Below are 288,358 nucleotides of genomic sequence, written 5' to 3' on the forward strand. Positions count from 1 at the left end.
TCTTCTGCTTTTACAGATCTTTTCCTTTTCCTTTAGTCATCTAAATTCAATTGTCACATTTTTAATCAAGACCAGAAATGTGCGACTGCCGGTGGGTATCTCCCAAACAGTCTGCTTATCAATTCCCAGAGATATTGCCCTTACACAGTGTTACAGTGTTACAGTTACCCTCAAGAGATAACGGGAGCTTCATCTGCGTAATGACTGGAGGTCTAGCCAGGCTGAAAATGGGCAGCATTCAGGGACAGAGAATATATCAATACCCTCCAAAACATTTCACTAGTTGGGTGGTTTTTCTTTTTTTTTAAACTACAGATGGTACTTCTTCCTCCTGCTCTTTCTTTAATTTCATATAAACACTGGTAAAACCATTCTTATCACTAAACAAATCCAAACATCACAGCAACATTTACCTTCCTGGAATGAGGGATGTGAACAGAGATTAAGACTTCTTCTGGCATAAGGGTATTGTTACCAACTCCACTGGCAAAAATGTCACTCAAAGAAATCCTCCGTGTTCCTTCTATTGGAGAAAAAATAAATGGCAATCTCTGTACAATGAGAAGTGAACTCTTGACAGTTTAAATATATACATCAAATTTAATTGTCAAGGAAGAATATGCGATACTTCTGGGAAAAGAATTACTTAAAGTTCATATAATGTCCCATCAGTAGCATGCACCTTAAATGTAAGTGGTCTCTCTATTTTCAATAGTTACCAGAGGAAGAATTTGTATTGTCTTTTCCTTTCTCTTTTTGATCAACTGTTTTGAAAGTTAAAAAGGTCACAATTTTATGAGATTAATAATTAAAGCTGGGATTCTGAAATGGACCTAAGGGAGGGAGGTGGATTTCCAAAGAGAGTTGGGCATCTAACTCCATTAGAACCTTTGAAATTCCCAGTCCAAAAACCATGTGACTACTTAGGCCTTGTCTACACTACAGAGGGTTTGCTAGTATAGCTATACCAGTCTAATTACTCCGGCAAACCCTCCTAATGGAGGTGCAGCTTGTACCATCAAAAGAGTGATTTGCTCAAATAGTTTAGTCTGCTTCCTTGAGTGAAATAAGTTATACCAGCAAAAGGCCATTGTTCTAAAGCAGTCGCCCCTGGCAGGCCTGGCTTGTTTGTTTACCTGCCACGTCCGCAGGTCCGGCCGATTGCAGTTTCCAGTGGCCACGGTTGGCTGCTCCAGGCCAATGGGAGCTGCTGGAAATGGCCAGTACATCCCTCGACCTGTGCCGCTTCCAGCAGCTCCCATTGGCCTGGAGCAGTGAATCGCGGCCACTGGGAGCTGGACCTGCAGACGCGGCAGGTAAACAAACCAGCCTGGCTGGCCAGGGTCTTTCCCTACATAAGCAACGTCCCAAGTTTGGGAGACACTGTTCTAAAGCGATATAACATAGAGGGCCCAGTTTCGATGGCTATGTCTACATTAGGAAAGCTTTACCAGATGTAATAGCAAAACCCTCCTAGTGCAGATGCAGCTACTCTGGCAAAGCTGTGCTTTGCAACAGTATAGCCTTACAGTGAAAGCACAGTTTTGCCAGTATAACTGCATCTGCATAACAGACGTCTGCCAGCATAGCTTCATTAGTCAGGGATTACAATTCTTCATGCCAGCAGGATCAGAGGTACACCTGTGTTGGCAGATGTCTGTAGTGTAGACAGGGGCTGTATGTGAGAGAGCCTTAATAGGACATCCAAATCTCAAGGAACTTTTCTGACCATCATCACTGTAGTATCTGAGTAAGTAATTAACAATAAACAAGGAAATACAGTCTCACAGTTTGACATTCAGAAGACTTAATGTCTTCTTAAATGCCAGTCTGAACATCTAAAAGCAGGATTAGGCCATCTGGTGAGTGTCCTTATATTTGCAAATTACACACTATCCTGAAATATCCACCTAATTTAACAATACACATGACCATCTAATGGATCAGAAAAGAGCAACAGCTAGCACACTTTCTCCTAAAGCATTCCTATTTTATATGTATTTAATTCACCAGTGTGGTTTCCCCCTTCATAAAATATTAACATGGGAAAACTAGGAAATTAAAGTTAGTATAATATCTTATTCAACACTGTGTAAAATTGATACAGTTTGTTGAAACAGTGTTGAAGTGTTAGGACATTCTAAATATAGCATTATGCTTATAGGTAATAGTGCTCCGATCATCATTAAAACGTACTGCTTATTTATATACCTGAACTGCTAATTACACATGTGGATAGCCCAGGTGTTGCTATCATGTTATCCTCATCCTCTCTCCCGAACTCGCTCCATTTGTTTATTGTATCCACTTGTTTTGTTTCAAGTTGTGCCCTAATCTGGCAAAAAAAACCTTTTGCATGTGCTTAACTTTATGCAGATGAGTAATTTCACTGAACTCAATGGGACAGCTTACCTGTGTAAAGTTTAAGCATGTGCAAGTGCTGGCAGGATTGGGGCCTCAGATTGTATATTCTTTGGGGCAGGATCTGTCTAATATGGCACCCAGAACAATGGAGCCCTGATCAGATTGGGCTGAAGGCGCTACCATAATACATTTAAATATACAGAGATATACCTATCTCATAGAGCTGGAAGGGATCCCCAAAGGTCAGTGAGTTCAGCCCCCTGTCTTCACTAGCAGGACCAAGTACTGATTTTTGCCCCAGATCCCTAAGTGGCCCCCTCAAGGGTTGAACTCACAACTCTAGATTTAGCAGGCCAATGCTCAAACCACTGAGCTACCCTTCATATGTTATCAGTTTCCCCAGTCTCCCCACAGACATGGCTTGGTGCGTGGCAAGGAGTGGCTTTCTTGAACATTAATTGGTTGCAATTTTGTTCCTTATCACACTTCCAACATCTTCAGTACAAATACATAGAGAGGCACTGTCACAGGGTGTCTGTCCCTTGTAAAATAAAGTAGTTCCAGCTCTCTTGTGCCAGGACAAGTGCTCCAATTTGGCCAATTAAGAGGGTGGTACAGCACCTGAGGGCTATAAAGAATCATGGAGAGATTCAGTGAGAGGGAGACCCAATGAGTCCTGCTGGAGACCACGGGACTCAAGTTGGTCCTGGAAGGAAGAAAAAGGTTTTTCCTGGGGGAAGGCTGAAGGCAAAGAGAGCAAAGATGGGTTTGCTGGCTGGCATCCCCAAGCCAGAAAACCAGATTGGAGACAGGAGGAGCAGCAGAGGCAATTGCCTCTCTAAAGTAGAGAAGCAGAGACAAAGGCTGGAGAGGGCTGAAGGCAGGTGAGCAGTGGAGGAGCTTTCCTGCTGACATCCCCAAGAATAGAGAGCTGGACCTAGAGGAACCATGAGAGGGCCAGTGGAAGTGAGGGATGGTCTCCTGGCAAGGATGATCTCAGCAGAGAGGCTGTGTGTGGGAGGATGTTCCCTGCGCTGGGATGTCCTACTACAAGTTCAGGGAGTGGACTACACTGGAGAGCCAGTGTGTGATGAGAGACACCAGGTCTGTATGTTGCATATACTGCAAGGACTATGGTGGGGAAATTCTGAACTACGTTTTGTTATTTATGTGTATAGGGTTTTTGTAATAAATGAACCCCCCCAAGGGCTTTGCTTTTACTTGGGAAGTTGCTTTAGATTATTTCTGAGGAATTAGAAGAAGGGAAACTAAGGCATGCCAGCCTACTGTGCCATGGCCTGCCATTGCAGAGCACTGCAGGCAAGGCCACCTAAGGTACCCTGCCTCTTACCTCTTGATGCCAGGTTGAGGGTACAGTTGCCAACTGCTAGAATGGGATTCAAGTCAGATGTTGACTTTCTACTCATAATGTTTCCACCTAAAGACTAAAAAAGGACATTATGTCATTAAGTCATCACCTTTATGTATGTGTCAGTACAGTGTGAGAATTTACATTGATCAAAGGTCATAAGACTGACAGTGACATAAAATTAATTTTAAAGTCTATTATTTCAGCTGTGAATACAAATATTATGCACAGACAGAAGCAATTCCATGCAGTTTTGCTAACCCATCCACTTGTTACTGCAGTAATAGACAACATACGGAAATGTTTCTGATCTGCTGTCCTCCCAGAGTTTTTAACTGATGCAAGAGAGCACGGAAAATCTTTGTCTTGTCCCCTGGAAGTTCTGAGACTGTGTTTGTCAGGACATCTTTCACTACAGCCAGACTGCAGGCAGCTCCAAGGGTTAGTCCTGAAACCAAGTTATCATAAGTAGTAAAATGTGAGCATTGCTCCACATTCAGGCTATTAAACTATGTCCAGACTGTTCTTTTGTAATTATGCCATGCCTTTTTCTCACAGTCAGCTCTCATTAGAATGTGGATAGGAATAAGGCAACATCTTAAAAGTTTTCTGTTACACTTTAATTTACGAAATAAAACAAATATTGCATCAATTTCAAAATGTGCATGTGCAAACTGCAGTGAAACTAGGATGGGTTAAAAGTCTTCAACAGTCATGGCAGAGCAGGGGTCGGCAACCTTCCAGAAGTGGTGTGCCGAGTCTTCATTTATTCACTCTAATTTAAGGTTTTGCATGCCAGTAATACATTTTAATGTTTTTAGAAGGTCTCTTTCTATATGTCTATATTATATAACTAAACTATTGTATGTAAAGTAAACAAGATTTTCAAAATGTTTAAGAAGCGTCATTTAAAATTAAATTAAAATGCTGATCTTACACCGCCAGCCTGCTCAGCTCGCTGCCAGCCTGGGGTTCTGTTCACCTAGGCCGGCAGTGGGCTGAGCAGGGCCTGCAGCCAGGACCCCAGACCTGGGTGGGGAGATTTCAGGGGTCAGAGCAGAGGGCTGGGGATGTATGGGGGGTGCAGGGCCAAAGGCTGGGTGTGTGGGAGGTTCAAGGGTCAGGGCAAAGGCTGGGTGTGTGTGTGGGGGGGTGCACGGCAGAAGGCTGAGTGTGTGGGGGGGTCAGGGCAGAGGGATGAGTGTGTGTTGGGGTGGGAGAGGTTAAGGTCAGAGGGCTGGGGGCTGCAGGGCAGAAGGCTGGGTGTGTGGGGGTGTTCAAGGGTCAGGCAGAGGGCTGGGGGGTATGAGGGCTGCAGGGCAGAATGCTGAGTGTGTGGGGGGGTCACGGCAGAGGGCTGGGGGGTGTAGGACAGAAGACTGAGTGTGTGGGGGGTCAGGGCAGAGGGATGAATGTGTGTTGGGGTGGGGGAGGTTAAGGGCAGAGGGCTGGGGGCTTCAGGGCAGAAGGCTAGGTGTGTGGGGGGGCTCAAGGGTCAGGGCAGAGGGCTGAGGGGTATGGGGGCTTCAGGGCAGAATGCTGAGTGTGTGGGGGGGTCAGGGCAGAGGGCTGGGGTACTCGGCTCGTAGGGGTGCTCTCAGGCCCCTGCCCTGAGCGGCTCATGGCAGGGGGCTGGAAGTATATGCCTGTTCCTCCCCTTTCCCCATGGCTCCATCCCTACCTCTCTCTGTCTCCTTCAGGGAACTGCCAGCACACTGTTGCTCTTCCCCACTCTCCCTCACTAGGGCCATCAGCTGACTGGCGCAGGGAAGGAGAGGGGGCGGGGCAAGAAAGCACCACGCTGGGGGAAGAAGTAGGGGAGAGAGGGAAGCTTGGCCGCCACAGAACCAAGCTTCTGCCTCCTGCCCCCGCATGGGAGTGCAGTGGGCAGGGGTGCTGAGTGGGGCTGGGGGGCTGGGACTGTGGCAGGCGGCTGCATGCCACTCAAAATCGGCTTGCGTGCCATGTTTGGCGATGTGTGCCGCAGGCTGCCGACCCCTGTAGTAGAGAATCCTTCTTTGTCAAGGGTAGCAGCTATGCACATCTGAAAATGAGGAGAGAAATGTGGTCTAATGCTCTGAGCCGTGAACTCCCAAATTGTAATCCAAGCTCTGGCAGATTCTCTATTTGGCCTTGGGCAAGTTGGTTAAATTTTCTGCCTCGGTTTGCTCATCTCTGTCTCACTTATAATGGGGATAGTAATATATACTATTTATCTCCTAGGGCATTTGTGAGGCATAATTCATGTTATAAAGTGCTATGAGATCCATGCATGGATTCTCCTCAGAGTGCTGGGGGTCGACAACAAGTGTCACCCCAGTCTGCCCACTCCTCCCCCTCGCCAACCCAGTCTCCTATCTCTCCCCCAGAATGAACACTGGATCTACAGAGAAGCCTCTGTGGGTTACAGAGGAGGAGAGGGAGACATGCTGCAAAGATGGCTGACTCTCCCACCCCTTCCATGTAGTAGGGAGGATATCTGAATGTTGAGAGTCCCCTCCATAAGCAGATATTGGAGGACAAACAGCCAATGACTTTCTACACTCCCCGTAGGGCTGACTTCAGACAGCTAAATTGAGGTAAAAGGTGTTAATCCACATCTACACTAGGCATTGGGTCATGGTTAGGATTAGGGTTACTTAACACATACTAGCTATCCCAATTTAACCTCAACTTCTTTTCCTAATCTAGACAAATCCATGCTGTCACTAATGTATCCATGCATTGGGGCAGGGATCATAGCCATCCTGATCCATGGATGTCTCAGGCATAATTTTCAGAAATAAACACAAGCATCTCTAGACGTTCTTGGAGAGCCAGGATGTCTGTAGAGCAATTCACAACTTCCCCACTAGGGAAGGGATCAGTATTATCTTATGCAGAGATATCTCCATGTGTTTCAAAGGGCAAAAGTAGGGTTTACTTACCATTGTCTGTGTATCTCACCACATTCAGATCTAGGATCCTTGCAGGAGAGATGATAACTGGATGATGCACTCTTTTAAATTTCATTTCAGGCCCTATAGAGTAGGATGAGATTTAAAGAAAAGGAAGATCACTGCATTTCCGGAACTGTGACTACGTCATTTGTTGAGCCACATATTAAGGACAAAGAACACACAAGCAATTCTAAATGCTACCCACGACTGTTCTTACATACACTGGCACAAGCATAACAGGATGTGCTCTGAAACTACATACCCACACTGGTGTTCCCCACCACAAGAGGTGCTTTGGGGTACTTAGCCTTCAACTCCAGAAGCTCCTTTAGGCTAGCAGGTGAAATCCATGTTGTTCTTTCCCCTTGGAAAACAAGAGTTCTTTTTGGCTGATTTTCAGCCATTGTCTATAGGGGAAACAACGTAGATTTAATAAAAACAATGTAGATTTAATATTTAAAGCTCCAGAGAGGCAGCGGTTATCTAGTGAATAGGGCACTGGACTAGAAGCCAAAATAATTCCTTAACCCTGGAAGTCATACTTAAAACCTCAAAACTGGTTTAAATGGGACTTAAATAGTGCATCAACCTTGTGCTTGCCCTTTGCATGGGGAGGAAATTAATGCTCCATGAATAAAATGCCTAAAATTGACTCAGATGTGTCTAGCAAACAGGATTTATACTGAATATCCTGCAAACTATGCACTTAGGGCTCGATCCCGCGCCCTTGGGAAACAATAGAAAATCAATTTTTAAAAATCCAGGGCTTTCAACCCTACTCCATAAGTCACCAATTAGTTAGAGAACGCAGGGCTTTGATATCTATTTTTAGGCCTTGCTGAACCAAAGGACTGGGGAGGATTATTATTTGGATAATGCCCTAGAATAGTGGTTCTCAAACTTTTGTACTGGCGACCCTTTTCACATAGCAAACCTCCTAGTGCGACCCCCTCCCTCCCTTATAAATTAAAAACACATTTTAACATATTTAACATCATTATAAATGCTGGAGGCAAAGTGGGGTTTGGGGTGGAGGCTTACAGCTCACGACCCCTCATGTAATAACCTTGCAACCCCCTGAGGGGTCCTGACCCCCAGTTTGAGAACCTCTGAAAGCACATGGTACTTTAAAACAGACTAAAAATACTAAACAGGAAACAAACCCCTTGCCCTAATGATGGTAGAATCTCAGTCCATTTTAATTATAAAATATGCAACAAGTCATTCCAAATGCGACAGAGGAGACTTTCGGTATGTTTATACAACAGCTGGGAGAGTGGTTCCCAGCAGGACAGACAGACATATGCTAGCTCTGCTCAATCCAGCACACTAAAAATAGCGGCACTATTTTCAGTTGCTTATAACTAAGGCTACATTTTAATCATGGGTATTTTTAGTACAAGTCACAGACAGGTCACAGGAAGTAAACAAAAATTAATGGCCCATGACCTGTCCATGACTTTTACTAAAAATTCCAGTAAATAAAATTTGGAGGGGAGGCTGCCTGGGGTGCTATAGGAGGGCAGCCCAGCTGCCTGGGGGAGGAGGGGTGCGGGTGGCAGTGCGCAGCCTGAGATCCCTGCTGGTGCTGGGGGTTGGGTGGTTGGCAGAGCTGGCAGGCTCCCTATCTGGCTCTGAGCCCCCCCACCCCCCCCGCCCCCACAACAGCAGCAATGTTTGGGTGTGGAAGGGGCAGGGAGTTGGGGCACGGGATGAGGTGAGGTGGGCTCTGGGTGGAGCTTAACTGTGAGGCTCCCCGGAAGCAATGACAACCCCTTTGCTTAGCTGCTAAGCAGAGGTGTGGCCAGGCAGCTCTGAATGCTGCCTCCACCTGCAGGCATCGACCCTGCAGCTCCCATTGGCTGCAGTTCCCAGCCAATGGAAGCTGTGAACCCAGTGCTCTGGGCGGAGGCTCAGGATGGCCACGCCTCCGCCTAGCAGCTGAGCAAGGGGGATGTTGCTGCTTCTGGGGAGCCCCCCAGGTAAGTACTGCCCAGAGCCCATCTCACCCTATCCTGTGCCCCAACCCTCTACCCCCTCCCACATGCAAACTCTGCTTCTGGGGAGTGGGGTGCTGCAGGGACCCGAGACTGCCCCAGCAGCAACCAGTGTGCCTGGCGCAGGGGCTGCCTGAGCTGCCCCTGAGCCAGGCACACCAGCTGCTGTAGAAGTCATGGAGGTCATGGCAAGTCATGGAATCCGTTACCTCCATGACAAACTCGCAAACTTACTTATAACTTTGTCAAACTGTTTAAGCTGAAATTTTCCATGTGTGATGTCTGCCAAAGACTGATTATTTTTGGAAAATTTCAGCAAAAACAGTTCAGCTTTTTATCAGAACAAGATGATGAAAATGTGTTGTTTTGCCCACATTAAAAAATACATGCAACTATTTTGTTGAGAATCTCCAACAGCTCCTTGCTTTGCACAGGCAACCTTAATTCCCTACATTTTGAGTACTTGACTTTGCATCTTTAATGTTCTTTTAATGTAGTTCTTGTAAATATAAACACAATTTAAAAAACATCAGAGATATTTGCAGATCTACTGGAAAATATGTGATATTTCTCCTGATGGAACCACTCCACTATCAGACAGCATCTTAAGATGAGTACTGAACTACATGTAAATGTTGCAGCATGTATCATAGAATGTCAGGGACCTCAGGAGGTCATCTAGTCCAACCCTCTGCTCAAAGCAGGACCAATCCCCAGACAGATTTTTGCCCCAGATCCCTAAATGGCCCCTTCAAGGATTGAGCTCACAAGCCTGTATTTAGCAGACCAATGCTCAAACCACTGATCTATCCCTTCCACACTGTAGTCACAAACCAAGAGCAACTCTACTTACCATTAATTCTGGTGGAAATATAAACTCCTGGGTGGGGTCCCAGGGCTGAAATTCATCGGCTGAAAACAGCTTGGTGGAAATCTTATACAAACAGACAAACAAACAATTTTTTACTTCATTTATTCTTTATAAAAAAGAAAGAATCACAAGGACTAGATCTGAAGCCCACTGAAGTCAGCAGGAGTCTTTCTAATTACTCTAATAGCCTTTGGATGAGATGCTAAGTAAACTGCCAAGTATTAGTGGGGGCTGCTGCAGTGGAAGAAATGGAGAAAGGCAGCCTCTCACAGCTTAGTCACCTTCCCTGGCCTCTCTGGAGCTGTGAGGGTGGAACGATACAGACCTGAAATCCTAACTGCACACTTCCCTATATTCAACTATAGAGAGGTGAGCTGGCACCATATTTCCCCCAACTCCTCTTACACACACGCACAGATTTTTTAAAGGAAAGTTTACATAAAATAAACCATTCATATGGATGGGAATGTTCACATAAAATTAGTGTCATGATTCTGATTTAGTTTTTGAGGCAAACTTCAGTTCTGTGAACACAACCTTGCCATGAGTGCCATATAGACAAATCCCTGAACCCACACAAAACCTCAGTGACTTCATATGGTTTCACCTGGGCACAGGGATTGCTAATGCAGTGGTCACTGCAGAACCAGAGCCTAAGAATATTAATATTCCAGAACAAAAAAGATTGTTTGAACATGCAGATCCAAACAGTCCTATGCATTGTTACAATAGACTCCAGTGGAAAAGGGTGAAGATTTCCCTTCACTCACCTACCTATGCCTTTGAAGACATATCTAATCCCCCACCACTAACAGTACATTCATTTCCTGTGAAAATGGAAAAACTTCCTGATCACCCAAGATGGTACATACAACATTAAGAGAAACTTTCTAATTTCACAGAACAGCAGCAGCAATGGTCCTGTGGCTTGTAACGTGCAGGAGGTCAGACTAGATGATCATGATGGTCCCTTCTCGCTTTAAAGTCAGAGCAATGCAATGGGACATAGTGGGCTGTAGTCAGCCCGCTATAGGATGCTGCATGGCATAGCACTTTGCATGTACTGTAATTACAAGTAAGCAGTGCAATACTCTTCACCTAGTGCAAATTTTACATTTAAACAGGAAGAAAAAACAATTAAACTCACCTTCTCGCCTTTGAGTTTGTCTTCTTGATCCAAGCAACAGTTCCCATTTTCTTTACTTTGACAACAAAATGGTTCCTAAAATAGTCATATCCCATTAATACAACATATGACTTCTGCTCATAATGCGCTTGATCCCAAGTCAATTGAAGTCAATGGGAGTCTCTCTTTTGACTTACAATGGGCTTTGGGTGAGAGTCAATAAAATTGCAAATATTCATGTTTTAAGGCATTATCTTGTTCTTACCAAAACCGTTTTTTAAAAGTTCTCCATGAAAAAAGGTCTTCTAGGTTTCTCAGTGGAATTTACACAAAATGTTGGCAGATAGGGTGAACTTTATGTCATTAACACTCATTGATGTCACCACCTCTTTTAGTTCAAATCTTATTTCAACTTTATTTTATGCATGTAATGCCACGACTAGCAAGACCAAAGTCTCCTTGCCTCAATCACACAAATATTCCCACTGACTGCAATGAAACTACTTTTGTGAGGAAGATTTGGGCCTCTTCTGAACAGTTAATATTTAGAACCAGATTTTTATAGTACTCTTTGCCACTCTGCAATTTTTATGTCTGGGCCAAATATTACAGAACAACAGGTTTATGTGGCTGGTTGCCTGAGCCAAAGCTTACTGGAGTTAACAGAAACACTTTCATTGACTTCAATGAGCTTTGGTTCAGGCGCTGAGAGATGGCTGATCTGCATTACTGGAAAGGACAGCCAACAACCCTTGACAGAAACAAGACTGGATGTGTATTTAAACTCACAATGGTCTCTGGATGTTTAGATATTGTAATACACAGTAATACATGCCTCACTATCCCAAAAAATATTTTAGAACAAATATTCAAAGCAGTTGAATAGGAACACTCTTTGAACCCACCGTTCCCACTGCTTACCTTACAGAAGGTTTTACAGCCATCTAAGATTGGCCTATACCCAGTGCAGCGGCACAAGTTACCTGATACCAGAAAATAATAGGTGAACTATTAATTCTATCTATGACATATAATTTAGGATTCAAGACTTCAAGGTTTATCTTTCTGAGATTTCAGGAGAAGGGGTATATCTCTGAAATGCAGTATGGGCCAGATGTACAAAAGAGCTCAGCATGCATTAGCTCCTGAGGGAAGGAAACTCTTACAGCAAAGAGGAAGCTGTAATACTGCAAGAGCTGCACCAGATGGCAGCAGGGGGTGAGTTGACCTAGGGCCATAACAACTTTGGCTTTGGCTTCACTGACACAAAGGTGGGTTTTTACAGAAAGATAACTAGCATGGGATAGTTTTCTCATTGTAAAAACTGAAGTGCAGACAAGGCACTTGCAGCGTTTACAATGACGTAGCTAGGCAAAGTCAGCACTATGCCTCCTGCCCATGGTTGACCCCGCCAAGTTTGCCTCATGGTAAAACTAAACTGGCCTCGTCTCTGCTCTGCTTTTACACTGGGACGGTGAACCCACATTAGTTATCCCTCTCTAAAGCACACCTTTTTGCAGTGAAGACACAGCCAGTCTCTCTGTTATTTTATAGTTTTATTACTGTCACAAAAGCTTTGGCACTGTTCTGAGGTTTATAATGTTCTGAACTCTGTATCTGATGAGATCTAAGGCCAAGATTTTCAAAAGTGGCTACTGATTATGGATGCCTCAATTTTTGAGTACCCAACTTGAGACATCTGAAAAGGCCTGATTTTCAAAAAGTGCTTAGTGCCTACCCTCTGAAAATCAACTCCCTTAAAGCTGTGCCAAGTTGGGCACCCTGAGACATCCCAAATCACTAGTCACTTCTGAAAATTTTGGCCCGCTGGAGGGTATGCTATTTAGCATGACATCACGGATATGCTGCTTAGTATATAGGCACCTCACAGATTTTAGGCAGTCAAGAATTCATTGTTGATTTCTTCCCTCCCCTGCTTTTCTGAAAGGAAATTGTCATTAAAAATCTTATTTACTAAGAGATTATTTATCTTGTTTGTTCATATATTAAAAATGGCATTTGATTGGGGTTCGGGGGAACAAACAAACAAAAACTAACCAGCCAGAGCTGCAGTTATCTGCTCCATGGAGGGTTCAGGGTGGTTTCTCAGCAAAGCATACATGGACATCACCATTCCAGGGGTGCAAAAGCCACATTGAGAGCCATGGCACTTGGCCAGCCTTTCCTGGAACAAAACAGAACAACAGCCCCTGCTTCAAAATGAAAACTCAAAAAAATTCTTTTTTCAATCACTTAAAAAAGCTGTTGATTTCAAAAATTACAAACATGATTTAAAGGGTTACAAGATCTGACTTAATTAACACAATGAAAAATGCGACAAATGTTACAAACTTAAATGCCTTCCTCTTAGAAATGCGAGATATTTCGAGAAGAAACTTAATCTAACATGAAATTTGAACCAAGAATAGTTATTTCAGATGTGTGGGTCCAAGCATACCTGACTGGTGGACGAAGGGAGCAGATTATTCCACAACTACCTACTTCGGGGTTCTTACACCTTCCTTTGTGGAATCTGGTGCTGACCAGTGCTGGAGATGGAGCATTGGCCTAGACAGATCATGGGTCTGATCCAGACTGGCAATTACTGAGTTCTTTTGTCTTTACCTCAGTCTCTTAATATTAGATGCAGTGTTGTAGCTGGATATGAGCGAGATAAGGTGGGTGAGGTAATATCTTTTATTGGACCAACTTCTATTGGTGAGAGAGAAAAGCTTTCGAACTACACTGTCTCTCTCTCTCTCACCCACAGAAGTTGGTCCAATAAAAGATATTACCTCACCTATCTTGTCTCTCTGTTATTATTAGGCAGTCTGCATGAAGGGGATCTCTAATACGTCTTAATCAACCATTTTATACTTGCATTATCAAGGTTTCCAGTAAAAGTTAGTCTGACTGTTAACAATGTCTAACAAATATCAGACTTTTGCTGGCCCACTAAAGTCTCACTGTTTATGTATCTTCTTTGCTGTGCCTCCAACATACAGTATATGCACTGTTTAGCAAGCAGCAACATTGCACATTGCACCTTTTACAATACTTTGTTTTTTAGCAGAGCTGGACAAATAATCTAAAATATTTTCTGTATAAATGTGCTATAATTTTAACGTTAATACCTTTGGCCATTTTTGCAGCCTGTGGGCATTTCCTTTCTGGTTTCAAGGAGGTGCCAGCATTGATAGGAGATCACATACCTCTTAGTTAATCATCTAGAACTGTTTTATTTTAGCAAATAGGTTGTTCCCATACTATGCTGGAGATTCCTGATGTTTTTGCAGCATGTGTGACATTTGCTAGCTAGCTAACTGTACATAAAGACTATATTTTCCTGTTTTTCTTCACACATTTTGAATTGCACTGCAGAATCAGTTTAAAAATCCAGAGTCTTGAGCTATCTTTTAGTAGTGGGAGCAATACCACATCTTTAAAAATCATAACAATGCCATGCCACCATTGCCAATTAATCCTAGGCACGTGAAGGAAGAAAGCAAAAATCCTTTTACAGCATGCTCTCACCTGAACTGGATGTATCCGGGTTTTTGTGCATCCTATGCCTTCCACAGTGGTGACTGCAACGCCATGCAACGAGCATATAGGTAATAGACAGGCATTGGCAGAATAATGTCTTTGGATTGTAAAGAAGAATCAAGGACATTAAATATAGCGTAATAGTATTCTGTGGTAAATTAAGAACACGCTTTTTATGGTCTCTGTCTAGCTATAAGCATCCATCATCATCATCATATTGAGTGAAATTAGAATTATAAGCTTTAAAAAGATAGGGATTATATAAACAGTAATTCTTGTGTACGTTGTAGGAGTCGCATGCCTGGTCATGCAACAGTTGGCAGTTAGGGGCCTGTGCACGTCCCTCAAGCCTAACATTCTATGGGCCAAAAGTATAAATATCCCACCCTTTCCATCATTTAATCCTTATCTGCCATCAGAAGCACTATTTGCAGGGCTCTGATGCAGAGGGCGGGAAGGAAGGTCAGGAAGCAACACAGTGAGAAAACAAGAGTTACCGTTGGTAACTAACCTCTCCTTTCTCCTTCATGACATTGCTTTCACAGAGCTCACTATAGAAGACTAGCTAGCAGTGACCTCCCTGATGAGGTGAGCTCAGCAGTGCCCTGCTAGTTAAACAGTGACATAAGCACTGCTCTAAGTCAGTGGTTTTCAATCTGGGGTCCACAGACTATGTCTAAGATTTCCAAAGAGGTCCATACCTCCATTTGACATTTTTTAAGGGTCCACAAATGGAAAAAAGGTTGAAAACCAATGCTTTAAATCAATATTTGTTCAATACAGAGTTGATGTAGCACTCAGAGAACAGCAGTGATTGAGGTGTGAGCTGAATTCCATCAAGGAGACTTCGAGGTTTTAGGTAACTACACGTTGTGGATACATGTCTCTGAAGGAGCTATCCTCATCACTAAGCCAGTGACATATTCAGGCATCAGGACATTAGCCAGCACATAACATGATTCCTCCAGCTTTTTTGCCACCCCAAGTGTAGGGAAAAAAGAAAGAGAAAAAAGAAAAACCTGATTGAGCTGCCGCCAGAGTGCCGCTGAAGAGGACAAGAAGGAGTGAAGCACTCGCCACTGAATTGCTGTCAAAGACTGAAGCGGAGTTGAGCCACCGCTGAAGACTAAGTTGCTGAAGGACCCGCCGCTGAATTCCCACCAGAGACCGGATGTGATGCCTCAATAGCGGACAGAGTGCCACCCCTTTCTATTGGCCACCCCAGGTACTTGCTTCCTTTGCTGGTGCCTGGAGCCAGCCCTGGCCTCAGTGCACAGTTTTTCCACTTAAATGGCCTTTGAACTAACATGATCTAACCACTAGGTTTTTCTGCAAATGATCAATTTAAATTGAATATTAAGTTAAAGTTTGACAAGCTTTTTTTTAAATATAGTTTCATATATGAAAACCTTATCTACATTCTTGGTTTTTTTAAATATTTCCTTTAGTAAGCTGAAATCACATTTATTTTTAAAAGATCATACAAATGTATTGTTGACTATTCCAGATATTTTGTTAAGGATACCTTATGTTCTTGGAAGCAGGTTCATAAGTGGAGATCATCACAGTGCAGGCTCCGCAGCCACCTCCTCCACAGCCATACTTAGTTCCTGTGAGATGGAGTGAAAGAGCTGCCATTAAGGAAAAAAGCTTATGGGTATTTAATAATTCATTTTTTGCTTCTGCTCTGTTCCCAGTAGTTTCCTAGGTTGTATAAAGCTTGAGGACAATTTTCTTCCTGAAGACAACATATATAGAACCTGTAATTGGACAAGTGCAATGGCACATATATCAGAAGTTCATTTTTGCATTGCTTGAAACCGTCAATTATTTTAAGACCAAATCTACAAAATAAACTGACCAAGCTCCCACCAAATTCATTGGAAGCTGTTGACTTCCTTTGGAAGCAAGAGCAGCCTGCAATATGTAAATATCCCACTGGGACAGAAACAATGGTAGACATGCTGTACAGCTCACATGTTCTGTTTCAAAGTGGCTGAACTGTATTTCTGGGTAAACTCAGTAACTTGCTGTGTAACATGGGGGAAAGATTTAGGGCCCAAAACTCGTGGGTGACATACATTTAACTTAAATATGTAATTAAGTGCTTTGCTGACTCGGGGCCTCAAAGTAAGTTAGGAATCTAAATACCTTCGTGGATCTGGGCCTTAGACCTTAGGGCTAAGATTTTCAAAATGGTTGCCACTGAAGTTAATGGGAGCTGTTAAGTGCTCAGAGCTTTTGAAAATCATGGCACCAAAGACTAAAATGTCTAGCTTCCCAGTAGGGTTAAAATGAAATCTTTAGGTTTATTTTGAGTCTGTTAATATCACAAACTAAACAATGGGAAGATACATGTATTTTGCATAGAAATCATTGTTTATTGAAATCATCACTCTTGCAGGAAATCAGATGAAAAAATGGGAATCAAACAGCTACTTAGGCAAAGTGCAATTACTCAAATTAAAATAGCCAAAAATACTTTTTTCAGCGGTATAACAATAGAACAAACAGGAATTTATTTCAGAGTTCTGAAATATTACAATTCTCAGAATTAACTGTATAGTATTTGAATGTCATGGGTCTCAAACTGATTTTAAACATGTGGGCAAGTATTCCACTTCATATTTACAACCAGCGCAACTCCAAAGGCAGAGATTAGTGAAATATATTTTTCCTCAAGCCTTGCTTTGGCCTCTGAGTCCTTTCACTAGCTCACATTTACATGCTGCATCAAATTTAAATTTCTTATCCTGTTTGTCAAGGTTCTGCATTTCATCCCAGCCCACCTCTCAGATCTTGTGTTGTATCATCTGCCTCCTTGCTTTCCCAGCGATGCCATCCTCACCGTCCTATGTCTCTCATTTCTACTCACATATTTGTGTCTTCTTCCACCTTGTCCACTATGCATGGATCAGCTTCCTAATCTCAATGCCAGCTCCCACCCACTCAAATCTCATATTTCTCCACAATGCCACAGACACTAACCCATCTGACTCTGTTGTCTTCTTCATTCCAACACTGCAGAAAAAAAGAGTGATAAAAAAATTCAAATCTGAATCAGCACCTCCTGTTGGTTTCCCAATAACTCTTCTCAGTGTCATCTGGAGTCTGATTTTTTAGAAGTGTTAAGCACCCACCTCTTGAAGTCAGTGGGAGCTGCAGAGACTTAGCCACCTCTGGAAATAAGGCTCTTAGGCTATTTAATACAGGGAGTATATTTCTATTTGCCTTGTACAGCACTGAGCAAGTATTTTTGGTCCTGATTTTAGAAAAGAATAGGGTAAAAATGTTGCCAATATGCCAACAATACAAGAAAATGTCTGACAGAGGTGCTCCACTTGGTGTATGGAACACTTCCTGGTGGTCTGTGGAAGCCAGTAGGTCACATGGTGATGGCTCTCTCCTTGTTTTCAGCTCATAAAGTTAATTAAAAGAAGCTAAAACTACATAGATACTTTCCCAATTTTACTCTTCTATGGAAACAATTTCTTTATTTGCCACAAGGACATTCTGTGATCATGAATAAAACTTCGGAAGGGGAGCCACAGAATCACAACTGGGAGAGGAGATGGTTCACAAGTCACTCTCTGTACTGAGATGTGGTCAACACTACTGAATTGCTTGAGAGCCTCCAGTCTAAGAAGTTATGGAGTTGGGAGAAACATTCTCCCATGATTTATATCTTGGTTTGTAGAGTCCCTCCTATAAACCAAGACATTTATGCTTACATATAGCTTATCTAGATCCCTTTTGTCTGCTGCACTTCCAACGTATAAGTAAAGAACCTCTCCCTTTGATGGAAGCTCATCATGAAAACAAGAACAATGAGGAGTCCGGTGGCACCTTAAAGACTAACAGATTTATCTAGGCATAAGCTTTCATGGGTAAAAAACCCACTTCTTCAGATGCTTATGCCTAAATAAATCTGTTAGTCTTTAAGGTGCCACCGGACTCCTCGTTATTTTTGTAGATACAGACTAACATGGCTACCCCCGATACATGAAAACAAGCAAAAGCTAATCCATCATTAGCACAGAATATTAATGTGCTGTCATCTATTCTAAACAACTTCTGGTTTTAGATATAAGACTACTGAGGAACATGCATAGATTAACTTCAAGCAGCATGAAACTAAAGAGGTTTTGTCTGTGCTTAAAAATTAAGAGCTTACTAAGTAATGTTGGTCTCCAATTTAATGGCAAATGTAGATAATCATATTACTATATTTTATTAATCAACCTTCACGTGAAGAATTTCACAGCACTTTTCAAACTGTATATATAGGTCTTGCTGGGGCACTTCTACCGAACTTTTTGGGTTCAGTGATCAGCTGTCCTGCACTAGAAACACTATCCAGCACTTTTTAGGACAATAATAGAAAATTACCTTCTCCAGATGACAATATCAATTTTTAGATACAGTACAGTAGGTAGAATAATTACATATTTTAAATTTAGCTAGGACACCGACAATAGTATCCCCACTCTTCCCAAAAGTGCCACTGGAGTTCTAATGACACTAGTGGTCAGGTCATCAGTTTTGCACATTATCTGAAAAACGGGACTTCCAGCAGCACAGTACTCTCTTCCACCATTCTGAAGCATCAGCTCAGTTCAGAGAGTAAGTGACACTTACTAAATCCTGTATTCACATTTCACTAATACACACATAATCCACATACAAAGATACTGACTGCAATCTGGTTCTTAGTAAGGATTTAACAGCAGGTCTCAGATTACTAAAGATTCATTACTTTTAGAACTAGATTACAGAACATTATCACAGATTATCTGACAAGGGTAATTCAACTCCCCCCACCTGCTAATTCACAGTGGATCTTCTATTAATTAATAGTCTAACACACCATTTTCCACAGCTTCTAGCCTCCCTTCCAAGTACCCATGAGGCTTAGTTCATTTTATCTTATTTATTACAAAATCCCCGTGATTTGATAGAAGTGCTATATAAGCGCATGGAATGTCAAAGCACTTCACAACACTAATTAATCTCTGAGAGGCAGATAAGTATTAATATCTTCACCTTACAAATGGGAATAGATGAGCACAAAAAGGATAAGTGACATTCCCAAGGTATCACAGCAAGTCAGTGGCAAAACTTTGCACAGAACCCAGCTTGCCCGATTTAGCAATGTGCTCTGACCAATGAACTACAATCCCTTTGAGTTGGGGCTAACATTAAGCTAATTTTTTACAGTTTAATGGAGTTCCTAACATTAAAATATAGTCAAGAACTGAAGAGTGTTTGGCTCTTAAAAAGATACGTAACTTAATATAGTAATTTTATGCAGCTCCAGGGCCCAATCCCTGTCATCCTTAATCAGGCAAAGCTCTAATGATCATCAGTGGGACTTTTTCCTGAATACAGTCTACAGGATAGTGCCCTAACTGCATCAACAAGGAAAGGATATGTCTCTTTCGGAGGTAAGACAACAGCATTTGTTCAGGATCAGCATTCTTCTCCACTATCTGCAGAAGGAAGTAAAACAAGCTGTTACAAATTACTCATCAGGGTTTATCCTTTTGGGCACAAACCCATAGTCTTCCTTCCCAGCCCCCACTTAACAGAACTGCACTTGCTAAAGGCCATACGTGGGAATTTTTGCTTCCTTTGGAAGTTTTTTGTCTGACAGTCCTACTGCTAAAAAGAAACTGTCAGGAAAGCTTATCCTTAATAAAAACAACCCTGGTGATAGGAGGAATGCCACATCAAAGGAATCCATCCTGAGCCCCTCTAAAGGTAAAGGGTGCCAGGAAAGGGACTGGATGTCAGCCTGTGCGCATATGCTTCATATGTATAAAAACATACAAAACCACTCTGGGGAACTCTCAGAATTGTGAACAGTCTGATGGCCTGTTGGAAGTGAAAGGGAGCAGAGACTATTCCACAGTGCAGATGAACATGGAAGTATTACTGCAAAGTTACAGATACCAGTTATTAAAAATACAAACACAGGAAGAGTTTACTACACACCCCCAGATCAGAACTGTAATAAGGAAATCAATATTCTTGACAGATTATAGAGCCTCGTTATTATTTGAACATATGATGAACACTGGAGGGCAGATTAGCCAGGCCAGTACCAGAGATCCCCTTCCTCCTAGTTTTACCCACAGATCTATACTGTACTCAATCTACAGAGTATCCAAATGCTTTACAAAATTATAATGCCCCACTATACTCTCAGATGAGATGGCTGTAATGAATGCTGTGACCATTAACAATATTTGTAGCTATCCATGCCAAGAAAACGTTACACAATGGTAATCAGATTTTATGCATCAGGGCATAAACTATGCAGGTCAGGAAGACTTCCCCCTCTTCATTCAGCACTGCATAAAACTGATTCAATACAATCTTCATTCTGTGATGCTCTCTGACAGAGGACGAATACTAAACTACATGGAGCAACAGCATCATCCAGAAACTCCACATACCTATCTGATTAGAGGAATCTTTACCCCATTATCTTGAATCAGCTAAAGCATAAAGTAGTGTTTAATCAATAGCCAACGTAAGTAATTATATTCCCATTACATCAATGTTCTATTAGGCCAGTAGCTTCCATTTCATTTATCATATTTTGTTATATTTTTGCATTTCCATTAGTGACATCTGCCCTCTTATCCTCTCCACATTGCACTGTGTGTCAAGAAAATGTATATTTCAAGCAAAACACATAATTTTCAGTATTTTTTTTTGCACACATGAAATTCTGAGGGAAATTTTCAAAGGATGAATGGAGAGTTTGGCACCTAACTGCCACTGATATTCCAGGAAGGTCTGCAGGCCTAACTCTATTTTGTAATTTTGAAAATCTTCCCTCCTCTGGCATCATCATCCACAGGAATCTTGTGAGAAACCAGGCAGCAGGAAGGAAAGTGCATGATCTGCAGCTCTGCCGTGGCCCCCCACTTCAACACTAGTTGACAACAGTCCTAGAGAGGTTATGGGATGTTCGTTTGGGGATAAAATGTTACTGTTCTCCCACTGCTTTTTGAAAATCATTTGCATGTCAAGGAGATTCAAAAAGCTCAGTGGGGTAGAAAGCTCAATGACAGCTACTCTTCTAAACTTTACACCACTTAAGGTGTATGATGTTAGTAGGAGTGGAACACCCTTCAGCTCCATGGCACTCCAGATTTTATACAAAAGAAAAATAATTTACCTAGCACTGATGTGCATCGAAAATGCCATGACAAAAAATGTATGGGGAGCCACAGAGACAGAGGCACAGCACAGGGAGAGCAGATCCTGTGCTGGGAGCAGAGCTGCAGCCATAGAGCCAGGTGTGGTGAGCAACTGGGGCCAGCCAAGGGAGGGGACCTTGGGCAAAGGGCCCAGTGCAGAAAGACACCCCCAGCCAAGGGTCCCTGCAGACCAGGCTGGGAGGGGGTTCTTAACCTGACGAGGGGCTGATGCTGGGAAGAAGGGTCCCATCACCCAAAGCCCAGGTGTGTGGCCACCACCATTGCAAGTGTCCAACCCGCAGCATCCCTGCAGCACAGCCAGGGCCTGAGACGGAGCCCTGGGACCTACAAGGAACAGACTGTGAACTGCCCTGACATTCCAGAGACACTCTTTGTAATGTTCCCCTGCCACGGAGCAAGGTGATGTGTTTTCCTGTAACCTTTCCAATTTTTCCTTATTCTTTTTTAAAATTAACTGTTAATTAAACAATTTGTATTTGTTTTAAATTGTATGGAATAATCAGTGGGTCAGGGAGGTGCCCAGTACAGAGAGAGTACCCCGGAGTGGGGACACCCCAGCCTCTGTCCTAGGTGACTACAGCAAGGTTGGGGGTCAAGCCCCCCAGGAATCCTGGGCCCAACCCTGTCGGGGTTACAAGGACTCTGCTAGACAGGAAAGTGGAAGGGGAGTCCTCAAGGGCAGGGAGGCCTCTGGGTAAAGGAAGTGGGAGCGAGGACTCAGATCCTTTCGCTAGCCCACTTCACCGGGGTAGTGTAAAAGCCAGTAAAGTTCCCCACAATAGCGGGACCATTCCCCCGCTTACATAATCGCTATATTGGCTGTTTCCTGTTCTGACCCTGCAGAGGAGAAAGGGAAGGGAGGGTGGAGAACTGCACATGGAGTCGGAAGAACTTGGGTCTGTGTGTCCGGTTGCCATCACATGAGAAGTGGCCAAAACGACACTCCAACGCCTCCCGTCCCGCCCCAATGCCCCGCTGCCTACCCCGCTCACTTACCTTCCTCCCATTCACAGAGAAGATCAGCTCATCAGGCCTCCCTCCCCCGGCAGCGGGGAGAGACATTGCGAGACGCAGGGAATAACAACTCCTGTCCCCGCAAACCAGCTGTGCTGTGCAGTCCAGTCCAGGAAGCGAGCGATGAACTTTCCGGGGCGGGGCTGCCTGTGAACTCAAGGGGCCGAGCCGCGAAGTCAGTAACCTGAGAAGTCAGGGGTGGGGTGGTGGTGTGATCCGCAAATGTAACTGAGATAAATTGGCTGTAGATAAGCTATAGATAGCTTCCACCCGTTGTGCAATCTCATATAAAAAGCCCATCTTGCTCCAAACACTTTCAAAACTGGTTCACCGCCAGGAAAGTCAAAGTCTATCACCGAGAAAAGCATGACTGTTCTCCGGTTCTTTGCTGGAATAACTCTTGCATAAATCCTGGCACAGAATTTAAAGGAGACACTCGCATTTCACAGTATTACAAACTGTTAGTTCATCATCCCATGTATCTGTTATAAAAAGGTGGTGTCACCCCCTCTCTTCATTAACATACCATCACCATGGTCCAGAATGCAAGGAACTGCAATGGCCAATCCTAAAAATGAATGATTTACTAAAATAACATCATTGTAAGATTAGAGAAAAGCAAAGATCCACAAAGACATTACTCCTCTAAGTAGACCATTACTTAATTATTATTATTTATAACTATGGTAGAACCAATTATTTTTATTATTTATTAATATTGCTGTACACCTTAGAGGCCTCAGCATTATTGTGCTAGGCACTGTAGAGGCTCCAGCTGAGATAGGGACCCCATTTTGCTAGGTACTGCATAAACACAGAGGAAGAGCCAGTGCCTGCCCCAAAGAACTTAAAATCTAAACTGACAAGACAGATAAAGGGAGTATTATCCTCATTTTCACAGATGGAGAACTGAGGCACAGACAGTTTAAGTGACTTGCCGAAGGTCCCATAAGAAGTTTGTGACTGAGCCAGCATCCAAATCCCAGCCCAGCATCTTACCCACAAAACCATCTTTGGAAAAACGACGTGACCTGTTCTTAGCTGCCTGTGGGTGAATACAACCAAGTCCATCCTTACTGCCACCTCAGACAAAATAAAAGCATGTATAGAGACGTCAGTGTAAATATGCATAGATAAATAAATAAACCTTTTTCAAAAGCTAATGAAGTGTTTGAGTCATGAGAGAAAAAGTTAAAAAAAAGAGAGGTTGAAAATGGAAGAGCTGATTTTTAAAAATTGCAATCACAATGGGGACATGGACAGCTAACCCCCAAGCAAGCTCATGGGTCGATGGATCCCTATCCATTCTCAATACTAAAATTTTCTCCCAACAATTCAAGTATTGTTTAGAAATCAATTGAAGCCAAAGTCAAGGGGAATTATACTCAAGATAATTCACATAGCAGAGGATCAAGATAGGGCTGTATGGATTTATCAGCAAAGCATTTTCCTATTATCTATGTATATTTTATCTCTAATTTACTCATTACAATATTTTATTTTTTTAAAGAAAGTTTGCTGCCAATGCTGCTATAGTTGCAAACTAAGCAGCTTTTACTGTCTTCCCCCAAAGCCACCACCTATTGGTTTTATGTGGCACTTGATTTTATAGGCTGACATTTAATATTAAGGCCACTATTTTCTGTAAAATTATGTTCAGAGAGTTCATTGTTTTCCTGTTTGATTACTGAAGTTCATAATGTAATATTGATTCTTAAACTGCTACATAAAAGAGAAATACTGTCTTGAAAGAAGAAAGCACCTTCAAGAAGCCAAACTCTGGACATAATATGAAAGGACATGTTCAAGAATGATAGCCATCTATATAAGAAAAAATATATAGGATACAGAACCACTACTTAATTAAATGTATTGCTAACTGATACCGTTAAATAGTGGTTTGAGGTGATAAAAACCCAGGAGCAGAGCTTTGGCACTACCGTTGATTGATAAATCCAAGTTTCAGTTAATAAGAGGAGATCGGGAAAAGTATGCTAGATGGTGGCAGGCTTGAAAGTACTCAGATTTTATTAGCATGTGTGTGCACCTCTCTCTTCTCCTCTCTCCCATTAACAGGCTATCCACATTCCAAGATTTACATAAAAACTCTTTTACCCTTATTCAGACATAAATATTATGAGATCAGAAGTTTTTGTTAACCCAAACTAAGCCTGAGTTGGATGTAGAGAAAACTTCTTAGGCTGATGAACTGATGCTCAAAACCAGCCTATCTTCAAAACATCATCAACAGCAAAAGCAGCTAACTCAACCTTGAGAGAAAAAGGGCAAACTCCTGTTCTTAGTTCTAATTATGCAAATCTGAAGTAATTCTAAATGACTTCAGTGGAGTCACAGCAAAGCTGCACAGAGAGTTTCAGTTCCAGAACTCCAGCTAAAACACCCAGATCTCAATATCTTTAGCAAATAGCAGTTCTTTGCAATGCACTACAGTAGCATTCATTCAAAAAGAAGCAGATTACAACTGTAACACTTATTTGCCAATGTCGCCAGCCTAAGCCTCTGCTCAGAGTAGTAGGTTTCCGGCTCCCATTGGCCAGGAACCACAGCCAATGGGAGCTGCGGGGGCGGTGCCTGCCAACATGAAGTACAGTATAGCCCAATGATTTTTAGTATGTGATTCTACAATTTAAGTGGATGGCATTCAATGGGGTAGTTCCACACTGTAAATTTAAACAATGATAGTATTATAACCAATTAAGTTAAACCAGGCTGTAATTATTGCTAATTTAATTAACATGCCATCGAACAGTATTGCTCTGTACAGAAAACTTATTTTTACAACACAACAGCACCAACGTTCTGATTGATAGCTGACTCAGCCCAAGGGCAAATGAAGGCAGAATGAAATGAAAGCAATTCCTTTTAATATAATAATTATACACAGATACAGATGTGCATTGGAAAGACTGGACAAGGAGGAATGGACCTTCTTACCACTGAAGCCCTGTATATCTTGCATCCTAATACAGGGCCAACTGCCATGTTTCATTTGTATATTTTGATTTGTAACGTTATTCAGAACATTCTTAAGCAGATGCACAATATTTAAAAACAAGAAAACTCATCTTTTATTGGATCAATGCCAGTAGATGACTCAAACAATGAAGAATATGGGACAGTTGCATAAGCTATTATACTGGTGGACTAAATGTATCCATGAAAAAAAACAAAACAGAATGTCTGCAATATTGTCTTATAGTACCTATGCACACAGATTGTTCCCTATATGATAATAGTCAGTGTTGTTAATAAATATTATTTATTGTACCAAATTAATCTGTTATAACTCCATTGACTTAAATGGAGTTTGATTTTGTCCTTTCCTTTATTTTATGTTTAAGTGCCTGACAGAGACTTTGATTTTTATTTTGATCTTTTTTTTAATTGATTCTCTCTCTGATTTCCATTCCAAGGGTAAAATATAGAGATTATAGCAGGGAAAGTTTCTCTGTGCCTATTTCAAAGTTCAAGTCATTACGGTTAGACAAGCATCAACCACTGGGGAATCTGCCTTGAGATATTTGTCTACAGTTAAGGTTTGTCTACACTGGAGCTGGAAGGTATAATTTACAACTCAAGGAGAATACTCATGTTAACTCTGATTGAGCTAATGTACTAAAAATAGAAGTATAGCCACAGTTGAGTGATATGCTAGCCTCCCTGAATTCATACATAGGGTCTCAGATGAGATCATACTCAGGGCAGCTGGCCCATAGTTATGCATCCTGAGTGTAAGACAAGGCCATGTAATGGTATGAGGATCAATGATTTCATTGCAAAATCCCTAAAGAAAGAAACTGTTGTGCTGTGAGTAAAACATACTATTAAAAGGTTAGACCCTTATTCTACAAAGATTTATGCGCATGTGTGAAATAAAGCAAGTGTGTAAGTGCAGAATTGGGCCTTATTTAGTAATTATACTATTTTACATGATTAAAATATTTTAAAAGTGTTCTAATATTGTGCAAAACATGAGTTTCTGTTTGGGGTAAAGGATCATTTTTATTTTTAAAGAAAAACTCTACACAGTAAAGACAGAACTCTGCCTTCAGCTTCATACAGGGCTTGTAACATGAGTTAAACATTTTATAAAAAAAAAGACTCACTGTTCTAGTTCAATTAAGAGTGTTCTAATAATAAAAAATCATGTTGGTCAGGAAGTTATCGTGATAGTGTGTGCTGCTAAACAGGCCTTCAGTGCAGTGTGTAATGCTCTAGTGCTCGCCACTCAAACAATAGCAGACACTGGTTCTACAAATCTACATCAGCCTCTTTAACATTCAGACATCTCATGTCTCAGGAGGGAAAACAGCCCACTCTTTGGTCATGGAAATTTCAGCAGAGTAGAATCTGTTGTGTAAAATTATACAACTTTAAGAATTAGTATGTTTAGGTAATTTCAGCTGACTGACAGCAATACTAGCCTTACAATATACTTTCCCCCCAATACTTCTTTTCCGTTTGATCTCAGTTTTTTCTTTCTTTTTTGTCTCAGCTTCTTTGGCCTTTTTTCTTTCTTTCTCTCTCTCTGCTGATGGGCTGCCAATAAGAAGGGTGCTCTCAAATACGACCTTTCTTCTTCTGTGTCCCAGAGGAGCATGTGCTCACAGGGAGAAACGGATGGAGGGTTTTACTGTCTCAGAGTATAGATAATGAACTTTGGGGATATAGTAGAAGGCAAAAAGCACACTTTTATCCTGCACCTAGGAAGTGAATGGACAGCATGTCTACATTCATGAAAATGGGATCTCCGCCTGGCTTGGTAGAAAACACTGAAAAAGATTTTGGGTGAGATAAGACTTCTTTAAATAAGAGCTTAGCCTGTTTAGTCACTAGAAAACATATTATAATCTTGTTTTATATGTAACCTTATTCACTATCTCTTGAATCTTTGATAATAAACTTATTGTTGATTACACTATAAATATATCTAATTGCTTTCATATTAAACAAGTCGCTGATCCTGAGCTGAATCATACAACCTGCTGTACTCTGTTCCTTTGGGGACAGCAGAGCCAGTATTTCTGTGAGTGTTCAATGGAGAAGGGGCTAGACACTACAGAGGAATGTATCAAAGAGGCTCTGGGACTGAGTTACACCTATTATTAACCTGAAAGACAAAGTGAGGATTGGCATATCCCGGAGGAGACTGTTTGGATAGCTGGTGGTTCCACGGAACTGACAGGGTTAAGTATAAGCAAGTCTCCCTCTTACTGGAGAGGCAGGGGGCTAACAAGGTGACTCACAGTCTAGGGTACCCCAAGAACCATCACACTTCTGTTTGGTAGCAGAATTTTAATCTCAAGACCTCTTAATCATAGAATCATAGGACTTGAATGGACCTTGAGAGGTCATCTAGTCCAGTCCTCTACACTCATGGCAGGACTAAGGCTATGTCTATACTATTGCGGTAAGTCGACCTAAGCTACACAACTCCAGCTATGTGAATAACGTAGCTGGAGTCGATGTACCTTAGGTTGACTTACCGCGGGGGATTGATGGGGGAAACTCTCCCATTGATTTATCTTATTCTTCTCGTCAGGGGTAGAGCACAGGGGTTGACTGGAGAGCGATGTGCTGTCAATTTGGCGGGTCTTCACTAGATCTGATAAATCGACTGCTGGTAGATCAATCTCAGAGCATGGATCCTGGCTGTAGTGTAGATGTAGAGCCCAAGTATTAAACACCTCACTCAAGCAGACCATACAGACTCTCTCTTTTCCTGCCCTCACTGCTCCTCCAAAGACCACCTAATTTGTTCACAGCTGAGCAGATTAATCAGAAAGCAGGATTTCTCAAAGTACTAATTCAAGTTTGGGGAGAAAAAACAGTTATTCACTTTCTCATAACTGTTGTTCTTCGAGATGCGTTGCTCATATACATTCCAATTAGGTGTCTGTGCACTTCATGCACAATCGTTGGAAAGTTTTTCCCTTAGCAGCACCTGTCGGGTCAGCTTGGAGCCTCCTGGAGTGGTGCCTCCATGGTGCTCAATATATGACCCTGTCGACCCAGCACCTCCTCAGTTCTTCTTGCCAGCTACTCTGACAGAGGAGAAGGCGAGTGGGTTTGGAATAGATATGAGCAACACATCTCGAAGAACAACAGTTATGAGAATGTGAGTAACTGTTTTTTCTTCTTCAAGTGATTGCTCATATTGATTCCAATTAGGGGACTCTCAAGCCTTTCCTAGGTAGGGTCGGAGTCATGGAATCGCTGATTAGAGCATCACTCTGCTGAAAGCTGAATCATCTCTGGCATGCTGGATGATGGCATAATGAGACGTGAACTGATGCACTGAGGACCAAGTTGCTGCTCTGCAGATTTCTTGGATAGGGATCTGGGCCAGGAATGCAGCTGATGAGGCCTGTGCCCTTGTGGAGTGTGCCATAAGTGCTGCGGCTGGTGTCTTGGCCAGCTTGTAGCATGTGCAGATGCAGGATGTGATCCAGGAAGATATTCTGTGAGATGAGACTGGTAGTCCTTTCATGCAGTCAGCCAGCGCGATGGACAACTGGTTCGATTTCCTGAACAGCTTGGTGTGTGGTTGATATAGAAGGCTAATGCTCTCCGAATATCCAAAGAGTGCAGCCTCTGCTCACAGCTACTAGTACGAGGCTTCGGATAAAAAACAGGTAGGAATATGTCTTGGCAGGTACGGAAATGTGACCTCACCTTAGGCAGAAAAGCTGTGTGAGGTCTGAGCTGCACCCTGTCTTTGTGAAAAACTGTATAAGGTGGGTCTGAGGTAATGGCCTTTAACTCAGACACCCTTCTTGCTGATGTAATAGCAGTTAGGAAGGCTGCCTTCCGTGATAGGTAGAGAAGGGAACAAGTTGCCAGTGGCTTGAATGAGGGCCCCATTGATGTGGAGAGGACCAAATTAAGGTCACATGCAGGAACAGGCTGTCTAATCTGGGGATGTAGCCATTCCAGACTCTTGAGGAACTGTCCAATCATGGGGTTGGCGAAGACGGAATGTCCAGACACTCTGGGGTGGAAAGCTGATAGCTGCTAGGTGTACCTTTATGGTCGACACTGCCAGGCCTTGCTGTTTCAGGTGCAGAAGATACTCCAGAATCAGAGGTAATGGTGCCTGAAGTGGGGGTGTATGACACTGGTCACACCAGCAAGTGAACCTCTTCCACTTCGCCAGATATGTGGCCCTCATGGAGGGCTTTCTGTTGCCAAGTAAGACCTCCCTGACCTGCTCCAGCACAGAAGCTCCATGGGGTTCAGCCATAAAGCTTCCAGGCTGTGAGGTGGAGGGACTGGAGGTCTGGGTGATGAAGACAACCATGATCCTGACTGATCAGGTCGGGGAGGAGCGCAATGTGATTGGAGTGTCGACTGACTGGTCCAAAAGCGTGGTGTACCAGTGTTGTCGAGGCCACACTGGTGCCACCAGAATTATCTCCGCCCCATCTCTGCAGGCCTTATGTAGGACCTTGTGCATCAGAAGGACTGAGGGAAAGGAATAGAGCAGACAGCTTCCCCAGAGTAGCAGGAATGCGTTAGTGATTGAGCCCAGGCTTTTTTTCCAGAAGGAGCAAAACACTGGGCACTTCCTGTTGCTCCGAGTGATGAACAGATCCACCTGGGGAAACCCACACCTTTGGAAGATGGAGCGTATGACATCCAGCCAGATAGACCATTTGTGATTGTGGAAGGACCTGCTGAGGTGGTCCGTCAGTACGTTCTAGACTCCTGGCCAACAGGACGCTTCCAGCTGAATGGAGTGGGCTATATAGAATTCCCAGAGTCTGAGGGCTTCTTGACAGATGGGTGAGGAACGGGTTCCACCCTGCTTGTTGATGGAAAACATGGCAGTGGTATTGTCCATCATAACTGCCACACACTGGCCATGCAGATGAGACTGAAAGGCCTGGCATGCCATTTGCACTGCTCTCAGCTCCTTGATATTGATATGGAGAGAGAGCTCATTCTGTGATCACTGGGCCCTGTATTTGGAGGTCTCCCAAATGTGCACCCCATCCTAGATCTGATATGTCTTTACTATGGACAAGGAAAGCTGAGGGCTGTTGAAGGGAATGCCTTTGCAGACTACTCGACGATCAAGCCACCATTGGAGGGACCCTTGTACTTGTTGTGGCGCCGTGACCACTGAGTTCAGGCTGTTGTGCTCTGGGTGGTGGGCTGAAGTGAGCCACTCCTGCAGAGGCCTGAGCCTCAACTTGGAATGTCAGATCACATATGTGAAGGCAGCTATGTGTCCAAGGAGACTCAAGCAACCCCTTTTGTAGTGGTTGGGTACTGTCTGAGGCTTTGAATGATATCTGTCATGGCTTGGGCTTGGACTTGGGACTTCGGCAAACTTGCTCTTGCCTGAACCAAGTCCAACACCGCCCCGATAAACTCTATATTTTGGGTTCGTGACAAGGCTGACTTGTTCACGTTGAGGAGGATACCCAGTCTCTCGAAAGTGGATCAGACTAGATGGACCTGAGACTCCACCTGCTCCCTGGTGTGCCCTCTGAGCAGCTGTCATCGAGGTATGGGTATACCTGCACCTGCCTCCTTTGGAGGAAGGCTGCTACAACTGACATGCACTTGGGGGCTGACAACAGGCCGAAGTGAAGGACCATGAACTGATAATGTTTTTGGTTGACCATGAACCTTAGAAAGCATCTGTGTGCAGGCCGAATTGCTATGTGAAAGTACGCATCTTTCACGACAAGAGCAGCAAACCAGTCTCCCGGATTCAGAGAAGGGATAATTGTACTGAGGGAGACCATGCAGAACTTTAACTTCACCATGAACTTGTTGAGTCCTTGCAGGTCTAGAACGGGTCTGAGACTCCCTTTGTCTTTGGGGATTAGGAAAGAGCAGGAATAGAATCCCCTGCCCCTGAGGAACCTCCTCCACCGCTCCTATGGCAAGGAGCACCTGCACCTCCTGGATAAGGAATTGCTTATGTGAAGGATCCATGAAGAGGGACAGGGAAGGGGGATGGGAGGGAGGGTCGGAGCAGAATTGGAGAGAATATCCCACTTCTAGCATGCAGAGAACACAGCAGGATAGATGGTTCAAAAAACACGGGGAAGGATCCGGGGCTGAGAAAGGTGCTCTGTCCTGAGGTACACCTTCAAAATGCCTACTTTGAGTCTGACAAAGGTTTAATAGGGCTCTGACCCTGTCCAGATGGAGGATGGGAGGACTTGTGCCTGCCATTACTGCCCTTACGTCTATAGAAATCCTGCCTCTGCAGAGGATATGACTGCTGTTGCTGTGGTTGGGGCTTAAAGGGCTTTCGTTGGGTTGACAGGATGTGCATACCCAAAGATTTAATTGTATCCCTGGAATCTTTTATGCTATGCAGCAAACAGACCCACCCCATCAAAAGGTAGGTCCTGCATAGTCTGTTGAACCTCAGGCAGAAGCCCTGAGGCCTAAAGCCATGAGCTACATTTCATGGCAATTCCTGAGGACAAGGTGTGTGCTGCTGAGTCGGCAGCATCTCGTGAGGCCTGTAAAGAGGTCTGTGCCACCTTGACAATCATCCCAAACTCCTCCCTGGACTCTGCTGGTACCAGCTCCCTAAGCTTCAGCATTGAGTTCTAGGAATTGAAGTTGTATTTGCCCAGGATTGCCTGTTGATTGGCAATCTTGAGTTGCAAGCTCCTGTGAAATATACTTTGAGTCTGAACAAATCCAGGCACTTGACATACTTGGACTTAGGCACTGGAGCTTGCTGTCCCTGTCTCTCCTTCTCATTCACCACCACCACCACTAATGAGCAGGGCTTGAGTGTGTGAATAGGTGGTATTAATACTCCTTAGAGGGAATGAAATATTTCCTTTCTTCGCCCTTAGAGGTGGGAGGGATGGAGGCCAGGGTCTGCCAAATGGTCTTTGCATTGGCCTGGATAGTTTTGATGAAGAGTAGAGCCACCTTAGTTGGTCCTTCTCATGCCAGGATATCAACCATAGAGGTCTTACGACTCTACAACCTCCTTGGCCTGCAGGTTCCTATTCTGTGCCATCCTGTGCAGGAGTTCCTAGTGGGCGCAGCTATATATACGGTGTGGCCCCGAGGTGGAGGTGCCCACCACCGCCTCATCCAGGGAGGAAGAGGAGGAGGCTGGTGGGGGAGCTGGGGCCTCAGGGACTTCCTGACCTGCCCCTATTCTGGGGTCAGCCACCCAGGGTCTGGCTCAGGAACAGGGGTGGGTTCCAAAGGAGGTGGTGCTAAAGTGGGACGAGAGTTGACTTCTGCTTGTTTATCTACAGACCCCGTGCCTGGAAGTTGACCTGGACTGTACTGATGCTGTGCTGCACCTGAGTCTGCAACTGACCTTTGATCAGACAGTCATCGAGGTATTCATAGATTCATAGATTCTAGGACTGGAAGGGACCTCGAGAGGTCATCGAGTCCAGTCCCCTGCCCTCATGGCAGGACGAAATACTGTCTAGACTATCCCTGATAGACATTTATCTAACCTACTCTTAAATATCTCCAGAGATGGAGATTCCACAACTTCCCTAGGCAATTTATTCCAGTGTTTAACCACCCTGACAGTTAGGAACTTTTTCCTAATGTCCAACCTAAACCTCCCTGGCTGCAGTTTAAGCCGATCGCTTCTTGTTCTATCCTTAGAGGCTAAGGTGAACAAGTTTTCTCCCTCCTCCTGATGACACCCTTTTAGATACCTGAAAACTGCTATCATGTCCCCTCTCAGTCTTCTCTTTTCTAAACTAAACAAATCCAATTATTTCAGCCTTCCTTCATAGGTCATGTTCTCAAGACCTTTAATCATTCTTTTTGCTCTTCTTTGGACCCTCTCCAATTTCTCCACATCTTTTTTGAAATGCGGTGCCCAGAACTGGACACAATACTCCAGTTGAGGCCTAACCAGTGCAGAGTAGAGCGGAAAAATGACTTATTGTGTCTTGCTCACAACACACCTGTTAATGCATCCCAGAATCACGTTTGCTTTTTTGCAACAGCATCACACTGTTGACTCATATTTAGCTTGTGGTCCACTATAACCCCTAGATCCCTTTCTGCCGTACTCCTTCATAGACAGTCTCTTCCCATTTTGTATGTGTGAAACTGACTTTTCCTTCCTAAGTGGAGCACTTTGTATTTGTCTTTGTTAAACTTCATCCTGTTTACCTCAGATCATTTCTCCAGTTTGTCCAGATCATTTTGAATTATGACCTTGTCCTCCAAAGCAATCCCTCCCAGTTTGGTATCATCCGCAAACTTAATAAGCATACTTTCTATGCAAATATCTAAGTCGTTGATGAAGATATTGAACAGAGCCGTTCCCAAAACAGACCCTGCAGAACCCCACTTGTCATACCTTTCCAGCAGGATTGGGAACCATTAATAACTACTCTCTGAGTACAGTTATCCAGCCAGTTATGCACCCACCTTATAGTAGCCCCATCTAAATTGTATTTGCCTAGTTAGGTATAGGTAGACTTGCACACCTTCATGCCTGAGGAAGGCTGTTACTACCACCATCCACTTTGTGAAGACTTGTGGGGCTGCCGATAGGCCAAATCACTGAGCAGAGAATTGGTAGTGGTGTTGATCAACTAGAAACCTGAGAAATCTTCTGTGACCATGAAAGATAAAGATGTGGAAATAAGCATTCTTTAAGTCAAGGGCAGCGTACCAGTCTCCTAGATTCAGGGAGGGAATGATGGAGGTCAGGGAGACCATGCGGAAGAGACGGTTACTCACCTTGTGCAGTAACTGAGGTTCTTTGAGATGTATGTCCCTGTAGGTGCTTTGCTCCAGGTGACGGTGTGTCCCAGTGCCATTGATCGAAGATCTTTGGTAGCAGAGCCTGGTTGGGCCACAAGTGCACAGCTGCTGTCTCGCAACATCTGTTCAGCACATACACGGCATGAACCCCTCAGTTCCTTCTCAACCATCCTCGGCTGAAGATCGAGCGTGGGGCAGTGCGGTAGTTTCTTCCCCTATTGACAGAAAAATTAGATACAATTAATCCAGTTTTACCCTTCCCTTTAGATGTTTTTTAATAGTTAAAAAAAACCTCTCCCCTCCCCGCCCCCAGCCATTTTCTTCAAGTTCTTTGCTCATTGCAAAGTGAAAACTCTGCTATGTAATTTTTGGTCCACTATGACCTCTCTTTTTTTAATTTCAACATGTCAGGCTCTCCTGGTTTTAAAAGACAGTTTCTTGAGCTATTTGTTGAGGTGATACAGATCCAGGATGTGTCGTAAACTCTCCGTCCCCTTGATCTTCGGGATTAGGAAATGTCAGGAGTAAAACTCCTTCTCTCTCAAATCTCAAGGAACTTCCTCTATGGTCCCCACAGTTAGGAGGGCTTGCACTTTCTGGGCAAGAAGCTGCTTATGAGAAGGGTCCCTGAAGAGGGACAGGAGTGGAGGGCGGTTGGGAGGGAGGGGGTGGATGAAAATTGGAGGGTATAACCCACTGTTACTGTATTCAGTACCAAATTATCTGATGTTATATATGACCACACTGATCTGAAGGGCAACAGGTAGTCAAAAACAAAGAGGGGGGTGGATCTGGGTCGAGACTTGTATATTGCCCTCAAAGGCCTGCCTGGCCCTACTGGGGAATCTATGTGAGCCTGACTGGGAGGCTGAGGTAGGAGGGAGGAGTTGACATCACTTACTGCTGAACTTTGAACTGCTGAACTTTGTGAGGAAGGCCAGAGGATTGGGGCCATGCACAGTGCCTCATGGTGACTGCCGATGCCATAGTTCTGGCTTCTGAGTTGGCAACATCCAGAGCTGACTGGAGGGAGGTCCTAGTCAGAGTCTTGCCCTCCTATAGGATGCCCATGAACTCTTCCCTTGACATCTGTGGCAGGGAGTTCTTAAATTTGGACAATGAAACCCAAAGATTAAAATTGCACCTCCTCAGCAGGGCCTGCTGGTTGGAGATAATAAATAACTGGAGACTGCTAGTTGAATAAACCTTACATCCAAACAGGTCAGTCTCTTGACCTCTGTTTTTGGGTGTGGCACTTGGCTGCCTCTGACTGTCCCATTCATTCGCTGCCGAGTCCTACCACCCCCGGGTCCTACCAGGGACCCAGGGGTGGTGGTGTAAGAAAGCTTGTGCTCAAATAAATCTGTTAGTCTTTAAGGTGCCACTAGACTCCTTGTTGTTTGTGTTGGTATGAGTAAAGGTACTCAAACCTGCTGGCTGGGACATAGTATTTCTTCTCTGCCCTTTCTGAGATGTGGAGCAGAGAAGAAGGAGTCTGCCACAGTGTTCTGACAGGGCCCATCACGGCTTTGTTAATGGGCAAGGCCGCTCTGGAGGGAACTACTGCAGCCAGGATATCGATCTGGCTGTGTGCTAACTCCTTAAGTTCTCAACTTCCAGATCCAAGTTCACAGCAAGCCTTTTAAGGAGCTCCTGGTGAGCCCTTAAGTCATCCTGTGGGAGCGGGTTACTAGGGTCTGCGACCACCTTGTCTAGAGATGATGATGAGGCCTGTGCGAGCCACCTTCTATACTTCCACCATGTCTATTAGGGCCATTTCCTGGATGTTGGCACTGCGGTTGGTACTGGAGTCAGGGTCTGGTGCCGGATAGCAAGAAATGGTAGGCCACCTTTCTGACACCACTATGACTGGTGGGAGGGAGGCCCAGTACTGGGGGCAACTCCCAAGGATTCCAGTACTGACACTGCATCAGACAGTGGCCCGGTGGCCAGCCACCAGCAGGAGGGCTGGTACCAAAGTCTGGTGTATAGTCTGTGTACTGGTAGGTTTTGGGTGGAGTGAAGGATTCCTCTTCTGACTCCGAGGATTCTCTTCCCCTGAAGACCATGGCGGTACACTACCCACTTCCACCTCTGGGTAGTGCCAGGGAACCAGGGACCAATGGCTGCCAGTGACCATGGCATCAAGACCATGGAGGGCTTACTCCTGGACAGTGCCGTGGTGGTTGCCGAAGGACCTTGGAGGATCAGTGGGATGGGGAGGGACAGCAGGTCGTTTGCCGCTTGAAAAGCCTCCGAGGTTGAAGGGGCCAACAGATGACTGACCCCATGACTGCTCCCAGGAGTTGGTGGCGGGTCCCGTACTCAACTCAGCACTCTGGGGGGAATCAGCGGCACCATCAGAGGCTCGGGGGAGGATCAGTGACCTAACGTGGGTCTCACTATGCTAGCCATTCCCCACTTGTCCCTCTTCTGCACCAGAGAATGCCCTCTCTTGGTGCATTGTTTCTTATGCCTCTTTCTTGGCACTGGGGATGGAGAGTGGTGCCGGGAGGAGCACAGTGCTGGGGGAGTGCTCTGCATGGATGTTGAGGTGCTCGTTGGAGGGCCACCTCCATTAAAATGGCTTTCAGCCAAATGTCCCTATCCCTTTCTCATGCAAGGTCTGAAGTCCCTGCAGATAAAGCACTTCTCTTTAACGTGAGACTCCCCCAGACACTTTAGACAGCAAGAGTGTGGGTCATGCTGCATGAGGCACACAGCTTGAAGCCTGTGATATGCCCAGCCCCTGGAGCAAAAGGTCCCACAATGACAGGGACAACTACTAACACTACTGTTCTTTGCTTTTGAGTTTATATAAAAAAAAAAGAGAGAGAAGGATCAGTTGTAATCAAAGGTTAAATCAGTGGTCCCCAACGCAGTGCCCGTGGGTACCTTGGCACCCACGGGGGCATCTTAATGCGCCCGCATCCTGGCCCCTGGGAGAGCACCCGCCGAAATGCCACCGAATTTCAGTGGCATTTTGGTGGGGATGCCTCTCGATGACAACGCTTGTCGCCAACAAGTGATGTCATTGAGAGGTGCCACCCCCAAATTTCGGCGGGGACACCTCTCGATGACGCCGCTTGCCATCAACAAGTGACATCATCGAGAGGTGTTGCCCCTGAATTTCGTCAGGGATGCCTCCTGATGACGCCGCTTGCCGTCGACAAGTGACGTCATTGAGAGGCGTCGCTCCCAAATTTCGGTGGTGACACATCTCAATGACATCACTGGTCGACAGCAAGTGATGTCATTGAGGCGTCACCGCCGAAATGCCGCCGAAATTCGGTGGCATTTTGGCAGGTGACCCACTGTCGCAGTGGTCCTTCATGTGGCACCCGCCAGATGAAAAGGTTGGGGACCACTGGGTTAAATAAACCCCTTTACTGACAATAGTTTCTAAACAACAGATTAATAAATATAGGCAATTAAAATATTAATAGATTTAATAACATTTTCCCCAAGTCTAATTTACAGCTCTCAAGTACGTTATCTTTAATATGTATTTCAGGTAAGGTTTACTGCTATCATTTCAGATAAGCAAATCCTTAATCTTATCAACATCACCATTTTTTTTCTAAAGCTGTAGTGCATTGTTCTGAATGTATGATTTCATCTTGGAGTCCAATTTTGACACCAAAAGTATAAAATGTAGCTTGAAGTGTTTCTGTTCTAGAGAAAATATTCTCCAATGAATAATTAGGACTGGATTATGTTGAAGAAATAGAGTCAGATTTCTCTAACCACTAATTAGAATCTAATTTAAGGGACTAAAGAGAAAATAATAATCTCTACTTCCCATGGTTTTAGCCCCAGCTGGAGTCATGGTATGACTGGTGATGAGTATATATATATATGTAGAACTTCTTTTTGACTCACTTTTGATAGGATAATGAGAAAATGGAGGTGGGAAGAGAGAAATCCTTAAAGCCAAGAAAATTAGGTAGTAGGAGAATATCTCCTTGAAATTGTAGTATTTGTGTATGATGTGCCTCATTGCAGAAGTTTACCAAAGACAAAAAGAAATATCTAGAAAAAGCAAAAAAATTAACAAAAGAAAATTTATATTAAAAAAAGTGTATAGCTTTAGGCAACAACTGGGTAGTCTGCATAAAATGTAGGTGAAATATAATTAAAATTTATTTTAATGCTCAGTTACTCAAATTCTAACAGTATTTTGACCAGGTGTGATAATGGTTTCAAAATTATTTGAATGGCTTTTGCAGTTTACAATGAAATACAAATCTCTTAAACTGAATGAATTCTTTGTAAAACAACCCATCTCAGAACTTTTTTATCCTGCCCCCTGTACTTACATCTTAATATTTGTCAAGTACCAACTCTTGACTCTATTAAAAAAATCCAGTGAAGATATACCATTTCTCAAAAGGATTCAATCTATGAAGACCACATTTCACTTTGTTTTTTGTTAAGTAGTATTCTCTATTGTATTAGCTGACATCCTGAAGAATATTTTTAATATTATATTTGGAAAACTATTTATGATGTCCTAGGAATTGTTAGGGAACCCCAGGCATTCAAAATAAACCACAGGTTTATATTTCTTTTCATTTGAATATATATGTTTGCAGGAGAGGAGCTTTGAAAGACGTGCAGCTCACCTGATTCAAGGCTTAATCTCTAGATAGTGTCAAAGGGCCCAAACCTTGGAGATGCTGTGCATCCTCAACTTCTGCTGCACTTATCGAGATGAGGGTGCACTGCATCCTGCAGGAGATGGTCAGCATCTACTGGATCAGACTCTAAGTGAGCACATTTGTGATCACAATGAAGAGGAGAGAAGTTTCTGTTAGATTGTCAAGCCTGTCCATTTCATAATGGCCCAATCATTTGACACATAAAATTACATTCGGGGACTCTACTTTTGTCCTTCGCCTCTGACATGGAAAAAATGCTTAGCCATGGAGGAAACTGATATGGAACAAGTTGCTCTGGCAAACTTTCACATGTATCAGGTAGTTCTGGAGAAAGCTACATAAAGCCCTCTTGTTACAGCTAGTGGTGAAAAGTTGATGGGAATGGGAGAAAAATAGCAGGGCTCAGAAAACTACCTTCTTCCCATACCAAGGGAAATATATAACATTTCAATTACAACCAAATACATTAACAATGGGGGAAGTAAAAACAAATAATTTCACTTTCTGTAGTGACATAGTAATGACAATGTAGTTATGGTTAGGGAGAGAACTGTGAATTGGGGAAAATTATTTTGGGTACAAAGCGTGACATTGCACTCCATATGATTTTATGAAAAAATGCTAATAAGTGTGAATATAATGTAACTGGAATATGCTTCATGCAAAAGGTCTCTTGTAAGGTATTATTACAAAGCTTATAATTTACTGAGTGTGGTTATTCTATTTCTATAAATGTATCATTCTTGTATCTGAAACTAGAAATACGAAATATAACTCTAAGGCTCTATTGTAATTATGCAAAGTATGAGCAATTAATGGTGGTTTGGAATCTTGATGGCTCCCATCAACTAGGACAATTGGTTGTAAATAGCTTTGTTTAATTGCAAGCCTTCCTGTGAGTCAGGCCAGGAAGAGTGAAGGCTTGGGGTCTTACAGGACATGTGACCATGTCACTTGGTATTAGACTCCATCTTAAACCTGGTGCTTTTTTATTTAGAAGGAGGGGTGGGGACCCAGAGAGACAAAAGATTCCCATCTTCTGCCAAAGCTATATAAAGGGGTGGAACAGAACAAAGGAGGCTGCAGTCATGACAAATATCCTAGCTACCACCTGAGCTGGAACAAGAACTGTACCAGGGGAAAGGATTGGGCCCAGACTAGAAAGGAGTATAGTCTGTGAAAGAAGCTTATTGGAACATCTCTGAGGATGAAATTTACCTATATTCAGGTTTTTAGATGTATTAGGATTAGATTTGCATGTTTTCTTTTATTTTGCTTCATAACTAACTTCTTTGTGCTGTCTGTTATTACTTGGAACCACTTAAATCCTACTTTTTATACTTAATAGAATCACTTTTGCTTATTAATTAACCCAAAATAAGCAATTAATACCTGGGGGATCAAACAGCTGTGCGTATCTCTCTATCAGTGTTATAAAAGCAGACAATTTATGAGTTTACCCTGTATAAACTTATACAGCTTAAAATGGATTTATTTGGGGTTTGGATCCCATTGGGAGCTAGGTGTCTGGGTGCTAGAGACAGGAGCACTTGCTAAGCCATTTTCAGTTAAAGCTGCAGTTTTAGGGGCATGGGTCGGACCCTGGGTCTGTGTTGTAGCAGATTAGCATGTCTGGTTCAACAAAACAGGGTTCTAGAGTCCCAAACTGGGAGGGAAAACTGGCTCAGAGGTAGTCTCAGAACACCAGGTGACAGTCCCAACAGGGTCTCTGATCAAACCCATCACACAGAGTTCCAAGTATTGCATATTTATTTAAACCTTCTTTTCTCAAGGATCATAAGAAGTAAGTTTACAATAATTATAAGGGGGAAAAAAAATCCCTGTAAGGCCCTAGATTCTGCAATCAAATTTGTGTGTGCAGTCTCCTGTGCTGCTGCAGTGCCCCACTGAAGTCAATGAGGCTTCTCAGGGGTACACATGCATGGATCTGATTGCAGGGGAAGAGAATGGTGTTTTTAATCTTGTGTATTGTAAAGTCCCAAGAATACTGTAAGTGCTAAATAACAGTATGATACATAGAGCTTCTTACAAAGTCTTCCAGCCTTGTCTAGCAACTTTCCCAAGCGTTGTACTCCACTCATCTGTTCACACATTTTTTTAAAATAATTAAATAATGAATAAATTAAAAAATTGGAGGACCAAGGACTTTTGCAATTCTGAACTGGGAGAGGAAAACAAGTGGAAAATCTTCAATTGAAAGAGTATATTTTTTGTATATGTTTTTCACAACTCTTTCTGTCACAGTAAAAGAGAAATTCACTCTAAAACAATACAACACAATTCATTAAAATTTCATCAAGATTCCAACAAATCCATAAAAGTCAGGGAACTCTATCACATTTTGTTTTGCTCTATGTTTTATGATAGGATTACAATTTTGTAATTAAAAAAAAGAATGCATAGGACTGTCTCCACCAGACTTAGTCTGTGATGCCTGTGTCAGAATGAGAAAAAAATCTGCTTAGTATTGTGAAAACTCCGCAATGGATTCCCCCCCAAAATCTAGCGATTTGTTTTTATTCTTAGTAAAATTTCCAACTTTTTTTTAAATTTAAAGATGGTAAGCAGTCTTGAAACAGATTAAAGTTATTGAGAAAAAGTTCATAACACAAATGTGGGGTCTCTAATCATACTTGCCTTACTCAGGGAGGTATTCTGCCTAAGAAGTAAGACCAGGGCCTCAGTCACAAAAAACTCCACTTTGGAAGGTAAGCAGAACAAGTTTAGTTAACCTGAACAAACCTAGTTAAACAAAAGAATAGTACAGAAAATTTACCCAATTTTGAAAAATATATTATATATTTTAAAATGTGTATTATTCTTAAAGACAGTTCTCTTCTTGCTTGTCTTCCTCAGATTAGTCTTGGTTTACTTTTGAAACTTCTTTTATTTTTAACTTTGAAGACTGGGGAATTCAAAAATTCCATATCTGTAAACTGATCCCCACGCCTCAATTTACTGCAGAAAAGAAAGAATAAAAATATTAATGCCATTTAAATAATGAGAGGTCATATCACAACTCTTAAAATAGCAAACAATAGTTAGGGCTTGATGTACTGAAGTTGCCTAGAGGTTTTATGGAAAGCACACATTTCTGAAATTCCACTGCACACACAAAAATTACTTTATAAATTGATAACCCTCGAAACTTTGCTACATATGTATTTATATGGCACACATCACCTTAGCATCTGACCACTTTCCAAGTATTTAAATGTAGAAATAATGTTTTTCTTTTTTGCTTCCCAAACTGTAGAAGAAATAGCTTGATTAATTTAGGATGTTCTTTTTATTTAATTATGTTCATGTATGAGGGAGCATGTGAACAACTTACTGGGGGAGGGCTAAGTTTAAAAAAGCGTTTTGTATTAAGTTATGAAAAGGGTGATGTGTGGTTTTTCTTTGGACTTATCTGTAGCCTTTCTATCTCATTGTTTAGTTGGATGTCACTTTCTTTTTTAGAAAAACTGGAACAAGGCTGTAGTGCCACTGTGAGGGCTTTTTTGCTGCAATAGAATGATTGACACACTAGAAAGGTAAGTCGACCTATATTCGGTCATCTTACATCTTACAGTAATTACTGTAGTGGTGCATATCCATACTACCCTTCTTAGGTCTGTGGTGCATGTCCTCACCAGGAGCACTTCCACTAACCTAAGAGGGTCAGTGGGGAGAGCTGAGAGCTTGGCCTCTCAGCTCTGCAGGCAGCTCCCTGCCAGGAGCCTGGCTTCCCCACAGGTTCTGGTGAGCTGTTCCCACCCTCCTCACTGCTCCATGTTCTCCACTGAGAGCAGGGGAAGCTACCCGGAGTTTCTCTTCCCCGTTCCCTACCAGGAGTGAGAGGAAGCCGCCCAGGGCTTCTCTTCTCCGTTCCTCGCGGAAGCCAGGAAGCCTCCTCAATTTCATGGCTCACCCAGGCATAAAATTGACAAGGCTCCCCGGCTCCTGGCAGAGAGCAGGTGGGGGTCCCTCACACTTCTTGTCCGGATTCCCAGCCAGGAGTTGAGTCCAAAGATGTCCCAGCTCTCGCCCCAGGTCCCAGCCCAGAGCCATGTTTGAAGCTGCCTAGCTCTCTAGGGTAGTGGAGGCTTTCTTGTCAATTTCAAGGCTCCTGCTGTGAAATTGACAAAACAGCAGATGTAAGGAACAGTGTCTACAGGGACACTGCACCATCCTAACAACATTGACATAAGCCTTACGCCTCTCATGGAGGTGGAGTTATTACATTGGTGTAGTAGGGCACTTACATCAGTGGGAGAAGGCTGTAGTGTAGACAATGGCATAATTAGGTCAACATAAGCTGCCTTACATCGACCTAACTGTGTAGTGTAGACCAGCCCATGGAGTCCTTTGAATGGGTATCAGAGAGAAGGTGCCCATTTAGTACCCATCTATCCTAATTAGTAAATACACAGACACATTTTCATTGTTTTTAAATATAAATTACATTTCAAAATAGCAGTGATGTTTTGGTTATCAATGCCCCAAGACTCACTGCACTTCTACTAGAGTTAAAACCACTTGGACGTCAGACTTATTAGCATAATCTAAGTCATGTTACAATCAACCCAAAGTGACCTGCTCTTATGCAGCCTTAATACTTACATAAAAGATGGATATTCTTTCAAAATGATCTTGGGTAGAACAATAGAAGAAATTAACTACTTAAACGTGAGCTAGTTGAGAGATCAGTTTTCCAAAAGCAGCAAATGTAAAATTGGACATAGAAAGACCACTGGAGAGGGTTAAAGGGTCAAACTAAACTCAAGACACTACTATATACTCTTTGAAAAAAAATCTAAATTCAATAGGAATAAAAAATCTACTCTTTATATACTTTAAAATAATAGCTTTCTTAATGAATTCTGAAAGTCCAAATGTTAGGTATCTACCACTATGTGTGTACACACCCCATTACTAACTGTTGGAAACACAGGGCCTGATTCTCCACTGCATTACTCCAGTTTTATGTTGGTGAAACTATGCTGACTTCAGTGAGTTATACCAGCATAAAAGTGAAGTAACACAAGAATGAATCAGGGTCATTTAACTCTTCAATTAAAATACTAACTTGGGACTATAAACGTAACCAATCTCGCTATTCAGTACAGTGTCCCAGATCATTTTAGATATGACATGCGTGTCAAGAAATAAGCCAGAGAGATATCTGATAGGGATATTTCAGTAACACTGACGCAATAATAATTTGCTGAAAGAAAAACAAATACTTTACTTATACTGACCTGCTTATTTTGGGTTCTTTGTAGCAAACAGTGGTTCGTCTCCGTCTAGCTGGTGGTGTTGAGTTTTCTAAAATGTTCTGGAGTTTAGGCAAGGAAGTGTGGGAGTATAAACTGGTATTTGTCTGATCTTGCAGGGCCTTTCTACCTGTGAATAGTTATGCTTCCATCTTTCATTTCAAATAATTTCTGAATCACTGATTAAACCTTTTAAAAACAACTGAAAGCTAATATTTGTTAACTAAAGTTCTCTGGGTAGTTTCTACTTTGGAGTCACATGGATCTGATTCTCAGTGAATCCAAGCTCCACTCAGCACAGAACTGATGGATAGGGATAAAGAAATATTCTGGAGACAGTTGAGGGCTAGCAAACTAGAAAAAGCCTCAGGGCTGCTGTAAGTTGGACCTGGCTTCCTATGACCCCAAAAGGTTGTTGTAGCAGTCGGGAATTGCCAAAGTACAGCTGTGCTACACTCAGGGCCGGCGCTACCATTTAGGCAGCCTAGGCAATCACCTAGGGCGCCAGAATAATTGGTGGGCGCCGTTTTGCCGGAGGGGGCAGCAGGTGGCTCCGGTGGAGCTGCCGCAGTGGAGCCTGCGGAGGGTTCGGTACTCCACGGCTCCGGTGGAGCTGCTGCAGTCGTGCCTGCGGATGGTCGGCTGCTTGTGCAGCTCTGGTGGACCTCCCGCAGGCACGACTGCGGCAGCTCCACCAGAGCCACGGACCAAAGGACCCTCCGCAGGAATGCCTGTGGCAGCTCCACTGGAGCCACAGAGCAGCGGACCCTCCGCAGGCACCACTGCGGCAGCTCCACTGGAGCCGCGGGACCAGTGCACGGGGTGGTGAAATTGCCAGTCGCCTAGGGCGGTCAAACCCCTAGCGCCGGTCCTGGCTACACTCATGGCCTCAAATGCCTGGGGATGCAGAGGGATGGCACACAACCACCATGTGGAAACTCTCCCTATTGCCAAGGGAATTCCCTGGAAGCAGCACCTGCTAACTTTAATGCTCATACACACCTACAGAGCTGCAGAACGGGGCCACAGCAAAATGATGAATTGAGTCACGTATCCTTAAACAGTGGAGAGACCTAGAAAGTTTGGGAAATTTCTCAGTTCCCTTCCTGACATAAAATATATAACAGGGAAATATAAGTACAGTATCAAAAAATTAGGCAGCTTTGGTAGGAAAATTATTTTTTCATTTGAGCTTCCCCAAAGCCTTCTGAGTTTACTTAGGACATTTCAGAATGCCATCCAATCTTTTCAACAGCCACTTTAATTTGGAATCAGAAGGTCAAAAATATTTGATAATTTGGGAGAAATACTGAAATGATTTACATTTCCTTATCTTCACAATACATCATCTTTCCTCTCCAAATCCCTAAAGCGAAGTAGCATATAGAAGAATCCAAGTTGAAATAATGTGGAGATTTTCTAAACTCTTGGAAGAACTGAGAAACACACTAAACACTTCTGCGCCTCCTACATAGTTTCAGACTCAATGCATGTAGATAGGTACATCTTATATCTTGCTTTAGAACTCAGATTGGGGCAGGAGTGAAAATTATTTCTTAATAACCACTTCCTGCAGTTTGAGTCAGAGCTCACATAGCTCCTGTTTGTAAGCACTGGGATGTTAGTGGTCAGGCACAATGGTTGGAATTGGGAAGCAGGAACTAGAGCCAGGGGTCAAAGCTGGAGTCAGAGTCAGGAGTGAAGCCAAGGGTCAAAGCTGGAGATGGAGTCAGGGGTCAAACCAAGAGTAACCTTCCCAATCCATGAGATACCAGAGTTTGCCTTGTCTGATTCTGGCATCAAGTATCTTGTAGACAATATACTCATTGTTGTCTTGAACACATACTGGCAAGGGGAGTGGTTGGGAGCGGTGAGGGAATGGGTTTCAGGAGTTGCATATGAAAACAGTGTATTCAGAGGAAACACGGTAAGTCGAGTTCAAAGGTGTAGGGGCCAAGGAACTGGTAGCCCAATTTGTGGGATAGCCTGTCGTTGTGTAGGTGCTTCATCTAGAGCCAAACCCTCTGGCCTATGCCTCCTATCATTGATGGTGTGCATGTTGTTTATAACTTTTTTTGGCATTCTCCAGCTGCCTTTTAGGTCATCTTGGGTTTGGTGTATCTGTTGTACCCAGTCCAGGGCTGCTGGAAGTTGTACCCAGTCCAGGGCTGCTGGCAGAACTGATGGTGAAACTCACAATTTGAAGAAAAAATAAGGGCTTTGCTGCATTTTCTATGTTATTGTACGCAATACAATAGGATCAAGGACCAGTTATTCTGGTGGAAGTTTACGTAGCATCAAAGATACTGCTCCAGGATCTAGCTGGTTCTGTCCAATGACCATGAGAAAGTCTTGCCTAAATAAACTGTTTTAGATAAATCTGAGCTGCCTTCTGAGTGGGACTAGTCAAAGAAAATACCTTGCATTATTACGTTAAGAACTGTACTGGCTTCCTACTCACGTCTGGATGTAATTTAAGGTAGTTATACTGTATACTCAGGAATTCAGTCATTATCAGTCCAACATAAACTGAGGTTGCTGACCTTCAGTGCCTGGGGAAAGTCCATCTGTTTTCTAAGATCACTGAACAGAGAAGTAGAACTAGAGAGTATTGCTGTTATGTTTATTCTTGATTTATGAAGTCTAACTAGTTTAACAATATTAACATCATTTGTTTAAACTGTAAAGTCTGCAGGGACACTGATAAGGGGTGCATTTTTTTTAAACCATGTATGAGTCAGAGTTGCTAGGTATGCCAGGTGCCCTTTGAACACATCTATACAAGGTGGACCTCAACTATATAGGCACACTTATGCTCTGAGACCTTCAAGCTAAACATTATAGAATGTTTAAATATTGGCACAGATGGTACCTTTATATAACTCTTTATCTCCTGTAATGCAGAAGTACAACAGTTGAATGAGACTATTGAAAAGTTTGAACTTCTTTTCTGAATATTAGAAAAATATTACAATATTAGAAAAATAGGCTGGCACTTCAAAGTATCCTTATACACAGATATCAGAGAAGTTCTGAACAAGGTATTCTTTGCAAAGTTCTCAGAATTTATGTTGAAGTTAGGGTATTCTTGATGAAATTTCATACTGGTGGGAACTGTAAGAGCAGTAAATGGAAAATACTCTTGGCTCTATCCAGGGGCGGCTCTAGGTATTTTGCCACCTCAAGCACAGCAGGCAGGCTGTCTTCTGCGGCTTTTCTGAGGGAGGTCCCCAGTCCCGCGGATTCGGTGGCAGCCTGCGGGAGGTCCACCGAAGCTGCGGGACCAGTGGATCCTCCACAGGCATGCTGCTGAAAGCAACCTGCCGGTTGCCCTCGCAGCGAACGGCAGACCACCCCGTGCGGCTTGCCGCCCCAGGCACGCGCTTGGCGTGCTGGTGCCTGGAGCCACCCCGGCTCTATTGTCCATTTGCAAGAAGAGTCTATAAACCTTAAAATTGTTATTTGCCCCTTATACAGCAGTGAAACAGAAGACAGCTTGCCCTCCTGAACTGTTCCATTTTAAATATTCAAGAGCAAATCTTTCCATGTAATTCTATCACATTCATTGCAAAGATAGCAGAGGCACTATCAGGTTGATTCTCTGAGACTGTAAACAACTTAAAGTTGCTTGGGCTAAACATGATTCTGGGATATAATATAAACCAATAAGAATATTAGCTACTGTAACCGAAGAAAAATCCTTCAGTGGTTCTGTCCTTCCAATTCTACTCCTGCGTTACTTAGCTTTGATGGTGCTTGAAAATTTATGACTAAGAGTGGTGATCTATACAGGCAATACCAAAAGAAGTTAGCTTTCCTTTGTACAAGGCATTACTCAATCACAGGGGTTCTCAGGACAAATTTTTTGGTGGTCTCAGAGTGCGGAAACCAACTCTTGCTGGTGGCAGCTCTCACACTTTTTCCTAAAATACTTGATTAGCTTTAGAAAAACTAAATAAATATGCACATATATACATTCAAATCATTGTAATTTATTTATTGCTAGCTAGTAAGTCTGTTGTGAAAAGTGACATTAACAAACATATAAGTGTCACTTTTCACAGCCGATTTACCCAGCCCTGGCAAGCCTGGGGACAAATTAAGGCCTGGATGGAGGGTTGGGAGAGGCAGTGAGGGCCAGGGCAGATAGGGGTGGGGGGCTGGAGCCTAAAGCCCTGCGGCCAGAGCCTGAAGCCCCATAGCCAGAGGATGGGGTCCATGGAGAGAGCCTGAAGCCATGTGGCTGCAGCCTGCGGCTTGCCACTGAGCAGCCAGAGCCCAGGGCTGGAACCCAAAATCCCATGACCAGAGCCTGCTGCCTTGCCACCCCAGGGCTGAAGCCCAAAGCCTGAGTCCACCACCCTTGGGAAGGTGGAGAACTCACTGGCTGACTGCTTCTCCAGCATTGCGCCTCAGGTTTCTCCAGAGTGGGGGCAGGGCCCAAGCCCTGCTGCTGACCCCAGCATCGAGGAGTAAGAGAGAGGGGGAGGGAGCTCTACTGCCCCCTCCCCCCCCAATCACAGCCCAGGAGGTTGTGGCCGCAAGAAAGGTCCCTGGTGGCCGCATGTGGCCACATTTGAGAAACGATGAAGAAATTTCCTTATCTCTTTCTCTACTCAAAAACTTACCACTGCCTGTTCCTGAGAGTTTTTGGCAAGACACTTTAAAATCTGTCTCCATCTTCTTTGCTCTATTAGCACACAATACTTTCTCATAGTTAGTTTTTTCAAAGATTTCAGAGTTCTTCAGTACAGGGACGTTTTCTGAAATTTTATGGTAGTCAACAGCAGAGAGTTCCACATGTGGGACACCCTCCTGCAAAAAAGTGCATGAATTAAACAGCATATCCTTAGAACAGGTCACAGGTGAGAATTTTAAAAGGCATGGTTCTTCAACCATAATGTTCGTTAATACTGATTTATTGATCAACTTGTTCATGAAGGGATCTCTCTCTGTTCTGACCTTTTGGTCATCTAAAATATTCTGCTCCACCTGGTCAACTTGCCTGATGTCACATTCTTCTAGCCTGGACTCAGAAATAAGTCTCTCATTGCTTTTAATCTGATCATCTGGAGAAATGACAATTGAAGTCTTTTTATTTGCCTTTGATATACTGTCTACCCCTTTCTTTAACATATTAACATTATATTCATCCACCTTCTTCAAGGAAGATCTAGCCCACTGCTTGTTTACAGGTACACTGCTCTTAATATCTAAAATTCCTTTAATTTGCTGAGTATTTGTAGTTTTGTTTCCATGAACAATCTCAGTGTGCAACATGTCCTCATTTTTTAACTCTTGTCTTATAGAAAGTGTGCACTGTGTAAAATCATCTGGCTGTATATTAGTTTTCAGGCTAGCTTTTGCCAATACAGTCTTTGAACTGCCCAGCGAAACCTTATTACTCTTTTGTTCTATTTTTTTAATATCTACACAGTGACTAGAAGTCTGTATTTCTCTCCTGTCACTGTAATTATCTTCTTTGTGACATTCACTCTTCTGGTGTTGTTTTGTCTTGCAATCAGGTTTGCATGCCTTTGCTCCAGGCCGTTTTGAACTACTGGCTGAATGCTCCTCAATTTCCTCTCTACCGTAATTTGTTTTGCTTATTGTAGAAGGGATCTGGAAAGTCTTGCAGTTTCTTTTTGGTTTGATATGTTTCTCATTTACATCCACTAAGTCCTGCTGTAAAGACAAAGCACCAGAGGTGTGGTTTTCTATACATGGCATGCTTTTAATACAATAATCTTTTGATGGGGACTTGCTATTAGATGAGGTAGAATCTGGGTTTTGGAACTTGTCCATATTTTCTAATCTTTCTGAGAGAGTTTGTTTGTTTATTTTCTGTTGTAAATCAGTTTTTTGTTGTTTACTTGGGCTTGCTAAATTAACTAGATATGTCCTTCTGGTAGCTTTATCATTGTACTGGGAATTCTGTACATCACGTTTATTGATCCTTTGCAGTGTCAGTTCTCCCAAAGCATTCCTTTCATCCACCTGTTCTGCCTCCAACTGAAACTTTGGAGTGTCTGATTCACTAGTGTTTGAATCTATAATCTTTTCAGTATTTTTGTGACTTTTTTCACTATGAAAATCTGAACTGCCTTTAGGATTGCTTTTAATTTTCTCTTTATCTTTTTTTCCTGTGTTTGAATACCTCACTTTTCTCAAATTTGCTGAAATTTTATCAGTTTTGGCATTACTATTCCTTTTATTTTTGGCTTTTGATGTAATTGTGAGTATCTTCCCCACATCACTGGCAGTCAGTTCCATTTCAGTATCATAAACAGTTTCCTCTGGCTTTAGCTGGTTACCAAAATAGACCTCATTTGAATTTGTCTTAAATTCATTGCTAGGCTGAAGTGGTGAATCAGGATGAGACAACATATTTGGTTTTGCTTGCACACTCATTTCATTGGTGGTGTTGCCCTTGTCAATGCTCCAATCTGACACATTACTTGGGGTCACTTTTCTATTAAAATCCGCTATACTTGTGTGAGCATTTGATCTACAAGAAGTTGCATGTTTTTTCCTTTCAGTCACATTTCCACAGAGTGGTAATGGACTATCATGTGGTTTTGTAAACTCTTCAGGCTGCCCCACAGATGGCACATTATCCAGATCAGACATAAGGGCATTATTGGAGCTTAGTAATGTACCTGGCTGATTTTCTGCAACCAAAGCAAGTGAATGTCAGTGACTTAAAAAATGTAAAAAAAGTATCCAAAATGTGCATTTCACACTTACTTATAGCTTTCAGACTAGCATGGATTACTGAAGTTTGCACCAGAAATATGTAGATGACCATTTTAGGTGAAGTGTTGTACTATATTTTATACATAGAATACTGTACCATATGTAGTATACCCCTTCCCTGCAGAGTCTATCAACAGCCTTCTACAGTGTCAATTAGGAGGTGCTACTGACTAACTTTTGAATTCTAGTGGAACAATGATGCTGCTTTAGTGTGACTTTATTCTTTTTCTCTTGGGAGATATCACAATGGATAGTTATGGGCAACTGCTCTGTCCCTCCAAGGGCTCTCAAGTTAGGGTTACCACAGAGTTCCATATTCAATGCTTCTATTCAACGGTATAGCGCAGTGGTTCTCAACCTATTTACCACTGTAGGCTGCATATGCAGCTCTCTATGTGTTATGTGGGCCACATCCATATGATATATATACTACCTGTATGACCCCAAAGATATCACATGAACCGCATCTGTGTGCTGATTGGGTTGAGAACCACTAGTATAGATCTTAAAATATCAGTATAGACAGCTGATCTTCATCCATTGCCAGAAAATCACTGACCAATACATAAAATGTGCCAAAACCAGGCATGTTCCCAGAATTACAAGGGTCAAGGAGATTCAAGGCTCAGGGTGCAATGATTTTGGCATACAAATAACATCAGCTTTATATCTCCCCCTTTCTCACTCATTCAGCCCAGATAATATCATTGAAACCACAGATAACATCTGGTTGAGACTGAAGAATAGATGGTCTAAAAAAATTCAATGCGGAGATGACTGAAGTAATAATAGTATGTTGAGGAAAGAGAGCTGGAGGATATCACAGAAGTCCTTGGGGGTTTTGTTCTACGATTGTTTGCCCATGTTTGCAACTGAAAAGTGCAGTTTGAGCCCTAGTTGCACAACAGCAATGACCTGGAATACATGTTTATATCTACATCTGGTGAAGAGGATGCAACCTTTACTGTCAGAAGTAGATGAGTTTACTTACCTATAACTGGAGGCTCTTCAAAATGTGTGGTCCCTATCTGTATTCCACAGTGTGGTTACACATGCACCACATGCCCCAGAGAATTTGAAAGTAGAGTCTGTTGGTCCATGCATGCACCCTGGCTTGCCTTGTACCTCCGACCGAGGCAATAAAGGGCAGGGCAGACCAACTGCCTCTTCACTTCCTTCTCCACCATGAATCAGACAAGATCCAAAGCAAAGGGGAAAGGGTGCGGGTAACAATAGCAGTTGCCATGGACCTAGAGGAAGACAGGCCGTACTGACTACAAATTGGAGGCCAGTTCAGGCTATTAACTTTCCTTCCTCTATCATAGCTTGGAAATAAGTATGATCCTGCTGTGGGATGCTGTAGGTGAATTCCTCTTAGCATAGTTCAGGAAATCATATTTAGCCAATAGTTCTTGATAACTGGCTATCCTGAACTGAAGACTAGAGTATGAGAAAACCTTCCTTCCCAGCAGATCTAAGTGTTTACCCTCCTTATCTGTGGGAGCGGATCTGGGGAGTTGTTGCCTTGACCTTTCCAAAGCAGCCTGAACCAATAATGAGTTGAAAGCTTGGTGAGAGAATAAGAATTCTGAACTCTTAGCCAGCACATAACGTCTCTCTGCCCCTTGGGAGGGTAAACGTGCCAGTGGCACGGGTGTGCCACACTGTCCTAGCCAGCTCTAGTATGGGCTCATTAATCAGGAGGGCTATTCTTGTAAGTTCATAGGTGTGGAGGATGTCCCAGAGCTTGTGTTGGGAGTCCTGGATCTCCTCTATGCAATCTGAAGTCCCCTGGTGACTCTGCACAGCAGATCTTGGAACTGCCTCAAGTCATCTGGAGGAAAAAGGGATGCTGAAGTCACTGCTTCATCCAGCAATGATGATGGTTGTCTAGCCTGTTCTGGTAGAACTGCCAGAACCAGAGTGTAGCGTTCCTCCTCCTTTATCAGATCTGGGGTTAAATTGATGGTTCCCTCAGAGGGGAGGCAGGCAGCAACTCCCTGGAAGATTGGATAGATTCTGAAAGAGGGTACTGGTGCAAGGGTCCCCAATATGGCCAGTAAGAGGGTCAACAGATGGCCATGGAGATCACCATGGCATGGGGAACCAGTGACAGATTAGGCATTGGTTAGTCCCAGGGCGTATGGGGCTCCTGGGAAATGGGTAAGGGTGGTACAGGAGGAGTGGTTCCTTCAAGGGTTCTGAATCTCCCGAGGAGGAAAAGGCTGATATGGGTTCCAGTGGAGGTACCATCAGTGCTGTTGGAGAGGTGTAAGCATAGGCACCAACTCTGTGGGTGCTCTGGGGCACACACAGGGAAAAATTAGCGTGTAAAATTAGCAGGGGTGGGAAGAGGCAGTGCAGGGGCGGGGTCAGGGGGGGTTGAGCACCCACCTGGCAGAGGGGAAGTTGGCGCCTATGGATGCAAGTTGTGTATTGGGATGGGGGGTGAGGGCAATAGGCTTTGTCCTGCAGGAAGGTCTCTTGGAGGAGATATAAGATCCCTGGAAATGGAGGATCCTGAAGGAGGGGGCGGATTCTGGCTCTGGGAAAGCAAAAATATTCTGTGGTGCAGCCATGGATCCAGATCTCTGAGGTTTAAGGGGGACTCTTTCTGTCAGGGCCATTGGTGCTGGCAATGATGATGGTAACTGGTAATGGTCAGTCTTCATTGGTGCCAGAGGGTCCTGGGTCTTGTGAGGAGCAAGGGACACTGATTCTAATGGAGCCCAGTCCAGAGCTGGTGGAGCCCAATGTTTCTGGGCTTTCTTTTTGTGCCTATAGGACTTAGGATGTACTAAATCCTCAAGAGCCAACCTGCTGCATTTGCTTGCAGGTATGTCTGATTTCCTTGAAGTGGACTTACAGGAAGTCCCATGCTTCTGGGAGTGCTTCCTAACTTCCTAACTAGGCCCCACCGTGGGGTCCATGAGGGTAGATTCTCCAGCACTGGAGATTCTACACCTTAGAAACATTTGGAAACTGAAGCTGGTGCAGAGTGGAACACTGCTCTATTTAAGTAGTATTTCTTGTCGAGAAGACATGATAACAATTCTCTGAGATCTGCACTGGGTTTTTCAGCGAGTTTAGGGTGCTGGTTCTGATCTATAAAGCCCTAGATATCCTGGGATTTTGCTAATTAAAACCATCTACCTTTGTATGTGATATTACCACAGCTGCAGTCAGTGAAAGTGCTCAAGATGATGTCACCTTGGAATAGAAGAGATGAATATCCTGGTGTTTTCTGTGAGACCCCTTGGCTCTGCAATATGTTTTTCCATGGACTGAAATAGCCAAAATATGTTAACTTTGAAGTTTTAGAGGCCATCTATTTGCTAAGGCTTTTGGGGAAGGCTGAATGCATGGGAATAATTTGGGGTGTTATTAAGCTCTTGGGTAGTTATTTGTGTAAGAACTGCTCTTTAAATAATTGATTCACCCATAGCTGTGGATGGGCATCCTTGTTTGCAATTAAATGAAAGAAAATATTAAGGCTTATGAAGTCCCCAGAAGTCTACACTGACATGAAATGGTGGCTTTTATTTATCATGTATATGTACTGTATCTCACCATAATTAATTTATTGTATATACTAAACATAGTAATTTCTAAAAACAAATAGATTACAAAAAATTAATACACCATACCTCTGAAAAATATATTTGAGTCAAAGATTGTTTCCATTTTGTCTATTTCATTTGACTTTTGCTTATTTTTCTCAGACTCTAACAACAATTCAACATTGATCCGAGCTGGGCAAATCTCATTTGATACTACAGAGGTGAGGTTACAACGATCTTCTGTCTTTTCACACAATGAAGGGCTGCCCTGCTGTTTTGCATTATGTACTGCAATTAATGGAACCTTCATTGGCATTCCTACAGATCTGAAAAGAGGAAGTTTTACTATGAAGGAGAAATATATTGTATAATGTATCACATAAATACTATATGAAAGTAAGCAGAAAACAAGAACTTAGGTGGAGAGTGTTTTGCTTTGATTATATCTTAGGGGAAAATTTATTTTTTTCTGATGCACTTTCTCTTTTGCATGCTAGCGAGAAATGACAAAATTTATGCAGACAACAGTTTAGCCTATTTGTATATTTTGCTAATAATTTGATGTCTCAAACAATTTTTTTCCAAACTAGACACAAAAGCTTTCCTGATTACTTTAAAAAAAACCTCTCTTCTTTATTCTAGAACAGCATGAAGCAACTAGGGGTCTACAAAAGCCCCTGAGAGATTTTAACAGAATTTCACATTTGCATGCTCATCCAGTTTGTGAAACAGACCCATATTACCTAACTGAATGATATGAAGTCTTGGACTGATGATCAACACAGCTGCTTTGACCACTTGGCACTGTAAGAGGATCCTGAATATGCTATTAAAAATAAGACAAAAAGGTAAGTATCCGTTAGAAACTGCTTACAGGTCTGGAGTATGATACACAGTCCCAAGGTAAATGAATCATTAGAGAACAGGTGAGGTCAAGAAAAGTGGATGATAAACTGCAATATATCATATAGCTATTACCACTGCACGTGATATGCATATATATATTTATACAGCCTAGAGAACATTCCTTCAAAAGAATACAGTGATTTCAGGGAAAAAATTGTTTTATGCCCAGACAAACCTTTTTTTATATTTACATATTATTTTATTCCCAAAGCACATACACATACATAAATTTCGCACATCACTGAAATGCAGAAGCTATATAAGAATGCACAGCAATTGTGTTCAATAGTTTAGAACAGGAAGTGAAAAAATATTGTGTTGAAACTATATAGGTATACAGGAAAGCAAAATGTATTACCTAAATTGGAATTCTGCCATGATACTAGGATTCATACCTCATTTTTCAAGCAGAGGTCTCATCTAACAGCACTTTTGCACAACGTGGCTTCATCAGGATAAGTAGCTAAGTAACTTTAGAACTAGTTTCTCGAAATACAAAGGGTGAAATCTTGGCTTTCTTGAAATCAATTACAAAACTCCCATTGACTTCATTGGGATCAGGATTTCATCCCAAATACCTAAACATTTGATGTAAAATTTTCAAAAGTGCCTACATGATTTAGAAGCCTACATTCCACTGAAGATCAATGGGTCTTAAGTGCTTTTGAAAATTTTACCCTTGGTCAAAAATTAAATAGTATAGATTATAAGACTAAGCAGCAGAGACAATAGCCTTACCCTCTTTTATTTACAACATTGTAAATATTCAAACAAAACACACTTACCTCAGAAAAACTGCTCATTTCAATTGCTGTTAAAAGGTTGCTATTCATAAATGCTTCTATTTCTATGAGAGTTTTATTCTGTATATAAAAATATAAATGAGGACTTAAAGATGGAATTTTCTTTTAAACAGTTAAGCCATTATACAAGAAGAAATCATAAATAACAGTAAAAATATTTTGTAACCTTTTCATGATCAAGGCAAAGGAAGAAGCAATTTCTATATTTGATTAATTTGCTTACTGAAAAATATAAAAGTAAAACTGGGATTAAAATGTCCACACAGCAGTGTGTTGTTGAGTTTCGGATCAGTCAGAAGCATGAGGTGATCCTATTAAGAAAAAATGAATTCTGAACAAGAATGCTGAGAGACAATATATAGCCCCACCTTTTTCCATCCTGTTGGCAACTGTGTATTTTAAATAATCACTGTAGATAAAATATTTTTAAATGTTTAAGTTAAAAAAATTTAACTAATTTTCTGTTAAGTTTCATTAAAATGTGATATTTGTTTTTAGTTGCTCAGAAGGTTTAAGTATTATGGTAATTACAGCATACCAAACGGTTTAATTTTTGATGAAGTACGACATTATGAAAATGCAACTCCTCTACTTCTTTCTGTAGAAAGATCTTCTCATTCTTCAGCCTCCGAGTATTTTCCTTCTCCAGAGTCAAAGCCAGAGCCAATGCTTTATTATTATGTTTTAAAGATATCTTAAAAATAGAAGAGTTGTCTGTAGAAAGAAATAAAATAATCATAATTTTCTACTTTTTGCTCACCTCTCATTTTCTTTCAGTCAGTCTGCCTCTGTCTCAGCTACAGTCTATGACATTACTCATAGTTCTGATAGAGCAGTAGCAATGCTTACAGCTGGCCTAAGATACATTACAAACCTTTGTTTCCAGTTGCTTTATCACTTTGAAAACTATCCAGTCAGGTTCAAGTTAAAAGTTTATTCCATTCATGGTCTCTGCCTCAAGCTGAACTTTTTTTTTTGTGGTAAAGTCTGAGCAAAAACTGCGTAGCTGTTTCCGAGAACAAGGTTAATAATGGGTAGTTTTGCCAATGTTAAAATATATTTCTGGATTTGTTCATTTGTTTTTAGAACAACTCTAGTGTCTCAAAGCTTTTGAGTAGGAACTTAAAATTTAAAAGGAGGTAAAACTCCTCAGGTCTTAGAGAGGATTTCCACTGTGATTTTGAAAATCTGTTCAGTCACAGAAAAAAAAAATCACTATTTGCACAGGCACAGCAGAACCAATTGGACACTTGCTCTTCATTGTCTTAATATTCTAATCTACTGTGTATGATTCAAAGGGCTGCTGAGTTCTCTGCATTATACACACAAAACTAGAGACAAGACACAGGCAAAACTGATTCTATTCCTGTATCAAAATAATTTTTGGCTTAACAATACTTGTTCTGGGCTGGGAGCAAAAAGATCTTGAGTTCTAGTTGGACTTCTTCCAGTGCCTATGTTACTAATTCTGTGGCCTTCAAAATCATTATTGAGCAAGGCCTCATGCTTCTGCCTTCAGAGACAGACAAGTATTTATGATTTTCCCACATTTTACAGCTGAGATATTTGAAGATCAGAGAGGTTGCATGATCAATTCTAGCAGTGATGGGAACAGAATCCCACGACAACCCCATCTCATTCACATATCTCATTGCATTGTCTCTCATAAAGAACATGCAAAAACTATGTGTTTAGCCATGGAGTCTGTAAAATGAAGCTATTCTTGACTCATTCAGTGCACAGGACAGATACTGCTCAGAGAATGATGCAGTTGTTAAAGGGCTTTGGTTCTCATCATTCAGTATGTGGCCCAATGACTTATTTACACCCCAAGGTATTTTGCAGATGAGGAAAAGTGAGGCACATAGAAGTTAATGCCAACATTTTTTTAAAATCCACTAATTTTGGTGCTCAATATGAGATAACTACATCTTGACTGCAGACATATTGAACAACCACAACTACCACTGAGGCACGTGAAATTAGTGTGCACTTTTAAAAGGTTTGGCCTAGCTGACTTGCCAAAGGTCAAAGACCAAGTCTAATGAAGAACCAGGTAAAGAATACAATAATTGTCATTCCAAGTAACATGTTTTAGCCACAAGACCATCTTTTAACTCTCAACTTTAATATTATATTAATAATAATCCTCTTTATTTAGGCAATTTAGCAAACATTAAGCACATCCATCGCCCCATCTACTTCAATGGTGTACACAGTATATGGATTAAATTGCTGTAACAGTTTACTTTAAAGTAATTACACTCACTTATTATTTTAGTTTTGATTTTAGACACAAGAGAGGCATTCAGTTTTGCAGCTTTTAAAGCTCTATCCTTCTTCTCTTTCGAGTGCCCTCTAATAGAACTCAGGGAGAAAATGGAGGATGTTTCAGGAGTTGCTTGATTCGCCATTGTCAAAAAGGCCCTGTTTATCACAAAGAAAAAGAGTTCAAAAGGATACAATATAAAGATTGTTTGCAGTGTTGTTATAGTTATGTTAGTCCCCAGATAACATCGAGACAAGGTATGTGAGGTGATATCTTTTATTGGATCAACTTCTGTTAGTGACAGAGACAAGCTTTTGAGCTCTGAATTCAAAATAGTACATCCACACCTTGAATACTGCGTGCAATTCTGGTCGCCCCCTCGCAAAAAAGATATATTAGTATGGGAAAAAGTGCAGAGAAGGGCAACAAAAAATATTAGGGGAATGAACAGTTTCCATATGAGAAGAGATTAAAAAGACTGGGAATGTTCACCTTAGAAAAGAGATGACTAAGGGGGGATATGATAGAGGCCTATCAATCACAGATGGTGTGGAGCAAGTGAAGGGATATATTATTTACCCCTTCATATAACACAAGAACCAGTATCAGAGGGGTAGCCGTGTTAGTCTGGATCTGTAAAAGCAGCAAAGAATCCTGTGGCACCTTATAGACTAACAGACGTTTTGGAGCATGAGCTTTCGTGGGTGAATACCCACTTCTTCAGATGCATGTCATGCATCTCATGTCATGCATCTGAAGAAGTGGGTATTCACCCACGAAAGCTCATGCTCCAAAACATCTGTTAGTCTATAAGGTGCCACAGGATTCTTTGCTGCTTTTACAAGAACCAGTGGTTATCCAATGAAATTATAGGCAGCAGGTTTAAAAACAAACATAAGCAAGTACTTTTTCACACACCACACAATCAAACTGTGGAATTCATTGTCAGGGGATGCTGCGAAAGCCAAAAGTATAACTAGGTTCAAAAATGAATTAGATACATTCGTGGCAGATAGGTTCATCAATGGCTATCAGCCAAGACAGCCAGGGATGCAACCCCATGCTCTGGGTGTCCCTAAGCCTCTCATTGTCCAAAAGAAGCTGGGACTGGACAACATGGAATTTATCATTCAATAAGTGCCCTGTTATGTTCATTCTCTCTGACGCATCTAGCACCAGTCACTGTTGGAAGACAGGATACCGAGCTAGATGGACCACTGGTCAGACCCAGTACGGTAATGCTTCTGTTCTGTTCTTATCCACTCTATAAAGGCACATTTATGCTTGTGCTTTTAAAAATAAAAAGTAACAGATCTCTATTTAGGGTTATTTATCCCTCTTAATCCTAGAGATATCTCAGTTTTCAGAGATCTCTGGGCTCTTAGCCCTGCTATACACACTACAAGGCTAGGTCAAATTTAGCCGTGTTAGGTCGATTTTATGAGCAATGTGGCCACACAACCAACCCCTTTCCGTCGACCTAAAGGACTCTTACAATCGTCTGCTGTACTCCTCCCTGGTGAGGGGAGTAGTGCTAAAATCGACGTTCTTGGGTCAAATTTGGGGTAGTGCAGATGCAGCAATTGCAGCAGATGTGTAATTTGATGATATAGGCCTCCGGGAGCTACCCCAGAGTGCTCCAATGTGACTGCTCAGGACAGCACTTTCAACTCCGATGCACTAGCCAGGTACACAGGAAAAACCCTGGGAACTTTCGAATTTCATTTCCTGTTTGGTCAGCGTGGCGAGCTCAGCAGCACAGGTAACCATGTAGTCCCAGAATCGCAAATGAGCTCCAGCATGGAGTGAACACGAGACACTGGATCTGATTGCTATATAGGGAGAACAATCTGTGCAGGCAGAACTCCAATCAAAAAGAAGAAATGCTAATACAGGGGTCAGCAACCTTTCAGAAGTGGTGTGCCAAGTCTTCATTTATTCACTCTAATAATTGCGTGATAGCAATACCTTCTAAAAATGTTAAAATTTTCTCTTTCTATAAGTCTATAATATATAACTAAACTATTGTATGTAAAGTAAATAAGGTTTTTAAAATTATAATGCAGAGTCCCCCGGACCAGTGGCCAGGACCCAGGCAGTGAGAGTGCCACTGAAAATCAGTTCACATGCCGCCTTTGGCACAAATGTCATAGGTTACCTACTCCTGTGCTAATATATATGCCAAAATCGCACAGGGCATGGTGGAGACAGGCTACACCAGGGACACACAGCAGTGCTGTGTGAAAGTCAAAGAACTCTGGCAAGCCTACCATAAGACAAAGGAGGCAAACGGTTGCTCCAGGTCAGAGCCCCATACATGCCGCTGCATGCCATTCTGGGCCAGGGACCCTGCCAGTATCCCACCACTGTCCGTGGACACCTGCAAGGGGGAGTCTCACACAACGTGGAGGAAGATTTTGTGGATGAGGAAGAGGAGGAGGAGGAGAATGTGCAGCAGGCAAGGGGAGAATCCATTCTCCCTGGCAGCCAGGACCTTTTCATCACTGTGGAGCCAATACCCTTCCAAGGCAGATGCCCAGACCCTGAAGGCAGAGAAGGCATCTCTGGTGAGTGCACATTTGTAACGACGCTGCAGGGGTTAAAAGCAATTGTGTTTAATGTTTGATTTGCCCTGAAGAATTGGGATGCATTTGCGGCCAGTTCAGCTACTGGAAAAGTCTGTTAACATGTCTGGGAATGGAGCAGGAATCCTCCAGGGACATCTCCATGAAGCTCTCCTGGAGGTACTTTGAAAGCCTTTGCAGAAAGTTTCTGGGGAGGGCTGCCTTATTTAATCTTCCACGGTAGGATGCTTTACCATGCCAAGCCAGTAGCAAGTAGTCTGGAATCTCTGCAGCACAAAGCATGGCAGCAAATGGTCCTGGGTTTTGGTGGCATTCATGCAAATTCAGTCTTTATCTTTCTGTGTCAGCCTCAGGAGAGTAATATCACTCATGGTCACCTGGTTGAAATAGGGGAATTTTTGTAAGGGAACAGTAAAAGGACCCCGTTCATGCTGGGCTGTTTGCGCTTGGCTAAAAGGGATCATCCCAGAGAATAGCACAAGATGGGTGAGAGGGGTGCTGCACATCCAACCCAAAGCTGCAGCTCCCTCCTTTTAAACCGCAAACCCAACTGGCATTGCTTGCTATGGGAAAGGAGGACGCTGCAATTTGAAACCATTCCCACAAGTTATGAAGGCAGAAGAAGCCAACCCTATGTACCCTTTGGCTTACCATGGCTGCCTGGAAACCAAATTCTGTTGCCCAGCCGTGTGTGATGTCTCACCATACTGGCAGGCACTTAATATAAAAGGCAAAATACGACTTTGTACCTAAAGCACATGTGCTGTCTGCTATGAATTGCTCGATTTCACTGAAAGAGTCTCCCTTGTGTTCTCAGAAATGTATCTTCTTAAATTTTAGTCTCCCTTTTTATCCCCTCTGCAGATGCAAATGTTTCTATGCTCCCTGTATCACCTCCGTCCCTGAGGTTATCGCAGATTAGAAGGCAAAAAAACCACACTTGCAATGACATGTTTTCAGAGCTCATGCAGTCCTCCTGCACTGATAGGGCACAGATGAATGCATGGAGGTATTCAGTGGCAGAGGCCAGGAAAGCATTGAGTGAGTGTGATCAGAACGCACAGTAGGAAATGCTGGGGGAGCAAATGGACATGATCAGGCATCTGGTGGAGCTGTAGGAAAGGCAACAAGAGCACAGACTGCTGCTGCATCCATTGTATAACCACCTGCCCTCCTTGCCAACTTCCATATCCTCTTCACCCAGAGGCCCAAGAATAGGGGGAGGGAGGCTCCGGGCACCCAGCCACTCCACTCCAGAGGATGGCCCAAGCAACAGAAGGCTGTCATTCGAACAGCTCTGATTTGTAATGTGGCTATGAGAGGCAATGTGCCCTCGTCCTTCCCTCTTCCCCTACCCCACCCGGGCTACATTGTCAGTGATCGCACATTTTTTTAACAAATAAAGAATGCATGGATTCAAAATAATAGGGACTTTTACTTCCTTTGCCAGCTGTGGTCAAAGGGGGGAAGGGCGATTGGCTTACAGGGAAATAAATTCAACAAAGGGGGTGGTTTTGCATCAAGGAGAAACACATACAACTGTTGCACCGTAGCCTGGCCAGTCATGAAACTGGTTTTCAAAGCCTCTCTGATGCGCAGCACGCCTACCTGTACCTTCTAATAGCCCTGGTGTCTGGCTGTTCAAAATTGGCCATCAGGTGATTTACCTCAACCTCCCACCCTGCCATAAACATCTCCCCCTTACTCTCACAAATATTATGGAGCACACGGCAAGCAGCAATAACAATGGGAATACTGGCTGCGCTGAGGTCTAACCTAGTCAGCAAACAGCACCAGCAAGCTTTTAAACATCCAAAGGCACATTCTACCATCATTCTGCACTTGCTCAGCCTATAGTTGAACTGATCCTTACTACTGTCTAGGATGCCTGTGTATGGCTTCATGAGCCATGGAAGCAACGGGTAGGCTGGGTCCCCAAGGATAACTATTGGCATTTAAACATCCCCAGTGGTAATTTTCTGGTCTGGGAAGTAAGTCTCCTCTTGCAGCTGTTCAAACAGCCCAGAGTTCCTAAAGATGCGAGGTCATGCATCTTTCCCAGCCATCCCATGTTGATGCTGGTGAAACGTCCCTTGTTATCCACCAGTGCTTGTAGCACCATTGAAAAGTGCCTCTTGTGGTTCATGTACTGGTTGGCAAGGTGGTCCGGGGCCAAGATAGGGATATCTTCCGTCTATCGCCACACCAAAGCCATCCACTATGACCTGCACATTTCACAGAGTCAATACCCTCGCTAGCAGAAGGTTACCGATTGCCTTGGCTACTTGGATCACAGCAGGCCCCACAGTAGATTTGCCCACTTTGAACTGGTTCCTGACTGATCTGTAGCAGTCAGGCATTGCAAGCTTCCACAGGGCTATCGCCACTCACTTCTCAACTGTCAGGGCAGGTCTCATCTTGGTATTCCTGTGCTTCAGAGCAGGTGAAAGTAACTCACACAGTTCCATGAAAGTGGCCTTACGCATGCGAAAGTTTTGCAGCCACTGGGAATCATCCATACCTGCAACACTATGCAGTCCCACCAGTCTGTGCTTGTTTGCTGGGCCCAGAATTGGTGTTCCACTGTATCAACCCCACTGCCACCATGATGTCCCAATTGCCACATCCCGTACTTTCAGGAACGTCTGTGTCCATGTCCTCCTCACAATCGTCCTCATGGTGGTGCCTCCTAGCCAGATTCTGCACATACTGCAGGATAATATATGAGGTGTTTACAAAGCTCACAACAGCAGCAGTGAGCTGAGCGGGCTCCATGCTTGCTGTGCTATGGCATCTGCATGGGTAACCATAAAAAAAATTGCGCAAAACGATTGTTTGCCATTGCTTTCGAGGAGGGAGGGAGAAAGGGGAGACAAAAATCCAAAACCACCTGTGACAATGTTTTTGCCCTATCAGGCATTGGGAGCTTAACCCAGAATTCCAATGGGCAGCGGGGACTGTGGAGCTACCCACAGTGCACCACTCTGTGAATTGATGCTAGCCATGGTATTGAGGATGCATCCTGCTGACTTCCTGAGCTTAGTGGGGACATATATGATCAACTGTATAAAATTGCTTTCTAAAGATTGACTTCTATAAAATCAACCTAATTTTGTGGTGTAGACATACCCTTAGATAAAAATGCCAAGTTAACTCAGCTGTCCCTAACAGTTTAAGAGTAGCAAAGTATTTAACAAACATGAAAACTGAATGTATCACAGTTTTTGGATCTTGCTAGCTTCCCTTTTTTTTTTTGATTAACCCAAATTTACATTTAAAAAGATAATATATTCTAGCCCACTTCTCTGCTGAGGATTCAGAATGTAATCAATCAACTGCTGTTCTGTTAAACCACCTTCACAAAACTCTGCCTTCACCTTAACAGCATTGGAGTTTATGGTATTTCCAACCTAAAGTATTCAAAAATCATGTCAGGGTTCCAAAAATTATGAGATTGGCTTTAAAATTATGGGATTTCAAAACATATTTCAGGTTTTTTATTTACTCTCTTGATTTCTGAGCCTTTAAAGGGCAGTTCAGTCACATTTTCAGACTTAACTCTGTAACCACATGGGTTAAAAATCTACTTTTTTAAATGAATGCTCACAATCGCACAACTTCAGAAGCAGGATTTTACGAAAGACATCAAACACTACAAGACTTTGCTAAAATTAAAAGAGTTGAGAACTTGGGATACATTTAGTTTGGATTAGTATCCTGTCATGTTCTGATTTGTCATTTGGGTTTTATGGATACAGTCTCCATGTACCAACTAACACTGGAACTTCATCACACACAAAAAAGTGGGGAGACAGGTGAAAAAATAAAAAGCATTTTCCAACTACTTTTAACTGGATATTTTAAAAATAAATATTATACAATTTAGATACAAAAATCAATCAAAGCTAGTAGTCTTCTTCAATTCCTTCATAAACCCACTGGTTGCTCTTAGCATGTAGGTTGGCTCATTTAACTTTTTAAGCTAAATTTTAAAAAACCCTGAATTAAGAGACCTAAAATAGCTCCCAATTCAACTTGATGACTAAAGTTTAACACAACCCTGACAGTGCTGAAGACCTGGAATTGGATCAGAGGGGAAATGTCATGGACTCCTTTGAGGTTCATCCATTTGGAGGACATTTATCAATGGAGTCATCTTAAAAGATCCAGAACAGGGGCCCACACACTTAGCATCCAGGCCTATCCCCACAGCTCTGCTCCGGCCCCAACTTGCCCCTCTGCCCGGCGCTTCAGCTAGGGAGCAGGATTGGGGCACGTGGGCTTGCTCTGCTCCGCCCAGAGCTCCAGCCTGAGAGCAGAGTGGGGCAAGTCCCTACACCCTGACAGGAGCGCTGAGTGGAGGGAGCACAGAGGGCAGGACACCCATTTTTCCAGGACCCCTCAATGGGCTAGGGCCCCTGGGTACAACCCTTTGGCCCACTGTCTAATCCGCCACTAGGAGGAGGGTGAGCTTCAGGTGACCCAGTGGCAGAGCGTCCATCGCCCCCCGCAAGGCCGGTTGGAGAAGTAAAATATGCAAACTACAATCATGAGAACAAGTAGCCGAGCACTGGGATCACCCAGAGAGGTGGTCCCGCACTATGCCTACCACCAGGGCTGGCTCCAGCTTTTTTGCTGGCCCAAGCAGTGAAGCAAAAAAAAGAGAAAAAAAAACTGATTGGCAACACTTCGGCTGCAGCTCAATCATGCCACATCATTCTTAGGCGGCGGGTCCTTCACTCCCTCTCTTCGGCAGCAGTCCTAAGAGGAAGAGAGGGACTGATGGACCCACAGCCAAATTGCTGCCGAGGACCTGGACGTGCCGCCCCTTCCCCATTCCCAAGCACTTGCTTCCTTCGCTGGTGCTTGGAGCCAGCCCTGCCTACCACTACCCTACTCAGCCCCTGGGGCACAGTCAGGCCTCTGCGGAGTGCACAGCAGAGCGAGTGCCCTGCTTTCCAGCCACCCGGCCTTGTTTGCGCCCATCGCCCTCCGCCAAGTGCGCTAGTGCTGGGGTGGCTGGCCAAAGCCCCGCTCACGGCAGCCAAAGCCGCTGGGGAAACACGTTGAAGACTGGGGGAGTCGGGGCAGCGGGCGGTCCCCATCAGTCAGCGCAGTGTCAGAGAAGAGCGCTGGCGGGAACCCTACGTAGCAAACAGCCACCCAAAGATGGGCCCCAACACCCCACACTCCGGAGAGGAGCAACGGTGGGTGGAGACAGAAATCAGCCCAGCTCACGCCAAATCCCAGCCCTTGGCCAGGCTGGCTGGCCTGCCTCGCACGGCACAGCCTTTGGCCAGAGGGCGACCCAAGGGCCACTGCCCGCCACGAAGTAACCTCCCTTCATCCCCGCACCCCAGACTGCCTAGGGCTGGCCGAAAGGCGGGAGGCGAGTCCGCAGCCCCATCATCTGCTTCCCCCGGCCCGACTACAGCTGCGCGACCCCTCACACAACGGCCGTTAAACTGCAGCTCCGTTGGGTGAGCGCAGCCGCCTCACGGCAGCGCGCGCCCGAGACTCGGCAAACAGGGCTCGAGGCCAGCAAGGGAAGCACGCGCAGCTCGCAGCGCGGCGGCGGTCTGAACCGGGGGCGGGGCGGGGCGGAACTCCGGCGGGAGCGCGCTGGCAGGGCAGGGGGCGTGGCTTGGTAAGACGTATAGTGGGAAGTAGCTTGCGCTGGGCTCCGGTGAGGCCTTGCCTCTGAGCTGGGTAGGCGGTTGCTGAGCGCTGCAGCCTCTTCTGGGCATTGGTCTCTGATGGGGTTTTGCTGCCCGAACTCTGCTAATCAGTCAGCGCCCGGCCCCCCTCACCCTTAAGCACTAGACAAAGTACAGGTCTTTGCAAATAATACAACCACGCGCACTGATAGCATGGCTGAAAACTGACAAATAGGTGATTACCCTCGAGTTCACTGCCCTTTTAAATGCCAGTGCTTCCCTTCCCCAATTCAAAATCTAGCCATCCAGCTAAGGTGTAATTAAATACACGATGTAAAGAGAACATACGGGATTTGGGGCTAAGTGTTTAGGTGCCAATGGAAGCACAGAGTAAGAGGCACAGGAGGTTTGGAAATAGAACAGGAAACGGCTACACGTAACCTACATACAGAATTATCCATACTACAGAAAACACTGCCTTTAATAAAGGCATATGGAATTTGGTTTATTGTGTGTCTAAGAAGCTGTAGCTAGAAAGATGATTTTGAAGGCACAGGTAAGGGGAGCCTGCTGCTCCTAGAGCAGTGGTTTTCAACTTTTTATCATTTGCAGACCTCTAAAATTTTCAAGTGGAGGTGAAGTTGCGTATCTAAAATCGATTTTAATATCTAGTCTGGACGTGGCCATAGTCTCTAGTGCCCCACAGGGGTCGGTGGACCAGCGGTTGAAAACCACCATTCCAGAGGAAGCAGCTGCTGTCTCCCTCATGCCTAGCAGTTGCACAGATGAGAGATGCTATATAATTGAGAGCTGACCAGTACAGACACCCAGTGACTACACATCTTCATGTATTTTTTCATTTACTTTTTTGTCATAATTACAAATATAATAGCTCAATGAAAAAAACTGCAGGACGACTATAGAGCAGAAGAAGTTGCAAAACAAATTACAATAATTCAAAAACACTTCCTTTACTGTATTTGATTCCTTTAATACTGCAACACTGAAAGATAAGAACAGCAGCCTTATTGCTGTAGATTAGAAATATGCCACTGAAAGCAGTAGATTAAGTACTTTGGAATTCATTATGGAAGGATAACAAAATATGTTTAGGGGGATTGGTTTGGGTTTTTTTGAGTGGGGCGGGAGACAGGAAGGATTGAAGATACTTTGGAAATAAAAATACAAACTATTTAGATTAAGTGTTATTGTGTTATAATATTTAACTATATAAAATATCCACAACAATAACCACAGCCATAAATATCCACAACAAATGGCTACAAATAGTTTTAGGCACAGCAAATTATGTTGTGGCACCGGAAACAGCAGTTACTTTTATCTTAAGTTAAACTGATATTTTCATTCACCAGATAGGTTAGGAAAGAACAATATGGCAAGTGCAAAACACTTTAATACATTATACATAGTACATGCTTATGGATCACATGGACAATAAATATTAAACAAGTATTGTTTAAATTTACTGACTGGTCTAATCAATATATGATGTAGCAATATACTGACATGTAGGTAAAGAAAATATTCATTCATTTTTGTATCTGTGTATGTTTTGTAGTACCAGTGCAATATTATACTGAAAAGTAGTATTCTTGATTCATAATCTTTTGAATTTTTTGCTGTAAATTGTATTGGCTGAATATAACTATGTACATTCTCCTCTGTTCAGCACCAGCTCAAAAATCTTTGTGAATTTATTCTCCAGACTAAAGGTAGTCGATTATTTCTTGTCAAGGTCCTGATTTCTTCATCAAAGTATAACCAAAGTCCAGACTCCAGAGAAAATAATAATAATAAAAAATAACAATAATGATATTAAGTAAATAAAAAGATTTTGGGGTCCATTCAAAAGCATCTGGCAGTCTGGATTTGGCCTGTGGTCCACCTATTGACTACCCCTGCTTCAGATCTAACTGTAGTTTTTATTATCTATAATCAGACATAGAGAAAATATTTAAAATGGAATAGTCATCTTTGTTTGAACCAAAGGTAAGATGCTTTCTTAAAGAGTTTGGAAACAAAGCTCCCAATCCGACAACTTGATCTGCACAGGCAGTACTTCTGTGGGAATTCTGGGCCACTGTGCATGTACAGAATTCATGGCCCCTGCAGATTTCTTTCCTTCACCCCAGAAAGTGATGGGGAAGCAAAGGGAAGCCACAAGAGCAGTCACGCATCCCTCCCTGCTAGTCCCAGCTGGGGTGAGGGAGGACAGGACTTCCTCTTCCCCTGCAAGGAGCTGCTGAAGCTGGCCAGACCTCCCCCCCCCCCCCGGCTTCAGGAGGCTCCACACTCCCTCCCGCTTTCTGCCCCCATTGCTTCTCAGCCATGGGCGGGAAGGATCACTGTATGAGGAGCTGCTCCCCCAGTCCACCCCCCGTGCATCCGTAGCCCCTCTGAACCTGGATGCCCTTCTCCCACTGAGCCCCACCCTACCTGCATCTGGACTCCCTTCCCCAAATTACACCCTCTGCATCCGGGTCCCAGTCTGCCTCACAGCAGAGACTTAATTCATTATTAGTTCTGGTAAAAGATCCTTAGATGGAAGGTGTTATAGAAATGAAGTTGTATTACCATTACGTTATGATCTCCTGTAAGATAGTCAATTTCAACCTCAGAGAAAGCAGTTCCATAAACAAAATATTCAAATGGTTGAACTTCCCCTTTATCCCCAGTCCATATTTGTAACATGGTCTCTGATGGAGGAAACAATGTTTTTTGGTAAGACTTCTGTGACAGTTTTGGAAATATGTCTATGTGAAACTTATGAATTCTGGTTGATTTTATGAAAGTGTTTTATAACTGTATGTTTCAGTATATAACGAATCAGCCAGTTGCTTCCAGGGCTGGAGTCACATACCTCCCAGCCCAGGTCATTAACCGGAATAGCCTTCCATTCAAATGACAGTACATTTGAACAATGGAATGATGCTGTCTAGGGGAAAACCAGTTCTACCCAGGTTGTCTGCAGGTGGAATGGTTGAAGCAGTGAAAAATACCCAGCAGAAGAGAAGGAAAAAAGAAACAAAGTGTTTCAACTGGCTTTCAAAACAAAACAAAACATATAACAACAAAAACCCAGACTCTGGAAGATTCAGGGAACACAAAGGATGATGTCATGAGTGAGGGGAACCTTTTGACTGCTTGACCTGGCCAGACTGAGGGATGCTTGTTGCAGGAATCAGAGGAGACTCCACGCGCAGGAAGAGAGGAAGAGGAGAGGGAGTGGGGTCCACAAGATGCACCAAAGGCAATGACCAAAACTCAAACAATGCTCAGGAGTAGCAAGGACTCTGAAGGTGGGAATTGTGTACATGTGTGCTTATTTTGCCTAGATCTGTGTATTTCCTGTACTTTGTCTATAAGTAAACGAGTGATGGTTTAGAAATTCTACAAAGTCTATGTTTGATTTGCTTCAACTGTCATATGACCCCAAAGGGTTAAACTAAAAACCAGGGTACCCACGAGGGTGTTGCTCTGGGGAAAGTGTGCTTGAGCTACTGGAGTATCTTGGGAGCTGAACCATAGGGATCCATTCCCTAGAAGTGGCATCAGACAGTGAGTCTGTGCTCAGGAAGCATGCCTGAGATCAGAGACTGTGACTGAAGTCTGTCCACACCCAAGGGAACCTAGAAACACACAGATCCAGCATGTGGGTCCAAACACAGTTGCCTGTGCCACAAGAGGGAACTCAGCCAGGACTCTGACATCTTTTATATTAACACAAATGTAAAATACCAGTAAACTGGATTTTAACAATTGTCAAAAAATTACACAAGTAATTATTTCAAAGTTTGTTTGCATTAATACATCAAATGCAAATGGATATAATGTCCCAGGCATATATAGGTAATAGGCATGTCCTGTGAGCACCTCCTCTATAGCCAAACACCCTTGAAATCCGGGATTTCCTATTCATTTGGCTGAATGGTCCATTCAAAACTACAGAGACACATGCATAGTCTAACAGCCCTTGACAGGGCAAATACATGGTCTAATCCACCACAGTGGGAGTGAGTACTGCCCAGGTGGTTCAATAATGGCCCTTCAATTTCACCCTAGGGGTTTATAAGAATAAAAAGATCCTTCATTTTGACTAGGGAAAAATACTAAATGCTTTGTATACATATTAAAAATAGTTTATAGGCAAGTGCTTGCTGCTGTAGCTTAGGTTTATTCTGAATATGCAGTGGCTCCTAGATACTTCCTATAATATGCCTTATTTTTGGCCAGGCCCCCAAAAATCCTCAATAGAGGACAATCAGCATCAAAACCACAGAGGAGGTAAATTCTTCTACAACAGTTGAGATAAGTTGGTTAAAGTGTTATTTATGATACCTTAAAATTTGACCAAGAGTCCAAAAAGTCTAAGTATTTTACCACTTCATAGCAAATCCTTTCCCTACCACCTCGCCGAAAAGAGAGACATAAAAAAAAACAACAATAAGATAGGTTAGTGGATTCACCTAGTAAAAAACCTACATGTTGCTTGGAAAGGAACAAAGGAAGGTTGAAATCTGAATCCTTGATAACTGAAGGGTTCATGTAAACCTTAAGACTTTTTTTTGTTAGAGGCTGTGCTGAATACAGGGGCAGCTCCAGGAATTTTGCCGCCCCAAGCACGGCAGGCAGGCTGCCTTCCACGGCTTGCCTGCGGACGGTCTGCTGGTCCTGTGGCTTCGGAGGACCAGCGGACTGTCCGCAGGCACACCTGTGGGAGGTCCACCAAAGCCGCGGGACCAGTGGACCCTCCGCAGGAAAGCCGCGGAGTGCAGCCTGCCTGCCACCCTTGCGACGCTTGAGAGCACCCCCGCGGCTTGCTGCCCCAAGCACGCGCTTGGTGTCCTGGGGCCTGGAGCCGCCCCTGGCTGAATATCATTGTCTAGATCTAAGAAAAGTCTGTTACACTCTAATATTAGCATTATTTGGAGTTTTAATTCTTCTAAGCACTCTTCAAACCAATTAATGCTCAGAGCTCCCCTTGGAATTGGTAACACCGTTAAGTATCATTAACATTATTTTACAGATGGGTAAATGGCATCACAGAGATGTTGTGACACGTTCAAGTCCACATATTAAGCTAACGGCAGAGGGGATAAGAACCCAGGAGATACTGGCTTCCAATTCCATGTTCTTTTTATTTTTGAATTCTTACCAGGTTAAAAAGTCATCATAACTCTCCTTAAGGTACACATGCGGAACAATAGTCAGAATTCTTAATGATTTGCATAATCTCACTGACCTGGTACATTTATGAATGTTGAGGTATTTGGTTTGGTTTGGAAGTCTTCTAGGGTGCTTATGCATGTCTCTGGTATATCGCAATACCTACCCTGGGATACTGACAGGAAGACAAGCAATGATAATCCCAACTATACCTACAAAATGATGAAGTCTAAATTAGCTGTTATCACTCAAGACACAAATCTTGGAGCCACTGTGGCTAGTTCTCTGAAAAATATGTGCAGTGGGAGTCAAAAAAGCTAACAGAATGTTAGGCACCATTAGGAAATGGACAGATAATAAGACAGTAAATATTATGATGCCACTATAAATCCATGGTACACACACACATTGAATACTGTGCAGTTCTGGTCACCCCATTGCAAAAAAAGATATATGTATTAGAACTGGAAAAGATAGGGAGAAGGGAAACAAAAATGATTAAGCGTATGGAACAGCTTTCATATGAGGAAAGACTGAAAAGCGATAATTAAGGTGGGATAAAATAGAGGTCTATAAAACAGTGAGCAGTGTGGAAAACGTGCTCAAACCAGTGTTATTTACCCCTTCACCTACCACAAGAACCAGGGCTCACTTGATAAAAATAGTAGGCAGCAGGTTTAAAACAAACAAAAGGAAGTGCTTCACATAACTTAGTCAACCTGTGGAACTCTTTGCCAGCTGATATTGTGAAGGCCAAATGTATAAGCGGGTTTAAAAATGAATTGGATAAGTTAATGGATGATAGGTCTATTGGTGGCTGTTAGCCAAGATGGCCAGGGCTGCCAACCCCATGTTCTGCGTATCCCTTAGTCCAGTGGTCCCCAACTTTTTGTCTGGCGGGTGCCAGACGAAGGACCGTGGTGGCGGTTGAGCATCCGCCAAAATGCCGCTGAAATTCTGCAGGATTTCAGCGGCGACGTGCTTCTGGATGATGTCACTTGTCATCAACAAGTGGCATCATCCAGAGGCGTCGTCACCAAAATGCCGCCGAATTTCGGCAGCATTTTGGCGGATGCTTGACTGCTGGCCAGGACGCGGGCGCATTTAGATGCCCCCATGGGCAGAGCGTTGGGGAACCCTGCCTTAGCCTCTCACTACCAGAAGCTGGGACTAGATGACTGGGGATGAATAACTATAATTGCCTTGTATCAGAGGGGTGGCCGTGTTAGTCTGGCTCTGTAAAAGCAGCAAAGAATCCTGTAGCACCTTATAGAACAGACGTTTTGGAGCATGAGCTTTCGTGGGTGAATACCCACTTCGTCAGATGCATGTCTTGTTCTGCTCATTCTCTTTGAAGCAGATGGCATTGGCCACTGCCTGAAGACTGGACATTGGGCTAGACAGACGATTGTTCTGGTTCAGTCTGGCCGCTCTTATGGTCTCAAACATGTAACCATGTGTAACTACACGGACCTCCCTGCACAGGAGTCTGCAGATAGCTTGAAACACTAGCGCTGCGAAACGTGACCTGCCCCGCTAACCTCACTCGCCAGGTAGGGCTCAGAGGGGCGCGGTGTCACACCCAAGAACACTGGGGCAGAGCTGCTGCCGGGGATCCGCGGTGCGTGTCCTCCCGTGGGGGATACGGGGCAGCTTGCTGTGCAGGGTGGGGTGAGGCCCCTTCTCACTCCCTGGCCCCACGCACGCCCCGGCTCCGAGGCGCAGCTGCTGGGCTCCCCGGCGGGCGGGGCCGCAGGGTGGCGCTGTGCGGACTGCGGACAGTCCCTGTTGCGGCAGCGGCGGCGGGGCCTGCGCTCGGTTACTATCCCGGGTCCGGGGGCGGCGGAGCAGGTACTGACTCTCTTCCCGCCCGCCGGTTCGCGCCCTCAGCCCCGCAGCGCGGGCGGGGCCTGGCTTCTCCCGCGGGGGCCTGAGGGGAAGGGCCTTGCTCCTGCGCCTCACCGGTCCGGCGCGCACGTTAGGTGAAATACGGCGCTCGCCGCGGCGGTTCGCCTCCTCTGGCTGACCCGGGTTGGCGTCGTCCCGCGGGAGCCCTGCAGCGCCGCCGCCGCCGCGCCCCGGTGGAGGGGCCGGGTCAGGCTGGCTGGTCTGGGCCGAGCGCGGCCATCGCTCGCTCGGACCCTGCGCTGGCGGCAGCCCGGCTGCGGGAAGCGAGGGGCGATGCCGGGCTTCGTCCGGCTGCCCTGTGGGGGCGGAACGCGGGAGCCTGAGGGTTGGCACCGGTCCTGGGCGGCCCCACAGCCCCTGGGGGTGCTTGTGCGTAAACCCAGCCGCGTTAGCGGGGTGAAGGCAGATGGAGACTCGCACCGCGGCGGGTGTTGGACTCGCTGATCTTGGTGTGATGCTGGGTTGTTGTGGGCCTGTCACACATGAAATTACACCGCGACCCTGTGTGTAGCCCAGCGGCACAGACGTCCCAGGGAAAAAAGCACTTGTGACCCTCCGCAACTCTGTTCATGAATAAAATATCATTGCAAAGACTGGACGTGCAGAGGGTTTTAAAAAAAATTCCACTGTTGGAGGCAGCTGCTTCGCCAGATTAGCAATATGGGAATCCCGTGGAACAGTTGCCAATCTGCTTTGGTCATGGCTGCTATAATAAAAAGGATTCTAATATGTCTTTTATGTCTAATATGTCTTTTATCTCCTCTAGTGATAGTGCAAGGCGTAATCAGTCCATACTTGTGGCTGAGTAGAAGATCCTCAGAAGGATTGAGTCAGAAGTATTAATATACAAAATGTATACTTTTAAAAACAAGTATTGAAGTTTCTCTTCTGATGCTTGTGCCAGGCCTGGTCTACACTGGGGGAGGGGAGGGGGTGTCGATGTAAAATACGCAACTTCAGCTACGGGAATACCATAGCTGAAGTCGAAGTATCTTATTCTGACTTACCTCCCGTCCTCACTGTGCTGGATCGACGTCCACGGCTCCCTGTGTTGACTCCACTACCGCTGCTCGCTCTGGTGGAGTTCTGTAGTCAATGGGAGTGCGTCCGGGGATCGATATGTCGCATCTAGATGAGATGCGATATGTCGATCCCCAAAAAATCAGTCGGTACCCACGTTACGGCAGGTAGTCTAGACATACCTTTAGTCACACTGGGCCTTCATCTGCAGTCAACTCAGTGCCAGTAGACAGGGAGCCGCACTGAAGTCTCACACTATCAGTCTGATAGGTGAAACTATGTTTTGACAACACCATCCTGTATTCAGCAACACAAATTAAAAAACAGGTTTTTGAAGAGGCGAAAGGCACCATATCTCATTACTAGTCCTTTGAACTATGAAGTTTGTCACCAATGCCCATTTTTAAATGTTTCCAAAAATACCTAAGATTTATATTCCATTGTCTTCCACTACTACTTTCACATTATAGAGTGGCCAGGCAAAATTCTATGTACGCATTTGCCTAGGGAGAGTAGTTGTGTGTGTGTGTTTGGTATTTTTTGTTTTTTTTTCTGAGTTAGATATATAATTTTTTTTTAACTTTGGCATAAAAGCAGATGATTTGCTTTTGAGCACTAGTAAATTTTCAGGATAATTTTCAAGACAAATGTACAGTATTTTTTGGCTTTATTTCATTGTGTTACATTAAGATGCCCAAGTTGAACAGCAATATTTACTTAAATGTGTTGTATGAAATATGCTTTCCTTGTATTAGAATTAACTACTTTTATTTCTGCAAATTTATTACAGGTTTTAGTAGAACATAACTATATTAATATTGAAATTTGCAAATGCAATGGAAGACGGCAAAACTGCAGAGGTGCTAGATATTCTTCGACTTAACATGAGAGGTTGTGTGTACACAGCCAGACGCAAGTCTTTATGCCGCTTTAAGGATTCAATGCTAGCATCTATGTTCAGTGGACGTTTTCCTCTAAAAATAGATGAGTCTGGTAAATAAATCTAATTTTTAAATATCTAATATCTACTCAGGTGGCTTTAGAATACTTTTCTGTGTTATGCAGTATTCAAGTTACAGAGGTACCATATTAGTTACTGTAGCTAATAGGCAGAAACTGACATCATATATTCTTCCAATTTTGAGAGGCACCTATGAAAGCTTTGGTTACAAATAGAAACATAAATAAAAGTATTACATAGAAAGGGACAAGAATACTTCTCAAGTAATCTGAGTCAAGTCTCAAGAATCAGAGACACTGTAAGAGGATGAAATAGTGATAAATTATAAAGCTGCTATTTGGATACAATCCTGTGGCCTGAATTGCAGAGGTGGTAAACACCTCCAGATTCCATTAATTTAGAGGGATTTTGTTGGTGCTAGGTACTTCTGGAAAAAAAACAAGCCACTAGCCTTCAGTTAGGGACACCACAAAATTAGAAAACACTTTTTTTCTTTAAAAATTGCATTTAGTTTTTAGGGATAAAATCTTTTATGATTAATTGATGTTTGCTAGCCTCCTCTTGTTTTTCAAAATAAAAATACAGTGTAGTCATTCAGGCTTAGGGCTTGTCTTCACTTACATTTTATAGCGCTCTAACTTGCTGGCTCAGGGGAGTGAAAAATCACCCCCCCTGAGTGCAGCAAGTCTGAGGGCTTTAAAGTGATAGTGTAGACAGGCCCCAAGTGCTAGGAGCTAGTTCCCTCGTGGAGGTGGATTACCAGGAGCGCACTTCAAAGCTTTGGAGTTTCCAGTGTAGACATACCCTTAGGTTGGAGTCCAGGCTCTGGGACTTTTTCACTTCATTGCAGGGTCTCAGAGCTCAGGCTCCACCCTGAGCCCCATATCTACACTACAATTTTATAGCTCTGCAGTTCAAGCCCCACAAGCCAATCAACTGACCTGGACCCGCCTCAAGTGTTTTGTTGCAGTGCAGACATATCTCTAGACTTTAAAGGAAACTGAAGTTGAGAATTAAAGAGTTCACAATAACATTATATTCAAAAATTGGCGTAAATTAAGTGTTTCACTAATTTTAAAAATGCAGTGGAAAACTTTAAATTTAAATGATAATGAATGATTTTATGATATGGTTAATGAGCCTTCATACCATAAAAATTGTTTGAAGGGATTGATTTTAAGGGTGCAAAATAACCAGAATGCGTCATTGCCAGTAAAGAAGACTGCATTTTTTAACTAGCAATGAAGTTAGATATGAAAAGCTGATTTAAACTATTTTCAGTGGAATCAAATTCTGCATTAAGTCATCGCTGTGCAGCCATACTGCAAAGAGTGAGGTTGTACTGCTGTGATTGGAGGCAGAATTAGACTCATTACTGTTCACTTTTATGAAGGGACACAGTCAACTTAAAAATCACTTCTGTTTGAAATGTTTTACCTATTTTTACATGTAAGATTACTGTAACCGAAAGACAGAGAAAAACAGCATTTTGTATATAATCAGTTTAATTGTTGGCCCTGTTCAGTCAATTTCTTCTTTTGCTTCTGTGGATCTTAGAAAAAACAAACACGAATATTGTAAAAGCCGAAAAGGGAAACTTAGGGACAAGTGCAGTACTGCAGATGAAATGACTGAACTCTTTTTGAAGCAGACTGGATTTCAACTTGACATTGACTCCCTAAGAGCAAGCTCAGATGCATCTAGAGTTAGTTTGATTTTATCATTTAAATAGAATACGTGTTTTGTAAGATTATATTTGGTACAATCAGTTTAGGACCTTATCTTTTAAAGTGATCTTCACAGACTGACTCCAGATTTCTCATTAGAACTCCAGCTAGCATAGGACTCCACCCTAGGATTGTAGGATTGGGAATTTAGTTTGTTCATCTGCAAATTAAGAAATACAGTAGAGAAGCAAAGAAGCAATTTTAAATTAAGTGATGACATATTGCTGGGAAAAAGCTACCACTCCCAAGCAAGATACCTTTTTAAATAACTATTAAGGAAGTCTTATATATACACCACTTGATAAATTATTAATTGAAGGATCTACTTGATAATTTGGTAGAATATGACAAAAATTCTGCCTTAAGTTACAAATGGTATTTTAAAATATTTTATTTTATTTTCAGGGGCTTGTCTTATTGATCGAGATGGAAATCTCTTTGAGTACCTTTTAGATTATCTTCATGGAGAAGTTCGGATTCCTAAAGATGAACAAACACGAATTGCATTGCAGGAAGAGGCAGATTACTTTGGCATCCCTTATCCTTACAGTCTGTCTGACCACTTAGCCAATGAAATTGAGACACATTCTTTAAGGTCAAATATAGAACTTAAAAAGGTCTTGGCATTTTCTTATGTTTCTAAAAGTATTCCATAATTCATATTGTTCAGTTGGTACCAAGTAATATTTGAATAACCTGTATATGTCATCAATCAACTCAGTGTTTTAGGGGAAGAAATCACTTGCTACTTATTAGAATTGCTAATAGAGTCATGGTAATTAAGGATACACCAGCATTTCTCTTCATTCTGCACCCTCTATTTTCATGGGTTTGTATTTTTGTAAATTAATTGTCAACATTTTCTGTAAAGCAGTACTCTACATTTGACCTTCAGTTTCAAAGGCAGGTCTTCTGTGAAAAGTGACTTTGTAAAACTGGCATTGTGAAGTTCCATGTTTGTGTTTCAGTGACTTCATATTTAATTTGAGAACTTTACAAGGTGTTTCTTTTGTCAGTCTTGAAAACTTTTCCCGAGATCTGAAAGACAAACTATGTATTTTAATTTTCTTCTGTCATCCCACATAACCATTGCAGTGCCACTCTGCTAAACTCTAATTAGATAATGCAGTTCAGGGATGCATAAACAGGGACATATCAGGAGTAAAGAGGTTATTTTACCTTTGTATTTGGCACTGATATGTGCTGCTGGAACACTGTCCAGTTCTGTTGCCCACAGTTCAAGAAGTATGTTGATAGGAGAGGATTCAGAGAAAAGCCACAAGAATAATCAAAGGATTAGAAACATGTCTAATAATGATAGACTCGAGCTCAATCTGTGTAGTTTAACAAAGAGATGGTTATGGGGTGACTTGATTACAATCTATAAGTATCTACATGGGTAACAAATATTTAATATGGGCTCTTCAATCTAGCAGAGGAAGATATAACATGATCCACTGGCTAAAAGGTGAACCTAGACAAATTCAGCCTGGAAAGAAGACATGTTTTTAACGGTGAGAGCAATTAGTAGACATTGGAACAGTTTACCAAGGGTCATGGTGGATTCTCCATCACGGACATTTTCAAAATCAGGATTGGATGTTCTAGGAATTATTTTGGGGAAGTTCTATGGCCTGTGTTATACATATAGTCTGGCCTTAGAATCTATGAATCTATGGCAACTGAGGGCAGCTAGAATTTAGTTTATTCTGTTGAGGCACAGAAGGAACACAAGCAGCACTCACTGTTTTAGGGCTTGTCTAGAGGATATTTTTTACTATGCTTGATTGCTAATTAGCTCAAGTTACCTATCACATTTAAATGTGAGAATCTAGACACCACGAACAGAAGCTCCTGATCTACTTTCTCTAGACCATTATTTTATATACTTTTATCATGTCTCCTCTTATTTAGCGCCTATCTAAAATAAACAGTTACAGTCTTTTCAGTTTTGCTTCCAGTCCCCTAATCATTCTTGTTGCTGTTCTCTGAATTTCCTCCAATTTCCAATATTCTTTGAGGTAGGAAGACTAGTATTGCACACACTCTTCTAGATGTGGCTGCACCATTGATTTACTTAGTAGAGTTCATTATTAAAGCCAAATAAACTTAAATGTGACAAAATGTAGTCATTTAAAAAAAAATCTTAGTATAACAACATGAAGTCCTACATTATATTTTCCCCTTCCAGGCTTTGATAGACTTCTGTGATTCTTATGGTTTAGCCTGCACCAAGCCTACTGTTTGGGTTCTGCACTATCTCAACACATCTGGAGCAAGCTGTGAGAGTAGGATTATAGGTGTGTTTGCCACAAAAGCTGATGGGACTGACGTACTTGACAAGGAACTGGGAGGAAGAATAAATAATAAAAATATGTACAAAAGGTAAGATGATTGTTGAACATCAGAGAGCATACTGAAATGAGATTGTCAGTTCCTCAGCGTGGGATCCTATCTTCTTTTCTGTTTGGAAAGCATCTAGTTAATACATTGTTGTTACTACTGGAAATTAGTAAAGATCTAAAATTAAGCAGGGAGTACAATAATTAGAGAGAGCCCACAAAAGGTAGCCAGTTTACAGTTACTGTAAATCCTCATTTTGTTTTAAAGACTGTTTTAAAAACATCTTTCCCTTTTAAAATTACATTTTCATTTAGGCAAATATTTGCATTAAATAGTGGTGAAAAATTGTTATATATTAATCTTTACTCAGCTCAAAAAACAAATGCAATGTTTGTTAGTTATTAATGGAGTCACATTTTAAAATCTTATCTGACAAGACAGGAGGAAGAGATAGACAACAGGGGAATGAAGAAATGAAGGCAAAAGGAAACTATCCAGTTTATGCCCAGACTTATCAAAGGACTTAGAATCCATTGTGGAATCTCCATCACTGGAGGTTTTTAAGAGCAGGTTAGACAATCACCTATCAAGGTTGCACTAAGGCAGAACTAAGTCTTAGACCAAGGGACCATAGTAGAAGACCTCTTGAAGTTCCTTCCAGTCCTACGATTCTATAATGTTCTTCAATACCACAACCGTAGTGCATTTTAATAATAATAATAATAATAATAGTTACTAGTACATCTACATATTTTTGGGTGGCTGGAAGCACTCTGCTTTTAACCTTGTACCTCATGGTACACCCAACGGGCGTGTGTTTTGTAACACTACACATTTTGATTTTTTGCTTAAAATAAAGGTTTTAGGTTTGTCAGATATAAGTAAAGCATAGATTTAAAAGGTAGAAAAGGTTGAAGGTAAAATTTCATACAGATAATTCTTGTAAAATACAGGTTTTCCTGATTTTTTGTTGGAATAAGTTTAACTTTTCCAAAATACTTGAGCATGTATGGAATTAACTGTCTGTTCACCACCAGGTTGTCACTCTAAATAGTAATTACTCACATCATTGAGAGTTGCAGGATCAGGCCTAAGTCATGAATTCTGTAACTTTTCTTTTGTGAAACAGCCACAGGATGAGACAAAGGCTAAAAAAAACAACAACAAAGTAGTAAATGTGGGAACAAAACCTGATCATATTGTAAAAAAAATACTGGAAAAAAAAGGTTAAGGACAGTAGTCCTAACAGTCAATCAATTCCCTTCAGAAAACAATGGAGTCAGAAGTGATTAGGGATGTCTATACAATAAATACCAATTGCTGACCATTCATGTCAGCAGCTGGTGCAGTTAAGCTGGAGTTGGACACTTTTCAGGTACAAGTATAAGCAGGGACAAATTTTGTTCAGCTCAGGTTTCTGAAACTGATAAACCATTTGTCCACGTCAACCATTGCACAAGAACCATGTTCAGCATCAGTTCAGCAGCATTCATGGCTGATACCCAGTGCTGAAAATGGGCATTTTTTGCAGAAGACAGGTGGATCAGAGGGGTACTGATTTATAGAAATGAAAAGAATGTTAAAGTATAACATTTTCATGTCTGCTTTGCAAAAAGCCTGCTAAAAAATCCTTGATTCTTTGTGGGTAAAGGAAGGGAGTGAAAAATTGTTTTGAGGGTTTCGTGCAACATATGTTATCTAAAAAGTATTAACTAGATTAATACATAATTTTTACTTCTAAAATATTTCTAGAGAGGCTGGAAGTAATGTCCAATACATCTGGAGTTATTATTCAGTGAGCGAACTGAAAAAGATGATGGATGCTTTTGATGTCTGGGAAGGAAAAGGTACAGTATTAATTCTTTTCCTCCATTTTAGTAGTTATACCTCTGTAGGAAAGTATAAGAAATCCTAAGTGCTTTGTTCTTCACCAAATGACAAAAAAAAATTACATTTCTGAATGTTTTCAATAACTCAGTAATGGCATGAGGTAAGAGAGCAACCTTAGTCATTTGTTGAACAACATGTTTTCAGGTGTTCCTTAAACTGGGAATGTTGAATGGAGATGAATTTCAAGGCGTATCGAGCTTCACATCGTATGAGCTACTATCTCAAAGGTGCGATAGGCTGGCCAACATAAGAGTGGAATGCCTAAAAGACACATAGTATTGATGCACAGATACCTGTCAGTCATAATTCTAAAGCAGAGGTCTTGAATATAATAATAATTCTTAGCTTTTACATATAAACACATGCATTGAGAATGTTCCCTCAGATGTTGTTAAGTGTCTTGTCTTAGGAACTTCAGGTTTCAGCTATTGGAGAATGCCCCAGCTGATAGAATGTTGGACTCTTGAAGAACGCCCTTTGAGAGGAAGTCTCCATCATATGTCTCCAGTTCGTAAAAGGTATATTCACTGATTCAGATTTGGATTACTCAAGATGCACTGTAGAATGCACTACTGGTTTTGTAAGAGAAAACAACTTAGGACTTGTCTTCAGTATGGGGAGATCAGTGCTGCTGCAATCGATGCAGCAAGAGTTGATTTAGCGGGTCTAGTGGAAACCTGCTAAATCAATGGGAGAGTGCTCTCTGATTGACCACAGTACTCCAGCTCTCGGAGAAGAGTAAGGTAAGTTGACCGGAGAGCGGCTCCCGTTGAGGCAGCGCAGTGAAGACACTGGGGTAAATCAACCTAATTTGCGTCATTGGAGTAGTGTATTCATGTAGCTGGAATTGCGTAACTTATGTCGACTTACTCCGGTAGGGAAGACAAGCCCTCAGTCTCTTTATTAAAAATTTTAGACTCCATTTAAGCTTTTGAAATAATTATGAACTTCAAGTTTCTATCTTTCATTCTTCACTGTCTCTTCATTACACCTTCATTTCTATAAAATCTGGTTTTTATCACGGGGAAGAGAACGGGAAGAGAACTGCAAATCTGACCTCAGTAGAAGAAATGTAACTTAATTTTGGCCTGTGCGAAAGTCTTCCTTATTCTACAGTCCTTCTACCCCACAAACACACACTTTAAAATGGGCAGAGAAGGTTCTGAAGTTTAGAGAGAAGTTGTGTTTTGGTTACTGATCCAGTTATCTATTGTTAATTGGATTGGCAGCCAAATGAAACGTCTGTCTGAAAACTGCCCTAAAGTTTTAACTATTCACTTGTTTACTTCTTGCCTTCCATCGCCTCCTTAATTATACCAGTATGATTTGTTTGTGTATTTGTATCTAGAGTTTTTATGAACTTCTTACCTCTCCACTCCTTCCACAAGTTTTTCCTCTTCTTTTTTTGTTCTTTCTTGTGCTGGTGTTCTTCTCTACTCAATTTTTTGGTGATACCCTTTCATTCTTACCCTGTTCTGCAGGATCCTACATAAAAGTGATCCCTGCATTACTCCTAGTCCATTTTTGGTGTGATGGTTCTTGGGGTACTCAGGGCTGTGAGCTACCTTGTTATCCCATGCATCTAGGGAGAGGCAGTCTTTCTTGTAGTCGTTGGGTGTCAGCTCCCTGGTACCCCCAGCCTTTCAGCTACTCAAGGTCTCTTCTCTGGATTATGTCAGTGCTAACTTCACCTGGCAAGTTAATAGTAGGCGCACCCCTATTCCTAAACCTTACATCATCCCTCCCTGTGATATCCAGTCCCTAGCACTGGCTGCTTACAGAAATTCCAAAACTTCTGCTCCCTAAGGACCAGTGTACCCCAGTTTTTCCAGTTTACTTTAGACCACCAAACCTATAAACCACACAGCACTTGTGAGTACTTTTAACAAAACAAAATAAGGTTTATTGAATAAAGGTTTAACTAGCAATGAGAGAGAAGTAGAAACAAGTGGTTACAACATTAACAAAACATAAAACGCAAATGTGGGTCTACACTTATCAGTGATTACCTTTCCTATGTAATAAAGTAGATTTTCTCCCCAAGGTTTGGTCTTTTGCAGAGCTGGCTGATTTCAGACAAACCAGGATGCAAATATTCATAAAAACACGCCCTCTCCACCACCATCGCCAGAGGTTTTCCTCAGTGAATGGAGATCCTTCCCCTCACCCTGTTTTATTCAAAACAAACTTTTATTTTCTATTCATAGGGTAAATCCCATCTTGTTGTAAAGTTTATTTTTTTCCCTTCAAATGGTTTCGGCTGTTTTTCATTGCCTCTGCTGGTTTCCCATTCAGAGTCTTAGTATTGCACAAGGCTAAACAATTGAACTTTGCATTGCATTACTGGCCAGATAGGGTGGGATAACTCCCTCTAGCCCAAATTGGCTGTTGCTGAGACATCCCGATGACTAATTTTTACTTTTTTCCAAGTCCATAAAGCATACTTTCAATATAGATACATTGTTCCTTAAAATATTACCCATATGTACATCACACAGTGATTATGAAGCTTGAAAAGTTAGATACTTTCTGTAGATACCTTACATGTTGGTCTTCATGGATAAATATCAGGCAAGATATTTGTTTGGCATAATGAGTTTGTCAGGTCTGAGGTGAGAGTTGTTCATATAAAACAGGGTATCCTTTCCAAGCAGTCTCTGTTTCACAGTTATCTGTTTTCCCATTAGATTGCCAAGCAGCCTCCATTCCCTTCTGTACACTTCCAAATTCTATTACCTTGTATTTGTATCTTCACTGTCTTCTCCACTTACCTCCATCCCTCTCTCATGACGTAGAAGTAAAGAAGTTTGAAACTCAGTACAATGGTATAACTGAAGTCCATTTCAGTGTGCTTTGATGCATCTTCATAGGTGCAGTCAATACGCAGAAGCACAAATGTGTGATTCCTGCTCAGTGGGATTTTCAGACAGCCAATTGAAACCCTTGATCTAGCCCATTATTCTGATTAAGCACTGTATAATTTCTTTTAGTTTACATTAGATAATCCTAGTTATTCCTATGGGAATATTTCCTCTTAATTACTGCTGATAAGCAGTGGGTTGAAGATTAGGTTATTAGTTTTCATTTCATCCCCCCTTCCTCCTTTTGTTCTGGTATGTATTATATGGACATTGAGGATGCATTCCCTTCTCATGTGTCTCTCTTAAAAAACGTCCTTTGCCTCATTATCTTACACTGGTTTTGCAAATCAGTCCAAATAGTATTGCCTTTATCCTTCATATTGACTTCTCAGTTTTACAAAATTAGTGAATAATGATCTCTGATACTGTTAATTCTTCCAATGTGAATCCATGGGGCACTCACCAATCCCTTTTATTCCAAAGTGTTAAGTACTCACAAGAACATCCGTTGTTTTGTCATATATCTAAATCTGTTCTTTCATAACTCAGGTAGTTCACAAACTTCACATTCTAATTATAGTATTGACTTTCTAGTTGAATGTCTTGGTGATCACTACAGAAATCTTTCCTGAAATTCAGGTCAATTATATCTACAGCTTTTCTTTGTCAACTCCCCAAAGTTCTCCCCATGGCAAATACTTATAGTTTGTTTCATACTCAGTGTTCTAGGTTCTGTTACTCATTGATAACAGGAGAATTTCCTTGTCTTTTTCACTGTGGCAGTCAGCATTACAGATTAATAGTTTGCTGGCTTTTGCCTTAATATTTTTAAAGTATTGACAAAATTATGTAGGCTTTATTGCAAACTCTATGCTTTCCTTTTTAACCCTCCCCCACCCCGAGAGGTTTATATATACATTTGCTAATTCTCTCTTTGACCTACTTTTGGCTTGGATCAAATATAGCCCTTGTTTTGTCAACCCTTAAATGTTCTAATTTCTTGATCTGCTGTTTCAGTGTGACCTGGATTTCTACCAGTTTTATTTTTATTATATCCCTGATGAATTTAAATCTTCCTGGCATCTGTTCATTTCCCATTGCCACACAGACTGAGAGAAAGTGTTTGTTGAACATTGTAGAAATGCTCGCTACTTCTGCAAAAAGCATAAATTTGCCTTTTTTTTTTTTATGAGATCCTATTGTGTCTTCCCTTCACTTACCCTTCATTTGTTCTCTTGAAAGTCTTTAGTGGAATCTTCTTTTCATTTGAGATCTTTGCTTTTCCTATAGCTGTTTTACACTCTTTAATTTGGTCATCTTGTCAGTGCTCCTATGTACCTGAGGTCTTGCATTTTTTAATATATTGGGGTCTTATTACTGGGTATCACAGGAGACCTTTGTCCATACCCTAATTTATCTGAATATTTTCATCTTCCCACACTCTTTTATCCTCCCAGTTCTCTCCATCACTACTCTCTCATGCATTTTCATCTAACGCTTTCTGTATATCATCTCCTTTTAAGATATTCTTATAATACTGTGGGGGTATGGCTGATAGGAAATAATGACTGCTAACAACTTGGAGTAGCATAATTGAGTAACTACAACTGACCTTGGAATAAACAAAAGGTCAGATTTGTGGATGAATGTTGTAGACAAGCCATTTCATAATTATAGCTTAATTATGTGTGATGCATAGAATAACTTAAATACCTAGATTGCTCCTTTACCACACAGTCTTTTGTTTTACAGACGATTAATAGACTTTACTGAAGAGGAGGAAGATGGTCAAAACTTTAAAGCTGGTCCTAAACCAATTCGATTTTCTGGTCCTTCAACAAGTACCCACATCAAAGTCAAGAACTCTGCTTCATTAAAGGTAGCTGCCTGTAACACCTCTTCACATTCTGTGGTAACTCTTAAACGACCCAGCAGTGATAGTTTGGTACAGCGCAAAGTAGTGCCAAAAACTGAACTTGCAACGTGCCCATCATTGCCTACAAGTTCTCAGGCATCTTATGGAACTGAAGGTGCTGAAAATGGGGCAGCATATCAAACTACATTCAACATCTCAATGTCTAAGAAACCTATGACCACTCGTGTGGTAAAACTGAAGCGGACTCCATTGTGTATTGTGTCACCATCTCAGTCATCTTCCTCACTGAGTAAAACAGATGAACAGGAAGTTCCTGCTGTTGAAATTCCTACTACTTCTATGTCACTAAGAGAGAGAGAATCCAATATATCAACAGTGAATAGTAAGATCAAGAATAATGTGGAGAATGACAAACTGGATGATAATGTTTAACTCTTTAGCAGAGATTTCCTGGAATAATCTGCTAAACGAAGAGTTTCTGACCCCGGTGTCAAGGGACACATCCTGGATTATAATTTATTACTAGAGCTGGTCAGAAATTGTGGAGAAAAATAGTAAAAAGTACATGGGCAAAAGGTTTTGAAATTTATAGTAAGTTATGAGTTTTCTTGCTTTACGTTTAATTTTTTGGGGGATGGGGCAGGATGTGTGGATGTTGAAAAACATTGTTTGCGATACATGGTGACCATCTCTCAGATATTTACTTAAATCAAGTTGCCATGATGTTACTGTCTTTAAAAATAGAATATGCATGCATACAAGCAAACCAAACCTAGCTAATTTCATTATTGATAGAGGTCAGGATTTAAAAAAAATTTGAGACCAAGGTTAGGTTCCTAAATTTGTATTTTCAAATTGGAAAAAAAAGGTTATATTAATTAAGAGGGAGATCCAATCTTAGAGCCCGACTCAGTCTTCTACTCTCCAGGTATGTAAAATACTGGACATTGCAAAGGTATCTGACTTAGCAAGAGTAAGGAGTAGGGTTGCTGGCTTCAAAGTGCTTTTTGGGGAGAATATAGGAAAAGCAGTTTAACAGCAATGAAAGGAGCCATCCTCCTTCCTGCCACAGAGGAGGGACTAGGAAATGTAAGGGGAAAGAGCCTATCATGGAAGCAACAGGGCAGGATCTTTTCATAGAATTGAGACATACATGTATTAGATTGCCAAGGGGGAGTGTTCTCCAATGGGGAATTGAATGGGCGAGCTAGGAATTCCTTTGGAATTGGAAACAGCCTGCCATTGCACCGTTATGGTCCATCCTGTCCTACAATTGCAGTAAGGCTCTTATGCCAAATGCACAGCAGTGATTGCTTTGTTCTCCCCCCGCTCCCTTCATATATGCGGGACTCTGACATATGAGCAGGGACAAGCTCGGCCTCTTTCAAGCCTAGACAACAAAACAGCAGAGTTTGAAAAATGGGTAAACAACAAAAATATGGGTTGAATACTGCTTTCAGTTGCACCAGTGTGCATTTGCAGGAACACCAATGAAATCAATGGGTACTGCAGATCTACACCTGTGTAGCAAAGCAGAATTTGCACCAATGTCTTGAAGAAGTGCCTTGATTCTTCGTGGGTGTTTAGACCAGCATTGCTTAATGAGATTTATATAGTGCATATTTTTGCTGATTTTGTTTGACTAAAAAGAGTTTTAACATTGCCAACCCCAACTGTTCAAAAATCACATGATGGACTTAAACAATGAGACTTTTCAAGCTTTACTCTGAAGCCATGAGGGCTAGAAACTTAGCTTTTATTAATTTTTTTAAAAAGTGAGATTCTCATGTAACAACATGCCTCCTGTAGCGAGGCGCTAAGAACAACACCAAATATCATGGAAGTTGGCAAAACTGCAGTTTTCTGGCCATCAACTTACATTTTGAAGGCCAGCTTGCATCTTTAATGGCCCAAGATAGAAACTTTGATTTTTTTTAAATGAAAGTTTGATTATGTAGAAAAGAACAAACATTATGGAAAAATGCTAACGTTGTGTACTACCTTGTGTCCATAGGCCTAAAGTCTGAAATATTTTTAGAAGAGAGTTTGAATGAAAAACCGATTTTTTCATACATATTCAATTTTGTTTACTCTTTATTTCATTGTTTTATAATGGCGCTGTTTGTAATGTACTTTTTATCTTTCTAAAATAAGTTTCCTAAGACTGAATATTTCCTTCCAGCGTGGTCTTCAGTGTTTGATGATTTTAAAAGTTTTAAACACACACACACACACACACACACACACACACACACACACACACACACACACACACACACACACACACACACACACACACACACACACAACTTTCAGAAAAAATCTTGTGCAATTTTCTGTGCTGGCATCAGTTCACTATTTACTCTAGATAATCTTCCTTGGCAGTAAAGTATTATTATTATTAAATACACATTACTGCCAAATCCATAACATGATACTCAGTAGCCTGAACAGTCCAGCACAAGACTGAAATAAATGGCAGAAACTCCGAGGTTGCTGGAGGAGAAATAAATAAATACATTCATTACAATAGCCTTTAGAGGCACTGGTCAGGTCCCCCATTGTGCTAGACATTGTATGTACTTGTACTAAAGACAGGCCCCGCATCAGAGTTTACAATTTAATTTTTTGACAAGATTCAGCTGGCAGATGAAACAGTTGAGCAGACTGCGGGTGGTGGGGAAATAAAACAGGATTTCTGTTTAAAGGGATTGATTAAATTCCCTGTTGACAGAACTGGGAAGTTGGCTCAAGCCCATCATTAATGGAGTGGGCACAAACATGCTTTCTTTTAGTTGGAGACATAAATATCTATTCTGATCCATTTTTTAAATCTGTAAAGCTAGATATTGCACCGTTTCACATAACCAATGTGTGTATAATTTTGTGCTTGGATAGAATTATGTATTAACTAGCTCCAACCTATAACTATCGAAAGAGATTTTTAGGGAGGAGCAGCAATTGCACTTAGCTCTTGCCTGTGAGCATGCAGGTAACCTGAAACCAAAAGAAACTTGCCAGCTCAGTGAGTAGTTTTCATGGCATGGGACACACTTGGCGTTTTGGAGAGGAGGGAACATTGGGCAGAATCTTGGCAAGTTAAAAGTTTTTGTGCAGATTTTTTACATTCCCATGGTTCCCCCCCTCCCCGTCCAAAAATGCAGCATGGGGCCTAATGTTTTGAAAGTTTGCTACATTAAATTACAATTGTCTATTTCAGTAAAGGATGTCCAGTATGGCATTGTATATCTGCATTCACACTCTTACACAGATACAGGTAACATGAAAGATTTGGGGAAGTTGTATTAAAGATGAGACTTGATTCTTCATTTGGGATTTTACATGGTCTGTCAAATTGTGCTTAATGACCAGGGTACTTTGAAAAATGTACCAAGGTAAATCTATAAAAGAAACTGAATTCAGACGATAACTTCAGTCTAGCAATCCATTGTGCTGAGTACTAGCGTCCAATGGCCATTATCTCATGTATAAAATGTATTGCCTGTTTAGTTTGATGGATTAAACATTGCTGTAATTTTTTTGTCACTACTTCAGCCTTCTGTATAAGCAGAATTTTGTGTTTTCAAACAACCCAATGTTTGGCAGTGCAAGTGTTAAGTATGTAGAGGAGTACCACACCAAGTTAATGCCTAGAAAATCGTTCACATGTGACTGAGCATGGGGCTGTGAGACAGAAGCCTGTTATCACCAACAGTAGGTGTGATTCATACAGCTGTAATTCAATAAACTGCTTCAAAATATGGAAAATTTATTTGTACTTAATTGAAACAAATCAATGTTATTTCATATGATAGGCACATGTTCATTTTGAATGTCTAGGAGGAGAGTACTGATAATGCTAAAAAGTTATTCAGCTAAGAGTCACAGAAATATTACAGAGTTAGTAATTGGTATTGGGTTCAGCTGTTAAAATAGCTTAGGAAGTTCCTCTACAATATGCAGTGCAAATAGTCATTTTTATAAACAAATATGTTACTTGAAGGGAAACTGCCTGTCTTCTGAACCCAGCATTATGATAGTTCAATCTTGTTTTTTTTGTCATCTCTTCTGCTCTGCTAATGACATCAGCTGTGCCTGGCCATTTGTCTGCTTCTCCCACAAATATCTACATGCTTTCTTCCACGCTCTCCCTTATTCATGTAATGCCAATCCTAAACTGATCTGTGAGGCCAATACTCTGTTCCATTTCAAATCCTACCTTAATACCCACTGTTGCTGTAAACCCTACAAGAAAACAGACAATAATGGATAAATCGAGCAGCCAGATGGCATAGTTGATTGTGCTATATATACACTGCTAGGTTTTAGTTCCTTCTCTGCACTAAATCTTCCTCCTGCGAGAGACTGGGATGCAGAGATTGCATATAATAGATATTTAATATCTTGTCTCTTGTCTCTGTAATCACTGTGGTGGTCTCACTTTCCAACATTTTGCCGGTGAAGAGAGGAAACTAGTTTTAAACTATTTCTGTTTAAACACCTACCTGATTAGTGCACCATGGCTGCAGTTCAGTATGGCCGGGAAGCAAGAGAATGATGTTTCCCTGTGAAAGGAAAATTTCATCATTTTTTTCCCCCTTCTCTCTTCAATTTATGAAGGTCAAAGCTCTCACCCCAGAAACTGAGCAGGAAGGATTAGGTGATACGGCTCTGAAAGTCAGAGAGAATGAGGCTTATAGGCTCCAGCCAGCCTTGCTACAAATAATTAAAGGAGTCACAAATGCAGTAATAATCAATCAGTAGGCTGTGAGGCAGTATGGGTGTTCTGCTATAGCAAAGCCCTGCAGTAGCATTCTAAGGTTCCCTTCAGGCAAAAGCTCAGAGGAGGGTAAGATAGTATTAGGGGTGAGAGGGAAATCTCAGGAGATGAAGTTTTAGAGCCCGGCTGCTTTGTGAACTTCCTGGGAAATGCTGTCGTTTGTTTTGCTCTAGTGAATAAATTTGGATGGCTCATGCAAGTTAGCTCCGAGTTACAATTTTACAGCTCTGCCCCCGCTGGTGGCTCACTGACAATTCTGTATGTCAGACATTCTAATTTGCATTAAAGATTTAGCCATTTTCATACAGGCTTCTTCAGCTGTTTTTCAGCTTATTCCAGCTGCTGGTGCAGCATTCACTAATGTTTCAAGCTGTTTCTGTAGTTTTTTTGGATGACGTTCTGGAACACTCTGAAATGTGCGGTATTCTGTTATATCTCTCACCATAATAAAGAGCTGCCACACAAAGTTGGATAGCTGTAGCCTCCAGAGCAGTTTCACTTGCATGTGATGCAGCACAGGGTTTCCTTGGGTCATTATGGTTATTGCTGCAGTGAAATGTAAGCCTGTGCTTGAGCCCATATTCAAGTCCACCCCCGCCGTACCTTGTGCCTACACTGCAGTTGTGCTAACCTGGAGCTCAGGTTCAAGGTCCCAGGACCCTGCAGGCCTGGAAGGTCTGAGCTTGCATTAAACCAGGCCCCACAGTCTGAGCCCTATCACTTTGCAGTATAGACACAGCCCTGGTTGACTTGGGGACTGGGAGTCAGCCTGAAGTATCCCACAATTCCACGGGACAACTTCCTTATTCCTTTCTAGCCCAACCATCTGCAATCCACTCTGGAAAACAGAAGTCACTCCCCCCACCTGCCTTTGCAAACAGCAGCAGCTCAGGTTAGCATTAATCCAGTCTCTTCTGATCACCCATCTGCAAGCATGCTGTCAGTGAGCCTTGTGGGTTTGAAATGGAGAGAAACCATTCAAGCCTTTTGCAAAGTGAACTGCTTCCTGGTGATCTGCAGGGTGAGCAGTAGAGATGCAATGCCTTGTTACTGAGTAAATACTTAAGTAGGAAATGTCCCCATATTTTTATTTTTTCGTTCACTATCTCTGAAGATGAAGAGAAGCTAATTGCTTCTTAGAGCCAGATAAAGCCCAATATCCACCTAGGGAACTTCCATTGATGTCACTCAGAGAAATGAGCAAAGATTGGGCATAAATGATGTCCCTCATTTGAAAAACTAACAAGGACATTCATGCTTTAAGATTTTTTTTGAAGGGGAAATAGCATCATGTAGTGCAACTGAATAAAGCCCTCTAATAACAATTAGGCAGAGGTAACTATGACAAAGTGAAGGGTAGCAAATAAGCTGCCAAGTCAGGCATTTCATTAATGTGGTGACAGAGGGCCAGATTCTCATACCTTTTGCAGAGTAGTAGGTTACATCACAGGCAGTCCCTTTGAAGTCAGTAGAGCTACTTGTGGCTCAAGGTGCTATTCAGCGTGACTCAGGGTATTGGAAAAGTCCACAAAAGAAAGTAAGGGCCGGATCCAGAATCCATTGAAGTTAGTGGAAAGACTCCAGTTGACATCAGTGAGTTTTAGGTCAGGTCCCAAATGTCTAAGATAAATTTCAACAAGCAAGGAATAAAGCCCTAAAAGTCAACAAATAAAAGAGAACTGATCTTGGTGGGACTTTTACTTGAATAAGAACTGCAAGATTGGGCCCAAAGTGCATGTTGAGGGTGGTTGTTGCCACAAAAATGAGTATAAACAAATGAGACGCTTATGTGGTTTGGTACTGCAAAGCAGCAAACATTATAGAGATTTTAGGGAGTAACTTTTAATTTTTTGGAAGAAACAAGGTTTTTGCAATTCAGAATCAAAACATTTAAAATTATCAAGATTTTTTTTTTAAATAGAAAATTCAGATGGATGCGATATCCACCTCCACTTTCTGCTGTATGTTACCATAACAGATTTGTAAGAGTCATAGCTCTCCTGTGGGACAGATGATTCCTATAGCGAAAAACAGTTTGGATTCAACTGCAACTTTTCATACACAAAAAAATAATTCCAATTAGTCATAAAAAAGTGACTGATAAAGGTGGAGAATTGGACTGTGCACCTGGATAATGTGACTATATACATTCCAAACGTAAGAAATGAGCATTTTTCCAGACTCTGGGTAGTTTACCAATGAAAAATACTAATATATTATGTATTAAATACAATTTATACTTGATCTTACAGATCTTTCACTATAGAATAACAGACAGAAATCAAATGCATTATGTTTTTTAATTTGTTTTGTATAGCGCACTATTGTGTGAGTATATAATATAGAGATATATATATATATGGAGAGAAAGAATGCTGTATAGACTTGTACAGAAAAATTCTATAAGATCATCTGTTTTTATTGCAGACCATGATGCACGAACTTCCTGTTATTTTTTCTAACATTAACTGCTCTACAAACAACAGAGTGGACTGGTACAACCACATATCTATAGCAGGCATCTTGCTACTATGCATTTAATCTTCAATTTATTTTATTCAACCTAGATTTGATTTTTCTAAGAAGCGAATACTGCCTGGCAAAAATGCTGCATTGTCATGACAAAAATAACCTTGAGCATATTGAGCAAAGCCTTGAAAGTATGAGGTGAACTACTGCTGATTATTTGGAATTAATAAAAATGCCAACAGGTTTTTAAGCAAAAACTGATTTAAATTGATTCTGTTTTCTGACAGACTAGCTTTTTGTCAGCAATTCAACTAGCACCTTGAGTGAGAAACTGAAATGGAAAAAAATAAATCTGCTTTTTCTCTCTTCTTGGCGAGAATTTAAGCCACCAAAGTCACAGCTGGCACTGAAAGAACAGTGGCATCAGCAGAGGCCTCTATTCTTGCAGGGCATAAATTGCACTGAGATACCCTAGCAACACTGCTGCGGAATGGTCTGGGCTCGGTGCTGTCTGGTGTACGATGCTTTCTTTGGGTTTTTTCTGTATGTGTGAGATTCTCTGTGGTTCTTGTAGCTGTGGACTGGTCTTGATTTTTCATAGCTCCTTTATTTTTAGGTCTGAAACTATTATGCTGTTGTCTTCTGTGTTCATATCTGGAACTGCTCTTTATATTATTTTGATCTGTTTCATTACTGGCACCTTGTGACTTGACAGACCCATTGGGCCGGATGCCGTGATACTGTGAGTTAAATCTTCGTCTCTGGCTAGAAGGCCCATTCTATCAAGAAGGAAAATGAATGATCATTAGGTTACATACTCCCTTAAAAGATTCTGTTAAAAACAAACACAGTGAATATTAATAAGTATATGCAGAATCAAATTCCTTATGCAGCCAGTGTATTTATTTAACCCTGGATGTAACAGAACATATAAGCTTGATCATTGCTAGAGCTCTGTTAAAAACCAGCTACATCTGCAAGACCATCACTACAGAGCTGGCACCTGAGCAGTTTGCAAATGCGCATGCTGGTCAAAAAGTGATGATGTATTAGCTCCACAGAAACACCAGCAGCGAAGGTAAGCAGCAGTAAAAAATATGGGCCCTGACCCTGAGAGGTATTTAGGTACCTTACTCCTATTGGAATCAATGGGAGTGACGCACCTAAATACCTTTGAGGATCTGGACCCAGGTTCACTTTGACTTTTCCCCCCAAGAACACAACTACTATTTTTCTGGATAATAAAGTGTTGTGTAAATAGTACAATAAGATTTGCAGAAAGAAACAGCAGAAATCCATGTGGAAAGAAAAGAGTTAAGAATCCAGATGGATGAGGGAGACGCCCATTTTGTTTATCCCTTACAGAGAGCAAGTTTTTATCAGTTGTGGAAAGTGGTGGTTTTCCATTGAGTGGTATGACTGCTATGGCAGCAGATTCTATACACACATGGAACTTATAATATGCTCCTTATTTTCTCTTTATGGATCTGTCTCATCTTGTAATCCCTGGTCAGGAGCTTTACCTAAGTAAGCACTACAGGACAAGGATATTGCAGGGTACTCCTGTAAATGAAACAGATATAAATATGCCACAACATAGTAAGCAGAACTACTGAGTTTGTGAAATAATATAATTCTCTTGAAATCAGGCAGAGTTCAAATTTCAAGATCTACCAAGTCCTGAAGACATGAGTTGATCACTTACCAATAGGAATAAATAGTTCCCCATAGCATAGTATAGGGCAATTAGGTACCATACAGGGTTTTAAAAACCTTGCTCTGAAGCAAATGGTAGTGGTCACAGGGCACTGATCTGTTCCTGCTATGACAATTCCTATGTTTCTCCATCACATATGTTCCACACAGTCATGAAACTGGATTTAGAAAACATCTACTAGTTCATTTTGTCCATCCATGCAAATGGCGAATTGCATATGATGTATTGCAAAATGGTATTTGGTTTTGTGTTGTTCACTTGTAATACTGCAGATTTTCCCATGAGTTTGTGAATGTTGGACTTCAGTCTAGCTCGTATGTAGTTTCTCACCTGTTTATTTGTTGGGGTTACTTGGGGAGAGGATTCTGTGGGATTGGAAATAAGATGATTTGGCATTTTAGTGCTGACCGTTTTACTATCAAAGTTCTTGATGTGACTGGAGGATTTTCGGGAGTGTGTACTTTGCTTGCCAGATGCCACATGCGAAGTCACTGACAGCAGCACAGAACTGCATGGTGTTCTTGAGGAGTAGTTGTTCTTTGGATGAGAAACTACAAAAGAAAAACACTCAGTGTTATCAGGTACATCATCAGCACCAAAACACAAGGCCCAAATGCTTATCTCAGTTACACCAGAATTCAGTGGAGTCATTTCAGAATCAGGTCCATAGCCCCTTTTTTTTCTGCTGTGAATCAGCCTTGTTCCACAAGACGTTTTTGGAGATGAGTGGCCAATCCTGGTGCAACCCACTGACCCTGGTGGAGTTACCCCAGGGATGTGTTCAGCAGACTATCTTGAAGAAGCTCCACAATTTCAAACTTCTTAGGAAGAGGTCAATATTTAGGACAGGCTGCTCTTCCAAAGGGAAATATGGCTCAGAATGCAATAAAAACAAGAGTGGAATTGCCCTGGCATGGGCATCCATATTGGGCAGGCCTGGATCCACATTATGTTTTGCAGGTTTTTTCTCTCTGTGCTACTAACACCCAAATCTCAAATTTCTTTTTATGGATTCAGTCCTGCAAAGTGCTAAGTACTTTCTACTTTCATCAGCTTCACTGCTCAGCAGCCCACAGGACTGGGATCTATGTCAATTTAACTCTTCTTGGGATGCAGTCCGGGTCAGTACTGCTATGGACACAACCCAGCACAGGGCCAGGCACAATGCGTACCCCAAAGGCAGAGAGACATTTTGCTCAGTAGAGCTGCCTGAAGGTAAAAAGCACTGTCCCCCAGGAGTAAAACCAGAGCCTGGATGTCTATATTTGTGTGCTGGGGTGCTGAAGGGAGGTGCTGTTTGTGACACTGGCAGAGAGAGGCTGTAAGCTGGTTTTCAAGCTGTTTTGACGCTGGCTAAGAACTATAAACACACTGTGTAAAGACTGAAGGTATGTGAAACTGTTAAATGAGCAATGAAAGCAGGTCTGCCGTCTCTTCCACTGGGTGTTTCCATTGCCAGCATCAGAAACAGCATCACGCTGATGGCTGCCTCCAGCACTAGACTAGAAAAGGTCAGCTGGATTTGTAGCTAGTATTTTTTTTAACAATAAAAAAATGTAAAATATTGGCTCTTTATTCCTGGTGACTCTTGCTCCTTAGTCTGTGAACATTTTTTCTGGGGCTTAACAAACTCGCTGTAGGTTTCCTCACATTGAAATACTGTCTCAGTGCTTGTAATGTGAAAAACAGAATGTTTTAATGAGCATCCCCTGGCAGCAAAGAGAAAGTCAAGTGCCAGTAATTCCCCCACTGCTCAGGGTCAGTGGGAGTTGTACCCAGTGCCAGCTTAACCCATTGTTGGCCTCTTTGGCAAACAAACACTTGTGGGTCCCTATCTTCTAATATGAACAACAACGAACAGCTGTACAGTACAGTCAGTGTGGGACTGGCCGCTCATTCTGCTGCTGCTAGGTGCACCACTCGCCCTAAATTCCCTGTAAGCTGTAAGTCTGGGTCTGGCCAGAGGACTGGCCAGGTAAGAGGTGCCCCTCCCTGGGCCCCAACCTAGCCCGGCCACCCCTACCCTGGCCCGAACCCAGCTGCAGCCAGTGCCTATCCTGTGGCCCCAGCCCTGGAGCTGCCACGGTGGGGGGAGGGCCCTCTCTTCCCCAGTCCAGGTGCTGCTGCAGGGAGAGAGAGCTGGGGGGAGTCCTCTCTCCTCGCTGTAGCCCCAGAGCACCCTCTGGCACCCCAAACCCCTCATCTCCAACCCCACCCCAGAGCTGGCACCCCCAGCTGGAGCCCTCATTCCTGCACTCAACCCTCTGCCCCAGCCCTGAGCCCCTCATCCCCGGCCCCACCCCAGAGCCTGCACCCCCAGCCGGAGCCTTCACATCCCTGCATCCCAACCTTCTGCCCCAGCCCCGAGCCCGCTCCCACACTCCAAACCCCACCACATGAATACTGTTATGTGCACCAATATGAAGGTGGTAAGTCACACATCACCTCCATATTGGTGCACATAACAAAATTCATTCCATGCATGGGTGGGAAAAGTTAGAGGGAACACTGCTCACCATGATGGAGAGATGGCTGGGCCAAATTTCAGTGAATGGCACTGCTACCTGGCTCATGGGGTTGCACTGCCATTCAGATTTGGCCCAGCCACTCCTCCATCATGGTGAGCAGCACCACAACTAGCAGCAAGATGAGCAGTCAGTCCTAGTGAATCCACAGCATCGCCAGCCTGGCTGTGATGAGTGTATTGCATGGCTGTTCAGTAGGCCCTGGGCCTCCTCCCTGAATTTGGGCCCTAGGTACATGCCCACTTTGTCATCTGATAATCCAATGCTGGTTGTGCCCCTTTACACTTTGGACTGAATTTGGCCTGGAAATTTAAGTGAATTTCATGCTGATAAAAGGCTGCTGAGATGGAGTTTTCAGTCCTTCCACTGAAGAGGCATAGCATGGGTAACAGCCATGCAAGCTTCCTTTTTATGCCAAAACAAGTTGCAAAGGCCATCTCTAGGAGTGAGAGGACAGTCCAGTCTCCATGGCTCATTCAATAATTAACCTCTATAGGGAGCCTGCTAACCCACAGGCCTGATTGTGATATGGATACTTGTCAACTACTACCTTGATGGAGACCACAAACTCATCTCATATATGCCATTGGAAAACTACTTGAGGAATTGTCACTGTTCAATCTCACATGTTTCTGTCACTCCTGCTACCATCCCATTCAAAGGGTTGCATCTCAAACACTTACAGATTTTGGCTTAAAGTTCACTAAAACCAACTCTTCAGTTCTGGATTCCTACAGCACTTCCATAGGGTCTTCAGCCATCTGAGTTTCTGGCCCATTAGCAGTCTCAGAAACGGCTCTGGGGCTGTAAACAGATTATGGCTGCCCCACCTCACTCTGCTCTGACTTCTGATTACAGAACTTCCTTGTCCCACTTTGTCTTACCAGCACATATGATGCCAATATGCATCAATAGCAAGAGATGGTGGGCAGAGTCTTCAGCGTCCAGAGAGAAGGGAAGTTTCCAGCCAGATACATAGTTTTATCTAATGTTCAACATTATTCAGGGAAAATTCCCCTTCTCTCCACCACTAGGATGAAAAAAGAGGTTGCATCCTAATACCAAGTGTATTTACAAACCAAGCACTAGCTAGTTTTTATAATCTCTTATTTATTTATTTTCCACCACTAGGTGACCTCTTAGCAAAAATAATGTACCTCCATACTGCTGAACTGCACAGAGCAAAACAGTGAACTATAGATCTTTCTTTTATAAGAAGAGAGGATGCTGTGAGCTGCGCTGGCATTGAATTCCACCATTCTGTCTTTTTTATGACAGACAGGCTGGTGTGGAAGCCAGTGCAAGCGTCAAGCTACCTGTCATAAACTGGGCTGCTTACTTTTTAACAGAAAATACATATTTTCCTTCAGGAAATTTTAAAAAAGAAATAGTACAATGAAGATGTGTTATATTTTAAAGTGATCTTATACAGATTATTACACTTTGGAGAGAGAGCAACTGGAACACTTGGAAATCTCACTATCCATCACTCATAGATGCATATCATTCCTGTTGCTTTCATTTCACGCTAACAGCTATCTTACGCTGTCAGACCTCCCTGGCTGCTCAAACCCCACAAGTTCCTTGTTAGTTATTCCAGCAAAAAGACCCCAATTCAGCAAAGCCCTTCAGCACATGCTTAGCTATAAGCACATTACTAATTGTTATTTGTACTACAGTGGCGTCTCGAGGTCCCAGTCTTGGTCAGGGTCTCATGATGGTAAGCATTATACAGACACATAGTGACAGACAGTCCCTGCCCTGAAGATCTTACAATCTAAAAAGACAAGCCAAACAAAGGATGGGGGAGAGACAAAGGCCCAGAGAGAGGAACTGACTATTCCAGCAGAACTAGGAATAGAGTCCAGATCTCTCGAGTCCCAGTCCAATGCCCTACTGTCTCATCACTAGCCTTAATAGCAGTAGCCCTACAGATTGCAATGTTCTGAATTCAGTGGGTCAGTTCATGTGCTCAGAGTTAGGTAATTGCATGGATGAGCCAATTAACCTGTGAAGTTCACTGCAGCTGCAGGTTATTTAGGGAAATATTTAATAAAATTAAAGAAGTGAGTATATGTTTACATCAGTAGCAGCTGTGGTTACACTAGCTAGAATGACAATAAAAGAACTTCCAAATCTTTAAGCTTTAGGGCATGAGATAGTTATCATGAGATCACTGTGCGTAATTGGATGCATTATTTGGAAATTCATGCTTTCCTCCAGCACATCTGGGATTGGCCATTAACAGAGACAGGATACTGGGTTAGATGGATCCCTCAGACTGTAATGAGAAATAAGAGAGGTAAAATTTTGCATCCGAGGAACATGAGTTTTGGAGCAGACAACAGTTGTGAGCAGCTTAGTAAATTTACAGAAAGACAGGTGTAAAATACCTTGTGCCAAATTTAGCTTTTGCAAAAAACAATACACATCTTCTGAAATCAGTGCAGTTGCTCCCTCTTATGCCAGGGCTAAATCTGGTCCCTTGACATCATGGTAGCGCAGAGAAGCCAAATAATCACCACAATCACACAACACTTTGAAAATCACCAAAACTTACTTTCTCCGCAGAGCTGAATTTGGGTTTTTAGCTGTTCTATGTCGCAGGAGAACCGGGCAGACCTACCCAGCTCTTCATCATATTTGCGTTCACTCACAAAGTGCTACAAAAACACATGGAAATTAACATTTACTAATATTCTAATGTATCCCACTTCATTATATGGATGGTGAAGAAATCACTCTAATGTTAATTATCCCAAAGTCACTGTAAAGTCTCCGCTGTCTGTCATTCACCAGTGCTCAGGCTCTCTGCACAGAATCTGAGCAAATAAAACAGGAGGAGTTTCCCATCCTGTATTAAGCTCTGGCAGTGTAAAGGGACCTTAAAGTAGGTGTACATTACACTGTACAATACACCAACCACTTTAAGGTCCTTTTTCAATGCCAGAGATGGAATCAGGCTCAAAGTAGCCTGGTGATTGTTAGGCCTCTCAGTGGCCTTTGATTTTGACAGAAAGATTTTGTTGACTCACTTGCAGAACCTGGTGGAAGTGGCTGGGAATGCCCTTTGCTTCCTCCTCTGTGACAGGTACTAAAGGGCAGAAATAAGTCTCTTGACTTCCTTCCTGAGAGCTCTGGCATGTGGGGTTATACAGAGCTCCAACTTGTAGCCCCTCCTGGTCACTGCATATGCCTCCACCAGGAAGGGGAGAGAGCAAGGTATTTTGGTGTGTTACAATAATATACCAGCAGTACTCTGTTCTGGGGTTACCTGTTCACTTACAAGTGCACTTCAGGATACTAGTTACGGTCCAAAAAGCCTTAGCAGCAACTGTTATTGAGGGGATGGCCTTTTTCCTGATGTCACATCACCCCCAGTGTCAGTTTCTGTGCCAAGGCAATCTCAGCAAAGCTGTCACCTGCAGTCTGAGTTGGTGTGCTTCAGAGCACAATACAAGAAGAACCTGATTGACTGATGGATCAATTTGATATTGGGAAAAGGTGCTTGTGTCATTCTGCCACTGTGCAGAGGTTTTTGTTCTTTGGCCTTTAAGCTTACAGGTTCAATGCTGGCCGCAACTAATGGGACTAATACCTCTGGGATGCACACACAGCAGAAGCCCCTGCTACACAATTTAATAGGGTGCAGCTTGGACCTCCTCCAAACTAGTTTCTCTTCATTGGCCAGAAGTACAGAGGCTTGCCCCAAGCAGGCGCCTCTCCCTGCCACATCCACAAACGGTCAGCAACATTCAGGTCCTAAGCATTTATAGCACAAAATAAGGATACAAAGTTATGTTGGCAGCACAGGCTCAGTATCCATGTAAAGAAAGCACACATCAGATGGAAGTGTCTTGGTGGACTAACCTTAATTTCAGCCCTGAGTTCAGCCAGTTGTGTCTCAGCCATCTGACTAGCTAAGTCTGTCAGTCTCTTTAGCTCCTCGGCTCTTTTCTGACGAACAGTCAAGATTTCCACTGCCAAGCAAAAAGGATAATACATTAGTGCTAAGAACGTAATCACTTTTAAACTAATTACTGTCTGTACATTAACACTGTTTGCAGCGTTGTTGTAGCAGTGTTGGCTCCAGAATAGCAGAGAGACAAGGTGGCTGAGGTAATATCTTGTATTGGACCAACTTCTGTTGGTGAGAGAGACAAGCTTTTGAGAGCACAGAGCACTTTTTTAGGTCTGGAAAGAAGAACTCTGTGCAGCTGGAAAGCTCGGAAAAGGAATTATCTCACCCACCTTGTCTCTGTTCATTAACATTGTACATCAACATGTGGAAAACATACAACATGCCAAGCACATTTCCATCCACATGACCCCGTCTGCACCGATTAATCCAAATCAATGGATTTAACATAACCATTTATTGTTAAGAAAGATATGAAATTGACATGCTGCTAGAAAATCAAAACCCCCACCCAAAGTTAAACCTGCCCTTCCGCATTTAGACAGATGGTACACATGGTGTTTTGAGCTTTTTCCAATGCTTTTTTTCTAAAGCACAAAATCATCAAAGACTCAGCTGAGATGCAGGAAGTGACTTGAGCCAACAGCCGGGTGCATGATGTCTTTTATTTAGATGTGATCATTTTATCCCCTTCTGAAAGAATTCTGTTAATATATAGTTTGTCTAAGCTATAAGAGTTATGGTTTTGCTTTCAAGTACAGATTACGCTCTTATGCAGTTTATCTAATGAAGCCATATTCCATTTATGTAACAAATTCTAAATGCGTATGATTTTTATGAAAAATATTAAATATATAAGACTTCACAGGTTGTATACTCTGTATAAGGAAATGATTATTTTACACTCCCTAATCTGCTATTAGAAAAAATTATTATGAACCACAATAGCAATGGCCAACCCTTTCTTAATTTTTAGGGTTATATAACATGACAAATTGTGGAGGACAATGAAATTGGCAGTTGTCTAAACACTGATGATCCATGTATTTTCAAAATCTGATTCAGCAATAGGGAAATGGTAAGGTTTTCATTTATGCAAAGGTGTTCTTATGGCTGAAGCACAGGCCTGGGAGCCAAGAGACCTTGGTACACATCCTCAGCTGATGTAAACTGTTACAGTTGGTTGACTTCCATGGAGCTCTGACAATTTACGCCAGCTGGATCTACCCCTAATTTCTGTGCTTGCTTTGCCACAGATTTCCTGAGTGACATTAGCTCTTAGGGCTTATGTACCCAGGGAAGTTATTGTGTAATAAGCTAGGATGTGACTTTAGAGTGCAGACACTCTTACACTGTAGTCAGAGTGACTTTTTGTGATTTAGCTAAATTAATCCACACAAAGCCCTTTGAGTGCAGAATAACAGCATCCAGGCAGGGAGTTAGTGTGGAACAGCTATTGTGTTTTAAAATTCACACCCTATTTTACTGCACACTAACATCCCACGTAGACAAGCCCTTACACATTTTTTTGTGCCTCCGTTATACCATCATTAAAATGAGGTGCAATATGACTCAATCATACAGAGGGTTTGTGTCGCTTAATCCCCTAATTTTTGTAAAAAGCTTTGAGGTCCTCAGATGGAAGGCTCTGTGGCAGTAAAGAGCACTGATTGTTATGCTTAAGTGGTGGCCTTTTACTTTGCTCCTTAGCTGATCTTTTCATTCCACCCATCATCCTGAGCCATACGTGGGATATGGCCTCCAGTGTTGTTACGTGGGGAATCCCTGTTGGACTGGTAAACAAGTCACTACGTTTTATAGTGATCACCTTGCTTATACTTTACTCTTTGCTGAAGGATTATTTTAAATTGTGCTAACTGTGCTGTCTCTTCAGGTTCAGGACCAAATTTTCCAAAGTGACTGTCCAAATCATGTGCTCAAATTCCACAGCTGCAGATGCACACTGGCACGTAGTACACATGCAAATACTTATTTTTGCACACTGTTAAGGTTACCAGTTTGGGAAATTTGACCTACAGAAATAGTACAAATGATCATCAGTTAAATAATCCTCCCATGTGGCAGAAAGATGTGAAGATAAATAACAACATAATTATTAATTAATACTACACACATTTCAGTAATAACAGCAACCTGAAGATCTAAAAGCACTTTACAGACCCTAATCCTCACAATAGCCCTGAGAGACAGCAGAAGCTGCAATTTAAAGAAAGGCACAGAAACCTGCCCAAGCACACACATAGTGTCAATGGGAGAACAGGGAATTGAATCCAAAGTGACATATTAATACAACACAAACTCAATAGGTACATCCTAAGTTAGTATCTCTGTATAATACAACTAGTTTTACTTAACCCAAAAAGTGGATTCTAGCCTCAGACTAGATTAATGTGTAGCCCTCTAATAACATTTCTAAAATGTGGCTTTATTTGAGCATTGGATCCTGCTCCACTGACATCAATGGGAATTTTGCCATTGACTTCACTGGAAGCAGGAGCACGTCCACCAGGTGATTATAACAGTCTCTGCAGGTAACCAAGGAACTGCTGGCATGTTTCTATCATCATCATCTTAAAAAAAAGATCCCCCCAGAACTCCAGATCCACATGTCTATCACGTTTGTGTTAGAAGATCTCTCAAAAGAAACATTTTAAGAGTACATTATGGTCAAACTTTGCTAGAATAATTTGTTCTCTTTGGCCTCCACACATGTATAGTCATAAGGAACTTATCTGAAAACACAGATTTGTTGTTGTTGTTGTTGCTTTAAACACCTTTCAGCTAACTCAAGATCTACATACAAATGCAGCACTCAAGAACATGTGTACTTGTGACCTGCCCCCATAGCGCTTTAGGTTCATAAACCAATGAAAGGCTGATAGTATCTTCATCAGTGCCAGACAAAATCTTCTTACTGAGTTACTAATATTGGGGCAAATCCTGAGCTCATTGCTCAGCCTTTTTAGTCCTTACTCAGACTTACTCCCACTAGAGCTGGTTTAAAAGTGTTATTTCTAATGTGGGGTGTACCACTGCTGCTGCAGTGTCCCATTAAATCATTGTGTGTTACCTTCTCCCCCACCGGAATACACCTATCTAGATGACATCTACACAAAAGACAGAAATTAGATGAAAGTCGGGAATGCATTTGATCAGATTTGCCTCAACAGATAATTAGGAAAACAGGTTTTGATCAACATCTGTTTTTTAAGATACCTTTTAAATTTATGAGCATAATTACAACTTTCTCTCCTGATGAGGTAAAGCCCCAAATATAGCTGTATTATGTGATATTTCACTATATATCTTCACATATTCGAAGTCATGTATATAGTACTATAGTGAACCTAATGAGATATATTTTACTGTTTCACCATTAGCAAATGACTGCAGGGATTGAGAAAGGAAAATGTTAGAAGCACTCTACAAGCTGTAAAAGTAGGTTAAGTCTCAGCTTTGAAATCTCTAGATTACTTGGGATCATAGGTTTAAATCTTAACCACGTTGATTCTTCAACCCTCTACGGTAGACAAAATGATTTCCATGTGTGTATCAGGGTCCTATCAGCAGTTAAAATATATATGTCACTAAAGTCAGTAGGTAAGTTTCTGAATACATGCAGGGGCAGATCTGTCATAAGAAGGTGCCGTATTTACAGTCACTTTTCAGAACAAAAACATACTTTAAAAACTGAGGTTCTGTCCATTCAGAGTCATTAAAAATCCCATGGACATTTTCATAAGAGAAGGCATTTGGCTGCGTGTATACAGGACTCAATCCTGCAAACCTGGTGCAGACAAAACTCCCATTGATAGCAATGGGGATTCCACACATGGAATGTTTGCAGGACTGGATGTTTAGTCTATAAAAAGTGTGTTGAGTCATTCAGAATGAAAGGTGCCATATAAATAGAGAACACTAGAGAATTAGTGATGTCACCACATCCAAATATTCTGAAGGGTTAATAAGTTCCAAGGCAAAAGAGTGACTTCTTGACTATAGGAAATTCTGCAGCCATCTTTAGATTCTGACATGCCTGCATTATTGACTATTACTAAGGCTATGTTTTAGTCACAGGTATTTTTACTAAAAGCCATGGACAGGTCATGGGCAATAAACAAAAATTCATGGCCAGTGACTTGTCCATGACTTTTACTAAAAATACCTGTGACTAAAGCTTGGGCCGGGGGTTCTCTGGGGGTGATGATCTGGGGGTGCTGCTGGTCCGAGGGGGCGGCAGGGGGGGTTGCAGTGGCAGCACATGGCTCTCGCTGGTGCTGGGGTAGGGGGAAGGGTTGGCGGGGCCAGCAGGCTCCCTACCGGGCTCTGCACAGCTTCCTGGAAGCAGCCAGCATGACCCTGCAGCTCCTAGGGGAGGGAAGGCCAGGGGAGCTCTGTGCACTGTCCCTGCCATGAGCTTCAGCTCTGCAGCTCCCATTGGCAGGAACCGCAGCCAATAGGAGCTGCGGGGGCAGCGCCTCCAGGCAGGGGCAGCGCATAGAGCCTCCTGGCCCCTCTGCCTAGGGCTACAGGGATGTGCCAGACACTTTCGGGGAGCCCCCCCCGATGTAAGCACCACCCTGCACCCCAACCCCCAGCCCTGAGCCCCTTCCCACACCCAAACTGCCCCAGCAGTGGCCGGTGCGACTGGTCCAGGAGCTGCCTGATCTGCTCGGGCAGCCCTGGAGGCAGCCGCACTGACGGCTGCAGAAGTCACAGAGGTCACAGAAAGTCACGGAATCCATGACTTCTGTGACAGATGCGGAGCCTTAACTAATACATGTTAACACTCCAGCTGAATTTATAGGGATGGAAATCTATTAAACTTTGGTACACAATTCTTTTAGCCAGAACTTGTTAAGGAAGTGGTAGAGAATACCAAAGGTCCTGTCTACAACGAACAGTGCTGTAATGCTGCTAGAGGAATTGATTTACTACTACATTTTTCTGCAGAATCAAAAACACATGTTCTTCCAATTCTTCCAAAACACACAAAGGCTCTCTAGTATGTTTTCTACTTACTGGTTTCTTCTTTAACTTTATCAACTTCTGCCATTAATGACACTTCTTTGTCTATGATGCTAAAAAGGAAAAAAAAATGATTTAACCCAAGATAAAACTATGATGTAAAGCAAAACTAAAATATATCTTGTACTAATAAATGCTATTATACAAAAGACTTCAGAACATTGTTACTGAGAATTTTGGAATTAATAAAGAGAAAAATTAAATGGAAAGAGATAAAATAACTAGAAACTAACTGAATACAGCAGACAGTGCTAACCAATCTCTAATGAAAGTTAATGCATTATTAGCCAGACACTATCCTTTTGCATTTATATGCAGATATCTCTGATCTAGCTGCACAAGTACTATCTGGGTGCAATGGTACTCAAGTCCATATTCTCACTTCTGGATTAGTAAAATGCACCCCAGCTAATATCCATGTTGACCTGGTTTACCTCACAGTGCAGTTTGTTACAACAATGTAATTATGGCCATGAGCTAACATCTTTCTCTCCTTAAATGACCAGGGAACAAGTTTCTCCAGAACATGGTATTTTAATCAAGTAATTAGTCTGTCCTTATTTAAGGAACATAACCCTTGGCACATCACCCAGCAAGGTCACTAGCTGGAAGATTCACCCTCCTTGCCCAGTTTTTGTAGGATTTATGGGACGAGACAGGTACATGGTTGACTTCCCTCCCACCTTCTTCTCCTGCAGAGCTTCTGAGCTCCCCCATTCAAGCAGAACTCCTGCAACCCTCTGCCACAGCACTCCCCAGTCCCCATCTGTGCTTTTTAACTGGCAAAATGCAAGCAGACAGGTAGATCTGTTGAGAGTTAACAGTGGGTCAAAGGAACTTTTAACATAATGATGCAATTTAGTGAAGTAACAGCACTAGAGAGCTCCCCAATAGATGGTGCTTTTGTACACAGCTCTTATATAAATCTCTACCCCGACATAATGCGACCCAATACAACATGAATTCACATATAACACGGTAAAGCAGTGCTCCAGGGGGGAGGGGAGGGGCTGCGCACTCTGGCAGATCAAAGCAAGTTCAATATAATGCGGTTTCACCTATAACATGGTAAGATTTTTTTGGCTGCCGAGGACAGCGTTATATCGGGGTAGAGGTGTACTTTGTAAAAGAGTTCTTGTTTATTAACTATTATCAACATTTTAATTTTTCAGTTTTGCAGAACCAAAAGGGTTTTGGTCTTGCTTTTAAAAAAAGGGATGGCAAGTAGGTCAGATACCACAAGTGAAATCAGGCAGGCCATTACTGGGGGAAGTGGAAAGTTCAGCTCTTACAACAGAAACATCATAAAATCATAAGCCGTGGCACAGAATGAGATATTAGGAGTTCAAGACCTAAAAATAGCACCATGAACTAGAGCTTTCTTTCTGACTCAAACCTTACTGATGTGAGGAGACTCACAGAAGTCAATGGAACTGAAACCTTACATGAATAAGGCAAGGTTGATCAGGCCCTTTACATCTGGGTTGTTATTCTTTGAGTACTCTTAACATAATTGCATTGGATGATGTGATTTGTATGAAAAGCAAGGGACAGTGCAGCTTCACACCACCCCCAGTACAGGTTTGTGCCTCTTTGACACAATTGGGCCCATAAAAGGAACAATTATATTAGCAATTCATGTGTAAATACAGATATTAATGTACATGTGGTCCTACAGCCCAATAAAGAGTATAAACCAAGAGTATGTATGTGATGTAACAGCAAGGTGAAGTGTAGTTACACACAGTGTAAGCCTAGAGTATGTATGCAGCAGTAACACAAAATGTGGTTATAGATAGGCTCACTTGTAATTATAAAATTGCTTCCTCTTGGCAAAGACCAACTGTATGCGCTTTAACTGTGCATAGTCCTTTGTCAGGAGTCTATATTCTGCATTGGCAGATGGATGAAACAAGAACTAGAGATGGGCTTGGAGTACAACTCTGCCTGTGAACAGTCCCTCCTTTTAGTAAAGTTCATATCCTAATCCAAACTTTGCACCTCTCTTCTGTCTACAATGGGCCAAACCAAAACCCCACATCCAAACACTCCCAAATTTTGGGGTTGTTCAGATCAGATCTGAACTTTGTAGCTAGCACAAGTCTTTTCCATCTCTAGCTATACAGCCTGTCTGGTACTAGGAAACTGAACAATCAGCCCATTAAGTCTCAATCACACCTTCTAAATCAGCATTGAAAATGTTGTTTTTTTCCCTAGTCTACACTAACACACACACAGAGTTCATTACAGGTTCAGAGGCACCCACTGCTGATAAACAGTTTCAGCAATTCAGTTTCCTGTTATAGACTATAACTCACAGGATACAAGAATATTTGTGTAAAAGCAAATACAGGCCATGATTCTTCTCTCTCTTACTCTTACACTGAAATAACTTTGCTGACTTCCCCATCCTGCATGCCCTTTTAGGCAGCTGTGACTTGGCCCATAATATATGCAATAGTTTAGAATGCACGAGAGCAAGAGTTCAGTCCTGCAGTTTCAGTACTGTGATCAAAAAGCTCTCATGAACTCAATGGGAGTTGTGTGGATAATGATTGGCGAACGAGGTCTTAAAGCAGCAAAGAATCCTGTGGCACCTTATAGACTAACAGATGTTTTGGAGCATGAGCTTTCGTGGGTGAATACCCACTTCCTCAGATGCATGTAGTGGAAATTTCCAGGGGCAGGTATATATATATGCAGGCAAGCTAGAGATAATGAGGTAGTTCAATCAGGGAGGATGAGGCCCTGTTCTAGCAGTTGAGGTGTGAAAACCAAGGGAGGAGAAACTGGTTTTGTAATTGGCAAGCCATTCACAGTCTTTGTTTAATCCTGAGCTGATGGTGTCAAATTTGCAGATGAACTGAAGCTCAGCAGTTTCTCTTTGAAGTCTGGTCCTGAAGTTCTTTTGCTGCAGGATGGCCACCTTAAGGTCTGCTATAGTGTGGCCAGGGAGGTTGAAGTGTTCTCCTACAGGTTTTTGTATATTGCCATTCCTAATATCTGATTTGTGTCCGTTTATCCTTTTCTGTAGCAACTATCCAGTTTGGCCGATGTACATAGCAGAGGGGCATTGCTGGCATATGATGGCGTATATTACGTTGGTGGACGTGCAGGTGAATGAACCGGTGATGGTGTGGCTGATCTAGATATGTGGGCAGAGTTGGCATTGAGGTTTATTGCATGGATTGGTTCCTGAGCTAGAGTTACTATGGTGCGGTGTGCAGTTACTGGTGAGAATATGTTTCAAGTTGGCAGGTTGCTTGTGGGCAAGGACTGGCCTGCCACCCAAGGCCTGTGAAAGTGTGGGATCATTGTCCAGGATGGGTTGTAGATCCCTGATGATGCGTTGGAGAGGTTTTAGCTGGGGACTGTATGTGATGGCCAGTGGAGTCCTGTTGGTTTCTTTCTTGGGTTTGTCTTGCAGTAGGAGGCTTCTGGGTACACGTCTGGCTCTGTTGACCTGTTTCCTTATTTCCTCGTGCGGGTATTGTAGTTTTGAGAATGGTTGGTGGAGATTTTGTAGGTGTTGGTCTCTGTCTGAGGGGTTAGAGCAGATGCGGTTGTACCTCAGTGCTTGGCTGTAGACAACGGATCGTGTGATGTGCCCGGGATGGAAGCTGGAGGCATGACGGTAGGCATAGCAGTCGGTAGGTTTTCGGTATAAGGTCTTAAAGGATTCACCAGAGCATTGGAAACTACAAGTTAGTTGTGGTATAAACACCTGACTAATGTACAAGAATTCCAAGTGGAAATGGTTGTTTGTAGTGCCGTTGTAGCCATGTTGGTCCCAGGATATTACAGAGACAAAGTGGGTAAGGTAATATATTTTATTGGCCCAACTTCTGTTTGTGAGAGAGACCAGCTTTTGAGCCACATAGAGCTCTTCTTCAGGTCTGGGTTTCCATTTCAGACAGCTACGTTCAGTATCTTCCACTGTTGCATGCAGTGTAGTTGTAGTTGTGTCAATCCCAGGACCTGAAGAAGTAGGACCTGAAGAAGTGGTTCAATTGGTGCTCAATATTCTCCAGGCATATGACTAGACTTAGGATCCAAATGGGCAATTGATAATTCCAGCTTATTGCTCGGAAAAGCAATAGCTTCCCAGAATCTATTTCCTATTAATCATTCATGACCACACAGGGTATTGAACTTCCTTGGCTGAATTCTCCAGGTGACAACAGTGAATCTTGAAAATTGCACACAAAACAAACCAAAAAGGCACTTACAAAAGTGCATCCACAGTATGCCACAGGTTATATAAACACAACCTTCAGATTGGGAAAAAAATAAAGAAACACCAACCAATAAGTCCATGTAATCAGAGTTCACAAAAAAGGCCTGGGCCAAACCACTTCAGACCAGCTCTCTCCCCATTCCAATAATAGATCTTTGAATATATGCTAAATTGCTTGGCCAGTTACATTATATTTTGATTCCAAATAAAAAAGCTTTTATTACCAAAGGAAGAACGAGATCATAGCAGCCCCAAATTTCTTGTATATTGTACACTTAATCACAGTAATAACTTGTCATTTTCTAGATAAATTTTCACTCTTGATCTATTCTAGTTGGCTAATAAAGAACTCCTCAGGAAGGTGCTCAGATACAACACAGAAGTTCCTAGATAGACAGGAATGATTTTGAAATTGCCTTCACAGCTATTAACTGTAATTGAAGATTGAGGCAAAAACAAATGTGACATGTCTGTGGTTCATTTGCCACCAGCAGAATAAATAATATGTTAGACTAAGCTAATTTAAGGACTAGATTCTCAGCTGGTGTAAATGACATGGCTCCACTGAAATCAAAGGAGGTACACTAATTTATACTAGGAGAAGATCTGGCCCCATATCTCTAGTACACAGATTCTATATTATAGAAGGAGCATGGCATACCTAATCCCAGCAAGTGGCTGCAAATCAATGGTTCTTAAAATGGAAATCACAAATCACCAATACATCATGAAGGATTTGTATGAACTAACTGAAGGACTATGCCTTTCCCCAGTGAATGTCTAATGCCAAATAGCACTGGAAGGTGGCGAGTCAGTGTAGTCCGTTTCTCATTCATTCATGGCAGGACCAGGGTCTGCTGGGAGTGAAACTGACTAGTCAGATTCAATTCCCTTTTCAGCAGAGCCCTGTGCAAAAGGAAGTTAGTGCAGAACTCTCTTAACTCTTCACTTGCCAATGGAACTTCACAGAGAAGGGAACATATGAAAAAGAGTGACAAACAGAGCGGAAAAAAGATACAAGACAAAAGTACACAGAAAGAAGAAAAATAAATAAGTGTATATCTACCCTGAAATTGAAGGTGTGTTTGCAGCTTGTGGAGACACACCCGCAGCAGCAGTACGGACACTATACAAACTTGTCCTAAACCCTAGGTAAGTAACTGCGTTGCTAGCCCACACTGGGTCTGTGCCACCACCTATTCACTGCCAGTTTTAGCCACATTAGCTAAATTAAATCAAGCATAGGTATGTCTATTGGAGCTGCAATCACCCCTCCAATTGCAATGTAGACATTACCCCAAGAGAGAGACATGGATGTAAAGAAGAAAGAAGACAAGTGGATGCTTCTGGGGCTGGTGTTGAGGCAAACCCATTTCCCTGCTATCTTTAGGGTATGTCTACACTGCAAATAAAAACTGCTGGCTGTCCTGTGCCAGCTGGCTTGGGCTGTGGGGCTGTTTAATTGTAGTGTAGATGACCAGGCTTAGGCGGGAGCCTGGACTCTAGGACTCTGTGAGGTGGGAGAGTCCCAGAGCTCAGGCTGCAGCCCAAACCAGAATGTCTACATCTCAATTAAACAACCCCACAGCTTGAGCTGTAGGGGCTTTGGCGGCGGATCCTTCAGTGCCACTGAAGACATGCAGAGCTAGTGAAGGGCCTGCCACCAAAGACCCAGAGCGCCGCCTTGTCAGTAAAGGTGCTGCCAGGTGAATAAAAGCACCACAGCAGGTTGTGCCTTTTTTTTGTGAGTGAGTTAAAAAGGCACCACTTTTGGGGAATATGCTCAGGGGGAGTGGCTGCTCCCTCTGCTCCCCGCCCCCCCCAGCTATGCTACTGTCCACAGTATGACCTTTGCTTGTTGTAAATTGGCTCTCTGAATGCCTTTAACATCAGGGGTCGGCAACCTTTCAGAAGCGGTGTGCCGAATCTTCATTTATTCACTGTAATTTAAGGTTTCACATGCCAGTAATCCATTTTAACATTTTTAGAAGGTCTCTTTCTACAAGTCTATAATATGTACCTAAACTATTGTTGTATGTAAAGTAAGTAAGGCTTTAAAAATGTTTAAGAAGCTTCATTTAAAATGAAATTAAAATGCAAAGCCCCCCAGACTGGTACCCAGGACCTGGGCCGTGTGAGTGCCACTGAAAATCAGCTCGTGTGTCGCCTTTGGCACCCCTGCCATTGGTTGCCTATCCCTGCTCTACATTATGCCTCAATATTGTCACTTTCAGACCTCATCTACTGATGAAGTTCAAAAAACTCCCAAGTTTGAGGTGATTGCCTCTAACTCTCTCCGCTCCAGCTCTAGTCATTATTAATAACCTATTATTCCTGAAAAGTGGCAATAAAAGGAGGAAACCTGATGTACTACTGAATGTGTGGTGTTGGCATAACATAAGAATCTAATCCGGAGATGCTATTCCGGAAGGGTATTAATATAAGGTGCTATTTGTGCTGCCTTCCTGGCAACCATACTAAACCCAAAATAAAACTATTTCTGTACTGTGGGGTATATATCAATCTTCCATTCCAGCATGACAACGAATTCATTTCTTATAGCAGCCCCTGGGGAGAGAGGGGACTAACTAGGTAGAAAAAGGAAAAATGAAAGAGAAGAAATTCTTGTTTCAAAAGAAAAGACAATACCTGCCTAGAAAGGAAAAGCTTCACATAAATCAGGCTATGCTATGACAGGAGGCAGGGTTTGAAGTTCAATGGGCCTGATTCTCCTATGATTTACCCTTGTAAAACTCCATTGACTTTAACAGAGTTACGCCAGCAAGACGTTAAAATCAGGCCCCAGGAGCTACTCCAACCAGTGCTGGGGGACAAATCAGCATCTGGCAACCCCAGAATGGGGGAGGTGCAAAGATGCCCCCTCCTCCCACCATTCATGCAGTCCCTGGTCTGAATTCAGCTTTGTTGTATTTGGCCCAAAGGATTTACTGTAACAATGGAGATACTGAATTTTCGCAAGGAAACCAGCACCTTTTATAATTTTACCATGGAGATAGAATGCATTTCAGCTTGAAGGCTAAAGAAGGTGTGGTCAGAGGGGACACATTAGAACATGGGTTCTCAAACTTTTTCTTTCTGAGTCTCCCCACCCCTCTTTGCCACGTGCTATAAAAATTCCACAGCCCACTCATGTCACAATAACTGGTTTTCTGCATATAAAAGCCAGGGCCAGCATTAGGAGGTAGCAACCAGGGCAATTGCCTGGGGCCTCATGCCACAAGGGCCCCTGCAAAGCTACCTTGATCAGGCTTTGGCTTCAGCCGTGAGTGGCGGGGCTCAGGGCCTGGGCTTCAACCCTATGCAGTGGGGCTCTGGCTTTCTGCCCTGGGCCCCAGCCAGTTTAATGCCGGCCTTGCTTGGTGGCCCACCTGAAACATGATTTCAACCCCCCAAGGGGCCTTGGAACCCTGTTGAGAACCACTGCATTAGAGGACTGCAATAGGGCTTATCCTTTGGAACTGGAGACTGGGTTGCTTTTCATGGTCAGGGATATTTTGTGGTTGGGATCAGCAGACAGAAAGTTGGATTGTTGAATTAGAAGTAGTTCAGCCTTTCCTTAGTGAGGAAAAGGTTGTGCACTGAGTCAGCAGAAAAATGCTCAGGGCTGGGGAGTTACTGGGGATTTGACAGCTGGGGATTCAGAGACCTACAACATACAGGGCCTCCTTGTGACTGTGTCCTGTCTTGCGTGAGAATTCCACCGATTTTGGTTTTTACAAGTATGTATTCCTTAAAAATCAATTATTTTAACGGCAACCACTTTAGGTCCATTGAGTGCTTATAAGATGTAAGTGAAAATTTTCTTCTAGAAGTTTACAAAACAATGTTGGCTGCACACTTTATTAGCTACCAAGTTGAGGAATCATTTTAAGAGAAGGACTGGATGGCTCCAGTAGATGGATATGGAGGCTTTTGCCTTCAGGCCATTTGTAGGGACATAGCAATTTAAGATGAAAAAGATGTATTAGATCTTCACTTCTGTCCTCCTACAAGAGCAGGTTATAGTCCTCTGTCACAGGATTTATCAAATGTGAGCTGTTGTTAAAAATTTATACAATACATAGGTTAAAAAAAGTGTCTGAATATCTGGGTATAGTGCTTAGATTATCCACAAATAAAATGTTTATTTTAAAAGTCATAAAATACATAGAGTACATAATCAGCAATAACCCACATTTAGGTAAATAAATTTAAAAATACAGTTTAGATATTAGCATTCAAATATTCAGGTACATCACTCATTAAAAGTTATACAGAGAGTTGGTTGTGGAAAGCAAATATATTAATGAGTGAAGATTGTCCCTCAGTAATTGGGAATTAGAAAATTCAATCCTATCTTAGCCAAAAGGCCAAGAAGCCAAATCAAATCAGTAGTGACCAAAAACTATTACCATTTGACAGTTGTTTTGGGGCCTGTGCCAAATGAACTGGTTGTCTCAGTCAGATCCTCGTGGACAAGTGTCTACCTCACAAAGCCACCATGACTTGCTGGCAGCATCAGAAGAGATTTTAAGGGTTAAAGAGGCACAGAGACTGAACTATCCTCTTCCATGAAACGGGGTCACTTCAGGGCTTAGTTTAAAGTTGCCACATATAGGTATTTTTCCTAAGGATTAAACAAATCATGCTGTGATGTTGCATCATCACATACTAATAAAACATCACATCTGAAAGAAATCTCGGACTCTTTAATGGCCTAATCCAAAGACTATTGAAGTAATGGGAAAGAAGCGCATTGACTTTAATGGCCTTTGGATCAGGCCCTAAATATCCTGCGAAATTTTGTGACAGTTGGCAACCCACTGAAATATTATAGGGAAGGCTGAGAGAAGCTTATGATCACTACCGTACCTGATCTGAGGATACACAGCAATTCAAGGGACACTTAATGTAGTCTAGGCCCCCAGGATTAGTTTTATAGTATGTCTCTGACCATTACTTTTCATTTTGTGTATGTACTTACCTCCTAAAGTTAATATATGTGATCCAATGGTGGAATGGAAAGGTGATTACATGAGACAAAGCTCTATAATGATTTTATGTTTAGAAAAAAGCAGTCTCTTTGATTCAAAAACACAAATGTTATGTCTGTTAAACATACAGTACAAGAAGCTAGAATGATTTGAGTGCATATATATGCATGACCTGAGATCTGTAACAGGTGATTAAAAGCTTTGTAACATTCCTGAAGCAATGCTGCATGCCTGGAGAAATGGCTTTCTTTATAGTAATAATCCCATAAGAATAGTCATTAGATGACATATTTTGCAACACTTCAGTAAACAGCATTCTTACATTATTAGTTCAACTGTATTTGAATTTTCATGGAACCCAAAGTTTCTTATTTGATCACTGTATTAGTATATACATAGTATTTGCATAGCAATCAAGATTAGGCTCATTTTCATTCTGGCTACAAAGGCAGTCTGATGGAAAGCAGACAAACATGAGACGTGGTAAATCAATTTCACCGAAATCCTCTCTCTCTACAGTGCACCGGCTGATAATAGCGTAAGTGCCCATGGGCTTTTCATTATGTGAGTTTACTTTAAGTCATTGTCGTATACCTACCTTTACTAATATAATTCTATCTAATAACTCTTGATTATAGTGGTGCCTACGAATACTGTAGTAGTTATAGGTCTGTTTGCATTTTTCTTTACAAATCACTTTACAGTCAGCTAGGAATTTATAACCTGGCTATAAAAAGTGTTTTGGCTAAAAACTGGCATAGTGGGCCTCAGCATGGGAGAGCATTTTTATTTTTATAACTTAAAAAAAACAAAAGGATCTCTTTTACAGTTTTAAAATTAGGGAGCACAGAAAAATTAGGCTTTGGGGGGATACTGGGCTAACCAAGAAATAGCTTTGTTTTTAAAGCTGAAATCTCACAGCTTATTAGCTCATAGTACAAACCAGGCTCATTGCTGATATTTTCAAAGAAAGAAAAAAATAGATGAGATATTAACACTGAAAAAGAATCTATTTACCATTTACAACAATTACTTTTCAGGAGAAGTTTTACCATACTTCTGGTATTCATGAGTCATAAAAAGCAAATCTGTGCTATTGGTCATAGTTAAGTTTTTGTCAGGAATATTTAAAGTCATGGACAGGTCACAGGCAATAATAAAAAATTCTCAGAAGCCATGACTGGTCTGTAACTTTTACTAAAAATACCCATGACAAAATGGGAAGCCTGGGCAGCTGCAGTGGGTGGAGGAGGGGTGCGGCTGGGAGCTCCAGGCTCCCCCTCCACTGGCGACTCCAAGCTGCGGGGATCCCCCCGGTCTCCCATGGCAGCCGGGAGCTCTGGGGATCCTCCCTACAGCCTGCTGCGGCTGGGAGCTGCCAGGGTCCCCCCAGCCACCCGCAATGGCCAGGAGCAGTGGGGATTCCCCCTGCCACTGGGTCCCTGCTGTTGCCCATGATGTTGGGAGCAGTGGGGATCCCTCATGCTATCCACAGTAGCCAAGAGCGGCGGATCCCCTCTGCTGCCCATGGTGGTGGGGGTCTCCTTTGTCGGCCAGGAGTGGCGGATCCCCCCGTTGCCCATGGTAGCAGGGAGCTGCAGGGCTTACCCCTGCCACCCGTGGTGGCTGGGAGCTGTGGGGGTAGCCAGCACTGGCTAAAGTCACGGAGGTCTTTGGAACTCATTGATTCCGTGACTAAATGACATCCTTAGTCACTGTCTATGGGCACACCATGACATATTTAGTCAGGTATGTAATTATACACTGTGACGAAGTGGGCGATTTTCTTGCTTTTTCCTTGTTTTTCCAATCGGTTGCATGCAGAGAGGGTGGGACTCAGTTTCCCTGGGTATTACTGGTTTAACGAGGTGAGGGGAGAGGGAGTTTGTTGTTACATAAGACTGGAGAGGGAACTCAGGACCCCAGCCAATGGCCTGGAGGATGGATACCTCAGCAACTGGTGACCTGATGACCTGGTGACCCAGAGGCCAAGGTCAGGAGTTGCAGCCGGTTCTGGTCAATGGGAGGACAGTGGACTGTAAAGAGAGGACCCTGGTAACCTAACCAGCCGGTTCTCCAGCCAGAGGGGGCCAGAGGATAGCAGAGAAGAGAGGAGACCCAGGCGACCCTGTTTACTTGGAGAGAAGACAATGGACACAGGCGGGGCTTGGGGCCAGTGATATCAGATGCCCAGCTGGAAAGCAGGGGGGCTTGGGACTGGAGAGAGGGAGCAGGCAGAGCCCTCCTGGATGCAGGAGAGACTGGGATGTGCTATGCTGAGGGCAGCCAGGCCTAAGGCCCTGACAGTTTCCTGTGCTGTGTTCAACGCTCAATAAACCCTCCTATTTTACGCTGGCTGAGAGTCACTCTGGTCTAGAGAACAGAGTTGCATCATCCCCTGTGGGGGGGTGGAGGCCCTGGGGGTTCAGAGCAAGTGGACTCCTTGAGAGGGCCCACGACGAGAAACAGGTCTGCTAAGGCTCAGAGAGGTGTGGCTCCAGGAGATGGAGGGGCCTAACCCGGAGAGAGAGTAGACCCCTGAGAAGGGCTGTCTCACTGAAAGGGGCACCCCCACATGGTCCACACGGGGCCAGGAGTGGGTATGATCTGTGAGTTGTGACATACACTTGCATGCAAAATGGCATCCTCCACACAGCATGGCCTCTTGTGCATTATATGTGCGAGGTGCTGCTGTGCAGAGGACACCATTTTGTTTGAGGCCTGACAGAATTGTCTTGTGGGCACAGCCTGTCTTGGAGCATGTCATGCATGCTTTGTGTACAATGATGGTGCCACTCATGCATTCCTAGAAATTGGAGCCACTACATCCACGGGTGAAAGCATGAATGAAATAACAACAACCCACAAGACCTCACTATGTCTTAACAATTCCATTGACATTGGTTGAGTTATATGTCATCAGTACATTGAACAGGTTTCCTATATACAACCCAGTGTGTTTCCTTCCTATGTATCTAAGGTATGGCCCTCATTACCATAGTAGCTGAGCAACTCACAATCTTAACTATATCTCACAATATCCCTGTGAGATAGGGCAGTGCTGTTATTGCCATTTTATGGATGGGGACCTGAGGCAGAGACAGACCAAGGGACTTCCCCAAGTCACACTGGAAACCTGCTGCAGTGTGGTACCTGGCTCTCCTGAATCCTAAGCTCATGCCCTCACCATGGGTCTAACTTTCCTCACCATATACTGGATAAGTCAGATACTGCTCAGCTTGTGACAGCTGGTGAGATCATGACTGAAGGTGGGGTGTTTGCTGACCATGACTTTGATCTTACACTGTGATCTGCGTGGGTACAACAATCTGCCTGTGTTGATCACAATGCAAGATCAAGGCATCTGTGACTATTACTATGGATAAAGTCACTCTCTCCATGTGGATAGCTATAGGCAAGAGGAAATGTATAGACTACTGAGGTGTGCATGATCTAGACTATAGACATGACATGACACACGCAAGAAAACAATACTAACGGCTTAGAGAAAGTGAGAAAATATGGGCTACAAGTTAACATCTCTAAGGCTAAAAGAATGAAACTGAGAAGGAAGTTCAATAACTTACAAGGTGCAAGGAGACAAACAGAGTTTCTACATCTGTCAAGGGAAGAAACAGAGTAAAAAAAATCCTTCTCTCTTTGGGGTGTCAGATATCTCAGAATATCAAAGGTAAGGCAAAGGTAAGGAAAGGGACCGCACATCAAACTTGACACCAAATGAAAGCTATGTAATGAAAGCTTTCTGCTCCCCTTGCAGCACATTTGGAAGGTAACCCAAACTACCAGAATCTGCCAGAGGTAAGGGAAAAGAAACTAGGCACTAGCCCCTCTGCTGCAGTTCTGTGGAGTATGGGATCTTCAGGCATTTTGGGGCAGCAGCTTTCTGAGGCATGCTCCCCTCCACAGACTTCACAGATATTTGAGCAAATAACCAACTAGGAGTTAATGCTGCTCCATTAACTCTTTCTGGGTCTCCTTTCACAGTTTCTACTGCACAGCTAGTAGAGGCATGGCTTCTTCCTGGTGTGATCCCGAGGACTGTGTGGAGGCATCAGGAAACAATGGGTTTTCCAAGGTTCACGTGGATCTTAGGGTATCCATGCATCTGGGGTAAGACTGGTATCAACACAAACATGAGAAGGAGCTCTGGGAAGACTTGAAAGAAAATGGTTCAAAGGAACAAGGAAGAAAAAATTCAGATAGAAAGAGCCGGTGAAAAAGACCTGGAAATACAGCCAAAAAGGACTTCCTGGAAACCCTGGAAGTGGACAAGAAGATAGTTCAGAGGCATTGTCAGATTGGCTAAATGAGTTCTGGTAATGCCTGCTCTTGCCTACCACACGGCCAGTTATTACCAGAGCATTAGGGTCACCAACACCAGAAAGACCACCACCTCTTTGAGGCAACATCCTCGTTCACAGATTCTAGGACTGGAAGGGACCTTGAAAGGTCATTGAGTCCAGTCCCCTGCCCTCATGGAAGGACCAAATACTGTCTAGACCATCCCTGATAGATATTTATCTAACCTACTCTTAAATATCTTCAGAGATGGAGATTCCACAACCTCCCTAGGCAATTTATTCCAGTGTTTAACCACCCTGACAGTTAGGAACTTTTTCCTAATGTCCAACCTAAACCTCCCTTGCTGCATTTTAAGCCCATTGCTTCTTGTTCTATCCTTAGAGGCTAAGGTGAACAAGTTTTCTCCCTTCTCCTTATGAAAGCCTTTCAGATACCTGAAAATTAAATCCCACCAAGTCAGCAGAGCAAAGACGGGGTTATCTGAGCAACAGAGAACAAACATCTTTAAATGCCATCATGTTAGATTGTCAGGATGGGCATGCATTAGGTTCATTCTGTTACTATAAAATTGGGACAGCTGGCAGTGCTATTTATCACCCAATGCTCAAAGAGCAGAGATACATCCTTTTAAATTATTGCAGCCTCTGTTTTTAAATTTAAAATGATACCAAGAAGCTGCCTTTTCCTCCACATACATCGAATACATGCTACCCATCTTTGCCCAGGATTTGTTTGAATACATCTTCGTTTTTCCAACATTATTATGGCACCAGTTCCTATCCACCATATGGAAAAGCTTTCAAGTACTATTTGCTCACATCAAAAATCCTGACTGTAGTGTTTTTAGTGTTCACTTTAAGGCACTGGAGCTATGAATATGTCTGAGATGAAAAGGAGAGAGGATGTCTGTTTGGGCCAGTTCTGCATGCAATGTAATTAAATCTGCCCCTTATTATTCTCTACAGATTATTTTCCATTTGTGGTCGGAAGTGGACCATATGGGCAAATAGCAGATGGTTCCTTTTAGTTCTCCATATGACTTTGTGCGTAGATGTCTGATATGTGAAAATGATTTTCTGGTGAAAGGTGTTATGAGGACTGTGGCTCCTTTTGTGCTTCCTACATTTCACTCAAATTTCCTGGGGGCTATTTTTTCCCCCCAAAATCCTTATTCAGCCTTTTCATGGGAAAGTGAGAACATGCTATTATAGTATATGAGTGTTAGCGCCAGCCACTGTGTCTTGATCAAATTCTAATTGGAGTGAGAGTGAGAAGTACATTCTGCCTTCCAAAATTTCCCCTGCAGTCTAATTGGCATATAGAATTCTTCTTCGTGTACTATCCCAAACTGGTCTATAATGTGGCTGTATGCTGGCACACAGTTGCATCCCAGAGTTGGCTGCATCTGATTAGTCGATGAACTGATTTTTATTTATATTTTAAAGTCAAGTATGCCTGATAGACACATGCCAGTCTTGGGTGTGCTGAAGAACCAACTGGCAACCATGTGCAATGTAAAACTCTCTTGATGGCTTCCAGATACACGTGTGAGGCACAGTGGGCATGCACCCACGGTGTTTTCTTTGCATCCAGCCAGTTCCGCCTGCTAGGGTGGAGGAAGGATGAGGTCCTGACTTTGCCTCCTCACACCCCTTTTGCGGTTTGCTAGTATTCTTGAGGAAATAAGCAGGGCATAATCCCTGTGCTCCTCCCAGGACAGGGACTAGGTCAGTGTCTAGTTGCTGCACAAGAGGCACAATCTGGGGACAAGGCACAATCTGGACAAAGGAGGCATGGTACATTGTGCACCACGCAGCAAAAGGGTAATACAAGGATCACACATAGTCCAGCCCAGGGTCTACAAAATGCTTTGGATTCTTTGGGATGAAAGGCAGCATATAAAAGTACGTCATTATCACATTATCTGGGGCTTAAGGGAAAAATTACACCGACACAAGTGCCTTTTAAACTTCCTGTCCTGCAGCGTTTATTTTTAAATTGACATATTTCCAGGATTGTTTTTTGGCCCTGTTTCATTACAAGTTAAATGAGGAAATAAGCGCTGCATCCCTTCAAGATGTTACAGTGCGACACAGCACATCTGCTCCATATCATTCCTTTCAGTTAAGATGGGGGAAAGCACCGTTTTGTCACATAGGTGACTTTTAAAAACAGCCTTGACTGAGCTCGTTCAGAAGTAATCTTCTGCCATCAGTTAAAAACACAAGGTGATTTACAAGCTGGCTGGAGACATAAGACTTCCTCCAGCTGTTGCCACCCCTGGCCCTATAGTCTCTGCTACTAAGGACAGAAAACACTCTGGAACAATCTGCTGAAAATCTCAAGATGTCTCTGACCATGTGCAATGTTAATTTTCCTTTGTAATAATGGGACAAGTTGCTGCTTAGGGGCAAGAAGCAGCCAGATGAAGTTATCTCTGCACTCCTTTGCTCCTGCTGCAATTGGTAAGCCAGTGAAGTGAAAAACTAGTCACTCCTTCTCAGAAAGAGATATTGGAATACCCAAAAGACTGATTTGATACTGATTTCAAGGGGAACAGGCAGTAAAAATAAAGGAGGGAGGGGATGACACCTACTACTGAATCAAAGGAAAAAACAAAACTAAAAGAAAACAATAGAAACTAAAACATCCTTTGTCCTTCAGGGGAGGCATAAGAACAAAAGTCCAGGCTAAGGGTTTGGCTACACCTACAGCCGTACAGCACTGCCGTGGGAGCACTCCCGCGGCAGCGCTTTGAAGTGCGAGTGTGGTCGCAGTGCCAGCGCTGGAAGAGAGCTCTCCCAGCGCTGCAGGTACTCCACCTCCCCATGGGGATTAACTTGCTGCGCTCGGGGTGTGTTTTTTCACACTCCTGAGCAAGAAAGTTGCAGCGCTCTAAAGCGCCAGTGTAGCCAAGGCCCAAGTGTGTTAATTAAAAATCCCATGGCTCTTTTTCCAAGAATAGGGGTGCTAGCTTCATGTACTAAGAATGGGCCAATTTCCAGTCTGGTTTAATGCATTCAGCCCACTTAAATACCCCTGCAGTTTGACTGGGGATGGTACTTCTCAGTTCCCATTCCACACTGCTGGGTAGTGTTGCCGAGACCCTTCCGACCCCATAGGTGGCTTTCCTTCTGCAGCCGGGAAGTGAAGTGATTCCTCTACAGTTTGTAAGTGCTTTGGAATCACCAGCATGAAGGGAACAAGATAACATTATGTCACTAACATTCCTCATTAGGTCAGGCTGCTCTCCTCTTGGCCATGGAAACAAAAGTCTGGTTAAACTACACCGCTACCTCGATATAATGCCACCCGATATAACACGAATTTGGATATAACGTGGTAAAACAGTGCTCCGAGGAGGCGGGGCTGCGCACTCTGGTGGATCAAAGCAAGTTCAATATAACATGGTAAGATTTTTTGGCTCCTAAGGACAGCGTTATATCGAGGTAGAGGTGTACTTACTTTTTACCGGACTGATAAATATACTGAGCTACAATGAACAGAACAGTGATAACTATTCAGTAGTCTGAGTGCTCCTCTTAATTATCTTATCCTCTTTCCACCAGCTGCTGATGCTTTCTTTAACTTTAAATTCAGGAACATGGGACATCAGTAACATAAGCAAAATCCCAAAGCCTGGTGCTACATGCTGAACATATGAGGCCCAATCCTGCAAACACTTACTATCAGTGACAGCAGTTACTATTGTGACTAGTCCCATTTAAGTTACCACACCATGGAGCAAGTGTTCACATGATCAGGTCACTTCTTATTGTGCACATAGGATATACAGTGCATACACAGTTATCCCAGAAAGGATATTTATTTCCCAGGAAAGCTGATGGAATGACTATGTATTAGTAGTTAAAACAAAGAGATTGATGGATTTTCCACACATTCAATCAGGCAAAAATTAGGCCTATCAATCAACTGCAAGATGATGCACCACATCACTGAGATTTTCACCCCAGACTTCATCCCATTAGAGTATCTGTGCTGTAACATTGTGATGTATGAAGGAAACTGTTCTGTGGGGCCTGAAACTTGAGAGACATGGACCTGCCCTATTGTATTCTAGTTTCTTACAGACTAGCTGGCACTTCTGTATCCTAATGAGCATGATCCTGCTCCCACTGAAGTAGATGCGAGTTTTACTATTGATTTAAATCGGAGCAGGAGCAGGTTCCATGTGCCTTTTGAACTGATTTCTTATCACTGTAAATATATTTTGATGCATGTGCTGTCCAGCATAGCAGCTCTTTATAAGCTAAAAGAGAAATAAATAGAGAAATGAATACTCATGTTTCTCAGTCTGGGAACACAGATCATTTGCAGGTGGACTCCTGGAGACAGACCTCTACAGCTCATGCCTCATTTTTATGACCTAATGAATATCATTTACAGATCTAAGTAAGTGATTGCAACTACCTAAACATAAAAATGATATTAATTGGATTTGAAAACTACTAGCACAAAAAGGAAGAGTGGGTTGAAGCTGAGCTGCAAATCAGACTCCTTATGTCAGTTGACTTAGTTAAAAGGCATTAAGGCTTCCTAGCAAAATCTGTGAATGTGTTTTATAATGCAAAGTTCCATGCAAAATATCTATGAGAACTAACGGTGATGCAACGGGTTAATGAACTCACCTTTCATCAGTATGCACCTGGGTTTGCAACTACTGCCACTTAGGCCATAAACAAATATTAACATGATGGCTTCAAAGCATTTTTATCTGAAAACATTAAATGATTTTGCATGACTAGCAATGGCAGTCTCTGTTCAGCAGAGCTCCTAGATTGCCACAAAATGGGTTGTTGATGGTAAGCACTAAGATGCGTTACCTGTACGGAGTGGGAGAAGCTGGCACAGCGCCCTGCTCTGTGATGCCTGGATTCTAGCACCATGAGGACCTCACTTTTGTGTGTCCTGAAATTCATTCTAAACATGTGGCTAAGCATAATGAGTGCCCCCTTACTATTGGCCACCATCTATTTGTAAGTGGCCACTCTGAGTTATATAACCTTATTCAGTATTATGGTACTCTCTGATAGAGAGCTAAAACAGAGAGAGAATGATCAGATACATAGATAACACAATATGCTGAGGGAGAGACAACACAGCTTTTGTAAAGGGAAATCATGCTTCACTAATTTATTGGAATTCTTTGAGGGTGTCAATAAATGTGGACAAAGGTGATCCAGTGGATAGAGTGTACTAAGACTTTCAGAAAGCTTTTGTCAAGGCCCCTCACCAAAGGCCCTTCAGTAAAGTACGCAGTCATGGGATAAGAGGGACGGTCCTCTCATAGATCACTAATTGGTTAAAAGATAGAAAACAAAGGGTAGGGATAAATGGTCAGTTTTCACAGTGGAGAGGTAAATAGCAGCGTCCTCCTATGATCTGTACTGTGGTCAGTGCTGTTATCATATTCATAAATGATCTGGAAAAAGGGGGTAAACAGTGGGGTGACAAAGTCTGCAGATGATACAAAAGTACACAAGATAGTTAAGTCCAAAACAGACTGAAAAGTTACAAAGGGATCTCACAAAACTGGGTGACTGGGCAAGAAAATGGCAGATGAAATTCAATGTTGACAAATGCAAAGTAATGCACATTGGAAAACATAATCCCTACTATTCATACAAAATGATGGGGTCTAAACTAGTTGTTACCATTCAAGAAAGAGATCTTGGAGTCATTGTGGATAATTCTCCAGAAACATCTGCTCAATGTGCAGCAGCAGTCAAAAAAGCGAACAGAGTGCTGGGGATAATTAAGAAAGGGATAGATAAGAGGACAGAAAATATCATAATGCCACTATACAAACACACAGTGCACCCACAAGTTGAATACTGTGTGCAGTTCTAGTTGCCCCATCTCAAAAAAGATATATTAGAATTGGAAAAAGTACAGAAAAGGGCAACAAAAACAATTAGGGGTATGGACCAGCTTCCAGATGAGGGGAGGTTAAAAAGACTGGGACCGTTCAGCTTTGAAAAGAGAGAACTAAGGAGAGATATGCTAGAGGTCTATAAAAACATGAATGGTGTACAGAAAATGAATAAGGCAGTGTTATTTACCCATTCGCATAACACAAGAATCCATACGTCACCCAATGAAATTAATAGGCAGAAGGTTTAAAAGAAGCATGAGGAAGTACTACTTCACACAAAAACACAGTCAGCCTGTGGAACTCGTTGCCAGAGGATGTTGTGAAGGTCAAAAGTTTAACTAGGTTAAAAAAAGAATTAGATAAGTTCATGGCTATTAGCCAAGATGGTCAGGGATACAACTTCATGTTCTCTGGGTGTCCCTAAATCTCTGGCTGCCAGAAGCTGGAACTGGATGACAGGATAATTGCTCTGTTCTGATCATTCCCCCTGAAGCATCAGGCACTGGCCAGCGCCAGAAGACAGGATATTGGGTTGGATGGACCCATTGGTCTGACCCAGTATGGCCATTCTTATGTTTTTATGTAATCCATTACCACAGGAAATCGCTGAGGCCAAGAACATAGCCAATCCCTTTTAAAATCTTGTTATCAAGAACATCCACTATTACCGTAATTAATTATGACAAATATTTTGCAATGGGTATGAAGCCTCACATTTAAGGGCTAAAGTCAATCTCTGCCATTAGAGACCAGGGTGATACCTAGGCGGGGCACAGATTATCCCCCATCAACCTAATGTGGGGTCCTTATACCTTTCTCTGAAGCATCTGGTACTGGCCACTATCACAGACAGTACACTGGCCTAGATGGGCCATGAGTGTGATCTAGTCTGACACTTCCTGTGTTCTTCCACTGAGCCAAAGTGTATTACAAAGGAAAATCTATTTGTGTTTCAATTTCAGAAGAAAGGTTACCTGCTCTGTCTTTGCTATTTAGATGGATTGGACAATTATTGCCATATAAACATTTAACTTTACGCGTGGGATCATCTTCTCTAGTCCAGTATACAAATACAATTTTAGACAAACAGAATAATTAAAAGAGAAAACAGACCAGAACTGCAAAATTCAGCTTTTTTACTTTTAAAAATAGTTGTGAATTTATCAGCAAGTAGTTTCAAGATTTAAGCGTATTTTCCATACAGTAAAGCCATTGAGCAACCATCAGATGGTATCTACTTTCAGTCACTACTGACCTGGCCTGCAACATAGATATGAAAAGCTCACTAGCCTGTTAGCAGTTTCATGAGTCATCAAGTCCCTAGGCTTTCCTTGTATTTACTCCCCTGCTTTTTCCTAGCAGACCTGCATCAGTTGCAGTTACGTCCCTCTAAATCCAGGACCCAGTACCGTACTACGTATCCTTTAGAGGGTGTTTGTCCTATTAAATATTTCCATTCCCATCTGGGAGGTGAGGGAGACTTTGTTTTCAAATGATCTAAAATATATTTGGATTTGCAATGGAAGGTGATCTGCCACTGTACATTGCTTGGTGCAGATTCATTTGTTTTGTCAAATCATAGAGTCTTGCCAATGCTATAACATGAAAACACCAGAAAGGCAATAGTTAGCACAGTAACTTATGTACAGTACCCAGCTATTGTACACAGTATCACTGAAGACTCTGGGACTAATTCTGTTCACACTTATGCCAGTGTAAAGGAGATGTAACCCTACGAAGTCAAAGTACAGTGCTCGAAGTGTGAGCCGTAATAAGACCACTGATTATTATCCTGAACAGCAGAGACTGCTGAATAAATTAATGGTACGAGGTTGTACTTTCAAGATTGAGTTTCCTGTGCATTCTAGGATTTGATGTTATAATAAGACAGTTTGTCTTCGTTCATACCCTAATGTATTAAATTAGAATATAGAAATCCAGCAGCAAGCACCAGGATCTAGAGTCTCTGCTCAAAATAAAGGCCAGTGTTCATTTCTTGAGTTTCAGCCACTTTTGCTATCAGAATGTAAGCAGTGGCCCTTGATCACAGAGAGTGATGCACGGCAATAAAATGCCACAAGCTACACACAATCCTTCTCCTTCCAGGGGAGGGACATGGGGCAGGCTGAGATAGCTCAAGAAGTGGGTGAAGCTAGGTACAGACCAGGAATGACCAGGGCACATGAGAGGGGCACTGTTTTGGCATTGCTTTAAACTGTCTCACTGCATTAGTGTGGCTCCCCATAGAATAGAGATCAACTCACTTCCCCCCCCGACACAGAAATGCCTCTCAGAGCATAAGGTATTGGGGTAGGGCACTAGATATGAACAGAAATCTGTATCTGATATACTCAGAAAAGCCTTGGGGCCAAATGATCATTTCAGTTATTTGGATGCAACCCCATAAGCTGCACCCACATAGATGAGAGCAAAATTTCACCTTTACTCATGGTTGTTTATATTACATTTATTTTATCCTTGCTCATGAGTGATCTCTTTAGTTAGACCTTTCACTCCCTGACTCAAGACACTATTTGAGCATACTGGACTGTGTGCCTGCTTCTGCTCCTCATGAAGGAACTGGAAATACTACCAATGACTTCAGTGGGAGCTGAAGCAAGCCCCATGAGATACCATAACAGATCCATCACAGAATGATATCACATTTATATTGTGATATATCTGTAGGGCCAACTCCTTCAGATGTGTGCACATGACCTCCATTTGAGTTATTGGGCATCACACTTATCCCTCTGAGGAGATAATATGGCCAGTAAGTTATGTTATACACTGTATGGATTCTTTTGGGAGAACTTTAATGAATTCTACGGGTGGGATTTTCAAAAGTGTTCAATGTTGGCCTGACTCTGCTCCCAGTGAGGTCAATAGGGCAGATTTAGACCAAAGCAAAGGACCTTTCAACTCTCACCCTGTATGTCGGTTTATTTTATTGTTAGGAATTATGATTGAGCCCATGTGTCTCAATATATGCTTTTTTTTAGCATTTTAAAGTCTGAGAGGTGTGACTTACTGACACTGTATCTTTTCTGAGTAAAAACAAATGATATACTCAAACAGGATTTAAACAAAGTTTCCCTGAGACGCCTGCGGCCTGCATGAGACTCTCTTTGCCCAGGATTTGCAGAACTCTTTTCCACACTGATTTACCTACCAGCTGTGTAATTCAGCAAAGGCAGCTTTGATTTTCTTCACTGAATTATCCACTTCCTCTTTGATCATCATGCGGTATCTAGTTAAAGAAACAGTGCAACGTTGCAAATCTTTCACGGACTTTTCAATGTTTGGACCTAAAAACAAACAAACAAAAATTGTCCAAAAGTGAACAAACCGATTGCTGTCTAATCTGGTGGGGGAAAAAAAATCTCAAAGTGTTTCTTGTAATGAATGGCTAAAGTGAAATTCTGGTCCTACTTAAGGTATTGAAAGTTTTGCCATTGACTTAATAAGGCCCCAATTTCACCCTTAACATTTCTATGGTGCTTCCACTTCTGAGAACATTAGACAAAATTCACCCCATTCCAGCCCCTGGATCAAAGCTAGAACGAATACTAATTTTAGACACTGACAATACATTCTTAAATTCCCAAATTACACTTGGTTTGTGAACAAGCACTTCAAACAGAATAGGGATACTCCTGCTCACGTTAGTTACACTGAGCCTGATTCTGCCCTCACATATATTGGAGTAGCTTCATTAACTTCAGTGAAATTACCCTTGATTTATAGATCAGAACCAGATCCACTAAACCTATGAACCCCTCAGAATGATGAGAAGAGCTACACGTGGGTCTTCTGTAAAGAGCAATATTCCCTGGTATCCCATTCCCAATACATAGCCTCTCTTCCTCACGTCAACTCTCAATGCAGTCCTCCTATGATGCACTGCAAATCTGATCACTTCCCTGAACAACAACTGATGAATTGTAGTAGGAAAAGAAATCTGTTTTACCCTTTTTCTTGATTGAATCATCTGGCTTTTTTTCAAGATGGGCTGCAGGGATGGATGCTTTAACTGTGGATGTTTTTGACTTCGGCCTGCCTACATCAGTCAGAGGTTGAACTGATGACTGAAAAGTATCTCGCTGTTCTGTTCCACTTACAGACTTTAGGTTTAAATCTGCAGATATTCTCTTGTGCTCTAGGTTTCTGTCTGAAAGAGAACATCAAATAGTGAGTAGGGAGTTACTCTGACTCATTGTTATTGGATTAGAATGTTTCAACACTGGTAAAATGAAGTTTCTGTTTCAGCAGTGTGCATTCTACAGAAAACCTGAAAGACTAACAGAACAGAATTACAATGGCTTTGTGATTAAAAACCAATTTGAGCAGGTTTTTGTGTTTCATCAGTCAAAATATGATAAAGAGATTTGACTTTTCGATGCTGAAATGGTAAATATATTACTCCATAAGCTATGTACTTCATTAATTTTAATCTTTCATCAAATATAGTAGGCCTGAACTAGACAGAGGTAAGACTGCATAAGACTGGAGTAGCATAGGGGAAAAACAGGCCCCAATATATTTGAAGTATGAATATGTGGTGTGTGGAATGCTATGATTATTGTATTTGTTTATAGAGGATTAGAAGGTATATTGGAGAAGATAAAGAATTAAACATACACAAAAATAGCCAAGTTAGAAAAATTTGTAGTTGTCTGTGGAAACAAGAAATATCAGGCCGTCAGAGTCCTAATTATGCAGAATGTAAATGCAAATTCTCACCTTCTCAGTTCAGATGCAGTAGTCTGCACACAGGAGTAAGAGCTAAGAACTCGGTGCCTACTTGACTACCTTGAACCTTCTGCAAGTCTTAATAGGTAGTTAAGGCAACCAGTCTAGCAGCTAAAACCGCAGACAGGGAGTCAGCACTTCTGGATTCTATTCCCATATCTGTCCCAACTTGTTTTGTGACATCGGGCACATTGTTTGTAAAGGGCTTTGATATTCTTTATTTAAGTGCAAAATTACTATTACTGAACTTAATTTACAGTTTTGGATATTCATGAAGAAAAATGACAAATGAAAAAAGCCTTTCCTCTTAAACAAACCCACTTTGACCAATGGTTATACTTTAAAAATAGTTTCTACCATTTACATATTTCATCTATTTACCTTGGCATCTTGTTTGAAATGTCAAATATTTTACAGTAGAACATCAGAGTTATGAACATCACAGCTATGAACTGACACACATCAGTTGGACCCGGAAGTATGCAATCAGACAGCAGAAGAGACAAAATTAAAAAAAGCAAATACAGTACAGTACACATTGTGTTAAACATAAACTAGTAAAAAAATAAAGGGAAAGCAGTATTTTCTTCTGCATAGCAAAGTTTCAAAGCTATATTAAGTCACTTTTGAAACTTTTGAAAGAACAACCATAATATTTTGTTCAGAGTTATGAACATTTCAGAGTTATGAACAGTCTCTATTCCTGAGCTGTTCATAACTCTGAGGTTCTACTGTACTTTGAAGCCCATTTCTAAAAGATCGATATAGCCTAGCAAACAACATCTAAACATGTTGCAACAAGACTTTTGAAGTTCGACTGAGGAAATTCAGCAAAATTAAAGTAGTTTGGGAAAGTCTGCATCAAATCCCTGCAGAACTGTGCCAGCTCAGCAACACTTACAACAAAGATTAGGGATCTGTGACTCTAACAAACATCTAAATGAAAAATCAATGACTTGTGTAATAAGAGCTAACGGAGTAAATTTTTGTGGCATTTTGTATTTCATGAGGGCTTGGAACATTAACACTCTAATCTAAGATGTGATCTCTGATGCATTGATACTTAAGCGTTTATCAGACCTGCCAGTAATGGAATGCTCACAGAAACTCACTCTGAGTCTCCAGCTGCGCCACCGACCATGGAATGTGTGTTTTATCTTTTTATAACACCTTGACATTCAAAACCTTTAAAAAATAATTGCCTTGACAGAATCGTTTGCTGAGGAAAAGCTCTCTTGAGGTGTAAACAGGTAGTTTGGGGGAGTTAGCACAATTGCCCTACAGTGAAAAACAACTGAGAAAAGTGGGACTCAAAATGGCATGTGTGTATCCAGTTTCACAAAATCTAGTCCAGTCCCCTGTGCCAAGCCAGGTCCAGGCTGGTTTCAGCTAAGTCCAAAAATCACAATAACGTGGCAATATGGTGCTTTAAAATTTTCAGCCTGATTTTCATTTAGTATGAAATTATAGTGCCTAAGGGATTACATGAGCTGATATTTAGCTATTTTTAGGACATTCTTTTAAAATTTAAACGGTGGCTGTTTCAGAGTAACTGTTAACACCTTTGCCATTGGAAACAATGCCATAGGATCTTTAATTATGTGTGATCCACAACTGGGTTTAGATCTCACAGGAAAGATGGCACCTGCAGCAGCACAGTGCCCCTAGTACCATCCTGGGTTTTATCTGACAGTTTACCATCTAAGTACTGTCATGACATTACCATACATAAACTATGAGTTTTTACAATATCATAGGAAAAGGTGGTATGGCTGCAGACAGGGCTGGCTTTAGGAAGTGCGGGGCCCAATTTGAACATTTTTGGCGGGGCCCTGGCAGGGATGACTTAAAAAAAAGAGTGGAAAAAAAAGCCTTTCATTTCTTTCATGTATTATTTACTTTCCATAACTATATGAATAATAAAATTATATATTATATACATTGCATCATATATGCTATTGATTGGCTATTAATGACCGCCATTTCACACGTGTGGGTCCCCGCCACTCCCCGGGGGTGTGCACATGTGTTGGTCCCAGCTGCTCCCTGCCCCCCTCATTGAAGCAAGTGTGCAGGGTTACTGCCCTGGAAACTGCAGGGCAGCAGTGGACATGGGGCTGGCTGGAGGCAGGGCAGGGGCTGACTGGAGGTAGGGGCTGGCTGCAGGCAGGGCAAGGGGTGTGGGGCTGGTTGGAGACAGGGGGTGTGGGGCGGGCTGGCTTCAGGCAGGGTCGCAGGGGGGTGCAGGAGGGGTTTGCAGGTCTGGAGACAGCGGAGTGTGGAACTGGCTGGCTTCAGGCAGTGGGGTGCAGCAGGGGTTGACTGGAGACAGGGCAGAGGGTGCGGGCCGGGCACGGTGTGCAGGGCTGGTGCGGGCAGCAGTGTGTGTGTGGCTGGCTGGCTTTGGGCAGGGCTGCAGGGGTGTGTGGCAGGGGTTGGCTGGAGACAGGACAGGAGGTTTGGCAGGGGCTGGCTGTGGGCATGGGGTGCAGAGCTGGCTGCAGGCAGGGGGGGCCGGACTGGTGTGGGCAGTCAGGGGGTGCAGCAGAGGCAGCTTTAAGTAGCCCCCAAATCCCCTACTCCCCGCCCCAGACCTTTTAAATAGCCGCGGGAGTGCTGGGGAATGCATGGGGGAGACGGGGCTCCGGCGGCTATTTAAAGGACCGGGGTGGCAAAGGCAGCTGGAGCCCCGGGGCCTTTAAATAGCCCCCGGAGCCCCTCACTGCCCCAGGGCTCTGGGGGCTATTTAAAGGGCCCAGAGCTCCAGCCGGGGTCGTGGGGCTTGCCACGCTCTGGCTGGAGCTCCAGCCGGGATCGCGGGGCTTGCCGCGCTCCAGCCAGAGCCGCCAGGATTACCGCATTCCAGCTGGAGCGTGGCAAGCCCGGCGGCCTCGCTCTCCCGGCCAGAGAGCGGCAAAGCCCTGCCGCCCCGCTCTCCCGGCTGGAGCCCCGGCCGGAGTGCGGCAAGCCCGGCAGCCTCGCTCTCCCAGCTGGAGCCCCGGCCGGAGCGCGGCAAGCCCGGTGGCCGAGCTCTCCCGGCTGGAGCCCCAGCCGGAGCGTGGCAAGCCCCGCCGCCCCAGCTGGAGCTCTAGCTGGGACAGCGGGGCCGCACCGCACTCCCGCCGGCACTTCGCTCCAAGGAGCGAGACCATGGAAGACCCCGGAGCAGACCACAGCTGGGGACCGGGGTAAGTTAAAAAAAAAAATTAAAAAGGTGCCTAAGGCGCGGGGCCCTCTTAGGCGCGGGGCCCGATTCCCTGGAATCAGTCGAATCGGCCTAAAGCTGGCCCTAGCTGCAGAAAGATATCACTGAAAGCACCATGTTAGAGAAAGATCATTCATTAAATGGACACATTCAACAAGGCACAATTAGTGTTCAATGGGCTAAGCCTTTTCTAAAAAGAGAAATAACAGCTGTTTAATGTACAGCACCAGTTATAACTGTCCCCAGGTTGTGTCTCAACTGCAATGGGATTCCCTATCCCCGCTCTGGTAGATGGTTGAATCAGAAGTATTTTAAACACACAAGGCCAAATTGTGGCTGGATGTAAATGGAGAGAGGGCACAGATGGGCCATCTAGCGTTGTGATGCTTGAACACAGCGGATGAAAACTACTGGGAAGTATTAGTCACCAAATATGTTTGAGGGAGGCACTGCTGTTTGACGGGACAGCCCCAAAGGTCTCAGAGTAGCAGGAATGGAGCAATGATAAATAATGATTTGACAGCAGAGACTGAAGGGGGCCAGATCCTGGGCTTCGCAAAAGTCACTATGTGCTGCCAGAGTGAGACAAAGTGACAGTAGAGCTGTCCTGGTATGAGGGAATCCTGTGTAAAGACAACAGACTTTCCTGGGCCACCTGCTACAAGGTGTGTGTCAGGGCTGGCAGGGGACAGGCAGATGGTAATTCAGGGTAGGGAGCATATTTGATGGAAGCCATAAGGCAGGGGTTTTCAAACTGGGGGTCAGAACCCCTCAGGGGGTCATGAGGTTATTATATGAGTGGTCACGAGTTGTCAGCCTCCACTCCAAACCCCGTTTTGTCTCCAGCATTTATAATGATGTAAAATATATTTAAGTGTTTTTAATTTATAAGGGGAGGGGGTCGCACTTAGAGGCTTATTATGTTAAAGGGGCCACCAATACAAAAGTTTGAGAACCACCACTGTAAGGCATTCCTGGTTGACAGAAAGGTCCCCAGGGGACCACGTGGCTCACCCAGCAGCAGGCCAGTGGCTACTCTAACTTGCTTTTGGGATTGGTTGGGGCCCTGACTGTGCCCATGACGGAAGGAATCATAACAGCAACTGAGAACTACTTTTGCCTCCCCCACATCAGCTGCCTCAAGCAGGTACTTGGGACAGCTGAGAACTTCTGAGCCTGAGATGTACGCTCCAGGAGTAATGCTGTGAAGCAGCTAATGGCGAGGACATATCCAGACCCTCAATGACAAGCTGATCCAGTCTCAGTCCCTCAATTCCTCCAGCAGGTCAATGAGGGCCAGGATACATCCTCCCCATTAGTCAGTACTGATTCTATAAAGCATGTGAAACTTAAACATTAAGACAATACAAAGTAATGGGAGAGTGCTGCGGGTTTATGTTCACAGTGTTTGATGGCCAGTTGGGTAAGAAACAAGTAAGCTGGACTTCACTCTAAATCTTCTCTTAGCTTTATAATCTACAGACTGTTATATCACAACTCTCAATTAAAAAAAAGAACAGGAGTACTTGTGGCACCTTAGAGACTAACAAATTTATTTGAGCATAAGCTTTCGTGGGCTACAGCCCACTTCATCAGATGCATAGAAAGGAACACACAGTAAGAAGATATTTATACATACAGAGAACATGAAAAGGTGGAAGTACCCATACCAACTGTAAGAGGCTAATTAATTAAGAGAAGCTATTATCAGCAGAGGAGAAAAACGTTAGAAGTGATAATCAAGATGGCCCATTTCGGACAGTTGACACGAAGGTGTGAGTATACTTTAACATGGGAAAATAGATTCAGTGTGTGTAATGGCTGAGCCATTCCCAGTCTCTATTTAAGCCTAAGTTGATAGTATCTAGTTTGCATATCAATTCAAGTTCAGTTGTTTCTCCTTGGAATCTGTTTCTGAAGCTTTTCTGTTGCAAAATTGCCACCTTTAAATCTATTACTGAATGGCCAGAGAGGTTGAAGTGTTCTCCTACTGGTTTTTGAATGTTATGATTCCTGATACCAGATTTATGTCCATTTATTCTTTTGCGTAGAGACTGTCCAGTTTGGCCAATGTACATGGCAGAGAAGCATTGCTGGCACATGATGGCATATATCACATTGGTAGATGTGCAGGTGAATGAGCCCCTGATGGTGTGGCTGATGTGATTAGGTGCTATGAATAGATGATTAGGTGTCACCTGAATAGATATGTGGACAGAGTGGGCATTGGGCTTTGTTGCGAGGTTAGGTTAGTGTTTTTGTTCTGTAGTGTGTGGTTACTGGTGAGTACCTGCTTCAGTTGGGAGGCTGGTCTGTAAGCGATGACAGGTCTTAGCCTCTTAAGAGTTGGTTGGGCAACTCCCACCTTTTCATGTTCTCTGTATGTGTATATATATCTCCTCACTATCTGGTCCATTCTATGCATCCAATGAAGTGGGCTGTAGCCCATGAAAGCTTATGCTCAAATAAAATTGTTAGTCTCTAAGGTGCCACAAGTACTCCTGTTCTTTTTGAGGACAGACTAAGACGGCTGCTACTCTGAAACAATTAAAAAAAAGTTTCTTTAAAGAAACAAACAAAAAAAAAGTATCTCAATTAAAGAGCAATGGGCTGTGTTCAGCAGTAATAGCATTACCACTAGGTGAGCAAATGTCAGGTAAAGACAATGGTCAATGGGCTACCTTCCACCACAACAGGTAGGATAGTAGAACGTGGTGTGAGGGGAGATAACCAGCTTTGCTGCATTCTCCCTTCTGGTCCCAGAAACCCTTCTGTGTGTTGAGGATTTCATGGCTCAGGAAGCTAAGTCAGGGAAGGGGAGGCAGGGGAGCTAATGCTGAAGCCTCACCTACCTCATGCTGAGGAGAGCCTAAAGAGCTGTAAGGAGACATATAAGCCTGGAGCAGAATCCAGTGTCCTCATTAGATCACGAGCATCTGATGGTTGCGGAAGGGAATTCCCTTCCATTTCCACAAGCCCTGCCTAGACCCATCCTCTGACAGGATAATTCAGAGGAAACTCCATGAATAAGAACAAGGAGGAAACCTAGTCCCTATGTCAGAAAACCTACATAGGCGCACTGGCCTCTGGCCTAAAACTGTGTTCCACAAAGTCACACCAGGCTTATCACTGCCTGAGTTCATTCATTCAAATGATAATTTTCAGGCCTGAACAGCTGGAAATATATTTAAAATGCCCCCTCACCTGAAACTAACCCTGGACCCAGTGTTCAGGAAACCAAATAAATGTACTGGTCAGAGCAGAGCTCAGAACTGAGAGCATTAATAAATGTCTGATGGAAAAGGAACGCAAGAACACTGGAAAACAGAAACAAGTGGAAAAAAAAAAAGGCAAGGACAAACAAAGGAGATTACAATACTTAAGGAACATTTGAAACCAAGATGCTTAGAAATGCTAGACTGAATTCCAAACCATTTTCCAGCTCTTCAATGCATGCCATGTATCTTAATCAGAAGCCACAAGAGTATGGCAGCTGACCTCTAAGGGATCCTACTCAACATTTTGATGTGTACCATTCTCAACATATTTCCTCATGCTCAAGTTGAAAGTGAACTAAAGGACAAACTCTTTCCACCACTATTTCAGAATGTTGCCAGGAAGATATTTTCCTAAATTTGAATGTTTTGGTAGCATAGTAGAATTAAGCAAGTATCTGCTTCTGCTGCAGAAAATTTGCGTTATACTTTTGTTTATTAAATAATTAATACTATTTGGATATGGTTAATACTTTCATTTATATTAACATGTAAAATTATAGCAGAATTGTGAAATCAATGTCATTAATTGCAAACGCCAGACAGAAGGATCCTTAAATCTTTTTACGTTTTTATTTTATACATATAACATTTTTGTTTGCATCAACTGAAAGAGATGGAAAAAACACCTAAACCCCTGGCCGCACACACACAATGTCCCAAATAATATAGGCACTCTCCTCAAAGCACACTGCTACCTTGCACTCACATCCACCATTTTTTGAAAGTTTTATGGAAACTTCAGTCATAGAGTATCAAGGTTGGAAGGGACTTCAGGAGATCATCTAGTTCAACCCCCCTGCTCAAAGCAGGACCAATCCCCACATCCCAGTTCCCTAAATGGCCCCCTCAAGGATTGAACTCACAACCCTGGGTTTAGCAGGCCAATGCTCAAACCACCGAGCTATCCCTAACCCCCTTAGGCATATGTATCTGTATTCATGCACCTTGCCAACTTTGAAAATTCAGACTGGATGGCACCTCCAAAACAGTTACTGAGGCAGCTTGATGTATTTGTAGCCATTACCAGATTTTACAGAGAAAATAATACTACATGAATATTTACAGACTGCAGAGTAAATGATAATTATAGTTTGATAAGGAAATTTGGAACTTGATAGTCATAACATATTTCTAGCTATAGGAATTGAAAGCCTTTGCTGAAAACTAAGAACATTGCTGCACCTCACCCAGGCATCTCTTTTTCAAGATGGAGCTCCTTGCTCAGCTATTCTGTTTTGCTGGAATTTGTATCTCGTTGGCCAGAGGTTGGCACCAACACCAAAGTGTTCTATAAGTAGCACAGAATCAGTTTCAGGACAGCTATATATTTGGCATAAATCTTTAAAGTTTGTTTGAGTAGCATGTTTGTAATTATGAACAAAGTGACTTCAAGGAAAGCTCCTTTAATGCAATGCAACTTTTATATATTGCTTAAGATTTAGCAAGAACAACAGCAACAGTGGCATTGATCAGAAGTTCTGAAATGCTAGGAGTTGAAAAACGTAATCAGCAAGAAGTACAATTAAAAATAAACATGAACTTTACGGAAGGATACTTGAAGGCAAAGGCATGTAGGCTTTCATTGAGTATCCTCCCCAAAAGGCTGAGGTTTGTTTTCACTGATGTTACAAAAAAACAAACAAACCTCATTTCAAAAGAGCCCCATGGAGGGAGACTGCAGCTTTCATCACTGCCTCCAGGAGTTCCAAAGACATCATGCAAATCCTGGTTGAACAGCATGTAATCAGAGCAACTGCCAGATTGAATCTCCCAGCAGTAAGGCCAGGGGATGGTCCCAGGGAAGTCACTGGGAGTCTTGCAGCTATTCACCTAGACAGGGACTAAGGTATGTAAATAAAAGCAGAGGGGGCTGTGACTAAGCAATAAGGGAATCATGTGACATTCCATTAAAGCCAGAGTCACTTTGGGTTGCTTTGTGGGACCTTGTCACTGCTGTGTCTCTTATACACTCAACTGTCTAAACTGCCTGGTGATGGGGCACGTTAAACTAGTCTAATTAGACTTTGGTCCTTTTTTCTCTTAAGTTAAGGATATTTAGGTCTTGATCTTGCAAAGAGAATTGTTCCCCTGTGGGATCCTCCTGCTTGGTTCTCTTGTAAGACTAGGGCCTATTTTGCCCAAACATAGCTGTCCGCTTGATTTTTTAAAATTAAATTTAACATTACTTCAGTGTTATCTTCTTTGTGCACGTTAGCTTGGCCCAGGCTTGGCTATAAAGGTGCCTTCTGCAGAGCACACTGACCTGTGATTTCTGCATGTGCTTGCACCACCTCCTCGAATCCACAGCTTTTGTTCTCATGAGAAATGACTTCTGATTTCTCATTGGCAGAGTCACTGGAAGAGTTATCCTTGTCACATCCATTCAGATGGCAGCCATATATTTCTTGAGGCTCTAGGGAAACCTTTTCAGTTCTATCATTCTTCTCTTTCGTATCTTTATTGCCTTGATGCTGTTTAGATTTGCTTCTTTTTCTTTTATTATTCTAAATTGAGAAATATTTCAAGGACAGAAACATTACTCAGATAGGTCAAACTAACTCAAAATATGAGCAATAAATTGTTCATTCTCTTCAGTTCTGATAAAAGCCTCACAAGGTGTAATCACTGTAATGATATTTACAGACCATGACGTACTGTGATATGCTTCATCTGTTCAACTGAATATATACGTTGTTCGAAACAAAAATAAAACGAAATAGGAGCAGAAGTTAGTGTCCTACACCACATTCATTTTTTCACTGCCTGGAATATTTGCATTTTTAAACCATGATAGCATCATAGTACAAGAAGCTTCTTTTCAAGTACCTGCTTTGAACTGTGCTGCTTCCACAAAAGTCTGCAATCACACTGGCTGAGCAGTTCATAATTGTCAAAAGCAAAAGTACTGACCTCGTAATGTGACTAATTCCTTGCGTAGTGTGTTTAGTAAGTTATGTACACAATGGCATTTTGTTGTTTGCTTTAAATAAACAAAACCACTAGGATTAATTCTGGCAGGTGCGCAACAGAGCAGGGGTTCTCAAACTGGGGATCAGGACCCCTCAGGGGGTCATGAGGTTATGTGGGGGGTCACGAGTTGTCAACCTCCACCCCAAACCCTGCTTTGCCTCCAGCATTTACAATGGTGTTAAATATATAAAAAAGTGTTTTTAATGTATAAGGGGCGGGAGGGCTTGCACTCAGAGACTTGCTATGTGAAAGGGGTCACCAGTACAAAAGTTTGAGAATCACTACACTAGAGAATACATGGCCACAGGCAGTCCGTGATGGAGCTCTTAGAGAACCAATCTGGTGGTGAGGGTCAGTCCTAGATATCTGGGGCATGATTTACATGATCCTGACTTGGTAATTATCCTTATACATAGCCCCAACACAGATTATTCATACTCCTGGCAGCCATAGCCTACTTGGGTGGTTATTGGAGATTCTGCAAGGGGCTGCTGCTGGCCAGAATACAGGTATATATTAAAGCTTCTTGTGCAGTGTATGTGTACTATTTTGGCGAGCCATTCTGTGTATTTCTAGAGTTTAGTTCTCATGTGTGTACCCTACTAACCTGGAAACCCTACCTGAGCAGCAATTTAGAGAGATAACAGGTGAATTAGAAAATAAGGTGCACATTTACTTTGAAGCCTTTTAAATACAGATGTGGATCATTTACCATGTTAGCAAATTAGCACAAGATTTGGCAACAATAATTGCTGCTACACTCTGCTACAGAAAGCTGATAAATGGTGTTAATGTTTTAACTCTCAAGAGTGAGTCCTTACCTTCTTTTTCCCTGTCATATTCCATTCTTTTAGTACCTGAACTGCACTGCCTACAATAGGAAAAGATAAAAATACTTCAACAAAAGTTCAGCTGTGATAAAAAAACAACTGTGCTCAGAAATGATTCTCGGTCTCCTAGGTAGGTGATGTTTCTTATGTTCCCATTTGTTTTTGCAAGTGTTTCACATGGAGAAACAATGTATCTGTTGTATTTCACTTTTTATGTTCCTCAATGTCATATTTATTTGATTTACAGTTCATGCATAGTTTTATTAATTTGCATCTACCTGTCTCCCTATCACAACTAATATTTTTTCATAATTCTATTTTGGAGATTGGAAAATTTTTCTTAGAAATTCTCTAAATTAGACAAAATTTATGGTAGGAAAACAGTGACACAAACTTGTATATTGTGAGTATCTCTATATAATGTATCTATAATCTTCTGGTTTGAAATCTCTTATGCTTCACATTAAGACTACAGCATGCAGGCTGCTTAGCATATGTGCTCTTGATGGTCCTGAATCAGCAAAGCACCTGCTTAAGTCCCATTGAAACCATATGCTTAAGTGCTTTGCTCATGTGTTTTAAATTAAGGATGCATTGTGGTTAAAAGGTACCAAGGTAGCCTAGTCCATTACTGACAGTACTTACCTCTCTAAGACAGCCTAGCTGGTACACTGGTGGAGGATTATTTAAAAAGAAAAATATTTAAAAACTTCACATTTTACTCCAATATCGCCTGTAAAATATCTGTCATATTCAGAAGACACGATGGTGAAATAAAAAGGCTTTACTGGCACTCTTTTAGGATGATCTGCCTAATTCACTCATCAAAAACATGGTCATCCAAACATATGTCAATGAACATTTTATAACACACCACACAATTATGTGTTTTTTATGTATACTCTGGACAACCCTTTAAAAAAAATTTATAGATGGAAAAGGCCTTTCAGTTCATCTAACACATACCCCTGTAGATGTAGAATTGCTCCTGTACCTGCTAAATGTATCAAAATCCAACTGTTGTCAATGGCAGTGATAAATGGAGAGTAGGATGCCTGTATCAAGATGCACTGTAGGGATCTGATGGAAGAATGTTGATGCATGTGTATATAGTTTTTGTGTTTACATTTGCTTTCTGTATCTTGGTATATAATTTCTGGCCCAGGCTGACTGATGCTTCTTGGACCATATATTTTAGACAGTTATTCTAAAATAGAAATATATATCTACATCCCTACATCTATAAATATCTCCTTTTTAAACAACATGTATATAAAGTGAGTAACACAGTGGGATATTCATAATGTCTCTATAGGTCACATTGAAATCAGGCTACATAGACCACCCAGCTGCTGCTGTTTATTTTTGAATATGCCTAGCTAGGCCTTTTGAAACCAGTAAACATACAGTAACTCTTAAACCAGTCCTAACACCCTGAGATTTGACAGGATTTCCTAATGGTGTGCCAAGCATAGTAAAAATAGTTTTTTACAAATCAAAGGACTTAAATGAGAACTCAGATATATTAATGTTACATAAGGAGTGTTATTTAAATACAAATGACTTTATTTATCATTAGAGATGGGATCAAGCTGTAAAATTTGAAGCTGGTTCCAGATTTGGAATGCTCCAAATGCTCCAACGTTTCACTGGAGACTTGGTTCAGCCCATTATAAAGGTAAAGGCTATTTGCAAAATTCAAATTTATGTTTAAATTTCAATACACACACACACACACACACACAAAAAGTTCAGGGGATCTTGGCATTTGTTTCAGAACCATCCTTGCTTTTTATCATTGGTAAACTTCTTCTGATATATTCATTTTTATGTTTTCATTCACTTTATATTTAGAGAAATTGTAGCTTTTCAGACCACACATTTTATCTTCTTTATTGGTCAATGTTAAGAAGCAATCTCTGAAAGGCTGAAATAGGATATGAAAAACAATTATTTCTATGTATTGCAGTAACACCAAAGGATCCTATCAGCGCCAGGGCCCAACTGTACAAACACACAATAAGAGACTGTTCCTTCCCCAAAGATATTATTGCAATCTATCTATCCATCTGATTTATATGCCCCCATTACTATAGTATCTGAGCACCTCACAATCTTTAATGTATTTGTCCTCAGAACACCACTGTGAGGTAGGGAAATGTTACGATCCCCATTTGACAGATGGGGAACTGAGGTCCAGAGATACTAAATCGACTTGATCATCATCATACAGGAAGTCTGTGATGGAGTGTGGAATTGATCATGGGGCTCCTGAGCCACAAGTTAGTGCCCTAACCACTGGACCATCCTTTCTCTCTAATTTAAGACAAGGTGAGACAAATGAATGTAGCATATAAGAGAGGCAAGGAGGGGAAGGAGAATGTGTGTAATACATATGGGCTGTATGTGCCTAAATTAATCATTCAATTTTTTTTTTAAATATAAATAAGTAAAGAATTACCAGCGATTCTCACTTGCCTTCATCCTAATTACTACTCAGTGGCACTTTCCTGTAAGTGTCAGGGTGGAAGTGGGTATTGCGGAGAGAGTTAAAGGAGCGGAGGAAAGTGACTTTACAGAATAGATCGAGGAGGGAGTCCCACACATAAAGAATGATGTGGTAGAAAGTGGAAAGACAGGGAGCAGTAAATAATTAGGCAGTTCAGGCTGGCAAAACTGGTGGAGCGAAGGTGAAAATGACTAGGAATTAACAGAAAATGTACAGTCAAGCAGTCATGGTTCTTGACATTTCAACAGAATTACAGCCCACTTTCAGGCAACTAGAAAGTATTTAGTGTTAATTCCTCATGCTTTAGTGAGATAAGTGCAGTATACTCACCATCCATAAAAGCTTGAACTGCCTTGTCTACATTGTTATCAAATTGCTGCAACACCAGAACTATTTCATTATTGCTTTTGTTAGGAACAATTGATCGAACTGCATTGATCTGGAAAAAAAAGATGAAAATATGCAGTTTTAGCACATTCCTTTAGCTGAAATAAAGTTATTCAGGAAAAAATGCATATTTATCTGAATTGCAATTTTGTAATAGGTTATTTGTAATACTATACATCTTCTGAATCATTGCATGCAACCAACACAAGCAATTGCTTCTAGTGATTAGAACTGGTAGTCAGGACTCCTGGGGCCAAATCCTGCTGTCAGTTACACCTGGTGTAAATCTGGAGTAACTCCATCGATAGAATTTGGTTTCTATTCCTGCACATACCACTGGGAGGCCTTGTCTACACTACAAATGCCTTGCTGGTATAGCTATATCAGTACAGCTGCACCAGTGAAGATCCACATGCCAACAGGTGTCCTTCTGCCAGTGTAGAAACATCACCTTTCTGAATGATGTTAGCTATGCTGACAGAAGCCCTCTTCTGTTGGCATACCTGCATCTACACAAGGAGTTTGCCTGCATAGCTTTGTCAGATAGGGCCGTTGTTTTATCACACTCCTAACATAGCTATGTCAACAAAACTTTGTAGTAAAGACTGACACGGTGTGACTTTGAACAAGTCATATAATTTCTCTGTCCTCTGGTTTACCCATTTATAAAAAGGGTTTAAAATATAGATCTATCTTGCATAGGGGTGTGGCAAAGCTCTGTTAATTAAGGTTTGTAATGTTCATTGGGATCCATGCATGGTTACAAAGTATTCTAATTAATAAAAGAAGTCATATGCTAAAACGAAGAGAATGTATAAAGCTTGTCCTCTGATTTATCACTCATAATAAATGCAGTCTTGAGAGCAAAGATCCAAAAACTTTTAGCATTAAATATCTTACTATTGGTATTTGAAACAATGGTGGGCCAAATACATCCCTGCTGCACTCTACTGAAGTCAATGGAATCCTCAACCTGTATAAAGTGGTATTACTCCATTGACTTCAGGACCAATTTACACTCAGGATCTCTTCTATTGGGCTCTGAATACAATATGTCCACTGGAAACCATCTTGATGTTTTAATTTCTTATTCCTACACAACACAGCTGAAAGTAAATAAAAATTGTGTCAAACACATTGGATATGTCTCTTGATCATGCTACTCAAGCTTTATTGAATATAAAAACTCAGAAAAACAAACGAACAGAGGCCACTGGCAGCACTTTCAGAAAGAGAGGGATCAGTTCCAAAAAATCTGATTGCTCCCAATCAGGTTTCTGAGCTATTTTATTGAGAAATCCTGCATATATTGATTATTGCCTTACTGCGGTGTAAGCATTATCTGGTACTCATTACTAGCCTGCTCTCTAAGGGAATGAATCTTAGATCTGTTTACACCTTATTTTTGGATTAGTAACTAAAAGCACATTCTGTTGCATGGATGTAATTGACAAAATCATGTCTGTAAAAAAAAAAGCCAAAAATGGAGGGCGCTCTCTGTTTCCATGCACTGTATTGTCATGAGCAATTATGCTGTTTATACATGTTCCCCAAGGTTTGTGTGCAGAGCTGCACCTTGCTGGAGGCACGGCCACCTCTATTACCCCATGTAGCTTCCCACCTTCTCTGATCAGCTGTCACATTCCAACTGCCACAGAACCTTTGGACTTCAACATTCCATTGGGGTCTACCAGGGGCCAGTGATGATTCAAGCTGGTTCTGCCCCCAAAGTGCTCTCAACCATGCTTGTAGTTGTTTCCATCACTGCTCACTGACCCAACAGATATTCTAGGCGTAAGAGTGACACACATAGCGTGACAATCCCATCTGCTAGGTCTCAGCACTCTGTCACACTCCTCCCCCTACCCAAGAGCATTTTTTTCCCCTCACACCCTGCCCTTTTTGTAGGAGGCACTTGACTCTCTACTTTCCTGTTTGTCCCAGGGAAGTCTTGTAGGATCCCCTTTCTGGGTCCTTCCATCCTCGACCCACAGAAATCATAAGGGATGTCCGCACAATTTGGTCTCAGTCCACAGATCTTCACACCATGTACAATGTGTAGGCCCATGTGCCTCATTTTCTTCCCCTCTGTCTAGGGTCAGCCCTGCTGTTGGCCCCTGTCCCCATCCTTCCCAAAGCTTCAGGTTCTCCAAGTCCCATGAACTGACCCCTAATCTCCTCTCCATGCCCTTTCTGAGGTGCAGAATCTCAGGACTCTTGGAGGCTTGGGCTGCTCTTCTTCTCTGAGCCTGGTTCTACCTTTTCCTTTTTCTCACCCTTTCCCCATGTGGTGGTTCTGTTCTCCTCCTGTCTTGTATCATTCCATCTAGGGTGATCCAAGTCTATTGACTCGGTTAAAAAAAAAAGATTCACCTGTTTATTAGTCTCTTCTTCTGTACTAACAAGTACTATATCAGAAGTCATGTTGTATGTGCCACTTTCCCTTATCTTACTGAGTTATGAAGAGAGTTCAATGCATGGGGCAGGGGAGGTGATAGTGATCCCTATAGTGTGGTATTAAAACCTGCTATTTCCCTTCTCTCATTTGTGTTCCTGAGCCTGCCCTAAAATAATAGCTGATCATGACCATTCTAAAGAACACAGCCCATGTCACTGCCAAAGCACTGGGAACAGTGGGTTGCTACTAGAGCAGGAAGACAGCTTGCCCGGGCTGAGCCAGGCCAGATTCTCCCTCCTGGGACCATACACCTGGACTTGGCACATGGCCCCAGCATCCCATCCCCCTCTCAGGGGGACCATATGGGGCAGCAGTCCCCAGCCAGGAGAGAAGAAAGCCAAGCTGGGCGCTTCCCCCCTGCCCCACACCCTGGACCCAGCACGTGGCGTCAGTAGTCTATCTGCCACACTGGGATAATAGTCTTTTCCTGCTGCCAGCTAATATAGTTAGTCCTGTAGCTCAAGTGGTAAAGTCTATGCTGAAGCTTCGGGGTACAGGGATCCAGGATGGGCTTTTACAGCTATACATACTGAAAACTGAGTTTCATCTTATTCTTCTTTAAAAAAAAAACCCCAGGAAATTACATACAAAAACACTATGCTGAAAGAAAAATATTCAGGTTGCAAAGTAATGCACTCAAAAGTTAGGAAATACCAAATATACAGTTGCCTCATCATCATAATTTGGTCTCCATGTGCGTATGTATTACGCTAGTCTTTAATTACATGATCACTTGCTTTTTTCCCCCATAGAATCCAGTGTTTCATACACTGCACAGCATGGAAACACCAGGGTTGCATGAGCAGCCAGAAATCTGGCATTTCCTAACTTTTGAATGCTTGGCTTCACAACCTACATTGTTTTTTAAAAGATTTTGTACATAATAATGGTTTGGCTACAATTTTCACAATGATCTGCTCAAAGTGATTTAAGAATCCCACTCTCATCTGGGGATGATTTGATTCAGCTGCTGCATCACTAATACCTTTATGTTAATGAAAACAGTGCTGTGTGAATTTGTTGGGGGAAAAAAATGCTCTTTGCAGTCTAAGACTCTTGTATCACTGAAATGCCGTAATTTAGTTGCCGTTTTTAGGATCTGCTTTCTGTCAGCAGATGTGTCTCAAGTATAACCACATTTTCCTTGGATTATAACAGACTGGGTCAACTCAAGGGTTCTAAACCGAAACATAACCCTTTCATGACTGGCGCTGGGATCTTGCCAGATGATACACATATGTAGCAAGGGACAGAATAGTTGAAACAATTTAATATTTTATATGATTTCACATCCATAAATGAAGCAAATTAATTGTATTATAGTTGTCACTGAAACACAGGATAAAAATTGGCACAAGAAGTTGGAAATAGTTTCTTTCATAAGCACTGAAATAGCATTAATACCTGAGAGTCTGCAAAATCAAACATTTACAGTTAGTCTATATTAATACTGATATTTCCTTGTTTTATTTGAAAGAACTTAGAATATTTTCCTATTCAACAGAACCCGACCACAAGATGAAAAAATATTAAGACTAACAAAAAGTCAAATATTTGTAAAGACTCCATGAATCACCACAGAATCATAGAAATGTAGAGTTGGAATGGACCTTGCTCATACCATGTAAACCTAGACCATCTCTGACCGGTGTTTGTCTAATCTGTTTGTAAAAACTCCAATGACAGAGATTCCATAACCTTCCTTGGAAGCCTGTTCCAGTCCTTAGCTATCTTTATAATTAGAAAGTTTTTCCTAACACCTAACCTAAATCTCTCTTGCTGTAGATTAAGCTTATTACTTATTGTCCTACCTGCAGTGAACATGGAAAACAATTGATTACTATCCTCTTTATAATGGTCCTTAACATACCAAACAAAACCACCATACTACAAGAACATTATTCAAGTTGCAAAGTAAAGCACTCATAAATTAGGAAATGCCAAATTTACAGTAGACTCTGCTAACTTAATTTGGCACCTCTGTTCTTATGCACTATTCAACAGTCTTTAATTTCATAATCATCAGTCTTTATCTGGTCTAGATGTAAGGACTTTAAATATCTTTAATGATTCCACATCATCATGTGGTTGCAGGACAGGTATTATGGGGCATTAAGGAGTTCGTTAACAAATTTGCTGAACCACTGACAATTATTTGTTAATGTGTTCCACCCTGGCAGATGAGATCAGCTGGGATGCTCTTGCTGACAGTAGCTACATTTGGGGCCTAGACACAGAGCAGGTTTCCATGTTGCTTTGAAGGAGCCTGAGTTTGCTCTCCTTGAGATCATGCCGCAAGAGCTAATTACTCTGTGTTTCTGCTTAAACCACTCCCCTAAAAACAATTAAAACATAAAATACAAACCCCAAGTCCTAAAAGTGACTGCACACAGACAGACCCCAGCACCATATACAGCCCAATTTAAGACCCTGATTCAGCAAAGCACTTAACCACATGCTTAATTGTAAGCATGTGTTTAAATCTTGTTGGTTTAAGTGCTTTGTTGAATAGACTTAAATACATGCTCAGAGTTAAGCATGTTTATATGCTTTACTGACTTGGGACCTTAAGCATGTGCTTAACTTTAGACATGTGCTTAAGTCACACTGAAGTCAATGAGACTGAAGCACATATTTAAAGGTTTTACAGAATCAGGGACCAAGTTAATGGTAGTCCATGAAGGCACAGGGGGTTTGTGCACACAAAATAACATGCAGAACTGAGCCCTAATTCAGGGATTACTGGGGATGTGCCAACAACCAGCAAAGAGCAGATGTGGCAACAAAATTCGGAAAAGGGGGAAAATGTTAGCAAGTCCCTTCAAGGTAGTTAATTTCTACCCCAGTTTTATAAAGAACAAATCTTGTCAGACAAATTTAATTGTTTTTTATAGGATTTGTTTTAAATATGGGAAATCCTGCTGAAGACAATCCTGACTCAACTGAAAGAATAGTAAACTGATTTTTTTTTAAAGTACAGAACTGTTAACTTTGATGTATGAGACATGCCCATAGAGGGCTGGAGGACACTGAAAATTTGGCCATACGTGGCTTCTGTCCACCTGAGACCCTCATGGAAACAAGACGCATGTCTCATAAGGCTATCCCAATAATCCAAGCTTGAAAATACATAAATATAGTATAAATTAACAGTAAAAGCAGTCTAGTACCAGTAAATGTCCATGTCTCCACCAGAAACCAATGCGGACATTTTCATTTTTTCTTTTAGGTCTTTCAGGTTCTTATCTAGTCTCGACTGGTCTTCAGGCAACTTTAACAATACTGCTGTTAATAAGCATGAGGCAGTAATTACGGCCTGTTTTCTTCTTTCTTTTCTACTCCCTCCTTCATGGCATCTTCCCCAAAGAGGAAGTTTTTGAGGAATAAGTAACATCTCTGGGGTTTGCTGAGTTAGTTTATACACTCCTGAGAAAATGAAAAACTAAACTACTTAGCTGAAAGCTCACACTTCATGCCTGTTCTGAAACCTCTGTACATAGCTGCCACAATCCCATGAAAAAAGTTACTACTATGGTCAATTAATTTAAAGTGTTTACTTACCATCCTGATATATGCCTGATCTTGATAGCTAACAAGCCAGCTAACAACCAATTTTGTTTCAACCCCACTGAACAGTGCTAAAATCAATACTGGATTTTTTTCACTTTAGATTAAAAATTAAACTCAATAGATTCTCCTAGACATGAGCTGATCAGATTCTAAAAATACGGGTATCTGTGAGTACAGAAGCATGTCTTCCATATTTATTTAATGCATGCTAGTGACAAGGCTGTGTGGTTCAGACTAATGCCCCAATTTTTGCAATGGGATTTTCTAGTGGGGACCCTTGCAGGGTTCTACTGGATTCCAGAGTCCAGGCATTTTAGCCATAATGCAGGAGAAGATAACACTTTTATAGCAACCATTTTTTAAGGTCATGGATTACTCCTACAAAAGTCAGTTTAAAAATAAATGGGCTGGTGCTGCTGCAGCTAGCATCTGACCCTAAACAACATGTACACATTTCTCAGGGTAGAGGACTTTTTCCAGTAGCTTAAGTATATGAATAAGTTTATCATAAGACACTGAGCAAGTGTTGTTAACATTCACTCTGAACAAAAGAAAAGCTTTGATAGCGTCCATACTCATTTGACATTTTTCTTCACTCAAAAAACTGTTCATCACACTCAACACTTGTGATATTGGATTGTTTGCTTCTGGTAAATACTGAGCAAATACTGCTTCATACAGCAATATGTCTTCAACAAATATTTTGGATTTATACTAAAACCAAATATTTGGATGAATGGAATGAAACATTGGGACATTTCAGGTGCAAAAAAAAGGGACTCTCTCAGAAAAACTGGGTCACTCTAAGGATGGAGATCTATATATACACACACTTTTTAAAGGCCTGATTCTTCAGCATCATTGAACACAAAGCCTGATCCAAAGCCCAATAACATAACTGTAGGTCTTTTCATTGACTTCAGTTACTTTGGATGAAGCCCATTGAAATCAACAGAAGCACATGAAACAGATGCCATGTTAGGTCTTAAAAAGCCACAATGAAATATGAAAATGAAAACTGTCTATACTTTTCAAAGGCAGGTTTCACTCTAAATGCTTCTCTTACCACTTTCACTTGGGATGAGTTCTCTTCCACCCGTCATCTCACAGCCCTTTGTTCATATTCTTGTTACGTTTTAAATACCAGCAAATGTATCTAAATACATTTATTTGTTGTGCTTTACCACACAAAGACACCTGTTTGGTACTATGGATACCTCTGACATTTTAAATGACAAATCAATCAAAACTAAACTGTGACCAAACCCCCAGAAAAACATCAGCAAAACTCTACCCTCAAAACAACGCCAGAAGAGATATTTTGCCTCACCAAAACCTCCATTCCTTAGGAACAATTGAATCCATCTTGCCCTATCCTCTTCAGCTAAGGGAGTGATAGACAGAGAAGATGGGCCCTGCAGCATGCCCTGAAGGTTAAATAATCCTGATTATTTCAGACCAAGAACAAAGTGAGTCTGTCACATAGAATGGTCCTCTGCAAACTTCGTCTCTATTAAACCCAGCTTGAGCACCTCCACTGATCCATGCCGTGGTAGTACCATATGAATACACTACACACTCAGTTGTACCTCCTATTCTCATTCCTTCCTGCTCAGAGGGCTCCATCACCCCAGAAACCGAGCGTCTGTTTCTTCCAGAGGGGTTCATTGGCAGTGCACTTTGCTTTAGTGTGAGTGTATCTCCACTAAGGAATTATTCTGGAGTTAAAGCAATGAGACAGAGAGCTGATTTTTGCCCACTTTGCCCCAGATGTGATGAATTAAATCAGAATAGCTTTGAAATAGCACAACTGCAGCAGTCTTCACTAGCTATGGAAATTTTCATTAGGCCGCCTGGCTTTGGAGGCCAATGCTTATGCAAATCTCTCAGGAAAAAGTGTTATACAATAAGACGTGTAACAGACTAAATGTACTAACTATTTTGGCTGAAACAGTATGAATTATTTACAGAAATATCACAGGGTATCTCAGCAATGGTAACATTCACTCAGAACTCTGAAAATCACACCATGTTTATCGTCTTTAGGAGCCCATATGAATTTAATAGTCTAACTTTCGGTACCCTGCTTTGAAAATTTTGGTCTTCGTCTCCAGACAACTTGTAAAATGGCAATAAAGATGGTATTTCCTAGAAGAAACTAGAGACTGGTCATTGAGACAGCACTTTTCAGGGGGATGGACATCATTTGGATTAACCATTTTTAAACCCACTACTGCTAAACCTCATGGGTTTTGGACGATATTTTGGTTGTGGGGAATGAAATGTAAGGCATGGAGAGCTTAGCCACAAGCCTGCAAAAACTTACACACAAGAGTAAGTCTGTGTGTGCACATAGTCTCTCTGACTTTACGTGAATTTTCACAGGATCAGGGCCTGGATACATAATATGAGCTACCAGAGATGGGGTGGGAAGGAAGAATGGGGAGGGAAATGCACTGCTGTTTAGGTTTTTTAACTATTTTTATAACTTTTTAAATATAATTAATGGCAAGGGGTGTCTAAATTCCAGGATAGGAAATTATATAAATCAATATTGTTTTAGTTTTCTTCAGTTACCCAAAAAATACCCAACAAAAAATAAATATCAGACTCATCACATTTATCCTGCTGCAATGGGTGTTTGTGACTGCTTCTTGCTTTATGAATTTTAGTTTTCTAAGTGGGAAAGGGGTATGACATTGCGTTTTATGATTAGATTACAGTAAAGGTGTATAATAGTTTCTTATATCCTCATCCTCTGGTGCATACAACTGATGATCTGTTTTATTTCTTAAAAATATAGTTGTGAATAAAATTAAAATCAAGTCAGCCAGGCAAATTTGTTTTTTTCTTTGCTCAGATTTCCAATATCTTATTGAATGACAACCTAGACATGCCTTTAGAATTGTCTGATAGAAACAGCTGAATGCACTTGGTGTATTTTCAGCAAAATGAAATGTATATGGCCATCATTTAGTGGGTCATTAAATTTTATTTTCCATAGTAGAAAACAACAATAAGATGCAACTGCTGTTAACCTCGTTTCCCCTTGGCATGAGGATTTAGTAACACTGAATGAGAACGGAAAAAATAGATACAAAAAAAGTAACTAATGTAATATACTGATCCAGTAATTTTCTTGCTTTAAAAATCTGTACACATATATAACCGATGATTTCGAAAAAACAACCAGCCAAACAAAAACCACTCGATACACCCAACATATAGTGCCTTATTGGGCTTGTAGATTTCTAGAGTTAGTGAGAGTTCTTCTTTTGTTTCTTCCAGTGCTGCACTTCTTCATTCTTAATTTAAGGCAAAACAGAACCAACGAGTTGAAATTTAAGTCACATGGTAAATGACCTTGGACTGATTCACTGAATTGTGTATTTGGAATTACTGTAAGTTGCCCAGCACGAAGAGATGGGATTTACTGACATAATTTTCCATTGAAAAAGGCATTAAATACTGAGTAACTTGAACTCCAGACTATCAAGGTCTAAGGAAGACCCTCATTCGTTGAAATACACATTCATATTGACATGCAAATTTTCGAGTATGATGAGTGTTCCACCAATCAATAAACACGAATTAAAAAAAAACATGAATTCTGAAAAACAGGCACCCAACTGTGCATATCAGAAAACAAATGATTCCCCATTGGGGGCTATAAAGGAAAGAGGTTCAATACGAAGGAAAGGAAAAAAATATGAAGAGAAGCAAACAGAAAGGGGAAGACAAATTGCTGGACAAGGGGAGAACATTCATCAGGAACTCATTCTCTCTTCTATACCAAATCTAAGCCATTACTGCATACGTAGTTTACTCTGCAGCTCCACTGACATATAGTGGGCATGAGTTAATAGGTGACTATTTATCAGGCTCTTTCATTGATAATCTGTAAAAGTTCGCTCCAAAAGACTTTAGGATCAGCAGTTGTCCTGGTTCATCAAGCCTTTAGAAACTAAAGGCAATGTCTAAGTTACCTGCAAGCAATGTGTATTACTTGAATGAAATGCTGTTTACTTGATTTATGAATGCTGAGATAAAATGGCCATATACCTAAACAGATGATTACTTGCCCCAGATTCCTATTTCGTCTCTCTGTTGCACAGTTTTTATTACTCCTGAACTCTCTATCACTTTGTGGGACAGCTGCATTTACAGTACCGTGGTTCCATGCATTTCTAGCTTCAAATCACTTTTTCCTATTGCTGGTTCAACCAAATTGTTGAATTGCAGAACTGAACCTAGGACAAACTTTTCCTATGCTAAACAAATCATTTTACATCAGCTGGGAAAAAAAACGCTCATCCAGGAATCCAAACTCTCAAATTTATATTTTCTCTCTTTCCTTTGGCAACCTCAAGGATAAGAGAGTGACTTCACATTCTCAGCACCCTGAAGGGTATGCAATGGGCCATAACTGCGTCTTATGAGATGATGGGGCTTGTGTGTATTTTTCATTGCTGCACTGTCACCTTTATTCTGGGGAATAAAGTTTATTCAAACTACTGTTTGAGCCAAGCTCTGCCCTTCTTTATACCTTGTGCAACTCCTGTGAAGGCAAGAGACGTAATGCTGCTATCACTGACACCTCTATTTACTTGTATACCTTAAGTCACCTGTATATGCCTGGAGTATTTACTTGACAGCAATGGACACCACTAACTTTAACATGCACTTACTCCTGACTTGTACCTGTGTCTTAATGAAACTACACACGGGGTATAAATCAGACCACAATTTGGCCCTTTCTGCACTTCCCCAATTTAAAGCTCCACCTCACTTTTCCAAATAGCATCCCACAAAAATATTCTGATATTAAAGGGGCACTGCCAATCTGAACTTTTTTAGACTAATGACTTTCAAAAAAATCTAGTTTCTGTTACAGCATTTTAAAAAAATTCTGTATTTTTTTCCTGCTTTCCTATTTGTATTGGCTAAGTCCTTCTCAGGGAAAAAGAAACTGACTGACTTTGGGCCAAATCCTCACTTTATGACTGACCTGTGGCAAGAGGTCACAGACTGTCTTCTGGTCTTCTCTGTGCTACATGTAGGAAGTGTCCTGTGCTGAGTTTATACCAGGCACAGCATACATCATTTCCACCCATTACACACTGTGGGGAGCAGAGACAGGACTATCCAGCCCTGCCTCTTCCTCCCCATCTCTGGTGGAGGGGGGATGTGAGTAGCAGCTCAGAGCCTGCTTTCCTTGCAGTGCTGCAACACGTGTACAGATGACCCATGCAAGAGAGTAATGATGTGCCTTATGGCCCTTGGTCCCTTACAAAGGGTGCAGGGCTAGTGAGGATCTACCACTAAGCAGGAGAAACAGTGAAACTGACATACATACACGTACTGTCAAATGCACAAACTGACAAATAGAAAAAATATTTTGTTTGCTAACTTTTCAATTATTGTAACTTTAGATATTGGCTGTAACTATAGTAGGAACATCACTTTAAAACAGAAACATGATTTTCAAGGGAATGGTATCCCTTCATGTGTCAGTAAGGGAGTTTCTAAGTGTGTAATGTCATGTAGGGGAATAACAGAAATCTAAATGACAAATTTTGTTTTCTCACAGAAAAATAAAGACATTTTTCTTCAGCCAACATTCAGACCTGACCCTACAAACACTTGTGTGTGTTCTTAACTTTATGCATGAAGTCAATTTATGGTAAAGTTAAGCATGTTGAATAGGTATGTGCAAGATCAGAGGATCAATACGTATGTAAATATAGTTTAGGATTGTACAGATTGCACTGTATGAATTATTTGAGCCTACCTTTTCCTTGATATTTGCAGGAGAACTGATTTCTGCCATCTCTATTCAGATGAGAATAATCTCTGTGAAGAGGAGAAATAGTAAGAAAAAGATTAATTTACAGGTTGAGTGACGACTTCTCACTAGAGTGCAGAGCCTGCAAAGACTTATGCATGAGCCTAACTTTAAGCAGGTAAGCAGTCTCAATGACATTCCATGGGCACCATGGGGAACTGGGTCGGTCTTAAGGCTTCCTGAACTTTCACACACACACTTGCTCTTTCACTCACCTCTCCTGGAAGGTGGCGTTTTTGGTGGCCATTACGTCCGCAAGGAGGGTGCCTGAGCTGAGGGCCCTCACTTCGGAGCCCTCTTATACAGTTTTTTATAAGGACAAAGTGCAATTTAGGCCACATCCTAAATTCCTCCCTAAAATAATCTCGCAATTTCATATGGGGCAGGACATTTGTTTCCCAGTGTTCTTTCCCAAACCGCACACAGACCCGAGTTACTGTAGCCTGCATACTCTGGATGTTCATAGGGCACTGGCGTTCTATCTGGAGCGGACTAGACGTTTCCGCAAGCCGACACAGCTGTTTGTCGCCATTGCGGAAGGAATAAAAGGACTTCCTGTCTTGGCACAACGGATATCATTGTGGATTGTGGATTGCATCTACACGTGCTATGAGCTCGCCAAGGTGCTAGCCCCAGCGATCACGGCTCACTCGACTAGGACTCAAGAGTCCTCAGCAGCTTTCCTGGCACAGGTTCTGCTCCAGGAGATCTGTAAAGCAGCCACCTGGTCGTTGGTGCACACTTTCACAGCTCACTACGCAGTCCATCATCAGGCCAGAGAGGGCGCAGCAGTCGGCGGGGTTGTGCTTCAATCAATTGTTCCATGACTCCTATCCTCCTCCTATGGTAAGCTTGTGAGTCACCTAATGTGTAATGGACGTGAACAATCATTCGAAGAAAAAACAGTTACCTACCTTTTCGTAACTGTTGTTCTTCGAGATGTGTTGTTCATGTCCATTACACTTCCCTCCCTCCTTCCCCTCTGTCAGATTCTCCAGCAAGACGGAACTGAAGGGAGGTCGGGTCAGCAGGGGTATATATACATCAGCATGAGGAGCCACTCTGGCGGGGGTCTCCCTGCCGGCCTGACGGGAGCCACTAAGGGGAAAGTTTCTGACATCCATGCATGCGGCACACACACACCTAATGTGTAATGGACGTGAACAATCACTCGAAGAAGAATGCCTGTTCTCACTTTCAGATGACACTGTGAACAAGAAGTTGGAGGCATTATCTCCTGCAAATGTAAACAAACTTGTTTGTCTGAATGATTGGCTGAACAAGAAATAGGACTGTGTGGACTTGTAGGCTCTATGTACAAAAAAAAACTGCATTCAAAAATAAAACAACGTAAAACTTTAATTCTACATTTGTAAGTTCAACTTTCATGATAAAGAGATTGCACTATAGTACTTGTATTAGGTGAATTGAAAAATCCTGTTTCTTTTGTTTTTTACAGTGGAAATGTTTGTAATAAAAATAAATATAAAGTGAGCACTGCACACTTTGTATTCTGTGTTATAATTGAAATCCATATATTTGAAAATGTAGAAAATATCCAAAAAGATTTAAATAAATGGTATTCTATTATTGTTTAACAGTGCGGTTAATTGCACAATTAATCACAATTAATTTTTTAATCACTTGACAGCCCTAGTTCTTTTTATTTACTTTCTCTTTAAACACCTCTTTGTGTTTACACTGCTTCAAAAATGTGAGCTAAACAATGCTTTTAAAATTAAAGAAACTAAATTAGCTGATTCAATTTGCTAAATTACATAGCCAGTATTTGTTCTTTGGAGCATTGCTACAATTCAATTTCAAACTAGCTATGAAAACTTAATACAGCACCCAGCTAATCCCCCCCTGTCCCCTTTGCTATGTGTTTCAGGTATTACTATGACTATCAAGGTCCACTGACAGATGTGATGCTGATTCAGCTATTTTACAATTGCAAGTTACTTCAAAAAGGCATGGCAAGCCACACAAAACTAACATGCCCTGAAAAGAGGATTTTTTTTTTTAAATCATGAACTATTACGATACTGACTTTCACAAGTGGAATCATTCTTTTGCACTTCAGACTTTTCATTAATATGCATATTACAGCTGTCAAAATGAAGATACTAAAATTGAGTTTGAAGTATTTTTCATTCACTCTCTCCAGAGACAAATAGCTGAAATAACATGTATAAGAGACCTGTCCATTTAGTATTATTTGTTACATAAGTGAAATATGAATGATATATTTTAAAGGGAAAATAGACTATAAAATTTATGGAATTTTAAAAAATATTCTTTATTCATTTTATTAATAGCTACTTACGATAGTAAAACTTTTTTGTAGAATGATTTGATTTATTTAACTGACAGATATTTTTGTATGTGATAACTTTGTGATTCCAGACATTGAAAAATTGCCTCAGTCCCAATTCTGCAAGAAAAGACAAGTAACTTTATGGCTGTGAATAGGCCTACTGAAATTAACAGGACTTCTCAGATATGTAAATTTACACACACACCTAGTTTTTGCAGGATCCTTGGAGTCCTTGTTTGTAATTTTTTCTAATGACTAATAAAACTGAATTGGAAAAACAGATTAGTAGGGGCCTGATCCATCAAATACTTATACTAAACTGTAAGTATAGGAGTAATCCTCATTATTTGTATATTTAAAGTGAAGCACAAGTGTATTCTTTGCTGGATTGGGGCCTATGGCTGTAAGAAGCTGAAAAAAATCTAATTTATGTTTCACTATTTGTGCCTTTTGCTTATTTTTGCATTTCACTCAGCTCAGACAATTGAAACAGACAGGTTGGTTTCACTTTACTTTAGTCAGTTTCATTTTCTGGATCTCCAGTCCTACTCCAGTGATATTATGAGTTTACAACATAGCATGCCAACATTTACATCAAAATACCCCCCCTTTTCTTTTTTTTAGGTAAGTAGTGTTTCCAGCTCCAAGCATTCAAATATCATCATGAGCTGGGGTCCCCAAAATGATGACATGAGTTTAAAAATCATGAGGTTTTTAAAAATGGGGATCTTTTCATTTGTTTCTTAGTTTTGGGGCCTTTAGGATTCACATTTTCAAGCTTTACTCCACAACCCAGAGAGCTAGTAATATTTTTTTTTTTTTTAGGGAAGTAAGGCCAGATATAATCACATGTCTTCAGTAGCTGGGGCAGTAAGAAAAGAACATAAGAATCGCAACATTGCATAAGCAATTTTTATTTATATTGGGCCAAAAATTGAGCTGTGCTAGGTGGCTATGGAAAGGCCAAAAGTAATGAAAAATAGGCAAGGTACAGAAGGAGCAAAAGACACACCCTTCAAACATTTTGGAAGCTTTCACTTCCATGGATCTCTTTGCTGCAAATTCCACAGCTCACCATGGAAGGAGGAAATATAGTGTGCTAGACATCTGGACAAGGCAATGCAGCACAGATCCACTTGGCCACAAACTTGCACATGCGAGGAGTACTGTACCATGTTTGCTGCTGCTCATCGCTTTCAGCTATAGCTGTGTGGCCTGCTAGCTACGCATGTGGCCCGGGTTTGTGCAGACTAGAGAGAAGATTCCATTTACCCCAACTCTCTCATAGTTCCTACAGGCAAAACTTTTGTACTTTGGCTTTGCTTGAAGGCTCAGAATTAGGCCCACAAGATTCTGTAAACCCTTTGTGTGGGGAAAAAAAAAAGTGTGTGTGTGTGTGTGGCGGGGGGGAGAGGAGTCCTCGTATAGTCCTCTTGAAAGAAAAGTTTCCACTGAACGCAAAGGAGATTTTACTTGCATAGGGGCTGCAGGATCAGGTCTAAATTCCAAAGGCTAGATTCCAGTACCCTATCCAGAAGCACCATACTATACAAGTGATCTCATTGATCCCAGTGCTGCTTCTTGTAGAGCAAGGGCAGCAGAACTGGCCCTAAATTTTGGGGCTAAAACTAGTTGAGGGTGTTGCTTTAATTACCAGTGACAGCACAAAAGAAACACAGTTGCAGCAAGACCTTTAGTAAAGATTTTTCTGCAGTAAAAAGTATATTGTTTGAGTTAATGCAAGCACTGAATATTAAATACACTAAACATGCAGTACGAAAAGCATGATGGAAAAGCTCAATGTCAGTGTAAATGCTTTGCCTCTTTACAGCATCTCTCACTCACATTTCTGGTTCTGAAATGTCACTGTACGTCTAGCTATACCTCTTCTATTAGAAAGAAAGAAAGAATTTTCTCTCTCTCTCGCTTTCTTTCTTTCTATCTCTTATTTAAGCAGGTCATTACCATCCAATACTGGTTTCCAAACACATTTCCTGAAACAGAAAAATGCTCTCAAGTCACTTCTTGTATCATGCCCTTAAATATATGGAGTAAGATGGCAGGTGGCTCTAGTATTTCTATACCTATTGCACACTTTCAAATTCTAGCCTTGTAAAATGGAGCATTTTAATACAATAATCACACAATGAAAACGACAACTGCAGGAGACACTTAAGGAAATGCTTCAAAGCCTTCCTATTTGATAAAGCTTTTCCAGCCCTAACCAGTATGCCCTTCAAAGCCATGCCCTTCATTCCTTCCCTCCCCTATGAAACAAACAAACAAACACGACTTCACACTAACCAGTCTTCTGTAACCCCTAAAGGGAGAAAAGTAAGAGACTTCATAGAATCCGCTAGGGACTTTAATTACTGTCCATCTATTTCATGTGGAAAGAGTTTGGATTCTGCTGTGATGGGGAGCAGTATAAAGCTCTTAAGACAAATAGATAGGAGAGGAACTTATCTTTATTAAATACATATACACACAAAGTAAATCCCAGTACAAAGCAAAGCTCATGGCATGCATAGTTCTGCATTTGAGTACTAGTAAAGATTTATGGATTACGGATCATTATTTTGACAAAACGTTCTGAACCCCCTTCAGCCTATCAGTACAGTGGAATTAAACACCAACGAAAGAAAATGAATACTATAGCTAAAACCAATATAAACAGATCCTGGCCAATACAAGAAATGCAAAAAAGGAAAACCTCATTAGCATTAATTTTTGTTCAATTCTGCTATTTGATTTGGAATAATTTTTCTATATAGCCCCATTTCCGCACACCAATGTTCTCATTCTTTTGTGATTTGTAGCTTTGGGGGTTCTGTTACTTTAAACATTTTTCTCTTAAACCGAAAGGTTTTCATTTTGAAAATTTAAAAAAAAAGTATTGTTCAGATATGAACAAAAGTGATTGCTTATGTGTTTGATTTTATCTCTAAAACTTAACGCACAGCTACTGCATATACTGGCTGGACATACCAGTAAACAAAACCAGTCCACTTCTGCCCCAGTGCAGTGGTCCCATTGGCATAGCCAATTATATTGAAACAAGTTTTTCCGCCCAGCTTCAATATCACTGGCTGACAGCTCCTCCTGCCCTTGTAGCCATTTTCTCTCTCTGTCTTAAGGAACTCAAGCCAAACATTCCTGTGCCCAGCCTCAGTGCTACACCATGTGCCTGCTGGCCTTCTATTTAAACTGTGCAGGTATAATGCCTTTTGGGGCTTTCCAAATCATAGAGCACTCCAACGGGGCAGGTCTAGGGTAAAGATACCAAACATCACGCATTGTGTATGACATTTCTGCATTGGGAAGTTCTGTGATGTCTGCCTGCATCTCTGGGAGAATAAGAAGCCCCCTACAGTATGCCACCTCCATTGCAAAAACTTGGCAATTACTCTCTAGTAAACTGAAACTTCAGCCCCAGCACTAATAGTAAAAGAAAAAAAAAAGGCAAACACCCCTAGAGGGTAAAGGAACTATGTTCTATAAGCTACAGGAGTTTATAAAGAATGACTCTTGTCAGACACACAATCGTTGTAATTCTCTCAGCTAAAAAACATCCGGACAACGGGCGCGATTAGAGTATGGATATCTTCCAAAGGGATGTGGCGGATGCACCACTGTTTGGGTCATTTAAAACTAGATTATGCAGCTGAAAGTACAATGGACACAATGATCTAATATTGCAGGTTTTCCCATTTCTAGTTTTATGATTCTAAAACAAGCTCCCTCAAACTGACCTCCCAGCTGCAAACACACTTCCTCTTCTGCCCAGTGACACATGTCCCCAAACAGGCCTCTTTTCGAGCACGCAGGACCCCCTTTATCTCCTGAATGAGAAGAGTTCCTAGTTTAACTCCCTTCTCCAATTGTCAAACCCCTGCATGTCCCCACCACTAATCCACTCCCTTTCTCAGGGCATTTCTACCCTGGGGCACTCAGAAGAGCTAAGGCGAATCAATTAAAACGTATTAAACCTTGTGACCCTAAAAGCATCCCTATGCCAGAAAGCAAGAGACTCCCTGGTATCTAACATGAGTTTCAGCTGGCCTGATCAGCTCAATGTATTCAAACTCACTATTGTTGTAATCTGTAGCTAAAAGGCATCATGTAATATGTCACTAGAAAACAAATAACTCACTGATCAATAATATTCTTGTGTGATGTATGTGTGGTGTTGCGGGGTAGGTACCCCCTGCCACGGTGTGTCAGATCACGTGTGGTCCAAAAGAAGGGAAGAGGCTGTACCGCAGCCAGTTAGTTCTTATACTAATGACCTTTAGTATGGCCGTGGTAGTTTGGCCTAGTGGCTGGCGTCAATAAGGAGGTCCTTCCGCATAGCACAGCATGGCCCAATGGCCAGTAGGTAGATGGCCCTTCCACTGAGAGCAATGTGCCCAAGGGTCAGAGTCAGTCACTGGCCCTTCTACACGGGGCTGCGTGGGCCATGGGCCGGAACCAGCAAACGGCTCTCCTATACGGAGCAGTGTGGCCCAATGGCCAGAGTCAGTAAACGGCCCTTCTACCCAGGGCAGTGTGGTCCAATGGCCTGAGTGAGCATAGTAGCCCACCTCTGTGGGATTGCATGGCCTGTTGGCCCACTGGGAGAGTGCGGCACCACTCAGGGGACTAAGACCCTCCCTGCTTCTCTGAGTTCCAGCCAAGGGCCCTATCGGTGGTGGAAGTGCTCACCACCGAGTCAGCAGGGATCCTCCCAAAACACACTGATTGGTTCCCCGGCTTATTCACCGTGAAAAAGTTTAAGTCCCCTAGGCTGCTTCTGACCCTTTTCCCTTGTCAAAGATCCCTGGTTCCTCTGAGTCTCTGGGGCCCTCAAATGGCCAGGCTCCCGCCAGTGCAGTCTCTTCTCAGGGCTCATTGGGCAGCCTGGAATCTGTCTGGCATAGGCGGCAGGTTATATGGGCTCGAGGTGCCTGGGCTCCAGCAATATTTGGAGCTGGGTCTCTCCCCTGGCCCTGCCTGGATCGGGCCCCTGCCCCCGCGGACCTCCCTCCCCCCCGCCGCGTCCCTGCCTGGAGCAGGTCCCAGCCCCCGCCTGCCGCGTCCCTGCCTGGAGCAGGTCCCAGCCCCCGCCTTCCACCCCTCCCCCCTGCGTGTCCCCCCCTGCCACGCCACGTCCCTGCTCAACAAAAAGCAGCGCGCGCCTATCCCCTGCCTGCTCGTGCTCCCGGCAGAACTGCTGTCTGCTGCCCCAGGGTCCTAGCGCCCGCCATTCACTAATGGCAAGACAGGCTGCACTTATCCTGTGCTTCCGCCCTAGCCCTGAGCCTCTCCAACACCCCAAACCCCTCATCCCCCCACACCCTAGTCCTCTGCTCCAGCCCTGAGCCCTCATCCCCCTGCACCCTAATCCTCAGCCCCAGCCTGAGCCCTCATCCCCCCCACACTCTAATCCTCTGCCCCAGCTCTGAGCCCCCCTGCAGCATGAACCCCTCATCCCTCCGCACCTAATCCTCTGCCCCAGCCCTGAGCCCCGCCACATCATGAACCCCTCATCCACAGCCCCAACCCTCATCCCTCCACACCTTAATCCTCAGCCCCAGCCAGAGCCCTCATCCCCCGTGCACCCTGATCCTCTGCCCCAGCTCTGAGCCCCCCCGCAGCATGAACCCTTCATCCTCAGCCAGAGCCCTCGTCCCCCCGCACCCTGATCCTCTGCCCCAGCCCTGAGCCCCGTCTTGCATCATGAATCCCTCATCTTCAGTCCCACAGCCCTCATCCCTGCACTCCCTTCTATCCCCAAACTCCCTCCCAGAGCATGCACCCCCAGCCCAGAGCCTGCACCCAAACTCCATCCCAAAGCTTGCACCCCTCACCCCCTCCTACACCCCCAGCCCAGAGCCTGCACCCAAACTCCATCCCAAAGCTTGCACCCCTCACCCCCTCCTGCACACCATCCCCTGCTCCAGCCCAGAGCCTGCACCCAGCACCCAAACTCCGTCCCGAAGCCTGCACCCTGCACCCCTCCTGCACCCTAATCCCCAGCCCAGGACCTGCACCCCAGACCTCTCCCCCAAACCCCTCCCAGAGCCTTAGGTAGGTGGGGGTAGAGTTGGGGGGGTGGGTCCTGGGCACCACCAAAATTTCTACAAACTTGCCACCCATGCTGTCTGGCACTCTGTGAGCTGTGGTCCCGCAGTCGGAACCTGTAGCAACTCCCTGGAGAGAGCTCGCTGCTGGAGGGGAAGGATGCAGGCTGCGTGCCCAGACTGAGCTGGGCTGCTACCTTTTATATGCTGCCTCCAGACTGAGCATACCCAGCAGGGGCGGAGGGGTGGGGCTTCCTCAGCCTGCAAAGCAGAGTTAACCCTCTTGGGGCTGGGTGCAGGGTCGGTACGCCCTGTCACATATGGTCAACCTGCAAAGGATCATGCAGATATGCTGAAATTATAGTTAAAATGTGTTTAAACCAGGCATGCTGGGGGAACTGATGAACAAGTTTTCTCTAGACAAAGAAAAGAGGCCAACACCTCAAACCAGGTGTGGCTATATTCAATGGACTATTCATTGGTATCGGAAGTTGCAGGAAGAGATAATTTGCATCGTAAAAATCACCAGCATGGGAGAAGACAGCATGGAATCTACACCAGACAGAATGACGTCAATATCCACAAGGAAAAAGAAACTTTATCTGGGATGCATTTCAGAAGAATACATTTCAAAGGTTTACTGCACTCTAAGCTCCTAAGTTATCCTTCGACTGAAGAGACAAGGATAGTCAGTGTCTTGGTCTCTGTGAGGATTCTGGCTAAGAGCTAGACAGCCATTGCTGGAAAAGAAAGATTGGTGAGGAACCGAGAACAAAAACTATAGCTTGTTAAGTCTTAGCCATTATAAAGCATATTTTACTTTTGTTTATTTGGAATCCTTTATCTCTATCTACCTATCTTTATCCCTTACACTTGAACTCACGTAAAATCTCTCTCTTTGGTTAAATAAACTTGTTTTACATCTTATCTAAACCAACCCAGTGCTTTGATTGAACTGATTAACTCCAGAAACTGCTGTTTCTGTCTCTTTAAAGGAAAGCAAACACACTAGCTTTTGTGAATGTATGGTGATAGGGGTTGTGCATTGCAGAGAGACATCTCTGAGGAACTCGTGGGCTGGAGTTCATTGATTGTCACCTGCTAGGCAAGGTTTGGGCTGAGAGAGCGCTAAGTTTGCTGGCAAGGCACTGGTGTGTCAGAGAGTTTTCACACATCTTAGCAGCAGCAAAGCTCCCACTTGCCGAGGCAGAGAGGTGCAACACAGTGTCTCACAGCTCTGGGTATCTACAGCAGTTTGTCACAAACTGCCTTCTGGATGCTCGCTCTCATTTAGGAGTAAAGCAGCATTTGTTTGCTGTAACTTAATTCTAAATTACAGTGAACTAATGCCACTTTACTTCTGAACAAAAGCAGCCAGATGGTTGTTTAACATGCTTGAATTTGGTGGTGGTCAAAGCAGCTAATGTGATCCTGGGATGCATAAACAGGGGAATCTTGAGTAGTAGCAGAGAGGTTATTTTACCTCTGTATTTGGCACTGGTGTGACCACTTCTGGAATATTGTGTCCAGTTCTGGTGTCCCGAATTCAAGAAGCATGCTGATAACTTGGAGAGAGTTCAGATAAGAGCCATGAGAATGATTAAAAGATTGGAAAACTTGCCTTCCAGTGACAGACTCAGAGAGATCAAGCTATTCGGCTTAACAGAAAGGTTAAGGGACAACCTGATTACAGTCTATAAGTATCTACATGGGGAAAAATATTTACTAATGGGCTCTTCAGTCTAACAGAGAAAGGTATAACATGATTCAATGTCTGGAAGCTGAAGCTAGACAAAGTCAGACAGGAAATAAGGCATACATGTTTAATGGAGAGCGTAATTAACCAATGGAACAATTTACCAAAGGTTGTGGTAGAATCTCCATCACTGACAATTTGTAAACCAAGATTATGTGCTCTAGGAATTATTTGGGGGAAGTTCTATGACCCGCGGTATACAGGCGATCAGACTAGCTGGTCACAATGGTCCCTTCTGGCCTTGGAATCTATGAATTTATGTGCACTGATTTCAAACATTATTTGATATGATTTGCCTCTCCTGACTGCCTGCATCTAGACAAACCCTCAGGCATCTGCTGCATTCTGTGTTAGCCTAACCCCACTTTCTTCCAGCAAATTTCTTTTGCACGTCCTGTGACAAGGCACCTCCCACTCCTGGATGCCACACAGGATAACTCTCTCGCTGCCATCCCCCTCCCTGGTCCTTCAATAACAATATCAGACTGCTGTCCTACTTTTCCCTTTTAAAAGTCTGATAATCTATTACTGCAGTATCTCTTACAAAGACAACTGGCAGTAGGCAACAATTTTATCAGCAGCAGTGCAATAAATCCATTCTTCAGTCCTACCAAATGTGACTGTACAACCTCTGAAAGTCAGAGCTGTTGCTTGTGCAGACTTTCACCATTCACTGCAGAGTGCAGTCTTTGCAGTTTTATTATTCAGAATGCGTTCATGTAGTATATCAATGAAGGACTGAAGTGTATTTTCAATAAGAGTCATTTAATCATTTCCAAGTTACTCAGTCAAAATGCTGCTGCTAGGAGAGCCTGGCACACAATATACAGGAAACCAAAGTGTAAACAGTTTCAGAGCCAGCTTCAAAATACAAGACACAATGTACCAAACATCTAATGAGATTGCAGTGGCTGAACTGTGCTCTCTTCTTCTGCATGCTTACTTCCTCTACAAAATCAGATTCCCTTTTTAAATGAGTTTGCTATCTATGCCAGGTGTATTATATTAGACTGTCTTCTCTGTAGTCTACCATATGTTTTAGGTAATGACAAAAGGCAGCAGAGCTGGAAATATAAGGCCTTCAATTCACATGCATAATTTCCATAGACATTATCTTCGCAAAGTATCTGTCAAACTGGTACAGAATTCCAAATAAATACGAATATGGGCCTTTGGTACATTTTCTTGTATCAAATCTTTGTTTAGAAATTTATCAAAAATCTTATATAAAATGCAGTCAAATGCACCTATTTCAGAATGATACAGGGGATCACTCCTCAATTCCCCACCTCTGTTTTGTTTAAATAACTCAAACAAAATTATCCCTTCATGTCCAGATCTAAATGCTGACCCCTATGTGACTGTAATTTACATATCCTAAATGTACTATCTTACCAATGAGAGATGGACCAAAACAGAACCCTGTTGCATGCAGATCAGATTTTTAAATCAGATTTTTTTGATACAATGCTTTTTGAGGAAAAAACCTATCTAAAAGATAGTTTTCATTAAGATACATTATAGCTCAAAGATATCGCATCATGGAATAGAGATTATAAATTCTAATTCTATAGTATGAGACAATATATTCATGTAATGTTTAAGAAAAGTTTTGTGAATGAGTTCTAATAGTTCATGGATTAGAGACCCAATCTTACAGGGTTCCAGGGGCTACTGTATAGATTATTTAGGTTAATCTTTCTATCTACCCAATGGGACTCAGTGCTCAGTCTAGAAGATACCACCAGAGATGCTTAGTTTTGCAGTTCTCAAACTGTGGATTTGTGTCTCCAGAGATAACATGCTTGTTAGCAAAAATGTTTTAAAATAAATAAATAATATAGGAGGTGAGAAATAACAGACCTCAAACCTATTGTCCCTCTGCAAATTTGTTTACAGAGTCAATCTCTTACCTCTCTCTAAAAGTGCAAAGTTTCAAAAAGTTCAATGAATAGAAGATTGTTGGGGGGAATAGATTTGGACAAGGAGAAGAACTCTGGACATAAATTTGAGAAGGGAGGGACAGGCAGTAGAAACAAAAGTGAAACTGTTTGAGCAGCATTTTCCAGAAGTCTTGAGGTCTTTCTGAGTGTAGCCTTCATTGATTTGAGATCTACTCTACCATTCTCTCATTAGAAGGGAAAACCTATAACAGCAGCAGGCCGTAAAAGAGACCTAGTTTGGAATATTTTAATGAAGTTCCTCTATCTGTGGGTAAAAGCATGAATGCAAAATGCAAACAGTGCAACAAAGAAATGCAAGGCCTGGTTGCCCAAATGAAACATCATGAGAAGTGTTCCTTCTCAGGAGGAAGCTGCCTTGAAGATGATGAAAAGAACATGTCTGAACATGCAGGATCTTCAGCTTGGTAAACTGTTTTATTTCATACTTCTTCCTTCAGGACTTCCTGTCTTCCTTCTGGACTATTCTTGAATTCTCATGTTTGAGCAAAAAATATTGTTGTTACTCTATGGTACTATCATTTTAGATGTAGTTGTTTTAAAAAATAAATAGCTGAAATAGGCAGATCTTCCTTTACAATTTCACTTTTAAAGTAGTACTGAGTGTCAGTGAATGCAATAAGTATTACTAAATGAGCAGTATGGTAATAATAATTAAATAACTGCACTGACTTATTTTGTTTAGAAGAATCCATTCTCAACATACAGGATTCTGAAGACTATCCTCCTTCAAGATCACCACCATTTTCTATAGTTTCAAAGTTATCTGCCAATGATAGTGTTTCAGTCGCATCATGTATGTCACATAGCCACAGTACATCACCTGTAGCAAAAAGAAAAAAAAAATCTCCATCGTCCAGAAACAACCTTAGATAAGTTTGTGATGAGAATCAGCAGATTACAAAAAGTGGTAATTGATGAAAAAATTGCCTGGTTTGTTTATGCAACAAACTCTCCTTTCTGTATGATTGAGAACCCACACTTCATTAACACGGTTCAGTCATTAAGACCAGGATACTGTCCACCCAATAGACCCGATGTCACAGGCAAATTGCTGGATAAAGTGTATGAAAGAGAAATTAAGCAGTGTGCAAAAGGTCTAGAGGGTGAAATTGTTAACCTGAGTCTTGATGGATGGATCAATGTCCACAATGATCTTGTTGTGTGTGCTTGTGTGACAAAAGAAGGGAATGACTTTCTTACAGAAACAATTGATACATCAGGAAAGGCACACACAGCAGAATACTTACAAGCAGCAGCAGTAAAAGCTATAACAAACCATGAAAAAAAAATTTGAATGTCTAGTATGCAGCTTGGTCACAGACAATGCTGCAAATGTATCCGAGATGAGAAGAAATTATTTAGAAGAGAATAAAGAGAGTCCCAAACTAATAACATATGGTTGCAGTGCTCATTTGATGCATCTCCTAGCCAAAGACTTCAGTATTCCAGAAATAAAGGCTAATGCTGAAATTGCAAAATACTTCCATAACAACCACTTTGCAGCAGTTGCTCTGAAAATAGTGGGAGGAACTAAGATAACTCTCCTACAAAACATGTGATGGAATTCAGTAGTGGAATGTTTTGAGCATTATATCAAGAACTGGCCTAATCTGATGACAGTTTGTGAACAAAATCGTGAAAAAATAGATGGCATGGCCACAGCCAAAGTTCTCCACATTGGACTTATGAGGAATGTTGAAAACATGCTGAGTACTCTGAAGCCTATTTCTGTAGCCTTGAACAAAATTCAGGGAAATCGCTGTTTTATTGCTGATGCTGTTGAAATTTGGAAGGAACTGAGTGAGATCTTAAAAAGAGAAATAGGCAATGACAGAGTTAGATTACAAGCATTAAAAAATGAATAGGACAAGCACTATATTCTCAATACTCGGTACCAGAGTCAAACCTTAACTGTTGAAGAAGAGGAGTTGGTTATGACATGGACATCCAGCAATCATCCCTCCATAGTGCCAACTATAATAAACTTCAGAGCTAAGGGTGAACCATTCAAGAAAGATATGTTTGCTGATGATGTTTTAAAGAAAGTCACACCAGTGAACTGGTGGAAGTCACATAAGCACTTGGATTCAGAGACTGTTGAAGTCATAATCTCACTTTTAACAGCAGCAGCTTCTTCTGCCAGTGCAGAAAGAATATTTTCTTCCTTTGGACTAATTCACTCCAAATTGAGAAATCGTTTGAGACCTGAAAAAGCAGGAAAGCTTGTTCTTCTTTTCCAGATTATGAACAAACAGGAAAATGAAGGTGAAGATGACTGAGTTAGCTGCAGAAGTCAATATTTTAAGTTTCTCATGTTGATCTGGCTGACATAGTCAATTTAATTTTTTTTTTGAATTTCATTTAACTATTTTAGTTAAAAACAATTAACAAAACAAACCTAATTTAAAAAAAAAAATCAATGTTTAACTAAATCCAAAAATTCATATGCTTGTTTTCTTAAAATATTATGTTTGCTGTTGAAGAAGACAATCAGGAATATACAGCATTGTTGTTTTAGTTAAATAAAACAATTTAAATGTCTATCTGGTGATGTTCTCTAATACAGCATGGCAAGAAAACCCTCCAAATATTAATGATTAACCTGTTGAACTGGAGATAGTTCGCCTCCCAATGACTTCATAAATATCTGCTTCAATTACCTTTGGTAAATGAAATAACCAAACAATTATTCATTTTCTGATATAGCTGTGAAACTAATCTGAAAAGTTTCAAAATAAATCACTTTAAAAATGTATACTGTGTACCTTCCAAAAATGAAACCTACATCTATCTCTGAGGTGTTAAAAATATGCATTAAGGTTATAATAACCAACAAGAATGCACTTGTATGTAGAAATCCATGATGAAATCAAATCTTCCTGACTAGTGATTTAAGTCAGTTTGATTAAATCAAATCCACCCTGCTCACGAATCTGTGCAGAGCATGTGTAATTTATCACCTTTCAGAAAAAAAGTTCAAGTCCCTAATAAATTAGCTGTACAAATTAGCAGGGCACATTTCCCAAAAATAAAAAAAATACATATCTGTGTACTTACTAGAGGATAGTAACAATAGACCTGGAGCTCACGCACAGATTTCTGCCAAGGGTAGGGTTAAAATTTACAATACATGGAGGTAGCTCAGGCTCCATGACCACACCTTATCCCCTTGAGCTATCCAGTTACTAGGCATGTCTCCAGTGTGATGGAAGGTGTGATCGCCGCAGGGGTAGACACACCTGCAATAGCTTTAATCTATCTAGCACAGCTGCAGGGAGAGCTCCAGGGCAGGTTAGCAACACCAGTATATAATCAGGGCCAGTACAGCCCACATTGAAACCCAGGTCACTGCATATTCCCTACTATTTTTAGCTGTGCTAACTAGATTAAAACTAGCAAGAGTATGTCTACCTGAACTGCAATTACACCTCTGACTGCAGTGTATACTTATTGCTGCAATGGACTGTTTGCAAACCCTCTTATCTAGTCTTGTTTCACATGCGCATTTCAATCTCTTTGGAGAGCTATACTCTTTCTTTAATAATTTTTTCAATATTACTTTCTCAATGGGCCAGAGGGTACCCTGCACTAGCTGAGATAAATGTTGAGCGTCTGAAGTCCATTGGGGAAGAATTAGAGCCATGCTATGTGGCCCAGCTCTGCATAAAAAACAACAGTATAAGAAGCTGCTGTGTCTCAGGAACCCATTTTTCAAATGCCCTCAAATTTGCACCACTAACACTACCCACGACTCCTGTGAGGCACATATTTTCAAGACAATCTGAGTAAGCATGTGAATTTAAAAGCACTTAGAAGAGTCAACCTCTAAACAGAAAGCACTATTTGACCTTAAAAATATCAGAGATGATGCTCTGCTTTAATAAATCAATAAAAATCATTCTCAGGAGCTTTTATCTCACTAGGGCAGAAATCTCATGAGAACAGTCAACCTCAGGAGAATGCAAAATATATGTTTGCATTTGCAATAATAAAAATGGCAACACACAGTCATTATTCATCTTGCACTTGTGCAATTGGCATAAAAACAAAGGTGGCTTATGTATTTATTATTTGTACAAATACCTGGAATTAGAAGTTAATTCTCTTTTCACATTTAATTGTAAATACGTCAGTTCAAATTCTCACCCTTATGTCTCTGCAACCTTTCAGATTCTTTTAGGGCACAATTTTGGCCATTATTCTTGCCATAATAGTATTTATTTATTATAAAACTATGGTACGAGAAATGTAAAACACAGCACAGGCACAAGGCCAGATCCTGCAGTCATTTGTTGCAACCATTTACTTGAATGCAGAAGCTGGCACACAATATAGTAAAAGTTCACGTTTCCCTATACAATTCAGAAGACTACAAATACATATATATGAACACACACATATATATGCATTACACACACATTTTGTTCGTATAAAATTATGCACACCATCTATGTGAATCTCATTATTGTTACCCTCATCTTCCCTGTTGCTTGTCATTCTCACTTGTTACATCTTGCTGAAAGTAAAGGGTTTAGGTAGGGAACTTGTCTACTTGTGTGTTTGTATAGGATCTAGCATTATGGGGCCCTGATCCTGATATGGGGGTTTGAATGCTATTGACGTTTTTGGTCTTTTGGCCCTGAAATGAAAGCCTTGTCTGTATCTCCTTGACCGTGAAGTACAAACATTATCTTCTAAATAACAAAACAACACCGTCACCATGCAGAATCATTAGTGGAATCTGAAGTATGTGCAAGAGGTTAAAGCACAAAAAAGTTTGTTAGTACCAGGCAGAGTGCTTAGAATTGATCAGCAGGTCAGGTTAACCTGCCTGTCATTTTCAAAGTTCTGCTCTAGTGACCAAAGTCACAGTTAAGATAATTTTTGTGAGGGAAAAAGAAAATACAGCAAACAGGGCAAAATCACAGATAAAATGTAAAAACTGTATTGAAGATAAATATTAAATTCATCAATCTGCATTTTATCTTGTATCCCATATAATGATATCTAGATGAATGGAAGGCAAGAGACCAGAAATAAAATTTAAATTAAACTGAGGGGGTTCTAATGATATTGTAAACATTAAAAATCGACCATTTATGGTATCACAAAAAATGTGATAAATCAAACTCTCACTCCCTGTCGTGTTTCAAAAATACATCTATAAAATATGGAGAAGTTCAATCTTTATATGCTTATAAAATATTTTATTATAGAAAAATTAATCAAGCATTTGTTAAAAGAAGGGACACATCTAATGTTTAGTTAGTTAACACACTAAACGTTTTAAGAAACATTATTAGGGTTAGTTTAGGCACAGAATGATTGGTAGAAACTTTGTCACTCTCTATATGGGTTGAAAAATGAGTACTATTGATCCCTCTGTTATTACTTTAAAAACCCCAATATTTTATTCGTCGGTCATTAAGAAAGGATACAATACTATTATGCTTTCTGAGCAAGTATGGGAACAAGGACCCATAAGAGTACTACAAGATTTTTGGAACAGTTCTTTCATTAGGTAACACTGGGTAAGAGTCTGAAAACCACCTAATGCCAGATCCTCAAAGGTCTTTTAGGTGCCTGTCATTTAAATCTATGGGAGTTAGGTGCTAAACAGCTTTGAAGAGCTGAGCCTAAGTGACTTAGGAGCATAAGTAACCATGAAAGTCAACAGGACTTGTGCTTCCAAGTCACAAAGGCTCTTCTGAAAATCCCTCCTGTTCTGTTTCTCATCCTGACTTTTAGAGAGTTTCACATCTCCATTCATCCCAGCTCCAGAAAGGCTACACAGAAATGTCCTGTTCAGGGCAGCATGCAAGACCTCAGTTGTAGGAAACTGAAGCAGAGAGTGGGATCTTCTCTTATTTAAATCACACTGTACCATATTAAGCCTCATTTTTACTTTGGTTTTGTACCCACTCCCAAGGTATATGATCACGGATTTCTGTTTGCCTCCAATAGCCATCCAAATGTGCCTAGGAAGACTCCAGGGCAGTGACCAGAATGTAGATTTAGTTGATTTAAGCTGAGGTGCCAGTGCTCTCAACCACTCCTTCATTCCAGACTATGCTTTTTCCTTTTGGACTACCTGATCCATTCCCTCTCTTCCACAGCGCTTGTACAATGCCTTTAATCTAAGGAAAAGAGCAGTCTCCAATGAAAATGCAACACTACTTCATATTCAGTCACTAGCCAAAATGTGATCAGTTATGTCCTGTTCTCTCACCTCTCCCATCCCCCCACACCAACAAGATAATATCCTAGAACCAGTAAACAGGGGGCTGGGGATGATACAACCATTGCCCCTACCTCTTCCCTGGGGTTCTTGAAGGGAAGAACAGCTTTAAATTCCTGCACTACTCCAATAACATCCTGAGAGAGGCTACCCAAGATGAATCAGTCATCGCCTGATTTACCAAGCCCTTGCCCTCTACCAGGGAAGGCCCATCCACTGTAGGGACTGTGCCAGCCAGCTCTGGGCCCCCTAGCAGAGCAAGAGTTGTGAGCAGCTTGCACTGATGATGAACCTTTTGTCACTGAGGTCTGGAGTATGGGTTCTCCTGGCTTCCGCTCTATGAGTAAATCTGACTCGTATAGTATTCAGCATGAACCGGATATGTCTCCAGTCCTAGGATTAATATGCAACTCTCGCTGACATAACTGTGCACAGCTAGTGGCTGGATTCAGCTACTCAGAGTAGGTAAAACAGTCCTCTCTCATATTCAGCGTGAAGAGGATTTCTCCCAGCATTTCAGAAAGAACCAGATTTGAAAGAAAATTCACTTTCCATAGCAGAGCTTGCCAAAATAAACATTCGAATCTCACTCTTCACTAAGTGTCTGGAAGAGTCTTGCAAAACATGGTGATAAAGAGCAGTGAAATATAAAAATCTGCTCTACAAAAACTACACACTCCCTCTAACAATTTTTTCCACTGAAAAACCAAAGTTAACTCCAAATTTCTACAAACTGCATATTATCTACTAGTCATTCTATCCAGATATTTGAGTCATTCAAAATAATTTACACGGTCTCTGATTTTAGCTTAGCACAAACTGTAGATCAGTTTATTTCTGCTGCTACCCAGATTTGTACTGCCACATGGACTGTGGTACATCTGAATATTAATGCCTGAACTAGAAGGATAGCTTTTTCTTAATTACAGTTGTATTTTTTAGGACTGTCAAGTGATTAAAAACATTAATCACAATTAATTTTGTGATTAATCACACTGTTAAAGAATAATAGAATACCATTTATTTAAATACTTTTGGATGTTTTCTACATTTTAAAATATATTAATTAGAATTACAACACAACAGTGTACAGTGCTCATTTTATATTTATTTTTTATTACAAATATTTGTGCTTATAAAACAAAAGAAATAGTATTTTTCAATTCACCTCATACACGTACTGTAATACAATCTGCTTATCATGAAAGTTGAACTTACAAATGTAGAATTATGTACAAAAAATAACTGCATTAAAAAATAAAACAATGTAAAACTTCAGAGTCTACAAGTCCACTCAGTCCTACTTCTTGTTCCATCAGTCACTCAGACAAATAAGTTTGTTTGCATTTGCAGGAGATAATGATGCTCACTTCTTGTTTACAATGCCACCTGAAAGTGAGAACAGGTGTTCACATGACACTGTTGTAGCCAGCGTCACAAAATATTTATGTGCCAGATGCGTTAAAGATGCATATGTACCTTCATGCTTCAACCACCATTCTAGAGGACATGTCCATGCTAATGATGGGTTCTGCTCGATAACTATCCAAAGCAGTGCAGACTGATGCATGTTTGCTTTCATTATCTGAGTCAGATTCCATCAGAAGGTTGATTTTCTTTTTTGGTGGTTTGGGTTCTGTAGTTTCTGCATTGGAGTGTTGCTCTTTTAAGACTTCTGAAAGCATACTCCACACCTCGTCCCTCTCAGATTTTGGCAGGCACTTCAGAGTCTTAAACCTTGGGTCGAATGCTGTAGATCAGGGGTTCTCAACCTTTTTCTTTCTGAGCCCCCCCCCCCCCCCGCCAACATGCTATAAAAACTCCACAGCCCAGCTGTGCAACAACAACTGTTTTGCTGCATGTAAAAGACAGGGCCAGCATTAGGGGGTAGCAAGCAGGGCAACTGCCCAGGGCCCCATTCCACAGGGGGCATTGTGAAGCTAAGTTGCTCAGGCTTTGGCTTTAGCCCCAGGTAGTGGGGCTTCAGGCCCTGGGCTGCAGTCCTGCATAGCGAGGCTTTGGCTTTCTGCCCTGGGCCCTAGCAAGTCTAACACCAGCCATGCTTCAGAGTCCCCCTGAAACCTGCTCGAGACCTGCTCTGTGGTTGAGAACCACTGCTGTAGCTATTTTTAGAAATCTCTTATTGTTACTTTCTTTGCATTTTGTCAAATCTGCAGTGAAAATGTTCTTAAAATGAACAGGTGCTAGGTCATCATCCGAGACTGCTATAACATGATATATGGAAGAATGGGGGTAAAAGAGTAGGAGACATACTATTCTCCCCCAAGGAATTCAGTCACAAAATGTAATTATCACATTTTTTTTAAATGAGCGTCATCAGCATGGAAGCACGTCCTCTGGAATGGTAGCCAAAGCACGAAGGGGCATAGGAATGTTTACTATATCTGGCATGAGCTGGCTACAAAAGTATCATGTGAATGCCTGTTCTCACTTTCAGGTAACATTGTAAATAAGAAGCTGGCTCCCACAAATTGTAAACAAACTTGTCTGCTTTAGCAATTGGCTGAACAAGAAGTAGGACTGAGTGGACTTGTAGGCTCTAAAGCAGAGGTCGGCAACCTTTCAGAAGTGGTGTGCCGAGTCTTCATTTATTCGCTGTAATTAATTTAAGGTTTTGTGTACCAGTAATACATTTTAATGTTTTTAGAAGGTCTCTTTCTATAAGTCTATAATATATAACTAAACTATTGTTGTATGTAAAGTAAATAAGGTTTTTAAAATATTTAAGAAGCTTCATTTAAAATGAAATTAAAATGCAGAGCCCCCTGGACCGGTGACCAGGACCTGGGCAGTGTGAGTGCCACTGAAAATCAGCTTGTGTGCCGCCTTTGGCATGCGTGCCATAGGTGGCCTACCCCTGCTCTAAAGTTTCACATCGTTTTGTTTTCAAGTGCAGTTACGTAACCAAACAAAAAAAATCTACATTTGTACATTACACTTTCACGATAAAGAGATTGCACTACAGTTCTTGTATGAGGTGAATTGAAAAATACTATTTCTTTTGTTTATCATTTTTACAGTGCAAACATTTGTAATAAAAATAATATAAAGTGAGCAATGTACACTTCGTATTCGGTGTTGAAACTGAAATTGATATATTTGAAAATGTAGATATTTAATAAATTTCAATTGGTATTCTATTGTTTAACAATGTGCTTAAAACTCCAATTAATCCCTATTAATTTTTTAATCACGATTAATTTTTTTGAGTTAACTGCCATTAATTGACAGCCCTAGTATTTTTGTTTAATAAATTACAGGGTCAATATAAGTATCATGGGGATTTAGGAGCCAGATTTTCAGAAGTGCTCAGCATCCCACAGCTTCCATTTACCAATGCTATTAGTGGTGTAGTAGTAGTGCCTACAGGCCCAGGCTGCGATCAGGGCCTTGTTTACTCTGTGTACGTGTAGCATGTGGAAATAACAATCTCTACCCCAAAGAGCTGACAATCTAAATAGGCCAGATTCGCAACAGTGCTTAGGCCATATGGGAGCTGCTGGATGCTGAGTACTTCGGGGAAATCTGGCCTCTTCATTGTAGATGTTTTGGTAGGAGCTGAACTCTTTTGAAAATCTGGCCCCAATTGTGGGTGCTGAGCACTTCATTCTGTCCCTAGAACTATACTCAACATTGCAAGAAAGCAACTGGCAACAGCAAAAAATGGCTACACCATTTCAAACACAGTCTGTGCCCTGGGCCATACCAAGAACTCCTTGGACAGGGTACTGGACAGAGACTCGGGAGACCTAGGTTCAATGCCTGGCTCTGCCACTGCTTTGCTGGATGGTCCTGTGAAAGTCACTTCCTTCTTGGTGCCTCGGTTTCCCCCATCTGTAAAATGAAGAATAAATGATACTGATTTCTTTGTAAAAGGTTTTGAGATCTATGGATGCAAAGCACTGTATAAAGGCTAATTATTTTTATTGTTGTATACAAAGCTTCATGCAAAGCAACCTCAGTTTACTGTGGTTTTGCTTCCCCAGTTGCAAATGAGATTTCTCTGTACTTCCGCTGTACATTTCTCCACAGGGAAGGGGGTAGGCAGGCAGGCTATACTAGGGAGTCTTTGCACCCCCTGCAAGCCTTGGAGGGGGCAGTTTGGGGCAGGACAGAGGAGGAGCTAAGGATCCATCAGAGGCCCACAAAAAGAGGTGCAGAAGGGAAGCAGCTATTACTTCAAGCTAGGGATCCAATGCCCACTGAATTCAATGGAAAGACTCCCACGGACTTCAATGAGCTTTGATTCATGGCCTTACGCTGTAATAAAAGCCAAAGAAGGGCTGCACTGCAGCCCTAAGGAGGTATGTGAGGGTGGGAGGAGGTGGAACTTTACCTACTCACCTCCCACTTAATCCCCAAATAACTCAGAGAGTAGGTGGTGATGGGTAAATTTCACCAAACAGAAGAACACAGTTCCAGTGCTCTGCAGAGTCTCAGCAGCAGCTCAGGCTCCCCACCTTCTAGTAAGAACCTGTACCAGTAATTCACATTTTCTCATTGGGCTCAAACTGCTGCTGTGACCCTCGATACACACAAATTCCTCTTAAATCCGGCAAGTACTATTTTTGAACTGTGATAATATTCTAAGCAGTTTGTAGTATAAGTCTTCATTCACAACTAACTGTCCTGGCAGACAGGACAACAGGCTTCAGCGTGTAGTAAAACCACTTCATCAGCCCTGCTATGAGTTTGTGTCTATGGTTTAGCCACTTCTGAGCTGCGCAGCCCTGGCGCGGCAGGCTTCAGACGAGATCTGTGGTTAGATTCAGAACACAACAAAGCCATGTTGCTCGCCTCAATGGACCCAACAATTTTGGCTGAACAGAAACAGCTCTCTGTGGTTACTTCGTACGTGGACTTTCTCACACTAACAAACTTGAAAAAACAAGACACACACATGACAAGCAATTTACTTTGGATAAGATTCTGCTCCCATAGCCACACAGCAGTTCTTGACTGTTTGCTGCTCTCCTTAGATGGGCAGAGGTCTCAACCATGAAAAAGTGAGAGAGCAATGTGGGACAGCAGACCTGAGAGCAGAACTGCGTCCATGGCAGTTTGTCGGGGGGGGGGTCCTCGCTATCGGGGACCGAACAATAGCCTCCTCCCTCACATCCAGAGCTGAGTGAACAAGGAATGATTTATTCATTCCATCTCCCTGTTCTCAAACTGTGTGCAAGCACACTGAGCTGGCTGGAGGGAAGGTGCAAGGAATGTTTCCTCCCTCTAGCCCCTTGTGCACCCTGCATTGGGGCGGGGGACAAATCACAGTCCATACACTCTTGGAAGCGCTTCTTCCTATTCCTTCTATGGCTATACCTCCTTTGCACTGTACTGCACAGCTGGCTTGGTGCACTGGGATGAACAAGTGGCACAATCCAAAGGGATGGTACAGCATCCAGCTCCCTCTGAATGTCAGGGAGGGACTGTGCCTTCTAAATCACAAACCCTCTGAGAACTCTGCAAGAAGAGAGGTGCAGCTCCCAGTTTGGCAGTTTGACTTTCTGTATTTCTACAAATAAGTTCACTCATCACAATTGTTCAATGAATCTTTTCTTCAACCTACAGATTGCTTGCAAATTTTTCAATGCGAGTATATGTGAACACATTTGATATTCACGATTTGATGTTTGCACTGTGTGAATTGGTTATGTGTGGCACATGGCATTGTTTTTATTCCCCAACTGGATGATCTTACAACAACAGACCCACTAAGAGATTTGAAGATGCCCAAATTGAGCACTTATGGTGCAAATTCTTGGGCAACAATACATTCACACAAGCATCGGTGATACTTTCTTGCCAAGAACAAAAACCCATCTGTACCACTGTCCATAGAAAGGAAATAAGAGGGACCATGAATAACAATGGAGCAAATTCTCAGTATACATTCTAAATATAAAGCTCATCTTAAAGAACTAAGTATGTCATTAACCTTTGTGACTTCCTAATAAAGTGTTTGTGAAACCCCAGTTCAAGTTCCTATTTTGACATAAGTGCGATCACTTAAATCCGACAGGAGATGTGCTTATTGTGTTTCTTGCGTCACACAACCCTAGTGTAATTTTTCATTTAATACAGCATTTAGAGTCAAAAATAAAACGTTGCCAGGAAGAATAGAGATACTGATAAGGAAGTGACTCATCAAAGTTCTAAACAAAACTGAACTCAGTTTTTCACCCAGCTTCAGCTTTTTTTGTTGTTTCATTTCCTGAGGTAATCGCACAACTTTAATTTTTAACGTACGTTAGTTTAGGAAGGACTTTATCTATCTGGCCTTCTTATAAACACAGGCTCTTCTGTTTCAAAACTAGTGTAGTTCCTCACTGTTAATGTGGAAAACTGCACAAGAGATCAGCCAACAATAGCTGTGTGTTTATAAGTGGTCATAGAATTACACATACTGTATTTTTCTTGTTCAAGCCAAATGGCCACCTTTAGTTCAGACTTCTTCTCCCAAATCCACATAGTGGAACTCTGACATGCTTTTCTCTCTATGGCCCCAAGTCAGCAAATTGCTTAAAATCATGCTGAAGTTCTACTGAATTCTATGGGATATAAATAAATGCTTAAGTAATTTTCCACATAGGGATGAATTCAAATATGTGCATTAGTGCTTTTCTGAACTGTGTGCAAAACTCACTGCTATGGGTACCCACACGGCCCCGCAGTATGCCAAAATTTTTATGGCTGACATAGAAAAACACTTCCTCGGCTCTCATCCCCTATGCCCCTACTCACGCTATACTGATGACATCTTCATCATCTGGACCCATGGAAAAGAAGCTCTTGAGGAATTCCACCATGATTTCAACAATTTCCATCCCACCATCAACCTCAGCCTGGACCAGTCCACACAAGAGATCCATTTCCAGGACACTATAGTGCTAAGTGATGGTCACATAAACACCATCCTATACTGGAAACTTACTGACCACTATACTTACCTATTACATGCCTCCAGCTTTCATCCAGACCACACCACACAATCCATTGTCTACGGCCAAGCTCTAAGATACGACCGCATTTGCTCCAACCCCTCAGACAGAGACAAATACCTATAAGATCTCTATCAAGCATTCTTACAACTACAATACCCATCTGCTGAAGTGAAGAAACAGATTGACAGAGCCAGAAGAGTACCCAGAAGTCACCTACTACAGGACAGGCCCAACAAAGAAAGTAAAAGAACGCCACTAGCCATCACCTTCAGCCTCCAACTAAAACCTCTCCATCATCAAGGATCTACAACCTATCCTGAAGGACGATCCCTCACTCTCACAGATCTTGGGAGACAGGCCAGTCCTCGCTTACAGACAGCCCCCCAACCTGAAGCAAATACTCACCAGCAACTACACACCAAAAACACTAACCCAGGAACCTATCCTTGCAACAAAGCCTGTTGCCAACTCTGTCTATATATCTATTCAAGGGACACCATCATAGGATCTAATCACATCAGCCACACTATCAGAGGCTTGATCACCTGCACATTTACCAATGTGATATATGCCATCATGTGCCAGCAATGCCTCTCTGCCATGTACATTGGCCAAACTGGACAGTCTCTATGCAAAAGAATAAATGGACATAAATCAGACGTCAAGAATTATAACATTCAAAAACCAGTCGGAGGACACTTCCCTGGTCACTCAATTACAGACCTCAGAGTTGCAATACTGTAACAAAAAAACTTCAAAAAACAGACTCCAATGAAAAACTACAGAATTGAAATTAATTTGCAAACTGGACACCATTAAATTAGGCTTGAATAAAGACTGGGAGTGGATGGATCATTACACAAAGTAAAACCTACTTCTCCATGCTAATTTTTCCCCTACTATTATTCACACCTTCTTGTCAACTGTTGGAAATGGGCCATCCTGATTATCACTACAAAAGTTTTTTTTTCTCCTGCTAATAATAGCCCATCTTAATTGATTACTCTTGTTATAGTTAGTATGGCAACACCCATTTTTTCAAGTCCTCTGTGTATATATATCTTCCTACTGTATTTTCCACTGCATGCATCCGATGCAGTGGGTTTTAGCTCACAAAACCTTATGCTCAAATAAATTTGTTAGTCTCTAAGGTGCCACAAGTACTCCTGTTCTTTTTAGTGATATTAATGAGAATCTGAAATGGAGGGAGAACACTGTAGCCAAGAAACCACCACGATGAAGATCCGAGAGCAGAATTTTTACCTACTTGAGATTCTTTTTTAGAGTGACATTCAACTAAAAAATCACCCCAAAACCATTCTGAAATAAAGCAATATACTCATCTTAAATATGTGAGGTAGAGCTTGCCTCCAATATTCACTGTTCCCTACTTCCTATTATTTATTTACCTACTTACATGGCCCCCAGCACCATAGCAACCTATAATTATAGAACATACCCTCATGGGAACCCTGTGAGGTAGATAAGTATTCTTATTCTCATTGTACCAATGGGGAACTGAGGTACAGAGAGATTATATCCAAGGTTTTCAGACTAATGTTTTTGGAAAAAATCTGATTTTCAGAAAGTGCTGAGCATCCACCCTGTGAAAATAAATGCTTCTAAGGTGTGGGCACTCAAACCACTACTCACTTTTTAAAATCTTGGTTTAAGTGATTTAGCCAAAGTCATATATTGATAGAATCCATTGATTTCAGCAGAGCTACACTCATTTCTACCAGATGAGGACCTGGTCCACAAAGTCTATGGGAGGCTAAGCCAGGAACTGAACCCAGAGCTTCAGAGTCTCAGTTCAGTGCCTTGGCCACAAGACTGCTCTTCTGCTCATGACAGACTCTTCACCTGAGCACACTTCTCAGCCTCAGCAGTGCAACATAAACGTAAAGCCAGTCCCTGCTAAGAAGTCTTGCCTCAGTGTGGGGGATGCACTAGATGACCTCTTGAGATCCCTCTCAGCCCAACATTTCTATGATTCTAAGACAGGAACCCAGACTCAGAAATAAAAAGAGTTCTGATTTTACTGAAGACATTATAAGATCTTCCTGTGGGGACTGTGCATGGAGTGGATGTTCAGGAGGGATTTGGATGAGATGAAGGATGGTGGCTTGATTAACTGAAAGAGGGACATCATCCCTTCCATGGGGTAGAAAATGCACAGAGACTGGAGTAGAAAATGTGTGTCTAAATCTCCCATCTGAGAGCACCATATTGCTCATGAAGTGAAATACACTAAAAGACCTGCCCAGCTGTCATGATGCAGAAGCTCATAAAAACTCATGTGGACCTTTCAGGGTATGTCTGTTAGGAGGAGTAATTCCCAGAGCAGACAGACTCACTCTCACTAGTACTGCTCGAGCTAGCATGCTCAAAATAGCATTGTGGATGATGCTGCATGAACAGAGGCTCAGGCTAGCTGCCTGAGTCAAAGTCTGCTTAACCCTCTGGGTCTTAGCTCAGGTGACCAGATCAAGCTGCTGCTGGTGCTACAATGTCCACATTGCTATTTTTAGCATTCCAGCTCGAGCAGAGCTAGCGTGAGTCTATCTACTTATGCTGGGAATCACATTCTAGTTGCAATTTAGACAGCAGAAAAAAGGAAAAAACTGGATTTATAACTCATTCAACACGCGGAGACTTGACAAGAGCTGAATATGTACTGGAAGAGCACACGGGTTACACACAAAGTCTGTGACAGAGAGGGGATGTGAACCCAGATGCATTGAGTTCCAAGTCAATGTATCAGCCTTGAAGACTGTTATTAAACTATTTTTCGCCTCTGTGACCCTTAAAATATTAAAAACCTATAAACCCCATTGGAATCATGTACTCACAGTTAATCTGGTTTGCTACAGATTTCAGCTCACATTCTCATACATACAGGACAGAAATAGATGGGCTGGTTTCAGACACTGATTAGCAGAAAGAAATCCTTGATATGTTTAAACAAATATATTCTCCAAAGAGATAAAAATATTGGGCTCTAGTCACTTTCAAATTTTTGTGGTTACAGAAATAAACCTTTACTGCATTTTACTTTATAGCTTGATCAAATTCATTTTCTCTCCCTCTAAATAGCTGCCCTTTTCTATCTTCCTCAAAGGATCATCTTGCACAAAGTACTGGATGAGCTCAGAATATAAATTCAGCATGTCGTTCAGCTGCAAACCGTGATAGACCTTCACAGAAACTCAAAGACTTAGGAAAAAAGGGACAGGGCGAGGACTGCGGCAATATAATATGAGCCTAATTACTTCTGGTTTCACCGTAAGGCAATGGGTATGGAGCTAACAACTCAAATGAACAGAAATGACACCAAGTGGGAAAGAATACATACAATAAAAAAAAATACAAATCAATGTAGTTTCAAAATTGTTCCTACTAGCTGCTGTGCTATGGTGATGGGTGCTTTGCAAACTGCCTGTGCCTAGGTTTCACAGTGATGTGATCTATAAATAAGTGAAATGCCTTGTCACTTCAATTTCTATCCTATACACACACAAAATATAGAAAAGGACAAGATTTTTCATGCAGCTTTACCATGACGACAACTTAACAAACCCACCATAAACTGAAGGTTGTTTAACATTAAATAGAACACTGTGATGAAATTACAAGATATGTACCACTGCCTCCACTGGATGGAATCAGAACTGTGCAACTGACCATACATCTACATAGCAGCTGGGAGGTGCGATTCCCATCTTGGCTACATGTATATGGGCTGGCTCTGCTCAAGCTAGTTCCTAAAATAGCAGTGTGTCTTTGATGGCATAGGGGGCGGCTCGGGCTAGCCACCAAAGTACATCCCGGGGGGGGGGGGGGGGTGGACAGGATTGTACCCAGGAGGTTAGCCAGATCAACTGCCCATGTTGCCATGGCGACACTGGTTCGAGCAGTGCTAGCCCATGCATGACTACTCAAGCTGGGCATTACACCTCTCAGCTCCTTTGTAGACATTCCCTGAGCATCACAAACCCTGTACTGCTAAAAATTAATGGAGATCATCCCTTAGCTCAAGCAGCATGGACCTGTGCTTTTGGAGAAGGAAGATCTGTGTACTATCCCTGCTGCAGCAGTGAAATGCTAAGTAATTGTGATGTGCATCATGGTGACAACTGTGAATCATATCTGTAGCAAAATAACGTGTCCCATCAATTGTACTTAACTTAACCAGAACTCTACTACTTAATAAGAATTCTGGATCATATCACAGACTTGTGCCACTCCTATGAAGAAAATAGCATACATAACGGACAGATGGAGATTACTGTCACTTTGGATGGAAATGCTTCTTTCTAATTTGTATACATGGCACACAGATGTTGTGGCAATGGGCATATCACAAAATGCCTAAGCTAAACAGATGTAAAGGTGATTCTAGCATTATGTCCTGCTGTTGCACATTTACACTGGGGAGAGTGACAGATCTGATCACTTAGGTGAGTCTGACTGAAATCCGCAATATTAAAAGATGATTTTTCCTGGTGGAGTTGTGGTTTGAAAAGTGACTGGAACTGTTTAAGCTGGTAGTTGCCTCCACACCCACCAAAAAAAAAAAAAAAAAAAAAAGAAAGGGAAAAAAGGGACTTCTTTTTTATAGAACATGTCTCTTAGGATTTAAAAGCTTAGGGCCAGGTTGTGGCCAGTTCTTGCATAAGCACACAAGGTGGAAAGGGATCAAAGAGCTTCTCCACATTAACCTATGTAGTGTCTGCCTGCTATTACAAGAGTGCAGAGAGAGCTCAGGGCTGGCAACATTAGCACTGCCAAAGGAGCAGAGGATGCAGGGCTACAACTGTGGGGATGTACATGCTGCACCCTGTTTAAGGGTGATACAGCGACTGTAATCCTTGGAAGCTCCAGAAGGCACAATGCTTCCTGGAGCTCCTGGTAGGGCAGTGAGCAGGCACAACACCCTCAGTTCAGGGATTGGGTTTAATGTTGCCTTTGTATATAAAAGCTTGGAGCAGACATTTACATTTCCTGCATCTGCCTCAGCAATCGGAGTCCAATGACTGAGGGCTGCATTAATGGATTTTTCACAGTCAGCAATGGCACCTGTGGTAGAACATCATTTAAGAACATAAGATCGGCCATACTGGGCCACACCAGAAGTCCATCTAGCCCAGTATCCTGTCTTCCAACAGTGGCTCATGCCAGTCGCCCCAGAGGGAACAAACAAAATAGGCAATCATCAAGTGATCCATCCCCTTTTGCCCATTCCCAGCTTCTGGCAAAGAGAGGTTAGGGACACCATCACTGCACATCCTGGCTAAGAGCCACTGATGGACCTATTCTCCACGAATTTATCTAGTTCTTTTTTTAAACCCTCTTATAGTCCCAGCCTTCACAACATCCTCTGGCAAAGAGTTCCACACATTGGCTGCACATTGTGTGAAGAAATACTTTCTTTTGTTTGTTTTAAACCAGCTGCCTATTAATTTCATTTGAGGACTCCTTGTTCTTGTGTTAGGAGAAGGAGTAAATAACACTTCTTTATTTACTTTCTCCACATCAGTCATGATTTTATAGACCTCTATCATATCCCCCCTTAGTTATCTCTTTTCCAAGTTGAAAAGTCCCAGTCTTCTTAATCTCTCCCCATATGGAAGCTATTCCATACCCCTAATCATTTTTGTTGTCCTTTTCTGAACCTTTTCCAATTCCAATATATCTTTTTTGAGATGAGGCGACCAGATCTGCATGCGGTATTCAAGATGTGGGTGTTTGATGTTGGAAAACATCAGGACAACACTGATGGTCTAATGGGTCAGTAAAATGAAAAATAAACGGCATGGCAGTAGGATAGAGATAATAATAAAGGAATTGTTGTTATTAGCAGATTTCTCTCTCATTGGGCTACTTGTTTATCACATTGACATATCAAGGGCCATACAACATTCCTACATCTCTCATTTGTAGGAGTTAATGGGATGATTAGACCAGCAATCATCCTATGCACTTGTGCATGCAAATTCAGGCTCTGTGCAGACACTAAGGGTATGTATACACTAGGAAAATACATCATGTTAGAACACTTGCTAACTGACTTATTTTAAACGTGACTTAAGGTACAAATTTCAAAAGTGATTTAGGAGCCTAAGTGCCATTCTCAATGGTGGCTTGAGGCAATTAGGTGCTATGGGTCACTTCTGAATACAGAATGTAGGGGCTTTTGACAATTTTATGCTTCGCCCTTAGTGTGGACAAGGATAATTGTATTTTAAAACATGTCAACTGGCCTCGGTTAACTGTACGGTCCCCCCACCACCAACCAAACTTATGGCTAAGCACGACCAGCCAACATACTTAACCCATAGTGTGGACAAGGACAATCATGTTTAAGTCATGTTCAATATTGCGTTAACTAACATGTTTTCTAACATGATGGACTTTCCTAGCATAGACATACCCTGAGTTCTTATTATCAGATGTGCTGAGCACCATCTACAACAGAAGTCGGCAGACATAGCAGGTGTTCAGCATGTCTGAAAATCAGTCTCTAAATTCATAGCTTTGTAAAAAATAGATGACAGTAAGTAATTAGCAGTAGAGGATGACGTGAATGTGGAGTCAAGAGTCTCAGAGATTAGTTTTCTATAACATTATGTAAACTGTAAGGTGGTTAGTGAGAAAAAAATCAGGTGTCTCACCAAACTGAATGGCTCCAGTTTCTCTCTCGTTTTCTAGATAATCCAGTTGGCTGTATCTTCTACAACAGTTGTAAACTACAAGAAGAATTATAAGTTATACTATTTCTGCTTACTGTTCTGGCTGTCTTGTCACAGGTGGGTTTTTCTTGAGCAAATCTCAAAACCTGATTGCACTTGCCATCCAACCCCTTATGCAGACACACACAGTGCCTAAACTGAGAGCCACGTTGGCAGTTTGCTGAGAGCCACGTTGGCAGTTTGCCAAGAGCCCACAGCTCTTCCCAATTTGCATATAAATGTACACAAGAAGTTTCTCAAAATCAAATGTACGCAACCACAATTTGTCTGTACTTGTACACCCATTCACGGATAAATTGAAATTGATTTCCTGCACTGTTAATAAAAACCTGTACTTCATCAGCTTCATCCTTCCCCTGCAGTTAGAGGGGGAGGGCAGTCCTGGGCTAGAATTTGGAACTTCATTGCCCACACTCCAGACATCTTTGATTGTACTGTGATTATACTGGTCCGATCACCACTTGAGTCAGACACTCATACCCTTGTCATGACTTGCTCTGGAACAGCCATTTCAGCAGAGATAGCACATTCTGCTACACTGGCCTCTTAATTAGCCCTTAATTCTCGAACTTCCTGAAGGGCAGACAGCCTTTCACAAATCTAGCTGTGTCTTCCTGGACTCATTTTTCCTTTGATAATACGTAATACTCACTCTTTATTACAGAATGGGAATATACGACTGTTCTCATATTCCACCCTTTTTATACACAGGAAACAATCCATTTTTCACAAAGGCCCCAGAGAGCCCTGTAGGAGTGCTACAGTAGGACATGAGTCCCACCTAAGCCGCAGTTTTTCTTTCAAAGCAGGATGCAAAGTTAATTTCTCCAGCAAACAAAATAGCATGGTTCTCACTGAGTTACTGCCCCTGCAAAGATTTTCTGCAGGTTAAATTGGAAGGGTCTTTTACAATCTAAACACATACTTTGCATGGTTAGCTGAATCTTAGATCACAATTACATTCAAAGTCTAGTGGAGGAGTGGAATGCTTCAGAGTCCGATGCTTCACTGAGGAAATATGAAAGTCGTTAAGCTTGTTACAGTGTAATAAAGCTCTTCAGGAGTCAATTGTGCATGGTAGGCACTGAGTATTAGGGGAGCCACACAGAGACTCCAGGCCCACAAGGGGAGTGTGCCTATTTCTGTAGCCCTGAGAAGGGTGCAGAATGCTCCACTTTGTGCCTCCAGAAAGCTCTGGGAGGTGTATGAGAGGGGGCAAATGCTATGGCCCCACCTCCCCTCTGCCACTTTGGTGCTGGGAGGGAATAGTCCAGGCCTCCACTCAAGGAACATGGATGGAGGTGGGGAGAATGGAGAAGGTTCCTCGTGTCCTCTTCCTCATTTGAGTGCCTGAATGGAGCCCTGGCACAATCTGAGTCCAAACAGACATACCTAAAGGTTTACTGGACTAGAGATTCACAGTCAGCATATGTAACTTCTCTTTGCCATTCTACTGATTGGCATGTACTGTGCTGGTTATTTTAGTACTCGTCTTACACAGAGGGTAATAGTGCACAATTACAGGCACTGCATGTTGGAGGATTTGGGTATGTCTACACTGCACACTCCTTTCAATGAGCGTACAGTACATACACTGCACAGCCCCTAGTAGAGGTATAAATAGCAGTGCAGAATGTGGGCCATTGCTTACATGTGTACAGACACGCCTGAACCCCCAGGGTATATAGCCTTCATGGTGCTCAACGTGCCCAAGCAGTGCCTCCCCCGTTTATACTACTATTTTTAGCAGTGCAGCGACCCACTGCTGGAGTCTTTCCCACCGCAGGACAGACTTTGGCAGCGGCGAAAGGCTCAAGCAGTGGAGAGGCAGCGGGGAAAGACTCTGGCAGCTCCCTGCTGCCCAGCCTTTCTCTGTTGCTTTCTCCCTGCCAGAGCCTTTTATTGCCACTTGTAGCTACACACCACAGTATTGTTTGTCACTGCAGTGAGTAGCTACACGGCACCACTAGTGGCGTCCAATGTAGACATAGCCCCAGAGTCATATCAATGGTTCTGTAGTCATGGTTGTAAGACATTTTATATTCTAAGCCCCAGTTTTGATTCCCTCTCCCTCCTAACCCTAAATCTGTGGGGGGGAGAAGGGGAGGAAGGCTCCTCTCAGTCTAAATATTGCTTACTCTAAGATCAGGAGAATGTTTGTGAAAAATTCAAAATAAATCCAACAAGCCATCAGACAAGTTCCTTGACTTAGAAAAATGAATGGGTCTGTCTAATCGGCCAATTGTTCTCACTGTCTTTTTCCTATTGTATTTCAGGAATGGTTTGGGTTAGAAAGTTACAAATAATCTCATGTGCTTGTTCTCAAGGAGCACTCATGAGTGCACAGGATTCATGAAGTGATTCAAGTCAGAATTTCAACTCTTGTCCCTTGAGGTTTCTCACAGAAGTGGGCTATTTGTAAATTAGAGGACTAGTACAAAAATAATTCAAAGTCACGAATCTCCTTATCTTCTGGACTCGCGTCGCTCTAAAATGGTGAACGTGATTTTAAACCAAAAAGCTAGATACCATATTTAAAGTTTGCACAAAAGTAAAGTTTTATGGATATTGCAAAAATTTTCTCCCTGAACGATACCACATACACCTCCACCCCACTATAACGTGACCCAATATAACACGGGTTCGTGTATAGCTAAGTAGCAGCAGGGCTCTGGCGGCACTTTAAAGGATCCAGGGCTCCGGCTGCTGCGGAGAGCCCTAGGCCCTTTAAATCACTGCGGGGACCCTGCCGCCACTACCTCAGGGCTGCGACAGTAGGGCTCAGGCAGCACTTTAAAGGGCCCAGGCTCCTCGCAGTGGCTGGAGCATGGAGCTCTTTAAATCACCATTTGAGCCCTGCTGCCACTACCCTGGGGCTGCAGCAGCAGGGCTCGCCAGTGATTTAAAGGGCCCGGGACTCCGGCTGCTGCGGGGACCCCCGGGCCCTTTAAAACTCGCTGGAGCCCTGCCACCCCTATCCTGGGTCTGCAGCAGCAGGGCTCCACTGCAGCGGCTGGAGCCCAGAGCTCTTTAAATCACCGCCAGGGCCCTGCCCCCGCTACTCCGGGGCTGCAGCAGCGGGACTTGCCGGTGATTTAAAGGGTCCAGCACTCTGGCTGCTGCAGGGAGTCCAGGGCCCTATAAATCACCACTGGAGCCCTGCCGCCCCTACCCCGGGGCTGTGGCAGCGGGGCTCCACCAGCAGTTTAAAGGGCCTGGGGCTCCCCACAGCGGCTGGAGCCCAGAGCTCTTTAAATCACCACCAGGGCCCTGCCCCCGCTACTCCGGGGCTGCAGCAGCGGGACTTGCCGGTGATTTAAAGGGTCCAGCACTCTGGCTGCTGCAGGGAGTCCAGGGCCCTTTAAATCACCACTGGAGCCCTGCTGCCCCTACCCCAATATAACGGGGTTTCAGCTATAACGTGGTAGGGATTTTTGGCTCTCCATGACCATGTTATAGTGGGGTAGAGGTGTATGTCAAGTTTGACAAAATGAGATGTATTCCTCTGAAAAATAAATAGGATTCATATGAGACTTTTCTCCCTAATATAACTACCTTCCTGACTCACCATTTTGTTCTCTCTAAATGTTCAATGGCAGATAATCAAAGAGAACACTATACAAGAAATGATGACTGGAGAAAGAAGAGAGGAAGTCAAGAGTAAAGGTACAACTTAAAAGGGAAGCTCATTTCATTTTTATTATCAAAGAAAATGGTGTAGCTTTAGAATGAAAATGTTTTAGGCAACTTCCCATCATAAAGAAAGATCAAATTTAGAAGCGACTTCACATTTTCAAACCGAAAAAGACTCTACAGTAGGAATATGCTCTTTTACTCTCTAGGAAAGAATGGAAGCTTTAAACATAGTAGCAAATTTATAGTTAATGCTTGGAGGACATATCCTGCACTCACAAAGAGCCCAGTGCCAGCAGCAGCCTTGAAAATCCTCTCTCGCTGTTCTCTACACCTCTTCTGGCCACCAAAGTGCAGAAGTGACCTTTGGGGAGCTGCACTGTAGTCCCTCACATGATGTTCCCACCTCCTGCTTTCAATGCATTGGAGAGGGCTAGAGAGGCTGTAGCCAGCAATTTGTTGTAAACATGGCTTTCATAGATTCTAAGGCCATTGCAAACATCTAGTCTGACCTCCTGTATAATATAGGCCACAGAACTCCCCCAAAATAATTCTGCTACTGTCTGGTCAATGCCCATGGAGCTTTTAAGGCAAGATGCAGTGCTGTCCTAAAGCCACATGCATAGTAAAAAGAACAGGGAGATGGCTGGATAGAAGAGAAGAGGCAGAGCTAGACCTTATTGATGCCAGACACAGTGAGGACAGAAGTGGAGGCTCATGGCTCTCTCTATTTTTAAGCATCACTTCCTTCTGGGAAGTTTGATACTACATCTGTGACTTCACCCAATACACAGAAGAAACTATCGGTGCTATTGGTCATGTAGGCCACAGATAGAGGTTCTGCAGGGCAGAGCAAGTGAGGTTTTGTTTATGATTTTGAGTGCCAGTGGAAAAGGATGGCTCATCCAGTCAGCAGGACGTGGGACATAGCATGGCTCCATATTCTCCCTAGTTGTCAAGCCTATGTATAATTGGCACTAACACTTGGTTATAACCCAGAGGAAGGCTGTCATGGAGTTCAGGATAGGGGAGTTGAGAATAAGTCTGTCTTGAGACTGGGAAGATGGGAGAAAGTATTTGACTGGAGAGCCAGAGTGCTTTCATTGGGGGAAAGCTCAGGTGGATTGTTGCCCATTAGTCAGAGCCTGCCATTATTATTTCAATTTATTACAGTTCTTTAGACTATGTCTCTATAATATATATAATTTTAAAAGGGAAAATAATATAGAGACATAGTCATTACACACACACACACAAATCAAGACCGGATGCCTTTCCAAATGGTGTGCTCTAGTGCAACCAGAAGTTATGGGTTTGTGCAGGAATCACATGGTGAAATTCTATAGCCTGTATTATGCTGGAGGTCAGATGAGAGGGTCACACTGGCCCCTATAAATCTATAAAATTGAACACCCAGGAGACCCTTCTTTGTGGATACTCACTGTCATGGGGAAGCAGGTGAGTTCTGGTGAACGAAGGACCTGATACTGACAGAGATAATGAGCACCTGCAACTTCTGATGTAGTCAACAGGAGCAGGAGATGCTCAGCATCTATCAGGACTGGGCTCCAAATCAATGGCCAGACTCTCATTGCCTTCAGTAGGAGCATCCTATAAATTTGTGCTCAGGATGTATTTACTACTAATCCAGAATGAGTGACTGTTGATCCAGTGAGGTGCAGGGTGCTTTCAGCTCCCATTAAAGACAACAGGAGAAGAAGAAGAGAGTCAGCATCCTGCAGGATCTCACCCTCTGAGGACAGATCATGCACGGATTTATAATGTACATTTTTCCTTACTGTAAGAGAGTTACATATTTTCACTAAGGGGAGAAAGGGGATTTACTGAGCATCAGAACTGTAATCATCCTCTATCCACTACTAAACCAAAATGATAAGCTCTGCACCTGACTCAGGCAACTGGACTTCAGTACTGAGAAACAACTGCATAAAGCTTGCAGGATTTGACTAGCTCTTACAAATAAGCCAGAATTTTGCCTAGCGGGAAACATCTATATTCAGTACTAATCCATACTGGAATTATGATAAATAAAGAACAATTTACAATCAGGCAACATTCTGACTTCCTTTTGCCAGCATGTTTTAAAATGCAGGAGACCTGTTGGAAAGAAAAAGCAAATTATTCTGTATGAGCCTTTAGCAAAGAGCACGCCATGCAATCAGGCACATAGTTGACACTGTTTCAGGTCCATCATGAAATAACACAGTTAGAAGAATAAACGTGCAGCAACATATTTACTGTGACATGTAGCTCTTCAAGGGCATGAATGCTAAGAGTCCAGTTCTGCTATCTTATACTCAACCTCCCACTGACTGACCAGAAGTTCTGTATGAATTAGGACTTCAGGACTGGGCCCCAAACTCATTCAAAAGTGCCATGTGTTTAGAAAACACAAACATCCTGTAAACACTCTTTTCCCCCACCCCAATATTTAGTCATTATCTCATTCCTTTTTCTCTGTGGATTTGGTGCCAGTATTTTTTTCTTCTCAGGGTATTTAGGACCCAATCCAACTCCTGATGACACCATTGGGACTTGGATTGGACCCTTAACAGGGACATCTGTGAGCCACATGACAACAGAAGTTCACCATTACATGGTTAAGCACTTAATATTTAACAGTAAATCATTCTTACTTGCTATCTAAAAGCAGTTTAGCCTGTTTTCTGTTTGTTGCAGAAAATACAGCCAGGGTTTTTTTTGGCATCCATTACAGGTGTATTATTAATAACCTGATGGGACAGACTAATTCCCCATCTCTTCCAGATGCATGTAAATCACTCTTTTTCTCCTCACCAAGAAATCTGGTCATGTATTGAGCTTCCAGAGAAGCAGCATTCTTTGGCAAATTTTTTAAAAATAAAACCATGTATAAATCATATCAATGTATGCACTATCACATGTCTTAGAGCAGTTACCTCTTGCAGCCTACTTGCAGAGTTCTGTTTGAAACAGGGCTACATTAACGTGTACTAGGGAACTTTTAGTGCAAGCCAGCAGGGTCCACATGGGCCAGTTAGTATACAACACACTTGCCTACACTAGAATTTACCCCCCTCTAATGTGGACTATGGCATTGTCTAGACAAGCCCTAGGTAAGTGTCTACACTGTGTTCATATTGGTGATGCCTACACACCATATGGCTGAATCAAGATCTGCTAACTTGATCCGAGGTGAGAATTTCTGCAAAGAATACAGAAGACCACACTTCTGAATGGTTCCGTCTAATACTGTGAAGTTACGTTTATTAATATTTGTAAAGTGCTTTGAAATGCTGGGGTGGAGGCTACATAAAATGGCACAGTATCATTAATAATTACTGTTACTATCCCAGATATGCCAGAGCACATCCACAGCAGTTAAAGCATATACATCGCCCTCCCTGCTCCAAACACAGTATACACATATATTCACCCCTTTCCAGGGGTATGGCTTTATCAGTAACTAAAATAACAAAGCAAAACTCATTTTAAGTTTCCAGCTGTGGCTGCCTCAGAAAGACACTCCACTCTTTTTACATGGTGATTGGGAGGTAACTAGAGCCACCTCCCAGTATGAACCAGCACAGTTTGTATCTTTATGTAAGATTCCAGTACCTGAATTCAGAGTGTGTCAGCAGAGGAGCCTAGTAAGCTGCAAAGAGGCCTAGAAACTGCTTCTACACATAGATAATATAATATATTGGAAAATATATCTTGAAAGAAAGCTTATCTTACTACCCCAATGCAGTACTTGAGGCAAAAAGAGAAGGCTATTACAGAAGCTGCAAGAATGAATGGTTTGGTTTTGTTTGGATCTGTACAAGTAGCCCAGCCCATAAAAAGAAATCAGTATTTACATTTACTCTACTTTATCTGAAAGTTGTGGGATTGACTGTAATCAAGCAACACCACAGAGCCTTGGAGAGCTAGTTAAGACAACCCTTGGGTACCCATATTAGCCACCCAGTGCTCCATGCTGAGAGGTGCAGTGTGCCCCCAATTCTTACTGACTTCACAGAGAGCTGAGGGTACACAGCACCTTTCAGGATCAGGCCCTAATTCTTTTAATCTATAGGTCTGGTTTAAATCCCAATATGTCAAGTGTGGCCAAATAAATGTCAAGAGAAGTGTCATGGTTCACAGTTAAAATGGATTTCTATGACCTATGTTAAAAAAACGCTCCACGGTGTAATCAGAAAATCCCTAGAATGGGCCCATATAAATTTTATTGGATGCGTTAACTTGCACGGAATGTAATCTAATAATTATTTTAAATTATTTCTAAGAAAGGATCATCAAAAAAAGTTAAAGTGTGTTCCAACAAATACCCGCAGTGGCATTATTCTGGGCACAAACTGTCACCCCATCCATCTCTAGCAAGCCAGAACAATCAAGCATTTTACATCTACTATGATTAAGAACTGGAGTTATCTGATTCATGGTTAACAATGCAATTGCAACTATTTTCAACTGGCAAGTCCTCCACTTAATCTGTCCCTGGCCTCCCAACAGAATAACAGGAGTTTCTGAAGTAAGTTTTATTTCGTATCTTTCCCAAATGGAACCAGTTGTGCCCAGGGCCGGCTCTAGCCATTTCTCCGCCCCAAGCATGGCGGCACGCCACGGGGGGCACTCTGCCGCTCACCGGTCCCATGGCTCCGGTGGAGCTCCTGCAGGCGTCCCTGCGGAGGGTCCGCTGGTCCCGCGGCTCCGGTGGACCTCCCGCAGGCGTGCCTGTGGATGCTCCACCGGAGTTGCGGGACCAGCGGACACTCCGCAGGCATGCCTGCGGGAGGTCCACCAGAGCCACCTGCCACCCTCCCGGCAACCGGCAGAGCGCCCCCACCCCAGCATGCTGCCCCAAGCATGCGCTTGGCATGCTGGGACCTCGAGCCGGCCCTGGTTGTGCCCCCACTCTGTTGGTCGGAAAGGGCTGCCAGAATTTACATACTGACTTTGTCAGCTGCCCAAACAACAAACTAGAGATTTCCTTAACAATTATCCCAATAGGCTTTTTTATTTGTTTGTTTTAAAATCACTCCACTGTACCTTAAACAGTATGGCAGGCAAAGTCAGAAGATCCTTTGATGTCAGGATACAACTTTATAAACAGTGATTTTCCTTTTTTTAAAGATAAAATGAATTACTAATCAAAACAAACGCTAAACAGAAAACATATGTCTGAACATGTAAAGTGTTTTAACTAAGCATTAGCTGGAATTTTAGGAGACAAAGCAAAGTGTGTATCACATGTACAACAAATAATGTGTGATGCAAAAGATACTAACACATTATATACTGAGTTTGTGGTGCAATTTAGCAGAGGGAAATACAGCAGCTAAATGTAATGGGCATACATCTGTTGTTAAAAAACCCTCGAAGATATAGAAAATATTACAGATATGGTGAGTACTGGATAGCTGAGGGGACTGGCAATCCGATTCACAGCTTTGGCTCCCCTGGTCACCCCTAGCAACACCGGTCCTTCCACGTCACACTGAGATGCACGGACAGGGTGGTTTGGGGAATTTGTACTGAGGCAGCCTTTGCTGTGCTTGTTCTGCTGGTCAAGAGGAGACTTCAGACCCCATGGATGTCAAGTCAGCACCTTCCATCCACACTAAGTTCTCCTATATAATTGCATAATCAGGCACAAAGCCTAATGGAGCAGACAATCTCTCCCAGGGCGTGCAGGGGGAGGGGAATTATCGCTGTACACCATCCACAGGAGTGGTGCATATTATTTCCAACAGTACACCAGCTTGGGTCCATGGGCCAGTGTAGTGGAGAATGGGGCATGGCCTCACCCCTGTTTGGGTGATGTGTTCTCTGGAAGGAGGCAGAACTGAGCATTCTCAGAGACTGCTGTTGTGATCTGCCCTTGCACACCTTCCCATTCCATGCACTCATGCAAAGGCAGATCACTGTTTGCTCACTGTATTTTTTTCTGAACAGTGTGTTTCTGTGCTTGGGTTTTTATATCATGAAGCTCTCTGGTTTACAAATTTTCCCTCTGATATAAAGCCCTGAGCATACTGGTCTTTATTAAACACTCCATTTAGAAGACAAAAAAACTCTCATTCTTGCATACAAATTCTAAGAATGGGGTTGTAATGGAACTGTGTGATGATTGTATAGAGAAATGATACTGAATTCAATTTACACATGTAACGATAGCATTAGACTGATGTTTGTCGTATAGAGAAGGAGCAAAATTACCAGAGAGACCTTCAGTTGACGTAATCATGCGTGTAATGAGAAAACTCATTCCCATGTGGTCAGTATTTCACATTACAAAAGGAATCACACGTAGCTCTCTAAATCCAAAGAGAGAAGGCTCTATGAAATAATAATTTGTGCATTAAAGCAGCAATTTCATGAGAATTATAAACAAATAAAGTTGGGAGCAAACTTTAACTTTGGAATTTACCATTTCTTTTGAGATGTTCTTCAAGCTTTTTTTGCCTGGTAGTAAGTAGAATCACTGTTCTCACTCTTCCACAAATGGCATTGGTTGGATAACATATGTATTTGGAAGGGAAACAGAATGAAAAAATAAATTCTTTTTTAAAATTGTGAGTTTGGATGACATCGAGCTAAATTCATCTACTTTGTTGTAAATCTGGAGTTATTCCAATAAAATCACATTTACCCCAGTCTAAAGGAGATCTGAATTTGGCCCAGGGTCTGCAAACCAGTACCTTTTACACTGGTAATTTATTCAGAATTTAAGCATTTATTTATTTTTTTAGGAACACATGTATATTTACTGCTGTGCCCAGCAACTGACATATGACTTGGCACTTCTGTTCTGCGTGGCTTTGATCCAGCAATGTGCACATACCCCCATGACATATTCTGCATATTTTATGGTATGCTAAAAAAAAAAAAGTTATGTTACAGTTAACAAGGGCAAGCTGAATGGAAAATGCTACATGTATGCAACGTGGCTGAGCTGCCATTGCCAATGCAACCTTATCTTTTGGAATTTCCTGACTTCTGCCCATTTAATCCTGCAAGCTCAACACTGCATTTAAGTTATTTATTTTTAATTTAATTTCCTAGTGGTTCTGTTTGTTTGTTTTTCAGAAAAAAGGGGAAGAGGATAAAAAATAAAACTGGCTGTAATCAGCCTGCACTGCTTACAACTCTAGAGGCTTCAACAGGGGACTCTACAAGTTATTTTAACTGATATGTGACTTCTAGCTTGGATTCTGCACTGCATATGAGCTGTGCTCATTTCAGTCAGTGGTATTAAGCAATCTGCATGACCTTGCTGAGGTGGGCTTTTCTTTTAGTATAAAAAGGTATGTTTTTTAACATGGTAATAAACCCGTATTAAAATCCTGTGTGAAATCCCAGGTGTACTTCAGGTCCCCTACAACTTACTTGTCTACACTAGGATTTTAATACATATTCACTAAAATTAAGAACATAACTTTTTTTCTAGTTTTCACATGGCCAGTGGGGCCAGTCAGCTAGAGGGGCAGTCCCTGACATAAAGTAAAGCAGCTCTTAGTGTCTATTCAGAGCTAAATAGGTTCATGTACTAGGCTGAGTTGTTTCCTACGTGGTTTGCCCTACTGAAGTGTTTTCCAAAATGGGAGACATGCCCCTCTGGGAGGGCACAACCAGATCTATCAATTATTCTCCAGAGTCTGATCTTTCATTTTTTTAGAAGAGTAAGTCTCTACCTGTTACTGTTGCGAAGGAAACCTTCAAAATGTGACCTGAGTGTAACTGAAGCAAAGATATCTACCTGAGTTTGCAGAGAGCCTGAAACATGTTCTGAGGGATGGACTGCGCTATACTTTTTTATCCTAACTCAGATGCCAATGATGATACCTTAAATATCACCACTGTTAAGTATTTCATTGCTCATTAAACATGTAAGAAAGGTGAGGAAGCATCACATGATGAAAATCTACACAAGTGTTTCCCAAAGTTGGAGCATGGGCGTGAAGGACTAGCTGGGGGCACGGCACAGATGATGTCATCTGGGTAGACAGACTAACACTAGCTCGAGCTAGTGGACTAAAAATAGCAGTAAGGACATTTTTGCAGCACAGTTGGTGGCTCAGGCTCGCTGCCTGAGTCCAAGCCCATCTGACCCCCTAAGTCTGAGCTCTGGTGGTTAGCCCGAGCTGCTGCCTGTGCTGCTATGCGCACACTGCTATTCAATGCTAGCTCAAGCAGAACTAACGTCAGTCTGTATACACAGGCTCGGAGGCAGGTTCCCATCTGCAGTATAGACGTAACCTAAGATCCTCAAATAAAAAGGCAGTAGTAAGTGCATATTACCAGGTGCTCAAAGTCAACAACAAGTATGGTGTATCTGAGTCTAGTCATGGATCTGGATGTAGTAATTATTTGGGTACAATAATCCCAATGGGAGTTGCCCAAATCATTCTTTATAACAACAGGATTCCATTACTCATTATGAAAAGACCATCCTTGAGATATCCACACAAGGATCAACTGTTGGGTCAATATCCTTTTCAGCCCCATTGACTGTACTTGTATTTATAAGTAAAGGGCCTGATTCTACACACCTTAAACAAATAGTCTTTATTCATAAAGACAACAGGGAGTCTGGTGGCACCTTAAAGACTAACAGATTTATTTGGGCATAAGCTTTTGTGGGTAAAAAACCCACTTTTTCAAATTTTTACCCACGAAAGCTTATGCCCAAATAAATCTGTTAGTCTTAAAGGTACCACCAGACTCCCTGTTGTTTTTGTAGATACAGACTAACACACTTACCCCCTGAGTCTTTATTCATGTTAGCAGTACCACTGACTTCAATGGGACTCTTTACAGGAGTAAGTATTACTCCCATAAATAAGGGTTGCAGGATTGGGCTCAGGAGGCACAACTGGGCAATAGCCAAAGTATTTTTTCTTTCTTTTTGGTAGCCATTCAGCAGAGGAAATGTCTGTAGCAAAAGGGTAACAGTTGCTTGCCTTTTCTTTCATTGCAGTGCTGATTCAGAATACTCTTCCAGAAAATACTCTTTCAGAAAATCTAGAATTTGCTATTAGAAAAACAAACTACATTTTTGGAGCAAAAATACAATGATATATAACAAACTTTACACATGAAATATATTGTTGCTGTGACTGAGATGTATTCAGCAATAAATCTGCATCACAAGACAAAGTTCTGGTCTTTGCCAAGATAAACATACAAAGGCAGTACAGTAATATCCATTTCTGGCAAAGGGCTGAGACAGCAGAATCCAGTGATAAATATCTTACTAAGTCTCTTTTTGGTGGAACTTCTTATGAGAAGTGCAGAGGGGAAAAATCCATGACACAGAGGCACTGGGTAAAATCATGCTATACAAACGGAGGGATTGATCTTAAATTTATCAGGCAGTCAAGAGTGACCAGTGCCTGACAGAATCAAGCCTTCAGAAGAGATGATGAAGCAACAACATGCTGTTTTGAAAGAGAGAAATGTCATTTCAGAAAATTCACAATACAGATACTGCAGATAAACCTTACAGCCAACTGGCAGATTCATGATAAAATGAGTTACACCATGTTGGCTTTTGAACATTTGGCATATGGTTCAAAGAGGAAAAGCAAACATACTCTGGCATGTAGGTTGCAGAGGGCAAGTTTTATCCTCCAGCATAATAATACAGAGAACTTAAATATAGACCTACTGTCAAGATTGTATTAAAGGATCTGACCTAAAACAGAGCCTCATTCATGATCATCTATATAAAATGGTTGGCAACGAGTATCAAGCTGAATTCTGGCAGGGAGCTACCTGAACAGCCAGGCTGAGAACCAAGTGATATACTAAAACCTTGACAGAATAAATTGTACACTTGAAAGTGTAAAGATGCCCAGCTGGCCAGATCTCTTTAAGTACCTCTGGTGAAGTAATCTAACTAATAACTATGGCCTAGTATACAGAGAGAGGTACAGCAGATCAACCTTTATCCAGATCTTTTCCCCTATAAAGTTTCTATGTGTTATACAGTTATCATCTGTGACTTATTCACACCAAGCTGGGAAGTAAATCTCCCCTGCACTAGGTGCTATGCAGTAAGTGGAGAGGGAATGGATCACTTGAAGGTTGCCATACTGTGTTCATTCCTTCTGAAGCACCTGCACTGGCCACTCTCAGAAGACAGGATACTGGGCTAGATGGACCATTGGTCTGATCAAATATGGCCATTCTTATGTTCTAAATGTTTTTGTGGACCATGCTGCCATGCACTAACAGTTCCTTAGCGCGATCCTGATCTACAAACACATAGAGGCACAAGGTGAAGTGACTTGTCCTATGTCATGCAGCAGCTCATTGGCAAAGTTGGGAAGAGAACTTAGAGGTCTCCTGACTCCCAGTCCAGAACCCTCCACTAAACCACACTAGGCCTGAGTTTGACAGACCTTTTGTGCAAACTTTCAATATATGAAAGTACGAGAGGCATTGAAATGTTACAGTACGTTTAAGGTTATATTTGATACAATCTCAATTTGTAAAAATATTGCGGTTTATATTCATCCTTCCAAAACTGTCATAAAACTTCACTACTCCATTCACAAAAACTATTCTCCCGACTATTATCATTCATCCTCCACAAAAAACAAAACAAAACAAAAACAACAAAAATCCTGAGTGGAATTTTGCAAGGTTGTATTTTTAGAGTGTTTATAGTTTTATGCAAATCAGATAGACATCTTAAACAAAAATACTGTTATATATTGATATAAATTTAGTTTATAATGATATTGTATTTCATCCTTACACAGTATATTTTATCTGTTGTTTAAGAAAACAAAAATTAATCTAGAAATAAATGTGTGAGGAGTGGTTTTCCATGCCATGGCCCCATGTTACAACAGAAAAAAGTTTTGCAATCCCCATTCCCATCCAGCTATTAAGAAAGGGAGAACTGTCATGACTGACTCCCTCAAAACTGTTTACGAATCCCCTGAGGGATGCAACTCCCAGGTTAGAGAACTGGTCACAAATGGAAAAATTTAAACATGAGAAATTTTGAAAATGTCAAATTAATTTTTGTTTCACAAGTATGGAAAAAGAATGATTTTTCAGGCATTTGAAAATTTTCAGTAAATGCTTCATTTTTTCTGTCCTACTAATCCCCCTTTTTTGCCACTGACAAACAGGGGGTAGGGGAGAGGAAGAGAAAGTGGGGGGAGAAAAAATGATAAACCAAGAAGAAACCCCCCTCCAAATAAAGCTAAATTACTACATTTTTCATTTTCCAATTTTGTCAAAAGGGGAAAATAAAACTATTTTTTTAGTGAAAAGTACAGATTTTTTTTAAAGGTGTGTTTTTTTCAGTGTGTGTGAAGAAACACCACAAGCAAACAAGCAAGCAAGCAAACAAGTTCTCTATGACCTTTGTTAGAATTTCCAGTAACAGAGAATGAATGGGAGGCGGGGAGGTCCTAAGGAACAGGGGTATCTCCCGTCACAACAGAACTGTCTAAACCACTTGAAAGAAACTTAGGAGAGCCATTATGAGAGCACTAATAGGGAGCAGAGAGAAGTGTGATCTACAATCACTATCAGTGGAAGAAAATAACGGCAGCAAAAGAGGAACAAAAGGAAAGCTACTGCTAAGCCTTTCTGCAGCTAAGATAGCGTGCAGGTTAACAAAGAGTTAAGCATAGGATTCAGACAAATTTAAGGAAAGCCTTAAAATTTTAATTATATCTGAACATTTGAAGCGGAACCAAGACAGAACATGGCATTCTACCAAAGCAGAATGTCCAATGGGTTTCTAAAACTGCTACTAGCTGATATCCACAGATCCCAGAGTCTCTCATAAATCTGGTATTTGTGTGAGACCAAGCCTCTTGAAAAGGTGCTTCTTCTCCTTATGCTGCCACTTGGATCTAAATGTTGCTACTATGGTATCATACTCATGGAAGGCTGAAAGATAATGCACATTTTTCATAACAAGAATTCAAAAGCCTGAATACCAAGATAAAGCCTAAGACCTAAAGAGGGAAAAGCAGACTTGGTTGTCTAACCAGTGCTGATCAGTGACATTTCAATGGAGAGCTGCTCAGCCAAGTAATCTTTAGTGATTTACACAAGAGAATAAAACCTATGAACTGGGAAAACAGTTCCTACACAACAGAGTGGAATTTCCACATATTTAATTATGTGAAAAAGTTACTGTAAACACAACACTTACCAGAAATACATGCAAGTTTTCAGTCATGAAGCACCTATCTTGGCCGTAATATTTTATATGCATTTTGCATACAAAATGGAATGGCACATTGAATGGGCTATTTACAAGAACTGCTGAAAGGAGCGTTCTGGGTATGAGTGATTCTATTTTGAGAGCCTGTCATCTGGTGAATAAATCTTTGGGAGTTCAATGTACTGAAATTCTTTATGTTGCCCACTGAGGAATGCTCACATCTGTCAGTAATCACACTAATATTATAGTCTTGCTTCTAACATGCAAAAGTTAGGATTTGTCAGCATTTCTCTTGCTGAGTTCTAATTTCAAGGAGTTGCTATAGCTCATTCATATCACATCACAGGAGGCTGAAGCTTGGCATACAAGTTATCAGCCTGGATGCATTTTTTTAAATTGTATAGATTGGTTTAGTCATTTTGAGGTTAAAGGGGATATAATTTTTTTTCATTTGATTTCCTAAATTCTAGGTGAAGGCAGATAGTCCTTAATATAGACAAAGCCGTGTTTGGATTCTGGGGGGAATATAGTTGGAAAAAGTCAAAAATTTGGTCCAGATTCTGCTCTCATTTACATCAATGCAGAAACAAGCCCTAAGAACACATATTTGATATGCACTGTCACTACACTGTTGACAACAAAAGAAACCTACACACAAAAGCTCTGTTAAAATAGCACCGAAATTCTGACATACACAGAAAGCACAGCAAGTCAGCACTGAGAAAAGCACAACTTTCTCAGCCATGCAGCATCCCTGCATTACAGCATACATGGCATACACAGTTCTTTGAACTCCTGTGTACCACATGTGCTGTAACTGGGAAGTATAAAAAAGCTTGTTTAGGGTTCCTATGGCAGATATGATTCCAAACGTCCTCACTTCTTTGGGTTCATGGCCATCTCTTACAGTAATGCACAGTATTTTTTTTTATTACAGCAGCAAATATCCATTTCTGCATCGCCACTAAAATCCCGAATGTTGTATTTTAATATTTTGGGAGCATGTCACACACACACCCCCCAGAACTCCTCCATGTCCCATTCTTTCTATTACTTAACTTTTAATTCAATTTACGAGAGCTCCCCCTTCCAATGCTCACAGAACACTCGCCAAATCATTGCTGGTGCCACCATCCTAGTGTCTGAAGACTGCTGGATATGATTCCCTTTATAGTCCATCCAGAAGGGATACAGCTCAGCAAGGCTCTCTGACCTGTGCTTGCCCACTGTATTCTCTCCACAGCATTCCTGACGTATAGTGCAAGAGACAAAGACTGCACTCTAACCCTGGTCTCTTTGCATGGTAGTGAATAATAATAATGATAATATCTAACATTAGATCAGAAAGTGATTTATGGAGGAAGGTTAGTATCATTTCCTCCATTTTACAGACAGGGAAATTGAGGCACAGGAAAGTGAAATGACTGGCTCAAGATAATCCACAGGCAAGTGGTAGAGTTGGGACTAGAAGCTAGATCTCCCAAGTCCCAGTCCAGTGCACTATCTACTAGGCCACACTTACCATCAAGCCACAAGATGATTTTTACCTGTTAAGCCATTTCTGAAGACTTCAGCAGCCAAAATGGGCCGTGATGCTGCAGCAAGATCTACACAGGCGCTGAGGTCTGTCTGCTTGGAGTTCAATCCAGGACTGAGGCCTATACCATGGCATAAATTGTTCCTTTTTTGCCATACTCTACAGTAATCTTGGCTTAATTTTTATAGAATTTGCAGTCATTGAGTATTTAACATGAACCAAGCAGGAAAGAATCCTGTGGCACCTTATAGACTAACAGACGTTTTGGAGCATGAGCCTTCGTGGGTGACTACCCACTTCGTCAGATGCATCTGACGAAGGGGGTATTCACTCAAGAAAGCTCATGCTCCAAAACGTCTGTTAGTCTATAAGGTGCCACAGGATTCTTTGCTGCTTTTACAGATCCAGACTAACACATCTACCTCTCTGATACTTGACAATATGAACCAAGCTGCCCCCTTTTAGTATTATTTTGAAAATGAAAGTTCTAAAATGTTCAAGCTATAAAAATATGCTATTGAGTCTGATTAACTGTTGAGTTTTCATTGGTTTATTTCTTTTTTAATAAGAATCAATAGCAGAATAACTACCCTTGTTAGGGTTCAACAGATCTTTGCAAATGCATAATTATCCTTGTTCAATATAACAAACCCCTTGCTATGGCTTAACAAATTTGGTTTTGATCTTTGGCAAGTCTCATTAAAATGCTTTGGGAAGTACCACCATTTGGTGGGGCCTGAGTTTCAGAGGAGCTGAGCACACACTGTTCCAATTAACTTCAGTTATAATTTTGGGTATTCAGCAGCTCTGAAAACCAGGCATCTGAAGGGCAGTTAGAGGCCTCCTACAAGGAAATGAATTAAGAGAATCAAAACAACGCTAAGGGTCAGACACAGTGTAACCTAAGGAAGCAAGGGAGTCATGAGTTATAAGAATCTTAGCTCACCCTGTTAGGATAATGAATAGTAACATATCAGTCTCTCTCAAAAGGTAGAAGATCGATGGTTGAATTTGCATACAGTACCATGGGTTGCCAAAGTAGGCAATAACAGTGTGAATTCAGAATGCTGAGACTGCGTTAATTCACCATTTCCTGCTTTTGCAGCTTTATTTTTTATATATATACACATATTATATTATTTTATACACACACACACACACACACACACACACATAAAGCAACTTCCATCTCAAAGCACTTTATAGATTATTGGCCAATGGCAAAACTGCCACAGCTGTCAAAAGGAGCAGCACTGAACACTACATAAACATAGGCAGCATACAATACACAGTATGCTGCACAGTTGTGTCTACTGGATGATATTCTTGGCTAAGGGCAATGAGACAAATCCCTTTTATGAACCATGTAGTGAGATCTCTAATACATATATATATATAGGACACTGAGAGGACGTCAGTTTGACAGGTCTCTTCCAAAGTACCTCATGCAGTAAGTGGTTTCACGTACTTTGGACATAACAAGGGCTGAGTCTATCCTGACATGAATCTAACCTGCAGTAAGTGTACAGTATTGCATACCCAATACAAAGTACTACAAGCCATTTAGAACTTTCAAGAAGTCAATCAAATCTAGCATGAGAATGTAAGGTTGTTAAAAACAAAAGCCATGCTTTACCACAAACATTAAAAAAGTCACAGGGTCTTGCACCAGTTTCAGACCAAGGTTACTTCACTGATAATGGACTCACTTCTGTTTTACAGCAGTGTGAGAAGAGAATCAAGTCCAAAGAAATTATTAGAATAAATAATTATTTGCTTTATTGTAGCACCTAGACACCCCAATCATGAACCAGGACCCCACTGCACCATACTTTTCCCACACCCTTTTAGGCAAATAGAGCAACGTTATATGCCAGCACCCTTCTGCTGCAACAGACACTGTCAGGTCAACACATGACCACTATACCATATTGTATTTGGACAGTTACCCTTTTTATGATTTAGCAGTCACTACTATATGCAAAAAAGTCAATGCTCCTATTGAGATTTACCCTTCTTCCAAACAAAACCATTTTTGTCCTGCCTTTGTAAAACCTTCTGATACACCTACAGTTTTGTTAAGAATGACTCTATTAAATGAGCATGTCCATCGAAGATCAATTATGTGTATAAAGATGCATGTTACAAAGACCTTTCGTAGGTTTAGTAATACAGGACTGTTGTATCTTACGGGCATTTAACATGCACGATTTCAGCTTTACATGGTCGACAAAAACAAAAAAAAAACAATAAAAGAAAAATTACAATTTAATACTGTACCTGTAGTGCGGGCGATTCCGCCCGCCATTACACTCAATGTAATTTTGACTTTACGTGATTTTTGCTTTACTTGCTGACTGCAGAATGTAACCCCAGCGTAAGATGCGACAGACCTGTACACAAATAGATGACAACGGTTTGTGCAGTGATGGTGAAAAAGAAGATACTGGGCTAAATTCTGCGCTTGCTTACATAACTCTGCACCCCGTTGGCCCCAGCAGCTGTAAACCAATGAAGAGTTGGGCTCTAAATCAGCAAAAAGTGAACTGCCAAAGGTTCACTGGTTCAAATCGGATTCTTAACCAACCGTCCAGACCTGTGGAAGGTCCCTAGCACTCATTTCCACCATCCACATGCAACTGTACATCCAGTTTCAAAACTGCCTCAAACAGGCCCTCCCCGGTTCCCAACTCCTTCTCTGTAGTCCCAGAGATAACTACACCTTAAATATTACACAGGGTAGCATTCCTGCATAACAGAGTTATTCCCCACAAATATTGTAAAGAAGAGTCCAAACAGTGATACAATGTTGGTACTTATAGGTTTTCCCAATAGGTTCTCCCAATAGTGAGTATAGACCACAGACTTTCAGCCAAGAGAGCATCACATTCATGGTGTGTAACAGCATTTAGCATGTTGAACTCTGCTGACATTTTCACACACTGTTGGAATCCACATATTAAACTTGTCTGACTTAAATGCGTGAAAATGTAAGCCACATATTAAATGTGGCTATGGTCTAATGTGTTTAGAAAAGTTATGCAGATTTTTTTAATATATAAAATTTTTAAGAGAAGATATTCATTTAACAAAAATTACATGTCAGTAATGTAAATGCTTTGGGTTTGGACTCATTAAAGGAAATATATAAACTTTAGGCTCAGACCTGAAAAACCTAATTATAAGTAGGTATCAGCCTCACCATTAATCAGCAGTAAATAGCACACAACTCTGCAATAGCCTCTGTGGGATTAAGTGGATGACCTCACAGGTCATTTGCATCTCTAATAATCTAAGATTGTATAATTATTTAACTATATTGGCAAATTATAGTTGTGCTCATACTTTTAGACCACCGCATCAACAAGAGAAGTGTTATACATATTGTAAATTCTTTCTGCTTCTCCAGCCATGCCACAAATTTGTTAAGCAAGCCTATATCACTCCTCACATTGAGTAGTAGGTTAGGAGGTCAGAATATTCTACTGAGAGAATATTCCACCATGATATTTCTTATAACTATTAGGAACTTGGGGCAGACACAGAATGATTGATAAATGCAATTCAGAGGAACCCTCCCTGGGAAACTTTGCTTCACAGTTCTTTTACTGGGGCCAAATTAATAATTACCATTTTCATGCTCCAGAGTCTATAGAAATTAATTTAATCCTCATGACACCGCTGTGAGGTATTCCCATTTTAAAGAGATTAATGCTGGACAAGACACATAATCACTTAGCCTCAAGAACTCAAAGTAAGTCAACACTGAGCCAGCATTAGAATGCAGGACTTTCCGACTGCCAATCTTATTGTCATATAACTAGACTATACCATTCCCTTGAGGTGCCATCTATATTAGATACCAGAAGAGGTACCATAGATAGTATAAATAATTTGGAAACAGTTACCTACAGGGTATACTCTGAGGAGCTAAGAAGTCATTCCAGTGTATCAGTGTGTATAAATAACAAACTCCATAAGACTACTCTGTTTTAGTTTAATGCAAACCTGTCATTTAAGGACAAAACATCTACCATATTTTTCCTAGCTTTTGTTGGTTGTTATGACACTTATGTTGTTATTCAGGTTTCACTGAATTCTTAGTAAATTTGACCAAGATGTGTGCATGCGTGGGCGCGCGCACACACACACAAACACACACTGAGTTAAGCTACCATAAGCTATAAACCTATATTTAATAATCTTAAGTGTACAACCTGATGTTTTTCAGCAGCAACTCTGGTGGGAATATTTTATACTGGATAGAGCATGGGACTGAATCAAGACACCTTGGTTCTTGATAAAATAATAACTTGCTCTGTGACACTGGCACATAACTTAATTTTTTTGCTCATCAGTTTATCCATATATAAGACTCTGTCTTAGTGATGAGATGAGTCTCAATGTTTGTCAAGTGCTTCAAGGACCTTGGACAAAAGGTGCTATACAAGTATTACCATGCAATTAAAAGTAAAATCTCTTCAAATGCTGACTTGAAAAGAAGCATTCTGAGAACATATGACTGCATTCCAACACTGCACAGGATGGTGAGCAAGGCAAGTCTCATCTTTAAAAGGTTGAACAAGTGGCTTCTCGGCATGGATCATCCCAATTCAGCATACTAAGGAAGCCAACCTCAGTTCAGTGTAACCCACGGGTGAGTGAGTTGAGTATATGCTAAGTATAAAACAGATAATATTGTCTGATCCTGTTCCACATGTTCTAGAATAGTGAGATTTATCAGCCATTTTCTCTGAGCATTATCCTGCAATACGCCAGTAACATCACGTCTAACCCAAATGTAAAAAGCTTTCTTAGAGCCAGATCTTCAGCCAGTGTTAACTGACTTCAGTGAAGCTACACTAGTTTACACTGGCTGAGAATCCAGCCCTTTCTGTTCCACTGCAGAGAGACGGCATTTCAGAGCACATAGAGCTGCTTTATCATTTGAACTCTTACCCTTTCAACACTTGAAAGATGAGAATCATCAGTAATTTAAACACTGGATACAGTATGCAGCCATAGGCCTTTTTTTCAGTCAGAAATCTGATAGAGTACTGGAAGGCCTACCAAAAAGGCCAATCAATACTCATTCCTTGAATGACCGCTTGAAAAATCAGTGACCATACAACACTAGCCTGAAAAGAACTATTTCCTGAAGCTGTCATAAAAGAATAAGGGGACATGGAGTCTACAATATTGTAGATACATTTGTAAATCATAGTTTTTAAAGAAAATCTTCAGTTTTATTTAAAAGACTTGTAAAAGAAAAGACATTGTCAACATTATGCCACAACCAAGCTCCTTGCATGCAGATTGTGTATTTTTAGATTAGTCTTTTTGTACTTGAAAAAGGATTGATTGACACATTTTCTATTATTGCTGTTCTTCTACAGAAGAGATTTAAGCAAATGATAAGAGTCTTGATTTTATTCCAAAACTCTAATTAGGGACTGCAGCACCATTTGCCTTGTCTAAGAAAAAAAATCATTAGAGGATTTTTTCCAGTTCAAAACCCAAGAAAGGCACAGTTACATATGAACGATTACTAGGCACCAGTCACAATGTTTTAAGTTATCACTTTGGTAATTCTGTGCAACTGCCTCAACCACATAACATAAGGTGGTGCCTTCATCAGAGAGTCAATTTTCATATTAAATAATCAGCATGTGATCCTGAACAAATCTTAAAATCTCTGGTTCCAAAGTCTCTCTCAAAAAGGGCCATTTTATACCAGTTGATTTTTTTCTCTTGATAAACAGGAAGATTTCTTAATTTTTATTTATTTATTTATTTTCCCAATTATACTTCTGGTTCTCAGACTACAAAATAAACTGGGAGTTGTACAGAATAGTTCATTAGAGGTTCTGAACAAGCTTTGTGTTGCAGAACTTGCAGAAAAAAAGCCAGTGCAGACTCTTAAGCAATAACTGATTTATTCTAATCCATACCTAGGAATTACTGGGAATCACTGCACTTTCCTTCTCAAAATAAAGTTACTGTCGTCTGACTTGCCCTCCTCACCCTTCTGTTTCTCCCATATGCTGTTAACCAAAACAGTCTCAAAACATCAATTTATACCCTCTTGCTTCCTGTTATTCTAGAGCATAGTAGATCCTGCATTCCTTGTGCTCCCAAAAGTCCTACTGGAGGTTTTGGTGTATAATCAAGAGGCCAGATCCTCAGCCAGCACAAATCAACAAGGTCCATTGACTGCTATGTCATTTCACGCCAGTTAAGGCTCTGGCTCTTAGAGTATTACACAAGATACATATCAAGGCCAAATTCTTTGACAGAAAAATGCTACAGAATGTTGCTTTCAAACATGTACTAGAGGTGGAAGTCCTTCACCAGCAGAGCCAAACATCTGGTCTGTGGGCTAGGTCTGGCCTCCCTGTGGCCCATCTGACATATTCAAAGTGTGCAGAATCTCAGCTTTTATTTAAAAAAGTAAGTTTCTACACTTCATGGTTTGAAGAAAAGCTTCCAAATGCAAAGTAAAGATAAACCAATACAGTGTTATCTTCTGAGACTGCAGCCAGCCTCAAACAATGTTTCAAAAAGGTGTGAACTCCTCTGTCCCCTTTTAATGTCATTGAAATGTTACCTAAAATGATCACATTTTAATGTCAACATTAACTACTGGACTTCTGATCATTTTAGCTGATGGAATAGGAAGCTGCACATGGAGGCCCATGTGGTTGGGAACTAAGAATTTTTGTGCAGGGAAGGAAATGCAGAAGGAAGAACAGAGAGATACAAGGACAAGTAAGAAATGCAGAGAAAACAGGATAGGGAACGAAGAAAATCAAAGGGAAGAAATACCCATGGCTCAAAGGGAGAAAGCATATTTTCCCACAGATACTGACAATAAAGCCCTTAATAAATAATAGTAACTACATGGTACTACATAAAGGCCAGATTCTTTCCTTTATCTTTGTGCAAACCTCCCACTGAGAGTGGGCATTCTGATCTGGATAGAGAAGGTTATATGCACAGGTACCAACTTTTCAGGCACCAGTGAGTGCTTGCCCCCATCCTGGCCCCTCCCGCCCCCGCCCCCATCCCAACCCCTTCCCCAAGGGCCTTGCCCCAACTCTGTTTTCTCGCTGCCCCTATTGGACCCCTTCCCCAAATCCCTACCCCGGCCCCACGTCTTCCTCAAGCATGCTGTTCTCTATCTTCTCTCCCTCCCTCCCAGCACGTGCCCCAGCGAATCAGTTGTTTTGTGGAAGGAAGCACTGTGAGGGAGGGGGTAGAAGCGGAGCCTTGGCAGGCTCAGGGGAGGAAGCAGAGGGGAGGTGAGATGGGGCAGGAGGGAAGGGAGATGCTAGTGGGTGCAGAGCACCCACCAATTTTTCCCTGTGGGTACTCCAGCCCTGGAGCACCCATAAAGTCAGCACCTATGGGCTCCTATTACCCCCAACTCCCCATCCCATCCGGATTTTTCACACTTGCTGTCTGGTCGCCCTACCTCGTGCTAGCTAGGCAGCCATGGCTGAGCCCCTTGTGCTGGCGGTGGCCGATATTCCACCGCCAAACCCAACGTTCAGCTGGTCCGGAGCTCTGCAAATACCAGCAGGAATGCGTTTGTCACAGCCCACATCGCTTGCTCCCCCTACACCCCCCACCCCAAATGGTTAGAGCCCTGAAGTTGCATGCCTCGTGCACAATTTAATCTGATAAGATTGATAGTTGGTAGGGTGCATTCTTGTCTATTCTTGAGATTGCTCTGGGTTACCTTCCCTTGATAACCACCTTTGTTGAATATTTCATGGATGCTTCAGTTATTTTGAGATACAAGCCCGTTGCAAAAAAAGAGAACAGCACTTTATAACATAACTGGTAATTTGGGAGAGGAACTTCCCAAGAAAGATTGTTAGTTTTCTTGAAGTTGAATAATATTTCTATACATTTTTCAAGCTCAAAACATTTATCATCCAAACAAACCCAGGGAAGTGTGGCCTGAAATAAGGGTGCTGTTTTTTCTCTGAGATCTTAGACCACTAAAAGAAATCAGGTCGTACATGCAATCAAAAGCTCTAGAAAAAAAAAAAGAAAAAGTAAAGGTCTTGCACTGTTAATGTACAGCTCCTCAGAAAACAAAGTATGATAAAAAATAAAAGACTATTGCCAGCTGCAATTGTACATCAAAGGATCTCAAAATAAACCCAATTATTTCAATAAGAAATATAAGAAAGACACTAAACGAAATATAAGAAAGATCTTGTTGCTTCATTCTTGGTAGAGGTGAAATAATTCCTCAAATGCCTGGATTGGTGTGGAAACAGCACCTATAGAACATTATTGCTCACCCCTGCCTTGTAACCACAGTGTAATATTTCACAGCTCACCCATACTGTAAACCAACATTTTATGAAAAATTTAGTGCTGGCTCAGTATATTTTGCTGTCCTGACAGATGTGGACACACAGCTGCAGGCTGGAAATGATCTGGTTTTATAATGTTTTTTTTGGTATGCTGCTGTTCATTTATGATCAGGGCTACTACTGGACAGAGCTATACAGGGCCATGCAATTTCAGGGCTCTAACCATTTGGGGTGGGGGGTGTAGGGGGAGCAAGCGATGTGGGCTGTGACAAACGCATTCCTGCTGGTGTTTGCAGAGCTCCGGACCAGCCGAACGTTGGGTTTGGCGGTGGAATATCGGCCACCGCCAGCACAAGGGGCTCAGCCGTGGCTGCCTAGCTAGCACGAGGTAGGGCGACCAGACAGCAAGTGTGAAAAATCCGGACGGGATGGGGAGTTGGGGGTAATAGGAGCCTATACAAGAAAAGACCCCAAAATCGAGATTGTCCCTATAAAATCGGGACATCGGGTCACCCTAGCATAAGGGGCCCGATCCTGCCCGCTGATGGCAGATGGGGCCCGATCCTGTCTTCCTGGGGTACCCTCTGCGGGCAGCTCGGGGCGCGCCAGGAGGATCAGACAGCTCGGGCCCCACCGCTGTTGATTTTGCATACCTGGCGGCTGTCAGAAGCACCTCTCGAAAGGGGTGAAAGAAGCTGCAGTTCGGATCCTGGGCTTATTGCATTAGGACAAGGGCTGTGCGGGAGGTTTGTCCGCGCTGAACCGAGACCAAGCCTCCCCCAGGAAACTCAAGGGACTGCAAGAGGACAAGTCCATCAACCGCCCCGGGAAGCCTGCAATCTGGAAATGGCACATGCAATGCCCCGAAAGCCCCCCCACGGAGGCGCCCCCACCCCGCGCGGCAGAGCGCGGGGAGAAGGGGCAGTGTGGGCGCGGCGCCGCGCGCAGCCAGCGCCCCGCCGGGTCCCTTACCGCTCAGCCAATGGTCTGCTCCCCGCGGAGCCCGGGCAGCGCAAGGCGGCTTCCCGCTGGTGCCCAGCTCCGCTCTCCCCGAGCGAGCGGCACATCAGCGCCTGGCCCAGCCCCCGCCTGGATTCCTGCACACGCCGCCCGCCCTCCTCTTCCTCCTCCCTCCAGAGCGGGAGCGGCGGCGGAAAACGCCTCCCAGCCGGCGCGCTGCTGCCCCCTGCTTCCCGCGCCCACTGAGGGGACTGGGGTGGGTCTCCCACGGACGGGTGGGGCGGTGGGAGCTGAGCTGAGTAGGGTCACCAGGGAGCCGGTGTGGAAAATCCCCAGTTGGGATTAATAGTTGGGTATAGGACAAAGCCCCTAATATGGGTGGTCCCCATGATAGCTGGCGGTCCGGTCACCCTAGGGCTGGGGGTGCCTGTGACAGAGCGGTCAGTGGGGCTCTGCCAGCAGAGTTGGTGCGTGACTGAGGCAGTCTGGATTCCGCAACCGACAGTCAACGCCTCGGACTTTCAGGAAGGCACAGTGGAGGGGCATAGAAGGGAAACCTCCCAATAGCAGGACTGAGCCACAGACTTCTCTGCTGCACCTTCTCTTGGCCACTTGCAAAGCCTGCTTCGAGGGGAGGCTGGCTCAGGAACCCAGGCCTCCCAGCTGATTTTAAAATGTCCAGTACTTTTAAACTCGGGGGATTTTTTGGCTGGGTGGTTCTGGGAGAGCTGCCTCAGTGGCTAATGGGAAGCAAGAGAGGGCAGGAGGAAAGTAGTTAAGCTTGCTAATTGCACAAAGGATCAGACCAGACCACTCTCACCTGACAGCAGTTTCAGTTCCCAACAGGGAATGAGGCTCTCTCCCAAGGCCCCTCGTAAATTAAAGGCATTTAGAAATAATAGGGAAACAAGTTAGGTTTGCCAGGAATGGCTCCCTTATGGCAACTCTAGGTTCAGCACACATCCATCAGCACAGCACAGGCCATGATTTTGTGAGTTGCCATAACCATGGGGGAAATGATTATTTTGGATATGGAAACAATCCCATTTGGTTAGATTACTTAATTTTCCAGTATTTTCATGATTTATGTAAGCCCTTGTAACCATGGACACATAAGTTCCTGAAAGTGAAAGGATAACACTGTAACCCGAATAAAGGGCTAGATCAGGGGTCAGCAAACTACAGCCCACGGGCCAGATCTGGCCCACAAGCCATTTTAAGGCAGCCCGTGAGCTCCCACTGGGGCTCTGAGTCAGGTGCTGCACCGACACTCCAGCCGGGGTGCCAGGTCAGGGGTTGTACCACGCAGCTCAGCCCCACTCCAACTGGGATGCTGGGTCAGAGGCTGCACCATGCGGATTGGCACCTCTCTGGCGCTCCAGCTGGGCGCCGGGCGGTTGAGGGTTGCACCATGCGGCTCAGCCCCACTCCAGCACTCCACTCCAGCCAGGGCGCTGGGTCGGGGGCCTCACTATGCTGCTCCCAGAAGCCAAGGTGCAGCTCCCAGAAGCCACAGCATGGCCCCGTTCCAAGGGTTGGGAGCCACTCAACACGTAGCCAGAGAAGGGACTTGCCATGACTTCTAGGAGCCACTTGAGGTAAGTGCCACTCAGAGCCTGCACCCCTAAGCCTCTCCCCATGCCCCAACCCCCTTCCCCAGCCCTGATGCCTCTCTCCAAACCCCTCGATCCCAGCATGGAACACCCTCCTTCACCCCAAACCTCTCATCCCCAGCCCCACCCCAGGGCCCACACCCCCAAGCAGAGCCCTCACCCCCTCCCAGACCCCAACCCCAATTTTGTGAGCATTCATGGCTCGCCATACAATTTCTAGTCTCTGATGTGGCCCTCAGGCCAAAAAGTTTGCTGACCCCTGGGCTAGATTGTGGTATTTTGAAGTTGAAGAGTGCCTTATTCCCAATTTTTTTTAGTGAACCCCCCTGAAGAATAAGGTACTATACTTATAGTGAATAAGGGTGTCACAATCTGTCCCAAAGCTCTTTACGGTTAAAGCTCTTTTTATAATATGAACCGCAAAAACTTTTCATGTCTCAGGCATGATGTAGCTACTCAGTTTCCAAAAACATTTTGTTTTGAGACATATTAGGCCAAATGAAACCCTTCCGTTGCATGGCACAGAGGGGAGAAAAGCACAGTAAATAGGTTAAGTGAGTCTGGTAAATAAGTATAGAGAATTCTACATGCTATATAGTACTTTCCCTTCAAGCCAAAAAATCTCCTGTAGGTAAAATGTACTTTGTTGGTACTTATTTTCATACATTTGCATTGCAGCAGTGCCTACAAGTGCCAGTACGATTGGGTCCCATCCTGTTAGGGGCTGTACAAACACGCAGATAGACACCATCTGCCGGCATCCATAGATTCTGCTTCCAGATAGGTAGATAGTAACGTGCAGAGGAGCTACGGCACCTCAGACACTATAGTTCAGAATGAATGAGGATGTTATGATCTGAACTGCCCAGGGATATGAGGCTCCAGCACTGTGCACAGATGGGCAAATGCTCCACTGAGATCATGATGTATCTGTTGTTCTCTTCTTCAGGGTCCATGCCACAACCTGTGTCCCTTCTGAGCTGCTACTAAAGGTAAACAACAATTTTTAAAATGTTTTCCTGATGAATAATGATGATCCTTTTTCTAAAACAAACATTTTTGTGAAAAAATTTCATTTTTACAACATAAATCTGTTTTTTTTCTAACAACAAATGAAAACCAAAATGTTTTCAGAGTTTTGTTTTGTCTTCTGCTCCTACCATTTTGAAGTAAAGGGATGAAGGGGAAAAGAAAGGGAGAGGTGGGGGAAAGCCAGTTCAGGAAATTGAAACATTTTCATTTTGGGTTTCAACAAAAAATCCACCAGGTTTTCATGGAAAAAAAATCTGAAACTTTTTGAGCAAATAAAAATTAGAAAATATTTCCCCAAACACATTTACCACTTTTCAACTAGCTCTAGCTGCTACCAGTTGCAACCTTTCTCCTCCCTCTTAAGCATAGACATCATTTTCTTCTATTAGTATTTCTTTATATTAGTATTCTTCCTTCCAGTCACAGTGATTGGCCTAATGATTTGGCCTATCATTATTTGATACAGTTTACATCATGGACATTTAAAAAAATAAATTGAAAATATGGAATGAAGATTGAAAAATACTCTGGCCTATTCAAGTGTTGCAATGAGCAAAATGGGACAGACTACACAAGTCACAGTTACTACATGAATCTTCTTGCAAATATTCTTTGCAAACTCTCAGAAAGAAACACAAACATTTACAGCAAGTTTTCCATGGATACATATTTTAAAATACTTTCTAAAAAACTGAGTCAGGAATTCTTAGTCCAAATTTTTGTAGACAGGGTTAAAGTTATAATGAGTAAATATCATCTATTAAATTAAAACTTCCGAATGTTAACTTATAACAAACACTTGATTTACCCACTTAGAGCCAGAAAACCTCCCACATCTTCATAAACAGTTTGGTTTATAGTACCTATTATAGTGTCTATTCCACAATGAATCAAAGCCCCAATCAGTCTCATCTGCCTTGTACAATATCTACTGATTGGAAGAGTCCACATATTTGAAAAATAATAGCATGAATTAGGTACTTGGTTATTTTATGTTGCATCATGGGCAGGGATAATGTGTTAGAATTACTTTGCTTTTGGAACCTTAACTATGAATTTTCTGATCTTCATTCACATTGGTTTCTTTCTTTGATCAGTAACTTCAAATTTCCATGGTTTTCATTGGTGTTTGACTGATGACGTTTTAGTTTAACTAACATTTATTTACATCCTGAACTATACCTTTATGGTGATTTTTGTCTGGGAATTCTGGAAATAATTTTGAAATACAAGAGAATTGTTCATTATGCTTATAAAACAAGGATTATGCTCACCTGCTGGCAGAGGAGAATACATGTGAATCTTGAGTTTGGTACTGGTTTTGTGGGACCCAGTGAGTAACATGTGAGATGAAAGGCTCCAAAGGCTTTACAAATTATATTTGGATGTGGGAGAGTGAAGAGAAAGAGAATGTGGGAAAGTGAAACGGGAACCTGCTGTTTAGTTCATGCATAAACTATCCGTTCAGCCAAAGGTCACTCTATTTTCCCATTAATTTAAAGGATCACGTATGAAGTGCAATTTAAAAATAAAAATACAGTCAGTCCTGTTTTAGGTTTGTGGTAGCCACGCAGGAGTGAAATAAAGGCTGAGATGGGATTTATTTCTAAACCTCTATTACGATTTGCCTCTAACTTTCTAACAGAAAAAGATCTTTGAAGATAATTTTTTATGCATAATCTTAATTGTAAAGTCATTTTTTGGTGAAAGTTACATACAAATCCATTTGGCCACTTTTGATGCACTTTCAAGAAAAAAAGTTTTACACTTTCTTGTGAGAGTTCAGAGAATGAGGTGTTTGCACTTCTGGAAAATTTTGCCAACTTTTATATGGCTTATAATAGCTCAGAACTGTTTAGTCTAGATAGTCCACATTTTATTTTCATCTGCTGGTCTTGGTGAGGACTGGAGTCTTTGGGCAGTTTTAGTGGTGAGCTGTTTAGTTATTAAATACAACTGATACAAATATTAAAGATGCTGAAGAGTTAAAAAGGTACAAATGGAACAGATGCTTTGGGAAGCCTGTAGGTGAACATAAAAGTTGATGTGAGAAAATTGCCATGTACAGCAACTGACAGAATGGGAAAGTAGAAAGAACAATAAACATTCTGTGTGGAGCACCAGCAATGCGTGTTTCAAACCATTCTTCAGGAAACCAGGAACCATTCATACAAAGACTGGCCCAAACATCTGCCAATTGAGGCCTTTGGTTTTCACTTTTATTTAAAAAAAAATTACCAACACCTAGGAACTCATCACTAAACTACATATCACAGACTACACAAATTTGTTGACAGTCTTTTGTGTTTTTTAGAAGCACCCTATTATCATTTTTATTTTGTAGTAAATTTAGAAATTAATATTGACTGGTTCTTTGCCAGGCTGCACATAGAGACTGTGTCTTCTGTAAAAGGAAACGGTTACTTTGGGTCCAGTTCTCATGTTCTGTACATATGAAAGCATAAACTTTATGGGGACCCATGTAGGGATACTTCTGTTTCCTCCACGGAATCTGTCATTTATAAAGCTATGTGATAAGCAGCAATATTTACATACTCTCTGTTGAAAGACAGAATCAGGAGTCCATTAGTGGAAAAGATAGTCCGGTCGTTAGGGTATTAGCCTAGGACTCCGGAGGCCTGCGTTAAGTCCTTGCTTCACTGCAGGCTTCCTGAGTGTCTTTGGACAAGTTAGTCTCTGTGTGCCTTGGTGCCCTTCTGTAAAATGGGGATAATAGCATTGCCCTACCTCACTGGGTGTTATACATATTGTGAGATGCTCAGATACTACAGTAATGGGGGATATACTGGTACCTTAAATAGACAGACTCTAAAGCAACTGTAGTTCTCCAAGTCATGTGGATTCTGAGCTACAGTAGAGCACATAGGTAGCCAGGTAAAGCAGGAAAAGCACCTCCTTCTGGGCTGCCTCTTCTGTGTTGTGTCTTTTGAGAGACAGCGTCTGAATCCATTAGTAGCTAGAAGTGCAGAAAAAATGCAAATGTAATGGTCAGTAAAATGCTCCATATACATAAAAGATCATTCAGGACCATATTCTCCCTGCTCTTGCACAGCTATACAGAGTGAGGATGGAAAGGATACAGGGGGTGTCTCTTGTGTAGGGAGCAGCCAAAAGCCAGCTGCTCGCACTCTTTCAGAACAATGTGTGGGAAGTGTTAACACTGCCAGCAATGCTACCTGGCCGAAAACAGGTCTGGGAGTGGGTGAGGTTATGATTGTGGCTGGCAATCCCAGGCAACTGGTGCTACAGTAACTTAAAGCTGTTCTTCCAAAATGGAGATATAACCTCCACCATCCTTCATTAGCAGGGATTTAATCTGTGAGTTTGAGCACCAAAAGAGCAGAGCTCTACCATGTGAGCTGAAGGAGTATTTCCATTAGCTGGTTGCAGTAGTAGGTTTTTATCCACAATTTGAACTAGACACTACATAGGGACACAATCTACTTAGCACTACTTGCAGGCAAGCTTTCCCCAGCACCTTAGAAGCATTTTTATTTTCTCTGCACTACAGGCAAAACACATCTGATCGCTGAGAGGGCACATCTCTGTGCTCTAAAGGGGACTCAGCCCTTAATGACTTTCATGGTACAAGATCAGGGAAATAAGCACAACAGAACCCTCCATCTTCATAATATACCAATCTTTTCTGGTGTTAGTAGGTAAGGCTCTGTAAGACTCAGTCGTTTGGCCATAGAGGGACTTGCATGCACTTTTCCCTATTCTGTTTTGCTTGAATTTGTGCACCTCTTGCATCTTACTCTGAGTGTTTGTGGTCAAATGAAGATCTAAACGAAATTCATCCAAACACTTCTTGGCTTTTAACATCATTTCACCTTTAAACTATGCAAATCCACCAAAACTATTTCTGACCAACACGATCCCATAACTCAGGTAGGCTTTGGTATTTGCAAGCTTTTGAGTGAACTTGACCTGAGTTTCAGAATTGGTTATGAAAGTTTTCTGCACCTCTGTTAAAATCTCTAATTTGTTCATCACTACATTCTTGGGTATTTTTTCAAGTCTTGTTCCTCTTTTCCCTCTAAAGTGAATTTAGTGTTGGTGTCCAAATAGCTCCATTGGAAGATGGACTGAAACCAAAACGTCAGATCAAGGGAAGTTCAAATACAGATTTGGATCCAAACTTTGTGGTTTGGGCTGATCTCTTATGGAAACTATCTAAAAAGTTCCTTATGTATCCATTGAGCAGATACCAGAAAGGGAGCAAAAATACTTCCACACAGTTTTGTCCATGTGCCTTATACCTGTTCTGGGAGGAATGCTTTAGCAACAAAGTGGTGCTTCAGTCTTCCCATTGTCGTTTTTTCTGAAACTGCTAACAAAGCTGGCATTTACAAAAGTGGTTTCTGTGTTTACATTGGCTGGTAATCAGTTGAGAGATGGCAGTTTACTTTACAGTAACCTGCAGTGGAGTCAGACTAGGCATCTTGAGGTGAAAGACACCCTATTGATGCCTAATCACCTGAGCCATCCATTCTCCCTTGAATATTGATTCTGATCACTAAGTGGTCTGTTTTCATTTTGAATTTGTGCATATGTAAGTTTAACTTTCATTAACTTTAGTGGGAGTTAAACTTATGTAGCAAGGGGAGGTCTGAATCAGGGACTGCACTCGAGCTATGTTCGCATCCAGAGCCTAACCTATCTTCTTTACAAGAGATCATGAGTGTAAAATAACCCTGGCCAAATGAGTATGCAGAACAGATGAGAACAGCAAAGCTAAGAATGGTTTTGGAGGTTGCTTTGAAAATCTAGAAATTAACATGAAACTTGTCTGAAAAGCAATATAAATATTTCAAGACAGAGGTGACATATTTGCTGGCAATCTGGGTACTGGAATCAGGAATCTGGCAGCTGAGGTTATGCTGTTGATATAGTGGATGTGTTATGCTTCTGACAGAGTGCTTGAAAAGAGCTTGGTTGACAGGCAGAAAAAGTTGTTATCAAGTGGAAAACAGTGGATACAGTGACCAGTGTTTCATTGTCATTACAAGATGGGTAAGGAGTAAAGAAATGGCAAAGATTAGATAATATAGACTCATAGACTTTAAAGTCAGAAGGGACCATTATGATCTTCTAGTCTGATGAATAACTACAAAAAACAGAAAATGACCTAAAGCAAGGACAAAGAGATGCTGCTAAACTAAAGTTTGGTCAATAAATGACTATTTCAGAAAATAAGGAAGTGGTGTGGTTCAGATTACTCAGAGCCCAGTCCGGTTAGGTACTGAACAAAACTTCATTTTGTCTGTATCTATTTAGGGATACCCATGGTCCCCTACACTATAGTAGCTGAGCCCCTCACAAATATACATATATTTATTCTCACAACACCCTTGTAAGGTAGAGAAACATTACAGTACTGAATTAGTGACTTGCTGCAGGTCACATGGGAAGTCTGTGGCACAGCCAGGGATGGATTGTGGATCTCAAGAGACCCATCCTCATGGCAACTAGTAAGGGAGTGAGGTTGAGAGTTAGGCCTTACCTACACCCAAATTTGCATTGGTTTAAATAAATTGGTTTAAACCTTTACCTCTTCCTCCTGGGGAGGAATAAATGTGGAACATAAGAGTGCTATTTTCTGAGGATAATTGCACTTTAAGGGCTTGATTTTGCCCTTTATAGCACAACATGCAAATAGAGGATCAAGTAAAACTTAGGGCAAGCAGTTGCTGGAGAAATGTTATACAAAATCCAGCAAGTCTCCTATGTTACCACTGCCAACATAGAAGTGCAGGGATATGTATGCTGCTGCTGCTCACAGAGATGGTGTCTAATGAGGGGTGGGCATGGGAAAGTGAAAAGAAGTTGTAGTCATCGTGGTAAAGTGTAATGGCGCGGCATGTGATGTACAGTTGTGTATATACCTAGTATATTAGTAAGTATGAACCCCACAGCATGTGCAGGAGAAGGCTGCTAAGGCATCAGAATTACATTGTCTGGTCATCCTGTCACTTTAGATTCAGTATGATGTATTTGGAGAGTAAAGAGCTGAGAGAGGTAAATTTAAAGAAGAATTATGTGATTTGAGTGAGTGATGGTGGCATCAGGATCAGTCACAGCAGGCACCCTTTGCAGACATGTTTGGAGGCTCACATCCTATGAAATTATGCTCCTTAACTCCCCCACTTACAGAAGCTGTACATGTGAAACAGTGGCCATAAGGTTTCCCGTCATGTTTAAGCAGACATGACTATCTGGAGGTAGAGGAGCACTTGGTAGGTTTGGGGGGAATAAGTAGCTGAGGGTAAAGGGGTGCTCAGGTAGACTGGCTGCATGGGGGACACTGTGAGGCATCAGGGAGGCCAGGAGACTGAGAGGAGAGGGGACGCAGGAGGAAAAGAAAGCAACATGTAGCAGGGAAGTAGTGGGATTGGAGGAAGCCCCCGACAGGGATGGCATGAAGCCACTGAGGGAGAAAGCTAGCTGCTAGCTGATGGATCATGAGCAGACGCAAGGCAAGGGCAGGTCATGGAGGAAACTGCATAAGGCAGGAGAATTTACTGGAAGATAGGAAGTGGGAAATCCTTGTCTCCTCTTGTTTCACTAGCGTGGAGGGTAGATTCTCAGCTCTAGGTAGTTTCAGACCCTTGACCAGGCTGTGAGGACTTTGGCTCCATGAGTCAGCAACAGAGAACTCAGCATGATATGCTCACACTCGCTCCTGGTGTGGTAGGAGGAGCTGACCAAGCATTGGCCAAAATCTACCTCCCTGTGGAGTCTTCCTGGCATATTTTTTGTAACTTCCTCTGTAGGACACCAGCCCCCTGCATCATAGATGTGTTGCTCAGTCACCATAAGCTTGAAAACCTCTGTGGCATATGTGACTGTCTTGCCACAGCTAGCTTGGAATAGCATGTCCCTTTGTCATTCAGGAACCTCCAGGATTGTTATGTCCTCCAGAATGCGGAATGTCTGAAAAGACTGAGAAACCTTCAGTAGTAAACCATAACCCTTCAGGCTACAAAGGTCTACAATTTTTAAACATATAGCATATGTAAATTTCACCTACCATTGTGTGTGCACTCTTTTCACTCTGCTTAACTCAGCTGTGTTGACGGAGCTCCTGGGAACTGAAGTGTTCCTCTGAGAATATAATGAAGCTGAATTATGCAAAATATCATATTTTGGCCTTGAGATTCCACGGGCACTTTTCTCTGAGGATGCACTGAACCTTTTAGAAAGTACCGAGACAACAATGTACTACTTGATGTCTGCTTTCAGGCCCTTCCCCCTCTGCAGCCCAGCCACACACCAGCAGGAACCTGGAATTCCGAACTGTCATGGAGCAGTCAAACAGGAAATGCTTCCATGATGAACTTACGGTGGACATCCAAGACAAGCCAACAAGCCAGTACAATACCAAACTGAAAAGGGTTCATGACAAGTGGAAAGGCACAGACAGGCTACAGAGCACCAGGAGTAAATTACAGGAAAACCCTGGCATCATGAACTTTTCCAGTGCAGCCCACTTTGGTGTCCATAGATCAGGCTCTGTGGGTCACAAGAGCCTGTGTAATAATGGAGTAGTACCTTTTGCGGTTCATGTACTCGTGCTCATTGAGCAGGGCAAACTGTGTGCACGTGATTCCCATCAGTGGCCCCAGAGAAGTTTGGAAACCCCATTCTCTCAAACCAGCTGTTTTGAACACCAAAACATACAGCATAGATTTCAAGATGACATGTCTCGGTAACAATAAACAATACACTGAAAAGCAGCCAACTGTAGTGCAAAAAACCGTGTCCAGTTCAACATTAATAATTAAATCTAGAAATAAAAGAAACAAAAAGAACTTCTTTAGCATGCAACCTATACAATAATAAAATAAATTATCAATTTTTACTATCGATTTGCAGTAGACAAAACATTCACTTAATGTTTGTAACATGCTGGGGAGGAGAATGGCTAAGTATTTTATTATTAAACATAGTAAACTCACTAACATACATTGTGGCACCATTGAACTTACAGATAGTTTTAGGTTAGGGATCATTTACTTGTCATGCCAGTAAACAAATATTGCTCAGGTCATTTAGGAAATGTTGTTCCCTGTGACTAACATCCACCAACAAATTACGCAGGCCTGCTATTTATTAACACTTAGGTGGTATTATGTCCTGCACAGTTTTGTCTGTCTCCACACTAATCCTTAAGGGGTGCTTGTTTTTTTAAACATCTATTTTGAGTTTAATTCAAGTTGGCTGTAATGCTACACTGCTGACAGCATGGCAGTGGGGAGCAGCTGATCGTTACCAAACCTGTGCTGTAACGTAGTGTACTTATGCAGTACTTACTGCTACTCACATATGCCAACTTGAATTGACTAAAAAAATGTATTGTCACTTCAATTTCTTTATTGTCAAAATGTGGAATGGAGGGGCCATAATGAACCTTCTTTCTGACTTTTGCGTGTCAACAAAATCTTCAAACAATGGAAGGAAAATCTGTTGTGGACAAGTAAATGCTACGTATAATTGCTAAATATTGGTGGAAAGTGATCTTCCCTCTTCTGCCCCTACACCCATCTACAGTTTATTTTCACTGTCATGCAATAATGCAAATAAACTTCTTTTCTTTTTTTAAACAAAAAAAATCTCTAGAGGTGAAGTCTGGGGAAGCTTGGCTCTGGATCTAAACTTGGCATCTCAAGCCACATCTACTCGTTTTGTTTTGTTTGTTTGTTTTTGTTTTTAAGAATTTGCTTCTAATGGAGCTCTTGAAATGAGGGGCAAAATCCAGAGAAAGAGGCTGGAGGACTTTATTAGTATTCTCAAGACTCTGTCTTGAAGTTTAAATGTTAAATGGGAAGTGTGACATTTCCAGAACTCTTTGTGGGTTCAGTTGTAATTGAATCTGAATCAGAGTTCCTCTGTGTTCATCTTGCCTATCAGAATTAAAAGGCCACAGCATGGATGCTGTATGCTTTGTATACACCCCCATCTGTAAACTGCATGAAGTACACATTCTGCAGGCATGCTGCTGTGTATTTGCGTTTCTGCATGCAATAGCTGTGAATTAAGGATTACAAGCTTGAGGAAGTCTAATATCAGAATTTCAGTCCTAGAATACTGAATTGTAATGAAATGGCTGGCAACCAGTTGTGAATTTTAAGCAAACTATGTAAAATAATCAGCTGTGTCTTAAGGAAAGAAGCCCCAAATCAGATATTTTAACTGCTGTTAAGATTTCTTATCTAGCCCTATTAGGGAATACACTCTCTGTTCAAAATAAAAATCAAATTCTAGGTTGGTAATTCAAGGTCAAGCAAACTTAATGCTAGGGTTTATTCCAAGAATACCACCAATTAGCTAAAATCACATTATCAAAATGTTGTGATTTAATGGAATAGAAGATGCACTCTGGACAAGTAAGAAGAATGCTGACAATTTCCCAGGGTGTGGGTTTAGTAAGATATCATTAGTCACACTCAGCAGTGCTATTCCAGAATTATGCCGAGATCAAAACCCGGATTGGAATCTATCAAACCAATAACTGCAGTTAGCCAAGTGACTGAGCAGTTGTGACAACAAAGCTTGCTGTGGGTACTGTGCAATGAATATGTGAAGCTGCTGCCAGCGTGTGAAAAGCCCTGGGACAAGAAACTAGCAGCATGGTAAGTGCAAACAACAATAGCACAGGAATAATATAAAAAGTTTAGGAAGTGAAATTAACAGGCCATTGATAGACATTTATTTCTGAATAAGACACATTCAAGTAACATTTAGGTCTACTGCTTGTGATTTAAACACTCAAAACATATGCAGGGTAGTTTAGATATCTGCTCATCCAATCTCATAGAAGCTCAGTCCAGCTCCCACTGAATTCAAAGGAGCCTTGTCCTCGCTGAGAGATATTCACAATTCTCCCATTGTTGGTCTAGCATAGACCTAACAGAAGCACTGGCTTCTTTATTATTACTATTTGCATGCTGGTAATGCTGAGGGGCTGCAGACAGGAATCAGTGTGTTGGACACTGTACAAACACATGTTAAATAGAAACTCCCTGCCCGCAAAAGTTGACGTGGTAGGTAAAAACACTTATCCTGGGTCTACACTAGTGATTCTATCATTGCTTTCCCCCACGGAGCTACACTGGTGTTAAACTAACGGGGGGACAACAGCTTGGATCCACAGTAGGAAGCAGCCTGGTGTTTTTGTGTCTTATGTTCTTATGTCAGTGGAAGTAGGTTCTAACTTACAGTCACCTAAAAAGAACTTTGTCCTTCCTAGCATTAAGCCTTAATCTACTCATTCAGGCAAGTCATCCCATTGAAGTCTTCAGTGTTATTGAAATCCTGTAATGTTGTTTGTCTCGTTGTTTTCTTCATCTTTCCTACATGCTTTTAACTCTTTATCTTCATTCTACAGGATTTTTGGCTCTTCTGTACCTTTGTTATCATCTAAATATAGTAGCACTTCAGACTCTGTCTCTCTCACTACTGTAACTTTGCCTGCCTTTAATTGATCCTGAATGCACTTATACCTCACCTGCATTCTAATCAGCTTTGGCAGATTATGCTTTTAATTAGTTCTTTAATATTTCTCCATTCTCATTTGCAGTGATGATGCATTGTAAGAACCCGTCACGTGTCATTGTGGTTGCATCTTGAAAGAAAAAAAGGCTTACAAATGGTTTGGGTATGAAAAATCTACCTAACTTATCATAAATCATGTTTTTATCCTCTTCAGCTGGACTAGTGGATACGTTTATGTGTTTTTTCGATTGGAATAATACATCACAAGTTACTTTTCCATCAGGGCAAGGATTTGATAATCCCTCCCACTGAATCCACTCTCTACAGTGTTCTGCACAAGTTGTAAATCTCTAGATCTGTCAGATCTCTATCCAACAGTGCTGTGGGCCTGGTTCTCCACTGATTTGTCCTGGTATAGTTATTTAAACCTTAAAGTGGGTGTTATCAGGGCGAGGAAATTGATGGACCAAACTACTTATCTTCCATCATCCCATTGTTTTCAGGATTTGACCCACTGAACATAAAGAGCTCTGAATAGTGCTAAGTATTATTGAGTCAAATCTTGAGGAGCTCTCTCGGTTGTTTCTCAGTGTTTATTCAGACAATCTCCCACTGACGCAGAGGACTGAATAAAAACAGAGTAAAGACCTCAGAATTTGGCCCATTTTTAATAATGATTGAAGTATCTATTACCTTTAATACTCTCTGATATCCTAAGCTCTTACCTAATTAAATATCATTCTAATTAACGTTATCTTTTGTGTTAAAGATGGGCAATTTATTGCCTGCCAACCTGTGTATCTGACAGATTATTTGTAAAAAACCTCCTTATAGAAACACCTAATTCATTAAATTTTCACTGGTAGCTATACTGTCTGTCAGTTCTTTACTGTTTGGATTTAACAATAATTAGAATGATCACTGATACAGACATTACCACAGTGAAAAGCACATATCCCTAGGGCAGTGTTTCCCAAACTTGGGACACCGCTTGTGTAGAGAAAACCCCTGGCGGGCCGGGCTGGTTTGTGTACCTGCTGCATCCGCAGGGCCGGCCACCACTTCCAGCAGCTCCCATTGGCCTAGAGCGGTGAACCGTGGCCAGTGGGAGCCGCGATTGGCTGGACCTGCAGATGCGGCAGGTAAACAAACCGTCCCGTCCCCCCAGGGGCTTTCCCTACACAAGCGGTGTCCCAAGTTTGGGAAACACTGTCCTGGGGTATCAGTTATGCCTAAAATTATGCTTCATTTTTGTTTAAGACATTATTGAGATGTGTTTTCACATCACATCAGACATATGGTACTGCTATTAAATACGCTGGCAAATAGTTCAGAGCAGTGGGGCAATATATTCATGGTAATAAGGCCAATATTAATTCACATATAGAATTCTGAATCTTTAATTTTTACCCATGCTAGTGTATATGAATACGGTGTATATGTTTGAGTTCAGGGCTTGTGAGATCAGCAGGGTTTCTTTTTTGACATTACCTAAAATAGTTTTTCATGAGGAAGACATAAAAGGTGAAATCCTAGCCCCGTTGATATCAGTGGCCAAAATAACTTTGTCCCTTGGCTTGGTGGAGATGCCTTGGATCAAGTGCTTAATGTTACAGGGAGATCAGCCCTGCAAAGTGCTGAACATTCTGACCCTGATCCAGCAAAACATTTCAGTATGTTTTTAATTTTAAGCATGTGAACAGTTTTACATGCGTAATTGCCTTGATGGTTCCAGACCAGAGTGCTCAGCACCTTGAAGGATCGAGTCCTTAAGTCAGAACCTTTTGGAATAATGAGGAAAAAATTACAGCTGGGACTAGAACTAGGCAGGACTAATTTTTGCTGGGTTGGTTGGTTTTGTTGTGAGGTGGCTACAGTTTGAGTGTGCACAAGCCTAAACTATGCTATGTTTACTAACCATCTCTGTTCAAAGCCATATTCTGTATGGATATTGGGCCAAATCCTGGAGATCTTACTCATTCTATTTAGGCAAAGTCCTCATGAACTTTAGGGAATGTCTATACTGCAGTTGGGAGGTGTGATTGCAGCACATGTAGACATACCCAAGTTAGTTTTGGCCTAGCTAAATTCTAGTCCCCCAGCCTTTCCAGGACCATGGATACATACTTGAGCAGGTGCAGCCTGTGGTGTCTTGACTTCACTGCTACTGTTACTTGAGATAGCTTTGCTCTAGCTAGATCTAAGCTTAATGAGGCATGTCTACACATGCTGCAACCACACCTCCTGAGTAATAACTGCAGGAATTGGCCTACTGTACATTAAACAGACGAGGATAATTTATTGTGTCTGTGTCCATTCTTGAAAAAAGGAAATAATCTAACTTCTAGGGTGAAATCTTGGCCCTACTGAAGCCTATGGTGAAATGCCCATTGACTTCAAGAGGGCAGGATTTCACTTCTTGAGTCCAAAGCTTTCTGACTGTTCAGAAGTTGTGACCATGTTGAATCACTGCCTTTTGCATAGTTTCTTGGGACACAGGTTGAGGGATATACAGAAGCGTGAGGACCAGAGCTTCCTGCTGATCATTCTGGCTGTTGAAAAAGAATAAATAATGGGGAGAGGAAGTCAACTCTTCAAGCTAATACTAATCTCTGTGTGCATCTAGTATTCAAATAAAAAGAGTTATAACTGCAGGGTAGTCCAGGAAGGGAAACTAACATACCGTGTTTGGCTGTTCCTTAGAAGCCCAGGAACCAAATAACTTAATATGTGTTTAAAGTACGTTCCTAATATGATCTCCCCATTTTTCTAACTATAAAGTGCAACCTCAATATAGTAGGAATGTTTTGGGCCCCATTTAGAAATGTATTCATTGAGAAAAAGAGTTCCTTTAAATTGAGAATTTACTGGAAACAAACAAGACATCTTTAAAAATTAAAGTTATTTAAATCAAATGAAGAGTTGCTTTCAGCAGCTTATTCTTACTCCCAGGTTTGAATGAAAGCAACCCACATCAGTTTAATGTTCTTTCCAGTTACAAAGCCTCAGCCCTGGCAGTCTTTTCCTCTACTTTACCAAGAACTGCCAGAAATGAAAGACATTTCCCATTTGCTGTCTGAAAACTGCAAACGAGAAATCGTATGTCACTCAGCTCTCATGTCTGAAGCACTGGCACAGTATTTTATTTTGCACAGTAGAGCAAAATATTTTAATGCCTCCTTCATTTCTGACCTATGTATTCAGTACTGCCAATGCCAAAGGCCCACCAAACCACAAAAAATACTCATGATTTTAAGCCAATCTTGTTTCTTTTTAATTTGCCTTCTCACTTGTGAATCTTTAAAGTACATTTGGGTCACATTTTCAAGCTTTTCTCTGCAACCATGAGGGATAGAAAGTTTTTTCTTTTTTTTCTCTTTCTTTTTTAATAGATCAAAACTGAGTTTCTCATCTAGTTTAGGTGCTGGAACTTTAAGGAAAATGCCAAATATTGCAAGGATCCCAATAAAATTGTAAGAATTGACAATAATATTAACTTCCATTCAAAAAACCCAATTGTGTTAAAACCGCTTTGCGACCACATTGCAAAGTCAAGTTCTCAAAAGTTAAGAAAAACGAAATTATAATGCAACCTTAATACAAGTGTTGCTACTATTCCACCTGTAACAATTGCAAGAATCAGATTTTATTGACTACAGAAATATGGCAATCTACATAGAATACTAATCAGAATAATTCTGCTATTACTTTGTCATTAAGAATGACCTCAGTACTTAATAAGAAAAGAGAGCTGTTAGTTGTGTTCATCAACATCATTCCACTTCATTTTCTATCAGCATTTCTATTACAATCCCCTAATTCCAATTACTTCATAATTCAAGTTTTATACAAAACTTTCACAAAATCCTATATTCTATTTTACATGTAAATGAAAAGAAAGAACACAAATTAATCAGTGTCATAAAACTAAGGCAATGGAAGAGGGAGATGTTGCACTGGAATATCAAGGTGCAAAGATTAGCCTTCTAAGTGACAGCGTTGCCAGCATATCTCTCCTTGCAGATGCTGTTTTCTGTTCTTCTTGTATCACTTAGACCAGTGGTCCCCAAACTTTTTGTCTGGTGGACACCAGATGAAGGAACGTGGCGGCGGTCGAGCATCTGCTGAAATGCCACCGAATTTCGGTGGCGACGCCTCTTAATGACGTTGCTCGACCGCCGGCCAGGATGCGGGCGCATTTAGATGACCCCGCGGGCACCACATTCGGGACCCCTGACTTAGACTTTAAGCAGTTTGGGGTAGGGAATCTGTCTATTTCTTTTCTGTAATGTGACTTGCACATATATGGCATGAGATGAGTAGTTTTGGTTTGAGTAATTTTGGAATCAGCTGACTTGTTTCATTTACTGGTAGCTGCTTCTCAAGGAAAACAATCTCGTGGCTAAATTCCCAAACATCAGCAAGTCAATGGAAGCTGATTCCTTTTGAACATTCATTTTTTGATCATTCACACAATTATGTAAGTGGAGGGGGGGCATATTTTGTAAGTCCAAATATGTATTTATTATTACAGCTGGTCAAACTTCTCCAAATTTTTGATTTTTCACTGAAATTTTTCATCAGAATTTTGAGATATGATTGGAAAAAGAGGATGATTTTTGTACAAATATGCTATGAAGGAGTCATCTTGTTTTTTAACCAGCTATGGGACTGTTCAAAATTTTCTGAATTTTGAAATTTCAATGAAAAAAATTTCTCAAAATGTTAACAATAAAAGGGAAAATGTTTTGCAAACATGTGAAATATGTTCTCATTTTTTATCAGCTCTAATTATAATATAATTTTTTTCTTCTAGCAGCAAATGTTATCTCTGTGTAAAATATAAGGTATATATAATGGGCCAAATTCACCTTCTGTAGCTCTGTAGAAATAAACAACAGTTTTGGCTGTGCATGTCTCTTCATGATGATGACGATGTCTGAAAAACAACTTTGAGTATCGACTTTTGGGAAACAAAAGAGTTACTAAGTATTTTCCCACTGAGCTGTATTTCAGAGAGTTACTATTGTAACTCAGTAGCTTCCATGATAAAACTAATTTTGACTCCTCACCCCTTAACTGCTTTTAACTGTTAAGTATTTAGGGTAGGATCCATAAAAGTACTTAGGTGCCTAAACCCCAGAATTAGGCAGCCAAGTCTTGAATTTAGGTGTGTAAGTCCCAGTTTTGGCTCCACTGTGATTCACAAACTCCTGCTGAACCCTGTAGGCGCCTAAACTCACTCAGCACCTAAATTTTTCAGGGTAAAAGTTCCCTCAGCATCTACATTTCTGCCCTTGAGGATATGCATTGCTGCCTCCCTCTAGGCATCTGGATGCCTTTCTCCCCCTCTGGCAGAGAGAGTGGAGTTGAAAGTGGGTCTCCCACATCTCAGGTAAATGCTGTAACCACTGGGCTAAAAGTAATAAGGTGGGTACCTCCTCCTCTAACCATTTTTGTGTGGCTGGAGACAGGCACCTAACTTATTCCTGCAGGAAACAGTGTAGGCATCTAAGTTTCCTGACTCCAAGAGAGGGATTCCCATTTGGGGATTGCAAGCAGGGATATATGCATCCCTGCGGCCCAGACATAGTTTCCTATCTTGGTAAGAGGGATGGGGCTTAGCACCCAAAATCTCTGATCAGCAAAGCACTTAAGCACATGCCTAACCTAAGCAGATGAGTAGTTCAAGTAAAATAAATGCTTAGAGTAAGGCATGGGCTTATGTTCTTCGCTGGATTGGGGCCAGGGTGAGGACTGAGGAAAATCTGAGTGAGAACTGGGGGAGTTGGCTAGCTCATCTGCTCATTCCGTTATGGGGCCAGCTGCAAAGTTCACATCCGCATCCAGATCCAAAGTCTGAGGGTCCTGAGATGAGAGAAAAGCTTGAGACAAATCCCCAACTACATACAAAGGATGAATCATCTGCATATCTTCTGCCACTGGAACTGGTTGCAATTCCAGTGAAGAGAAAGGGCTGTGAATGCTAGAAAATTTCTTGTAGTGACCTAGCCTAGATTACAAACCTCATATTTTGAAGTCTTCAGTTGAGCTTCCTTTCCCCAGAAGTGATATAGGAAACTGATGCTTCCCAGGGATACCCAGGGTTGTGAAGCACCTGACCACCACTTGCCTTTAAAGTGAGGAAGTCTTGTCTGTGCTGGCTGTGGATCAACTCCCTGAAGCCATCAGCTTTTGACAAAACAAGCGCTGCCTTCCAGGCCTCCACAGGCCTCGCTCTGTCTGTACAGGTTGGTATAGGCATGCACCAACCCCCAAGTCCTCTGTGCATCCCCCCAGAACTTTCAGATTTACTGCTCCCAAAGGAAGAGGACACACCAGCTTACTATTTTTAATGCAGGATAACCCCTTCGCATAACACACAGCCCTTAGATAGATTTATAGTGAAAACAAGAGTAAGTTCATTATCAAAAAACAGAGGTTCAAATGACAGTAAGAATATCAGAAACAAATGGTTACATATAAAACAAAATCATAACAGGCTTTCTAGAGCAGTGGTTCTCAACCTATTTATCACTCAGCCCACAATGTGTTACCTAGGTCCAGGTTGAGAACCACAGTGACCCCCAAGCTCTCCCACAGATCCCTATGCCCAATGCCCTGGCCCCTGCCCACAGACCCCTCCCCAGAGTGGGACCAGGAATGAACCCCAGGCACGGGGCCGCTTGGCAGCCCTGACCCTGGGCACTGCCATAGGGCAGGGCAGCCCAGACCCCGTCGTGTGGCATGGCAGCCCTGATCCCAGACCCTTCCATGTGGCAGAGAAGCCCCAAACCTGGACCCTGCCACACTGCAAAGCGGGGCAACCCAGACCCTGCCGTGCCGGCCTGGTGGCAGGGCAGCCCGGCAGCCCCAAATATGGACCCCACTACACTGGGCAGAGCAGCTTCAGCTGTGTGCTAATTAGGCCGCATGCATCCCATGGGCCATGGGTTGAGAACCACCGTTCTAGAGACTAATCTTAATTCACAAGACATCCCTTGTCTTTTACAGGAAAACTTACCCTAAGTCCTTTTCCCAAAAAAGTTTATTGTTTTTACTTACTACAGGATAACATCTGCAGTTTCTGTTTTTTCCTACAGCACTTGTAATTTATTCATTAGCACTGGATTCAATATGCAAATAGACTTACATTGTGAGATACACAATAAACAATGGTCAACCAGGGAGATAAGTGCCTCATATCTCCTCTTGTCTGGAGAAGTCTGTCTAGAGGAACGTTACTTCTGAGTGACCCTGCCTTTAACTACAAGGCCTTAAGATGTAACTCCTTACACATTTATCTGCACATACTATTCACAATGATTATGATGACCAATGTGACACATGCGTTCAGCAAAGATCTTACATGACTGCTTTTGGGGAACCGCTGGGATCCTTCCAGGGCTGCCCAGAGGATTCAGGGGGCCTGAGACAGGGCCGGGTCTTTGGAGCAATTCAGCAGCGGGTCTCTCAGAGGGAAGGACCCGCTGCTGAATTGCTGCCGACGAATGAAGCGGCGGCAGTACAGCAGCCGCCGATCACGGCTTTTTTTTTTCCCCCGCCGCTTGCGGCGGCACTTGTACTCACCAGGCGGTGCTCCGAGGTTTTGGCAGCACTTCAGCAGAGGGTCTTCACTTGCTCCGAGTCTTCCGCTCCACTGAAGGACCCTCTGCTGAAGACCTGGATCAAGTGAGGGGCCCGCCACGGAAGTGCTGCTGAAAACCCAGAGCAGCTCGCGGGGCCCCTGTGGGGCTCGGGGCCTGAGACAAATTGCCCCACTTGCCCCCCACACACACAGGCGGCCCTGGATTCTTGTAACTCTGTGTAACCCTGTACCCTCTGCCAGTGGGCATCAGGAGATCCTAGGGTTGTGGTCATCATGAGTTTCATTGTTTCTCCTCACTTATTACAAAATAGAGGCCCAGTCCTGCAAACAATGCTGGCTTCAGTCCCTAATTCAGGTCAGCACTTAAACTCATGCTTAAAATTAAGCATGTGCTTAAGTCTCATTATTTCAATGGAATTTAAGCATGTGCTTAAGTGTTTTCTTGAATACCGCTGCTTTCCTGAATTGGGGATTTAGGATTTGACTCTGCAAGATGCTGTGTGTTCTCTGGCACTAATCCAGCAAACGTGCTTAACTTTAAGCATTTGAATAAATCCCACTGAAGCCTTCCTACCCCCCTACCCCCTCCCACCGAGTTACGGACATGCTTAAGTGCCTTGCAGATTAGTGCCAGAGTGTTCGGCATCTCACAGGACAAAACTCTTACATCCCATACCACCTAAGGAATCTCAGGATAGTTAACCTGTACTCAGTAGTGATTGATTGTGATGTGGCTAATCATGACAGTAAACAGAAGAGCCAGTAGTGTTTGAATTCACTAGACTAATCAGCATAGCAAACACTGCTCCAGGACTGGCCCTAGGTCGAGTCTTCATTTAACTCATTCTGAGTATCCCTCATTGCAGTGTAGTAGCAACCTCAGAGTTTTAGGGGGACACCCCAGCCTTAAAATAAAACCATTTGATACTACTAAATAGAACAGATGTGTCCCACAATGATCAATTCAGTTCTTCATATGCTGCGGAAATGAATCATCCATATAAAAAGAAATTAAGAGAATCCACAAACATGGAAAGACTAATAAAAATTGATTAATTGACTGCAAGTATACATCACTTCAGTACAAGAAGTAAAGTAATTTAGTATGAACCAATTGGGATATATTTACACCATGACACGGACGTGACTGGGATTATTTTATTTAATGCTAGCATTGTAGAAATATATATTTATACTGTTAGGTTAATATTTGGCATAAAAAAGAGCTGTGCTTTTTTTGAGGGTGAAGGAGGGAAGTGAGAAACAAATTAACCTTTTAAATGCTAGGAAGCTGAAAAGTAGTGCATCTGTTTCACCATTATCCTGTACATAATACTCTCAAAGAAATCCAGGCTAAAAGAGTCAATATCTCAGATTTCATTCCAGCAAATGCCTTTGAGCTACTAATGTAGGTCACATACATTTGGCATCCTGTGCAGATTTCCAGCTGTCAGCTGAATACAGAAAATGGTGGAATGTGCTCAATTCCACAGCACTTTGGAAAGTGCATTTCACAGTAGAACTATGCATTGCCAACTTTTAAAGAATGATTCAGACTCTCCCATTCCTAGGCTGTTTATCTGAGCAGTTGCTTTCACTGGCTGGCTGGCTGATAAAAAGTAAAGTTTCTTCCTAACCCTTCTAGTTTGTGGATGGGACATATCCTGAAGAAAGTGGGATTCATGTTCTGATTTTTAAAATACTATGTAATGTATCCATTGATGTCCTCATTAGTCATCTAAATATCAAGTCATTTTAAAATCCTACTCTGCTCTTGGCCTTAATACCTTGTGGCAATGATTCCACAAGTTATATTTGTGAAAGCGTATTTCCTTTTATCAATTTAAATTTGTTGCATTTCAATTGCATTAGATGTTTCCTTGTTTTGAATTTAGAGTAAGGTAAAGAGCAGTACCTGATTTGCCTTCCTTCAGTTTTCATTATTTCCACTGGGGGTGGATAAGAGTAAACAGATGAAGCCCTAGTTCTTACACTCCTTGGACATTAATTTTAGGGCTTGTCTACATCAGAAAGTTGCAGCGCTGGTGAGGGAGTTACAGCGCTGCAACTTTGAAGGTGTACACATCTGCAGGGCATCACCAGCGCTGCAACTCCCTGTTTGCAGCGCTGGCCGTACTCCCGTTTTGTCTCGGGTGTAGAGGATCCAGCGCTGGTGATCCAGCGCTGGTAATCCAATGTAGACACTTACCAGCGCTTTTCTTGACCTCCGTGGAAGGAGGAAGCCTCTGGTAATCAAGCTGGTCTCCTTCCCCAGCTTGCTCTCGTGTTCCCGGAACCCCGAGCAAGCAGGTCTCCTTCCCTGCGGTTTGCAGGGTGGCTCCGGGAACGCGAGAGCAAACCGCGGCGAAGCTGGTCTCCTTTCCCGGTTTGCTCTCTCGTTCCCCGAACCGCCGAGCAAGCGGTTCTCCTTCCCTGCGGTTTGCAGGGTGGCTCCGGGAACGCGAGAGCAAACCGCGGCGAAGCTGGTCTCCTTCCCCGGCTTGCTCTCGCTCGTTCCCGGAACCCCGAGCAAGCAGGTCTCCTTCCCTGCGGTTTGCAGGGTGGCTCCGGGAACGCGAAAGCAAACCGCGGCGAAGCTGGTCTCCTTTCCCGGTTTGCTCTCATCGTTCCCCGAACCGCCGAGCAAGCGGTTCTCCTTCCCTGCGGTTTGCAGGGTGGCTCCGGGAACGCGAGAGCAAACCGCGGCAAAGCTGGTCTCCTTCCCCGGCTTGCTCTCTCGTTCCCGGAACCCCGAGCAAGCAGGTCTCCTTCCCTGCGGTTTGCAGGGTGGCTCCGGGAACGCGAGAGCAAACCGCAGCGAAGCTGGTCTCCTTTCCCGGTTTGCTCTCTCGTTCCCCGAACCGCCGAGCAAGCGGTTCTCCTTCCCTGCGGTTTGCAGGGTGGCTCCGGGAACGCGAGAGCAAACCGCGGTGAAGCTGGTCTCCTTTCCCGGTTTGCTCTCTCGTTCCCCGAACCGCCGAGCAAGCAGGTCTCCTTCCCTGCGGTTTGCAGGGTGGCTCCGGGAACGCGAGAGCAAACCGCGGCGAAGCTGGTCTCCTTCCCCGGCTTGCTCTCTTCGTTCCCGGAACCCCGAGCAAGCAGGTCTCCTTCCCTGCGGTTTGCAGGGTGGCTCCGGGAACGCGAGAGCAAACCGCGGCGAAGCTGGTCTCCTTTCCCGGTTTGCTCTCGCGTTCCCGGAACCCCGAGCAAGCAGGTCTCCTTCCCTGCGGTTTGCAGGGTGGTTCGGTGAACGCGAGAGCAAACCGTGGCGAAGCTGGTTTCCTTTCCCGGTTTGCTCTCGTTCCCGGAACCCCCCTTGAAGCCGCCCAACAGCGCTGCAGTGTGGCCACATCTAACACCACTTGCAGCGCTGGTTGCTGTAAGTGTGGCCACTCTGCAGCGCTGGCCCTATACAGCTGTACTAATACAGCTGTAACAACCAGCGCTGCAAAATTTTAGATGTAGACATGGCCTTAGAGCAGTGTGGGTTCTACATGAACACTAATTGGCTGGCTTTCATTTAAGTAGCCTGATAAACACAATGTAGGAGTGTCTGTGCCTGTGCCTGTGCTAGATTGCGCTAGATATATGGTCACACTGGAGTGGTGTTGATAATATTTCCAGGAAAACAAGGTTTATTTGCAATGTAACTTCTAACATCCAATATGTGTTATAGCACCTGTTTGTGGGGACACTGTGGTTGAGGATTTTCAAAGTTTTGTTTACTCTCTCAGTGTATCTCTCTCAGCTGCACAGTAACAGTAAATTGGTAGATAAGAGGAGCGCTTCCCATTTGAGTAAAGTTTGTGCAATCATTCTTCAGAGTTACACATACTTAATCAAAAGATTTTTCGATAAAACGCCCCAAAGAATAGCTTGCTTAGCAAAACTACTTTGCACTTCTATAGAATCTTTCCTCTGTAGATCTCACTATGAATATCAGGCCTTGCAAAATGCCCATTAGATAGGCATTATCTCTGTTTTACTGATGGAGAAACTGAGGTATGGTAAGGTGAATTGTCCAAGTTCACATAGCAAGCCAGTGGTACAGCCAGGAATAGAACCCAGGAATCCTGGTCCCATGTTCTAACCACTAAACTACACTTTTTCACAGAAAATGTGGCTGTGTTATTTCTTTAGAATTTTAATACTGTATTGAACATGCATATTAATAATAAGGAAGCAATTTAGAAGGAGTGAGTGTTGAAGAGGGATTTGAAGGAAAGAACCCAGGGACTTGGGCCCAAATTAATTTCAATGGGATTTAGGTGCTTAAATACCTTTGAGGAGTTGGTCCTTTGCGCTTAAGGAGGAGACATTTTCAAGCACAGGGGGCAATGTGAGTGAAGATATGAACTAGATCGTAGGAGGCAGACAGAAGGAGCAGTAAGGAAAGAGCAGTTTGGAGGAGCTTCGCGAGTAGATGGGAGAATAAGTAACACGTAGCAGGCTGCCCAATGTCAGAGATTTTGGTTACAAATAACCCAACAGCCCATCGAAATCATCTGAGGTTTCTAGTCATCTACGGTGTCTCAGAGAAGATTTTCTCTTCTATAAATTGTTCTTTTCAGAAAAAAATGAAGTAATATAACTACACAAAGGGATTTGCCAAAGGGGATTGTTTATTAGAGGTGCATTGGTGGTCTGGGTCCAGTTGCAGGAGGTGTGCTTCCACAACACAATTGGCCCCTTTGTTGGCATCCTGCACAGAGGCTGAGAATTGAATGACCTGCTCATCTCACCTTTAGAGATGGGGTCCATCCCAAGCAGGATGAAGGCAGATTAGCCAGGCAGAGTGGCGAACTTTGCACAGCCCCTGTCCAGGGTATGTCAATCCTGGAGCTAATCAGAGGGCTTCATTTTCCAGCGCTGTCAACCTTGTACCTTTAATGAGTGCTGAATCCACTTTCAAAGGTTTTAAAAACTTGATTTAAAAACACAGTTGGGGCATTTGTTCTGCTCACTGTTATTCTCAAAGTCAACATTGTGTAAAATACCAGGCCTTGGGCCAGCTGTTGGATTCTTTCTTTCTACTAGTCTGGGATGGAAAACCCCAGCATAATTTGCTAAGTGATCCCTCCCAGGACAGGGGACTTCCAGTTCCTCAGCTCTATCTGTACTGTACATGCAACACTGTACTTGGTGCTTTAAATTGAGGTGTGAATAGAGGTGATTGAGCCACACCCCACTCATTACTGTTATAAAAAGGGGAAGTTGTATGGTGCAGTCCTGGAACACTCCCCCTGGTGGCATGGCACTACAATCCCCCTGCCTGACTTTCCTTCCTGGTTGAGATTCCCCAATAAAATAAGTCACAGCCACGAGTGTTTAAAAATAACATTCCCCCTCCTGGGGGCCTAATTTATTCACTTTGACCCACCCATACGCAACCTTTTTCTGCAAAGAGACATTTGTGTCCCAGTTCTCCTTTGCTGAAGAGCTTTGAGTCCCAGTTCCCTCTTAGCCAGACAGCTCTGCCATCCCACCCTGTCCCCTGGCCCTCTCAGGAGAGTTCTTCCCACCCCGCCTGCCCCTACATCCTTTCCTAGTCCTCATAAATGATCCTAACTGCAGCACTGTTCTTTACCTGATGAGCATCTTTAGTCATCTGGCTGAGACAAGCTGGAAGTATCTGCTGATCCCTCCCTGGATCGCCTATCCTTAGGGGGGCCGTGCCTTGGAACTGGGATGGCTGGCCCTGAGCCCCCATGCTCCTAAAGGGGACAGACAGGTCACCCTATTAGCAAAAAAAATGAGAAAAAGTTGGAGTAAATATTGCCATAGTGGGTGCTGTCCTGCACCATCATTGTATTGTAGGACTCTCAAAAGGGCTCTCTCCCTCACAATCCTCATGTAAATATTTCACCTTGCTTTAGATTTCTCCATTTTTTTCTGTTAGTAAATCAAAGGCCCAACCTGGCAAACCCTGCATGCACATTGAAGTAGCAGCCGGAGGCCTAATCAGGGATCAGAGACCCATTGTACTAGATGCTGTAAAACAAAGAGTAAAAAAAAGAGTCCCTAGTCCTCCGCTCTGACAGTCTAGCATTGATAAACAGCCTGATAGACTCTCCAGCACACAGGCTTTTCAGTATTCCTAACATGCCAGTCCTCAGCTGTGCCTGGGAAAGAATTGAGTCAGAAATAAAGTCTACACCAGTGAAAGCACACACCTTTCCTCCAGATTATTCTGCTCTCAAATATAGAAGATTTGATCAACCAGTGTAGCAAAGGGCTCCCTACTCACCTTAAATGTTGGTAACCCAAACAGGATGCCAATTCATTGTTTCTCATGTGTATTGCAGGTCTCTCTCTTAGGCTTTGAACATTTGTTTGTACTTGTCTTGAATAGTTAATATTTAATTCCTGTTGCTCTGATTTCTCTCTGTTATTTTTGGCTCTTTATGCCTCTTATATTCTGGAAGCCTTTTCACTGTCCTGTGTTGCTTTCAGGACTTCCAGACTTTAGAGTACACAACTTCATTTAAGATTTAAAATTCAGGGGAGAGCCAGTCTAGACACTCCTTAATTGTGAAGTGTAAGTGTGCTCATTTTTTCCACGACACTTGATGTACAGGATGCGAGCAAGTGAATTAGCCATTTTTTTTACACAGTGATTCCCCATTAATCAAGATTAGCAATTCATGAGTTCAGGATAAGCCTGTTTTTGTTCAAGCTGATCTTTCACCTTCCTGTTTAGAAGTTGAATTAAAGAAAAATTACTTGCATTATGCCACTTGTGACAGTGTGTGAGATGATTAGCTTGTAGAATACTGATTAGTTTGAGGCAGTCCTAGTAGATAACTATGAATTATGATAGAATATGCAGATAAACCTGTAGTGATATCCTATGGCCTGGAACCAAATGAACATTTAAAAAAAAAATTCAAATTACAGACTTTCTTAATTGTAACTTGTAATAGATTGGGTACATGGCAGCATCTGAATGATTATGCGAATCTCTCCTCACATCCAAACAACTCACATAATAGAAATCATAGAAACATAGGACTGGAAGGGACCTCGAGAAGTCATCTAGGCCTGATCTACACTACAAACTTAGGTAAACGTAAGCCATGTTAAGTCAATCTAATAATGTATGTGTCTACACTACCAAGTCCTTTCCGCCAATCTAAGTGACCTGTAAAGTCAACTTCTGTACTTCACCTCTGCAAGAGGCATAGTGCTTGATTCAACATCCACGGGTCAACATGGGGATAGTGTAGACACTGCATTGTGTAATTCAAACGTGCTGGCCTCCAGGAAGTGTCCCACAGTGCTCTGCTGTGACCGCTCTGGAGAGCACTTTCAGCTGCATTGCGCATCAGCCAGGTACACAGGAAACAACCACTCCCCTGTTAATGCCCCAGGAACTTTTGAATTTTCATTTCCTGTTTCATCAGCATGGAGAGCTGGCCAGCACTGCTGATCATGGAGGCTCAAGGCCACAAACGCACTCCAGCTTGGAGTACACAGGAGGTGGTGGATCTTATTACTATGTGGGGAGAAGAGTCTGTGCAGGCACAGCTCTGATCCAGCAGAAGAAACGCTAACATCTTTGCTAAGATTGCATGGGTGAGAAGGGCTACACCAGGGACACACAGTGGTGCCACATGAAAATAAAGGAGCTTTGGCAAGTGTATCAGAAGACAAGGGAAGTGAACAGTTCTGGTTCTGCCCCACAGACACACCACTTTTATGAGGAGCTGCATGCAATTCTCGGCGGCAACCCCACCGCTACCCCAAATCACTCTATGGATACCTCTCAGGAGCCCTGGGCAACCCTGAGCAGCAATGAGGAGGACATTGACAAGGAAGAAGAGGAGAAGAATGTGAGGCAGGCGAGTGGAGGATCCATTCTTCCTGACAGCCAAGAACTGTTTTTAACCATGGAGCCCATCCCTTCACTGGACCAGTTAGTGGTGGAGCGTGAAGCGAGGAAAGAAGGTGTAGTGGGTATTGGTGGCCACTCCAGCTGCGCAGAAGGTGCTCTCAGAAAAAGACTGTTTATGTGCATGGTGATGGCCTGGGAATCCTTGATGGAGATCTCTAGGATGCTTTCGTGGAGGTACTCTGCAATTCTTTGTAGAAGGTTTCTGGGAAGAGCTGCCTTATTTTGTCCACCATGATAGGCCACTTTCCCATGCCACTCCAGTATTAACTCTGCTGGCATCATCGCAGCATAAGGACCAGATCTGTACCCAGATGCTTGCAGCGTCTGCTCCTTTGCCACCTATGTTACCATCAGAAGAGTGATATCGCTTAGGGTCACCTAGGGGAAATGGAGGAAGTTTTCAATGCTAGCCCTTAAATCGCAAACAATTCAACAAGTAATCCACCCACCATCTGGTGAAATCTGGGTCACACAGCCATGCTTTCCCAAACATGCCTTGGTTATGATTGGAAGGGATCAGTGTATATTGCAAGCAGCATTGAAAAAAAAAGGGGGGTATGGGTGGCTTCCTGTTTGTCTCCCTTCCCCCACAAACCAGTGCCGCTTTTGTAAAAAACAAACTATTGAGGGGGCTTTACACTGGTGCCTGTCCACAAGCACCATCCAGGTTGCTGGGAGTAAGAGGGCTTTTCTCAAGTTGCAACCTGTGATCCCAAGGATGTCTTCACAAAAGCAGCAGCACAAGACCTCTCGCCCATGCCTCGTGGCCTTACTCACCATGGTTGGAGCTTGCAGAAAAGTGTATTGAGGGGTGTGGGTTTTTTTTTTAATTTTTTTTTTTTTTAAATCTTGCACCAGAAACAATATATGCACTGTCAGTGCTACCCTTGTGCTTTGCATTCTTTGCAGCTGAAACCTTGTCCATCGACGCAACCTCAACACTGGGACAGAGACTTTCCTAGATTAGAAGGTTGATAAAGAAGATTCGGGAGGACATGTTCAATGAGTTAATGCATGCCTCTGAAAGTGACAAGACGGAGCTCAGAGCATGGAGGATTACACTGTCTGAGCACATGGACATGGACAGGGAGGACAGGAGAGCATGCAGGGAACAAGAGCATGCCACATCAGGAAGGGATGCTGTGGATTATGAAGGAGCAATCAGACATGTTGAGGCATCTGGTTGAGATTCAAGAAAGGCAGCTGGATGCTAGAGTCTCTTTGCAGCCTATGCTGAACCTGCTGCCATCACCGCCTTCCAAACGTCCTTGGGCAGGGTTGCGGGAAGTTCGGTATCCCTTGCACTCAACACCAGGGGAGGGTACAAGAACCAGAAGGGGCCCATTCCCACACCTTTGATGGTTATTGCAGCCACTGCTCGTCATCCCATAGCTGCATAATGATGGAATCCCACCAGTCAGTGCTCGTTTCCTGGGCCCAGAAATGGCGCTCAGCTGTTTCAAGGTGATGTGCGACTGATGCCAGCAACTGCGAATTGCTCCACTCTATGTCTTCCAGCAGGGGTGCTTGCGTGGCATCACATTGTTCCATGCAGCGGCTCCTGTATTGTCTGTGTAAATACTGCAGGATAAGGCATGAGGTGTTTGTAATGCTCACAACAACAGTATACAGCTGAGTGGGGTCCATGCTTATCATGCTATGGCATCCATGCAGGTAACCCAGGTTTGTGAAAAAAAAGGCATGAAAAAGGCTTGGTTGGTTTGCTGTTGATTTCAGGGAGGGAGGTAAGTGAATCATGGGAGGCTAATGCCATGTTCCCATAAACACCCAATGTTTTGGTTTGTGATACGGCATGGCCAGAGGGCAGCAGGAGAGTGTTAGCAGGGAGCCTTAATTCCCTGCAAGGGGAGGAAGGTTTGCTATAGATTAAGTAGAGCACCTGAAGGCAATTAGAGCACCTGAAGCCAATTAGAGCACCAGCAGTCAGTCATGTGATAAAAACCCCTGCTGCAGTCAGACAGTGTGGGAGTTGGAGCAGGAAGGTTTGGCTGGAGCAGAGAGCAGTTTGAAGGAGTTGGAGAAGAGAACAGTTTTGAAGAGAGACAAAAGGAAAGTTTGGAGGAGTGCTGCGGTGGGCTGAGAAATCCAAAAGAAACCCTAGGTAAGGGGCACCTGGCTTGTGTAGAAGGAGGGCAAGAAGCCCCTTCACAAGCTGAAGGACAGGAGAGGGAAGTAGCCCAGGGGAAGGAACTGCTAGTTCCAGCGGTTCACCACAAACCTCAGGGCCCCTGGGTTGGGACCTGGAGAAGAGGGCGGGCCCAGGTCCCTCCCTCTCCACTCCCCTCCTCAAGGACACTAGTGGGGTAATTAAAATACCGGTTCAGAGGCAAGCAATGGTGCCCTGAACCTTCCCCAAAGAAGAGAAAGCGTGAGACCCAGCATAAAAGTACTGGCAATTTGCCACAGGTCCCATAAGGCATTGCAGGCACAACCCAAAAATTCCACTCGGCTATGTGCACTGTGGGATAGCTAACCACAGTGCAGTGCTCCATGCATCGATACAATGATTGTGCTAGTAAGGATGCACTCCACTGACACAATGAGTGTAGTGTGTACACACAAGATTGATTTGCTTAAATTGGAGGCTTAATGCCAACTTACATAAAGTCAGCTTAACTTTGTAGTGTAGACATGGCCCTAGTCCAGGCCCCTGCACTGACGCAGGACTAAGAATTATCTAAGTTTTTCCAAATATCCAATCTAAACCTCCCTTGATGCAATTCATTCTGTGTACTTCAGACCATTTCTTCAGTTTATCCAGATCATTTTGAATTTGAATCCTATACTCCAAAGCACTTGCCACCCCTCCCACTTGGTATGATCCACAAACTTTATAAGTGTATTCTCTATGTCATTATTCTGGGTGAATACTCTAACAACTAGGCTAAAAGTTGTAAAGGAGGGCTCCTCTGCCAGGTGTTTGAGGTGAACTCTCTTGAATGAAGGGCCCGATCCAGTCGGTGGTCTCTAAGCTTACCTAGTGGATCAGGTCATGCATGTGACTGAGGCAGTCAAATGCCTCTCTTCCTCAGTTTGTGAATTGCTCTGAGGCTTGAACAGGAGATAGATGCTTGGACACCTAAAATGAGGCAGCACTGCCCAGGCTCAGAGGCCTCTGCAAAAAAACTTAGGCATTGAGCAATTTAAGGAGCCTCCAGGATTAGGCAGCAGCTGAGCAAGAGGCTAAAAATGGGGCTTAGGTGCTTATGTACCCTTGTGGATCCTACCCTAATGCATTTATGACCATCTGGCAGAAGCCCTCATCCAGTGGCTGAATTTACTGTGTGTATGTCCTGCATGCTAATGCAGCACAAACTCAAACTGGGACCTGTCGATTCCCGAGATGACCACTCAGCTAGCTGAGCCAAAATGTTGCCTCTCTCTGGCTGAGGCACAGCGAGGTGGGCTAAATGTACCTCAGCTGGAAGTGACTTTTTGCCGATCTTACAAGGCAGTAAACTGTAAATTCCTAATGCAATTGTTACAAGAAGGCGTGGCAGGTAAATCTGCCTCCTCCCCTTCAAAAAAGCCTTCTATTGAATTGCAGTTTCTGAATGTTTCATTCATGTTGCTGCTTCAATATAGCATGAAAAACAGCATGTGCCATTTATCATTCTATCAACATGACTAGCTCAGGAGATTTTTAAAAAGTTAGTTGAATAAAAATTAATGGTTAACGGGTAGTTGTGGATTGGAGTAATGGGTCTTTAGAAACGGTTTTCAATTTTTCCATTTAAAAATTGCAAGATGGTCATCAGCCTTGGAAGAAGTCATAGGATATATGGTCTCTCATGGCCCAGTTCTGTCACCCTTACTCCCACTGTGTAGTGCCATGCTCATTGAGTGAAATCAGTGGGGTTGCTTCCAGAATAAAAGACTATCCATCATGAGTAAGGGTGGCAGAATCTGTCTCTAAGGGATTCAGCACTGCTTATGCAGCGAAAACTCACTTTGACTGAGAGATAAGGAGAACTCTTTTTCTTTGGGTACAGAGCTAACTACTCATTGCTCAATGTTTCTTGAATTATTTTCTTCCTCTGATTTCAGATACCCAAATGAGTTTCTCAAACTGCAATTTATAGTGGTTTAGAACCTTATTTAACCTGTTCTTTGCATGTGTCCTCAACCATGCAATGAAAGATCTGGATCAAGGTATATATTTGAAATACCAGCACAATGGTTCACTTTTTGACCTCCGTCGCCTGAATGCAAAGACTAAGACAGCACAGAAACTCCTTCCTGAGGCACTCTTTGCTGGTGACTGTGCCCTCATGGCTCTCACTGAAAATGATCTTCAGCACATTGTCAACAAGTTTGCTGAGGCCTCGCAACTTTTCGGACTAACTATCAGCCTCGGAAAGACAGAAGTTCTCCATCAACCTGCACCTGGATCAAATGCTTCTGTCCCGAGTATCTCCATTGACGGCACTCAGCTTAAAGTAGTGGAGAACTTTAAATACCTGGGTAGTGTCATATCCAGTGATGGATCACTGGATAATGAGATCAACGCACGAATATCCAAAGCAAGCCAGGCACTTGGCTGTCTGCGTGTCAAAGTTTTAAACCACCACAACATCCAGATGTCAACAAAACTGCTTGTGTACAGAGCGGTTGTTCTTTCATCTCTTTTGTATGGGTGCAAAACATGGACACTATATAGGCGTCACATCAAGCAGCTCAAAGCATTCCACATGCACTGCCTCTGCAACATCATGAAGATTTGCTGGCAAGACAAAGTGCCCAATCTTGAGGTCCTCGAGAGAGCCCAGATGACAAGCATCGGAATGATGATCATGAAGTCACAGCTATGTTGGACCGGTCATGTCAGCCGCATGGATGCCAACAGAATCCCCCGCCAGCTTCTGTATGGTGAGCTCTCCCAGGGCATCCGGCATATAGGTCGTCCACGGAAACGTTACAAGGACACCATCAAAGCCAATCTGCAGTACAGCAGTATCAAACCTAGGGACCTTGAGGACACCGCTAGTGACAGAACACAGTGGCGTGCGACAGTGAGGAATACCTGCATTGCCTTTGAGGAAGACCGCTACCGGCGTCTACAAGAGGCACGCGAACGATATCACAGAGCACCAGCAGCACACAACCCACTGACCGCAAACTTCGCATGCACCATCTGCAGCAAAATGTGCACCTCTAGAATTGGCTTGTATAGTCATCAGAGGGCACACCATGAGACCAACAATAGATGATCTGCACAGATTTGTCATCATTGGATCGAGGGACTACCAAGAGAACCCTTAGTATTTCCTGAGGAATTGCATATTATTTCCATATGAATACCAAGAGACTTTATGGTGATTCATGTTTTTACATTAATACTCAATCACTGAATGATTTGTGGCTTTGCCAAAGTGATGAGTTTATTATTGCCTCACCACTAACAGCAGCTCTTCACTTCCAGGGTAATGGCGGCACACTACTGGTCAAGGGAAAACTTAGAGCCTCTTTACTTAGCAAAGACTATTTACTTTTTACTGATTTTCCTTGATGTCAACAACATTTCATGTCACTTATATGCCCAAATAGACACTTAAAACAAATCTACCATCCAACTATAATTTATAAGGGGTAGATCTATAATACACCATGAGTCAAATCCTATTCTGTGTTGGTTGGTTACACTAGGACAGAGGTTCCCAATATGTGGGGTGCACCAAGGAATGTTTCGGGTGGCATGGCTGGTGGTGTGCGGAGGGAGTGACACCTGGCCCCGGCTGCCAGCCCCGTGCCCAGGGCTCTGCTCCCGGCCCCATGCCCAGGGTCCCGGCTGCTGGCCCGTGCCCAGGGTTCTGCTCCCAGCCCTAGTTCCTTGCCCTGCGTCTGAGGCTCCGCTCCTGGTCCTGCACCGGGGGTCCCAACTGCCAGCCCCGTGCCCATGGTTCTGCTCCTGGCCCCACGCCCAGGGTCCTGAACTGCCAGCTCCACACCCCATGGCTCTGTGCCCGCCCTCAGCTGTGGCCTCAGCCTCGGCCTCCTTGCCCCTGTCCACATTCCCCCCTCCCAGAGCCATGGCCCCATTCCCGGCCCTGGCTCTGGGTGCAGATGGGGTAAAGGGTGGCGTGAGGTAAAAAGTTTGGGGACCACTGCACTAAACAGTGTTGGGAAAACAGATGCAAAAGGAGACACCTTTTCCCTTGCCTGTACCACAGACATGCCTCATTAGCATAGGATTCCTACAGCACATAGGATACATACATACATACAGACATGCCTCATTAGCATAGGATTCCTACAGCACATTCCTACAGCACTTCCTGCATCCACCTACACACACATGCTGCAAATGAGCATGGTCTGATGGCAAGGGGACATGATCCTTAATGACCATATATATTTTAAACAATCCATCCTGTTTGCCAGGACTAAACCCTGCATATTTTCTTTATTTGTGTCAACTCCTTCCTTTCAGCCTCAAGTCCTAGCAAAAATATCTTGAGACAGATCCTCAGCTGGTATAATCATGGTAGCTGCTCTGAAATCAATGGAGCTACACCGAATTACAGAACCTGAAGCTCTAGTCTCTCGTTTCCTTGATGGTTAACCATTGCTGCTGCTTCTCTGATGCAGACTAAATACTCTGGGCAAAATCTGCAAATGTGTGTTCCTGAAGCTAGGCTCCTAAATCCATATTTAGGCACCTCAATAAAATGGCCTTAGATCTAGAAATGCTGAGTACCCAGAATCCCATTCAAGTCAGAGGGAGCTTCAGGTACTCAGAATCTTTGGAAATAAGTTCACTTTTATGTAGGTGCCTAAATACACATTTCAGGCCCTAACTCTAAGGAAGCCCTGTGGAGAATTTAGACCTGCAATTATGCAGTCATCCCCTCCCTGTCTCACAAATGTTTCAGGGTTAGTTTTGCAGAAGGGGCTGGATGAAGTTTTAGCATGAGTTGCCTTTCCCTCTGATAAATGTATTGCAATTTTTGCTACTAGTATTAGAGAAAAAAACTGGAACATTTGGGGCCAGAACCTCAGCTGGTATAAGTCAGTGTAGATCCAGTGACTTCAATGAAACATAGTTGATTTTCACACGCTGAACAATTGACTGACTATTCTCCAGAAGCAACTGGTCTGAAGATCAAACACATGAATACTAAATACAGTATCAAGCATTACTTGCACTTCTGGTTTAAGCTATATCCATAACTATCACTGACTTCACAGTAATCTGTTATAGCTGGTAAATGCTACATTATTTTCTATATAGACATATCTGCAGTATAAACTAGGTCAGACTACTGCTAAATAAAGCTTTTATCCAGGATTAAGGTTAGATTTTGAAATGCAGATGAAAAATTTGTCAGGAGATGGCTGGTTTACATTTACTGAAATCCATATGGATTTGTCTCGGCAGCCCTTTCCAACTATAGCTCATGATTTTGGAAGGGAAAGTTACACTCTTCATGTGCTTCCCCATCCCCCGCACACCATCTAGCTAACAGCATTTGAGGATTTCATCTTTAAATCTGACCCAGTTAAATAAACATCTTACCCTTGAAACAAACGGCTGGCACTTTTCCTGTTGAAAACCCTTTTGCTTCAAATGAATACATAGTTTCACTAGTGAAGAAGTCACTGTGCGACCTGCGGTTCCTTTTTTTAAAAAAACAAACATCAGTAAAGCTTTCTGCTTTATTTGAAAAGCTGAGTAACCATCTGGTTATTTAACATGACACCCAGCCCTAAATTAAACAGTTACTTCTTTAAGATCCTGAGTCAAAGCTTGCTGATTGAGGCCAAAGGACCCTGGATCAAATTCATAGCTCTTTGTGTTTTTCTAGTGACTTTCTGTTTGTCTTTCTGCAACTGAATTCAGAGGTTGCAAGTCAGTTAAGCTAGTTAAGACATTGTAAGCAGAAATTAAATGATTGCTTTTGCCACATTATATTGCATACTTAATATTTGAGTGATAGGAATCTGTAGGGTAATACAATTTCATGATAACTATTTGGTATAGTACGTCAGTCCCGCTTCTATTAGTATAATTACATTAATTTCAAAGTAGAAATTCTGTTTTCTTACAGGCAAACGATTTGCTGCTAAATGCCAGAATTTTCCATTTCTCTAAATGTGCAAAATATTTTTCTCACTGCTCTGAGCGGCTGATATTATCCACAATAGGATGACTGAGTTTCTTCCTCTTCTTGAAATCCCTGTTCCCTTCCAGGATTTTACTTCTCCTTACTTACATCATCCAGAAAAGAAAAGTCTTTGGGATGGAGAGAGGTTAGAGTTTGATGGGCCTAATTTTTCATCAATTTCTCCAATGAACGAAAAGATGACCAGCAGTTCAGAACCTGCATTCAATCTATTCCTACTCACCTTGTATTCTGTATGATGAACAACCTAAAATGATCATGCAAGAAGAAGGTGTAATAAATACAATGAAAGTACCAGGGCAGAATATACATTACAAGAATGCTCTACAACCCTACTGCTTAGACCTGTGGCTATAGCTATGAAGACAATTCTCTTAGGGACCTAATCTTGCAAGCCTTACTCCAGCAAAACTCCTATTGTACTTTGATGTGTTTTCTGCCCAAGGATTACCTGCAGGATCAGGCCCTTAAGCAGTATCGTAAATGTCCTATGCCAGTTACATTTCTTGCACATAAAACTTCTTTAGACTAAAACATGATCTTACATTAGTTCACCCATTGAAACACTACAAAGGAAACACTGTGCACATCATCCATCCATTTTCTTTACCTGGCATTCAGTTCAGCAATATAATCTTCTTCTTTAATTATTAAATCATCTTACCAGTCAAAGCATGGTACTGTTACTAGCCCCTTATCAGTTACTCCAAGCTAATATTTACTGGTTTTTCTTTCTCTCGCTGACATCTCAAGATCTATGCTCGTGATCAGACAAGTTTTAAAATGTGTTAATTTATCTTTCTGTATTTCATTAGTGAGCTAGTTTGCCAGTAAAACAGTCCCTTTCAATACAATGCTTTTCAGGGAAAGAATCCCTCATAAAGCGCACGGTAGCTTTGGAGCACACAGTCAAATACTTAAGAGGAAATGTAAATTAAAATTACTGGCAGGGGAAGTAGCTTTTAAAGGGTATATACTCAGTTTGATGTCTGACTAATTGGGAGCATAATGCCATGCCCACTGAGATAGGAAAATATATATAGTTTGTGAGCCTTTAAAAAAACTAAAAATAGAAATATATATAGTACACTTAGTACTGTGCATTATCTACCTCCCCTAATCCTTATTTCATATTCTCCAAAGACTAAACCATATCCTTCTGATATCACAACTCAAAAAGAGTCCAGCTGAAAAATAAGAACAATATAAAGTAATCAGCATGTTCTGCATGGTCAGCTACGCTCTAGGCTACTAATTTAGTAATTTACTGGTTTTCTTTTCTGAAAGTACAAAACTGTTTTCTTCTGGTACTTCACATTCCTTGCAATTGTTCTTTGATTTTTTTTTAACTGCATCATCTTTAACAACTGATCTTTTCTGCAGTCCCCCTCAACCTCTACAAGGTACATTAAAAGCCACAACCCAAACTATATAACAAACATTTATGTAAAAAAGACCTCTTTTCCAATGCTCGGGCACAGCACCTCCAAAGTTATTACACAGTGTTGTCTAGTTTGGCAGGAGAGCTAGATCCAAGCAGCAAAAATTATGCTATGTTTCAGGCCTCTGGAACAGAGAATTTCAGTTAATTGTTTGAACTCTTGTTAATAAACCCTCCTGTATAACTGTACTTCAGAAATCATTTGCTGGTAACAGTCAGTTTGGGAGCTATGGCTTTTCCAGCAGGAAAATACAAAAGCTGTTCAACTATCTAAGTATTTTTTCAGTTATCTGGGCAGTATCAGGAGGCACTAAAGACTGTTTAACAAGAAGAGCCAGTGAGTAGACTAACAAAATTTACTAAACACATTTTCTTTAAAACTCACCTAGTAGACAAGTTTTGCAAAGCTCTTCCTGTGCTGTTCAGAAATGTGGCTCCATCTCCACGCTAGTTGCCCTGCCTCAGGGTATCTGGTATCAACATGACTGTTTCTTGACCTGTTTACAATATGGTTTCAGTTTCAGTGCAGATGTAACTATAATCAGGCCTATAACAGGGTAGAAGCCTTGAACAAGTTATCCTTTTTTTTATACCTAGGGTGTTTAACAAGAATAGCAAAAAAATCTGCAGTCTAAATCTAAAGTACAGTACTAAATGGATGAGAGTTAGAAGTATAATTGTGGACATATGTTTATTTAATTAAAACCAAAGAATGTATTCACAGCAGCAATTAAATTTCTTACCTTTTAAAAAATTAATTATTGGAACAAATACAAGTTACTTATGTGATAGCTTTATGTAGTTGTAACTGCAGTTCATTATGTCAAGATTCAAACAAAAGGTAACTGAATTTTGATCTCCAGTAGTATGTGATTCAATGTGCAGACATACATGAATTATCACACATACATGCACATACACCTAAAATAAAGTTAGAGCATGGTTTAACAGACCACAGGCAGGTAATTCAAAATTGAGGCTGAAACAAAGGGCAAAATACATCTCTAGTGTAATTAATTTGAAGTTACTGAAGCCAATAAAGCTGACCTGCCAGTGGATGAATTTGGAGAAATGCATGGAATTTACAGCTTTGAGCTTAAATATTCAAGGTGACATGAAATGGGACTCTTAACAAGGCAGGATAGGGAACATTGACATGACACCTGATAAATCTCTAAATCCTACATTGACATGAAGATGGGCTTTTCCGGATCTACATTCCATGAAATCAAAAATTACCCTCCCATGTCAGATGTTCTAATTAGACAGATTAGATCCAATGTCTAAGCACAATGAACGATGGTTAAAGACATGCTTCCTAACTCTAAATCCATGTGTGATAGGATGTAGTCCCCACATAAGGTGACCAGATGTCCTGATTTTGGGGGCCTATTCTTATATAGGCACCTATTACCCCCCCACCCCCATCCCAATTTTTTACACTTGCTATCTGGTCACCCTATCGCCACATCAGCCATGCAAGAGCTGAATTAAGCCAGGTGCACCCAATCAGCCAATTAAGATGCAAATGGGATATTTAGGCTATGTAGAGGTTACTAATTAGGAGGAAGCTCACCTGTGAGGGAACAAGTGGGGCTTGTATAAAGACAGGAGGCTGGCAACACTATTAAGGAGGAAGCCTACAGCCCATCTTCCTGGGTAACAGAGAAGGAAAGGGAGAAGCAGCACAGTAGAAAGGAGGCTAGGGGTGAAAATAGTAAGGTTGGTGTGGATGCAGACTTTAACTCCTCACTACAGTGCCCTGAACTGAAACCTAGAGAAGAGGGTAGGCCTGGGTTTTCCTTATCAACCACTGCAGAGTGGTATTGCTAGGGGCAGTGAATGAGAAGACTTCATGAGTCACTGCATGAGTGACATAGTTAGGGCAGCGGGTATGAGGACTGCCTGATGATGCTTGTGTGCAGAGACATTGAAAGACTCCTCCAGAAGGGGAGATCACAGTGTGATCTGGCTGGAGGGCTGAGTCACGAAGTGACTGTACTGCGACTCTGAGTGGGAGGAGAAAAAAGTGGGTGCTGAACTGGGCAGAGCTAATCCACAGAACTGCCAGAAGATGGTGCCATCCAGCAGTGAGTAGAGTGCACCATGACACCAGGTCTCTTATACCTGAATTTAAAATATTGGGTCAAATCCTACCCCCACTCAAGTAATTGGAAGTTTTGCCATTGACTTCAGTAGGGCCAGGATTTCACCTTCCGTGTGCAAGTATATAAGACAAATGGGTGAAAGTTGGAGATTTACCAGGAGCTAATATCTGCATTTCTGGGTCAATTTGTATTAGCTCATCTGCACACTTAAGAATCATCTAGCCCTTTTAATGGAGGTTCCAATGAGATTACCCAGCATCTCTTTGGCTTGTCTGGTTTTCAAGCACTAGATATCAGTGCCAAATACGTTATAGAAGATGTTACCTAGTAACACATTCTTTACATGCTAATTAATCTTACTGATCGCTAACTGAGATGCTGAAAACTTGTTAGTAGAATGTCAAACCCAAAGACAATCAACTAGTATGCAAAAATTCACTAGAATTCTCCAGCTCAATAAAATTCTACTTTTTTTACCTGTTCAGACAATTCCTGAAAGAAAGCAAAGCTTCCCATGCCAAGGAGGAGTGTGTAAGACAGGAAAGACAGACCTTACAGATTCATTATTATTAACAGTAACATATCTACAGGCCCCAAAGGAGAGTAAGGCCCTAATGTGCTAGGCACTGTGCATACACATAGTGAGACAGTCCCCACCCCGCAGACTTACACTCTAAATGGACAAGACAGACAAAGGGTAGGAAAGAAAACAGAGAAGTGAAATGATTTGCCCTAGGTCACTGGAAGAGTTGGGAATAGAACCAAAATCTCCTGATTTCCACACCAGTTCCTTCTTCACTAGACCATCTCCGCTCAAGTAAGGAAAAAAATTTGGGGGTGGGTGGATGTGGTTTTCTTTACAGATATTTTCTAAAATTGAGGGAAAAAATAGAATTACAGAGTAAACAGGAAAATTCTAGTAGCTCTATAAATGTATTCCAAACCTCTCCAATCACCTTCCATCTAAATCACTGTTCTCTGCTAAGGAAGCAAAAGAGGTGACTGATAACATTTTCAGAAGTTATTAAGTGACTGAGAAACCTAAGTCTCCATTTTCTAAAGTGACTTTGGCACTTAAGAGCCTAAGCTGAACTGAAGGTCACTTAAGAGCTCTTGAAAACATTACCCAACATCTATTTACTGTATGCATATTCATCCAAGTAAATGATTTGGCAGGAAAACAGAATTAACAGTGATCTCCGCACCTTTCAAAGGCAGCAGTGAAACCTCTCATTCACAAGGTACAGTACAAACAGTGGTTCATGAAAGGATGTTCTTGTAAGCAAGGTAACACAGCTCTTCATCTTCCCTTCTTCCTCATGGTGTGCAGCGCTGAGGCTAACAGAACTGAGGATAAAACTAATACTAGCTAGCAGACCTCTTAACTGTGACCTGAAAGATTCAGAGGTATACCATGAATCAAAGGATCTACCAGGTCCCATCCAGCAACAATATCCCTGCTGGAGACTAGAGGCTAGATCCAGAGTACTGGACGCATCAGTATGGCTCAATGACATACTTTGATCAACTTCTCCTCCCCTGCTAGAATGCTACTACTTGCTGATCCAGAATGAGAAGACTAATGGCTTTGCCATGGACTTCTTCAGTGAGGCCAGGATTTTCCTCCCCAGTCCTTACTCAGCATTTGGTGACAAGATGTCTTGAATCCTACCAGAAAGCTCCCCAATATCGTGTGTGTGTGTGTGTGTGTGTGTGTGTGTGTGTGTGTGTGAGAGAGAGAGACTGGCCCCAGGAACATGAGGGGGAGGGTTTAAGAAGCCTGCCCCCCAAATTATTTAATTGTGTTTCACTACAGAACTAGGAGAAATGTGCTGCAGCTACAAATGCATATAGGAATTTTCCTGCTTAAAAATAAGTGTCTCCAGATGTCTTTTAAAAATAATATACAAATCACACGAGAAAGTTAAAAGACAGATGTACAAGTGAAATACAAATATGACAAACCTATTAAAAACTCAGGATAAACAAAAAAATTAAAGTCTGGCTTCTCTGAGCAGTTGTCACACATTGCTGCCAGATTCAAAATTAGCAGCCATCCTGTTTCCAGCTATAGATTTATTTATTTATTCGTACATACATACTTCTCTCCTGAAGCCAAATATTCTTATTTAATTACTGGCTAGGAAAGCTGCTTCTTTTGGTATCCATCAGTTTTGTATCTTTTTTAATCCTTTTCCAAGTTCCGTGATGGCCACGTCTCTGCCCTCCAGCCTTCTGGCTCCCAGTCCAGGACTGGCCCTGAACGTCTTGTAAAAGAGACTCTCACAATATGACCCACACATCTCATCCTTTTTTCACAGAAGGCTTATATACTCATGGGCTCCCTTCTTTCCAGCACAACATTGTAACTATAAATTAGTAGTTCCTTCTGTACAAACAACCCTTGTGACTGTGGTCTTCATGATACTGAATAATAGCTCCCTGTTTGTTTTATCATCGTTCTATTAAACTACTCTAGCTCCTCAGCTGACAGAACTCCATCAAGAATGTAGTACCAAGCTTGGTGTTGCCAGCCACTTAAACCCAATGTTATTAACACATGGTAGTCCTAGAATCCACTGAATTCCAGTATAAAAGCTTATATTCACCTGACATATTCCTGTAATAAATGCAAATAATTTGTTTTCAGTCTCTTGTTACAGTATTTACCATCATAAGAGTTGTTGGTTTATGATAAGTCATTATCCTTGTCATGGAGAATATTATTTCTAGAATGCCGTTTTTCATGCCCTTTCTTCTGTACTACTTTGTCTCTCTCCAACCATTGCTGGATGTCCTTCCTGTCTCTTGGCAGGGCCAGGGCCACCCAGAGGACTCAGGGTGCCTGGGGTCTTCTGCGGTGGGGGGCCCCTGCTTCAGCGGTATTCGGCAGCGGGGGGGTCTTTACACTCTGGGACCCGCCGCCGAAGTGCCCCGAAGACCTGCGGCGGGGCCCCCGCCGCCGAATTACCACCGAAGCAGGACCCACCGCCGAAGTGCAGCTGGGTGTTCGGTGGTAATTCGGCAGCGGGGGACTCCCGCCGCGGGTCTTCAGGGCACTTCGGTGGTGGGTCCTGGAACGGAAGGGCCCCCCGCCACCGAATTACCACTGAACACCCGGCTGCACTTTGGCGGGTCCCGCTTTGGCGGTAATTCGGCGGCGAGGGGTCCTTCCAGCCCGGAGCGGAATGACCCCCCGCCAGCGAAGACGGGGAGCAGAAGAAGCTCCAGGGGCCTGGGCCCCACGAGAGTTTTCCACTGCCCCCGGAGTGAGTGAAGGAACCTGCTCCAGGGGCCCCAAAAACTCTTGTGGGGGCCCCTGCGGGGCCTGGGGCAAATTGCCCCACTTGCCCCCCCCGGGCGGTCCTGGGCAGGGCCAGATTAACACAGGGGCTTTAGGGGCTGCAGCCTAGGGCCCCGGGCTAAGGGGGGCCCCGGTGCACCAGGGCTCAGGTAGGTTGCCTGCATGACGTGGCCCCATGCCACTCCCTGAAGCGGCCAGCGTCTCTGCAGCCCTTGGTGAGGGGATAGAGGGAGGCAGCTCCCGTGCACTGCCACCACCCCCAGCACCGTCCCCAAAGCTCTCATTGTCTGGTTCCCTGTCTCTTGGCATCAAATTGTTTGAGGACAAGTTCAAGGTCACATTTTCCTCCGTTAACCTCCAGACATTTACTAAGACACTCAGATGCCTACTCAGATTTTAAGGCCAGAAGAGACCATCATGATTGTATTATCTGACCTCCACGTTGCAGGCCACAGAACCTCACCGACCCACTCCTGTAATCGGCTCATAACCTCTAACTGAGTTACTGACGTCCTCAATTCATGATTTAAAGACTTCAAGTTATAGAGAATCCACTATTTACTCTAATTCAAACCAGCAACTGACCCAGACCCCATGCTGCAGAGGAAGATGAAAAAGCCCAGGGTCTCTGTCAATCTGACCTTCTGTATTCCTAGCTTCTCATAATGATGTAACTGCCTATAGAAAGCTGGGAGTGAGGAGCGGAAAAGAGACTGCACAGTTGAGCTAGGATTTCTTCAGGTTAATAGAAGTTGGGGGACATTCCTCCCTATTGGTTGCACCAAAAGCATCTCACTTCCCATCTAAATCTTCATATCCCAAAGTGTCACAAGATTTCGACCTGCAGCTATTGGACTGAAGCAATGCAATGTATGCCCATTTTGTCTTGAGTGGTGTCTACCGTGACGGGCGTCACTGTAGATCAGTTCAGTAGATGGGCAACTGTAAAACAGCCAGCTTTTCTCATCACGTCTTCCATGCATTGAAGACACACTTACTCTGTCTGTAACTTTCACAAATCATTCAAATCCAACTTATTTTGCTCTCTAGCAGAATAACTTTGTTGATCCGCAAGTTTCTTCAGTGCCAACACTTCATACAATAAAAATCCATACTGCTTTTCAAGTTTTTTACTTTATCTTTGAAAAGGAAAGGTCTGAACACCAGTTTCTACATGTGCAAGTTTGCTGATATTAATCATAAAAATAATGAATAAAGTTCCTGTATCTCTCAGCCAAGGGGTATTTCCTATATCTCCATTCAGATGAATTGTTTCTATAAGAAGTGAATTCTTAGATAGTGAGGCATTTAACTCTCTAGATCTACTTCTTGTCAACTGTGTTTTGGATTGCCTTTGGCCGATTTCCCTAACAACAGGAGCATGATAGACAGGAAAGGCCAAAATAAAATCAATGAGGTCTCCAAATAAATTACAAGCACACTAAATGCAGTGCTGTCAACTTTAAAGGTCAGATTTCTGTGTTGTGAAAATTCAACCAATGCAATGGGAACCTCATGTGTAAACAATGTTTTCCATTGTATTCCTCTAACTGCCCTGGCACAGAATGCATCTGTCCCCTGAGGATGCCATACTTTGAAACTGATAGCAATAGATACTTTAAAAACAAAATAGCATTTAAAAAAAAATATCTGCATTTGCCAGGAATTAAGTCAGATGGCAACCATGTTGAAGTTGGGCAGAAAGCTCACCCCAAACAGGAATGGGTTATAAATCATTGAAACCCAGTACTGTATTAAAATACAGATTGACTCTCTAGTCTATGAGCCTAAGGGAAACATTTTCAAAAGCACCTAAAAGGTCAGATTTTTAAAGATGTTTAGCTACCTGAAAATGCAGTCAATGGGAATAAGGCACCTAGGTCCTTTTGAAAATCCCACTAGGTGCCTATCTGCATCTCTAGGTGCCTAAATACATTTTTTAATCTTGCCTCAGTGACTTTGGGGCCTAATCCCCATTTCAAAAACAACATAGGGCATTTAGGAGCGTAACTCTCCTGGAAAGTCAGTGGGACTTAGGTGCCTAAGTGTCTAAATCCATTTTAGAAAATGGGACTTATTTCCTGTTTCCTTATTTCCATGTGTCATATATACAAGGTAGCTGAGGATAGAGCCCTAGATCATCTGTGGTACTCCATGTGATTAACACACTTTTTTCTACCGTTCAACCAAAACTTGCGTTCACCATCAAAAGCGCAGTGAGAGATCTTGTCTGCCTTCCTTGATGCACATTCCATTAACATTAACAAGAGTTAGGGAATTGTATCAAGAGAAGAATAGATCCATAAATTCAAAAACGAACTACCATCAATACAAGACTACCAGTATCTTCAGCTGGAAAACCATTCCATATACAATACCAAGAAACAGACTGGCAAATGTCATTAAGTTTTAGGAAAGTAAAACTATTTTGTCATTAGGGATTCTCTTCTACACACTTGCCGTGCTTTCACATCAGTTTCACAGCTCCCAGCAGTTCCTTCTGATTACATGTATTCTCAGAACTATCTTTTCTTCCACTGCAGATTTTACAAAGTTTTATCAAGTTATACTGCAGAAATTCAAATATAGTGCATAGTCCATGTCAGAAAACGTATTCTTTTGCCACTATATTTGTCCCAAGTCCTCTTAAAAAATTGTTACTCATCGCAGGCCTAATTCTGTGCACATCGAAGATTCCCCATTGGCATCACTGGAACTTTGGATGTAGAACTGGTTTCCAATTCTATTAGGAAAGTATTTTGCAATTATTATAATTGAATAGCCTTCCTTATAATGAAATACATCTAATTCTAGCTGCCGTCAATGCCAACATTTGTTTACTTCATTAAACCCAAGCAGTTTACCATTATATCAATAATTTTAAAGAACAACTTGCAAGACACAAATTTTATCTCCCCCCATTTTAATCTGCAATAATTAGCAGCACCTAGCACCCCTTATACCAGGTATTACCAGATGATAATTTTAAATAACTAGTTAATCTTGTTAACTACCAGAGACAATAGGATTTAACCTGCTTCTGCTGAAGTGACTGGCAAAACTTGTCATTATTTTAATTGGACCAAGAATGGGCCCAAATATTTTAACCCTCATAAACAACAACTTCTGTATTTTAAGAGTTGCATGCTATAGAGCCACCCAACTCCCATTAACGTCTCTGGACCAAAATCCACCCTGACCATAGAGGTCAGTACCCCATATGCTAGTGCAAGATCTAGCCCCAAGATAGGAATGATGAGGCTGTGTACCAGTGAACACTTTGGTGCAGGGATAATCAGTAAAAACAATTATTTTTTGCACTAGCAACAAGGATTTCATAGTACTAAGCTGCAACATATTTAACATTATTCCAACTACAGCAAATGCTGTATCTGATGAGATTGAATTTCAAGAAATCCCCAACTCTCATTGTCAAGGGACTAAATGCAATATAGGTATTGATTTTAGTATAAATGACTTTATGGATCAAAAAAGCTCTTGCTTCCTTTCCCCACATTTCTTTTAAACATTGCAGGTCAAATTCAGCTCAAATGTAAATCCACTGAAGCCGGTGGAGTTATATCAGGGATGAATTTGGTTGCATGCCCTTTGTATTTGTCATAAAATGCAATAACTGTCCTAGCTTTAGTCCTGTGCATGAATTGTTCACTGTAAAACTCCATACGTTTACATTGAATTGGTGGCTGTTAGTTAAATATGTTTCCTTGAGGCAGTTTCTTCATTACCAAACACAATCAACTTGCTCAGTACATGGCTTTGGGCCCAGTCTCACAAGGTGCTGAGCTCTCTCATCACCCCCCGTACTGTTCGATAAGCATTCATAGTGTTTGACCTTGGAGACACGTTGTTTGCATTACTGAGGAAAGGGGTACCACCCAGAAAGGTTGTTTAAGAGTTAATGTTGAGTTCACAGATCCCTGGGACAGCAATCCCATCAGAATTCAACCAGTGAAATATGGCGAGGTGCAAGGTAAGAGTTTCCTTGGACTCATGCAAATAACTGGATTGAAGATGGTGGTTAAATTGCATATGAATAAGGATCACACATCACAGAAACAACAAAAGGCATCCCTGTGAACTTGAGAGGGTGGATCAAATTGGGAGCATCCCTCACACAGTGCTCATCCTAAAATATATTTGGAAATCCAAATAGGAGTCACACAAACACACCATTTACTACATTCTTATTTACAGCTAAAAGGAACATGCTTTTGTCTCAGAAATCTCTAGGATCTGTTGTTGTCTCAGAAATCTCTAGGATCTGTTGTTCTCAGTCTTGCAAAGAGTTACTTGGAGCACTTTGCAAAATTACTAGCAAACTAAAAAGAGTGAGCCAAGCCAGAAAAATTAAATATAGAGCTATGGGTAACTATTTGCCCTTTGAGTGAAACGTGTAAACAGAGATTCATAGCAGAGAAATTGTCAGGAAATACTCTCTTTAATGGTTTGTCATCTGAATAGTACTTTTCTCCTGCTAACTTGTATCTTGATGCTAATTTTATTACATTCAGCTCCAGATGGTCCCTAAGCAGCAGTGGCTTTTTAAGAAAAGAAAATTAAGAGTAGGCCAGAAAGAATTATTGAACTACAGCACCAAACATCCTGTGGCTAAAGACTACATCTGAAGAAGTTGCTGTACCAAGTCTGCAATGGTTGGTAAAATAACAAATGGATTTCCATAAAGCTGCTTTGCATATTTCCATGACGGATGTTGCTTTCCTTTCTTCCCAAGAAGAGGAAATCATCCTAGCTGAGTGAGCCTTCACAGCAACTGCATAATGAATCCCTTCCACCTTGGTAAACCAGATTTATCTTACTAGAGTGGATCATGGTACTTTAAAAAGTCATTTTAACACTTTGAAGATATGAACTTAGATCACCTTCTTTTGTTCCATCAATACAAGACTTTAAGGTCCAGACCACATGGAAGGAATAACATGAGCATTTTGTCTGGAGAGAAGGGCTAGGGGATAAGAATAAAGAATTCTCTTGGTTAATATGAAAGCTGGCTTCAGTTTTGCGAGGGTAATGAGCAGGGCCGGCGCTACCATTTAGGCAGCCTAGGCAATCGCCTAGGGCGCCAGAATAATTGGTGGGCGCCGTTTTGCCGGAGGGGGCGGCAGGCGGCTCCGGTGGAGCTGCCGCAGTGGTGCCTGCGGAGGGTCTGCTGGTCCGCGGCTCTGGTGGAGCTGCCGCAGTGGTGCCTGCGGAGGGTCCGCTGGTCCGCGACTCCGGTGGAGCTGCTGCAGTCGTGCCTGCGGACGGTCAGCTGCTCACGCGGCTCCAGTGGACCGCCCGCAGGCACGACTGCGGCAGCTCCACCGGAGCCGCGGAGCACCGCACCCTCCGCAGGCACGACTGCAGCAGCTCCACCGGAGCTGCGGAGCACCGCACCCTCCACAGGCACCACTGCGGCAGCCCCACCGGAGCCGCGGGACCAGCACGCGGGGCAGCGAAATTGCTGTCCACCTAGGGCGCTCAAACCCCTAGCGCCGGTCCTGGAAATGAGGAGCAGCCCCAAGAACTACTTTATTGCTATGACAAGTAACCTTGGGAGGGACCGTTACCCTGAGTGGAAGTAGAGGCTAACAGAAAATGACATTAAATGAAGAACTGTATTGATGTTATAGTTACAGGAGGCCAATGCAACCTTCTCAATGCATGGTCAACATTTCAGAAACAGAGCCACATACATAAACTTGGTTTTCAGAGATGCTGAGCTATACAGTTTCTATCAAAATCAACGGGTGCTGAGGATCATGCCATTGGATTTTAAATGGCTCATTGCACTAGAGAGAGAAATATTTTGAATAAGTGAGACCTACATGTAAAATCCCTAACAACTTACACTCTTAGGGATTTATGTATATATATATATGCAGACACACACACATTTAAATAAACTTTATCCACCCCTGAGTTGATGGAACACAGCAGCTGTTTAATAGTGCACAGCAAACCACACAACAGTGTAGGATAGGAAATCCACAGCATGTAATATAACCAAAAAAGAAGGTGCCTGGTAGTTAACAGCTTTGTTAAACATGTATGTGCATTGAATGGCATTTCAGTATAATGTTAGACAAATCACTGATGTAGGGCACCTCACTCAATACCCATGTAAAACAGTCTAGCAGATTTTCAACTTGTACATAGTCCCAATAGTCTGATACCTTTTTATTGCCAGGCCCTGCTGTGTAGTTGAAACAATGAAACCATGTCAGTAGTTGCTGCTGTCAGTTGGCAAATATTGTCTGTCTATTTAATGGCAGCTTCCAGCATATAGTTCTGATTTTTCTGCAGCTTTGTCAGGTAGAAAGGCCATGATTGCTTTCACTTTCTAAGTTTTTGCAAAATATCAAGTAATAAAAGATCTTATCCTGGAAAAGAGAGAGAATTGAATCATAGTGGCAATTATGCCCATCATGAAATACATACCTGCAAATCTGGCTGCCTAGTACTCCTGAAGAATGCCCCTAACCCAGGCGGCATCTGCCCTTGACTCAAGTTCTGCTATATATTACCAATGGATGACTGCTAAATAATAACTTTTGATCATTGCCTATAGTTAAGGCTGTTTTTGTCATGGATAATTTTTGGTAAAAGTCATGGACAAGTCACGGACAATAAACAAAAATTCATGGAAGCCTGTGATCTGACCCTGACTTTCACTAAAAATATCCCTGACAAAATGTGGAGATGGGTTCAGCACCCATTGCTGCTGGGGTTCCTGGGTCCCCTACCACTGCAGTCAGTGGGAGCTCTGGAGTCCTCCTTCCTGCAGGGCTGGGCAGCTGTGGGGTGGGGGCAAGTCCCCCTGCCGCCCACCACAGTTGGGCACCTGCAGGGGATCCCTGCCACCCCCGGCTGGACAGCTGCAGGGTGCCCCCACCAGTGCACGGGCTGGGAGCTGCAGGGTGGGGGGCTGGCTGCGAGCTCCAGCCTGGGGGCAGAAAATGTCACGGAGCTCATTTAGGAGGTCATAATCATATCCTTACCTATAGTGTTTTGCTTGACTGGCAACCCAGCATAGATACCGCCAAAACATCTTGCTGTTGCCTCAAACAGCAGAAAAAAGCAAAAAGCATCATCATTTGGGACTTAACTAGCAAAACAGTAAAGTGTCCTTTAAATAAAAATGTCTATAGTCGCTTGAAATCCAGTATACATAACTCAAGATTGTGATTATAGCTGATGCAAGGAGGAGCAAGAGGAATTGTCTAAACTTAGCCTGCACGCCTGTATTCACTGCTGCACTAAATTCAAGCCAACTAGTTTTGATTTGTCTTCTCCATCCTGATCCTCCCAACTCCTAAAGCTGTTTCATTCCCTGTGGTACCATCATTGGCCTATTATTAGTTTACTCTGGCAGCAGAGAGCATACAGTGTTCTCCTGTCCTGTACAAACTAGCTGAGCAAGAGTCAGTGTACAGCAAGAGACTATCAGCCAGCACAGATTTCTGAAGGAATTTCTGAGCCATGTCCTTGGAAGACTATATAAATTCCTCTATAAAGTCTTTCACTCTGTGGGGTTAATACTGCTTGATCCCAGAATAAGGCAATTTTTGGTTGTAATTTGATGGAATATTTCAAAACCTCTAAAAGTCAAGCCATGTTTAACACCACTTGCAGCTGTTAAACAAGGTAACAAACTTTTGGATCTCCTTCTTTTGTATCAATTTTTGGGGGAAGCTAGTATCTATCCACCCTCTTGTGGACAAAGTGACATGATTTTACTTTCATGCATTTCACGGGAGCAGCAGAATGGACATATACATATAGGTAATCAATTCTAAGGGCAAAATTAATCCATGTCTAATAAGAGGACCAACCTTGTCAGGCAGGATCTGAGGCTTTCTACAAATTTTACAAAACATTTTGGCCCAGATCCTTAGCTGGTGTAAACTGGCATAGCTCTGTTGATCAAATTGAATAATTCTGACTTACATTAGCTGAGCATCTGACCCTTCATCTTTTGGACATGAAATCCATGTGTCTTACTTTATTCTACAAGTTTACACTGGTAATGCTAAGAGATTTTTCTCTCTGGAGAATCCCCTCTTATGTCAGGAGCTCTCTACTTTCACTTCTCTACTGCTTGCTTAGATTTTCCTATTTCCTCCTCCATTTTCTAAATCTGCTTTTGGAATTGTCACTAGTAGGGAAGATGCGGGGGGAACCATAACTAAGTGCTGAACTCATTTTACCATATGTTAAATTACAGCTAGAAGCCAAAGTATTTTTGTATTTGATCTGTGGCAGAAGAGAGAGCCTAAAGCAGCAGGGATTATAGGAGGCCAAAAATTGCTCATTGAGGACCTGATCCAACACTCATTGAAAGCATCGTTGAAGATTCCCAATGATTTCAATAGGAATTGGATCATGGCCTAAGACTTGTGTAATTCCATCTGGAAAAGAAATTGCCTGGATCTTATTGCAAGCAGAAAACTGGCCTACATTGTACTTTAATCAACCACATTTCAGTGCTAACAGTAACCTTTTCATCTTATTGTCTATGTAAGCAGCATCTCAAGACGCACTATTCTTCCAGGCTTTTGGGAAAAAGCCTGTTAAAACTTTAAAAGCATGTAACTATATAGCTAAAAATATTATTTGTTGATCATACTGCATGATAGACTTGACGAACAACCACCTGCACTTCTGAAACTATGAACAAGGGACCCTAATAAGTATTATTTCAACTCTCAGGTATCAGGGAAGTAAGTTACCCTAGTAATATGCCTTGTGAAACAGACATCTCCAACTTTTTTTCAAAGGAGTTTTGTAGAACATCTTTTGTGTTTCCTGGAATTCATCTAAATTTACCATATCCTTACTGCGTACTGAGTAGAATACCCAGGACACTCAGGTTTTAGACACAGTTTGGAGGAATGATTCCACATCAACTAAAAATCATCCAGTGGATGATGGAAAAAGCCTTTCAAACCTCTCCTGAAAGACTGAAGCAAGAGACCTCCCTACTTCCCTCTGACCAAATTCTATCTTTCTGACAGTGTTTGTTGTTATTCAGGCAAAGGTAAATGGGGGCTGTGACCAGAGAGCCAGTCTAAGTGGTAGAACCCCAGGGTTCTGCTGGAAGAGGAAGGTAGTGAAATCTGTCACCAGAAAGGTGTACTCCAGAGGGACTGCAACTGGGGGTCTGTGGCACCACTTGGCCTGTAGCCATTGCAGGTGTTTTCAGAACTTCTCTCCTCTATGAGGGGGAAGAGGAATTTTTTTAGTTACTATTTACTTATATTACAGTAGCCTCTAAAGACCCCAACCAAGAACAGGGCTCCACTGTACTATGAGCTGTACAGACAGCTCAAGAAACAGACACTTCCCCAAGGAGCCTATAGTCTAAAGAGAGAAGACAGGCAAAATATTATTCTTATATTTACAAAAAGGGAACTGAAGTACAGAGATTAAAAGACTTACCTACAATCACACGGGAAGTCTTTTCAGAGACAGAAAATGAGCCCAGCTCTCCTGAGCCTCTCTCTTCTTCAAGCAATTCTAAGACCTGGTTAATCTAGACGAATGGCTTGGACTGAATATCCTAGAAGTGGCAATTTTCCAATTCCTGCCTCCCCTGCCTCTTTCTGAAATGCTAACAGTGAAGAACCATCACCATCCACTTCTCTTAATATTATGCAGAGCAAAAGCCTTCTGAAGTGAATTTGATTTTCCTGTGCTTTCCCTTTGACCGGATGGCAGTAATATTGCTAAGCAGCACTTTCAACACTTCAACACAATTTCTAGCAAAAACTATCTCAGCCTCCTTTCTTACTAGCAGCTGGCATAATGTTTTGCTTTTCCCTGCATTCCCCTTTTAATAAACGCATTAAATATGCATTCCTTTGTTTCCATGTAAACAATCAACGGTGCTTTAGTCAAATGCACTGCCTATGTTTGGCTCAGAAGGCAGCCATTATTCTGTATCTGTATGAAACTATTTAAATGTGTTGGACCAAGTTCTGTTCTTGGTTATCTGTGCATGCTATTTGGGCATTGAACTGAATGGATGTATACCAATCGTAACAGAAATCAGAATATAGACCCAGTATAGGGACAGAAAATACATCTTTTTTCAGCATGTATGTTCCTTCCAGAGTTCTAGGCTGAGACATTTATTTTGATTCTGGTAAACCATGATTTTACAGGAAGCAACTTTAGCCAATTTACATTTAATTGCAATATAATGCACAGAGCATGTTAATTGCTCAATTAAAATATTCCTAGGATCAGATTGTACTCTCCATACAGGATGGAATTAATACCGACATCATTGGCTATTTTGTGTAGTGATTAAGGATTAAATTTGATTATTAGAAATTCATTAGCACCAATGAAATTATTAAACTCAAATCTGTGGTATTACTGCAGATTTTCATGGATGTTACATGAAGACAAAATTTGGCCCAGACATTCGTATTTCCACAGGAGGATCATATGGACTGCTGAAGTAATGGGCTAGATTTTCAAATTGATTCCTTTTTAAGGAAGTATGTAAAAGCAGCATCTAATCCAAAGCAGAATAAAAGTAAGTAGAAAGGTAAACAACAACATCTGGAAGGTATAAGGTTCGGGGGGGAGGCATTAATGGCAGGAAGGAGGAGGGAGCTGTTGCAGTACATGTTAAAATTGTTACCGAGTAAATTGAAACTGGGAAACAGGAAATTTTAAAGGGGAACATTTAGAAAGCAGATCTTGCCTGAAAATTCATATTTCTGTTGCTGCTGATCTACACACAGTGTGGGGGCAGATACAAAGACAGCTTTAAACCAACTTTGTGCTTCTATTCTTGAACAATCTGGAGACCCACCTAACTTGCACCACAGGTAAAAGCAGCCTGAGGGCTGCTTAAATTTACATCTGGCTGCCTTTGGCTATAATGTGCATTCTCATAGCCAAGAACAGCCAGCAGCAGTGCATCAACCTGGCTTTTGTTCCCCAGGCCAGACTCCCTACTTACCATCTCCACCAGGAACTACCAGGGTGTCTTTGGGGTGGAGTAGCTTAGAGCCATCACACAAGCTATACACTACCCAAGAATTTCCCTATGCTTGGCGACTTCTCCATGGGCCAAAAACATCAGCTTTATGGCCCCTTTGCGCTAGTATGGATACAACACTACGGAGAATTGGGCCTAAGTGTTAGAACACACAGTGAAACACCAGCAGACAGGAGAACTCTGATAAACCCTCTTCCGAAGTTACAGAAGGATAGTCATTCTATGGGGTCATTTTAGATGTAAACTTCTTTTAGGCTACAGCTTATGTCTGCATAACTTACATTGCTCAAGTGTGTGAATAACCCCCCCCCCCCCCCGAGCGACATAAGTTACACCAACATAAGTGCCAGTGTGGATGGCGCTTTGTCAGCAGCAGAACTTCTGTAACTGACAAAACTGCTTCCTCTTGCGGAGGTGGTTTTATTATGCCGACGGGTTGACTTTAGATGCGCTACAGTAGCGCTGCACAGCCGCATCAGTGCAGCTGCAGTGCTGTATGTATAGACACGCCATGGAACAGCAGACTCTGACCTGCATTCAACAATGCAAAGATTCAAGGTTAATCATCTCCAGCTTTCTGTGGGTTTCCCCGATTGTTTAGGGAAGTCAGAAAACAAAAGGATAAGTTGACACATGTAGCAGATGCTTTCCAGGCTGAATTTGGAGAAGAATATCTGCACGCGAGATAGGAAGGACAATGGTTAGCCTCCTAGGACTTATACCTCAGCAGCAACTCCTCTGGCTCTTCTTTATTTACTTGGGTGTAGATATGTTTTCTGCACCTGTAATAGATCTGATTTTATTCCAGTTGTAGTTCCAGAAAATCTCACATTGCTTTCATTATTTCAATTTCATTTTCCCTTCCAGCAATACTAATTAGTCTGTGACTCCTGCTCTTATACGAACTAGCAATAGTCTCTAGCTCATGTGTGAAGTAGTGTTGTCCTTGATTATTAAAGCAGAAAGATTTTCAGCGGTAACTCACTTCTCAGAGTTTTTTCCACTTTGACATCCAATATCACCAGCTGTGGTGGATACATATCCAGATTATCATAAAATGGCTGCTTGCAAATTTAAGAGCACTTAATAATATGCTCAATGAGGTGTGAGGGGTTGAAACTAGCCTCTGACTGGTACCTGAATTAGACACTGCATGGTGCAAGGGGGAAAGTGAAGCAGTAGCGAGATAGTTTCCAGGCAAGGTTCCTTTCCCAGTCACATCTAAACCTGACTTATAAAGGTCCCAGTTGCCCGGCACAACAGCAGTTTTTTCTCAGATGCCTTTCTTCTTTCTGGAGCTACATCAGCCCCAGGTCCTTAACATTCAGAGAACAGCCATTTTTTTTCTAAAAGGAAAGGAAAACTGCAAGACTAGGGCTTCCCCCTGCTGGTGTTTCACATCTGACCACATGCCAACTTTGTACCTGCACAGGAGCATTTAAATGTCGCTGGTTGACCAAATTACACTCAGACAGGTAACAAGTTGTTGAATGCTGCTGGCTGGCTCTTGTTATGTGTTTATATGGTGAATTAATAGGTCACTTGGAAGGTTTTTATATGGGTTTTTCATTGTTCAAATCTAAATAAATAAATAACTTCCAGCTGCCATATTTACTTCTTGACTCTCCCTCTTTGTCCACTGAGAGTCCAGAACTAATGCACTGAAGCACACTGTCAGCAGAACCGTACTGATGAGTCTTCCCAACAATCAGTCTCCACAGCTGTGGACAAAAAGCACTGCTGCCAGAGGATGCCTCTGAGCTATTTTTTGGTCATTAATGGATGCGGTGGCGCCAGAACCAGTAGGGGGCCATAGCCCTCCCACTTTTTGCAAGTGGATAGGCCTGTCCTGTCCACTTCCCCTCTTCTTCCCCCCAAGGTCCCACCCCACAGCCAAGCCAGTGTGGAGTCCGACTGGGGAGCCTGGGTAGTTGTGGGAGACGTGCAGACCCCCCACCTGCCCACGGTGCGGGGGGCTGAGAGCAGCCCCCGGGCCATGTGCCCGGCCCCAGGCTTCCTGCCTAGCCCAGGGCAGGTGAAGGTGAAGGGTCCATGACTCCGTCCCAGCTCACCACAGCTGCTTGACCCAGCTGCAGCCGGGGTCGGGGGAGGGACTTGGAGCCACAGTCCAACCATGGTAAAAGCCACACAGGCAGATAATCTGTGGACAGCAGCTTCTAGGATCAGGACTTAACTAAACAGGGAAAGCAATGAAAATGACTATAAATGTATAGGCTTTAAGACCACTGTGAAAGGACCATCATAGTTATCTAGTGTGATGTCCTGCATTTAACACAGGCCCCTAGACCCTCAACCAGTCATTCCTGCACCAAGCCCATAACTTCTCTTTGAGCTGTCGCATATTTTTAGTAAGATATTCAGTCTTGATTTAAAGACTTCAAGTGATTTAGAATCTGCTTCATCTTTAGGTAATTGTTCCAGTGATTAACTACATTCACAAATTTTTGCATTGTATTTCCAGTCTGAATTTGTCTAGCTTTAGCTTCCAGCCACTGGATCACATAATGCCCTTTACTGATAGTAGATGGATCTTAATTTAACAGAAATCTGTAAATATTTGTAGATAGTGATCTAGTCTCCTGTTAACTTCCACTAGGATAAACTAAATGGATTGAACTTTTTCAATCGTGCTTTTAAAAACATCTTCTAGTTCTCTAATCATTCATATAGCTCTTTTCTGAACACCTTTCAATTTTTCACATTCTTTTTGAAGTATGGACACCAGAACTGGACATAGTATTCCAGTAATGGTCTCACTATGGTATATACAGAGGTGATATCACCATCCTATTCCTACTTCATATTCCCCTGCTTATCCATCAAAGAAGCACATTACCCCTCATAGCTACCGCATTAAACTCAGAAAGCATGCTCATTTGGTTATCGACCATGACCCTTAAGCTCTTTTCAGTGTCATTGCATTCCAGGATATAGTCATCTTTCTTATAAGAATGCAGGTCATATTTTCTTCCTAGATGTAGGACCTTGCATTTGGATGTATTAAAATGCATGTTGTTCAAATGAGCCCACCTTACCAAGTGATCCAGGCTATATTGTATAGCTGACCTGTTCCCATCGTACTATTAATATAACAAAGTGCTATCAAAAGGCACAGAGAAATCGAAGGAAAATATATATTTCCACTAACTTCTTTAAGTTCACAGTTACTTTTGACTACAGTAGATACAATATTTTTAGATAGAAATATGCTTTTCAAGTTCCTTAAAATTCTTCATTGTAATATCTACATACTATAATTTGTGTGTTTTAGTCCAGCATTTAGAAGTCCACAAAAAACAATCAGCCTTGTTTTATTGAGGCATTAGGAGTAGAACACACAGCTACTCTATTGGAGAAAATACCCAGGTTGTCTTGCTTGGATGTGATTGGATGGGATTTAAAATCCTGCTAATGCTGCTAACACAGAGGGAACAAAGCAGTAGTAGCAACAGTCATTCTGCTGAGATTATCCAGTATTGTAGGTAGCAGTCTTATCTACAGGGGTCAGTCACTGAAAACATTGGCATTCCACAGATCATATACACTCATCATTCTGCAAACATTTGGTGCTGGTCAGCTGTTGAATGTTAATCATCCAATTACTTGTTCAATTGATGGTCTAGATTTTAATCTCTGCTCTGTGATAAAAATCACATGTTTTCAGGAAGGTGGTCAATTATTTGTATGGCAGACATATGATATCTCCTCAAGCACTTCAGTCACATGCAATCCACTCCTGTCAACTAGTGCGTATGGGAAGGGAAAATGAAAGTCACTTAAAGGACCGTGGAATGGAATTTGTGCATGTTACAAGTGATGTGACCTGTCAATGTGCATTCCACCCTATATACTGTATAGCCCAAACTCTGCTCTCACTTTCAAGGGTATAAACCCACAGCAATGTTTGCATAAGTACAGCAGAAGAGGATTTTCCCTCTGTATCTCCAAATTCTCACTCTCTCCCACATGAACCTGCTGATTTTTCTAACATTGTTAGGCACATATTGTACTAGCATGAGCATTCTCTTCATAGTTCTGAAGCATATGTCCACTCTTAAGGGAATATACATTGGCAATGAATGAATGAGACCAGGGTGTTGGCCAACAAACTAAATCTTCACTGCATTGCAGCCCATAATGCTGTGGGGGGATGCACATATTGAACTCTACTTATACTTTGGGAATCCTTATGTTTATTTCAGTTCCTGGCTCATTTCTTTATATATATATATCCAAAAGGATCAGATCTTGCAGTCCTTACTCAGGCAAAACTTGATGTCAAGTTTTCTTCAGAGTTCCTTTCTGAGCATGTGCTGTAAGAGCTGGGATCAAGAGCACAGCCAGACAGCTTCTCTGGCTTCTCATGTAGAAATTTCTGTGGGTTATGTTTTATATCCAAGTTGAGAAGGAGTCTGTTACATTGGGCTGTCTTTTTTCCTACTGTATCTCCATTTCTTTACTCCTGAAATGAGCTTCATTGACCAGTGAATGTCACTGCAGAGGATGTGGGGCAAGGGCACAGAGACATTTCTAACCTTACAAAATAACCTGATTCAGATCTGTAATATATCTATTCATGGTGACAGGCTGGGATACATAAGGCTGAATTTTCCAAGTGCTCTGCCTTGTCCTAGTGGCATCAAATGATTTCCTTGCCCACTGATGTCACCATACTTTTTGTAATGCCTGTCTTTTCTCAATATTCTTCACCTATAGATTTCTGAGCTAGTCTGCCTACTATAAAAAGAACAGGAGTACTTGTGTCACCTTAGAGACTAACAAATTTGAGCATAAGCTTTTGTGGGCTACAGCCCTCTTCTTCGGATGCATGCAGTGGAAAATACAGTAGCCCACGAAAGCTTATGCTCAAATAAATGTGTTAGTCTCTAAGGTGCCACAAGTACTTCTGTTCTTTTTGCGGATACAGACTAACAAGGCTGCTACTCTGAAACCTGCCTACTATGAAGCCCACCATTTTGGAGGCAAGTTTCAGCTAAGTTACAGAATATTCTAGAGCAAGTCACTTGGGCCTCTCTCTGAGGGTAAAAAGCTCACCTTCAAATCACCTTCCACTGGCTTCCCCCTTACCTCCCTCTCCTGGTCTAGTCTCGGGGGCCTCTTCTACACTACCCCATGTTCTTAGAACCTCAACCTTGACCTGGCCCAACAAACCTTCACTCTTTTTCCTCCAGCCCCTCTGGAAACCTATTTCTTTGGAGGCCCATCAATTCTGGCCCATCTTCCTGTGGTGACCTGAGTGTACATAAAAAGCTGAGTGCCTTAAAACAATCAATGGAAGTGTCGTGGAACTAAGAAGACATGTATTTAAATTTCAGTGGTCAGATACTTTCACACTGTTTCCCTCTTTTGTTTCTGTTCTGCTTTATTTACATTGTAAGATCCTTGGAGCAGGCAACTTCTCTTCATATTTATCTGGAGGGGACTTAACATGTTCTTAGCACAAATAAATAGAGACTTTCCAGATAGAAATAAGAGACGCCATTTACTTAAAGAGATGACAAACCTAAAAGCTACAGACAGAAAATCCAAATGGCTGGTTGGTTGTTACTGTTGCTAACACCTTTCAGCACTGTTGTATTAACATTTGTTTCACATATGTACTGGCTTGGCAGGCACCAGATTTACATTTTCACACTTTGTACGGGCTTGTACTCTAATCTAGTCATGCATTAGATGCCACTGTCATATTTCAGTGCATGGTACTGTATGATATAACCAGGTTATCACAAAGGGTACAGATCTTGCTGCGAGAAAAAACACCTGCATTAAAAAAAAAACAAAAAAATCCCCATGATATTTGAGGCAATATATATTAAATTGTGCTTTTAAAAAAAATCCATTCATTTAGTAATAATCATTAGCTTATTGTATTTAGAAATTTCTTGCTGTTGAGTATATAATGGGTAAAATGTATTAAATATTTAGTATCTATGGGATCTGTTCAGAGCTGGTAACAAACTAATACAACTACCTTGACTTGAATGGAATTGAAACTACTTCCACCAGCCTGTATTTGGCCTATGAGTTCCAAGGCTCACTCTCCCTTACTGTAATACTGAGGTGGAGTTGACTTGCAGCAGAAACCCCTCTCCATATTCATAAACTGACCTTACAATGAGTTGGCAACCAACAAAACTATTCTGAACAGTATGTTTACTAGCCAGGAGGGACACAGTGGTGGTAGAAAGGTTTTGCAAGACATGCAGCTGTGTGTGTAAGAATGACAGACTGGTAAAAAGCAACTAGATTTCCTGCTATTCTCTTAAATGATTATATAAACTTTCCTTTCCTACTAATCATGTAGCTCTATCATTAAAAGACGTGTTGTAGTTTTTTAGGGCAAACAGTTGCCTAGGCACTCAGCATTTAGAGACACCAGGCAGAATCGTGAGGGGGAGGGGAATTGTGCTAGGCGCTGTACATAGCAAGGGACAGACCCTGCCACAAAGAGCTTATAATCTAAATAGAGGAGATAGACAAAAGATGTGAAGGAAAACTGAGGCTCAGAGGTTTAGTAACTTGCCCACGTTCATACCACATGTCAGTGGCAGAGCCTGAAACAGTCCAGTGCCCTAGCCACCAAACTGTGCCTCCTCTCAGGGTCTAGCTCTTTTAAGGTTTGGCTCTTTTTGCACCATAAGGGAGTTTGTCTGATATTCAGTAGAGCTTTCCCAGCTGCACCTAAGTCATATATCAGATGGCAATGACCAGGTTACTAAGTTTAATAATGCACAGCAAGGCAAGAAATATTAGCAGTGATTTGTTACACAAGACTCCCTTTCTCAGCCAGTTTATAAATGGTCTGTTCTTCAGAGGTCTGAGACACCTTAATAAAACGTGATACTATATCCAAACCCTAAAGCAGGTGGTATGATGGATTTGGTATTAGATTATCACCATATCATAAGGAAAGCCTACCAATCGAACCAGAGAAAACTGGAGCCAATAAGAACCAGCTAAACTGGCACCTAGAGTAACCGGTAGATTCTTATGCTAGTATGGGTTTTTACTGGATATTTATAATAGATTCTGCAGATATGAGAATTTCACTGTTTGAGCTCATAACTGGGAAGTACCCATAGAATGAGCAGGGTAATCTAACCTAAGAGAAAATCAGATCAGAATGTAACCATGCAATTTTAGAAATGACTGCATCCAAATTATCCACTTTTCAGTGATGCTTCTAAAGTGGCTCTGGATTCATCTTAATCATTAGTTTGATTCATTGTACAGCAAAGGAGATAGATGACCATCATCTTTCAGCAGCAAGAAGTTAAAGCCAGAGAGATTAACCACTCTGTCGTAAAGCAAGAATGTTTGGCAGTGGTAGAATCTCTGATATATCAACCCTATTTGTTACTTAAAACCTTTGTTATAGGTGGGACTGCTGGCAGGTTGCTTGATGCTTCCCATTATAAGGCCCTGGTTTCAGTTGCTTATAACTTTAACTATTTGGGCTGAAATTTTCCACTCTGGTTGCCTTTTTTTGAAAAATTTCAGCCAAGACAGTTCAGCTATTTTCAAGAACAAGGTTCGAGAAAAATGTATTTTGTCCTTGTTAATTAAATTTTCGAGATCTTTTGTTTGAGAAGCTCCAGAGCCCCCATGCTTTGGAGCAGGGACATGAAATTTAGTGGGATAAATGTGGGGGGGACTTTGAATCAGAGATGTGCCATTTTTTGTCCATAGGAAAATCCACCCACATTTAGCTACAAAATAAACATTTGAAAAATCATAGTTTGCATACGCTCAATAGAGACTTGCTAGAGTTTAGCAGGTAAGATCTCCAATGGTTCAGACCATACTTTGCATGCCCCAGCCTGGGGATACAGGGAATTATCAGGATTTTCCCTGAAATTACAGTTCCCTTACGCTTGCCTCATGCCATGCTGGATCCAGATCCAGATTCCAGAACTAAGGCCAGGGAGTTGTCTCTCCTGTGCGCTCAATGCTGGCACCCAGGCAGTGAGGAGGAAGATACCAGATTTGAATGCAGAAGGGACACAAGCTGAACCTGGGGGATAAGGGGTCAGACGTGATCACCAGTTATGTATTATTCATTTTCTGGGTGCCTGAGACCAAGACCCTTTGCAGAAGTGCTGAGCACTCACAGCTGCAACTGAAGTCTATGGAGCTGTGCTTTGAACATTCAAAGTTCTATATAATGCTAAGTACTCTGAAGAAACAGGGACAAAGTGTCTCAAATTGGGCACCAAAATCAGTGGATACTTCTGACCTTCATCTCTTTGTACCTCAGCTCCCGAAGAGTAGCTAATCCCCTGCCATCTCACAGGGGTGTGAAAATAAATTCATTAAATATTTGTGGAGCATTCACATACTATAGTGATGAGTGCCATAGAAAGGCCCATGAGGAAATTAATTTTGTCTGCAGAGGCAGGATTTGATTAGGATGCAGTAAATAAGCCTGGGGCCACACATTGCAGAAAGGAGAAAACAAAATATTGAATAACTGCTCATTAAGTCTGTGCAGTGAATGAGGCAGAGGTGTTATGGAAAAAGTAGTATGTAACCATGTAATTAAAGATTGTATCATAATGCACACACATAAAAAGCCCAGATAAAATTTGCCTAGGCAACCTTAATTCTGGTGATTTCTAACATTTGATTGTTTGATTTTGCAACCTTAATAATGTTCTTTTGATATAATGAGGGTGTAATTATAATGTATTCACCTCTAATAGGGCTGGTAGGCCCCACACTAGCAGTGATGGGGTTAATTAGACAGGGAGGGATGAGAGGATTAAGGAAAGCCTATGGGCCCAGTTGACTCACCCCACTACACCTGCAGCCAATATCAGGCCTGGAGAGGATCAATAAAAAGAGGAGACTTAGCCCAGTTCAGGGCTGACCAGGGTGGAGTCCTACATCTCTCTCAGGGAGGGAAGCCTGGTTCCAGCCTAAAGCTTGAGGCAGCATGATACCTGGAGGAGCCTCTTGGTGGAAGGGACAACTGGATCCAGGGAGGCCAGTCACACAAACTCCTTGCAGAAATTTGCCTTTGTTTTCTTGGACTTTAATAGCCTGGAAGAGGTTGGATTCAAGTGTGCCAAGCCAAAGCATTGAGCTCCTACTACACTGGACCAGAGAGAGGTGTCAGGTGACCATTGACGATCCACAGCTGGGTGAGTCATGCACCAATGAGCCATGAGAGGCAATGCTTAGAAAGCCCTGTTATGTCACCCATCGAGCTGTGCAGAAGGATATTCAAGGATAATTCTCCTGGATGCTTATGGAAATGGTTGCATAAGTCCTCAGAGTAAGAATTCACACCTGCCGTCTATGGAGGAGTTGACTCACTGCTGGCGTGGCCCCCTCATGGCAGGGGCAGGGCAGAACAGCTCTCCTCATCAGTGCCCTCTGCCAACATCCACTCTGGCCTTGTGGTGGTTTGCCCCTTTCTCACAACTCAGCCCTCTGGCCAGATCATTTATTGTCACTCCCCTGGGCTCCCCACAACTTCTGGGGTAACACACAGCCATAGAATCATAGAATATCAGGGTTGGAAGAGACCTCAGGAGGTCATCTCATCCAACCCCCTGCTCAAAGCAGGACCAATCACCAACTGAATTATCCCAGCCAGGGCTTTGTCAAGCCTGACCTTAAAAACCTCTAAGGAAGGAGATTCCACCACCTCCCTAGGTAACTCATTCCAGTGCTTCATCACCCTCCCAGTGAAAAAGTTTTTCCTAATATCCAACCTAAACCTCCCCCACTGCAACTTGAGACCCTTACTCCTTGTTCTGTCACCTGGTACCACTGAGCACAGTCTAGATCCATCCTCTTTGGAACCCCCTTTCAGGTAGTTGAAAGCAGCTATCAAATCCCCCCTCATTCTTCTCTTCTGCAGCCTAAACAATCCCAGTTCCCCCAACCTCTCCTCATAAGTCATGTGCTCCAGCCCCCTAATCATTTTTGTTGCCCTCCGCTGGACTCTTTCCAATTTTTTCACATCCTTCTTGTAGCGTGGGGCCCAAAACTGGACACAGTACTCCAAATAAGGACCATCCCTTGGCACCACCGCTCACTTGCCCATTTGGGCACCGTCTCCAGTTTTTCCACCATGTCTGGCAACTGGTTACACAGGATTGCTGGATCCTTAAAATAGTACAATTGGGCTACTCCATCCCTTTCATTTCATGCCCACTCACCCTTCCCCTTTCCCCATCTCACTTCAGGGACTCCTCATGAGCAGCTACTTAAAGTAGAGATGACTCATCTTCTACAGCTAGGTTCAGTGGAACCTGTACCAGCACAACCTAGGGGAAAAGGGTTTTACTCTCACTATTTCCTGACCCAGAAGAAAAGCGGAGGATGGTGACCTATACTAAACCTACGAAACTTGACAAATTTGTATGCGAACAAAAATTGAAGATGGTCACATTGGGTACAATAATATCTGCACTGGAGCAAGGGGACTGGTTCTCAGCCCTCAACCTACAGGATGCCTATTTTCATATATCTATTCACTCGACACACAGACACTTTCTGCTATTCACAGTAGGGCGCAACCACTTCCAATATAGAGTGCTACAATTCGGACTCTACACAGCACCAAGAGTGTTCTCCAAGGCTCTAGCAGTAGTGGCTTAGCTCTATATACAAACCCAGCAGGCACAGCCTCCACATGATGCTAACTCCTCCAGCAAAGGTATTAGTCTCCCTACAATGGTAGACAAAAATGGGAGATGTATGCACGGGCATCCCCTTCCATCAAAATTCCCCTGTGCTCGTGCTCATGACAGACACTTCCCTGATAGGCCGGGGAACACACCTGGGAGATCACACAACACAAGGCAGATGGTCCCTGTCAGAGACACATCTGCACATAAATTTTCTGGAGCTCAGAGCAGTCAGATATGCCTGCCTCTACTTTCTCCCAATCATAAGGAACAAATCTATTCAGGTCTTGACAGACAATATAGCATGCATGTTCTACATCAACAGACAGCGGGTGTGGGGGTGCGATTGCACTCCCTATGTACAGAAGCCATCTAACTATGGAATTGGTGGATACAACATCGCATAGACATCACTGCTTCCTATCTGCCTGGGTGTCAGAACAGTACCGCTGACACACTCAGCATACACTTCTCACAAGAACATGAATGGGAATTACATCCCATGGTACTGCGACAGCTCTTCTCCCACTGGGGCACCCTGTCTTTAGATCTGTTTGCCGTAACATAAGACTGCAAATGCCATCTATTCTGCTCCAGAGCGGGACTCGGGACAACATCCCTCGGAGACGTGTTCCTCATTTTGTGGAACAAGACACTCATGTACACTCTTCTGCCGGTCCCACTGATACACAGAGTGTTGTGCAAGATCAAAGAGGCCAAGGCCAGGGTCATACTTATTGCCCCAGCCTGGCCCAGACCAACATGGTATCCTTACCTGCTGCGCATGTCCATTCACCCTCCAAGAACTCTTCCCAACAGATCAGATCTGCTCTCCCAGGGCAACGGTCGGATTCTCCATCCACGACTGCAGAAGCTCCATCTGATGGCATGTTTCCAAACACACAAACTAGCTTGTTCGGAGCAGGTCCAACACGACCTCCTGCACAGTAGACAAGACTCCACTCGTAAACCTTACCTGCAAAACTGGAAACGGTTCTCCATTTGGTGCTCCAGCAGAAACTTGCCACTCCACACCATGCCTCTCCTTGATATCTTGGACTACCTCTTACAACTGAAAAAAGATGGACTATTACTCAGCTCTATCAGAGTACACCTCACGGCAGTTAATACCTTCAATGACACGCTGAACAGGGTTTCAGTTTTTACCCATCCTACCATAAAACGCTTCCTCACGGGCCTTCAAAACCTTTACCTTGGGATGCGCCTACCCACAGGTACCTGGAATCTGAATGTAGCTCTCCGGGGTCTTATGAAACCTCCTTTTGTACCACTGGCTACCTCCTCCATACGACACACATCCACGAAAGTAGCTTTCTTAGTCGCCATAATGTCGCAAGAAGGGTTGGGGAAATAAGCGCACTAAGGGCCTACCCTCCCTACACGATTTTTTTTAAAGACGAGATTACGATGAGACCCCACCCCAAATTTCTTCCCAAGGTGGCGTTCACTTTCCATCTCAATCAGCCATTACACCTACCTGCATTCTACCCCAAACCTCATAAGAACCCACGGGAAGCAGCATTATATACTCTTGATGTCAGATGTGCAATTGCCTTTTATTTGGACAGAACTAAGGCATTCCGTAAATCCCCTAGACTATTCGTGTCCACTACCGAACAATCAAAGGGTGCTGCTATTTTCAAACAACGACTCTCCAAGTGGATCTCTAAATGCATTAGGTCTTGCTACCAGATCCAGAATGCTCAACTCCCCGAGGGCATAAGAACACTCTGCTAAAGCAATGTCAACATTCATTGCATTCCTGCAAAACGTACCTACATGGGCATCAGACCACATGTTTGCCAAACATTACACTATCACACAGGACACTATGGCAGACACCATAGTAGGCCACACAGTACGGTCTACCGTAATCAATGATGCAACTCCAAAATCCCACCAACCACAGTGGGTACTGCTTCACATTCACCTGGAGTGGAGCACCCACAGGGATAGCACTTGAAGAAGAAGAGGTTACTCACCTTGCAGTAACTGAGGTTCTTTGAGATGTGTGTCCCTCTGGGTGCTCCACTACCCACCCTCCTCCTCTCTACTTTGCAGTACGAATCAGATGACTCTACGGTAGAGAAGGAATGTGGGTGGGGGTGCGGGACGCATGCACACAGACAGACCCTAACGATGCCGCAAGACAACAGCTGAGCGTGTGCATCCCAAACAGGCACTGCTACCAAAGATCTCCGATCTCCAGTGCCAGGATGCACTGTCACCTGCAGTGGAGCACCCACAGGGACACACATCTTGAAGAACCTCAGTTACTGCAAGGTGAGTAACCTTCTCTTATGTGTAGTGCTGATGCTAATTCAGAGTCTCCTTGTCTGTATCTGTGCAATGGCCAAGAGCCAGAACTACAGTACCACTTTCCCCAGGAAGTCTGTCACTAAGGGCATGCAATGCAGAAAATGAAGACCAGGCCGATAAGCAAATAACAACATAGTGTCATGTGTGGGCATGGTGCTTTATGCAAATATATATGATCTCTAATCAGAGGCTCTTCTAATCTAGATACATTGGGGCAGTTAAAGGGGGATGAGTGGTGAACAGAAGGAAGTGTAGTTATGTGATTAATTAAAATACAGCAGTGAGTCAGAAGATCTGAGTTCTATTCCTGGTTCTGCAGCAGCTTCCAATGTGACTTTGGACAACTCAGCCTCTCTGCTTCAGTTTCTTAATCAGCAAACCAGAGATAATGGCTTTTGCCCATCTCATAGGAGTGTTGTGAGGCTAAGAGAATGCACTTTGAGTAAAGTGCTCAATCTCCGTAGCATGGGGATACACAACTGTAAAATGTTAACAGCACATTAGGTTTCATTCTGGGAATATTTTTAGGAAAGACCGGTTTGACTGGGATGAAAAATCTGCCTTCTTAAAGTGGATTAACAGAAGCAAACATTTATTACTACAGTGTTTTTGGCCATGAACTTATTTTTTGCCTACAGCAACTCTGAGTATAGCTTCATCTTTCCAGCACCGCAAACTCAGCTTCAGAGTTCAGGTGGAGACTTTACATTCTTACTATTGTAGATAGGAGGTTTCTTTTGATGAATTTGCTCAAGAAATGGAATGAGCCTTATGTTTCACAGGTCATATTCGTATAGAAAAAGAACCCTGTATGTGCCTTTTCAGGAGGGTGTATGTCTGTTGTCTGAAGCCAGAGAGTCAATACACTCTCACTACTCCAGTCATTTCAACGTTATTATTTATAAAACTCCTGACTCTTGTAAGAACACATACCTCTTTCTGTCTCCTGCTCCTGCCTACATCTCAATATAACAAACTGCAGAAGGGGTAATTGACCAGGACCTAACCAAAAAATAATCTCTCCTTTTGCAGAGGATCACATGTAATACCAAATAAGTGCTGCAATGTCTAAGCAAGAAACCATTTGTAGTACAACCTAACCCTGCTGAAGAGTTTGGTGGACTCTAAAGAAGAACGTCAGACTGATATCTACCAACAGTGAGATTATACCACCTCTCCACCAGGTAGGAACTCTGTCTTTCAGAGTCACAATGAAGTGACTCTCTGAGTGAGGATGCAAGTGCCATGATGCTGGGTTACAGATCCCAGTCCTACTTCTGATGTGAGCAGCCAACTTCCTCCTGCAGAGCATCATGAACCTGATGTAATCCAATCCAACCAGTAGGGATGAACAAGGAGACTGACCTAAACCAGACACTGAATTGTTACGTAATAACATTTGCTTGCAGCTCCCATTTGGGATGTCACTAAATGCAGCATTCTGGAGTACAGAGTATTTCCTTACATTTCAAGGAATGCTGGGATGGGGTGGGGAACAGGACCGAGTTATTTTGAAAGGACACCATTCCCACAATGTTTTATTTGTGGTACAAAAATCATACCTTTGTATCACAGCATGTGATCCTTTGCGTGATTGTTATGGAAACGTGGCATGAAGTATGTCCTAAATTGACTTGAGAGCAGGACAATAGGCAACCAATAAGGGACAAGTGGTCACCTTCCTTCCACTGGTAAACCAGAAAGTACCAAGTGACAGTTAATTAAAACCTATTCCTGTGCAGAAGACCCTACAGCCTATCTTTCCTTTCATTTTTGGACTTCACCATTAAGAAAGAATATTTACTCACTAAACCCAGGGACAAAGAGTTTTCTGTTCTTTATGCAGGAATGAAATATCTTAGCTTTTGATTGCCCTGAGATGTGGGTCACTAATAGAACAAATTGCTACCAGCATGACAGTTGATATCATTGCCGGCACACCAAGAACTATGTTCCTGTAACCAGGCGGACTCACCCTGCGGCGCCTCCTACTGGTCGTCCTTGGGAATTAGCTCAATATTCCAGCTCGGAGCGCCCTCTGCCAGCCGGTGATCCGCCTTCCAGCTACTGGCCCTGTGTCCCTCCCTGGACCCCGGTGCCCCTTTAACTGGGTCTCTCCCTCCCAGGGGAACCCCCACCCCACTATCCCCACTTTGCCTCAGTGTATTGGCAACTGCCTAGTCATTAGCTAGCCCAATACCCTAGGGCAGACTGCAGTATCAGCCAACTCATCATCGGCAAAGGGGGTTTGGACCTGCAGCCCTTTGCCTACCCTTGGATTGCCTCCTGCAACCCCCAGCACTTCTTGGCCTAAAGCTAGGTTGCAGCCTGGGCTCCAGGCAGGAGATCCCCAGCTCCTCTGCCTTCCCCAGCCCTGCTCCACTTAGGCACTCAGTCTCTAGCTCCCCACAGCCAGGTCCATCTCCCTCTACAGCTAGAGAGAGAGACTGGTTGTACTCCTGGCTTCTCTGCCTTATATAAAGGCCTGATGCTCAGTTTGGGGCATGGCCCCAGCTGCTGCCACTTCCTCCAATCAGCCCAGCCTAAAAGGCTGCTTGCTCCAGCCCCAGCCCTTATCCAGGGCTGTTTTAACCCTTTCAGGGCCGGAGCAGTGGTCCACCCTGCTATAGTTCCATGAATGTATGACCGTAGGATCATATAGAGATATCCAATTACAGGATAAACCAAGTGCTGTGTGTTTCAGAAAAATATTAACATTCTGCAAGTGAGAGGCAAAAAAAAGGCGGAGGGGTTGCCTGAGGGACTGGTGAATGACTGGTTTGGTAATTTCACCCAATAGTGTTGCTATCTGAAATGGAAAAATTGACATCCAAGAAAAATGTTCAATACATAACTCTAAAGTCTGTTTTGATTATGGAATGGCCTTCCCCCCTGAAGCTGGAGCTCCCTTACTGAATTATTCAATATCAGGGTGGACAAAACATGTAGAACAGACACCATTCATTCATGCACGCACATGGCAGAAAGACCGATCTGTGACTTAATATGTTTTTCCATCCTTAATATTTACCATATGATTCTGTGATCGCACAAGAATCTGAATTATGATGCTGTATCCAAAGCATTGGACAAAGCATTAGCAAATATACTGAAGGGAACAATTCTGCACTGGCAGGTGGAAATGGATTAGATTACCTAAGAGGTCTTTTCCATTTCTGATTTCTGTGATTTAGTTCCAGTTATCAATTGGTTCCAAGCTGTAACTGCTTATACTTGGAGGCAGTCTACTGTATGTGGTTTTTACAGAAAATAGGTTTCTGTTTCCTCCAGTTAGAGCTCTGTCACGTGAATCAGATGTTAATGTATAGTATATAACCAGAGCCCATGCCTCTCAAATGTCCCTCACTTCAAAGGATGTTGCTCGTTTTAGTCTTAAATTCCCTATGTTACACACACAACTGGTGTCTTCTCACTACCTCTGATTAATATTGTTTGCAGCAGAAATCAGTCATGAAAATCTGACTGAATTATGGAATACGTTATTCATGGGAACAGAATTCATCCCACAACATTTTGAGTCTCCTGAATGAATTATTGCTTTTGTGTCCTTCATTGTATCTCCCAGTGGGCCTTGGCACAGGGAGAGGCATGCCAGAGCCCTGTGGATCCATTCTGTAGCTGAGGTTTTCTTTTGTTATGGTATCAAGAGTTTGGACATGAGAGGGTGCTTCTTGTCACTCTACGTACATATTTTTCAACTCAAAAATCTTTGAGACTTCAATGCAGAGGAAAAGCTGGGGAGGGGCTTTCGAACCCCAAATTCTAGCTTCCAAGCCTGAAGAATACCTTAGCTCACTGATACTGAGTTTTGTGAGCCACAAGTGGCTGTTTAATGTGTCTCCTGTGGCTCTTTGTGGCACATGATATTAAAACACTGATTTAATTATTAACCAGTCAGGATGCTTTTACTATGTTATTAACCAATTATAGATGATAAAATAATAATTCTTGGTCAGTGTCAAGGCTGATTACCCACTCTGGCACTTCGAGTGCAGAAGGTGGGGCCTGCAAGGATTCTAAAAATTAATACTGGCCACTCCAGGCTTGTATTTAACTCCCAAGGTTACAGCTTCTCTCTGACCTTGTATTGGTAGATGCTGCCACCACTCAAGTGCAGAACCCCTTTGAGAGCCCAGGAAGGCACACTTGGGAATTTCTTCCTGTGGGGTACCCTCAAGCCCTTTCACCCCCCTTTTGGGGAAGAGCTGAGAAAGAAAAAAAGGAAATCGGCTGTTGCCACCAGCTAATTAAACAACATGTGCACAAACCTCTTAAGACACAAAAATCCAATTCTTAAAAAAGGTAAATTTTATTAATAATAAAAAAGAAAGAAAATACATCTGGGAACTCAGGCTATTGCTAGATTTTAAAAGAGCAACTGTAAGGATTAAGCACCAAAAATAGCTTTCTTGAGGTCCAGCTTAAAGGTCATAAGCAAAACAAAAGCACCTGGGGTTAGCACAGAGGAATCGACAAGCCCTAACAATAAACCTAATCGCGTCTTCCTAGACATTTCCTGTTCTACTTACATATCTGGGGTTTTAAATGAATAGTTTCTCAGTATGATACTGATGATTTTTTATACCTGGCCCAAGCGTCTTACAGCAAGCTGCTGCCCTGTCCGCCTTTCCCCAGGAGAACAACAACAAACAGACAAAAGGGGAGTCTTTTTAATTTAAAAAAGTTCTAGCCTTCCCATTGGCTCTTTTGGCCAGGTGCCCACTGACTTCCTTTTACCTATGCGTAGCAGCAAGACTTCTTAACCCTTTACAGGTAGAGCAATTAGAGAACAATACTAAGAGAGATTTTATAGCTACTGGCTGGCTGGGTGTCCATAAAAGGGAGCTACTCCCACCCCCCCTTCATTTATGACAGTAAGTCATTTTGAGAATAACAAATATAACTAAATATTTCCCTGTCATACTGTTTAAATATGAATATATAGTAATTAAAATAATGAATTCACACTACTGTGGTTCTTTGCGTAATGTTGATCGCTAATTTGGCTGCTGAACCATTGAGGTCTGAATATCACTGCCTTAGCTGAACAGCATCCTTGTAGTAACAGGAGTGAAATCTTTGAAAGACACTGAAGGACAAAAGTATTATGATTACCTCTTGTATCTCTACTTCTCCTCTTTCCCTTGTAAGGCCGAAGATGCCAGTTGTGGCCTTGGTCCTGTAAAGAGAACTGTGGGGCATTCCCTGTACACAGATGGTGCCCCAGTAGGTTTTTGGGGTCAGAGTGTGAAGTTCTCTTTGCAGAATCTAGGGTATATATTTACCTACTACTATTTAAAGTGGATACACAGTAATGAAGGTTGCTTTAAAAATGACATTTATCCACTGAGTTTTATCCCAGAGCTTTCCAGACTGAAAAATTATGCATGCTGTGATCTGTTTCCACTGGACAAGATTGAATCAAACATCTGTTAGTTTTCCTTTTTCAAACGCCCTGATGAAATCTGAAATGCCTGTAGAGTGCACATTCCTTTGCTAATTAAATTCCTGGAAGGTTGTCTCATGAATCAGATGCTTTGTGGGGAAAGAACACAGACCATGCTTTGATGCAGCTGAAAAAAGGACTGAAGACAGGTATGGAGCTGTTCATGCACTTGACAACTTCTGGCTCCACTGGGACTTTCAAAAATATTTAATTACCTTTGCTGTTTACCAAGATGCTAATTTCCAGTCACCTCTCTGTGCTGTTATGTGGAAAGTAAA

General features: G+C 42.3%; 4 protein-coding genes across 13 annotated transcripts in view; 1 reads left to right on the plus strand and 3 right to left on the minus strand.

Moving 5' to 3' along the window:
- LOC115659417 (aldehyde oxidase 1-like) overlaps positions 1-22,608 on the minus strand; it is a 173,056-nt gene extending 150,448 nt beyond the window's left edge. The window contains exons 1-13 of one of the 2 annotated variants that reach the window (XM_030579494.1): positions 22,441-22,608; positions 19,644-19,701; positions 15,738-15,834; positions 14,201-14,309; positions 12,725-12,851; positions 11,588-11,649; positions 10,688-10,762; positions 9,523-9,603; positions 6,935-7,079; positions 6,661-6,753; positions 4,030-4,181; positions 3,716-3,809; positions 414-526 (exon numbers count right to left, since the gene is read on the minus strand). In XM_030579494.1, the coding sequence (XP_030435354.1) occupies positions 414-526; positions 3,716-3,809; positions 4,030-4,181; positions 6,661-6,753; positions 6,935-7,079; positions 9,523-9,603; positions 10,688-10,762; positions 11,588-11,649; positions 12,725-12,851; positions 14,201-14,309; positions 15,738-15,834; positions 19,644-19,701; positions 22,441-22,506 (1,272 nt within the window). In that variant the 5' untranslated portion in view covers positions 22,507-22,608. The remainder of the gene's footprint in view (positions 1-413; positions 527-3,715; positions 3,810-4,029; positions 4,182-6,660; positions 6,754-6,934; positions 7,080-9,522; positions 9,604-10,687; positions 10,763-11,587; positions 11,650-12,724; positions 12,852-14,200; positions 14,310-15,737; positions 15,835-19,643; positions 19,702-22,440) is intronic. The other variant, XM_030579495.1, reaches the window with a different exon arrangement.
- An 18,895-nt stretch (positions 22,609-41,503) lies between these two features.
- On the minus strand, positions 41,504-67,152 carry SGO2 (shugoshin 2). Its single transcript, XM_030580562.1, is given in 10 exon segments — positions 41,504-41,855; positions 44,141-44,285; positions 48,784-50,826; positions 54,559-54,797; positions 55,206-55,297; positions 56,163-56,240; positions 56,719-56,894; positions 58,450-58,607; positions 66,485-66,656; positions 67,137-67,152. Coding segments are annotated over 10 exon segments (3,225 nt in total). The 3' UTR covers positions 41,504-41,749.
- A 6,516-nt stretch (positions 67,153-73,668) lies between these two features.
- Positions 73,669-90,013, plus strand: KCTD18 (potassium channel tetramerization domain containing 18). 3 transcript variants are annotated; one of them, XM_030579700.1, is made up of 7 exons: positions 73,669-73,729; positions 75,597-75,799; positions 77,900-78,111; positions 79,686-79,879; positions 81,590-81,684; positions 82,137-82,245; positions 86,341-90,013. In XM_030579700.1, the coding sequence occupies exons 2-7, from the start codon at positions 75,643-75,645 to the stop codon at positions 86,894-86,896; spliced, it is 1,323 nt and encodes a 440-aa protein (XP_030435560.1). In that variant the 5' UTR covers positions 73,669-73,729; positions 75,597-75,642; the 3' UTR covers positions 86,897-90,013. The 3 variants fall into 3 exon arrangements, with proteins under 3 accessions (XP_030435560.1, XP_030435563.1, XP_030435562.1); XM_030579703.1 differs by having other exon boundaries at positions 82,146-82,245; XM_030579702.1 differs by lacking the exon at positions 73,669-73,729 and adding an exon at positions 73,750-73,860.
- Positions 89,704-214,997, minus strand: SPATS2L (spermatogenesis associated serine rich 2 like). Of its 7 annotated transcripts, none has more exons than XM_030579693.1 (13): positions 198,298-198,316; positions 188,154-188,228; positions 178,242-178,369; positions 144,248-144,356; positions 141,400-141,449; positions 139,872-140,112; positions 130,344-130,544; positions 129,546-129,681; positions 106,918-106,976; positions 101,826-101,935; positions 100,516-100,618; positions 95,761-95,981; positions 89,704-94,492 (listed from the first exon to the last, which is right to left on the minus strand). In XM_030579693.1, exons 4-13 carry the CDS (start codon positions 144,252-144,254, stop codon positions 94,094-94,096), a joined length of 1,527 nt encoding a protein of 508 aa, XP_030435553.1. In that variant the 5' UTR covers positions 144,255-144,356; positions 178,242-178,369; positions 188,154-188,228; positions 198,298-198,316; the 3' UTR covers positions 89,704-94,093. The 7 variants fall into 7 exon arrangements, with proteins under 7 accessions (XP_030435553.1, XP_030435558.1, XP_030435556.1 ...); XM_030579698.1 differs by lacking the exon at positions 198,298-198,316 and adding an exon at positions 214,906-214,997 and having other exon boundaries at positions 93,643-94,492; XM_030579696.1 differs by lacking the exons at positions 178,242-178,369; positions 198,298-198,316 and adding exons at positions 156,124-156,185; positions 214,587-214,661 and having other exon boundaries at positions 93,643-94,492.
- Between the last annotated feature and the right edge of the window lie 73,361 nt (positions 214,998-288,358).

Source organism: Gopherus evgoodei, chromosome 11 (genome assembly GCF_007399415.2).
Source record: "Gopherus evgoodei ecotype Sinaloan lineage chromosome 11, rGopEvg1_v1.p, whole genome shotgun sequence".
Taxonomy (NCBI): Eukaryota; Metazoa; Chordata; order Testudines; family Testudinidae; genus Gopherus; species Gopherus evgoodei.

Excerpts from the sequence above, each read along its gene's own strand:
- KCTD18 (XM_030579700.1), top strand. The coding sequence starts at position 75,643 with ATGGAAGACGGCAAAACTGCAGAGGTGCTAGATATTCTTCGACTTAAC. Across the intron at positions 75,800-77,899 it reads TCTAAAAATAGATGAGTCTG|GGGCTTGTCTTATTGATCGA; the intron begins GTAAATAAATCT and ends TTTTATTTTCAG. Across the intron at positions 79,880-81,589 it reads AATAAAAATATGTACAAAAG|AGAGGCTGGAAGTAATGTCC; the intron begins GTAAGATGATTG and ends AAATATTTCTAG.
- SPATS2L (XM_030579695.1), bottom strand. The coding sequence starts at position 156,162 with ATGGCAGAAATCAGTTCTCCTGCAAATATCAAGGAAAAG. Across the intron at positions 106,977-129,545 it reads TTTGCTGAATTACACAGCTG|CATCATAGACAAAGAAGTGT; the intron begins GTAGGTAAATCA and ends TTTCCTTTTTAG. Across the intron at positions 94,493-95,760 it reads TAACCCCAACAAATAAACAG|AATGGGCCTTCTAGCCAGAG; the intron begins GTGAGAAACTAC and ends CCTTCTTGATAG.